General features: G+C 38.1%; 9 protein-coding genes across 20 annotated transcripts in view; 6 read left to right on the top strand and 3 right to left on the bottom strand.

Annotated features, from left to right (window-relative positions):
- The first annotated feature begins 39,045 nt into the window (after window positions 1-39,045).
- On the top strand, window positions 39,046-187,179 carry LOC129723111 (transcription factor collier). 10 transcript variants are annotated; one of them, XM_055677081.1, is made up of 14 exons: window positions 39,046-40,572; window positions 66,716-66,869; window positions 66,949-67,012; window positions 76,736-76,791; window positions 107,989-108,062; window positions 110,796-110,864; window positions 163,851-163,932; window positions 164,728-164,908; window positions 176,432-176,586; window positions 176,646-176,772; window positions 176,833-177,078; window positions 177,164-177,343; window positions 177,745-177,874; window positions 185,795-187,179. In XM_055677081.1, the coding sequence occupies exons 1-13, from the start codon at window positions 40,451-40,453 to the stop codon at window positions 177,858-177,860; spliced, it is 1,626 nt and encodes a 541-aa protein (XP_055533056.1). In that variant the 5' UTR covers window positions 39,046-40,450; the 3' UTR covers window positions 177,861-177,874; window positions 185,795-187,179. The 10 variants fall into 10 exon arrangements, with proteins under 10 accessions (XP_055533056.1, XP_055533060.1, XP_055533062.1 ...); XM_055677085.1 differs by having other exon boundaries at window positions 176,848-177,078; XM_055677087.1 differs by having other exon boundaries at window positions 164,728-164,845.
- An 11,571-nt stretch (window positions 187,180-198,750) lies between these two features.
- LOC129722832 (zinc finger protein 235-like) lies at window positions 198,751-200,581 on the top strand. Its single transcript, XM_055676618.1, has 3 exons — window positions 198,751-198,928; window positions 199,083-199,209; window positions 199,266-200,581. The coding sequence occupies exons 1-3, from the start codon at window positions 198,900-198,902 to the stop codon at window positions 200,151-200,153; spliced, it is 1,044 nt and encodes a 347-aa protein (XP_055532593.1). The 5' UTR covers window positions 198,751-198,899; the 3' UTR covers window positions 200,154-200,581.
- Window positions 200,582-201,002: 421 nt separating this feature from the next.
- On the bottom strand, window positions 201,003-202,258 carry LOC129722836 (probable cGMP 3',5'-cyclic phosphodiesterase subunit delta). The gene is made up of 3 exons (XM_055676621.1): window positions 202,086-202,258; window positions 201,830-202,016; window positions 201,003-201,677 (listed from the first exon to the last, which is right to left on the bottom strand). The coding sequence occupies exons 1-3, from the start codon at window positions 202,136-202,138 to the stop codon at window positions 201,462-201,464; spliced, it is 456 nt and encodes a 151-aa protein (XP_055532596.1). The 5' UTR covers window positions 202,139-202,258; the 3' UTR covers window positions 201,003-201,461.
- A 9,119-nt stretch (window positions 202,259-211,377) lies between these two features.
- LOC129722835 (signal peptidase complex subunit 2) lies at window positions 211,378-212,265 on the top strand. Its single transcript, XM_055676620.1, has 2 exons — window positions 211,378-211,538; window positions 211,639-212,265. Exons 1-2 carry the CDS (start codon window positions 211,491-211,493, stop codon window positions 212,173-212,175), a joined length of 585 nt encoding a protein of 194 aa, XP_055532595.1. The 5' UTR covers window positions 211,378-211,490; the 3' UTR covers window positions 212,176-212,265.
- Window positions 212,250-214,126, bottom strand: LOC129722831 (SET and MYND domain-containing protein 4-like). Its single transcript, XM_055676617.1, has 2 exons — window positions 212,651-214,126; window positions 212,250-212,592 (listed from the first exon to the last, which is right to left on the bottom strand). The coding sequence occupies exons 1-2, from the start codon at window positions 213,949-213,951 to the stop codon at window positions 212,298-212,300; spliced, it is 1,596 nt and encodes a 531-aa protein (XP_055532592.1). The 5' UTR covers window positions 213,952-214,126; the 3' UTR covers window positions 212,250-212,297.
- A 6,971-nt stretch (window positions 214,127-221,097) lies between these two features.
- Window positions 221,098-222,718, top strand: LOC129722833 (regulator of microtubule dynamics protein 1-like). The gene is made up of 3 exons (XM_055676619.1): window positions 221,098-221,437; window positions 221,705-221,938; window positions 221,998-222,718. Exons 1-3 carry the CDS (start codon window positions 221,261-221,263, stop codon window positions 222,592-222,594), a joined length of 1,008 nt encoding a protein of 335 aa, XP_055532594.1. The 5' UTR covers window positions 221,098-221,260; the 3' UTR covers window positions 222,595-222,718.
- Window positions 222,719-234,349: 11,631 nt separating this feature from the next.
- Window positions 234,350-235,874, top strand: LOC129721995 (regulator of microtubule dynamics protein 1-like). Its single transcript, XM_055675151.1, has 3 exons — window positions 234,350-234,555; window positions 234,653-234,837; window positions 234,897-235,874. Exons 2-3 carry the CDS (start codon window positions 234,751-234,753, stop codon window positions 235,497-235,499), a joined length of 690 nt encoding a protein of 229 aa, XP_055531126.1. The 5' UTR covers window positions 234,350-234,555; window positions 234,653-234,750; the 3' UTR covers window positions 235,500-235,874.
- A 15,879-nt stretch (window positions 235,875-251,753) lies between these two features.
- On the top strand, window positions 251,754-253,345 carry LOC129722925 (regulator of microtubule dynamics protein 1-like). The gene is made up of 3 exons (XM_055676777.1): window positions 251,754-252,036; window positions 252,103-252,659; window positions 252,718-253,345. Exons 1-3 carry the CDS (start codon window positions 251,944-251,946, stop codon window positions 252,773-252,775), a joined length of 708 nt encoding a protein of 235 aa, XP_055532752.1. The 5' UTR covers window positions 251,754-251,943; the 3' UTR covers window positions 252,776-253,345.
- A 16,269-nt stretch (window positions 253,346-269,614) lies between these two features.
- The window catches only part of LOC129720174 (RNA-binding protein 24-B-like), a 183,915-nt gene continuing 165,171 nt past the window's right edge, over window positions 269,615-288,358 (bottom strand). For all 3 annotated transcript variants that reach the window (XM_055671612.1, XM_055671613.1, XM_055671611.1), the window contains exons 5-7: window positions 272,560-272,722; window positions 272,402-272,492; window positions 269,615-272,335 (exon numbers count right to left, since the gene is read on the bottom strand). In XM_055671612.1, coding sequence (XP_055527587.1) covers window positions 272,169-272,335; window positions 272,402-272,492; window positions 272,560-272,722 — 421 coding nt within the window. In that variant the 3' untranslated portion in view covers window positions 269,615-272,168. The remainder of the gene's footprint in view (window positions 272,336-272,401; window positions 272,493-272,559; window positions 272,723-288,358) is intronic.

Raw genomic sequence — 288,358 nt, forward strand, 5'->3', positions numbered from 1 at the left:
TCGTGTTGATTGATAGCAAACAGCAAAACTCTGAGGTTCGCAACGGCTCTTACGTGTTGCATCTCTGTTCTGTTATGTTCAGAACGCTGCTGTGATGTCGAACTATGACCATTTTTACAGAACGTTTTAATATTTTGTAAGAAGTGTAACGAATTTTCCCAACTTACTTACAAATCAGACAAATGCCTGTGTTATACTCCAGACTGATTGCCGTACCCCCTTCGACTGATGCAACATCGCCGTTAAGATGTTCGTCTGAGTCCTTTTTCCACCTTTTAATCACTCGCGCATCAGGAGATTTCTTTCCAGTTCGCGGCACATATCGGCTTATGATACGCATCCTCTGCCATTCAGTTTCTCGTAGAACTTACCGGTTTCGCTCATGCAGTCCAGATAGCTTCACGATCTCGAGTGCTGCCTGCTCTTAATCACTTCTATTTTACATTTTACGTGTTGATAATATTACCTTCCTTTATTGCGTAAATCCTACGGAAATTGAATAATACATTTTATTTATGGTTACAATAAAAAACACGGTATTTTTACTGCAAGCTTGTAAACGATTGTTGTCATTACCATGTTTTAACAACGTTTTTTGTTGTTGAATCTACCACCGACAACAATTTTGCCATGAAAAACATTGTCAGTGACTTCTAAATGTATGGGAAAAATGCCTGAAAAAATGCTGTTAAGATACATAACAACCCCCCTTTTTCATTGTAAAAATGGCAAAAACGATGTTTTTTATTGTCCTGGACAATGATATTTAATGTAAAATTTATGTATCTACAATGAAAAACATAGCTAAATTATGGTATAACTATGTACAGTTACAGCAATTTTTAAGGTTTTTTTAATGTTTTGTTAATGTTATTTTTTTCGGGATGTTATCGTCAAATTAATATCAATTAAAAGTGCCACTAAAAAAACGACTGTCGATCTTGTTGCACTGCGCATAACAACACATTTGCGCATGCGCTGGTCAACAATTGTCATAGCAACACATTTGCGCATGCGTTTTGTTGCGGCGAATGCTGACCTTCTGTTGTGGGGCGTTTTGTACACACATAGGCGCATTTTGCCGCTAGCGAAATTAAAAAAAAAATCAAAGACCTTTTTAAATTTCACGTTCTTGACGTACCGTCTGCCGGGGTGAGATTAAGCCACGGGGGTGAGATTGAGCCAAAATGGGATATGTTTGTATGTTAAATTACTTGAGATTTCCAAAACCTAATAACTCAAATTCAATACTTTATGAAACATGACATTTTTATTCACAACTTAAAATGGAATATAGATAATATCAGTGAACTGTTTCGCTTAAAGAATGATTCAAAGTACAGGGTGAAAAACACGCGCAAATAACGTTACCAAAAAATGTCCCACGCAAACCAACCCGATCGAGAAATTACATCAACTGACTGCTCAGTTGGTACGTTAGGATGTCGTCTCCAATGTGTTGAGGAAATATTATGCATTGAACCTGTGCCGGCTCAGAAAATAATGTTTCTCCAAACTGTACACTTTTCGAGCCCTTTTGGGGTGAGATTGTGCCAAGCTATATTGAACGGCACAGTGTGCGGAATTCAGATTCACGACAAAATTATATCAGTATACACCAAAACACTTGCATTGTTTACATAGGGTATGTTTTTTTCCCCACAGCATAAGGTATGTTGTCTAGCTATGGTATTCTTTGAAATAATGACTAAAAGCTTGAGAAGCTTACTGTTCTCAATAATAAGATGGAAGTTTTCAATTATTGATATTACTTACTACTTACTAACAAAACTGTACACCAATTCTATATAAACTGATGACTTTTAAAGCGAAGAAGGAGGGTTGTGGGTATGTTTCCAGAGGTTTTGAGATCTCCAATGGAATGAACAGTTGTCAATGACACATAATAATTGAAACGAAAAGGCTTCTCAAACTTCATGTCCTAACGTTTTCCCTTTTTAGACTACCTGGAGACGCCACTATGTGTATAGAGACTGTCTATAAGCCACGTTCTCATAACTAATTACTCTATGTATCAATTTGATCCAGCCATACATTTTTCTATAATTCATACGAAACATAGTTTCTGATCAACCCCCTAAAGCCTCTTAATAGTCCACGTTGTTTATGGTCGTCCCTATACTTACTGTTTTATCATGTTAGTCATGTGGATTATTCGTAGACACACTACTGTTCATTTAACAGGTATTAAATTCAACTTTTTGTTTTTGGCACAAGCTCACCCCATAGAAGGGGTGAGATTGAGCCAAAGTTCATGTATTCTTAGCAAAATTATAGTTTATTGTAACTTAACCATATTTGTTGTAGTTGTTAACAAAACCTTCTAGAATGCATTGGTGTATTTTGGATCGAGTTCTTTGCTTGAATGTGTGCGTTACAAGCTTGAGAATAAAAAAGCATCATTTTTTGGCACAATCTCACCCCGGATGACGGTATTTTATAGATTTTAATGCCTCAGGACAAGCATGTTCCGTAGGAAACTGTTATAACTTCAATTTGAAGTGTTTTTTGAATTGCATTCGGCATAACCGGGCACATAATGACAGATGCTTCGTAACGTGGGCATATTGCCCCCCAGTTCCTCTATATCGTTCCACATTCGCTCTCGTGCGTTGCTGCATTTTTCTCCCCTACTAACTGTTTTTTTTTCGATTCAGGGCGACTATACCTAGTGTCGCTATTGCCATGCTACTTCTGGCGGATCGTATGTCTCTCCAGCCATCTTCAAGAGAGCCTGCACCAAGTCACTCTTCCATTGGTAGTACCGCTTCAAGATGCTGCGCGTATCGCTGGGCAACTTTGGGATCCCGTAATTCGCCCCCTTAATGCTAGAACTAGATAACTCGAAATTTGTCAATTTTGTCTTTGAAAAGTTGTGGGTGGTATTTTTTTTCTTTTTAAATAAAATATACACTGTGAAAAATTAGGAAAAAAATTTTTTTTTCTAAGTTTTAACTTTTTTTGTTTTTTGATTATTCAAGTTCAAATCAATGTTTAGGTAACTTTTTGTGGTTTCAAAAATTAATAGATTTTTCAGAATTGGGGTTTTTCTAGATATTCAATTTATAATCTACCTGTCTTTAAGCTAAAAATAAAAACTCATTAAACCTGTCTGTATGATTTTTTTGAAGACTTATTATGTATAGAGTAATAATACTAATTATTAATTTTTTTATTCCTATTTTAAAATATTTTATTTTTTTTTTTTTTTTTGAAGAACAAAATTACCAACGACTCTATACATCAAACAAACCGCCCAAAAAAAATCTTTACAAAATTTGAGCTATTATGATTTCTATTACTCCATGATCCAACAACCATCAAATTTTAGCTTACATTTTGTAGATTTTGCAGGCAAAAACATGGTTTCTTGCAATAGATTTAAAAAAAAAATTCAGTTCTATTTTGATATCTTTTCTTTAATTTTTTTCACAGTGTATTCTTTTTTCGGAAGTAAAAAACAACCATTTTCAACTCTGCAGGAGACGTCATACCGACCAAACAAACCGTCCTGGCTCTAAAATTATTTTTGTACATTAATACCATTTTTACACAAATTTGCTTTTTTCAAAAATTAGTCACGTTAAAAAAATATTACTAGAAAAGCTTCAACCAAATCGGAAATGTTCGATTAACATCGACGTCCTATGTGACTTGAAATTGCTTTACTGATCCTGTAAATATTCCCTTTGTAGTGTCGAGGCATTTGGGTCTCGAAGTAAAACAACAAACAGTTGTATACGTGGCGGTTTTACCCCATGTATAGAGGCGACTTTACCCCCAGTGGAACGTATTCATATTTCACCGAAAAACTAGTCAAAATTACAAGATTACTCACGGCCTTCGATATTTCCGAAAGACGACAGATTCAGGCAAGCGATTAAACGTATATTCACGAATAAAACAATAGATTTTTAGATTTTTAAGTCCCGTAGCCGCAAAACAATAGCGCATTGACTGGTTACCAGCTGAAAGGTTGTTTTTGATTATTTCTGTGACCATTCGCGCACTATCAAAAAAGGAAGGGGTGCAAAATGTTATGTAATTATACTGTAATAGACATGTTAAAGAAATTTTTCAATTATTTTATAACTTGGTAGTAAAACTACGGTGGGCAGTCTTACCCCGCTGGGCGGCCGTACCCTGTTTACCCCTAATACGATTTCCTGTTCAGAAGATTCGTTCGACGGCAGCAAACCATAAATAACAATATTTTGATTCTTTTTAAACACTGTGGGCTGCTTGAGTCACATTTTTAGAATTGGAAGAATTTTCGCCCGTCCGTGCTCAAGCAATTACGGGAAGCAGAGGGCTAAGTGTGTCGAAACGGAAGTTTGTATGTCTTAATAAACAACTTACCAAGGTTCTATTCCCAGCTTGAATTCTGCTGATATTTACAGCTATTAATCTCCGAAACGATGATTTTTTGCACTGAATATCAAAAAACACTTAACAACCGTTTTTCTATCAACCGAATAAAGCAATGGCGACGAAATAAATAAACGCTCCGTAATGGAATAAGTGCTGCTAGTAAATGTAGGTATTATGAACGAATGTTTTCGTATAACTATCGTTGTTATCCACGTTCGTACGAAAGTACATTCGTGAATTGTACAAATCATGCGTAATGTTGCAATTCTAATCGATAACTTGTAATACGAATGTTCTATACAATTAACAAAAGTGCTGTACAATCTACGAATTGCATGTTTACGAAATGTGCGCGAGTGGAATAACGAAAAAATATTTTCAGTGTGGTTAAGTTTTCGAGGAAACTTATTCAAGTAAACCAGTGTAAAAATCTAAGCGAAAATTAATTGGAAATGTAGTGGCTCATGTCATATTCCCAGTTTTGTAAGCTTCAAGGAGATTTTTTTCGTATGCAATACGAATGTACGAGTAAATAAATTTTATTTCGTGTTAGCAAACAAGTTACAAAATAATACGCGGCTTGGAACGTAGACAAACAAATTGTTTTCGTGTTGATTGATAGCAAACAGCAAAACTCTGAGGTTCGCAACGGCTCTTACGTGTTGCATCTCTGTTCTGTTATGTTCAGAACGCTGCTGTGATGTCGAACTATGACCATTTTTACAGAACGTTTTAATATTTTGTAAGAAGTGTAACGAATTTTCCCAACTTACTTACAAATCAGACAAATGCCTGTGTTATACTCCAGACTGATTGCCGTACCCCCTTCGACTGATGCAACATCGCCGTTAAGATGTTCGTCTGAGTCCTTTTTCCACCTTTTAATCACTCGCGCATCAGGAGATTTCTTTCCAGTTCGCGGCACATATCGGCTTATGATACGCATCCTCTGCCATTCAGTTTCTCGTAGAACTTACCGGTTTCGCTCATGCAGTCCAGATAGCTTCACGATCTCGAGTGCTGCCTGCTCTTAATCACTTCTATTTTACATTTTACGTGTTGATAATATTACCTTCCTTTATTGCGTAAATCCTACGGAAATTGAATAATACATTTTATTTATGGTTACAATAAAAAACACGGTATTTTTACTGCAAGCTTGTAAACGATTGTTGTCATTACCATGTTTTAACAACGTTTTTTGTTGTTGAATCTACCACCGACAACAATTTTGCCATGAAAAACATTGTCAGTGACTTCTAAATGTATGGGAAAAATGCCTGAAAAAATGCTGTTAAGATACATAACAACCCCCCTTTTTCATTGTAAAAATGGCAAAAACGATGTTTTTTATTGTCCTGGACAATGATATTTAATGTAAAATTTATGTATCTACAATGAAAAACATAGCTAAATTATGGTATAACTATGTACAGTTACAGCAATTTTTAAGGTTTTTTTAATGTTTTGTTAATGTTATTTTTTTCGGGATGTTATCGTCAAATTAATATCAATTAAAAGTGCCACTAAAAAAACGACTGTCGATCTTGTTGCACTGCGCATAACAACACATTTGCGCATGCGCTGGTTAACAATTGTCATAGCAACACATTTGCGCATGCGTTTTGTTGCGGCGAATGCTGACCTTCTGTTGTGGGGCGTTTTGTACACACATAGGCGCATTTTGCCGCTAGCGAAATTAAAAAAAAAATCAAAGACCTTTTTAAATTTCACGTTCTTGACGTACCGTCTGCCGGGGTGAGATTAAGCCACGGGGGTGAGATTGAGCCAAAATGGGATATGTTTGTATGTTAAATTACTTGAGATTTCCAAAACCTAATAACTCAAATTCAATACTTTATGAAACATGACATTTTTATTCACAACTTAAAATGGAATATAGATAATATCAGTGAACTGTTTCGCTTAAAGAATGATTCAAAGTACAGGGTGAAAAACACGCGCAACAACGTTACCAAAAAATGTCCCACGCAAACCAACCCGATCGAGAAATTACATCAACTGACTGCTCAGTTGGTACGTTAGGATGTCGTCTCCAATGTGTTGAGGAAATATTATGCATTGAACCTGTGCCGGCTCAGAAAATAATGTTTCTCCAAACTGTACACTTTTCGAGCCCTTTTGGGGTGAGATTGTGCCAAGCTATATTGAACGGCACAGTGTGCGGAATTCAGATTCACGACAAAATTATATCAGTATACACCAAAACACTTGCATTGTTTACATAGGGTATGTTTTTTTCCCCACAGCATAAGGTATGTTGTCTAGCTATGGTATTCTTTGAAATAATGACTAAAAGCTTGAGAAGCTTACTGTTCTCAATAATAAGATGGAAGTTTTCAATTATTGATATTACTTACTACTTACTAACAAAACTGTACACCAATTCTATATAAACTGATGACTTTTAAAGCGAAGAAGGAGGGTTGTGGGTATGTTTCCAGAGGTTTTGAGATCTCCAATGGAATGAACAGTTGTCAATGACACATAATAATTGAAACGAAAAGGCTTCTCAAACTTCATGTCCTAACGTTTTCCCTTTTTAGACTACCTGGAGACGCCACTATGTGTATAGAGACTGTCTATAAGCCACGTTCTCATAACTAATTACTCTATGTATCAATTTGATCCAGCCATACATTTTTCTATAATTCATACGAAACATAGTTTCTGATCAACCCCCTAAAGCCTCTTAATAGTCCACGTTGTTTATGGTCGTCCCTATACTTACTGTTTTATCATGTTAGTCATGTGGATTATTCGTAGACACACTACTGTTCATTTAACAGGTATTAAATTCAACTTTTTGTTTTTGGCACAAGCTCACCCCATAGAAGGGGTGAGATTGAGCCAAAGTTCATGTATTCTTAGCAAAATTATAGTTTATTGTAACTTAACCATATTTGTTGTAGTTGTTAACAAAACCTTCTAGAATGCATTGGTGTATTTTGGATCGAGTTCTTTGCTTGAATGTGTGCGTTACAAGCTTGAGAATAAAAAAGCATCATTTTTTGGCACAATCTCACCCCGGATGACGGTATTTTATAGATTTTAATGCCTCAGGACAAGCATGTTCCGTAGGAAACTGTTATAACTTCAATTTGAAGTGTTTTTTGAATTGCATTCGGCATAACCGGGCACATAATGACAGATGCTTCGTAACGTGGGCATATTGCCCCCCAGTTCCTCTATATCGTTCCACATTCGCTCTCGTGCGTTGCTGCATTTTTCTCCCCTACTAACTGTTTTTTTTTCGATTCAGGGCGACTATACCTAGTGTCGCTATTGCCATGCTACTTCTGGCGGATCGTATGTCTCTCCAGCCATCTTCAAGAGAGCCTGCACCAAGTCACTCTTCCATTGGTAGTACCGCTTCAAGATGCTGCGCGTATCGCTGGGCAACTTTGGGATCCCGTAATTCGCCCCCTTAATGCTAGAACTAGATAACTCGAAATTTGTCAATTTTGTCTTTGAAAAGTTGTGGGTGGTATTTTTTTTCTTTTTAAATAAAATATACACTGTGAAAAATTAGGAAAAAAAATTTTTTTTCTAAGTTTTAACTTTTTTTGTTTTTTGATTATTCAAGTTCAAATCAATGTTTAGGTAACTTTTTGTGGTTTCAAAAATTAATAGATTTTTCAGAATTGGGGTTTTTCTAGATATTCAATTTATAATCTACCTGTCTTTAAGCTAAAAATAAAAACTCATTAAACCTGTCTGTATGATTTTTTTGAAGACTTATTATGTATAGAGTAATAATACTAATTATTAATTTTTTTATTCCTATTTTAAAATATTTTATTTTTTTTTTTTTTTTTGAAGAACAAAATTACCAACGACTCTATACATCAAACAAACCGCCCAAAAAAAATCTTTACAAAATTTGAGCTATTATGATTTCTATTACTCCATGATCCAACAACCATCAAATTTTAGCTTACATTTTGTAGATTTTGCAGGCAAAAACATGGTTTCTTGCAATAGATTTAAAAAAAAAATTCAGTTCTATTTTGATATCTTTTCTTTAATTTTTTTCACAGTGTATTCTTTTTTCGGAAGTAAAAAACAACCATTTTCAACTCTGCAGGAGACGTCATACCGACCAAACAAACCGTCCTGGCTCTAAAATTATTTTTGTACATTAATACCATTTTTACACAAATTTGCTTTTTTCAAAAATTAGTCACGTTAAAAAAATATTACTAGAAAAGCTTCAACCAAATCGGAAATGTTCGATTAACATCGACGTCCTATGTGACTTGAAATTGCTTTACTGATCCTGTAAATATTCCCTTTGTAGTGTCGAGGCATTTGGGTCTCGAAGTAAAACAACAAACAGTTGTATACGTGGCGGTTTTACCCCATGTATAGAGGCGACTTTACCCCCAGTGGAACGTATTCATATTTCACCGAAAAACTAGTCAAAATTACAAGATTACTCACGGCCTTCGATATTTCCGAAAGACGACAGATTCAGGCAAGCGATTAAACGTATATTCACGAATAAAACAATAGATTTTTAGATTTTTAAGTCCCGTAGCCGCAAAACAATAGCGCATTGACTGGTTACCAGCTGAAAGGTTGTTTTTGATTATTTCTGTGACCATTCGCGCACTATCAAAAAAGGAAGGGGTGCAAAATGTTATGTAATTATACTGTAATAGACATGTTAAAGAAATTTTTCAATTATTTTATAACTTGGTAGTAAAACTACGGTGGGCAGTCTTACCCCGCTGGGCGGCCGTACCCTGTTTACCCCTAATACGATTTCCTGTTCAGAAGATTCGTTCGACGGCAGCAAACCATAAATAACAATATTTTGATTCTTTTTAAACACTGTGGGCTGCTTGAGTCACATTTTTAGAATTGGAAGAATTTTCGCCCGTCCGTGCTCAAGCAATTACGGGAAGCAGAGGGCTAAGTGTGTCGAAACGGAAGTTTGTATGTCTTAATAAACAACTTACCAAGGTTCTATTCCCAGCTTGAATTCTGCTGATATTTACAGCTATTAATCTCCGAAACGATGATTTTTTGCACTGAATATCAAAAAACACTTAACAACCGTTTTTCTATCAACCGAATAAAGCAATGGCGACGAAATAAATAAACGCTCCGTAATGGAATAAGTGCTGCTAGTAAATGTAGGTATTATGAACGAATGTTTTCGTATAACTATCGTTGTTATCCACGTTCGTACGAAAGTACATTCGTGAATTGTACAAATCATGCGTAATGTTGCAATTCTAATCGATAACTTGTAATACGAATGTTCTATACAATTAACAAAAGTGCTGTACAATCTACGAATTGCATGTTTACGAAATGTGCGCGAGTGGAATAACGAAAAAATATTTTCAGTGTGGTTAAGTTTTCGAGGAAACTTATTCAAGTAAACCAGTGTAAAAATCTAAGCGAAAATTAATTGGAAATGTAGTGGCTCATGTCATATTCCCAGTTTTGTAAGCTTCAAGGAGATTTTTTTCGTATGCAATACGAATGTACGAGTAAATAAATTTTATTTCGTGTTAGCAAACAAGTTACAAAATAATACGCGGCTTGGAACGTAGACAAACAAATTGTTTTCGTGTTGATTGATAGCAAACAGCAAAACTCTGAGGTTCGCAACGGCTCTTACGTGTTGCATCTCTGTTCTGTTATGTTCAGAACGCTGCTGTGATGTCGAACTATGACCATTTTTACAGAACGTTTTAATATTTTGTAAGAAGTGTAACGAATTTTCCCAACTTACTTACAAATCAGACAAATGCCTGTGTTATACTCCAGACTGATTGCCGTACCCCCTTCGACTGATGCAACATCGCCGTTAAGATGTTCGTCTGAGTCCTTTTTCCACCTTTTAATCACTCGCGCATCAGGAGATTTCTTTCCAGTTCGCGGCACATATCGGCTTATGATACGCATCCTCTGCCATTCAGTTTCTCGTAGAACTTACCGGTTTCGCTCATGCAGTCCAGATAGCTTCACGATCTCGAGTGCTGCCTGCTCTTAATCACTTCTATTTTACATTTTACGTGTTGATAATATTACCTTCCTTTATTGCGTAAATCCTACGGAAATTGAATAATACATTTTATTTATGGTTACAATAAAAAACACGGTATTTTTACTGCAAGCTTGTAAACGATTGTTGTCATTACCATGTTTTAACAACGTTTTTTGTTGTTGAATCTACCACCGACAACAATTTTGCCATGAAAAACATTGTCAGTGACTTCTAAATGTATGGGAAAAATGCCTGAAAAAATGCTGTTAAGATACATAACAACCCCCCTTTTTCATTGTAAAAATGGCAAAAACGATGTTTTTTATTGTCCTGGACAATGATATTTAATGTAAAATTTATGTATCTACAATGAAAAACATAGCTAAATTATGGTATAACTATGTACAGTTACAGCAATTTTTAAGGTTTTTTTAATGTTTTGTTAATGTTATTTTTTTCGGGATGTTATCGTCAAATTAATATCAATTAAAAGTGCCACTAAAAAAACGACTGTCGATCTTGTTGCACTGCGCATAACAACACATTTGCGCATGCGCTGGTTAACAATTGTCATAGCAACACATTTGCGCATGCGTTTTGTTGCGGCGAATGCTGACCTTCTGTTGTGGGGCGTTTTGTACACACATAGGCGCATTTTGCCGCTAGCGAAATTAAAAAAAAAATCAAAGACCTTTTTAAATTTCACGTTCTTGACGTACCGTCTGCCGGGGTGAGATTAAGCCACGGGGGTGAGATTGAGCCAAAATGGGATATGTTTGTATGTTAAATTACTTGAGATTTCCAAAACCTAATAACTCAAATTCAATACTTTATGAAACATGACATTTTTATTCACAACTTAAAATGGAATATAGATAATATCAGTGAACTGTTTCGCTTAAAGAATGATTCAAAGTACAGGGTGAAAAACACGCGCAAATAACGTTACCAAAAAATGTCCCACGCAAACCAACCCGATCGAGAAATTACATCAACTGACTGCTCAGTTGGTACGTTAGGATGTCGTCTCCAATGTGTTGAGGAAATATTATGCATTGAACCTGTGCCGGCTCAGAAAATAATGTTTCTCCAAACTGTACACTTTTCGAGCCCTTTTGGGGTGAGATTGTGCCAAGCTATATTGAACGGCACAGTGTGCGGAATTCAGATTCACGACAAAATTATATCAGTATACACCAAAACACTTGCATTGTTTACATAGGGTATGTTTTTTTCCCCACAGCATAAGGTATGTTGTCTAGCTATGGTATTCTTTGAAATAATGACTAAAAGCTTGAGAAGCTTACTGTTCTCAATAATAAGATGGAAGTTTTCAATTATTGATATTACTTACTACTTACTAACAAAACTGTACACCAATTCTATATAAACTGATGACTTTTAAAGCGAAGAAGGAGGGTTGTGGGTATGTTTCCAGAGGTTTTGAGATCTCCAATGGAATGAACAGTTGTCAATGACACATAATAATTGAAACGAAAAGGCTTCTCAAACTTCATGTCCTAACGTTTTCCCTTTTTAGACTACCTGGAGACGCCACTATGTGTATAGAGACTGTCTATAAGCCACGTTCTCATAACTAATTACTCTATGTATCAATTTGATCCAGCCATACATTTTTCTATAATTCATACGAAACATAGTTTCTGATCAACCCCCTAAAGCCTCTTAATAGTCCACGTTGTTTATGGTCGTCCCTATACTTACTGTTTTATCATGTTAGTCATGTGGATTATTCGTAGACACACTACTGTTCATTTAACAGGTATTAAATTCAACTTTTTGTTTTTGGCACAAGCTCACCCCATAGAAGGGGTGAGATTGAGCCAAAGTTCATGTATTCTTAGCAAAATTATAGTTTATTGTAACTTAACCATATTTGTTGTAGTTGTTAACAAAACCTTCTAGAATGCATTGGTGTATTTTGGATCGAGTTCTTTGCTTGAATGTGTGCGTTACAAGCTTGAGAATAAAAAAGCATCATTTTTTGGCACAATCTCACCCCGGATGACGGTATTTTATAGATTTTAATGCCTCAGGACAAGCATGTTCCGTAGGAAACTGTTATAACTTCAATTTGAAGTGTTTTTTGAATTGCATTCGGCATAACCGGGCACATAATGACAGATGCTTCGTAACGTGGGCATATTGCCCCCCAGTTCCTCTATATCGTTCCACATTCGCTCTCGTGCGTTGCTGCATTTTTCTCCCCTACTAACTGTTTTTTTTTCGATTCAGGGCGACTATACCTAGTGTCGCTATTGCCATGCTACTTCTGGCGGATCGTATGTCTCTCCAGCCATCTTCAAGAGAGCCTGCACCAAGTCACTCTTCCATTGGTAGTACCGCTTCAAGATGCTGCGCGTATCGCTGGGCAACTTTGGGATCCCGTAATTCGCCCCCTTAATGCTAGAACTAGATAACTCGAAATTTGTCAATTTTGAGTTAAGTATGCCATCATGTTTATCGCGTCGAGCTCTATAACATATCCAAGACTCGTTGAAACACGATTACAAGAAAAAGTGTTATTCATCAAATAAAAAACTAGATATCTCAACGAAAAACAAGTGTATTTTGTAATAAAACTAAATACCTCGGCTTTTTGCTGATTTTTTCGTTGCTATAACGGGCCTGAAACGATATAAATGCGTTTCATAAAATCTGAACCTTTAATAGTTACATTTGAATCGTCATCACCAGAATAGGTCAAATTTTCAAACTCGTTTTTCTCGAAACGTCAATTTTCGAGTTATCTAGTTCTAGCATTAAGGGGACGAATTGTTCGCTGACGCGTGCTATACACCGTCGAGGGTTTCGAGCGCACGCATACTGCAACTAGATAGTGGTCTGAATCTATGTTCGCATTGCGGTATGTGCGAACATTGGTATTGTCGGAGAAGAAGCATTCGTCGGTTAGAACAGAATCCAATTCAATTATGGTTTCTATACGGGTGATCTTCAGGTGTCTTTGTGGTTATCTTAACGAGGGAAGAATCCCTCCTAGGACAACCGTCACACACTTGTTCTAGCTGCGCGTAGAACGCTTCTTTGTCGTCGTTGGGTCTCGTCTCGCGTGGGCTTTAATCCTTAGTATACACATCTTAGGATCAATCGGGTACCGACCGATCACACGCTAACGCAGCGGTTCTCAACCTGGGGTACGCGTACCCCTAGGGGTACGTGAATGCTTTCAGGGGGTACGCGAAAGAAAATCAGTAATGGCGGATAAAGCAATTTTTCTTATAATACTTCATTTGTTGTTCAAACTTGCTCTTGAAACATGAGCATAGTAATCAAACAAACCAAAATTCAATTTGAAACCTGAATTAGACTACCACAACATGATCTACCACTACTCTCTCCCACTCTGCTAGAATATTCCAAGTCAGGGGGTACAATTGGTTTGAAAAATATCGCCAAGAGGTACGCGAATAAAAGAAGGTTGAGAACCGCTGACCTAACGAGATCAAACTGAAAACATATCCTGGAAGAATTTTCCCATAAGAAACTAGCAGCTTTTGTTACATTTTTGTTTTATCGTTCTGATCAAGGTGGTATCAGCATTCCACGCTTATGAACGACAAAAACTGGTTCTTCAATAAAAAAACTAGATAAAATGAGTATAGTTTGTATAAACTCTATTTCAAGATTCATCTGAAAACCAAAGGAAGCTAGCAGCAACTTAAAATAAACTGAGTAACATTGGAGAATGCTGAAAACAATTATGGCTCTTGGATCAGACTAGACGGTAACTGGTAACAAAATATCAGTATTGTTGCAGCTAGTTGTATTGTAATAGTCAATGCAAGGTTTATTAGTTCTAAAGAACAATCCGCATTGTTCGACGTTTCAAGAACGGCAGAAAATTCGTCGAACGCTTGTCAAGTAAATATTTTATCGATCTCTTTTCTACAGCTGAGTTCGATCAAAAACGAAGTGTGCTGACTTCGCTTATGATTTTGATTACTCACGGCAAATTAGACAACTTTTGACATTTCTCTCGCCAAAATTTTCAATCTCTTTTATTTATATGAAACGCACGAAATATTACGAATTCGAAATGACATTAAGCTTGCTTCAACACTATGGCAGAAAATCCTGAATTAACTCGACCATCTCGTGTTCCTTTCAAAAGTAAGTTGATGAATTTTGTTCTCGGTAGGTATACACATTACATTACCTACTTATCGTTATGTATCAGCTTTACCACGGGAAAAATTCAAGCGTCTCGTTGATCAAGATGATCTGAACTCACAGGCCAGGGGAACTCCAACCAGGGGAACCATCAGCCAAGGATGCGCAGTCGAATGGAGCAAGCGTTCCCTATTATCGGAGGTTCCTATATAACAGGGTGGACAATTGGTGGACTGTGGGGATTTATTGAAGGTCGTTCACGAGTGAGCATAGAAAATTCACGCACAATTCGACGCACTCAGTAAGTTCCCATGATGGAATTTGAAAAATCTCTTTTTATATGACACAAACTCTTTGAAGAATTCGAAATCATATACTGAAGAGAGGAAGATATTCTTCGAACGCATTGGCATCTATAGTTTTGATGTATTGCTCGATAGGAGTGATCCTTCAGTTGGTGCGAAGTGGAGAAGATGACATATGGAACTCCGTAGTCTCTGGTGGAATATCCGGCCTAATTTACCGATCATCGGCGGGATTTCGAAAATGCATCACAAGTGGCGGTTTAGGTATAGTACTAAGCTTTTTTCATGCTCTGATGAGTTAACGAAGGCTCAGCAAACCTGAAATAGTAGGAGGGTGGTATCCAAGACACGACCGCATAGTTGACGTAGGACTACAATAATTTTATATTTTTATTTTAAAGCTATGTTTGATTTGAGCTCGTTTTACTTTTGTAGTTTGCTTGATTTATTTTAACCAATTTAAACTCAACATCTTCCAAAAGGGAGGTATTTTGGTTCGGGTGGTAGTATCAAGTATCTAGGTCGTCAGCCCGAATTCATCAAGCGACACCATAAACGACTTGGAACTAAAACTAGCTCATTGGTGGCCATTTCTACTGTTAAGGTCGTCTTTGACCACTTAAAAAGTCAAAAAAGTCATGAAAAAAGAACCGTTCATTTTTGGCATGGTTCGATTTTGGCAACAGAAAATATTCTGGCGTGTTGCAAAAATCGAACGGGGTCTGTATTTTGATTATTTTTTTGTACCACTCTACCTTAGAAGAAAAAATATTCTCTTCAACATTCACAATGGTCCAGGAACCAAATTTAGGGGAAATTTTGGGTCTAGAGCTATATAGCAATGTTTTAGAGAAAATCTTTTTTTTACAAAGTTACTTAAAATTATTGGAGCTATAAAATTGTAGAACAAGGTTTTCTATCTACAAAAATAAAAAGGAAGATACTTGATAGCATTGAAAATTTTGGTCACCCCAATTCTTGATACTTTTTCAATAAGCGCTTTATCATATGTAACAACTTTGTTGAAGAAAGTTTTTCTCTAAAATATTGCTATAGAGCTCTAGACCCAAATTTCCCCCTAAATTTGGTTTCCAGACTATTGATGAATACCTTTCATTCTAATACAGCGAATTTTCTTTAACACGCGAAAAGGCAACCTTCTATAAAATATTTAATTGAGTACGATTTAGTAGAAATTAAACTTCTTCCTTCTATATCTATTTGTCTTGTTAAAGTTGGCTCACTCACCGATCACAAAGCGGCAAAGATGTCACATCATTTTTTTTCCTGCAGTTACAAGCTCGTGGAAAAAATATAGATAATGAATGACAGTTTTAGTAAAAAAGGTATATTCACAGAAAATTTGAAATTGACATAGAATTGAATGTTAACATGTTAACATTCAATTCAGGTCAATTTGAACATTTTATCAGTATACAGAATCAATCAGAAAAAAATTGATTAGTTTCAAGATACCAAAGAACAACGAAGATATCATATTTGAAGGTTATATGTCTGTTATTTTCGAAAATAAACTGGGCAAGAGTGATGCACAACATTAGCCACGGCAATTAATGTTTGCATAGCGTTGTTCAATTACAAGTAAGGTTATGGAAAGTAATATTTTCTTGTAAATGCAAATTCAAAAAAAAAATTTAATTGAAAAACACAAATACTAATGTCGGAACTCTAATATCAAGATGAAATGAATTTGGTTTTCCTCTATACCGCCACCGCAGGATGCAACTAATATTGTCATATTGGACTAAATTAATTTAGCTAGTAAAATATAATCATCAGTACAGCTCGTTTAACTAACTATTCAAAGATATGTACGGAGCATTTTTGTTTTCTATTGTCTTTCAAATACCATATTCAGTTATTTAAATAAATCTGAAAAAAAACAGAATGTAGAGTTCAAAAATAAACAACGCATTTTGTTGTCCCCGGCGGCGCAGCGTATTCTGCGGTACCCGAAAAATCAAATTGAATTCTGATATTTGCTGCTATACGAAACAAGAAGAAGAAGAAGACAATTCAAACGGCAATTCGATTGTGTTCCACGCCCCACCGTGCGTCAACAGCGGCAATGTAGTTTTCACTTGGCTTGGCTGCACACAAATGAATATCGAGTTTTTCTGCACTGATAGACGACGAATGACCAGCGCTCTATTCATACAATGCTCGGTGCAGTACTGTTGCCTGTGCCAGCATGTTTTCCTTCAAGACATCAGTTTTATTAACATTAACATATTTATTAACAGCAGAACGTCATACTGTCTAATAGTGGAGGTGGTTACGAACTTTCCGAGAAAGCTTAACCTTCAAGACATCAAAATAGTCTAGGCTCATGGAAACTAACATTAGTTGACCTATTGGGACGGGGAGATTCTGTCAAAACTTATTTTGGCACTGCTATACAGGATATCACAGCATGCAGTTGGTGTCTATTCATGAAGTCTGTGCTAGGCGTGCTCGCATATGATTGGTACATTGTTGGTGAAAATTTGACCTTGAAACTTTTATTCAATTTTCACTGTTTAACAATGAAGTGATAATGAAAATTGAAGAATCACAAAATTGTCCATCATTTTATCAATCCAACGACATATTGATTTTTGTGATCCATCATGTGGTTACATCAGTATAACCGTTTGAAATCTTTCATTGCGGCGTTACATCTTGGTTTTAGTTTTCGCGGAATGTATCTCGATATAGTGCGGTTAGACGTAGTCCTACGTCAAAACATGTTCGCAAACTGGTTTAAAAACAGTTCAGATTTTTAAAAACAACTCAATATTTCTCCCTTTGTATCAGTAAATAAAAATGTATTGAACCTGTCCCGAATAAAATATATTCATACGAAAAATAGAAATATACAGAAGGTTCCACCAAAAGCTACAAGCCCACCAAAAACCGACCAAACCCACGCTTTATGGGAGTGAGAAATTGAGCTAATACATTTTATCGTACTCCTGGGAAATAATAGATTAAGGAATAGTATAATTTTATTCACAATATTAAATGCTTTGCTCGCCAAGTACTATCTTCCGTATGTGTAAAGAAGAACCGATATCCACGTGTGCCATTGTTACACGCTATCCGGGGCACAACATGTGGATTCAAAATAACTAAACAGATCGTGGTCCCTCCTCTCGGCTGTTCCCAGTAGGTAGAACTTGGTGCAAAACCATTTCCCAATCATTTTAATTCCACTCAGCCAGTCAATTGCGAATGTGGACTTTTGTGGTGATTAAAGTTGCACCTTCTCTCCCTTGTATTGTTTTCGATTCCATTCCGCTTCTGTACCCAGTAGAAGGGAGAGTAGTTTCTTTCCATTTTTCACTCCGAAAACAATCAATTTCGAGTATTTTTGAATAAATAAACACGGTGACAAATGCAAATTTATCGGAGCTTCAGGCTGCAATGAGCAAAAAAAAATACCATGACAAATTAATAATTTGCAAAATGTTGATGCACCAAATTGCACCCTCGTGGTGCTGACCCCCGTCAACAGAAGGGGCTCGCATCTTGTTCGGCGCTTAAATACAACACACGGTTTTCATTGCTACGCGAACTTCGGGGCGATCAAAACTCCCTCCCTTCATTAAATTTATTTATTATCGGGAAATTATTAATTATTATTTCGATTGTGAATTTTTGTCTGCGGCCTGCGACTGGCCAGCCCACAAGCCGAAACCACTCAATTGAGTTGCTATTGTTTTACTTCCGTGGCCGAATCATGCACTTTGTATAACATTTTCGGGTTGATGGTTGCTCGGGTGGCCACGCCACCGCGGGGCCGGGGGTTTGTAATGTATGCACACAGGTTTGTGAATTACAATTTATTTTAATTAATAGCGATTGCACTAACAGATGGTGTCAATAATCGGCGGTAAATTTTCGCTTCGGCTCGCGCTTGTTTTCGCGGGGTTTCGAGGGAGGAGTGATCAATTGCTGCTTCGTTGTGTAACCACTTACGGAAGTGGAACGAACTGAACTGTTCCGATATTGGGGTATGGAAAACTGGAATTCATACCAATTTGGGTTTGAACAAACAAAAATAAAACAATTACAAAAGTTAGACCAAAAGTAACGATAAACTAAAATAGCAATTCGGTAGCTTCGAAACAACGAACCAATTTCTGAATCATTCATAAATCTTATTTCCTTAAGGAAGCACATACACACGCACAAAATGTGCTAAGCAGCAGCCATAAAATATTTCACACTTTCCGAACTGCCTCCGGATGTATAGGCAGAAGAAATTGTCCCAACTGCAAAACAAAACCCAAAACTACCCGCACTGGGTCAACAAGCTGGATTCCCCCGGAGATAACACTGTCCGAGGCCATAAATTTTCAATCTATGCGCAACCCACAAACCCGAAGTCAAAGAGAAAAGTTATTTTGCTTCCTTTGCTTCCATTTTCTACCCCACAACCATTTGGGCACGAAAACTAAACAGGATAATAATCACCGTCGAGCCTGTCGAAAAATAGCCAAAAGTTAAGCGTCAAAATTTGTTTGCATGAGTGTGTCATAAAGCAGCCTCGCAGCAAAGGATTACGGCAACAATGTTGCTATTCTTCCCACACGGTTAGCCCCGCTCTGGTATCAAAGCTCTTGTGGGAAACAAAAACACCACCTACAGAGCCCTTTTCACAGTGGGATCCCGACCGAGCCGGCAGCAGCGACTGGAAAGCAGTAGGGGCTGCTTCAAAAAAAAGGGGTTGATTAATCCCATTAGATAGTCATGACCGCAAAAACGGCCCACCCGCTGGGACCCATAAATTCATCAGTATACATCGTAGAACGCAGAACGCAACGGCCGGCAACGCATTGACCAGCAGCAGCACCCAAGAATCGTATGGATGAAACGCAATCGTCCAGTCGTAAACGATGGATTCTCGGTATTTAGGCGCAGATGACTGTTGTTAAGGGTGGAGTATAAAATTTCCTAACGCATCCGAGTGGAGGACCAAAGCCAATAGACGGGACATATCGATGTTGTCTGTCGATAAATCGAAGGCGACATTCGTTTGCCGCCTGGACAGCCATTAAATATCCACATAGTTTGTGTGCGTTGAGCGAAAAACCTAGGTTCACATGTGGTTTGACACATTTGCTAAAGGTTGGCTTCGGATGCCACGGTCTAAAATGGTATACAAGCTATCAGAATAATTTAAACATGGTTGCGTATCGTTTGATCACTCCCTTCACGATGGTACAATCAGGATTTATTTTATTTTTTCAACTGGACTCAGGCAAAAATTAGATGGAAATTATGAGTAATACCTAATTATATAACACTGAGGTACCTTTTTTGATATATTCGGAATATTCGGCTGACATGTAATATAGACAAATAATATAGATTGCTCACAATAATTATTGAGATACGAATTATATTTCTACAGTAGGATGTCAATGGAAAGCCACCTTTCGAACTCTGCTTAGTGGTAAAGCTCAAAAGTTTCGTCTTCTCGAAAATCAGTCTTCTTGCAAAATTCCATCTCAATCGTGCAGCAGCCTCTTTCCCAGGACCAAGTAGAGTTATATAATTTCCCGACTTTACATTTCCGAACTAAAATGCTGTTACTAAACATCTTGACATCAAAAGAAATTGCCATAAGGTTTATCCTTTCTTGGTAACTACAAGTGATAGGGCAAAGAAAAGAATTAAAAACCTACAAATGGACTGGAAGGAAAAACGGAGAAAAGAATTGTGTCTCCAATTTTTTAGTAGGTTAGGATTAAAGAGTATTTTTTCAATAAAATCACTCTAGCAACAGACTTGATGCCGGGCGGTGGTTTTATTTTTTTCGCACGTTAAGTCCCTTTCGTGTTACAGGTCCCTGACAAAGGTCTTATAAATTACCTCACCCTTTGCAATCGGACTTCGTGCTTCGTTTAACCGATGAAAAAAGCATCATTCTTGGTGTTAAGCCCACTACTAGCTACAACTTTATCCTATTTTTCTGGCAGAACTCGAATGTCGTTACAGTGAAATTCGTCTTTTGGGGCTATCCACAAATCAAGCTATTTTTATAACTCCCTATGAGCAGCGCTGCTGAACATGTGCTATCGAATGGGACAAGTGATTACACAGCGCAACATTTTTTTTGCCTTGGCTTCTATGTATGATTTTTTAATGTATTTTTATGCAAAAACAAATTTTCCCGAGTTTATACAAACTTCACCTTAGGAAGCAACAATGGCGTCATTTTGAATGTTTTAGAAATCCGAAATTTTCGATTTTTTTTCGACGCCATTTTGTTTTAAGACAAAATACTTGTCCACGTAATTGCATTTTCTTTAAAAAAAAAGAAACAATCAACTTATAACGGTGAAAACAGTTTTTTCAAGGTTTTAATTTAAATTACAAATTTCTCAAAAATTCAAAATGGCGCCATTGTTGCTCCTTAAGGTAAAATTTGTTCAAACTCGGGGAAATACGTTTTTGCGTAAAAATACATAAGAAGTTCTCAGTTGAGCGTTTCTTTGTAAGATTGGCAGTATGAGATCGAGCGTTGTCATACTGTATTATCACTTTTTCTCTGCTAGTATTGTGACCGCGCAGTGCTCGGCCTAATCGCATCAATTGGAGTCGATACCGTTTTCCAGTGATAGAGTCGTTTGGTTTCAACAGCTCATAATAAATAACACCGACCTGGTTCCACCAAATACGTAGCATAACATAAAGGCTTGACCGGGCAGTCACCATCACATTATTTGCTGTAATGCTGTAATGAATCTATTTGACATCACCCGTCACGATGCGATGAAGAAAACCCTTCCTTTTTTGCTGCGGGAACAGTAGTTTACAGGCTAAAAAACGACGCACAAAGTTCTTTGGCTTTAAATTATAGATAACTCAACTGCCGCTAGCCGCAAGTCAGTCCCAACTGTAAAAATACGAAATTGAGAAAACAGCTTCGAAAGACATTTTGTTCACGCTTAGTTTTGACTTGTTTAAGATGGATTATTCTGACAATATTCATGTTTTAATATAGTTTGCATACTAGCCTGCACAAATTACGCTGCATAAACCACTGAAATTATTGATTTCATGATTAAAACCTTGAGTGGGACTGGCTTGCCGTTACACTCTACACCGAAGATAGAAGTAACCGCAAGTCAGTCACATTTCCATTGTGATGCAATAGTGCGTGTTGACGTATTGTTAATTTAACAATACGTCAACACGCACTATTGCATCACAATGGCAATGTGTTGCAAAATTTCGACACAGAAGAATGAAAATGATACAACAGCAGTTTTACTCTCACTCTCTTCAAACTGATATTAACTGTCACCCGTGTCAATTATCAGTCAATAATCATGTCAGTGATATAAATGATATATCTTAATAAATATTGAAATTATTTGATCTGAGCCAATCCATTGCTCGAATTCAATGAAGCAGATTGGCACCTTCATCCTACACCACATAAACATCGCTAGAGCAACATAGCGTGTGCGAAATCACAGAAATGCTGCCAGTCAGCATTACCACTGGCAACTGGTTGGAGCTGAAAGCAATTATCACTTTCAGGTCGTTCGTGTTGATACTGATATTCGTAGCTCTCAGTGTCAATTGAGAATCTATCACTGACAGTGAAAATTTGCAACCCTGATTGCTATTCGTTGCCGTGAAAAGCCCATGAAAACAGTTTAAAAAATATCGGCGTTGGAAGATCTCATGATGTTCAGAACCGATTAAAGCTCATCCGGTGAGGATTCGGATGAAGAAACTGACGTCGGAACTGTAGTTGTAACCAACAACGTAGTTGTCCGACAACAAATGTCAAGATGATCCAAATTTGTTTGAAACTTGAGCATCACTTTCGCAGATATCTTGGAACGAAAGTTTTTTCAATCCTGATGATTTTTCGGATAGATCCACGAAAAAGCGAACCAAGAAAAAAAAAATGTCGACCTCCAGTAACGTAAACCGTAAACCAGATCGGGAAGGATGACAGGATTCAGGTCCACGATCGATTCTGGAACTTGGACGCTTCTGGTCAAGCCGTGTTTTTTTTCCGCAGTTAGCTCCATTTACTCGGTGTGTCAAAGATCAATTAATTTTAGAAGAACCTAAGAAGCGGAGAAGCACAGATTTTACTTAATGGCCATTAAAATCGAATCTTTGATGGTTTGCCGGAAGTTCTATAACAGTCATATCAAACTTCTCTTCTCCATTCCCCATCAATTTTTATGTTTCTTTTTTAATTGGGACTGCCTTGCATTTATTTTTCCTGTAGGACTGATTTGCGGTTACTTTTCATAATGGGATAATTTGACTTGGTATTGATTTCCACTTTTGTTGAACAAACCACTATTTTTTATTGGTACATCTGAAAATACACTCAAAGATTGGCTATAATCCGACACTTACTCAATCACAGCAAGTTGTTTCACTTAGAGCAGCATTTCTGTAAACTTTTTTTAACTTTCGATGCTCTTCAGCCGCCTTTTTTATTATTGAAAATAATGTGAAAAGTAACAATAAATCTCTTACGTGTCAAAGCGGTTTGTTTACCGTATGTCTCAGCTTGGTTCATCACATTTTAGATATGTCAAAATTGCTCAGTACTTATTGCTGACGCCATTTATTGAAAACCAGTGAGAACTTGGTTGCGCAGCAAATAATTGTATTCCATTCATAGTTATTTCACTATTTTAAGATTGCTGTTTTTTATGAAAATTTAATTAAATCGTTTAAAAGTAATCGACGTTTAAGTTTCAAAACAATGTAATGTTTCGGTTGATTCTTTTATTATTCCCATGTTTTTATTTCAAGCAGTAAATGTGGGGTTGAAGATTGAAAAATGTACTAACTAAGCGAATAGTTAATAAGAAAATTTTCGGAAAATATATTCCAGCTGGTGGGACTCAAACCCACAACTTATAATCTACGGACAGATGCGTTTTCGTTATCCCACCGCAGAACGTATAACAAGACCTTGCTAAGTGGCTATTTTGTATCGCTTGCACACTTTTCGCACGCCATGCATTAATTGCTTTAATGAGTATTTCTTTAACGTAGGACCCCAGTTAACCTCAACAATTAATAGTTTCCGTGAAATCAACAGTTTTGCCAGTCTGTCTCCACTAGATATAGTCTCGATGAAGGATCTTACTACCAACACAGGCTGCGAACCGGATGTAATTTCTTTCTCAAGCTACATCATAATGTATTCTCGTTTTTTTTTTTTTTTTTCGAGATGTCTTCAACCAGTCGATCATTTGAACCAGTAGATCATTACAAACAATTTCCCTGATTTTCTGAAGATTACGGTTGAAGTACCCCATGGCAGCAACTTGAGGCCTCTACTTTGCTTGGTCTATGGCAATGACCTGTCTATAATCGAACTTTATAGAATACCACGTCTTTTTGTTGGTCATACGTCTTTATCTCATGCAACTGCTGATTTGATTTAAATCACTCGACAAATGAATGATGACATGGAGAAACTGCATATTCGCCGAGAATTTATTTCAAATGGTTTCAAGGCACGATGCTTGCCTAATAAGCCAATCGTCGCAGGCTCGAATCTCAGCTGGGAGAGACCGTTAGAGTGAATCGGATCGTGGCATTAGCCCCGTAATTGTCCTGTCCACTAACGGTAAAGTCTGTGTCGAATTAACAGAAGGTTAAAGAATAAGTACCTTGGGTTTTTATTATCATTCAACATTTTTATTATCATCACATCCGTCTTGCCAGTAGCATCACTTCGTGAGAAGCAAATTCTGATTAAAATGCGTCAAATCTGTGAAACGACTCAACGCATCATTATAATATTTTTAATAAGTGATAGAGTATTTGGATTCGTGAAAATCACTTTAGAATCGAAATGATCCATAATTGTGAAAAACTACCTTATTCGGCCCTATTTTGGAATACTTTGAAAATTGTTTAGTTTTACATAAAAACTAAACAGTTGTTAACCAGCAACGTTCAGCTGAATCATGAGAAATTCATCATGATCTTTGTGTACAAGCCATTTTGCGCATGAAATTGGTGTTTAGATCACATGGGAACCATAGAAGAAAATCTACAATATGTTTACCGTCATCTAATGAAAAAACGCCTAGCTTAATTTGTTTTTTTTTTATATAGATTGATAATAATAGAGAGGTTTATATTTCGATACACATTGATAGTTGCAAAAATATTTTTTTTGAGCGGGGGCCTAGTGTGGTTGGTAACGTCTCCGCCAACCACGCTCGACGCCTGGGTTCGAATCCCACCGCCGACATAGGTGTCGATGGTTGTGAGGTGGCAACCAACCCAACTGGTCTAGATTCAATCCTAGCCGACACCGGGAGATTTTCTGAGGCGAAAAATCTCTGGGATCACGCCTTCCATCGCATGAGGAAGTAAAGCCGTTGGCGCCGGTCCGTTAATAAACGGGTCGTGAGTTAGGGTCCTGGGTGTGGAGTCGCCTCCCTGGGCGTCGGTGATTGGCCACAACAGTGGCGGAACTAGACCGACGGAAAACAAGCGAGAAAAAAAAATATTTTTTTACGTCATATTTTACGGTATTATATTTTTGACAAAACAAGCTAAAATAAAATTAGGAGGTGAGAGTCAATTGTGTGTTTTATTTTCAATTAGACTTGAACAAAGTGGAAGTGCTTTTTTACAAAAACTTGGTTTTAATTTTCCTTTTCTTCATCACAACCGTTGTTATCTTTCGCAACCACCGGGAAGCAGTAAATTTCGCTGGGTGACATCAGAAAAGACGGCAGCGCCCTCGTGAGACCCACAGGAGATGAGCCATCAAATTGATGCGCAGCCAATTCCGAGCCCATAACGTGATTTCCTGCATAAATCCAATTATTGTCATCACTTGAAGATTGTTTTTCCAAGCGTACTGCAAGCAGTAGCACTGTTCACAGCATGCTAAAAAAATTTATTCTTATGCTAATTTTTATTATCTGTATACGAGCCTCGTCAGCTAAACACCCAAGTGCCATATAATTTCTCGGAAGAATATTTTTCTTCTTCCTTGCTTCAGTGTCTCCTGCTTCACCAAAGCGGAGTATAACTTCATCCAGGCATACATACACACTCAATCAGAACCGACAGAGAATCGTTTGATAACAATCCTTGGTGAGTCGTGATTTTTACCACCCGCCACCACGTACGTACCCACTTACCGCCCACGTAACTCGCGAAGCTTTCCTTTTATGTTCGACAATATGTTTATGCATACATTAGGCGAAAAGCGGGGTGGGTATCAGGAGAAATCTTCCGAGAGCATAAATTTAGTTATACGGTTGTCTACCAGCCGTGAATCCCGGCCCGAACGCTTTCCCGTTCATTATCCTTATCACGTGAGCTACTCAATCCTTGGCAGAACAGCGCGGTAGAACGAAGGTTCACGTTTTACCACAGCCCGCGATTTCGCTCGGTGGTAGTTCTTCTTTCGTATGCAAATTGGATGCTATTTTTATTTATTTATTAGCCTTGGCCTCCCCCCTTTTACCTGTCGTAGAACATTCGACAAAGCCCGTGTGTACACAAGAGAGAAAATACGATGAGATACAATAAGACAAGATTGGTTTATTGTTGTTGTTATATGCTTCTCTTCCGTGCAGTTACATTCAAACGAGGAAAAAATATTATCATAGACTTGCTTCTTGGCGGATAAATCGCTCCACTCAAATTTGATATTCATCAGATTAATAATCTCAAGCAGGTCGTACATTTTTTGCGTTGCACACCCTTCAGCTGCGGAGCGAATGCCCCGCTTCTTTGTGTGTAGCGTGTAGGATAAATCGTCTGTTGTCTCATCATCTTACATCCTGGGTAGAAACATTAGTCTTGAAAGGTTGTGTAAAATATGAATGTGCTTACGTTTAGAAAGTGAATATCAAATGTATTGGGAGAAGGACGGAAGGGATATCATTTTAGTAGAACGTTGTATGAAAAATGCTAAAATTTATCGGTTTATACAAAATTGGAAATGTGACAACTATTACTGTAGGTAACGTTGTATTATTGAACTCGCACCGCGCAGCGCTAGAGTTTCAATAAACCCCACCAATTTGAATTTCATTAGAACACTAGTAGCCAGAATCTAAAGAAAAATCAAGCCACTTAAATATATGTTTAAATATGGCTAAAAAATCGCTAACCGGAAGAAAATTTTTAAATTCATTATAGAGCACACAATCAGAACATATGTGAAGTGGAAGTGATACATTTGAAAAATTACATTGGCAAGTTTCAGATTTGATAAAACTTTTTTGACTTCACACGAGATCCTGCGCTTCCTTCGAAACCTTCTGAAAACCCGGCATAATGTTTCGTTAATTCATTGTAGTGAAATAGATTTTTCAAATACTATATTTTTCGATATTTTCGAATTCAATCGGTTAAACTTCAATTATCTAAGATTTTTGAGAAAATCCTAAAGAATCGAATTCGGTTCAATTTTGAACTGGTTTCAGGGATAAACACAATACTACTTTAGTTCAACTCCAGTTTTACAATGATTTACATCAATTTATTAATAAAAAGAAGTTACTGTCTTGCTTTTTAAGTGATTTTTCCATAACTCAGATTCAGTTTTCGCCGAAAAGTGGTTTTTGATATTATTAGGACTCTCGCAAGATGTAGAAATCAATAGAAACTTGTAATATTTTATTTGTTGTTCTCAGCTACTATTTCCTTTGTCACATTCAGTTTGAAAAAACCAGGACATTTTTTTGAGAATTTTACTCTTATTAATTAAAAACCAAAAGCAAGCTCTTTACTTACTTTACTTTACTTTTACGGCGACAGACCGATTATTATCAATCCAATGCCGAACCCAGAATACGTCGCCATGTCACTTGGTCTTGGGCTGCTATCCTCCAATCTCCCCTAACACCCATTTCGCGGGCATCCTCGTCGACAGCAAACATCCAACGGGTGCGAGACCTACCTCGAAGTCGACGGCCTCTTTCGGGATTTCTGCTAAATATAGTATTCGCTGGTCGTCCTTCCGGCATTCTAGCAACATGCACAGCCCACTGCAATCTGCCGTGTTTTATCCGCTTAACTAAATCTGCCGATTTGTACACCTGGTACACTTCATGGTTCAAGCGTCTGCGCCAAACACCATTTTCTAGTTTGTCGCCAAGAATTGAACGCAAAATCCTACGCTCAAAAACACCAAGAGCTCGCCGATCTGCCTCTTTCAACGTCCATGCTTCATGGCCGTAGAGGGCCACGGGAAGAATTAGTGTTTTGTAGTGTTTCGTGTTCCGTAGAAGGCCCTGTTTGCAGCTGCTATCCGCCTTTTTATCTCACGGCTAACCTCGTTGTAACATGTCACTAGTGTACCCAGATAAATAAATTCGTCGACTACTTCAAAAGTTTCCCCATCTAACACCACCTCAGCACCAACATTCGTCGGTCTACCACGCTCTCTACCAGCCACCATGTATTTCGTTTTGGCAGAGTTAATCATGAGCCCTACTCTCGCAGCTTCCCTCCTGAGAGGTCCGAAGGCCTCTTCCACAGCTTTACGGTTGATACCAATGATGTCGATATCGTCCGCAAAACCGAGAAGCATGTGAGACTTCATAATGATGGTGCCGCTTCTTTGCACGCCGGCCCTCCGTATGCCACCCTCCAATGCGATGTTGAACAATAGGTTTGACAGCCCGTCTCCCTGCTTCAAACCATCTAACGTCACGAAGGAGTCCGATATCTCACCGGCTATCCTGACGCATGATGTAGAGCTTTCAAGGGTGGCACGTATCAGCCTAACTAGTTTTGTTGGGAAACCATGTTCGACCATAATTCACCATAACTTATTTCTCTTTATTGTATCGTACGCTGCTTCGAAGCCAACGAACAGATGGTGCTTCTGCAGATTAAATTCTCGAAATCTATCGAGGATCTGACGCAGGGTAAACATTTAGTCCGTAGTGGAGCGTCCCCCTCGAAAACCACATTGGTAATCGCCAGCAAAGGTCTCCGACAACGGCCTCAGTCTATGGATTAGAGTACGGGAGAGAATTTCGTAAACAGTGCTGAGAAGGGTTATGCCCCGATAATTACTGCAGTCCAGGCGGTGGCCTTTTTTGTAGATTGGACATATGAGACCCTCCAACCATTCCGAGGGCAATTCTTCATCTCAACATGATCCGGTGTAAAGCACGATACAGCTGTTCGCTCCCGACTTTGAAGAGATCGGCTGGAATGCCGTCCTTACCAGCTGGCTTGCAGTTCCTCAGCTCTTCCACTGCTTTCAAAACCTCGTCCATGGATGGTGGGTCCACAGCTTTGCCATCATCCTCCATCACCATCCTGCTCCTTTCGACTACGCTGTTTTCTTCACCATTCAATAGCACACTAAAGTGTTCCTTCCAACGCCTGGCCACTTCCGTTCTATCGGTAATCAGGTCCCCCTCCCTATCGTTGCATATGACAGGGGCTGACACGTTCCGGTTCCTGATTCCACTTATCTTCTTGTAGAAGCTTCTCGCATCGTGCCTAGAGAAGCAACCTTCCGCCTCCGCAAGAATCCGCTCCCAATGCTGTCGTTTCTTCCGGCGATGGAGTCTATTTTTAGCAGACCGTATATGCATGTTGAGAATTAAGGGCAAATTTTTCAACTACAGCCTGAAAAATGTGTACGCACCGACCAACGATAAACCCGATGAGAGAAGGAGGAGTTCTATGAGCTCCTGGAAAAAACGTATAATGAGTGCCCAGGACACGACATCAAAATCGTCTTCGGGGATGCAAATGCGCAGGTCAGGCAGGAGAACTTTTTCCGCCCCGTAATTGGTAGAAAAAGCCTCCACGCTACTACGAACGACAACGGCCTGAGGCTTGTCAATTGCGCTGCAGCCAGAGGTATGGCTATCTGTAGCACTGATTTTGCACGCCGGAATATACGTTAGCACACCTGGAGACACCCAAATGGAGAGGCCTGTTCCCAGATCGACCATGTTCTGATAGATGGCACTTTTCAGACGTTACAGACGTGAGGTCGTTTAGAAAACCAAACGTTGACTCGGTAATTGTACCGCGGTATCCAAGATTCGCGCCCAGTTGTCCAATGTGTTAAAATCCAGGATGACAAGGATGATACAGTTGAACATCCAGCGGCTATCAACGGGAGAAGTGGCTACAGAGTACCTGCGGAAAGTTGATGAGCGGATCGAGGATCAAGTTGGAGGTAACCTAAAAGAACAGTGGAGGCATATCCACAGTGCAATCAGTACCACAGCGGGAGAAGTGTTGGGTACAACTGCGACAGCCACGTCCAATGAGTGGTTCGACGCTGAGTGCCAGCGAGCTACGGATGAAAAGCACCGCGCCAAAGTTCACATGTTAGCACGGCTGTGACTCGTCCGAGCGTAGGAAGATACCGGGAAGCTAGAGCTGCTGAAAAAAATCAAGCTCTTTACACTTTTTAAATTGCAAAAATGGGAATTAAACCAGGTCTCTTGAAGTGGTACGAATAATATTAAACTATACGGCAGCAAATAATATGATTTAATAAAAAAAAAAATCAAATCCCATTCATGTTACTCCAAGTGTCTCCCAAGGCTCCCATTTAAACCACACAAGTGCTCTGCAAATTTCTATATAGTTATTTAAGTTCTGAGAACTTTTGTCCTTTCTATAAATTTTATGTACCTTTTGTTTTTGTTTTCGAGATTTCTAATTTCTCGTGTGTGCCATACTGGATATTTATAGCTTGCCTGTATCCTTTTATTTCTCAAGTAAATTACTTCAAAAAATTTTGAGTGCGTACAACATCGAGAATTTACACGTTAAACACGTACACAACCTTTATACATGCCCAATTTGAAGAAAAAACATTTGAAATGAAAATGTGTGATTAAAGTCAAGGTAGAATGTGCGTAAAATCGAAGTACGATTTTACGAGGGTGCGTATAATCGAGGTATGCCATCACATTCCAGACTTCCTTCTTGTTGATAACAGATGTGAATTTTGAAAATATTGAAACGAGAGAGAGAATAACTTAAACCAATGACTGTCCTGTAGCAAACGAAATTCACATCATTCACTCTCAATACGGGTAGCGGGAAGCTTGAGTGCAGGGGAGTATTGAAGAGAGAGAATAGAATAGAACAACGTAAAAGCTGAAGTGTTTCTTTGTTACTTTTAGCGATGCCGGTTATCGTGCAATCCGTGTGCTTTTTACATCAACCGTTGCGTAGTTCAGTCAATGGTCAATTCGAGAACAACATTCGAATTGTTGTTTATCGCATGATATGAATAGTTCGTTTAACGGTAGTTATGAAAAGCTTATGAAAATAAAGTCCCAATGAAAATTCCAGCTCAATCGTTCTTCCGCGAACCAGGTAGAGTCACAAAATTACATTCCCATAGACAGACAGACATTCGAAGCAGCCTTCTGTTGCGTGGTCTAAAGTAAATAAGGTTTTTTCTTGGTACTCCTTCGCCGGAATAAATTGCTGATACTAGACACCTTGTTTCCCGTAATAGAAACAACGATGGCTGCATAGAAATGAGTAGGTGACAAAAAAGAGTAGCGATGAAGTTTCCTTTCTTGGTTACTATAGGTGACAGAAATAAAGTCAAGAGTTAAAAAACTAGAGAATGATAGGGAGAAAAATCGGAAAAGAAAATTGTTTCTCTCCGGAGCTTGAGAAGATGAGGATTAAGTGGAATTTGTTTAATAAAATAAATCTAGCAACAGACTTGATTCCGGGCAGTCGTCATTTTGCTAACCGAAATCGGATTTCTAATAAACTATAACCCTAATATTGAAAAAAAAAAATTAAAAACTAGAGGTCTGGGGAGGGGTTTGAACCCTAAAATTCACCTTCCTTGGTTCTGTCACTGTACCATATCATCGATGTTTAATTCATCTCGTGAAACACAATGAATTGATTTTAACCAGAAGTATCGTTGTTTTCGTATCCGCAGGTCTGCGATTGACAACAAAATAATCATTTACCCTGTACATAACGAAAAATAGTGATTTTTTTCTCGAATTTGTTTCATAGAGTAAACAATAGAAATTTTACTCATAGCCATAATGGTCTCTTGGGCATATACCAGTACATACCAGTAATTTATATCAATATTGTTTCGGAAAAACTCAACTCTAACTCCATAAAACTGCAATGAACTGAATTGCCGTCTTACTTTCTGTATTCGCTCCAGTCGTAACTAAAAAATCGCGAAAAACAGTAAGCTTCCAAAACAAATTCTCAAAACCGATTGCAGTCACCTCTGGGGTGCCTCAGGGTTCACAGTTGGGTCCACTTCTTTTCATTTTGAATGGCTTTTCTCTCATACCTAAAAAAATAATACAGACGACATAACACTTTCCATGAAAAATCAGCAATTCTAACGAAGCAGAAGAATTGCAGGAGTGGGTGTTATTACCAGGGATGTAGTTTTCGACGAGTTTTCTACGTACCTCTAGAATACCTAACCAAAAACGAGTATTCTACGAGTATTATACGAGTATTCTACGGAAACCGGCAAACACAAAAATCTGGTGAATTACATGAAGAATAAACGAAATTTCAGTTTATAAAAATTGTTTATTTTTAAATGTGATGATTAGGTATTTTGTGTGAATTGAGAACAAATTTGACATTTGAAATCATTGCTTTTAATCTCCATCGATTGAATTTGTGTTTGATGTGTTTCATAAGTTTTCGGATTAGAAATATTTCCCGTTTGCAAAATATTCTAGGGCTTTCTAGCCAGTACAAACAACAAACCCAGGTATGTTTAATTTTATCTTCGAAACTTTATATAAATTTGTAAATTAAATTAAGTAGCTATTCAGAACCCAAATTCAAAACTGAGTAATACTGTACCCAAAAAGTGAGTTTTCTCAGTTTTTAAACGCCTTGTTTCTCAATTATGCGTATTTACGGAGTTTCTCAGTTTACTAGTTGTTCCACTTTTTACGAAAATGCGTCAAATGTAACTAATTTTAGAGTTATTTTTCCTGAGGGTGTGAAGAATTTTTCCTGCAACCGTTTAAAGTTGCATGGAATTTTTGGTGGGCTTTTTTAGATATGGAACCAGGAACCATTAAGATGTTGGGTACGCTCTGAATATATGAAATTTGACAGCGATAGCATAGTTCTGTAGAAATCAGGCCTTAGATGCGCCTTTGCTGTTGCACTGATTTTGTATGTGACGTATATTATGCGATTTTGCTTTCATTAGCATTTTTGTATGACAACAAATATGTTGTTGAACCGTGAATTACATTTGAAATTATTGAGTGAACACTTTGTTTGCTTTTTTGAGTTTCTTTATAATTGCTTGTTTCGCCATAATCACAAAATAGTCCGGAAAACACTTTTTTGCTTTTTCGTGTTTCTTTTTTTGAAGTAGAATACTTCTCTCAGGAAGTTCGGCTACATAGGGATGTGAAATGAAAATCTAAAACCGAAAAAAGTGAAAAACGATACAAGTCAGGCAAATAAACAAGTCATTGAAAGTTAATAATTTTTGACAACGCAAGCAAGCATTCTGTGTTGGATCCTAGCAATTTAAATCTGTCGCACCAGTCTAATTTACTGAATGTGAAATAGCTTCCACAGTGCATGTTGTCCGTGTATCTTGATCCCCGCACTGTTAGGGCAGCTCAAAGGTTGCGATCAGCAACCGATTTTAAGTTCACCATAACTCCCGCTATCGGCGTAACACAGAAACGCAATCAGCGTCATATCCGATTTTAAATTCAACAACAAACTGTCATTGGCCAGACGCATGCGGAATCGTAACGTTTCTAATGAAAGCGAGGAGTATTCAGGCCGCTGGATATTCGACTTTGCCAAAAAGGTCTGTCCGGACTCTGTACCGGAACAGAAAACTTTTCGCGACGCGTTTTTAGTACCCACGGGAGAGCCTCCATTCTCGATGTTGGAATTTTCAATGGCCCTCCTTTCGTACAACAATAAAGCTCCAGAGTTGGATAGAATCAAATTCAACCTGTTGAAGAATCTACCCGACTCTGCAAAAAGACGCTTGTTGGACTTGTTCAACAAATTTCTTGAGCTAAACATTGTTCCGCACGACTGGAGGGAGGTAAAAGTCATTGCTATTCGAAAACCCGGAAAACCTGCCTCTGATCACAATTCTAATAGGCCGGTTGCTATGCTCTCTTGCCTCCGGAAATTATTGGAGAAAATGATCCTCTTACGGTTAGACAGATGGGTCGAAACAAACGGTTTACTTTTAGATACTCAATTTGGCTTCCGCCGGGGCAAAGGAACGAGCGATTGCCTAGCGTTGCTTTCTACTGAAATTCAACTCGCTTTTGCTCGAAAAGAGTAAATGGCTTCTGCATTCTTGGACATTAAGGGGGCTTTTGAGTGTGTCTCTGTAGAAGTTTTAACCGAGAAACTTCATTTGCAGGGACTTTCACCAAATTTGAATAATTTTTTGCTCAATTTGTTGTCAGAAAAGCATATGTATGTCTCACATGGTGATTCGACAACTTCCCGAATTAGTTACATGGGTCTTCCCCAGGGCTCATGTTTAAGCCCTCTTTTATATAATTTTTACGTCAATGACATCGATAAATGTCTTGCAAATTCATGCACGCTGAAGCAACTTGCAGACGATAGCGTAGTTTCCATTACTGGAAGCGAAGCTAACGATCTGCAAGGACCATTGCAAGATACCTTAGACAATTTGTCTGAATGGGCTCTTAAGCTGGGTATCGAATTCTCTCCGGAGAAAACTGAGCTGGTCGTTTTTTCTAGGAAGCATAACCCAGCTCAGCTGCAGCTACTTTTAACGGGTAAAACGATCACTCAGGTTTTAGTCGCTAAATATCTCGGGGTCTGGTTCGACTCTAAATGCACCTGGGCTTGCCATATTAGGTATCTGACACAAAAATGCCAACAGAGGATAAATTTTCTTCATACGATTGCCGGAACTTGGTGGGGTTCTCACCCAGGAGACCTTCTAAGGTTATACCAAACAACGATATTGTCAGTTCTTGAGTACGGCTGTTTCTGCTTTCGCTCCGCCGCGAACACGCACATTATAAAATTAGAGAGAATACAATATCGTTGTTTGCGTATTGCCTTGGGCTGCATGCAGTCGACCCATACCCCCATAGCGGGTGTTCTTCCGTTGAAACATCGTTTTTGGAATCTCTCTTACCGGTTGCTAATTCGATGCACAGTTATGAACCCATTAGTAATTGAAAATTTCGAGAGGTTGGTCGACCTTCAATCTCAATCCAGATTTATGACTTTATATTTTGACTATATGGCTCAAGATATTAATCCTTCTTCATACGATTCCTCCAATGTCGCACTTTTAGATACTTCTTATAGTGCTATATTCTTCGACACCACCATGAAAGAAGACATTTCTGGTATCCCGGATCAATTGCGACCGCAAGAGATCCCTAAGATTTTTTCCCATAAGTTTAAACATGTTAGTTGTGATAAAATGTTTTACACTGACGGATCTAATCTAGATGAGTCCACTGGCTTCGGTGTTTTTCACGAAAATTTTACCGCCTCCTACAAACTCGATCCTCCTGCTTCCGTGTACGTCGCAGAACTAGCTGCTATTCAGTACTCCCTTGGGATCATCGAAACCCTGCCCATAGACCACTACTTCAACTTCACAGACAGTCTCAGTGCCATTGAGGCTCTGCGATCGGTGAAGCCTGTGAAGCACACCCCGTATTTCCTGGGGAAAATACGGCGGTTTTTAAGTGCTTTAACAGATAAAAAATACCGGGTTACCTTAGCGTGGGTCCCTTCTCATTGTTCCATTCCGGGCAATGAAAAGGCTGACTCTTTAGCTAAGGTGGGTGCGATTGATGGCGCTATTTATGATAGACCAATTGCTTATGATGAATTTTTTAGTATTTTGCGTCAGAGGACGCTCAAAAGTTGGCAATTATCATGGGATACAGATGAACTGGGACGGTGGCTACATTCAATTTCTCCTAAGGTATCGACGAAAGCATGGGATGTAGGTCGAGACTTCATTCGCGTGATGTCCAGACTTATGTCCAATCACTATACGTTAAACACGCATCTCTTTCGTATAGGGCTTGTGGAAAGTAATCACTGCATTTGTGGCGATGGCTACCACGATATTGAGCATGTTGTTTGGTCGTGTACCGAATTCTCTGGTGCTAGGTCCAAGCTGATAGATTCCCTCCGGACCCGAGGAAAACAACCGAAAGTTCCCGTTAGAGACATCCTGGGTAGTGGTGATCTCCAGTACATGACACAGCTCTACTGTTTTTTTAAAAATTGCCGACATTCAAATTTAAAATTATTTTGTCTACTTATCAGAATACCACTATGCTGGAGACACGAAAACGGAACCAACATCTATGTTTACGCAAACACTTCAGACCAAAACTGCGCCACATCACTATTACTGCTCTACCAGTTGAAAAACAATGTGTTAAAATAGTTTTAAGTCAAGATTGTACTCCCCTCCTCTCACCTTTAATCCCCACTAGCTCGTAGTCGGCCGCGAGAAATAAAAAAAGTGCCTCCCTCTTTTTCCTGCTAACTTAGACATAATAAGAATTGTATTTGGCTCAGTGAAACATAAGATGTATCGTGCCGTGTTAAATAAACTATTTAAACTTAAAAAACAAACTGTCATTTTTAGGACAACCAAACAAATGAATTGAAGATTTAATATTTCTCGTTCTGAGCTTTAACCAAAAGTTAATTATCTTAATTTGAATTTACATGTACATATACTCTAACTGTTGAAACTTGTTTGCGCCGCAGAGTTTGTTCTTTTCCTGTTCAGTGAGGTCGTATTTATATGTGCAAACCGAAATTGAGTAATACTTCAACTTCATTTGCACAGAGTTTTCAATACTGCCAATGAGCGGTCAACATTTATTTGCTAGGAAAAATGACTGACACGCAAGCAGCCGGGTTATCTTTCTTGTAAAAGTATTCTACTTCAACCTTGCGGTCGTGGCTTTGCATACAACCTTTCTGTGATTTTTTTGTTATATTAATTCTTCCGTTACTTGAATACACCTAATCAGCGCAGCGAATGGCATTTTATGACTCATACTGTGAATTTTCGAGTGTTTATTTATTTATTTATTTCGTTAAGCAAATGTAGACTACAGTTATAATAATACAATGTTTTCTTATATTCTATACATTATTTCCAGTAGTAAGTCGTTTTTTTATTTGATTTCTGCCCATGGTGATGTCGATATTTTCGCAGTGCTGATTATAGTTACGCATCATGCGATTTACTGGGCCATTTTTTGAGAAGTTAGTTCTGTGAGAGTTTCCCGAAAATATTTTACGATTTCTTAATTGACGACTGGGTGCATAAACATTTAGTTGTGATAATAACTTAGTAGATTGCACGCGTTGAGAAATAATGTCATTGATAAAATAAAGCATTGAAAGTTCGCGGCGTTCTTTAAGTGCTTGTATGTCTATAAGCATGCAGCGTGCTTCATATGATGGTAAGGGAAATGCTGTCCAATTTAGCTTACGAAGCGCGTACAAAAGAAATTGTTTTTGGACAGATTCAATGCGTTCTTCATGTGTGACAATTACTGTTTTTCTGCTGAAGGCTATTGAAGTACATTTTTTAATGTTGAGTTGTAATAGACTTTTGTTGCACCAAGTGTAGAATACATTAATTTCATTCTGGAATATTTCGAAGTCTTCTGCATTGGTTATTTCTATAAAGAGCTTAATGTCGTCAGCATATACAAGCACATGTATTGACTTAAGAAGAAAGGAAATGTCATTTACGTATAATATAATATATTTTTGGCAGTGCGAGGTATGCGAGGTCGGCTGGTAGTAACTATAATTAGTTTTTGGTATAAAAAGAGAACATCAGCATTTTCAAATATATTTCCATCAAAAATGTAGTAAATACATTTTGTGTTCATTGGAACAAATCCAGATGTATTACTGATGGTTACAGTACTTTACAGAACAGTAGTTTACATGAATTGCATATCAAATTTATTACCATGTTTTATAATACTGTAATTTCTCGAGAGTTAATGTAATGTACAAATTCTTTCAGCGTTACGATCACGAAAAATACATACCCCAAACAAGTGATTTCTTATAATTCGCACTCATACTCCAAACTTGAGACCGGATTTTGGGTAGAATTATAAACAAGCTTACAGATGTTCCACAAAAACAATATGAATATTATCTCCAGAATGCTAAATTGGGGTCAAAAAGATTTATTAGAAATATATGCAGAATAATAATTTATTTAAAGTTTGTAAAAGAGACGCCAATATACAATAAGGTAAGTTAGTTTGTTTTAATTTTTCTAGCAATTATAATAATGCAAATTTAGTTTAATTCATACTGCCATTTTTAATATCAATGGCAACTAAGAATTGCTCAAACCCAACTTGTCGCAACAGTTGGGCCGGAAGGAATTGCGCACATTCTCGACGCATTCACCCTTCCGTCAATTTCAGAAATGCAACCACAGCGAGAAAAAAAGTAATTAATTATTAACGCTGCAACCACACACTTTGCGATAATTACACCTGCCTCTCATCTCTCACCGTTATTGTTCGTCTCGCGACGCAGACAAGGTAAAAAACCAACAAACATTCCCAGCGATCCATTCATTTCTTGATTAAAGCGCCGCCAAAGGAAAATGGAAATTATTATTTGTTCCACCTTACACGTATGCTCGCAAGAAGCACAGTTTTTTTGTCGTGTTCATTAACCAAAGAGCTTTGCGGGAACAAAAACGAAAGGCGAGCCAAACTGCACACGCCCTTCGTTTGCACGGTTCGGCAAACGGAAGAAAAAGATCGACCACGAATGGACCTCCTGTAAAGAAGAAAACGCAACAAGTCACCCTGGTTTTTAGTACAGTAGGAAAACATAAACAAAGAGACCCGGTCGAGGGGTGGAGTGCGCGAAAGAGATCGACCGTTTGTCCGTCGGGATTTCCCCTCACTCGCTCTCGTTGCGTTTCCCGGGAAGAGAAGAGATTAGAGCCTAGCATCGTCGTGGGTAGAGAATAGATGCAAAAGAGAGGGAGAGAGTTTTTCTGTTTTGATTTTCCGGGGGTGGAGTTAAGATGGTTTGTTATGTATTCGAACGTTTGTCTGTTTTACTTGGGGATGTAAGTTCAGGCTGTGAATTTGTTAGGTCAATAGGATTCAGAAATCGATCGACGACAGATTTGCACCGTTGACCGTGATGATGATAGTGGGAATTTGTTGAAGAATGTTGGGTTAATCTGAAGTGATGAAGGTAGTTGTACTAAAATTGGCTCTGCTTTACCGACGGTGTTGAACGCACGTGGTAACCGATGGAGAGAGAGAGCGAGTGCGCGTTTGTGGTAAGAGCGTATGACAAGGCGGGGCCTACTGGGACTGAGAAGATTTGACTCCGGAGATATCCTTTTCATGCTGCTGGGAGTTCGCGCACTGGGAATTAGTACAACAGTGGCAACCAGTAGCCAGCGGACAGAATGGGAAGGCTAGCAGTATGATGCACAGAGGGATTGTAAATCCGACAGTGCTCTCTCCGGTCATGTATCCGGTGTGTATACGCACCAACACAGTTGTAAGCCCCCGCGCTTCGCTCAACAGGGACACACTTGGTGGCGGAAACCGTAAGCAAGAGCGAGACGGCGCGGTGGCATTGTCCTGTACTGGTGCTCTAATGGAAATGGATGGATGGATGGATGGATGGAAAACTCAAAAGTTAACGTCAACTGGGGCGGCTGCTGTGTGCCTGCGGTCCGGTGTGTACCGCTACTGGTTCTGCTCGCTCCGGATATGTATGTATGTCAGAGAACAGACATCGCGCGGTCGGTTCGCATCAACAGCAGCAGCGGCAGTAGTAGCAGTGTAAAACTCCGATCGTAACTTTGCGCTGCTGATTTCAGTTGGGGTTTAGCAGCCACACGGGACGAACGTTTACACTCTCTGGAGATCTGTCCGAAACAGGAGGGAAACCGTTTTGTGCAAATCGGACACCGGAGACCAACACCTGTGTGTATTTTTTTTTCGGTGGCAATCGAAGAGGAACATGTGCGAAGGCGTGTGGTGACATCTGCCGTACCGCAAGCGAAACAAGTGATTGTTGATTCCTGTGGCTAGGGAAGTTGGGTTTGTTCCCAGGTGACTCGTAAGTGTAGTGAAGTCCACCCCGGAAGAAACCGGAAGTGACAGCTTGAGTTCGGTTGCTCAACGACTTCTGCAAACGGCGTTTAGTGTTGTCAATTTTGAGTAGTAAGCAGTAGTTGAGTGCAATAGTGAATTTTAGAGCACGGGTTTTTCTAGATCTGGCAAGACTTTTGAAACGCGAAGATAACAGTGCATCTTCTCAGTTTAGACGCGTGTGGTGTAGTTTGAAGTTTCTGTGCATTCAGGTGTCGAGCCTGAGTGGTGATATTTTTTGAGTCAAGGCTAGCAAAATAGTCGTCACGGTGTACGACAACGGACTAAAGCTGCGTTCGGACGAGACAGTGCCGGGCTTTAGCTCGGCATCGCCGTGGCCAACGCTCGAGCTTGAATGGGGTCGCAAGCTGTACCCGTCGTCGGTGCCCCGCGGTGCCGGTGGTATGATGTTCGGACTGCCACCGACCGGTGCCGACATGAATCAGCCGCGCGGTCCGATGACTTCGCTGAAGGAGGAACCCCTAGGAGCACGAGCCTGGATGCAACCTGCCGTCGATCAGGCAAAGTAATTACCATAACCTTTTCTTCTTCTTCTTCATAACCTTTCACTGTGCCAAAAAATACCCGCAGCGTAATAGCGCAACCACACTATCAACTTTAATTGTGCCAAAAATTTACGACCAAAGCCATAAATTACACCTCGACCAGCAACCCAATAAAATCGATTCCAACTTGTCCAAAGCTTCATCTGGTCCCGTGGACTATCAGCAGGGTCATAATTAAAACCGCCAAAGATGGCAGCCTCCGATAGCGGCCAGCCGCTGTCAGCTGCTATTGCTGTACTATCCGCGACCATATTTTACCCGCGAATAGGGCTTTCAACGCCGCAGCCAAGTTACCGCGATAAGCGGGGTGCCATCATCGTTATGCAGAACATTTACCGGACCTGTAAATTGTGCTGCGGCTCTAGGAAATGGCACACCGGTGACAAATTTTAGAAAGCCGTGTGTTAGCCTAGTTGGGAAAAACAATTTTCCAGTGTTTTTTTGTTTAGAGCTAAAATGTCCGTGCTGTGGCGATAATCGTTATCGCTGTTTTATCCCACACTGGACTCACGTTATGTTCTTCCGATAGTTGGACACCATCGGTTTATGGATGATATCCCTTTTTGCGTTCTGTAAACTATTTCGGAATGTGAGTTATAAAAATGATGGTGTTGAAGTTTTGGTATAATGTATTACGAGATTACCGTGGATGTAACATTCGAAACACGTTACAGTAATTCGTGAATTATACGGTTTGCGAACAGGCGCGTTAATGGAACACAAATCGTAGCACCGATCAAGCGGTTCTTTATCAAGGAAAAAGAAAACGATGAAAATCCATCCCGAGATAGCACGGTGTCAAAAGTATCTTCTTACGGAAGAAGGAATCCCACCAGAACACCCTTTTCGAATGGAGGCAATTTGTTATGTCTTCTGTTTCCGGCCGGAGCGGAGGACGAAGATGGTGTAGTTTTACTGTCTGTGATTTCCGCTGATAGCAGACTGGCAGGACACAGCTCACAGATGTATTTGTAAGCGAGCGCCACAGATGTGATTTGGGATAAGCCGCCCGCCAAGGGTTCGGGTGTTGATGTTGATTTCTGTTCCGATTGGATTGTTTAGCGTTACAAGGAAGCTTTGGGGATCCGGCCTTTTTTGTGTGTGATTGAAATGATTCGGATTTACTGATGACTTTCTCAGTACTTACAAATTGTTAAATTGTACTGAAGCTAAGTGAATAAAACTATCATCAAAAATTACACGAGTCATGTTTAGCTCATAGAACTATTGTGTAATTGATTAAAAAAAAAACATCACACTGCATTCTATGCTCAACTAATTCGCCGCAGGCAGAAGAAATATCTATTCGAAACTGTTGCTGCCGTGATACGGTAGAAAGAATGGAACGATAAAACGACAAGCAATCTGCGTTTCTTTTTTTGGGGAAGGCATGAAAAGGGTACACGCGGAGTTAATTTTCCCCCACGGTTTGTTGGCATGCTTTTTTTTTTGTTACATTTCAGTGAAGTTTTTGGTGTTAACTTCATTTCTTCAACACCTAGACTGGTTTTAGATAATTAGATTTACAGTTAAGGTCAGTCCTGAAGTTAGGTCAACTATTTGTGATTTTTCTTTTCAAACTTTCGAATTTTTTTTTGATTACACTGGTATACGAAACAAAAAAAATTTTTTGGTGCAAACTTCAGACTATGTGTTTATTGAATACTTTCGTGCCGTTGATTCTGGAAATTGCTTTTTCAGGTCCAGCTTTTGAAATATTGCGGAAAAGAGAAGTTGAAACAAACTGCAAAAACATATCGACAATAATTTTATATGTACTTTTTATCTTTATCCGGCCAGTAAATAAGATTTCTGGTCTTTCCGCGAGTGGAGAAATGTTCTAGAATCAAGAATAAATTTATAAAAGGGCGTATTCTATTTGGCATAGGTTTTATTTTAAGCATGGTAGCTCAGAAACCTGTGGTTGTATAGCAAAACTATCTGAGAATAAACTATCGGAAACTAATAAAATAAATAAAAAATACACCATAAAAAAACTTTTTCCGGACTAAAAAATTTCAATTCATTCAAAAATAATTAAAATTTTATTTTTTCAAGAAACTTGAACTTTTAGTAAAAAGTTCAGGATGGAATTTTTTTTAAGATTATGTTTAGAATTAAAAAAAAATCAACGTAAGACAATTTTTTAGATAAAAGTTTAGTTTCAAGATTATGTTCTATCTATAACAAAAATTTTGTCAAAAGTATATTCATAGTTTATTTCCTAGTACCCTTACAAAATATTGGCCGAGAGTAAAATTACCTTGATTATTCGAACCATTGGAGAAAATCATTGGAAAACTGTGAAATCTACTTCTAAGGGGTTATATACCTTTTTATTTTTCTAAAAATCGAAAACAAAAAAAACACAAAATCTTAAAGCACAACTACAAGAGAACATTTCTTCAATTCTTTCATTGAGATTTGATCAACAGGAAGAAAATTATAGCGTATTGAAGCACGCCTCATAACGGCCTTGTAAGCTAAACTTGAAACTTTATACGCGATTATCTCGGAATGGTTTTTTTTGCTAAAAAAAACTTTGCCGTGATAAAGATTACCCTTAAACTACCTTACCGATTTTTTTCCTCTTTTTTTAAATGCGAGTCATTGACATTTATAAAGCAATAATGCCGAAAAAAAAATTTAATGCATTTTTTAGTATTTTTTTTAACAAAAATGATTCTTATTTCATATCGTTATCACCGCAAGCCTCTTGAAAAAAAGATTTTTTTGAAGTTGGTATCACCATTGATTAAAGAGTAGAATTTCATGTAAGAATTTTGATTATTTTAATTTAATTTTGAATACGTTTTTTCGCCATCCACAGAAACCTGTGCGACCAATAGGATTCAAAATAAGTCAGTTTCAGAGAATTTTAATGCCTACGTAATTAATCTGCAAAGATGATTTTTACGTTTAAAACGCAGCCACAATCCCTTACACTGACTTTGAGTTTCATTAAATTATTTATTTTAGGTCACATAGATATACGGTTCCAATTTTTTTTTCATCAATTTACAGGTTTTGAAATTTTTTAACAATGAACAGAAAAAAAATCAAGCAACTAGTCGCTCAGTAGTGAACTATCTAGCAAAGAACGATGAAGCAAATATGTCCTCATTTTTCGTTTACTGAATAAGAAAGTTTACTGAAAGAAGTATTTTTGACAAATAAGGCTGATACAACTTTTTAATTGATTATTGCTCATCAAAGTTAGCCGCGGGGGGAGGCTAAAATAAAATAACACTGGAACACAAAAAAAATATTTTTCATGAAAACACACCACGACGTTTGTAACTTGCATGCAAATGAATATTGAAAAACAACTCATAACTGTGATTATTAATAATTTGCTTTGCCTTTTGACGACACTCCCACAGTCATTGGACTTGTTTGTTACTAAATTGAACATATACGCTGTCGAAAAACCAACAATATTAACAAAACGACGTGAATGTTTTTTCCGTTTCCTTTTAATTTTTAATATTGTTGACATGGAATTAAAATGAAATGCGTAACGGCCTAATTGAAGCATATAATTTGATATTACACGGCAAGCTAATATTCCGAACCGTCAGTTCAAGCAAATATTGGCTTTGTGTAATGCCCGTTTTAGTGCTGCTATACACTCTGAAGACGTCAGCTTCGCGTTTTGATAGGGTATTTAGTTTTATTGCACTATTGTATTGAAAATTCTATTAAATCTTCAGACATTAAATCTTCAGACGATGTGTTTATGTGTAGCGATAATATGTCAAAAGCTTCATATCAATAAAGCAAAACATTTATTTTTTAAGTAGAACAGCTAATCTCTTCACACACTCATATTCACAGAGGCAACTCGTGGGTTTTGAACCTACCAGTTTAACTACAAATTATGAAAATCAAACTAGTCAGTAATCACAATCATGTCAGCGAAAAACCCAAGTCATTATTCATTTTGTGCTATTTGAAAGTAAAACTAGAGAAATAATAAATAAATATAAATTTGGATTAAGAATTTATTTTTTGTTGATACAAAGTGTTTACAGGATGAAATATTCAGTTAATATTTCATCCTAAAAATTACTGTTTCTTTGAAGCTTCGTCACCCATACCGCAGCGGGCTTTTATTAGTAACTAGCTGAATGTTCCCGGGTTTGCTCGTGTGAAAATTTCTGCTTTTTCTATAATTTTCTATATTTTTATATATTTTTGACCAACCTCTCATTTCAAATATTTATTTCTATTTCAGTTACAAACTTGTTCACATGCCATCATATGCCACATTTTTCGTTTCTCCATCAGGAGCTAAAATTAATAAAATAATTATGATAATAAATAATTTGGACGAACTGTTTAAAAAGCATCGAACAGAATAAATAAGTATCAACCTTCGATTCCGTCGGATTCGTAAAAAGTAAATTCTGGTCTGATCGTCATTTTTTTTTATTTATTTTTCATTCATCATTCATATACTCTTCTCAACAGTTTCAAATATTGTTTCTCTTAGAATTTTAAAGTTATTCACTAATTTGAAACTAAGATTTGCGATGTAAAAGAAAATTTAAATAAAATCTGCATGTTTTTATTATGTTAACATGAGTTTCGAAATTATGTTCTTCGTAATCATATCACTAGATTCATTCATTAAAGTTTTTCAATACTGTTATTTTTATCCAGTGTTGTATGTGGAACATATACCACAAGAGATCAAAACAATGGTCGCAGAGGTCCAAATCTTACAAAAAAAAACTGAACCGTAATAAAGCATAGGTACTCATAAATGCAAAAACAAGATTATGCAGCGACATACATAGATGCAACCTGAGACGCTAAGCAAAAAATAAATTTCAAATCCAAATTTGAGTAGGTAACGTCTTCGGCAGTGGTTTACTTCGGCAGGTTTTTGCATAAGACTGCGGCAGAAAACCGGCTGAAGAAAACCACTACCGGAGACGTTCCACGCCCTATATCTTTAATTATTTTTCAATAGTACATAGAGAATGACTTGCGTGTTTTCGCGGACAATCATCATTACTACCCCAAACTATGATTTTAAGAATTTTGTAGTGGGAAAAGTAGGTTCAAAGTCCACGAGTCACCCCTGGTTTGTATTAATCCGAAAAAAATACCGGTTTTTTACCGGTTTTACCGGTTTTTATTTTTATGAATACCGAAATACCGGTTTTTCAAAAAGTCGGTAATACCGACCACCCTAATCAGAGCCGAGTTCTGAATTCTCGTTAATTTAATCAACAAAACAATTTTAAATCTATATAAATAGCACTTAATTGCAACAAAAATAAAATAACCAACATGTTATACCTTTAAGATCGACGAGAAAACTCATTTTTAGTTGACTTTTTAGTGCAAGAAGTTACATCATAGCTTAAGTGTTCGAAATTTGATGCAGTACGGTAGGTTTAATTCAACACACTGGTCCAATTCATTGATAAATGGACTGACAATTGGAAGCTGATATTTTACTACACAGTTTTGTTTGGTTACCAAGACAACATTACGCGTTGCTATTGTATTTCGCTCCTCCTCCTATCGTTTTCAACAGTAGTATGGTAATCACAACTTTGGTTTACGAATTTGTTAGTACCTATGCGGTTTTGATTACACGATTCAAAATAAATACGCATTTTATTACATACTAAATGGCAGTGAATCTTCAATCAAAGTGCTTAAAACCTAGTGAAAATTTTTCCTATTATTTTAAAATGCTAAGTAAATGGCCTAACAAGCCAGTCTTCGTAGGGTCGAGTCTCGGCTCGGGAGAGACTGTTAGTAGGATCGTAACGCTAGTCCCGCAATTGTTCTGTACACTAAAGGTACGTTTAGACATGTCGGTCTGATTTTGACCACTGCAGAAATCGGAAGTCTGCTCGATTTACCGTTCGACATACTTTGTCGAACCCTTTTGTATGGCGGCGTTCACACTGCTTGCACAAGTCGAAATGAAGAACTACCAAATTTAAATATTTGCCAGGACACAAAAAACGAAAATGATGTTTGTTATGGAAAGCCAAAACAAAAAACTGAAAAAAAAATCAAAGGTTGCTATGTTCTTGGAGTCGAACGAAAAATAGAAACGTTCATATTCCATTCGACATATTGAACGGCATGTCGAATCACAATATCGAATAGGTGTAAACGTAAACCAACATTGTATTCGATATATTTTCGAGCAATCAGCTCGAATCAGATGAAAAAATCAGATGAAAAAATCAGATAGTCTAAACATACCTTAAACAGTCGGCTGCGAAGTCTGTGTATAAATAAACAGAAGGTCGAGTTCGCGAAGGCTGTATAAATTGAAGTGTCATCAACAACGAGAAGCAGTTTTTTCATCGATATTTCTTAAGTTAGTGGTAAAAGTAGTTTGATTTAGTGGACTGTGTCACATCGGGGGTTTACAGGTGGTAGAATGCGGGCTGAGTGGGAGATTGTCCTTACGCTGCCATACTTGTACTCTGGACCGTGCGTCCTTAATTGTCTATAATTTCTGAATATTCATCACCCAGAAGGGAAATTATAGGAAAACAGAAAAACACGGAAATTTCATCTCCATTTTTCGTTTCTCATAAAATGCATTGCCATCCTGCGCCTACTTTTCGACCAAAGAGAGGTGTAACATTCTCATACACCAACGTTTTACGGTGGTTTATACTTTTAGTTCTTTTGATATTTTCTCAAAAATGTTTTGTTAACTGCAGCATAAATTTGAATGCATATGCAGAAGTATTTTCAGTGAACATTTCATCGAATTTGCAGAACTGCGCCATTTTTTAAGTCTCGCAAAATAGAATCTCGGCGTCTTAAGAAATTTATTCTTTTTATTTCAAATTTTGTGCTTTGAGGAATTCTCGCGAAACTTAAGAGGACCTCAGTAATAATGAGAGATTCTCTCCTGTCCCACTTTGTTCCATTAAATACAGCGTCATTATAAAAGTTATCTATGATATCTTGTCAAGATTGAAAGATTATATTATTAGCTAGCTTACTATGCAAATAGAATCATAAAAAATGTTAAAATATCTTAGTTATTAATCGAAAAGAAAGTAAACAAAAAGTCCTCTTAATGTTACTTAGGACATTTTGAAAAGTTTTGCGAGAACTCTATTATTACACGATCGCATGAATCGTTTTTAATGCGTTTTTTTTCTTCAGAAAAATCGTTTTACGGGGTATATTCCACATAGTTTTTCAAATTTAAATTATCTATTCATAGTGTCCAATGAGCTGATATTCACTTTGATTCACAGGTCCAAATAATACTGCTCTCAGGTCTTTTTCGAAAGTGTTCATCAGGAATGATTAATAACTTTTAACAAAAGATGTTTTTACGTGCCTCTACGCTGATCTTACGTATCCCCTGCGATAAAAACGCTTGTAATGTATTAATAATGCAATTATTTTTAATTTTTGAAGTTATCAAATAAAACTATGTTAAAATTTTTTTAGTAATTTCAAAATTTGTGCTATTTTTAGCTATTTTTCATTTTTTTTAGGAAATTGGTAAATTTTTCATTTTTTTCTGTTATTACTATGAGGTTTTCCTTTTATTTCTCCACTTTTTATGTAAGTTTCCTGCTATACAACGTAGCTTTTACATAACGTATATCGATATAACGTTATTTTTTCTTCCACATAAAGTATGTTTTTAAATTTCAAAACTTAAATGAACTTTCATGATTTGATTCAATGTAAATTCAATATAACATAACGAATTTAAAAAAAAGTTACGTTATATTGAGGAATACATATATAAAGTACACATACGCGAGTAGGTACGAAACTAAGTTCTAGAGGTTTTTTTAATAAAAATGCAACTTTTAACCTATAACTTGTAACCTAAATCATTGGTAGGTAACTCTTGATAGGGGAACAACGGACAACACGGACAGGGCGGGCATGATGAACCGTTGCTCATTTCTGTATAAACCATTAAAATTAACACAAATCATTAATGCCAGTTACCTACACACAGGATTCTGGGAGTTCCGAGATATTATGCAGATTGAAACAATAGTTAGTTATTTGAGAAATAATCGAAATAAGTTCCCCCTCAACAGCGAAACAATGTTTCGCCGTGTCGAATTTAAGCTTCTGCTACGGTAAAATTTTAGAAAAATATAGTTTTCAATGACATTGGAATAATTAGATATATTTGAAACATGTGGGTGAAGATAGTTTAGTGAAAATATTATTTTTTTGGAAATCACATCGATCCAAAAAATTGTTTGCCTTTTGGGCAAGACGGTCAGTTGTTGTGTGGGGCAAAATAGGCAGTCTGAGAAAACGACGATAGCACCATTAATTATTCTTTTTTGAGCATTCTTAGCATGCGAGATGAGACCTAAAGTCATTAACTCTCATTTGAAATAAAAATCATCATTAGAAACGTTGTTAAAACCTATAAATATACTACATGTAAATGATGTGAAAGATTCCATCTGCGCAGCGGACGGTAAGCTTTAAACGCGTGTCTTTTTTGCGCAGCGCGTCGTCCCGTATAGGAAAGAAATTTGCTATAGTCTATTTTAGGGAAAACTAATATAAAATCACTCTAAACTACCCACCTGAAAACTACCGTTTTTAAAGCAAATACAGCACGTTGTTTCTCTGTGAGCAACAGCTCCGTAATTTTCTCTAACTCTCGATGCGCTTAAGTCGCCGTTTCCTTTGAATGAAACAACGGTTATCTGACATAAAATCAAACAGTTTTTCACAAGTTAAAGTATATGATGCTTCAATAAACTCACATCACTAACAGTTTCTTCACCTTACTTCTAAGCTTGGCTCGTCACGTTTCAGATATGCCAAAATCGACTGGCGACAGCTCAAACAAATAGCGAGAACTTAATTGCACACCTAATATTAACAAGGGTTGTTCTGTCACTTAGTTTTCTCCAACTGCCCGACGTTTCGGTCGTTTTGGTGGCGTTTGTCAAGGGAAAATTATATTCAGCGTAATATGTTGGTAACATTGTATGAAGCGTAAAATAATCTATCAATCGAGCTGTACCGTGTTTGTCTTGAAAGTTTAGTTTGGTAGTTTGTTTTTTGGTTTGGCTGCGATGAACTTGTTATTGTTTTATGCATCGGAAAACTGTAAACTTTAATCACTCAAAAATTGTCTGTATTTTGCATTAGCGATCTATTTGAAACTGGTGCTGAGATTAAGCGTGTATTGACTATTGCGGTGTGCTAAATAGGATGGTGTGTTTGTGTTGATTATTGCTTTTGCGCCCGCTGTAGTTTAAGGTCGTATGTAGGATACCAGTGCACAGTGATCGGAAAAGGCAATTTGATGAACTTAATTCGTTTGTGCTTAAACGGTTGATGTTAGCCAAAGACAATGTTCAAAAGAATTGTCCACAAAAATATAACGGGAATGTTAATAAGAAAATTGTTTGATCATGGCCTACTACCATAAAAATAAAAAAATTAACTTTTGATACAGCGAAAATACATGAATAGTTTCTTTAGTAAAGTTGTAGAACTTTTAAAAATATGAAACTTTGCAAAAGATATTAACTTTCTATGACGTCTATTTATTGAAATACAAAGCATTGTCGCTGTCAACCCCCTCGAATTTAGTTTTTCTAGCATAAATTTTTAAATATTGTTTTTTTTTAAGAACATAATGTTCTAGACAAATATGACCAACATAAAAATACAGGTTTCTTTTGAAGACAGCATGTTGCTACAATCGCTCTATCCTACGTTAGATCGTCTTTTCATTAAATAATTTCCCAGTTTTAAATGCATATAGGGGAGAGAGAGGCAAACCGGTGCACATCATCAAATACTTTTTTCAAAGCTTAGACCTTGTACTATAAGATAGTTAAACTTTGATACTTGACAATTCAAAAATGAATGGGTAGAGTGATGTTTTAGGTATGTATGTTTCTGGGGTTTTCTATACAAAAATGCACCAACTACCTGATTAATGAACGATAATTTGTGAATTTATGAAACACATAACTCGCAACACTTTCAAAATTAGTGAGAACACTTTTTAGCTATATATATAGCTAGATGTCTCAGTTGACACTAACTTAGTGAAAATCGGTTCTGCCATCTCTGAGAAAAGTGAGTGAGTCCAAGTAGTCTTGTGAATATTTTACTTTTCATAGCTGGATTTCACATTTTTAAACACCACAGGCAAAGTAAAAAATTAGTTTGTTCAAATTGGTTGCGTGGTTTCTGAGCTATTGATGTTTCGTGATTTTTACATTTTGATACATAACCTCTAAACTAAAAATCCGATTACAATAAAGGGCAAATAGACCTTTCATTTACAATTAATTTCATTGAAATCGGTCCAGCCATCTCTGAGAAAATCGAGTGAGATTGGGAGAGCGTTACACACACACATACAGAAAATGCTCAGCTCGTCGAACTGAGTCGAGTGATATACGACATTCGGCCCTTTGGAGCACTTTTATACCTTTAGTTTTTCAGTGATTGCTATACCTTTCTAGGAAAAAGGCAAAACATGTTATATTTACTGTGATCTTCCAGTCACTACCATGTTTTAACAACGTATTTTTGCTGTTGGATTCACAACCGACAATAGTTTTATCATGAAAAACTATGTCAGTGACTTCTGAATGTATGGGGAAAAGATACATAACGACCCCCATATTTCATGGTATGAATGGCAAAAACAATGTTTTTCATTGTTTTGAACAATGATATTTGATGTTAAATTAATGTATTAAGGCTGATACAAATTTCGAATTTTTTTTATGTCCAAGGTTATCAAAGTTAGCAAAGGGGGTGGCAAAAAATAAATAATACCGAGACGAAAAAAAACTATATAACTTTGATCAAAGTTTTTGTGCAAGTTATGACGTTTGTAACTTGCACTCAAATAAATGTTAAAAAATAACACTTAATTATTATTATTATTTATTTCGCTTGTCTTTCGACGACACTCTCGCTGTCAGTGGACTTGTTTGTTGCTAAACTAAGCATTTAAGCTGTCGGAAAACCAATAAAATGAACAAAACGGTTTGAGTTTTTTTATTCCCCTTCCAATATTCAAGATTTTCAAAGGGGGGGGGGGGGGGGTGACGTAAAATGAAAATAAAATTCGTAACGGCCTTACGATAAAAAAAACATGATTAAATAAGGGTATAATAATGTACAATAGCTGCAATTTTCAAGGTTGTTTAAAGATTGAATTATCCTGATACAACTAAAGAAAGTGACTATTTTACGCTTCATACTATGTTACTAATATTTTACGCTAAATAATGTTTTCCCCTGAAGAAGGCCACCAAAACGACCGAAACGTCGGGCAATTGGACTAGATTGTCGTGTACTTCCTTCAAAAAGACTGAAGTAGCCAAAAGACAGAACAACCCTTGCATAATCATAACCAGTCGTTAATATAAAAATAAAGCTAATATTAACCTAAGTTTTCAACCTTTAGTCATATTTGTGCGTCCTGAAACATTCTGTTGATTCAATTACAAAATTCTTATTTATTTTGAAGATCTACCATTACCATTAATACTGTTTAATTATTTATGATTTTTAAGATCTTAAGAAGCCGTTTTCCAAGAGGAGGACTGTCGAATAAGTTAACAAATTGAATTTGTTATTAATCGGGATTTTTGATTTGTCGGGGTCAGATTTGGACATTTTACATGCCACAACCATTTTCAAATTAAAATTAGTTATATTTTACAATTTCAAAAAAGTATGTTTTCTTCTAGTTTTTAAAAAACATTTAAAGCTTTGATTTTGCATTTCAATCCGAAGTGTGCCAATAGTACTATTCAAAGCCTTTCTAGGTGTAAATATTTACAATTTACTTCAATTTGGTAATTTGATGGATTTTGAGAAAAGTGATGAAAACTGTAATGAAAACCCTAACAACTGAATTCGTACGGTGCTAGCCTAATAAATCAGCCGTCGTATGTTCGAATCTCGGATCGGAAGAGACTGTAGGTGTCAGTTGTATCGTAAGGCTAACCGTGCAATTATCCTGTACACTATGCAGTTGGCCGCGAGGACTGGGTACAATAAACTGAAGGCCCATTTCCGAATCAAAATGTAGTACCAAGACTTTGTTTAAACTAAAACCATACAGATCTTTTGTGACGAACTCTGTTTCAGTAGAAGAGTTTAAACTTTTTTTCCTGATTCCTCCATGATCGGACAGTTCTTAATGTTTAAGTGATCTTTTGTAATTTTATTGAAAAAAATTAGATTTTTGAAAATGAATTTCAATTTTGCTTTTAACTATTTACCAAAAAAAATTGGAGTGTATTTTTTTTTTTGAACAGACAAAGCTATTATCTTTAGCTTTGCCGAAGACGTCGCACCGATCAAACAAACCGTTTTGGCTCTATAAATATTTCTAACCATCAATACCTTCCTAAAATAGTATTATTCAATAGCTTCTCAAAAATGAGGCATGTTCCAAAAAAATAAACCAATAGCACAAAATGGCATCTTCTACCCATAGAAACATCTATGCAAAGTTTCAGCCAAATAAACATAGTCGATTAAATTGGTTGCCCGTTTTTTGTGGAATTGCACAGTAGTAGCATTAAGTAAATTATTGATTGGATTCACACCTAATGCAATAAAAAACACAATTATAGAGAAACAAACGGTAACCTATATTCCAGAGATACCGCACATGTACCTATATTTAAACTGACGTTGCGTTCCACAACATTAGCGCAAATTTCATGCTCAATTTCAGAAGCGTGAAATCACTCAATCAACTCCGACTGAAAACCCCGTTCAATATGATTATCATCGAATCATTCGTTCGGCTTGTCTTGTCCACGGGCTGGATGGACCTTTGGAGTACATACTCATTCGACTCAACTCACCGATATTAATTTCTCCCAGGCGAAAATGAATATGTATGATAGACAGACGGTCAGTCAGTCAGTCAGTCTGCACGGTACAAAAGCGAGACGATGATCCGTAGCTGATGATAATGATTATCCTATTTGCCAGACCGGGGATGTTCTCTTTACGGGTCGTAACAGCTCACATGCGACCAGACCGGCAAAGATATCAAGCAAACCCGAGCTTGTGTATATGCCTGATATCACAAACGATTAACATTTCACCGCAAAAAGCCACAAACGGCCTACCAGAGGATATGCGAGAACAACACTGGAAGCCCCCATAATCATGTGGTTAAAATTCAATTCAATTAATGTTTATAAGGTCGACCTGACTCCGATCGCACACAAACACAAACGCCGCAGCATAGGCTGGCGTTGATGAGTTAACGCAAGAGTTGGGGGGCGGAAAACCAATCGAGGAAAGCAGGCATAAATATGCACAAAGGGAGTGTTGATTGGGATATTCGGAAGTGCCTCAGTGCTTGACGTCGGCCATGGCTTCACACCAATTGCCAATCATTTGGGCTCTCTGAGGTGGACCTAATGAGGTGGGAGGAATCGGATTGCTCCAGCAGATTATCTAGCAAAAGATGTGCTCGAACAGAAGCAGCACCTGAAAATCAATTGAACACCACTAAATTAGAAGTTCCTTTGTGATGTTGTGGTAGCGTTACCTATACTTGTATGATAATGTTATCGTACCACCCGGTTCATTAAAGCTAAACTAATCAGTCGGCTAGCATCAGTGGCCACATTCAACAGCTTGCTAGAGAATGTCCTGCTACTTCAACTGCGAATGGTTATTAAGCCTGTCGAGACGATTTTCGTCGAATTGCTGTGATCAGTAGTGGGAGCTCAACTATGGTTGCACAACAACCCGCCAACCCGCACCGGCCGTATCAATCGAGCCCAGGGTGAAGGGAAGAAATCCGAATAATTATGATTATGTGACCTAGCGTGTGTGCGGTCGGTCGGAATAAAAGGATCCGCTCGGTTTGCTCCGGTGTGCGGAAAAAAACGGGACGAAAAACCGGACAGAGTATTAACCGGTGACACGCACGGCCTCTAATGCGTGTGGATACCAATTTTGTCAATTTATTATGCTACTAATTAAGGCTTAATTATTGTGTCGACTAGCTCCGAACTAGCAGTCGACCCGTACTCGATTGTGACGGCAAGTGATAAGTATGTGCTAGATGGTGTCTTTCCGCACGAGATTATAGTTGCAATAATAAAGCGTTATCTGTATGGTGTATGGTATAACGTGAGCGTTTTGCATTTTTTTTACATAAATAAGTAGATTAACCAAGAAGGGCGCTTTAAAATAATTTTCAGAATTTTATTCTTTATCTTCTGAAACGTTTTCTTCCTTGTAAAAAATAAATAGTTTGACCAGATCGGTACGGCATAAAGAATTGCTGGTCTTTTCAAGTATTTACTTCACCAATTTGAAATAACCTTTTTCATCTTGATAACTTGGTTATTGTTTAGCTTAAAAAAGAAGCTCTGGGCTTAGGAAGAAATATGATCAATTGAATTTTAGAAGCATTGGGAGAAATTTCCCATTTTTGCAAGTAGGAAGTGGAAATATCCCCGGCCGAAATGTTAGATTTTTTGTAGTGGAAAGAATGGATTTTTTTGTCTAAATTTTGGTGTCACTTAATTTCCCACTCATAGTATGTTTTGTTCAATCAGTCTGACAGTCAACAGTTATATAATTAATCCACAATTGAACCCCACTCGTCACTATCATTTTAATTCACCACCAGGCGGCCAGAAGTTGTGGATTTTAATTAACCACAGTTTCAAACCTAGGCGGCTAATTTCGACCGCCTGAACTGAAGCGCTCCTGAGGGCGCAAATCGAAACACTGCCCGAAATAGCGTAAATTACGCGCAAATTTACCGCCATCACTAATTAGAAGCTCATATTCGTATGTGTGTGTGTTTGTACAAGCTCATTTAGTGCCAGCAGAGTCTGCTTGCAACAAATCTATTTAGGCAGAGTTCAATCGGCGCCAGCCTGTCAATCGGGCCACCAATTAATGTCGCGAAACGCGTGTCACTTTAACCGAATTACCGCACATTCAGTTCACGGATTCAGCCGCGGCCGAATCCTGGTTGGGGAGGCCAGTTCCGGTCTCAGTGAAGCGCATTTGTTTCAGCATTCTTTCTCGGAAGAAAATACGACAAGTTTGAAGCTCGAAACCAACAATACCCTGGTGAGCTATTGAGTGGAGCCTTTTTTTCGCCCGTCCCATGACGCATGTAAGCCTCTGGAAATCTGGGCAGATTAGTTTCTTCGAACAACCCGAACAACTAGACCGCAGAAATTGAATTATTCACCCTTTTGTCCTTTTTGGCAGTACTTGTCTCCGAGTGCAAAGAGTAAGTTCGAATGCTTTATGACTTCTTGTTATTTTTAGGCCTAGAACTGAACGCAGTAAACAACAATGTTAGCAATTCGGGTTGTGGTTTACCCTTTCTCCTAGGATGGCATACATTATTGATCCTAGCGGTTGGAATTTTCCGAATCGGGAAGGTTTTCCTTTTGCTGGCTCAATTTATCAAACAATAAATTTGATTAGTAACCAATTAAATTTGAACAAGCAGGTCCAACCCGGTCCCAATCTTGGCCTCGGTATGGGGACGGTTATTCGAAAGCAGGATGCTCTCCACACGAGAAGAGACTAACGATTATTCCTACAATGTTTTGGATTATTGCCTATTCGACCGGATTCAGATGCACGCAGATTCCCGAACGGCCCTAGGTGCGTGCGAATGTCCAGTTCACCTCCGGTTGGCGATGTGGTGTGACCCGGGTGCTCATATTTTGTTTATTACGGTTATAATTTTATACTCTCGGACCGTACGTGTAGTGCGGGCAGTTATTGGCACCCTCCAGGTTGTCGTTTGGCAGCAGCGCTATCACCCAGTCGTATACAATATGTGCATCCGTCGTCCACCCGTTCCTGTTACCCTCCTGTCGGTCGGTCTGTCCGTCTGTCTGTCTGTCTGTCTATCGATATCTAGAGTGTAGTTCGCTCTTTGCAGTTGGCTAGAAGCAGAGGCACAATAGTGTTGGAAGTGTTGTTTCCCGAAAAAGCAGAACCGTTACGGAAATTGACCAACATTCCGATAGCGATTGCTGTTGCCGCAATATCACACTACTGAACAGCACGGAACATCGCCGAACGCCTTGCTCCAATTTATGCATTCGATGCCGGAAGGATATTATCAATATTTCGATGAAATTTTATTGGAATACGTTTTGAATAAATTTGTACTGGTTTGCATTTTAATGTTCTGTGGCATACATCAGAGTCCGGCGCAATCGTCCTTGTACAATCTGAAGGAGGGTTGGGATTTGTGCAGCGGAGATGTGACATCCGTGTTAGCCACCTCCGGAGTTCCGGAATTCACGGCTAGTGGCTGCTCCCGAGTGCCAGCTTTGACACATTGCATTAGTTGAATCCCTAGCAAGGGTTTGGATTATAATTATTGTATCATGTCACGGTGAAATGGAGCAACTTCCGGTGGAGGACACTGCTAAGCGAGCTATAAGTAATTCTTCTAAGGTTTTTTGTTTTGTAAAATTTAGTTAAACACGATTTGGAAAAACATGAACCAGTACAAGCATTTTGACCAAACAAATAAATGACATTCATTTAGACCGAAATTTGAAACAACAGTTACAAAAATTTTTTTACGGTGGATAGTGAAAATAATTTGATTGTTCCCAAATAGTAATTTCAGTTGGAAATAATGCTTAGAACAATAACCAAATATTCTATTTTCAACCCATTCGAGCTGTTTTTCAGAACTACTTCTTTAACCCTCTAGTACCCAGTGCCGCCTTTAGACGGTCATCAGTTACACTTCTGAAAAGCTTTAATCAATACTTGAGAAATGTTTATAAAGATTCACAATGATTTTTACGAAGTCCGTCTGAAAATTAACTTGGGCACTAGAGGGTTAATTTATTTAGTTCTTAAACAGTAAATTTTGGGAAACACATCAACCCGCTTCTAAGATTCTTATAGCATATTTTACTGGCGTATTGTTGAGTAATAACTTTACGATTCTTGTCGTTAAGCGTTCATCAGTTTTCCAATGTTCATGGATTTGACCTGACGTTTCTATTTTTTCTTGATTTTTACCTTGATTCGCTAGTGGAATTACCTATGCTCTTGAGTCTATTCCGAAAGTGTTAGCGTATCTTGTCAGCTAGTTAGGCTGCAATTCAATTTTCCAGTTCACCATTGTACAACTTAAGTTGAAAAGAATAACCACCGTGTCAAATAAATGTTGTGTGAACAAAAAAAAGAGAATAACCAAATAAACTAGTAATCTATCCTCATCGAGGTTAAAAATTTTCAAAGCTTTTGCATTAAAGTGAAAAACAGCCTCCACAAACGTTAATGTTACCATGACAATGAAATATTTCACTATATTTCACTATCATGCAATGTTCATTCTCTCATCCTTCACCGAAATTAGATTGCAGTGAATACAGCCACGGACGGACTCACGTAAGTGAGAAAAACATCACAAGTGACCTCTGCTGTGAGATCTGGGTTATTATGATTCTCATTTTCCTAAAGTGAATACGAAAAAAGTGACGTTTCGCGTGGAAATATTTCACTACCATTTTTAACGGTGAAATCATTTCACGAAGATAGATAAGTCTTAAAAATCGATTGATTTGTGAGCTAATGATGAAATATATTGGATCTATTTTTCAGTAACAAGACGAATCAGAAACAGATCAATTTTCTAATTTTCAACGAAAACTTATTGCAAGAAGTAAATGGCAAAAATGATATTGCGGTTGATGAAAGTAAATTGACTCAGACTTCAAATGTCTTGGAAAAGCATAAAACTTTGAGATCTGATGTTATCTCGAAAAAAAAACGAAAAAAACGAGTTTCAAAGACTTAGAATTTTTTGAGATGGGAAATTCAATTCACTTGCCCTATTCTCATTTTTACTTCACTGACAACCTCACTTCACGGAGCTAATTTTTGTCACCTCACTTTAGATAGAATCGGAGTATGCCTTAAAAAGTGAAGTGAGCATGATAGTGAAATATATTTCACCGTGGAGTGACTCCCGTAATAAGGAGCAGTATTTGTAGAAGAGAATATGAAGTCATCCGTTAGTAGCAGTGAAGAAGTGTTCATTTGATTTTCACCGTTTCAAATTTTCTGAAAATGTAATACTATAAAATTTAGCTGTGTGAACGGTAATTTTGTAAAGTCGATTTGTGTACCTACTGTACAGCGCACACTCTGTTTCCTGTTGATCCATTATTTATTTACAGTTAGAAGCGAATTTTACTTTTTTCATTTTTGCATATTTTGCATACGCATATCCAGCTTTCCACGAGCGGTAATGGCGGACAGTGCACGCAGCTCATTTTGACGTTTCCTGTAGGTCGGGTAGTTTTCAATCGCAGTAACGGAGTGAAAAACATTAAAAACTTGCAACGTAGAAAAGCAACTTTCATAAACAGTTTTGTTTATTTTGATCCACGCATGCGTACGACGAAATTAAAAGAAAAAAACGCCCATTATTTTTCAAAGTTGCTACGCTATGCTACGACGTTATTATATTTTCTACTCTGTTAGGAGCCGATCCTAAACCACGTGGTCATAAAAAGGGGGACGGGGGTGGTTGTCAAAAGATCACGCACGGGAATGGGGGGGGGTCAACGAAATGACCACGTGGTCTTTATTCCTGACTTATAATTCATTGTTGCCACCAAGTCAAGAATGAAGCATTTGCATTATAGAAATATAGAATGTACTAGAAAGTTTAATAATAAAAATGTAAAAATTTAAGTAAATTTTTGGCATTTGAGAAATGAAAAGACGCAAGGGGGTGGGGGGTTGGCCACCACGGGGGGGGGGGGGAACCGATGGGTATAAAAAGTGATCAAAACATAACCACGTGGTTGAGGAACGGCTCCTTACTGCGATTGAAAATGATCTGACCTACAGAAAACGTTAAAGTGGGCTGCGTGTACTGTCCGCCATTACCACTCGTGGAAGGCTGGATTCACTTTGTTTGGTAAAGTTGTAGCACATTGTATAAGAAACAACTTTGTCAAAGACACCATACTTGTATCTACCTGAATTAATGGACTTTTGTGGAATTTTCTACAGGTTGCCACTACGATTCTTTTTTTTTTTCAATATAACATTTAGTACAGATTTACTACAATTTTTCATTGTTCTACTATGTTGTTTGCTATAGCGAAACAAACAACTTCGTCAAACAAATTTCATTTTTATCTTCCATATTTCTTTGGTTATTGACGATTATTCATGTAATTTGACTAACATATATCTACAAGTTGTTTCTTTTAAAATATGCTACAACTTTTCCGAACAAAGTGGATATTTATATACCAAAAAAAAGAAAAGTTAAATTCGAATCCGGATTCGGGTTAATCAAGAAATTGCCACGTCTATAACATAGAGGCTGATTATTGTAACAACTTTGTTGAAAACACTACGACTCAAAATTTTTTTTTTTTTAGCTTAAAATAATTTCGATCACGTTTTTGCAGGTTTGGATATAGTACGCAGCACTGTGAAACTGGTATTGGTGGTGGCAAAAATCTCTTTGGAAGACAAGTAAAAGTAAAAAAGTTAATTTTCAAGTATTTTTTCATGTGACGTACTTAACTTCAATCTCCACCTCCTTTTTTTGTCACATATCGTTAAAATTTTCTCAGCTCCTTGTCCTCTCTATATGCTAACGTATTGTATGCATGCTTCCTATCTTCGTCAGCGCTTAAAAACGTTAGGTGATAGCAAATATCTTAAAATAACAATATAGTTCACTCTCGAATTTCCCATATATTCCGGTGAAGACAGACAGGGAACACCCCCTCTTGTGGTGAAAAAGGTAACTAAACTCATTGCACAGTGGTACAGTAAGGCAATTTAGGCGGACATAGGCTTTTCGTTGCGATTTTGGTTTGCGGTTTAAAGCCATAGTTTTTGTAAAAAGTTGTTTCTTATACATAGTCCTCGATTCATGTGCGAATGAAAATTAGGGTGGTCCTAAAATCAACGAAATAAAACATTCTTTGGCAAACTTGTAGACCAACTAATTCTAAGTAACTTTGTAAAAAACTTTTTTGTAGACATGAAATTTGGTTTCCAAAAACAGTCTTTTCGCTCTATTTTTTCAATTCAAATTAAAAACAAAGTTTTCTTCGGTAACTTTATCAAAAATACGCCAATTTTGACGAAAAAACATTGTCGATATATTATACAGATGAAGAGTTTCCACTATTTCTATTTTAAAAATAGGCCCTTTTGATATATTGATGTCTCCGTTTAGGGCAAACATAAATAATATTTTTGGTATCATTTGATAGAACAAATATTGTATAAATATTGTGAAGAAATACCGAAAGTTGCTTAAAATTAGTTGATCTACAACTGTTCCGATGAATGTATACATTTATTTATGCAAATAAAAAGTTAGTTTTTTCATTTAGTCGATTTCAGGACCACCCTAATTTCCATTTGCACATAAAAAATAGACTAAATATAAGAAACAAGTTCTTAGAAAAAATTTTTACTCTAAAACCACAAAATCGCATCGAAAAACTCGTGTCCGCCTACATTGCCTTACTGTACCACTGTGCATTGTTGTTGAATTTCTGTGAGCGTGTGACATTCTCACACACGAAACTGAATTTACTCAATTTTAGATTTAGTTGACTCAATTTCATACTTTCACAGAAAAAAATATGTTGCAGATTTCGTGCGTATATTGTTTGTATGTAAAACTAACGCCATTCCGGGAGTTAAATATTGATAATATAATAGATGTAGCTTATCGAGGCACGAAGAAGAAATATTCAAATAATCAGGCCACGACGTGTAAATGGTAAACTAATCCCAAGTTGCTATATACGTGGTTCCCTGTGTAACTTCACTAGCTCAGATCCATCACGGGAAGCAACTACGAAATGTGCGGCCGTCAAGCTCAAGCTCAATAATCAGGCCACGAAGTGTACAATTAAATGAATATTTCAATTACCTCGTGAAAAAGATAAAAGGAGAAACCGCACAGTGGTTGTCAATAGTCGTATATGGTTGTTGTGCAACTTTTAGCTTAGATAACACTTGAATGTTCTATCAATTTAACAATTTAAGTATGGATACATATCATGTTGTAATTGGTTTAAAAGCTTTATTATATTATATATAAAAGATATTCAACAAAACAAACATAATTAGTGATAACAACTGTTATGCAAAACCTATTATTTAATGTTTAGTTTTCTTCGTTTTGAAAGTATTTTTTGTTTTTTTTTTTATCCCTCCGAATTTTTTGCTCTCGAGTTTTAATCTTCGTATTCATCACTTGCAGCTTTGCTTTAACCAGCATATTTATGTATTTACTAGCTGACCCGGCAAACTTCGTCCCGCCTATTTTTGTGTTTAATTCAATAATTTTCAACATTCCAAATTCATTGATTTCTTGCGATTTGTTTATATCGTTTGAAATTATTGGTTTTATCGGAATGACAACATCCTCGACTTTTGCCTTTAGTACATCACCTCTATTCCGAAAACACTCATATCGGGTGGTATTCAGTTATTTTCGTTGTTTTCCAGAAACTGAAAGTGGTCATCTTCGAATGCAATATGGTGTCCAGGGTCAATGCTTGGCTTCTTTACATTATTTCGATTACGGAAATATTCATATGCAGTAGTATTCGGCTGTTTCCCTGAAGTTGCCATCTTACAATTCAAAATGGTGTCTGAGGTCAATTTTTAGCTCCATGCATCATTCTGGTTGAAGTAACTCTCATATTGGGTAGTATTTGGTCCCTTTAGGCTATTTTTTTTGGAGACAATTTCTGGCCCCTGAGCGTCATTCTGGTTAAAGAAACACCAATAATAGGTGTTATTTAGTCATTTTCGGCTGTTCTACAGAAACCGGAAGTCACCATCTTAGAATTCAAAATGTTGTCTGTGGTCGATTCTAGCTCCTGTGTATCATTCTGGTATCGAAACATCTCATATTGGATGGAAATCGGCCGGTTGAAGAAATACCCATATTGGATGTTATTTGGTTATTTTCGGCAGTTTCCCATTCACCGGAAGTCGTCATTTTACAATTCATAATGTTATCTGAGGTCGATTTGTAGCTTCAGTGCATCATAACAATCCCGGAAATACCCATAATGAGTGTTATTTGGTCTTTTGCCACTGTTGTTTCGGAACCGGAAGTCGCCATATTGGATTTCAAAATGGCATTTGGAGACAATTTCTGGCCTCTGAGCATCATTCTGGTTAAAGAAACACCCATATTTGGTTGTATTTGGGTCATTTTCGGCAGTTTTCCAGTCACCAAAAGTCGCCATTTTACTACTCAAAATGTTGTCTGAGGTCGATTTGTGGTTTCAGTGCATCATCACGATTTCGGAAATACCCATATTGGATGGTATTTGGTCATATCTCGCTGTTTCTCGGAAACCGGAAGTCGCCATCTTGGATTTCAAAATGGTATTCAGAGACAATTTCTGGCCTCTGAGCGTCATTCTAGTTAAAGAAACATCCATATTGGTGGTATTTGGTCATTTTCCTCTTTTTTCCAATCACTGGAAGTCGCCATCTTACAATTCAAAATTTTGTCTGATTTTTCAAAAACCGGAAGTCGCCATCTTGGATTTCAAACTGGCATTTCGAGACAATTTCTGGCCTCTGAGCGTCATTCTGGTTAAAAAAAAACACCCATATTAGGTGGTATTTGGTCATTTTCGGCAGTTTCCCAGTCACCGGAAGTCGCCATTTTACAACTCAAAATATTGTCGGAGGTCGACAAACGTACAAACCGTGGAACACCACCCATGGATTGCCTTATGCATAGGTGAACTTTATTATTATTAAATATTCGGCCGAGTTCACTTCACAATAAAATGTGAATTTTTTTCAGTGTACCCATCAGGGTAATATTATTGTCAAAAGTTACTCTATTTCGCATGTCGTGTAGAACAAAAACAGAAGTGGCGCACCTAGCGGTCGAAAAGGTGACTAACGCTTCTGTCATTTTCAATTTGTCTTCATAATTTCACGTAAGTGAACTATATTGGTATTTAATATATTTGGTGATAGTGACGCTGTTTGCCTTCACTTTTAGTAGAAAATCAATTTTTTTAGAGCCTTTCAGCTCTATCAAAATCAATGCATCTGCGTTCGAGTAGCTTTCATGTGCCCCAACAGGTGCTTGAAAATAAAACAAATGATTTACAATTGAAAGCGAAGGTTAACAGCGTCACTATCGCCTGACGATTTTCATTGAAAATGACTTTATCAGACCCTGCTTGATACTTCAAACGCGATTTCTTCGAGATTCAGTTCTTTGATGTCCGTTATCAAAGTTGATATACTTTTTATAGATAACATTTTAACTCGGGAAATTTCGATTAAAAATTATTAAGAAATAGTGAAAAATGCCGAAAAAATTTTAAATGCAATTTTAGACGTTTGAAGCACAGATTTTTTGGAAGAAAAACGTACAGGAAAAGAAAAGAAAAACATATTCAAATGACCGCTCAGAAAAACCCCAAACTAAATTTTTATTTTTGGATTTCGAGATGTCAGTTGACCTGCTTTATCGTATTCTCTCTTTTTTCAGATGAAAGAATTTTTTCCCACTTTTTTTCACGGCACGATTACACTGGTCGACAAAAGCGAAAAAATGCTGCCCCGAAGCTCGAAATAGCTGCCCTAGAAAGATTATATCTTTTTAACCATTCCTGTGAATTTTCTCTGTAAAAATCAGTTTTATTTTCAAACCCTTATTCAACGAGTCGGTTGAGTTTCCAAAACCTATCTATCTTTTTCTATTTTTATATAATAACTATACTTTCTTCTACAGTCTTTCGTTTTTTTTTTCAGTTGCATCGTAATGCATCAAAATTAAATAATATCATAGGTGCTCCCAGAGTTAAAACATTGAACATTTTTCAAATAATGTTGACGAAATTTTTTATGAAAAATGGGATGGGGTTTCCTCATGCAAGCTAACACATTTCGGAAATACCTTATAAAATATCTTGAATCGTTCGTTTCACTACATGTTACTTTTTATTCACCGCATATCCCCCAATTCTAAGTTTAAAACCATTAAAATTTAATTACACTGCTGTTTTCCACACCACTAGTTTTTCCTCCAGCCTTCGTTTACTATTCTACGATGATGACACTGGAATACTTTTCACAAATTCCAGTGCGTACGAGTATTGTAATAGTTTGAACTCTGTATAGTTATATAAGATAAATCAATCAAAAATCGAAAGTATAACACGTCGTGGAATCAAGGTTTTTTGAGTTTTTTTTTCTCTTTTCAGCTCAACTGCGTGTGTCAAGCTGTGCTTCATTTTTGCCAGCACTATCAGAGGAGATAGTTTATATTTAAAGGATGTGTTTTTAGTTGAGAAGTAATGTGCTTTTATTGGTTCTGTCAGTATTAATATGCCGCGTTTAACTAAACAAAAAAGGGATTTTCACTCAGTTTCATTCAGCGCTTCAATTTTTTTAAATAGCAGGTGGTATAAAGAATATTGTCAATTAATACTACATGAAAGAATGCCATTGAACATCGTAATTCTTTCATCTTTTCTATGTTCATCACATACGAATGTAAAGATGTAGTAGTGTCAACGATCATGCTGAATACGAAGGCTTGTTTCACCTTAAAAAGTTTTGGGCCAATAGACCATCGCACGGGGATGTCACGCATCTGTCTTTAACAATTAGTGGCTTCTTTGTCTATCTATGGGCGAAGCATGATTTTAATAGATTATTTTGAGATTATTATTTAAATTGTGACCAAATTCTCTTCAAACGTTGTATATGAGGTGCCAGTCTACTAAGATCTCTCAGCTAAGAACTATTACGCACAGGATTGTTTCACAAGAAAAAGCACGAAGTCCAAAACGTAAACAAATGTATCAAAAAAGTGAATTTAAAAAGATTCAGTGTGATGGTCTATTTCATTACAAAAACAATTTTATGCCATTCTAGTTGTTGAGTGACCTCTAATCACCAAATTTCATATATCATCATAAGCTTTGATGGAGTCAATCCAGTCAACTGAATAAAAAAAACTCGAGTAGTTTAGGTTCGATTGTACTGACAAACATTATACTGATAATTGTAGCTGCCAAAATCAGCAAAACCAACATGTTTACAGACTCACACGAACAGAGAACTACCGTTCATGAGAATATCACTGGATCAGCTTGCTTCAATTATCATTTTTGACTATGCATCAAAATAAAACCAGATGCCGCATATCGGGGCCGGCCGCCCAAAACATTTCGCTGACGTCACGCTGTCATTGGATTGCGGCTGTGACGACCTTGAAAGCAATACTACTCCTCTTATCCGATTAACCGGGTAGAACAGCTAAACGGCGTTTTCCGAAATCGTCACATGTGCTCCCCTGCTGCTTGCCTGCTGCCAATAGATGGTAGGCCGAAAGCAATCGTCCATCGATACTGAGCATTCACTATCTTAAACGGTTATATTTGTTCCCGATAAAGTACGTTATGCATGGTGCGAACGTTACGTGGTCCAGTTCATAAATTAAAATATTGCTCAATACCGTGTTTGGCCTTGAAATTTTCAAACATCATGAAACTTTGTGAGCAATATATTAATTTTTATTTCCTGGTCGAAGTAACTACCACGCACGGTTACCACCAACGACGTCCAGTAGTCCACCGAAACGACGATATCAAGCGAGACAATTTTACTCGTCGCCCGGTCATCTGTTGGTCGCCGCTTCTGCTATTGGATCTCCCCGGGGACCACCTTTAGCATATCGTCGCTGCCCCACGGCGGCGTGCGGCTCGTAATTCTCAACCGGTTGAGTTCCGTCGTACGATTATGCACTGACTGCTCGCTGGTTGGTTACCGTTCTACTCCTTAGTTTTGCCCAAAGCCACCGTTCGTGCAATGAATGCGCTAGCTAAGGGCGTCGAAAACTTCCCTACTAGGCTGCGTCCGACAGAGGTGTTAAACGCAAAATGCAAAATGGTTGAATAACATTTTACAACTCCGAATTGGTGGTCAAGTAAAATCGATTGACTTGCTGCTTAGTTGATAATAATTTACCGTAACTAAGCATGTCGAAATATTGTTTCAAATTCATATTTGTTCGTTTTCTCTTTCTTCACTTGACAGCTTGGGTATCGGAAGGGCCCACTTTGAAAAGCAGCCGCCAAGCAACCTGCGAAAGTCCAACTTCTTCCACTTCGTTGTGGCGTTGTATGATCGAGCCGGACAACCGATCGAAATCGAACGGACGGCGTTTATCGGTTTCATCGAAAAGGATCAGGTAAGCAGTTCGTAGTTAGTAACCAATTTACTACCAGTAGGTACGATTCTAACCACAACTAATTTACTCATAATTACAGGAATCTGATGGCCAAAAGACTAACAACGGCATCCAGTACCGGCTGCAGCTGTTATACACTAACGGTAAGTAAAATGCTAATCATAGCCGAATCGTATAGTGGCAAAGGACACACATCCTGATTTTACAAGCTGGGAAAATTGTCAAGCATTCCCGAGTAATGTACTCGGACCAGCTGGTGTGGGTAAAGTTTTAATTATCAGCAGTTTGTCCTGCATAATTTATGCAAATAAGAAGCTTCGCTTCGTTCTTCGATAGGACCAGGTAACTTCCAGGCTCCGAACCATTTAATTAGCATATGCCGCGCTTGGTTTGCTCTATGGTGTGAATACTTAAATGCGGTACTTGTAAAGAAGATACACACTGAACACGAACAATGAGCGAAGTCAACAATATGAGGGAAAAAATGTGCGATATGTTGTAGCAATTCCAAGTGCAAGTGCATAATCATTTGTGCTGTTCCGATTTGCATATCATTAATCAGTTCTAGTAACATGTCCTACTTAAAGTTGGTGTCCTTCTCATACGTACTTTACTCTTTAAAAAGTTCACGCTGAACAATGTTCTGCGAAATGTTGTGATAAATTCTGTAAATAATCCTTCTCATTCTCTGTGATTACGGTGCAAACAGTCCAGCAGGCAACTTGCCAGAGGGGATTCTTTTGTTCGGACTCCTCCTAGCCACCGATATTAGACAACAATAAAAGCGTATACTGCAGGCACCCATATGGAAAAGATAAACAAATTTTATAATAAATCAGCCGAAAACAATTACCCCGTTCCTTGCGAACCCTTTTGTTACCACAAAGCTCTCGAACCGGATGAAAATTTTCAAAAAGGTGTCCAGCCGATTTTCTTTCATTGTTCACCTTTCCCATCGGGAAAAGTGGTGGTCAAGAAGGTAAGGCCGAAAAATTTTCCCCATTCCTTACTGTGCTAATCCAGTTGTGCTTGTGCAAAGCGAAAAAAGTTGCTTCTAATTGCATAGTAGACCTAAACGTCTTATATTCATAACAGTTTGTAAGAGCATAAAAATACCGTCATAAACTACAATCAATTTTACATTAAAAACTGAAATTAGAAGTAAGAAAAATCTTCTATTTTTTTTCAAATAAAACTTGGGAAAGAACAGTAGAGCAAAATCATTTCAAATCCATTTTTGATTTGAATGAAACTTTGCACACGTATTTGGCTTAGCAAACTAAGCATTTTTCACAGGTAGAGAGATTTTTTACACCCATGAGTTACATTCTAAAAGGGTGTATGCCTTTTGGCATAACTTTTATTCGAAACATTGTAGCCCAGAAACCGTTGGTTGTATAGAAAAACTGTCTGAGTATGAGTTGTAGGGAATTAAAAATGCACCATAAAAAAAATATACACTGTACAAAAAAAATTTTTTTGATAAAAAAAAATTAAAAATAAACATTAAATTTCAATTTAAAAAAAAAAAGAGTTGATTTTTTTTTATTTTTTTTTAAGAAAATTGACGTTAATACGCGACTTCTAAAAAAATTCCAGGATGGAGAAATGAAAAATACTTTTTTTATGGTAGATTACTTTTTTTTTTGAAAATTCTAATTCAAACATTTTTCAAAATATTTGTATTCTGATGATTTTAAAAGATGCAGAGAGTCATTTTGAATTAAAAAGCTCTTGGTAGTAAACATTTTAAAGGCATTGGTTTTCGAGTTATTTCTAATTTAAGCTCGAAAAATTATAACTATTTAGGAAAATACACGTTTTTCTTAATTTGTCCATGGTTCTCCAGCAAAAACCATACGTTCATTGGAATGCTTGATCAAAAATATACAGTTCATTCTTTGACAACAAAACGATTGGGCGAACGGTTCTCAAGAAAAGAGTTAGATGTTCTAAGTGATATAAATATATATAAGAATCAAATATTTATTTTCGAGTTTGATTATCTTAGGAACATATTTTTGTATGACATAGATACTTTACAGAACTAGTTTCACCTTATATTTTATATACATCATAAGTAAATGATTCGTCATCTTTTGAAAACAGCTTCGTTTGTATCTTATTTTCTGAAATCGGAACAAAAGAGTAATACTTTTGTGTGGCATCTATTGTTATAGATTTTTTGAAAATTTTGCTCCATTCTGTTACTCCTTGTTAATATTCTTCATATGATACCCAACTACCTGACATTTTTGATGAATTTTTATTACTTTCCTGATTAGACCAATCATACAATTCTTTTGCGCTTGTAATGGGATGTTCATGTTCTTTAGCTAAACTTGCATTTCCTGCCATTCGTTTTAATATGCCACCAATTGCATCGCATGGGCCTTTGCCATGAGAAGTCGCAAAAAATGCCACTCTGCATCGACGTTATGTTTTGTTTTGAACTTGCAAAGACTTGCAAAGTTTTTCCTTTTTTTATATTGTGAGGCAGCTCGATCAGACATTAATATCGCTTTTTTCAACTCTATTGTTGTTTTCAAAAAACTCATTAATTTGGCAATGAACACCTGAACCGCAACAGTATCATGATGGAGTACTTCCGATATTATGATGAAACTGGTATTCTTAAGTGTTCCAGATTCTGAATAGTAAACAACGAAGGGATGAATGGTGGCTTGACTATCATTCCAATAACTACACGAATCACAGATTGAGAAAGACGTATTAAAATGAGCTTGACTGTTCAATATTTTAAATTTTGCAATAACGTTTTCGTTAAATTTGCGTAAGCTTGATGAGCACCGATGATCAGGGAAGCGTTTACAGCATTTGGGCTTGGTGTATTCCATTTTCACTTTATTCATCTTCACAAAATACAAACTGTTACTAACACATCTGGAGTAGTGCAATCGTATTTATATACGAAAACAGAGATTATAGGTAACGCAGTAGTTATTGGTTGCGTACTTTACAAACAGTTATTATTAGTAAACAAGTAGGTAGTGTTGCACGACAAACATATCTTATATATAAAATAAAGTTACATATATGTGCGACCGGCCATAACTTTACAACGGAGCGTCTGATTTGAGCTGGCTTTGTTTTGTTGTGTTCGTCTTCATCCAAGGCAAATTGTTACGGCGAGAAAACTAATAAAATTTAGAGGAAAATGGTGGAATTCACAAAAATAGAATTTCCATACAACGAAGAAATGAGATCGCAAAAGGCGCAATGAACAACAATAGTATGACAGCAATTTAAAATAGGTGACTCTCGGCAGTTATTTTGTGATCATCCTTAAAAAGCTACCACCGAAAATTAAATACAAATAGAATCACGCTCGACTGGTGGCTACCGTCACGGTGATCGGTTCAACTATCTAAACATAAAAAAATGCAGCTCTGTCTGTCTGTCTGATCCAACAACTGGAAACGACTAAACCGATCGGCGTGAAATTTTGTGTACAGGGGTTTTATGGGCCGAGAAAGGTGACTAAGATAGTTCGGGATCACTTCCTTTTCTGGAAGGGAGGGGTTCCATAGAAATGAAACTCAAATTTCTGCACATCTCGAGAACTAACAAATAAAATGGAAGCAAATTCTACAGGTGAATATTTTCAGGGGTTACAAATATGTCCATAATAGTTTAACATACCTCCTTCTTCTGGAAGGGTGAAGTTTCCTATAAATGAAACTAAAATTTTTTCACATCTCCAAAACTAATCGAGTAAATGGAACCAAATTTAGCATGTGGAGGTTTTTGGGGGCTAAAAATATTTTAATGGTGTTTCAACACCGCTCTTTTTTCTCGATACGAGGGCTCTCATACAAATCAAACATAAACTTCTATGGTGGTTTGATACTCCTCCGTACTCTGGAAGGGGAGGCAGGTCTCCCATAAAACAGCCTACAATGATCGGGTCGATGCACAGGAGTCAAAACTCGACTCCATACGCCATTTATAAATTTAAGGTGAAAACTTCCGGTTTCTAATATGGGTATTTCCGGAATCGCAATGGTGCTCTGAAGCTACAATTCGACCTCAGACAACATTTTGAATTGTAAGATGGCAACTTCCGGTTTTTGAAAAACACCCGAAATAACCAAATACAACCCAATATGGGTGTTTCTTAAACCAGAATGACGCCCAGGGGCCAGAATTTGTCTCCAAATTCCATTTTGATATCCAATATAGCGACTCCCGGATTCGGAAAAACTGCCGAAAAAGACCGGATATTGCTTAATACAGTCATACCTCGATATAAGGCAACTTTATTTTTATTTTCGTTATGTTATATCGAGTTACGTTATATCGAAACAAAATTTTTTTCATAAATTTATGCAAGAATGTTAATGGTTACTCAAAAATGCGCGAAACCCATTTTCCGTCACCTATCAGTATTTTTAAACCTTTCTTATGCTCATTTAGAAATATTTTCAGAAGCAAAAATAATTTTTTTATAATTGATACACAGGTTACTCAAAGATGCGCGAAAACCTTTTTCCCATCACCTATCAGTATTTTTTAACCTTTCTTATGCCCATTTAGAGAAAATTTCAACAAGCAAAGACTGTGAATTGTTACTGAAGGATGCGTGAAAACCTATTTTCCATTACCTATTAGTATTTTTAAACCTTTCTTATGCCCATTAAGGGCAATTTTCCCATTAGTTTCATTAATTTTAAAACTTACTACAAACATTTTTTCGAAGCTAATAATACCCCAAAAACAGCTGCTGTATCATTTATTTTCAATTCCAATACATTTTCAAAGTTACGTTATATCGAGGTAAAAGTTACGTTATATCGAGTAACGTTATATCGAGGTTGCCTTATATCGAGGTTGCCTTATATCGAGGTATGACTGTATAAATATTTTCGTAATCGAGATGATGCATAGAAGCCAAGCATTGACCCTGGACACTATTTAGAATTCAAAGATGACTACTTTTAGTTTCTGGAAAACAACAAAATTACTGAACACCACCCAATATGGGTATTTGCGGAATCAGATTGATGCCAGAAAAACAGCTGAAAATGATCGAATACCACTCAATATGAATATTTTCAGAATAGAAGCCAAAAGTCGAGGATGTTGTCATTCCGATAAAACCAATCATTTTTAACGATTTGCCTTTTGACTTTGATCATATCCTATGGCTGATTTGACGTGCATTTTTAGACTATAAACAAATCGCAAAGAATCAATGAATTTGGAATGTTGAAAATTATTAAATTAAACACAAAAATGGGCGAGACGAAGTTTGCCGGGTCAGCTAGTTTTTTTATAAAACATTCGACAAGGGGGAACGTGTAGGTAGGCTAAGGTTTAGCGCTTGAGTTATTTATCCAATCGTTTTGTTGTCAAAGAATGAATTGTATATTTTTGATCAAGCATTCCAATGAACGTATGGTTTTTGCTGGAGAACCATGGACAAATTAAGAAAAACGTGTATTTTCCGAAATAATAATAATTTTTCGAGCTTAAATTAAAAATAACTCGAAAACCAATGCCTTTAGAATGAATACTACCAAGAGCTTTTTGATTCAAAATGACTGTCTGCATCTTTTAAAATCATCAGAATACAAATATTTTGAAAAATGTTTGAACTAGAATTTTCATAAAAAAATTTATCTACCACAAAAAAAATATTTTTCATTTCTCCATCCTGAACTTTTTTTTAAAGTTGCATATTAACGTCAAGTTTCTTTAAAAAATTAAAAAAAAATCAACTCTTTTTTTTTTTAAATGAAATTTAATGTTTATTTTTAATTTTTTTTTTGGTCAAAAAAAAATTTTTTTATACAGTGTATATTTTTTTTATGGTGCATTTTTAATTCCCTACAACTCATACTCAGACAGTTTTTCTGAACAACCAAAGGTTTCTGGGCTACAACGCTTCGAATAAAACCTATACCAAAAGGCATACGCCCTTTTAGAAAGTAACTCATGGGTGTAAAAAATCTCTCCATCTGTGAAAAATGCTCAGTTTGCTAAGCCAAATACGTGTGCAAAGTTTCATTCAAATCAAAAATGATCGATATTCGACCATCGGTCATTTGGCGCGATCTTGCTCAGTAGTGTGTTTACTGTGCGTATTGTTTTTACTGTCTGGATAAAATTTTAGGACTTTGCTGCAGTGAAAACCCAAAATATTATCATCTTTGGATGAATATGGAGCTTTTATATGTATTTAGAGAAAAAAAAAACGCAATTGAAGGAACTTCGAATGAACACGACAGAATAAATCGGCTATACAACATTTGATGGCCAGAGAGAAGAGAAAAGAACACAGGAAATTAAAATTAAATAAGATGAAACGTCAAATGTTCAATGCTTGGAGCTCAAATATAACATTCAACGAAAAAGGCTCAAACAGCTTATTTGTAATTTACCTAATCTAATATGGGTAAGCCAAACTGTTACTGACTTTTGTTAGGATATACAAAGGGAAAGAACTAAAAATATTACGTTTAATAGAATCAGGAATTTACAATTCAATGGTGCTAAAGTTTTACCGTCAAATATATATATAGTAAAATAACGTAAAATACAATAATCGTCGATTATTTAAAAAAAATAAGAAAACCTTGATAAAACATGCCGATAGAAGTACAAAATAGTTAAGTTTAGGCAAGATATGAAGTCCACAAGTACAAGCTGCGTGCGATATTTCGGAACTAAATAATCATGCTGCAATAGTTATTTTCAAAAAGCAATTTTTTGATGAACCTCCGTTAAATCGTTTCCTTTTAAAACGATATGATGTTTTCCAATGATTTGACCCGTTAAAGTCACCTTTTTCTTGATTACTGTAAATAGCTGGTCGCTTCCGAAAACTGCTTCAAGCTCCTTCCACTATGTCGCGGTGTAATAAAGGCATTGTCTCCGAGATTTTAGGCTTTAGTGAAACAATTGTTGTTTGGGGCCCTATTGATATCCCGTACAACGACGCCAAACTGGATTTTTTAGGGGCATTCTTGTGAGGTGGTAAGCATTTTTTACCAAAACTCTGGAAATTTTTCCGTCGCGAAGGAGTTTCTACTGAATTTAGAATACTCTCTTGTTCTTACATCTGTCCTAAAAACATTCACTATTCAGTGTTGCTAAATATGTTAGGACCGTGTTTCAGCAGAGTTGAATATAGCGGTTTAAAATTCAATCCAGATTATCGATTATTAAAAAATGGGAAATGCAAATTTTTCTTTATTAATTATTACCAAATGATCATTACGCTGTAAATATATAGGTGTAAATATATTTCACTACCTTTCATAGCTGAAATTTTTAAGTTTTTAACGTAGAAAACGCAAAAAAATAATATTAATAGAGTCGAAAAACAAATGAAAAGTGTCCGTTATAGAGTAGGTGAGCCAGTTATGGCAAGTGCACCAGTTACGGTCATATCACATAAGCGCAATTGTACCAGTTATGGCACCAATCCATTCAAACTCCATAGGCCATGACTGGTTCATGCCATACTTGGTACATTCTTTAGGTATTGCCATAACTAATACACTTCCCCTATAGTGTTCCCAAAAAAATGATAAACTTATATGAGACTTAACTATGATATATCAATAGTTGTTGTTTTGCTCCTTTCTGCGACTTAAAAAATTAATTGAAATAAGTTATTACAACATCACTGCAGGGCTTGCACAGATGTGTCGCTTCTTTCTACAACCATTCACCGCATAAAGTCATCCAAACAGATCATCCACACGTTTACGTATCTACCACAACCAGGAACATGGTGTATTTACGTTTGTAAAATGGTCTGTAAAACGGGAAATGTCGCTTATCTTCATTAGCAAACGCATAAAGAATGTATGATGAAAATCGAAGAAAAACAGCAGTAAAAAAACCGATATTGCAATTCATACACGCGACATTTTTCTGCACTTTCAGTACAGCGTATGATAGGGTGTCGAATATCTTCTTATATATAAAATAAAGTTACATATATATGCGACCGCCCATAACTTTACAACGGAGCGTCTGATTTGAGCTGGCTTTGTTTTGTTGTGTTCGTCTTCATCCAAGGCAAATTGTTACGGCGAGAAAACTAGGAAAATTTAAAGGAAAATGGTGGAATTCACGAAAATAGAATTTCCATACAACGAAGAAATGAGATCGCAGAAGGCGCAATGAACAACAATAATATGACAGCAATTTAAATCCCTTCCACTTCTGGATGGGAGGGCTTTTGTACAAATCAAACATAAATTTTCTATTGTGATTTGATCCTCCGTACTCTGGAAGGGGAGGCAGGTCTCCCATACAAGCTAAACAGATATTTCAACCAGGTTTTCCTGAAAACAGCCTACAATGATCGGGTTGCACAGGTGTCAAAACTCGACTCCATACGCCATTTATAAATTGAGGATGGAAACTTCCGGTTTCTAATATGGGTATTTCCGGAATCGCAATGGTGCTCTGAAGCCACAAGTCGACCTCAGACAACATTTTGAATTGTAAGATGGCAACTTCCGGTTTTTGGAAAACAGCCGAAAATGGCCGATTTCCATCCAATCCAGTACCTCCGGAACCAGAATGATGCACAGAAACTAGAAATCGATCACGTACACCATTTTGAATTGTAAGATGGCGACTTCCGGTGTCTGGAAAACTGCCGAAAATAACCAAATACCACCCAATTTGATTGTTTCTTTAACCAGATTGACGCTTAGAGGCCAAAATGTTTGAAAATTTGCCGCATTTAGTGATTCTGCTTTGAAATTTTCATTTTTAGGCGATATAAACAGTCAAACCTGAAATTCTTAGAAACTATTAATGCTTTGCTTTAGTTATCCTGGATTATTGCATACATTTTAAAGAGGCTTCTAGTATTGTAACTTTCAACTGCTACAGTTATTAGTCCCAATTTCCTACGAACAATCTTTCGAAGAATAGAACTCGTAAGGGTGCCTGCTTCAGTTGATCGACAAGTCACAATTTAAAATTGTTTTTTTTTTCGACAGTCCTGAAATACGTCAAATTTTATAAAAGTTTTATTACTATGCTCCGATGACGAACAAGAACTAAATCCATTTGTTTATGGAAAATCTGTTTCACAAATCAGTTCCTTTGTCAACACATCGTCGCTTGCGTCATTCTTTTGTCCCATCACACAGTTTCGGTTCTTATCGAACCGAAGTTTTCTTCTGGGGCCCGTAACTTCAGCCAAACGTTAGACCTTTAGCTACGATATGACACGACACGCGTGCCATAAGAGTTAGGATAGGAAAAGAAAATTTAATAATCGCTATTGTTCGCGTGCATGTGATGTGTGTGTGTGTGTGTGAGTATGTGTACAGGAACATGTTATTTTCTTTTGTATCGTTCCTTCCGGCTCTGGTCCCAGTGGTCGCTTACCGAGACAAGGAACGGAGGCATTAGACAAATAAGATTTCGGAGACCGATCAACTCCCCAGGTCCCACTAGGGGCAGCCAACGAACCAACCGATGTTTCATACTTTCACTTCCCAGATGCGGTTCCTCAACAGTAGTAGCAGCAACAACAACAGTCTACACTGTCGTAGAAAGCCGGCACACGCAAGAAGCGAGAAGGCTAACTTTTTTATCTTCTTAATTTATCCAATTAAAATTAAGTGTTCTGATTGTTGTTCCTTGTGGCTGGCCGGTCGACCGCCCGAGCTGCTAGACGGTCTCTCATGTATACGCCAACCCTAGAAGATCTCTTTTATGGAGTTTTCAATTATTTATCGCTAGTGTTAAATCTCGTTTGGTCGGTACCTATATATTTAATAGTTTGCTTTATTGAATTCGTAACCGTCCGGATAAATGGCAATTTTAAAATTCTCTGACTACGTTTCTTTTCGCTTGCTCACCCACAGGTGCTCGCCAGGAACAGGACATCTTTGTGCGGCTCATCGATTCGGTAACGAAACAGGTAAGTTGCCATTGCAATAAAACTGTCAGCGCAGCGGTTCCGGCGAGGCCGGCCGCCGATCCTGGTCGTGTGTCTGTAGCAGAAGGAACTAGAATATGTAACTCGGAAACGACCGTATGGGGCGTGAATAATTGAAAGTGCCACTCCGACTTTGGATCGAGTGAGTTGCAGTAACTGGTAACAAACTGGTTAAATTGCAACAGACTGCACTGGTAATAAAGAGTGCTTTTAATGCAAGGGTGCGTTTAGAACTATTTTTCGTATTGTTGGAAGCTGTGATCAGTTCTGAAGTAAAGTTTCAGCACGTCGAATGCTTCTGCACTAAACCCACCCCGAAACTTATCTAGGAAGGGGTTATTCATTCCAACTTACCGTCGCATCACTGGAACATGAAACTGCATTCGCAGCACACCTCGTGTTAGTTTAATATTTAATGAACTTCTAACTTCATGTCCATAAACATTTCCGATCGAGTAAATTATTTACACTTTCCTAAGCAATTTACCACCCGAACAGAGAGATTCTATCTTACACCACAGCGAACGAACAAGGGGTATCAATATCCTTCTCACTTCCCCGTTCGTAAAATTTGCCCTTTTTCCTGTTTTTCCGAACCAACTCTTCAGGCCCATTAAACAATGCACCGTGTTTGGCGTGCTGCATCAACAACCCCCTGCTCACTGGTCCGGCTCACTGTAATAAATCCGTGGTTCAATCCGATTCGGACAATGTGGCCGTAAAAACTAACAACTTTACTTGCGGATAAGAACTATTTGTTCGAAAGCGGCGGCGACGAACCTCCACTGCATTAGACGTAATCAATTAAGCGGCTTCGCAGTTCCAATTCGAACTCAGTCCTAAGTAACATGCTTGACATTTCGGAACACCCCTGCCTTTCCGGGAAATGCTAGTGAAGTTCGTTAGCAGAAGAGCGCCATAATTCATTTGCTACACCCTATTTTAAATTTGACATTTCACTCTATTGCTTCTGGGCGCCCGCCTGCCACCAGCATCATAACCCAACCGAATGCAGCAGAGAACGTAAACAAACCATATGGTTGCTTTGTTGAACAGGACAGGAACACGACAGTTGTTCGGAGAGACTTCGAACAAGTGAATCAAATCAAAAATTAACGCCTCATTTGATACAATTCGTTAGAGCTGCGGCAAAATGCGAACAAGAAGCCACATTGTTTGTTACATTGACTCCGGCTCACTGTCCGTAGAGAAAAGGGCAACGCGTAAAAGTGGGAAAGTGTGCGAGCGAATGAGTGAAAGGGAACGCGCGCCTTTCGACAATGGTTGTTTTGATTGGAATGCAATTTCCATGAGCGGCAAAATTTATCATTCCCGATTATTAATGCGACAAGTGGTGAAATTTTACGTGATTTTGATGAAGTACCTGCATTGTACCGGGCCGTATGGCAGTATTATCATTAACAGTTGCGATGTGTTTGGCTTAAATTATGCGTGATTCGGGTTTATTCAGATCTTTTGATGGGGAATATATCAGGTAGGGGAGCTTTGTCAAAACTTTTACAAAGTCATTTCAGGTTTACCTAATGTTTCTAAGATTGGTTTCATATTAAAAGTTAACAAAACCATTGTCCAGAAACAAAAATTTACTTAATTTGTCTATTTCCAATGAAGAAATCGTTTGTCCAAATTAGTGTGAGTATCACACTGAATATATTTTTTTCATTTCAAATCCAAACATAAAAATCTCGACATTCATGTTGTTTCTCAATCAAAAATACTTTCTATCTTTAATTCTATGATGGCTATGAAAACTTAACCGCCACTTTAAGGAATATAATGATAATTTACCAGAAAACCAATGACTTTTTGATAATTTATCGATGTCAATTTTGACGTAGACTCACGTCTTACGTCTTACTGGGTTATGCGTGCAGATTAAAATACCAAAAACATCGAAAGTGTCACGAAGATTGTCCAATTTCAAAAGCTAATAACTCAGTCATTTCTCAAGGAGTTTGCTCACTCTTGCAGTAATTGTTTGAAAATTATTCATGCGTCCATCAAAATGCGATAAATGAAAAATGTATAGCCTTGTTTTGAACCCAGATTTCGAGCAATCAGAGAGAAAGCTAGTCCAAAATTGATTTTTTTGGAACCGAGATGATATGTGTTGACTAATGTTATTAATAACTTGTATTTCACTGGCTTCTTGCTCAGGTAGATTATCAAATACATTTTTGCTACAATCGCTAAAAGTATTGGAAAGACAAATCTCTCTCTTTCTCTTCATAGCGATGCGTGTTTTTGTCTTCTCATTAAAAAATACGCAAAAATTGTCAAAACGATATAAAATTTTAAAGAGGTAGTCCTGGAAAAGACTGATGAAAACTAATCTTCAGATATTCTCTAAAAAAACGCTCTGTCACAAATCGCGACTTTGAGGCTAAAGGCAGTCAAAACCTAGCCCACAAGCAACTAAAAACGCGAATGATCTGTCGGACAACTCAAACTGCACTGACTGTTTCAGTCTTGGCAAAACGTTTTATTTACCACAATTACCAAGTCTTGAAAGCAAATAGGCGGAGTTTAAAACAAACATCTTATCGATGAAAACGAAATTCCACATGCCACACTGTTTAGTATTCCGAAACCCGAAGCATTAAGAGTTATACAGGACTGAAGAAGGAACGAATTCAAACTTCTTGACATTCAAATTGTCTATATCGTCAATGGACAGTCAGAAAATTTTAATGAAAGCGATGCCAATAACGAAGAGAATGAAAATAAATCGATGGAAGTATAAATAGACAGTAGTATAGTTGAAAACAGTGTTATGAAAATGACTGCAAGACAATGACAGCAAATTTTTAACTGATCCGGCTCTCATTGTATTGCACAGCTCTCTCTGTTTCCCATACGTTCGGTAAACAGTCCGACAGCAACTGACGACAGCACACATGCAACTCCATACGGGCTGTTAGTTTTCATCTCCTTATGTCTGTTGGTTATTCCAAGCTGTCGTAAATGACAGCCTATAATCTTTCGACATCCTTCAGCACGAATCCGAGCTGGATGTCAGGTGATTATGATACACGACAGTAAGGCCGATGAAAGAATGAAAGAGAGATGGCGCGAAGCACGTTTTTTCTTACGTGGGGAATAATATCAACAATGGAAACGGTTTGCTTTGTATTCAATATGCCACCGGCCTGTGAAAAAGGAGAAACGAAAAAATGCGAGTCGATGACAGCCGCAGCCGATCAGCAGACTGTCACACTGAGCAAACTGAAAGAACAAAATACATGCGCAAGAATGAACTGTCGTACGCAACACAAGACAGTTTCTTTGCCTTGTTTAAGCTGTAGCTGTATGTGAGCTCTCATGAACAGCTCATGCATGATGCTGTTAGAGTGAAAAGAGAGAAAAGTCGTCAGTATAATGTCGCTCTCCAGTCATTCTCCTAAGCTTGGTTGAAAATATCGAAATAAAAAATTTTAGGCTTATTTTTTGAGGCTCTCTTACTCAACAACAAACATGCTCAGAGAAAAATGACTGTATGTATTGATAGCTCTCTCTCTCTCTCCTCTCTCTCTCTTCTCTCTCTCCTATCTCTCTCTCTCTACTCTCTCTCTCTCTCCTCTCTCTCTCTCTCCTCTCTCTCTCTCCTCTCTCTCTCTCTTCTCTCTCTCTCCTCTCTCTCTCCTCTCTCTCTCGTCTCTTTCTCTTCTCTCTCTCTCCTCTCTCTCTCTCCTCTCTCTCTCCTCTCTCTCTCTCTCCTCTCTTCTCTATCTCTCTCTCTTTCTCCTCTCTCTTTCTCCTCTCTCTATCTCTTTTTTTCTCTCCCTCTCTTTCTCTCTCTCTCTTCCTCTCTCTCTCTTTCTCTCTTTCTCTCTCTCTCTCTCCTCTGTATACTAATATTTTTTGTTTTGTTTATGCATGATCAGTTCTGTTCAAACTGGCGTCGAAACAAGAAGCCTTGTGTAAGCGCATTGTACAGTTCCAACTGAACTGCACAAAAGTTTTGGCAAAAAGTTCACGGCAAACCATTAACGAAAATTTAAACAAAATTACGATTTCATTTTTTCAAAAACCGGTGAATGGTATGTCTATTGGCCATATAAATCATCATCACATTACGGTAAAAACACAAACGTTCCTCACGGCTTACAAAAACCAGGCTAGTTCTTTAGAGTGTAAACTAAATCAGCGATGACGTCATCCGAATCGTCAAAGAAAACAGTGTAGTAGGCTCATGTGTATGAAACTGGCAACACATTATAGATTTCGATTGTGGCACAGGATAGTAAAACTTCACGTGTCGGTTGAGATTGTATATTTTAGGTAACATTTTGTTTAACGGTTCTCTGAAAAGCGTAAGAAATAATATTTTGTTTCATTGACCCTTTTAGGCCATTCCAATTTCACCCAGCAAATGAGTAACTGGAGCAATGTAGAAGAAGGACACGAGCAGATGAATGATTCTCTACTAACGACTACCATGCTGTTACATGTTGTGGCTACACAAACTTCAGAGCGCATTGAAGATATAAGATTTACATTAGATGGCGGTTCAAAAATTTCGTATTCTTGAACAATGTTCTCATACAAAAGTTAAGCTCAATTGGACTCCCAAAAGTTATGCCTCAAAGCGGTCCAAGTTTCCCTATTTTGACTGATAAAGTTCATGAAATGTTCATTACAATATCGAACTGGAACAGGGACGGTTGTCGGTATCGAAATTTTCAATGTCAAATATTTTGAAGTGCATAAAAAGTCAAGATCTGGTGTTATCTAGAAAAATCAAAAAAAACTCGACTTTCTGGTTTTTTGAGGAAATTTTTGGGCTGGAGAACTCATTCATTTGTGCTACTAGTATTTTCGCACCACGATTTATTTTTGAATAAAGTTAATGCGAAAATGGTATTGGTTATTATCAATATTTTTACAGCCAGGACAATTCTTTTGAACATCTGTGCAGTCATATAAAAAATAGTCGACTTAAATGGTTGTTTTTTATGGAATTGCATAGGTGGTCTTATGAAACCCAGTCAAGAATTCAAGAAGCAACTACTTGTTAGAGCTAAAGTTATAGAGAAATACTTTAAAATGTCCCAAGATACAGATATTGCGGTCAAAGTTGAACAGCTTTATTTCGAGACCATTTTATATAGCAAAAGCGAATCACTCTAAAAGCTGAACAAGTGAAGAAGAATAGAAGCAAACTACATACAACAATAACAAATTTAATCATCAAAATTTTTAATATATGACGTACAAATAAAAAAATTGAAAACCAATAAATCCAGAATTTTTCAACCGTTGAGATCTGATTATATAGATTATGATGACACTAGGTTGTCCAGTTCTATATTTTTTAACTCCTCGTACTTAGAGGTATCGCTTAATGAATTTTAGTTGTACCCTGAAATTGGTAATTTCCTGGAGGAAAATACGAACATGAACGGATGTAGCCAATGTGGTTCTGAAAACTTGGTTCGATTTCCATTGAATTAGGATATTCGCATGAGGCCTTTCATTAAAAACGTGGTACATAGTTAAATTGTTGATTAACGAAATGAACATTCATTTCATCATTCATTTCATCTCAGCCGCCACTGCGCTGTCAGTCCGGTTTATAAAAACAAATACATTAAAATCATTCCGCAGTTCATGTTGTGTGAGCACGCAGTTGTTCTATGTGTTTGTAAAGTCGAAAGAAAATTCGGAAGTCAGAAGTCTGACTTCCGAACTTTAATTTAGTGCTGGCGCCACAATACGCAATCCAACAAATCTGCCTCATTGTCGTCCAATCGAAGATTGCTTTGGGATTTCAAGTTCCTTGATGTACAAAATTAACCGGAGAGCAACGAACTGCAAACAATAATTGATTAATAGAATCATTAGATACATTTGAAAAGTCGACATGAACGCCGTACAGCGCTTTTGTTACGGCAACATGAAAAAGCTTCGTCGAAAAACCGATTACGGACCTTTCTCAAATGTTCGTTAATTTTTTTCGCTGATAATGAATGTATCTTCATAATAAATTAATCGGTTTCTTCAGTGGTCACCCGTTATTAATTTTCAAGTTATGCAAAACATTTGGGCTTTGTTTGTATGGAGCCCCTAATTTCAGAGGAGGGAAGTATATCAAACAAACAGAGAAACATTTCTCGTACTCAAAAACCCTCACATACCACATTCGGCTCCATTTTTTTTTTTTTTGAATACTTCTCGAGTTATGCAGAAATTTGTGTCTTTTTAATTTGAATGCCAGCTCCCTCTTAGAAAGAGAAAAGGAGTGCCAAAACACCAATGTTACATTTCTTGCCTCAAAAACTTAAGGATCACAAATTAGGCTCTATTTGCTTGATTGATATGATCTCCCAGATGGTCTCGAGGTACGATGCTGGCCTAACAAGCCAGTCGCCGTATGCTCGAGTCTGAGCTCGGGAGAGACTGTTAGTGTAAGAAGGATCGTAGCGTAGCCCCGCAGTTGTCCTGTACACTAAACAGTTGAGTACGAATTCTGTGTAAAAATAAACAGAAGGTCAAGTTCCGAATCGGAATGTAGCACCAAGGTTTTGCTTCGCTTTTTGCATGATTAACTCTCGGATTATGCAAAAATCATTGCTTTCTGCTTAATTAATTCTCGGATTATGCAAAAATTTGAGATTGACGTGTATAGGTTCCACAGAGGCAGGGGTCTCAAACCATCATAAGAACCTTCCCGGACCTCAAAAACCCCTACATATAATTTTTTTATGTATAAGGGTTTTTGAGGTTCAAGTCTATAGGCATCAGAGAGGCAGACAGAAATACCATTTTATATAAATAGATTTAACTATACTTTTTATCGACTGTTAGTTTACTCAGGGTAGTTTTTTTCGGCTTCGCAGTCTTTAAAATGTGAAAAGAAAACGATATTTTTCTCTTACACCGACGTTTCGAATAATATATATTCTTTATCAAGGCTCTACAAGTAAATTAAGATCAAACGTTTCTAAAAATCGTTTTGGTCTTAATTTACTTGTAGAGCCTTGATAAAGAATATATATTATTCGAAACGTCGGTGTAAGAGAAAAATATCGTTTTCTTTTCACATTTTAAAGACTGCGAAGCCGAAAAAAACTACCCTAAATAGATTCAACTAATAATAATATCATTCCGATGTTCGACGCTCCTATTATTGATTTTAATTAATTTTTAAACATTTTAAGAGTTTTGTGAGAGGCCTTCAGACAATCTTTTTTTTTCATATTCTTTAATGCATTTTTAATTTTGCATTTGAGAGAATCTAGTCTTACTGTTCAGGATAACTTCTATTTTTCGAACCTCTTCAACGACTTATCAATGATATTTTGATATTACCCGTTATTTTTCATATTATTGTTGCGCTAATTTTTATTACCTGTTTGGAATGACTAATTATTAATGTTTTCACTTGCTTAAAAAAAACATTTATGGATCACATTTTAAATATACTCGAATTGAAAAGTCCAATGATTAGACTTCTAGTTTTTGTCCGATTCTACCAATTTTTTTTTTCTAATAATTGAAGATGATGAGGAAAATTGTTTTTGATAGTTTTAGTTTGTTTTTGAATACTTATCTTCATGACTTTGTTGCATTGAAAATATGCATCGTAAGACAAAAAAAAAACAACAAAAAATAAATATCTCAAAAACCCGCTTTTTAAAAAACTGATCTTTTTTCTACGAGAAGTACACAAAGTTAGTTTGACGTTGACAGTCGACAATCTTTTTAACAATTGATAGGCACTCGGCTTAACAAATTTGATTTATAGGTTAGCATCAACTTCTTTGTGTTAACAGAAAATCTAATTTCGGGAGTATTTGCAGAAGCGAGTGCCCTATAATAATAAAAAAAAAATTCTAAACCCAAAACCATTTGATTCATCGGTATAGCGTTTTAATAATAATTTTGTCTTTCAAGAAAAAAATAAACTCAGAAAATGAAAATGAACAACAATTAATGTTTTGCTAACATTGTGCAGTTTTTGTAGAAGAAAAACCTACATTTTTAAAAGGTGGTTTTGTCATAAAAGACTTTTTTCCTTTTTTTAGAAAATTTTAACTCTTTGTTTTTATATTTCTTCATAAGCAGACACCTAACTTTTGGAAGGGAGTTTTCATATAAAACCTAAATTAATCCACCTAGCGGTCGGACTCAGCCTTTCTCATTCAAACTTATTATTTGTAAAAAATAGATTTACATGAATGCTCAAACTCAATATTGGTATATTCACTCTTTGGGTTCTAAAATATTGATGTTGTAATTAAAGTATAAAATATAAAGTTTGACGTAATGTTAGTGCTTAAGAAATAGCAAAATAAAAGAAATGACTTAATTTCGAACAATTTAATCACGAGCGATACCGGGAACGTTCAAATAGTACGATACCACATTTAAATCATGATGAGGCCATATATATTGATCAAAGCAGCTATAGTGTTGAATAGTCTTTGAATTTCTTTTCTTTACAAAACTTTTGAACAGTATATCAAATTTTTATGAAGCTTGTTATATGTAAGTTTGAGAGATGACTCGTTTGTATGACACTAGTTATGTTCAAATAAGTCGTGTAATACTTGAGATAATAGACTTTCGTTGTTTTACAAATTAAAACTTAACGGTTGTTTAAGTTTGATTACAATCAAATGAAAAGGGAACGTATCGGGGAGCCAAACTTTGAAACTACGTGTTCAATCATAATTCATCAGTTAACCCTTAACTAACCAGTTCATCTGATATCAATATTGTTCAAATCTGTTGTGTAGTTTCTAAGATATTGAAGTTTAGTGATTTTCACATTTCGATACATTACAGACGAAGTTACATTCCGATTACAGCAAAATTCGATAGGGTGTTATGAGGCAGCTAGACTTTTCATTTGATACTAATTCTGTGGAAATCGGGTCAACCATCTCTGAGAAAAGTGAGTGAGCCCAAGTAGTCATCAGAATATGTTTCTTTTCATAGCTGGATTTCACATTTTCAAACATAACAGGCAAAATAATAATCCGTTTGCAAAAAAATTAATAGGGTCTTATGGGGCAACAAGACCTTCCATATGACACTAATTTTATGCGAATCGGTCCAGCCATCTCTGAGAAACATGAGTGAGATTAAATAGTCTCCAGAACACGTTTCTTTCCATAACTTCTGAACCACATGTTCAATCTTCATAAAATTCAAGAGTTGAGGGTTTTTTAGATAGCCCGTTCATTTAAAATCAATTTTGTTCAAATCGGTTGTGTAGTTTCTGAGATATTGATGTTCCGTGATTTTTCTAAACTAAACTAGAAATCAGATTACAATAAAATTCAATAGGGTTTTATAGGGCAACTAGACCTTCCATTTGCAATTAATTTCATTGAAATCGGTTCAACCATCTCTGAGAAAATCGAGTGAGATTGGGAGAGCGTTACACACACACACATACAAAAAATACTCAGCTCGTCGAACTAAGTCGAGTGATATACGACATTCGGCCCTTTTGAGCACTTTTATGCCTTTAGTTTTGCAGTGATTGCTATACCTTTCTAGGAGAAAGGCAAAAAGTGAAATGATAGAAATGACTTTTAATTTCAACTTCAATCCCGAGCAAGGCCGCGAACATTGAAATAGTACAATATCAAATTTAAATGATGTTGAGGCCACATATTTTGATCGTAGTTATAGTTTTAAACAGTCTGCGGGTTTCGTTTCTTTCTATAACTTTCAAACCACATGTTTAAACATTATGAAATTCATTGTTTAAGTATTTGAAAGCCCATTTATTTGAATTCAACTATGTTCGTAGCTTCTGAGATATAAGAGCGTTTCTCACATTCTGACGCAGCGCCAAAACTAAAAGTTTGATTACAGTGAAATTCAATAGCAACCTAAGCGGCAAATATACCCTTCATTTGACACCAAGATAGAAAGAATCGGTCAGACCATCTCTGAGAAAAGTGAGTGCGAAAGAAAGGTGCACGTACACACGTATACACCCACACACAAACATATACACCTATACATGCATATATGCAGAAAATGCTCGATTCGTCGAACTGAGTTGAGTAGTGTATGACATTCGGCCATTTCAATCATTTTTCTACGTTTTAATTAGCCAGTGATCGTTAGGAGAAAGTCAATATGTTTACTTTCATTATGTGTTTTCACATTTTTATGAACAACGGACACAGTTACAATCCGATTGCAATGAAATTCAATAGCATCCTATGGGGCAACTAGACCTTTCATTTGACACTAATTTTGTGAAAATCGGTTCAGCCATCATTGAGAAAAATGAGTGAGTTTAAACAACCTCAGAATAACTTTTCTTTACATAACTTTTGAATCATATGTTCAATCATAACGAAATTCAAAAGTTAAGGGTTCTGGGGACAGCCCAATCATTTGAAACCAGTTTTATTGAAATCGGTTGAAATGAAATTCAATACCAATCTATGGCGCAACTAGACCTTTCATTTGCAATTAATTTTATGAAAATTGGTCCAGCCATCTCTGAGAAAAGTGAGTGAGAAAAAAAAGTTGCACATACACACACACATACACACATACACACATACATACATACATACATACAGAAAATGCTCAGTTCGTCGAAAGAAGTCGAGTGGTACATGACATTCGGCCATTGGGACCATTTTTATACCTTCGGTTTTTCCAGTGATTGCTATACCTTTCTAGGAGAAAGGCAAAAATAAGGTTTTCAAAAAATGAGCTCTTTAGGAAAATTCTTTTTTTTATGTTTTTTACCGTGTTTGTTTGTTTTCGTAAAGACATAATCAGTCTCTATTACTTTGCCAATCACGTAACGCCGATCAAACAAACCATTCTGGCTCTTAAAATATTTGTAATTATTAGTACCATTTTTACATAATACCGTCTCAAAAATTAGTCATAATTAAAAAAAAACACTAATAGCACAAAATGACATCTTCAGCCCATAGGAACTGCTGTAGTTGTTCCTTGCACCACACTTCTTTCTTCTGCTTTGTGCTGTTCTTCTGGTGCAGAAATAATAAACTCACTTGCTGCCCACACCACAGCCGAGCGAAACAAGAGTGGTCAGTCACTCTAGAGAGAATTTACAAAAGCAACGCAGTGCGCACTGCGGAGATAATAAAACATAGACATCCTTAATTTTCTGATAGAAGAATGTGATGCGGAGTGTCGCAAGGATTTTTTTTTTCAGTTTCAAGATGCAAAGCAAACGTAATCTACTTTTATACCCAGATACTCTCCTCATTTGATATATGCTCAAGAGACTCACTGTAAAAAAAAACTCTGTTGTGTAGTTATTGTGCAAAATGTCCTTTAGGGTGAGAAATCTTACCTCAATTAATCATCTTTCAGGAAAGATACTTCATATTCTATCACGGTATTTTTTGCAAGCTCCTCAGATACACACGATTCGCTCAAGCACGTGCGTCGATATGCTCACCAGTGTGAGAGCAGTTGTTTTCGCTGTGAAAGATATTTATATATAAGCTAATAAGTCCCTTATTATTAACTGGTGAGTGGCAACGGACTTTAGACAGTGGCAAGCTAGAAAGGAGAACGTAAGCAGACGTCGGAAAAGGGGCCCCAGAAAATGCTAAGAAAGTGAAGAGACGAGGTAGGAAATAGAGATTAAGGAAGTGGGAGTGACAGACGAAATAAAAGAGTTGTTTGAGACGAAGTTCAAGTGTTTAATTTGACCAACACACGAGAGCCGACCCTGAGGCGGTGTAAAAGGGAGTCTCAGCATTGCTGGCTCTACCGGCCCGCTAGTTACAATTGGGATGATGTCCATAAGTTGGAAATCGACCCCAGATGCTATTTTGAAATCCAAATTGGTAAAAGTCGAGATGCGACCAAACCGAACCAAGCGCACATTTACTTTTAATTGATTATGAGGGGCCTTTAAGGGAAATTATTAACACTGGTAAACACAGATTTTGCCCTAGAGCTCAAACTGGAAAAAATGAAAGATTATAGCTATTTAAACATTTCTGTGAATTTCGGCCAACGTAGAGACGAACGCGGCAAGCACTTTCTGTATGGCACTTTGACGCACTTCTGCATACGCTATGATCTTCAAAATTCTTATATACTATATTATATATTATTAAATTAAAAAGCTATATTCTTTTTAGCGCAATGATTTTGAGCTTTAGGACAACTTTTTTTTCACTTCTGTCGACAAGTGTAATCCAAACGAAATCGTTCGAACAGTGCATAATGATGTTATGACAAAAAATACATACGGGGTAATTGAATTTCGAATGCCATTTACTCGAAATAATGTTTCTGGCATTTATTCCGGCTTAGATGTAATGTATACCGACCAACAGTGAAATATAAGAAATGATTCTAAATTTTGAAATCTTTCATAACTTAGAATCATATCGAAACAGCTTTTCAGTGCTCTTCCTTCGTTTTAAAAACTCAAGCTCAACTCTAGAGCATAATAGTAACAATGCTATGCTGACCACCGACTTTTTTTGTAACTTTCGGGCTCAAACCCAATCAAATATTTAAATACTTCATAAAAGTTACGAATCAGAGTTTGAACCCATTAATTTACGTACTAACCTTACCGGCTTCTAATCCAAATCGAAACCCATATGCAAATTGACACAACGTTATCGGATCGTTCACAAATCACAACGCTTTCACAACAATTTGCTGAAACTGCCCGATTGTTCTCACCGTTCCCGATGCTCTCGAATGTGTGTTCAGTCATGAAAAGCCGGTGAAAAAAGTGTAACGATCCATTCACGTTCGAGCCCCCGAAGGGAACAGCTTTGGTGTGTTAAAAATTTTACCCAACTTCCCGTGGCGTGGAGAGTAACGGCGACGGTGGCACCGGGCAGCACGCGGTGAAGATATCCGTTTTGTTTACATTTCAAATCCGCCTCCTGGGGAAAAGCGATTCTCGCTGGTTCCGCTGAACGGCCTGAGTGCATTGGGGTTAACTGAAAATCTGGATACAATGATTTACTTTTTTTTGTTTACCATACAATCGAAAATTGAGAATTAGCGAAGCCCTATCAAATCACGGCTTGCACGATTACATGAATCCATTTTACGCCAAACTCCTCCGGACCTGTTCTCCAGGATAACTGAGTAGCACGAGTACGAGAGACAGAATATGATCAGTTTTTTGAAGTAGAATACTTCTCTCAGGAAGTTCGTCTACATAGGGATGTAAAATGAAAATCTAAAACCGAAAAAAGTGAAAAATATGTCCAATTTCAAATGCTAATAAATCGGTTAGTATTCGATGGATTTCCTTCGTTCTTGCAGCAATAGATTGGAAAATCTTCTAAGATTCTTCCCAGAATAAGATAATTGTAATTTTATTATTCAAACTATTGTACTATTGAACATAGTCAAGCCTTGTCAAAACGGAAAATTCGACCTCTGATTGGTCGTTATATGATTGCTTCCCAAGCACGGTCGACAGAATCATAGACCTTGCCATTTAAAATGTGCAATTTGGCCTATATAAGAGCCTGTTTCACTCGAAGTCGCTCATTATAATTCTAGACAGCAACAGGAGCAGTCCTCCCTGTCCTGTGGTATGGCAACGGATAGCGGAGCGCGTCTCAGCATCGATAGCAGGACCAGGTGATGCAGGGCAGCGGATACCAATGGCAACGGAATCGTCCACTACTGTGGCAACGGGGATAGCGCAGCGGTTGACGTTAGTCTCAGCATCTATATAAGCTGGGCCAGCTGATGCAGTGTGGCATTTCAGTGAAATGCTGTCTCTGAGCGATAGCAGGCACACTAGCAAATGAATCCAATGAAAAGAACATTCTGGAAAATTTTAAAGTGTTTATTTCCCCGAAGAAATACTTTATTCGCACTGCCAGTGATAACGCAAAGATGTGGTCGGCATATTATCAAACATTGAATAAAACAACAAATTGTCCTTTTCAGGATGAAATAAAAACCTAATTGAAGAGTTAATATTCTCTCTTAAATCAATTTACAGTTTCAAGAAATTTGGAACCGGTTTCAGTCATGAGCACAACATCCGAAAAGCTTTCATTATCAGCATAAAAATTAATTTTTCGCATAATCAAAATTCAAAAACTATCAAGTCCAAATCATGACAAGCAACTACATTATTGAGAATGGTCAATCCTTGTTGAAACGCGAAATTTGACTGATCTGATTAGTCGTTAATATGATTGCTTCCCAAGCACGGGCGACAGAATCATAGACCGTGCCATTTTAAATTTGCTATTTGTCTGTATAAGAGTAAGGATATCAACTGAAATGGTTATCGATAGTTATCGATTGTTGTTTATTGAAATCCGACAACAATCGATGATTTCCTACTACAATAGATAGGTTTTTCATTCCTATATAAGAGCCTGTTTCCCCCGAAGCGGCTCATTATAATTCTAGACTGCGACAACAGCAGCAGTGCAGTGGATACCAGGCGGATAGCGGCCACTGCATAGCAAAGAATAGTGCACTAGTTGCAGCTGATATCAGCATCGATAGCAGCTGGGCCAGCTGATGCAGGGACAGTGGATACCAATAGCGGCGTATAGCGGCCAAAACATTGGCATGGCTACGGATAGCGTAGCAGTTGCAGCGGGTTTAGCATCTATAGCAGCTGATGCAGTGAGGCACTTTGTGAAATGCAGTCTCTGTGCGATAGCGGGTACTAGTAAATGCATTCAATGTAAAGTTGACACATTTTGACAACACATGAGCTGTCTAGTTTTGAGTGTTAAATCAGCTTTTCACTGTTTATTTTATCACAAGGAATAATTTATTCTCACTGTCAGTGATATCGCCAAGATGTGAACGGTATCTTATTCGATATTGAATTGAACAACAAATTAAAAAATGACTGACACGCAATCAGCCGGGTTTTCTTTCTTGTAAAAGTATTCTACTTCATCCTTGCGGTCGTGGCTTTGCACACAACCCGCCTGTAATTTTTTTTTTGACAAGCAGCTCGAGTTCGGCGCTGTTTCGACGGAGCGAAGCTCTGCAATTAGATTGATTGAATGAATATGTCTTTCGAGGGATGCAAAAAAAAATAAAAAAAGTTCCACCGTGAAAAGCACGGTACAGATGCTCTAATTGCAATTGAAAGTTGCGATTATTCACATTTACAGTGAGAGCATACACTATTAAGCCACATAAGCATCCCTAGTTTGAACAAACAAGTTTCAAATAATTCATAAAAATTTATTTATTGTCTAAAAGGCGTATATTGCAATCGTTGCAATTGGAGGCTTTGCTCCGTCCCGTTTCAGGTATCCTCGGTGTGGATTACAGTGTTTATGTTTATAGACAGTGACATGCGGGTTAAGCATTTTTATCCGTGCAGCCTTTCCGTGTAGTCCACTGCAGTGAAATAGAAAATAAAAAATGTGAACATTTGGGAGGTTATTTGCACATTCTTCCACTGGAGTTGTCTTATCGCTCGATTGCAACGCTGCAACCATCGCAAACAAACCATTTGGCAGTTTGTAAACACACCACAGACACAATCCAAAAACCCGAAAAACCGAATCCAATTGCCCGAAATAACTTCCTTCCCAGCGCCAGCCCTAAAAATCCGGTGCGGTATCCGATTTCCAGGAAAATAAAGAAATCAAAATTATTAATTGTGCTTGTTTGCTTAGAGCGCCTGCCCCCCTCTGTCTCTACTGCCAACACGTGGTTACAGGGGGTGCGAGCCACCGCCACGTGCACCGGCGCCGGTCGCGTGGCATCGATAATCAAAAGTAGGTACCTATACTACTATTGCAAGCTAGAAACCGAAGGAAAATGATTAAAATTTACACAATCGCTTTCGGCTGCCGACGACGCTCTTTCGGTGCGCTAACAAATAAGGGGGCGTTACGTTGCGCTGGCCGCGATTGTTGGACAGGCTGAGAGGAAATAATCATTTAAATAGCACTAATCGGATCGACGGGGGCTGGGAAATTTATGACCACGTCGTTCGGCCGTCCGGTACGCGGAGGTACGCGAGGGCGCTGTGCAGTGCAGTGCGGTGCAGCATACGATGCGTATGGTAATTGCTGTACATATGTTGGGTGGGTGTTGGGATTTGTAATACTCTATTCACGTTTTTTTCTTCTGTGTTGCTTTATTTGTTTAGCATTTACGATAAGTGTGCTCGTGTGTCTTTTGCCGGCTTTTGAGCAGAGATATGCTTATATTTTTATGATGAATGTGGCTTTCTTCTAGAGGCGCGTGCCGGGGTGTCGCCGATTAGATTGTAACTCTATACTGTTTGAGTTACTTCTCGTAATGATCATGTGATTCGCAGTTTCGATTTGAGATTAAGTTGAAGGACATTTGCATTGAAAATCTATTCGAATGTACCATCTATTTAATTACATCTCATTTTTCAGACTTATATAATTGCTGTTTAATTATTTAATATTTTATATTTAAGAAAAGTTACAAGTTACAAAACTTTGTCAGTGCAGACAAAAACATTTAAAATACAGAGAAGGCACTTGATTATAAATTCGTCGCCTTTTGGGTACAAAGATTTTTCTGCGATTTGAAAAATAATTATCCTCTTTCAATAACTTTGTATCTCATGCTTTAGATATTTTAAGATACTCTTTTGATATGGTATTTAATTACTACTTAATGTTATATACTACTTAATGATTGATTGCATTTAAGTTGTTATTTGTATATTAATATACTATTATTCTTCTAATTTTCATACATAATTTTTGTATATTTCATGAACTCAAAATAGAATTTGGAATATCAATAAGCGGTGAACTGCTTATGCAGGTGGTTCATCCGACAACAAATGTCAAGATGATCAAAATCCGTTTGAGGTTCGAGCATCACCTTTGAAGATATCTTGAAACGATTCCCTGGATTCTGATGGAAGTTTTTCGGTACTGACGATTTAATGGATAGATCCACGAAGAAGCGAACCATGAAAAAATGGTCTTGAATTCGTACTAGCAGGAAATTGCTGCATTGAAATTCATCACCAATTCAAACTAAAAAATAATCCCATTAATTGTCAATTGTTACTAGATAACTTATTTTTATATAAACGGTCATATCAAACTTCTCTTCTCCACTTCCCATCCATTTTATTATACCTATTATGCATGTTTTTTTTTCGAATTGGGACTGACCTCCGGTTATTTTTCCTCTGGGACTGATTTGCGGTTACTTTTCATAATGGGACTATTCGACTTGGTATTGATTTCCACTTTTGTCGAACAAACCACTATTTTTATCGGTGCATCTGAAAATACACTCAAAGATAGGCCAAAATCCGATGCTAACTCAAAATCGACAAAATTACAGATGGGACTGACTTGCGGTTACCGGCAGTATAGCGACGTGTATTAATTACGTAAGGCAAGAAAAACATTTTTGATCCACTTCCCCACCCTCTATGTGAAAAACGTAACAAAACTACCATCCCCCCACCCATAAAAAATTACGTAACGCTTAAAAGACCCTCCCCCATATCGGTAAAATTTGGATTGCTATGTAACTTATGTTGTTGAGTTCATTTCTTTAGTAACAAGTTATTTATTTTGTTCAAAACGAGATATTCAAACGGTCTGAAAACATTAGATTATATGAATCATGAAATACCGGCTCCATATTTTCGTTAATTATAATTACCGAGAGCAAGTTGTCCACCGCTTTTAATCGGAGTCTTCATCAGTCCAAAGTCTTGATGATAGCAGTATAATAACGATAGGAAGCGTCACGTTATTAACGTCATTTTCGTTTTACCAAAGGAACGGTGAATATCATTTGTTTCGGATTTTCAGCAGATTTGATTGCATGACCGTGAACGATGCGCGTGAATTATTTCATCGGAGTGTGATTACTCGTTTCAAGGATGAAATTCTAGTGCGATCTCACTTTTCTGCAGCTTCTAAATACCTCCATGATCGCTGTTGTATATTTCGCAGAGATTCCAATTACACGAAAAATATTTGATAGTTTTTATGTTTATTTTTAAAATCATGCACAATTTCATCTGCAGGCGGTAGATTTTCCTTCTCAAGGTTACAGAATAACCTGCGTCGACTCTGCTCTCTATCAACATCTCAAAAATCAAATGTGTCATCCATCGACGATTATAGCAAGTTCATAGAAATTAGCCAAAATCGCGTGGGTTTATGGCAGACACAGACATTTGCGCAGTTTTCAAAAGTGAGTTGATTTAGAACGTTTTACTCTACTCTTTATACAAATATTTGGTGTACGACTTCCCCGGAGAGGTAAGCGAGTTGGTTTTTGCTACGTAACGCTGATGTAACAATATGCAACAATTCGTAACGATCGAGGGTATCTCCCACCTCCAATACGCTTTACATAATTCATGGATGCCGCCTCATATCATTCAATATAATAATTTTCAGTGCCGGGATGATGTCCAAAAGCCGGAATTTGATTGCATGCGACATTTTGAAATCTTAATTGGTTTCTCAAAAATGGCCTTACATGTTCAAATAGCAAAGCAAAGCCTTGGTGCTACGTTCCGATTCGGAACTTGATCTTCTGTTTGCTATTCACAGACTTCACAGCCAACCTTCAAGCGTACAGGACAGTTGCGGGGCTAGCGCTACGATCCTACTGACACTAACAGTCTCTCCCGAATCAGGACTCGAACCTACGACTGGCTTGTTAGGCCAGCATCGTACCTCGAGACCAGCTGGAGAGTCACATGGTCAAATACCATACGAGTATTTCCCAATACGAATATTTCCGAAACCGGGATGACACTCAGAGACTGGAAATCGACTCCAGATGCCTTTTTAAAATCCAAGTCTTCAGGATTCTGGAAAATACTCTAAAATTTTTAAATATTGGAGCACCGAAAGGGCAGAAATGGACCGCGGACGCCATTTTGAAATCCAAGATGGCGACTTCCGGTCACTAGAATACAGCCTAAAATGGCCCAATACGGATAATGCTTAAAGGCCGGAAAACGGCACAGATGCCATTTTGAAACACAAAATCACGTCTTCAGGTTACTGTAAACCTACCAAGCATTGCCGGATATAATCTTATAAGGAAAATGATATTCTGTTGGTTCGAAAAATATTGATAGGGTTTTACAAACTTGCTTCATATATTTTGTTTCAGAACATTCTATTTCATCCAGTTTTATAATCTGATTTTCACATTATTTAACTTTGTTTAGCTTGTAAATTGATTCTGTCCTATCTCAAAGTCTCAATTTTAACCCTCTAGTGCCCAGTGCCGCCTTCAGACGGTCTTCAGTGGAACCTTTAAAAAGCTTCAATAAGAACTTAAAAGATGTGAGCCTATGCAGTCGCAGTTTCAGAAAGACGTAGTTCTACATCAATACTATAAGAGCTGACAGATATATTTGTTTTTTCATCATACAGTATGCAAATGTTGATGACTCAAAGCTTCCATTTGCCTCTTGATATATCATGATATGTAAACTGCGTTAGAGAAGAACAGAAACATTTGCTTTCCTGCAAGCGAATGCAAGCCTGTCTCTGCTCAAACCAATCATTTTACTAGTAGGTGGAGACTAGAATGGTTCCAATTAAGTAGTTGCGATTAGCAGTAGCGCAGCGATAGTGGCAACAGTGTTAGCGTTAAGTGCAGCGGTACTTTCCCTAGAAAGAAGCTTCATTTGTGCGGTAGCGGCTGCACTTCCTCTAACAAAAAAACTGCCGTATTTCAACATCAGACAAACGTTTTCGGATACTAGCAATCAAAGTCTGTCCACCGTCAAATTTTCAGTGTGAAAACAGCTTTTCATTGTGTTATAAGAAAAATGCCTTATTCCCACTATCCTAGAGAGCATCGCAATGCGATTAGTATCAAGAACAAATTGTCCTTTTGAGGACAAATTAAATACTTGATTGAAGAGTTAATATTTTTTCGTTCGTTTATTACACTTCATTTCAATTGTTAGATCATCTTTACAAAGACGGTTGTAAATTCGACTTTATTTCCATTTCTCAGGATGAACAGATTTTTTTTCCTTTAGCAATATGCAACACCAGTAAAATGTTGCGGAACTGACTATGGCATCCTCTGCTATCTGCTTCCATTGGACACAAAAACGCATAGTCGAGCCTTGAAAATTGTCAAGCCATAATTATGCAAACACTGTACTGTTGAAAGTAGTCAAGCCTTGTTAAAACGCAGACTTTGATTGATATGATTGGTCGTTCAATACTTGATTTCCCTAAGAAGGTCGGTAGGATTATGTATATAGTTAATCGGGAATGCTCTCTTTGGGTTATATAGAAACCTGTCTATGCTTAAACCAATTATTTTACTAGTGGATTGTAACTAGGGTGGTCCTAGCTAGCGGGTAACAGCAGTAGCGGCAGAGAATAGCAACAGCGGCAGTGGATAGCAGCTCTGGCAGCAGGTACCAGTAGCAGTAGCAACATCAACGATAGGTGCATTAGCCGGCACTGTCTAGTTTTCAGTGGGAAAACAGTCTTCCACTTTTTTATCAGAGTGCCTCTTTGAGATTTGGTAATATTATTTGAATCACATGTTTACAAGATTTTTAAAACGGAATATGCTTTCACCCATCTTATTAAACAGAAGATTCGATGCCTTCGTCATGCGCAAATTCACCATAACTCCCGCTGTCGGGGTAGCACAGAGCTACGATCATCATTATGACTGTTTTTAATTTGAACAACAAACTGTCCTTTTTAGAACAACCAAACAAATTAAGTAAAGGTTTAATATTTTCTCGTTTTGCGCTAGAATTGAAAGTGAAATGTTATTTCAACCTACATGCACTCTGACTGTTGAAACTTGTATGCGCCGCATAGTGTTTGTTCTATTCTTGTTCAGTGATGCTGTATTTATATGTACAAATTAAAATTCGGAAGCATTTCAACTCCACTTTTGCAGTAAAACATAAAAATATTTTATATAAGTAACTTAAAAAACAACCTTATGTAGTTTTACGTCAACTTTGCAATTGTGGTTTTTCATAAAATTCCCGTCGTACTAGGTTACCTAGATATCCGCTGTAGTTGTATACGTGCAAAACTGGTAACCTAGGTAACCATTGCAGTGCTGTCGATTTATGTCAGTTATGTCGGAATAATTCAACATTTTCAGTATGATTTTTTCTTATTAATGGAAACTGATTCGGCAACTTTTGATTTTCTTCAACGCAGTGAAAACAGATGAAAATACATACAGTTGAAATTTAGGAATTGTAGAAATTCATCTCATATATTTCTGCTAATTCAAGCTTGTTTTAGGAAATTTGTGGTGAACATTTCAAAGATTCAAGTATTCTTAGTGTAGTAAGTGATAAATAAGAAGTGGTTCGCTAGTGATGAAAAAATTTTGGTTGGCTGTTGAACGAGTCCCGTTGTAGCCGTATAGAACAATGCGCGGATTTTGTTTTCTGAGGTGGGTGATTGAATTAAATGAGTTCTCGAGAATATCAAATTTAGTGCTTTTAAGTGAGTTTTTGAGGATTATACTTTATGAGGAATCTAAAGTGAACTAAGAAGAATCCATTCCATGGATTAGCAGATTGGTTTAAGAAGAAAATATGCGTTTTTTCCTGTTTTCAATTGAGTTGAAAATCATTTATTCTTGGATTTGTTTCGCTGCATTAAACCAACCACCAGCTCGCGTCTAGAGTTTAGAACAAAAAGGTATAGTGTAGAATCGTACGTGCATTGGCAGCTTTAGAACTATGCTGTAAGTGGGCCCGCCTTTTTTCAAGTTCTGTCATTTCCCCTGTTTCGCAAGACAGAAAATGATTTTTACGATACGAACGTACTAAACATTTACTCATTTCGTGTTGCATACAGTGAAACTGGACCGATGGACCTCTCAACCTCGCAACAAAATAACACGTTGTATTGTGTTGGGGCTTGCAAGGAAGACAGTCAAATTATTCTCGTGTCAGATGGAAGCAGATCTCAAGAGTGTTGAACTCTCAGCCACGAATCAGTGCATCACGCTGTTGTGTGTTGCATCGTGCATGTGCAGCTTGAGGATTACAAAATTCAATTCTGAATACGAAATGTTGCGAAGTAGAACTATGACTAAAGCAATAAAAACGTTTAATTTCAAAATCACTACATTTATGACCTGGGTATGATGAATACCAATCTACGTAGCTTTACGTCATCCATGCGGTCATGTTACGGATACCACCCTCTACTTTTTGTGTTTTTTCTACATTCCACAAAACATTGACAAGTCTCGGTGTCAATCAGGGAGCTCCGTATCCGACTTGACCAACCGCTTTAGTTTGTCCGGAAATCCATAATCGTGCATAATTTGCCATAGTTGGTCTCGATCGATTGTGTTGTACGCCGATTTAGCATCGATAAACAAAAGATGTGTGGGCACGTTGTATTCGCGGCATTTCGACAATCCTTACTTGAACTTTTTTGTTTAAATATTATGTTGTACGCATACAGCTTTTTTTTGGAACAGCACAATTTTTTTTATTCAAATATTCTTTTTCATCCAAGATTCCTAGTCTGATTTTCAGGTCATTTTATTCAGTTTTGTCACGAACAATTTTTATGTTTTCAGTTTAATTGTATTTTTATGTTGATCCAGTCTTAGTTTCTGAATTTTATCCGAATTCAGGTTACTCCTCAACTATCAATCATCGTTATTGAAGTAATTTAACCCTCTAGTGCCCAAGTTAATTTCTAGACGGGCTTCGGTGAAATCACTATGAAGCATTATAAACACTTTTTAAGTATTTATTGATGCTTTTTAGAGGCTTGACAGAAGCCCGCCAAATGGCGGCATTGGGCACTAGAGGGTTGATTGAAATTCAAACTAATTTTATGTAAAAAGCAATTTTAATATTCACCTTTTTGTATCCATTTTCCGTCTGTATGTTTCATATTGAAGAAAACCAAAATTGAATTAACAATATCAGATAATTTCCAGAACCCAAAGTAGTTTTAGATTTTAAAGTTTTTCGCATATATCTTTCATAATAGAATTCAGACAGAAGTATACTTTTGCTCAAAACCATTTCTCGAACCATTCGATACCAGCTTGCCAAAAAATATCCCTACCCAGAAGACCCCTGAAGGTTTTAGGTTTCCACTAACCCCTCTGGCTGTTGCGCGCACAAAAGAATAATGTTTATATTCCGGTGTCATACTGTCTAATTGCTAGCCGAAAACACAAGATTACCGACGACTTACCCAAAATCCGCCCGAACATCTGTAAATCAATTAAATTCAAATAAGAGCTTTACTAGAGCGCACATGCATCTTTCCGGAAGAACATTAGCCGGCAGGCTGCACCACCTGCCGGCTAAGATATCCCTAACCTAACCTAAAGCCCACTCGATACCACCCTCTCGTTTCTCGTTCGGCTGTAATAGAACCTTTCCGTCTGGCATATAGTAGGACAAAGCGCACACGCGAGTGAGTGTAACAATATCTATTAACCCGCAGCGCTCTCGGCGTTGATCCTCGCTTAAATCCGGAAGGATAACACCGGTCTTAAAAATCTTGCCAAAATTATGCCTTTCCACCCCCTTCGGACACTAACGGTGGCAGTTAGTCGCTCAGTCTTCTGCGGTCGCTGCCAGGAGGGGATTCGATGGAAAAACTGAAAAACGGAAAAACAGATAACGATGAGTGCGAAGAGGAATAATAAATTGAGCTCTAATCTTGGCTTCTTCGGGTGCTCGTTTTTGTCTATGCCACGGGTGGCGGACGGACAGCACGAGTATGGGTACGCATAAAGGTATCGTGGCGAGCGGCGTCGGGTGAAAATGGTAACAGTTGGTGGATTACGATCTAACCTTGATGACGATGATGTCATTTTTTAGGTATGAAGTGAGGAACTTCTGAGAGGCTCAAATTATTTGTTGGAAACTAACGTTGTTAGTAGTTTTTATGGCGTATTAAACTAAGAAAAATTCAGCTTCAAAATTAGACAAAGCGCAACCTGTTTCTCTTTGAACTAACAGTCGTTATTAATCCCCTTTATATAATCAACATGAATTAACACTAGCTCTACTTGGCAAAAAACAGTTGCTCAACGTACAAATTGACTGCCCAATTCGATTAGTAATAATTGGAATAAATGATGCTGAAAATCCAACAAACGACTTGAGCCTGCCACAGTCCCTCTACCGGAGACCAATAATTGTTAATTTGAAGGTGCCGTATGGAACCCGCGATACCGGTCCAGGACGCACATGATAAATTACCCTCTCGGTTCTCGATTGCTCGCCCTTTCGAATGCGCTGCGATGACGAAAACTGTATCACCAACGATCAGCGGGTGAGATGTATCAAAAAGGCGCACTGCATTTTAATAGGATATTCGATACCTTTTCGGAATAAAATTGTAATTCGAATCACCCCTTTTCGAATGCACGCGCGATATACTCGGCCGCTCTACTCTGCCTGACCGGCTGCGAGGAGGAAATACAAACAGTTGATGGGGGAATAAGTTGCTTGCATAATTGCCTACTTATCGAGACCGGATCGAGGGTTAGAGACACCGGCAATAGAGCAGTCATCGGACGCAACCCTGACGGCGTACTTGTGCCCGACTGATTGCAATCTTATCGGGCTGACCATATCTAAATGGATTCTTCACAGTATCGCAGCGTAGTGCGGTTCATCCGCTTTTTATTCATTCATAAATGTTACTCTATACTCTTTTTTATGCATTTAAAAAAAACTCCCAACTTCGGATGAACCGTTCTAGTGAATTGCCGGCTCTTCACGCGAAGCGAATGCGGGTTTTTCGCTTATCGTAGGATTTGAATCGTTTTGCTTTAAAATCAGGCGAGAGGTGATTTTAATCCACCTCCATTAAGTAGTTCTCTCTTTGGAGTGGCGATAACCGACGGGGCGTTGCAGATTTCCATAGAAATTCTAAGTGGAGAGGGGTAAGAAGCACACACGACGCACTCGCGGAGGAGATAACCGACTATTGGAAGGGGGAAGTTGTAACCAGTTTATCCCACGAAGATTAAACCGGTGGTGCTTTGCTATCGGAAGTTAAGAGAATTATGATGTGATTACTTATAAATTTATTTATACTGTTAATTATTGCTGGCTCAGTTGAAGTTGTGTAGAATAAATATTAGTGACCCAAAAATTCAACATTTTTTTCTGTTCGATCTGATATTCAACATTTCTAAAAACAAGATTGCAAACCAAGCATGAATTTAAAGTTTTATCCTTTGAGCCTTAAGTTTTTTTAATTCATAAATTGAAAATAATTTTTTTTTAAATCTCAACCTGTATCAAGTGAGTATCAATAATATACAATTTGGAGTATGAACTCATACTAAATGAGGTAATGAAAAATAATCCAAAAAACAGTATTCTATGATTTATACATAGCCTAAATTCAAACATTTGAACATTTTCGAAGTGTAAATCATTTGACAAATTGAAAAGACATCCACCAAGAACATCCTCTGTAACCCCATCCGATTCCGGATGCTGCCCACAAAGCAAATTAAGAGCCTATTGAATAAATTAATATCCGTGTATCAGTTCACTGCCGGAGTCCTCGAGTCATCCATAGCATTCCTACACACTACACACGGAGAGCGCCCCCGTATTTATTCAATGTTTATCCAGCAATTACGGTCCAATAGCGCTTTTTCCGCTTTGATTCTCCACCGTGCTTTTCCAGTGATGAGCCGTCTCTCGTTTTTTTTTTTTGGTTCTCTATATTTTTTTTGTTTTGTGAACCGACTGGAAGCCAGTTGTGATCCTGTTATTTTTATTTACACATATCTTCTGTCCACTGACCATTTGATCCGTATGATAGACCATCCAGGTCTGGCACGAGTCGACGCTGCAACTCACAAGCACACATCATAATCGCTGCTCTCAAGCTATCATGGACAGGTAAACGGTTGAACACCCAAAAAAAAAAACGTACACAGAACCAGTTAGGGCAGCAGAAAAAAAAACGTTTCAAAACAAAAGAGAGAGCATTTTATGATGAGCTTTTGTTTTCCTTTTTTTATTCTATTTTTTACTGCCATTCTCGACCGGAATTTAACCCGGATTGCTACCTCCTCCCTACGCGTCCCAACGGTTTACACTGCACTATGTGACCTCGCAATCGGACACTCATATGCAGCACATATTTGGCTTAGTCAGTGCTTTTAAAAACGACTATCACCAGCTGAAACGCGGTAGCACAGAGTCCACTCCGAGGAGTAAACGGAAGGACGAGATTTTACCTGCTTCATAATGCATGCGCCGCTTCATCTGGACGCCGCTTTCCGGTGGATTTCGGCCTCTCGGATGTAGGCTCGGCTTTTGCTAAAGGTGCCTGTAACCGAAACAGAAACACGGCCGCCCATAACTGATGCATTTTTTGCCTGTCGGAACGGCAGCCAGCTTTATTAAATTGCTCTCACCCGGCCCCGGCTACGGTGGGTGACCACCGCCTCGGTGCACATGAAGTACCAACCATACAAAGTGGCAACGATTAAGTTGCAATATTTATTAGCTTGAGCGAATATAAAATTTACACAACTATTAATTGAATAGCTCAATTTGTTGTTTTTTTCTCTCACTCAAACATAAGAGCAGTGCACAGTCAGTGTTGATGCCGTTTGACGCAGCTTTTAATGGTTTGCAAACAAAATGGTAGCCGCCACTATTAACTCATGGGTTTGGTTGATAAAGACGTTTATTTACACGACACAGCAACAACTTGCTCTCTGTGGACTGTCTGACCAGGACCAGTCCGAAAATGTATCATTAAATGACATGGGAGATTAGTTTAGTATCTCATGGAAAATTGATTCGAGTATTTACCAACATCGTCATACATTTTCTAATGGCGATGTTCTGCATCTTTCGTTGAGAGTTTTTGAACGATTTAATTAACAAATAAATGTTAAGAAAAGACCCATTTTCAAACACAATTTACAAGCGGCTCGGGAAGTTCCTGCAAAAATACTTTTTGTGCGAAAGATTTGCTTTCAAACAAAATACAGGGTCCGGCAATTGAAGTGCTACATTTAAACCAGCAGATAATATAACTTCAAATTAATTCAATTTCACTTGAAAAAAAATCTCTCTGATCAAGTTCAACTTGTTCGCCTTTAACCACTCGCCACAAACGACCGTGGAACGCATCACATGATACACGCAGGTGCTCTTCTTCCAGGTTATCACGAGATGTCACTTAAGTCACTACCCATACCTTCATGTTTTTAGAGCAGACTTCGGCCTACAGCACACCTCAGACGACCCCCAGTCCATAGGGTTCAGGACCAGTGAACTCACCGGTTATTCCGAGCCCGAAATAAATCCTGTAAAATGTCCCACAATCTAAAGTTGCGGTTTCTTCGCTTTGTGAGCAGGCGATGAACCCTGTTGGAAAACTCAATTCCTGATGTTCGACGACGTTCTGCAGAACTAATTCCTGGTATGTATATTGGAAGATCTTCACTGTTTCACAGACTAAAACAAGCAGAGTCCGGCCATCCTGGGTGATTCCGACCCAGACCATCACCGATGCTGGTTTCTGTCAACTGGTGGCCGTTAGCACGCCGGCTTATGTTCGTGATCTTTCTGGCTCTGCACTCTGTCGTTGAAATCGTGCAGAGCGCCTTTTCTGTCAACATGATATTCTCCAACCTTCCATCCACGGCCCTTGCCACCAGCGCCATCACTTTGTAATTCCGTTCTTTTCTACCTCGCCAAAAGGTCTTGAGCCTTCAGATCTGACTTAGCCTCAAGTTTATCTTTCACAATCTGACAGAAACTTCGATCAGATACGTTGGTTCCACCGTCAATGTAGTCGTCCGAAGCAGTTTCGTGTGCAACGTAATATAGAGTGTTGAAGTAATGTAGCACTTCAACTGCCGAACCCTGTGAGAGCTTAGTTTCTCTGACTACTGATCAAAATTGCGAGATTCGATTCTCGGTTTTATTTCTATCAACATCAAGTAACTATCGGAGTTCCGGCTCCCCGATCAGGAAGACAAATTTCTCCTCTTTCTTAGGCCGATATCATAATGAATACGAAGCAAACCGTTTCATATATTTTCCACGTGAGAAAAAAAAAACGAGTTCCTTACCGTATCGCTTTTATTACAGCATCGGCCTTACTCTCGTGAGTCATAATTTGTGCGAATCGCACTTTGAAGGCTGTCATTAGTGACAGTTTGGAAGAACCAGCAGACACAAGGAGATGAAAAATAACAGCCCGTTTGGCATTGCATGTGTGCGCTGTCGTCAGTGACTGTCGGGCTGTGTACCGAACGTACGGAGAGCAGGGAGAGCCGAATTAGTTTAAAATTTGATATCACGGAAAGACAGTACTTTTCAGAAGGCTACCTGCCATGTTCCATTAGATTTAGGATAAGATAACTTCTCCGGAAGGGTTCATCATGAGAATTCTCTGATACGATTTTGACCATTCTTGTCATAATTTTATTCTACCATTTTCGATATGGTTGAAAATATGTACAAATGTTTCTATGAGGTAAAGATTTTGTGCTATTGGGTTTTTTTTTAATCACAACTAATTTGTAAAAACGGTTTATGTAAGAAGGGTACAGGTAATTATAAATAATTGAGTTACGGCTTAGCAGTCGTAAATCTCAGAATTTAAAACGAAGTTATTTTTATTTGTCCCAACGTTTCTGCACTCAGAGAAATTCAGGGGGAAATCAATAGTTGTCGAACTACGTCAAGTGGTACTTTTTATAGTCTACCTCTCACAAACAGCTAATTGTAAAAATTTGAAGAGCGCCATAGTTAGTTTGATCGAAGTGAAGTCTTTGGCAAAGTTGTAGAAAATAATTTCACCTCAACGAAAGAGTTTTTGAAGAAAATCTTAATATCGCCAATCCTCTAGATATAGCATTTTTACGAAAATAGTTTTAAATTTCGTAAATAATTTTTCGTAAAAATGTTATGTCTCGAGGTTGGCGCATATTACCACGGGGTGTTCAGTGTTTCTTACGTAAAATTTTTCGAGAAATACTATAAACCCATCAAATTTAAAATTGAATCAGCAGCATTTGCCGAAAAATGTAAAATTAGTTTTAAAATACAAAAATAATTTATCTGGCAACACTTTCGGTCAAAAATAATATTTTTTCTGGATTCCTTGGTTTATTTTCTTCAAAACCCACCTATTACTATTTTGCGGATGTCTAACGTCTATAAATTGTAAAAAAATTAATCACGAAATTTACAACTATTTTCGTAAAAATGTTATATCTCGAGATTGGCTCATATTATCTTGGGATGATAGTTGTTTGTTACGTAAAATTTTCCAAGGAATACGATGAAATTATCAAATTTTAAATAAAAATTGCTGCATTTGCCGAAAAATGTAAAATAAAAATAATTCATCTGGCAACACTTCCGGTCAAAAGTTAAGTTTTTTTTCTAGATTCCTTGGTTTATTTTCTTCAAAAATCATCTATCAGTATTTTTCAGACACTTCACGTCTATGAATTGGAGGAAAAAGAGAAAAATAGAGACTTTCAACAAAAATTGTGTGACTTTGCAATAAAACGGGGGGTCCTACAGAGCGGGGGGTATTCCAATCGACACCCAAATTGTGATTTTTTCAAAGAGACAATAGATCCCCCAACTTTGAGCAAAATCTGTGATGGTCGTGTCCAAGTGGCATGTACACTTCGTATGGCTCTTAACGCGGCTTAAAAAGCATAAAAATAAGATAATTTCAAACATACTTCTAATTTTAGAAGATAGAACGACCAGAAAATTACATAATCATAATTTATCCAAAATGCTCAAAAACCGTAAAACAGCAAAAATGCCGTAACAGAAATTAATTACAAATTAAATAGTTCCAAGGAGTAAAAACCGTCTCTGAAACCAGAAAAAAGTTGCTAAAATTATGATATTGAATTAGTATCTAATAACTTAAAAAGGCAACTACAAACCAGAAAAAAATTACCAAAGTCAAGAAAAAACTACACAAACTTGATTTAAAATGAATAAAAACTTTCGTAGAGGTGGCTGAAAACATCTGAAAACGCTTGAAAATTTTGAAAAAATGAGGAATGAAATGAATTCCGAATTCAGCTGAAAATTTTGGAAAATTGTCTTTGAATGCTATAAAAAACCAGTAATGGAAATAAAAAAAGGGCAAATTAAAATACCAGAAAATACTGCTTAGCTTAGAAAGAGAAGAAAAATTCATCTAATAATATAAAATAACATAAAAAATCTTCTAAAAAATAAATAAAGTTGACTAGGTATTCCTAATCAACTTAAAATTCTTCAGAATGCTCCTGGAATCCAAACATTAAAAAAAAATAGAGAAAATGATCTTAAATTCGGTTAAAATTATTATAGTGATTCTGACGAGGGAAAAAGGATAAACAGAATATTAGTTGATAGAATATTAGAGAATAGAAGTTGATTCCAAATTTAGCTAAATGTGGTTCCGAATATGGATGAGACTAAAGACAAAATTGACTCCAAATTTAACACACAGCGTTGTTGAGAGTACTCCAAAGAATTTGGACAAAATTAATTAAAATGATTTCAAATTAGCCAGAACAAGCATGAAAGCATCTTTGCCAACGATAGAAAACAAAAAAAAAGAAATATATTGTATTTTACCCGAATTTCTAGAAATTTCTCTACACCTGCTCAACACGTCTGAAGAACTTTTCCAAAAAAAGAAGACGCCACAAATAAAATGATTCCAAATTTATCTCAAATATAGCTGACAACGACTTTGAAAAAAAAAAAATATTTGTAGAATTTTTATTAAAGGCAACTTTGTTTTATTCACAATTTTTTTTGAATATTATGTCCACGTGGACATTACTATTATACCTTTCTACTAAGTCAATCTTGGAACAAACTCTGTGAACTGAGAATAGTATATTTAAATCAATTGTTGTTTTTTTTACTTGGAACCACGTAAAAAAAGACTTAATTGAGTTGAAAAAAAAAAACGTAGAAAACCATCCCAAAACGTTTTAACTTCGACTGGATATGATATTGGTCATTCTAAAGACCAAAATACAATGTTATAACTTTTCAGTATTTACACCGAAAAATGTGATTTTTCTAAAAACTGATATATGACTATGTGTGTCCTAAAACGGGAATCGTAATACGGCTTGCAAATAGTCTAAATTTGTACACTTCTGATAACTACGCTAACACAGCAACAATCTCCTTTACGTTTTTTTTGTTTGATTTCCTTTCAGGCTATCGTCTACGAAGGACAGGACAAAAATCCAGAAATGTGCAGGGTGCTACTGACTCACGAAGTGATGTGCAGGTGAGTGCTGGAAAACTGATAACGCCAACCCACTAACTGACAGCATGGTGATTTGCGTTTGTCGGCGAAAGAAGCATGCCCGTTGTCGGCCTGATTTTTCCTTTCTCAGCCCGTCAGGAGCTGTCCGATTGTCCGTTCGCTGTACTTAAAATTTCTACCATCAGTTTAAGTTGACTACGAGTTTAAAGTGAATGCAAAAAGTGTAAACATAAGAAATTAGCTACAAGTGAAACAGAGCATCGTTGAAACATGATACACTAAGGCTACTGACATACTGAGGCGTCAAATGAAGCGAAGCGTTGAGCGTTTGAGAAGCGGAATAAACAAAAGCGTAGAGTGAAGCTTCCTATGACATACTGGAGCGAGCGTCGCAAATGCGTTGTGTTGTCATATTCCTAGATTTCAGTAGCGGTTTGAAGGAAATATGAATTCGTCCAATGAAGATTTTTTGCTTCTTCAAGCACGGTAAATTACGTTTTTAGTAAACATAGCGAATTTTTTATGAAATAAAATAATATTACTAAAGTGAGTTGCGCTACAGACGTAGTAAAAAATATAAGAAATTATTCTAAATTTTAAACCCGTTGACCCCGAGCAACGTTCAACTAGTCTATAATATCTGTTAGGATTTGAATAACCCATGTGAGCACAGCTAGTTACTCAGCGGCTTGCATTTTCGCGACCAAAGAAGTTCAGCATGCTAGATTTCTGGCCATTCAAATCAAAACTCAACAATATCAATCAATAATATCAGTGCTATTTTCCCGACGACCTGAAAATTTTTCCCGATAGTATTTTCTATCATGCTTTTTTTCTTTTTTTAAATTTAAGACCAAAATAAAGCAAATATTAAGTACCTGCTACCTGGCGATATCAGGTTTAGTCTGAACATGGATTTACTGCACCAACATTTTCTAAACATTTTAACATTTTCTAAACGAAAATGTATTTTATTTGCTTCTTTCAATTACCAAACCACAACAAAGCAAATATAAAGCACCTTGCGATGAAAGATTTAGTCTGAACGACTCGTTCTGTTTCGCCGCCTCTATCGACGCGTCTTTGCCGCTCCAGTATGACCGGTTTGAGCGTTTCATATAGACGTTCGAAGAAGTAGCTCTGACGCTTTTGCGACGCTTTTTGCTCCGCTTCATTTGACGCCTCAGTATGTCATTAGCCTAACAGTGTAAAAAGCTCCATTGCAGAAATCGCGAACCATAAAGCAATAAAACCTTCAGACAAGGATACGAGTTGGATTCTAAAGCCATCCAGTTTTTTTTATCATGTTTGATTCGTCACAGCTTTTCTTGGCTGGGTGCGTGCAAACTACTGTTTCTATGTATGAATACCAAAGTGCGTTTGTGTGCGTAATCGTGCGTGCCTATATTTATATGATTTTTTTTTTGTTTTGTACCTTGCGTCATATGTGTGCATCTTCCAATTCCCAACAGAGCACGCCTTTTTTCCCTCAAGAGGCATCCCCTCGGCCAGACCCGAGCCATAATCCCCTGGGGAGATATCGGAAAAATAGAGCGAACGAGGCCGGCTGTAGGAGGAATCGATTGGCTGGCAATATTCTTGAGAAAAGCAAAAATCGAATCCATACCGTGTGACGAGGGGTTCGATACTCGAGAAGTTGTGACTCTGTCACTTCTTCCAGCCAGCACTCGGCGTACTCTATTTCAGTCCCAGTCGGGTGCTTGTGGGCTGAATAGGCCTACCGTTACGCGTCTACGCGCTACCAAGCTGGAAAGCGGGAGGAAGCGGACGGCCGGCTGTTTGTCCTTATACGTGGCCGTAAAAACTTAGACGCAGAGCCGGAATGGATTGAAGGCCCAAAAGGAAGCCGAGAACATCAATTTACACACTCTTTTTTCCGGTTCCCTGGTCGAGACGCTGGTGCCAAGAGTCGAACGGCTCTCCGAATCGGAGCCAGCGGGGCAACAACACAAATCTAGCATAAAAGGCCAATGAACATAAAATTCAGTTTTATTGTAGCACCCGACAAGTCGTTTCGAGTATCGATTGTCATATACGGCGAAACGATGGAGGATAGAAATCAAACAAGATTACGCCAAGGATCAATAGCAAGGAGCGATTCGACTAGATAATGAAATTAAAGCTGCTGAATAATAAGTTAATGATCCAGACAGTGTGAACGGGGTTCGTTAGTTTAACCGCTACATGAAATTGAATCAGATAATTTCCGAACGAATGCTAAAACGCGCAACCACCGCCTACCGTGCTGTCAGTCGTGGCGAAATCTAATCCGGACGAAATTTGCCTTATTGCTGTCGTGCAGGAGGTTTAACCTATGTCGTCAGTTGAATTCAATACTGGCACAACTCAAAATTCATAGTTTCGAGTAAAACGCGTTTGAAAATTTGCGTCAAAAATTTCTTTTTTCATTTTCGTGAAAAAATCCAAGTTTAAGATTTCCCATATTTACTGAACTTGTTTGGGTCTATCATGTGCATGTAATAAGCAAATTATAAGAATTATAACCTCATATTCCTGTCTTTTTAGGGATATTTTAGATTTGTGCAATAAAGGCACATCTACTTATATTTCTGGAAATATTGTGAATTTTGAAACGGGTCTTTGTGAGATGAAACTTCATAGTATTTGGCATCGTTTGCCATCAATAACTCAAAACTGCAAAATTTTGAGTTGTGCCTGTTTTGAATTCAACTGACGATGTATTCTCTGTTCTTGTGTGCCGTTCCTTTTCAGCCGTTGCTGTGACAAGAAAAGCTGTGGAAATCGTAACGAAACGCCATCAGATCCTGTGATTATAGACCGGTGAGTAATCTAATTACGATTGTTTAATATAGCCGCGACGAAATGTTTCCTGCGAGGAAACTGTTCGCAATGGTATGAAAGTTATGATGCCTTGGTAGCGTGCGATGACTGGTTGTATGTATGTGGACGGTCCTAAGAACCGTCTGCAGTGATGAATGATTATACAGTATTAAATGTACTTCAAATGTGTTTGAAGTTTCTATCACTCTATCAAAAATTGGTAATGCAATCCATTGTGCGAGTACTGTTTGACATGAGAATATTCAAATTTTTTAAAAAATCAACTGCATGCCACACGGAAACTTGTTCCTTTCACGTAAATGATTTCAATCATTTTAGAACAATGACTTTTGACATCCTGGTAGGAGGGTGATGAGGTAGTTCCTAAGTAAACAAATTGAAAAATGTTGGGCCTAGGATTGAACCCTGGGAAACATTTACTTTCACGAGTATTTATTCAGATTTAAAATTCTGAAAGACAATCCGTCGAGCTTAAACTATTTTGCATTATTTGAGCAACGCAAATCGAACAACAAAATGCAAACCGAAAAAAAATTTTAATCTCTATTAAATTCTTATCTGGTTTCAAAATTGTTGTGTCTCTGGCATTTTGTCATAAATGATAAATTGTACAGACTTTAAAAAAAAACAATTAATAGAATAAATAAATGGAATGGAATTAATTTTAAATATTTGTTAGAAGTCTTCGACAACTTTTTTTGAGATTTTGAAAATTGGGTAAAAGTTCTTTTCTTTTCAAATTCAAATAGAACCACCGATATTCATTCATGCAACATTCAATAATACAATTTCTGGATTGGAGACCTAGTTAGATCACTAATCAAAAAGTTGATAACCTTTTACTCAATATGAAATTGGAAGCTACAATTTTTGTTCATGTTCGAGAAAGTTTGCATGACTAAGCCCGCTCTCCGGCCAGTCGGACACATGTCATTCTCATCACTCAACCGACCACGTAACGATAATCTCATTGGAGACCAAAGTTTCACGAATACGGTGGCCACCTACGACACCAGATCGGCCGAGTGGGTTTTTCTTTGGAAAACATCAAGTTTTCTCCTGCACATTTTTAATTTTACTAATGCATAGAACGCTACAAGGCGCGCCGAGATGGGGGCAGCAACACCGTTTGCCGCCGTGTGTCTGGGATGTGTGAAGCGGAGTGGAAAGTAGGGAATTTGGACAGTGGAATCGCATGCCGGGCAGAGAGTGCACACACACGTTTATGTAAATGATGACCATGATGATGACGACGACGATCCTGTTACAGAACAGCACGGAATGGGCTGAAACACCTATCCACTAGTTTCGAGGAGGCAAGTGGCAAGAAAGGAAGTAAGTCTTACACAATCAACCATCCGTGGCCGACTTGTATGAATAATTTAATCGGAGCATTTAACTAGCTGGCACGCTCCTAAATATTTCGGAGTGTCGCCATGTGAATGTGTGTATTTTTTTTTCACTACTTCACTTGACACGTCCAGGATAAAGGTTGACATTATCAGTTCGCCGAACTTTTGCTAGTCCTACTCTTTTGACAGTGGCCAAGGTTACCATTGGCGGGTGTCTGGGGTTGGTCAGTGCCACTGGTAACCCTGTTTACTGCCAGTTCAGTGGCACACGGTTAATGCTCGTGTCATGTGATTAAGTCCTTTGTCGGATGCGCATACGAGATATGCAACAGCTTGCTCTGCTGAAATAGATGGTGAAGTTCTCTTGAACATTTTAGGTTGAAGTTTTTTCCAAAGAGCTTTAACATCGCCAACGAAATTTCACCATTGTCACTGAATAAGTACAGTTCGGTAATATCAGGTGGACCAACGGACCAGTATCAGTCACTACGAGCTGACTGTGAGTGGCGTGAACTGCTTGCGGCAGTGAAAATTTGCACCAGCCGAAAAATTTAATACCGTCGAATTTACATATTTTCCGCCCGGTCTGCCAGTCAGTGATCAGTGACTTGAGGCAACTGACACAATTGTACACGTAGGTACCTACGTATCACAAAACCAGGAGTCACAACACGACAGGACGACACACACGGAGAATGTGTGTCTATCGTGTGTTCCGTACGCAATGAATAAATATTAGCACAATAGAGATATGTCTGTACGTAGTTTATGCCGGAAGGTTTTCGGGGGGCTTGATTTGGTACTTGTGATAGGCGCTGTCGCGGCCATCTGACACCGAAAGCTCGTTCTTTTACGAGCCTGGTCCACAATCGTGTCGATAGACGCTCGAGTGGGGTATGCTAATTTGAACAGATGCTACGGATGAGGTATGAGTAGAGTACATATGTGGTTTTGGTTGTTCCTACTCCTGTCCGGGCCAATCGATCATGGCAATGGAGTTTGTTTCAAGCTGCTCCAGACGCGCGTGGGTGACTGCTACTGCCAGACTGCACTGCGTTGAAGGCGCTTCTCCAATTCCGGCAGAACCATTTAAGACTGCCTAGACGGGGAAAATTAGAGTAGCTTGTGTACATTAAACTAATTTCCCAGTAATTATCACGGTAGGCACCCTCCGTCACGGTGACGTGATACGAAAGCACTCACGCGACTCTGCTGTCCGACCGCAGACGTGCGCGGGACTGTTTAAGGGAGGGATTGTTGCATCTCTATTCCAGTATCTTTTCCTTTTCATTGAAATTTTTCTGTTTATCGAACTTTTATCATCAACACCAAATTTATGAATTTTATCATATTCTGAGTTAAATATTTTCAACTATAACCCGGTTTTTGCTGGTATTTTGGTCTGAAAAACTCACATTTTAGCAATCAGTTTGCCATATAAGCCCTGAAGAAATTTGGCTATTAAAGCTTGCTTCAGATAGTGTTTTAACAAAAACATTTGCGTATATTTTAATTATTTACTATAGATTTCAAGATCTTTTCTTACACAAATTTAGCATTTTCTTCATACTTGAGAGAAAACATACGGATAAAATAATTCGTCATAGGGTAATCGCTCCTATATTCATCTCAGTACCTATACTCATCTCATCACCTCTTTCTAATGAATTTATCGTCAAGTTTTACCATATTTTCAACGCAAACTTTCAACCACTTGACAAAATGGAGAAGTAAATAGATTTGCTTTCAAAAATTTGTAGAAATTTGATGGTAAACTGGACAAATGAGAGAAATAAGATGAATATAGGTGCAGCTAGCTGTTGAAATAAATAATGGAGCGATTACCCTAGTTTCGAAAGAATTCTTGAACTTTTCCTGAAAAACGGCTCGTTAGACGGCGTACACCTTTTCCATCCGTCGTTTTGGCAATCTTATTCCATGTCTTTGACAACAATTTTTCACTTTGCCTTGAGTCTCCTCTTGCCCAGTATTACCCATTCTCAATAAGACGGAACTAAGAGCAATTGGGTGGATTAAAGTCTTTCGGAACAAGCTGGACTTCTTTCTCTGCATACCATTTTGAACGACTTTACTGTAATGACAGCTCACCAAATCTGGTCAAAATATCGCGGGATAGTCGTGGGATTGAATGAAGGGCAAAATTTGTTTTTGGACACTATTTTTGGTACAGTTCCGACGTCGTTGTTTTATCGAAAACTTCCAATTTTCTGCCACTAATTTTCGTGCAAATTCGAATTGTCTATCTTTCTTATTTGTAATAACTATAATGCAAGTCAAGCTATTTTTATTTCTATTTCAACCAGTAAATGTGGAGCTGACGATTGAAAAATGTACTAACTGGGGAAATAGTTATTTAGAAATTTACGAAAAATATAGTTCAGCAGGTGGGACTCGAACCCACAACTCAAGCCGTAGCCAAGTCAAATTTTTAACCTGGGATTTGCGCAAAGTCAACCTTGACATAGATCTTTAACAGGAGACACCCGTCGAACTTGGTCGTATAGCTTCCGAGCACGGATTTTGGCCACATTATTCTGTTTTATGGTTTAGTTTAACTGTTTGCTAGCTCGGTGCGACTTGATTCCTTCCCGGAGTCGAATTATCTTCACGGTACTATAGGCAGCATCGAATTTTCGGGCCAAATCGCGATCCGATAGATTGGGATTCCTCTTGATGGCATTCAAAATCTTACCACGCAGTTTACAGTCAACAGTTCCACTCCGATGATTGGCTTGAGGCTTACGTCGTCGTCAATGTTTTCTTATACCGTGTGATAACGCGCCGTACGGTATTTCTGGGCAATATCGGCAGTTTAGTTAGCCTAGATGCAGACCACAATGGATTGTCCGAATAACTATGCAGATTTTGTCAGATAGCACTCAAAATCTTTGTCAGATAGCACTTAAAATAAAAGTTAATTTACGAATAATTCCTACTTGTTCTGAAAAAGATTTTTCCGAATTATACATTTATAATCATTTCAAATTGGGAACCGGCCAAACTTTATGACTGTTTTTCTATTATTTTGTTCACATGTTTTTAACGAAACGATCAAGTTAACGACAATTCTGGCTGCTTCCATAAATATATTTACGAGCATGACTCGATTACTCAAAAACAAAATCAGGGTGACGATAAAGTTTTAACAAGTAAATTCCCTGATTTTCCTTGATATTCCTTGAAATATCGCATTTATTTCCCCGATACTTTTCAGCATTCAACATAAAAAAGTGCATCGAAAAGGCAGTGAAAAATGTATTCGATCGGACAGGAAATCAAACAGTAAAGGTTCCGCATTAGCCTTTTACACTAAATAAATTCGGCGCACAGGAGTCGTTCAAAAAGATTCGTGTCTCGGTTTGTTTTTCAGTTTTCCCTGATATTCGCTGATTTCCACGACCAAAAATGAATTCCCTGATATTCCCTGGTTTTCCAGGTTTTCGCCACCCTAAAAATATAGTTTATCCAGAAAATGCCACTGAAGCATTTAAAATGTATGAGGTAGGAATTACTTCACAGCGTTTCACAAGAAGATGGCGTATACAAACATATCCATAGTCACATTTGCAAAAGTCAATATTTTCTAAAAAGCTACTGGCATTGTGCACCTTTTTACCGCGTGACCTCCTTTCTCTGATATGTTCATCAGTTGTGGTTGTCAATGAAATCGACACTTGTGCCATTGCACAGTGGTCCAATATGGCAAAAAGTGGAACCTTATTCCATAGCGCCCTTGGGAGCTGTGTAGCCGGAAGGTTACAGGGTTCGCTTTGTCAAGCGGATGGTCGTGGGTTCGAATCTTAGTAGAATCAGGCCATTCGATGTCAAAAAGGACTTTAAGTATGAGTTTATTCTCAGGCTCCCCACCACTTACCCTTTCTTTACGCTGAATTCTGTAAAACCTTTGCGTCAATAAAACTGGCCAGAAGGACGCACGACAAAACTTCTCCAGGGAATTATAATTGGCGATATTTGGCAGGAGGAAGGAGGCTCGGTATAGAAGAATAGTAAGCATGTAAAACGAGGGGAAGTACATTACACACAAGCACTTATCAAAAATAATAATAAGCATGCCACTTCTCAATAGCGGTATTGCTATAAATAGAAGTGCGGAAATAGCAGACAGCCGTGCAGATCTCACTATAGATCAACGATTCTGGTCGCAGTGAGGAAGTCCATACAGGAAAAAAAATAGAGCCCTTCACCTTCATCCTAGCTTGATAGTGTCTTCGGAACAATTGTTTGTATGAATGACCCGCATAGTCGCAAATTGTCAAAAAATTTGAAAAATTTACTATACTATTACTATACTAAAAAAATAACTTTTTTGTGTTAAGAGATAGAGCAACGGTTTATTCAGAAAAGTTGTTGAAAATTCAAAAATATGAAACTTTGTTGAACAAATGAAAATCTTTTTTCGGTACAAAGTTATAAAGTATATTATATGGAACTTACTTAAAAGTTAGTTTTTTGTACTTGACTTTTGTTAGTTGCATTTTGCACGAAAATGTAGTTCGGAGGAATTGTTACGGCACACCAAATACACATTTTTTCCATAGATCATATATCTCCGGGACTTTTCCTTACAAAGTTATATTATATTTTGACTTATTTTTTCGATAACTTCAAGAACGTATAGGTTAAAAAGGGGCAAGTGGAATCATGATGTCAATACCTTTCCTTGAAGTTAAGTTGAAGTACTTTGAACTTCTTTAGGTTTCATTTGTCCCAATCCACCCATATTTGTGTGGTCTTCAACAAAAACGTGGTTTTTGTATGCTTGAATACTTCTTTAGAACAACGTTTTCTTGTAAAATGTAACAAACAAAAGTTAAATACAAAATACTAACTTCAAGTAACTTTTATAGAAAATACTCTGTAACTCTGTACCCAATGAAGATAGGAATTTTGTTTGTTTTAAGCAAAGTTTCATATTTTTGCACGTTCTAAAACTTTGCTGAATAAGCCATTTCTCTATCTCTTAACACGAAAAAGTTAGTATTATCGATATATGAAAACCTAACGTGGCATATGCTCGCCGTACTCAAATATGGGTGGATTGGGACAAATGAAACCTAAAAGAGTTTGTAGTACTTCAGCTTAACTTCAAAGAAAAGTATTGATATTATGATTCCATTTGGCCCTTTCTAACCTATACGTTCTTGAAGTTATCGAAAAAATAAGCTTGAATATAATATAACTTTGTAAGGAAAAGTCCTGGAGATATATGATCTTCAGCAAAACTGTGTATTTGGTGCGCTTTAACAATTCCTCCGAAAAACACTTTCGTGTAAAATGCAACTAACAAAAGTTGAGTACAAAAAACTAACTTTTAAGTAAGTTCCGTATAATATACTTTATTACTTTGTACGGAAAAAAGATAGGATTTTCATTTGTTCAATAAAGTTTCATATTTTTGAATTTTTAACAACTTTTCTAAATAAACCATTGCTCTATCTCTTAAAACAAAAAAGGTAATTTTTTTATTTTAAGTATAGTAAACTTTTCAAACTTTTTGACAATTTGCGATTATGCGGGTCATTTATACAAACAATTGTTCTGAAGACACTATCAAGCTAGGATGAAGGTGAAAGGCGCTATGGAATTAAGTTCCACTTTTCGCCTAATTGGACCACTGTGCATTGAACTGCCTTAATGCAGGGTGATTGGTTCCTTGTCTGGAATATTTAAGGGGCTGATAGAGGGACACATTTTATCGAAAAACTCTTCTACACATTTGTCCTAGCATTAATCTACTCGGAGTTATTCAACATTTGATTTTCATGGATACTCTTCCATAAAGTGGCTGTAACTCTATGTGTGTACCATGTAGAGCAATTCTTTTTTTCTATTACCGTGGAATGGGGTGAAATTGATCAGTGGGGTGAAATTGATCACCTGAAAATTCGTGATAAAAAGTACTAATCAAAAGATATTGCTCTTACAACACTAGGCAATGTTAACGTGTCCTTAAACGCAACTCTCGTATGATTCACATACCTGCCAAAGTTAGCCCTTGCATGCCCAGTGCAACTTTTCATATTTTCGAAAAATCCTTCTAACTCAGTCAAAACTCAATCAAATTTGATCGAACAAGTTTCCAAATAACAAAAAAAAGTATTGGATTTACTTAAAGTAATCTTAGTTGAGGGTTATTTACGTTAAATTTGGAGAAGTGAGTAAGGTTTGATAAAAGCTCAAAAAATGTAATTTTCAACAATGATCATTTCATACCATTAAAGAAATACTGATGAATTCACGGGAAACCACAAAGATTTCAATTTTAGAGCTAGTTTTTGAGCTTTTGCAACAAACCGAATTGAAATCGGTCTAACGACGATCAAATAAGAGCAAATTTAGCAACAAGCAGCTCGTGAACCAAAATAAACAAATTTTAACCTGAAATATCGTTATTTTCGTTTCCAAACTAGCTGTAAATGATATTTTTCAGTACAGAAATCATCATTTATCTTTAGCATATCGAAAAAAAGGACATTGCCAAAAGAATGTATGGATTTCAATGGTGATCAATTTGACCCCAATTTACCTCATAGTACCTTATAGAATTATCGAATTTATTTCATGAAGTAGACGATAGAAATTTCACCAATATCCATAGAGCTTTACTGGAGCACATACCAGTACTTGTTTTAAAATTATACTATTTTGGGAAAAATGTACATGAAGCTAGTTAATTCGAAATTGTTATAAAAATTGATCAATTTCACCTCGTTCCATGGTACTACATTTGTACATTTTTACTTATAGATCGTATTTTTTAACATTCATTCAGACGTCTAAAAGCTTGATCTAGTAGAAAACTTTCTCAGCCTTCAATTGAGACCAATAGGATTGCTCTAAGTGGAATACACTGAAAGTTACAGCCACTTAATGAGAGAGTACCCAAGAAACTTAACAGTTGAATAACTCAGAATAAAGTAACGTTAGGCCATAATTTTATAAGAGTTCATTTCATGAAAGGTAGCGCTCTATCAGACCCTGAAATACTCTAAACAAGGAACCAATCACCCTGTATACCCTATACCAGGTTGCCGCAACCCGGGATTCGAGAAAACAATTTTTTCCCCGGGAAGTATCAAAAATTGCAAAAAAGTGGGCGATTTGTTGAATTTGGATTTTGTTTTGAATATTTTGAAGAAACATGATTCAACGATTCAATTCATAAAAAAGCATTAAAACAATGAAAGAGGTTGATACATTTTAGAAAACACACCAATAACTATTTTCAATGTCAATAAACAGAAACAATAACGGATAGCCATTCACGAACAGGAGCATTATCAAAAAAGTTGATCGACACTAGATCTCGACGTTTTATACAAATCTAAGACATCTAGCATCAAAAAAAAGTTTCGATTAACGCAATTCACTTCGTTTTGGCGCTCCACTTCTCTAAGTCCAAGTGAACTCAATGTTTCCATGGGAGATTTTTTCGAGAAGACGGACTTTCGAGCCATACCGCAAAGCTAAAATCGCGGGTCAAATTATTCCAATTAGGACCCTAAGTAACATAGTGTGAAAGAGGAAATATTTTCCTGGATCTCGGGATTAGACTGGAGACTTCCCGATATTCTGGAATCCCTGGAATTTCCATCCCGGGACCATATTCTTAAAAAATCACCCTTTATTTCAATGATTTTTACAACGTAATTAGTGCAGGCTAGTTTGCAAACTATATTTCAGCATGAGTATTGTCAAAATAATTCATCTTAAACAAGTGATAACTGAGCGTGAATAAAATATCTTTCGAAGCTGTTTTCTCGATTTCACATTTTTACAGATGGGACTGACTTGCGGTTACCGGCAGTAAAGATGTGTCAACTGTTGTACCACAAGTTTGCGATAACCTTGTCCTTCCGATCAAAACATTGGCTTTCAAAATCCGTTCAGTGGCAGTAAGATCCCAAGTAACAAATCTGGTTTTATCTAGGTTTTATAGCACTGTTATGGCTGCATTAGATGCTACAAAACTTTCAAAAAACCAATGATGTTACTAGGGATAATAAGCACACAAAAAAGGTAGGGTCCACTACTTAAGTAAGACGTAGTCCTAGGTCAAAAGAGAAGTTTGCTTCGCACTTGTCACTTGCGATCACTTTCAAAAGAAACAACGCAAGTTATGTAGCACACAGCTTTATATTGATCTAGGTTCGTCAACATTACGGTCGTGACCTTGCATCCTTCTGATTTTTTTCAAATTATGAGCTGTTTGCATCGTGTTTTTTTTCAGATTTTTTTTTCAATTCAATTGAATGTTTTGATAGAATTTCTAATTGTACACCTAACACTATTTTCGTACAGTCTTTATATTTTTCTTTTGATTATTAGCTACTTTTAAAAACCTCCCCCGTGCGCACGGCTCTGTGTCGGCCAGCCCGGTGAGTGGAGGATGAACCTTGGCCGAGGTTAAGGGCTCGTAAAGTGATTAGCATGTGCTTGTTAAATTGTGCTCTATGTTTTTTCCTCTAAAGGGCCATCCTCTAATTGGTTGCGTGCCGTGCGTGTTTGCGTGCGTGGTCATTAGGGATACGCGGTGGTGACTTAGGTTTAGGGAACTCTTCTGTGTCGTAAATCGCAACGCGTGAGTTACATACAGGAGGAATGTTAACAAAAATTCACTTTACTAGTTAAACTGTTTCTCTAGCTCCTGAACAAGATCTTTGACATTTACACAACTTTTTGCTGTTTATTTTCCGCAGCCGCCAGGTCACGTGCATCACCCGGCGCTGGCCGATCAATAATTTAATTCTTATCCAATCCCCGTTCCCGTGTTTACCTTTGACTAGCCAACACGTGGCGTTTAGATTGTCAAACAGCGCACGGTCAATCGCACCCTGCCTCAAAGCGAGTGAGTTTCAACAGCGCTTTGCAGCGTCATAAATCATCTGTCATCGTGCAAACAAGTGTCGTTAAAATTCCTCTTCGCCATAAATCATTAAATTAATTGAATCTTTTCGCAAAAACCGAAGCCCACCGCCTGAAAGGTATTTCAGGCTGCTTAGCATAAAACTTGCCCTGACCATTTCTGGCCGGCAAAACTGGCTGCGCGGTTCGTCCATCCGTCAGATGTCGCGCACAAAAGACGGATTGAAAGGAAACACGGCAGCGCTTGGGCTTGGGCCGTTCTGAACGCGGCGGTGAAAAACAAGAGGACAACCATGATCTACGTCAACACGTGTGTGAGGCTGTGTGTTTGTGTGCGCATCGCCTTGGATCGATCATCGCGCCAAACGTGCAGCCTCTACTCTGGAGGTCCGACCAGCAAAAACACTCAACTTGCGCGGAAAATGTTTTATTGTTTAGCAGACAGTAGAGAAATACACAGAAAGACCGCGAAACCGGGATGCTTTTCTTGCTGGTTTTAGAAGTACGCGGCCTGACCCGGTCCGATTACATTATAATAAATGTTTAACAAAACAGAAGAATTTGTTTTGATAGAATGGAAGTGCGACAAGTCAGGGCAGAACGAAAGTAATTGGCTTTCCCGGGAGACAATATTACCGCGTCAATTCGTTTTCGGAGGACGTTGGGAGCACTGCTGCTAGTTTTTGACTGAGCTAACTTTGTTGCCGGTTTTGCCTTTGGCATCACAGCCGTACGTGGGGTTTTCCGTTCCGAGGAAAGACCATTTAACCATTTATGTCTTCTGAAACTTTACCTGAATTCTATTTTGAAAACTCTAATTTTTTTCCAGAATCAAAGAGTTGTAAAAGAAGATTTGAAAATGGAAAATTATGCTGTGTTAAACCAAGTTATAGTTTTCTGACTGTGGAAATTAAAATTAATTTTTTTTTTTAAATTTTCCACTTTCAGTAATCCTATCTAAATTGGGAGATCCTTCCCTTCTGAACGACACGACTACGTTCGGTGCAACAGTAGAAAGAAACCAATTTTCTCGAACTGGTTTTACTGAAACGCAGGCAATAAAAAATTTTCATCGTTATGATTCATTATCATGCTACATAAATTAATAAATTTGATTGATTTATTTGCGTGACTTATTTGCTGCCGAAAGCGGTCGAAACCACCTTCCAGATCCGGAAGAGAGGAGAGCACCAAGTTGAAATTTCTAAGAACGACCTCGCACATCATCAAGTGGATAAATAGTGGTCGAAAAATTCTACCCAAATTCGGCTTCAGCATGCCGCAAACGGTTCTCCGTCACGGACGACATTTGTGGCAAAATACCGATCGCAGCCTCTTCGTCGGATCTCGACGGATTCCGATTACCATTTCCATCATCCAACGCCGGCTGCCGCAATGCGGTTGCGGTTCGAAGATTAATTGCTTCTAAAATGGGACTGTCACGGATTGTGGAAAACCTACCGAATCAGGACGGCGCGCCGCTGTGCAAAGGCCAACCGAGGGATTGTTTACATTTTCACACCTTTCCGCGGACCAAAACTGCGATCGATCTGCCTTAGGTGTGGCAGCAGCGGCCACTGTGGAGGGAATATTGATGAGTTTATGACTTCGGTGTGTGAGTATGCGTTTTTTTTGTGTCTGTCAGTCGATAATGATGCTGTCAGTTTTTGTTTCGCATCCGCTGTCGGATCTCCCGATCAGTTGCAGCGGATAAGAATAATTGAATTCGATGAGCGTCAATTTATTTAGCGTCAAATTCAACTGGAAAAAGCTAGCTATCTATTGCTTGACGCTGCGGCTGGCTGGTGAAGATCCTATTACACTGGCAAGGACGAACATCGATAGACAGCGACAAGAAAAGCTGTCATCGGCGCGAAACGTGCACCGCAACGAAATGCACTCGAACGGAACGAACTACAACAGGAAAGCAGCTACGAATCCGCCGTGCCGCTGCTACCCCCCACAAACAAGAAGGAGGCTAAAGCTCTCCGATAGCTGCAAGGTCTAATTGAATAAAAATAAAGACGGTGGATGATTGTGATGCCAATTTTGTAATGTTTATTGTTAAAGTCAAAAATGGCACGTGATATGGATATTGAAGGCAGACGTGGAACTCCTCGGGAACGCGCGAGTGCAGCTCGCTTTATAGCCGACAGCCGTCTTGATGAAGATGAATTATGTATCGATGCACAGGGGACTGACGAAAGGTAACCACCATTTGACAAATGGGGTTAGAGGGTCATGAGTTATGAGTCAAATGGCTTTTAATTCTGTAATCCGAGAAAAACTATTGCGCTTAAAATAGAAATATTTTTTTGAATTTTGTAAATGTGTCAAAATTTTAAAAAATATGGAAAAGGAACGAGGCTAGCAAGTCAACCCTATTGCCAAACGACGCGGTGACCGCACGTACCGACCGATCGTGCAATGTTTCGTTTTTATACGAAACGACAACTGTTTTCTACGGGCGGGACGAGGCAGTGATGCTTTCGTCATCATTTCTTGTGTTTTTTACCTTTCTTCTAGAAAAGTATAACAATCACTTCGAAAACCCGAAGTTCTAAATGAGGTCCAACGGGCCAAATGTAATATTCCACCCAATTATTTGTGGCCCAAGCAGCAAAATTTGTTTTGATTATGAACTTTGTGCATTACAGCAACAAATTCTCATGCGAAATTAAGTTGCAGTTACATCTCAGTTTCTTATACAATGACAAAAAAAAGCGCAGGAGGTGGAGCCAATTGCAACATTTTTGTTGTTTCAACACAAGTTTCAAGAATGAAACAGCAATGTGTATGAACAAATGCATGGAATTTTAAAACAACATGGTAAATGCTGCATGGAAAAATTTCAGCTACGAAGATGCATCGTGCAACAACTAGGGCGCGATAGAAACTTCATGGCGTTGTGGTAAGATTGTAAAATGGCAAATGATCGGAATGGAAAGAGATTGTCTGTATAGCGATTTATCTTTGATAATTTCCAGAAATTTGAGGATTCAACTCCAATTATCAATTTCTATTCGCTCTTCTCGTTTGTACCATTTACGTCATTTACTGTAGAAACACTTGCAAGTTCATGGCTCAGTTTTGAATATTGCTTCCCTTATCATGCTAGTGGTCATTACCAGTTTTAATTTTGCTTCTTCAATTCATCAGTACCTCAGCGTGATAATGAAATTCAAAGCAGTTTATCACATTTCGCTTTAGAGACCCACACTTTTTGGACGACTTCTAGTCCAAATACCCAAAAGTTACAACGCAGTAAATAACCTCATCTCAAAAACAAATATAAGGCGATTTTTGAACCAATTTGAGGCTGCCCTGAAGCTTTGAGCCTCGAATGGTATTGAAATGTTAGTGATTTTTGCAGTTGCATGAAATTAGATATCATCATTTTATAAATATGCTTATTTGATATAGTCGGGTTTCGGGTTTTCAAACTCAAACCCGACCCGACCCGGAGATAGACATCATCCCGATTCCGAAAATACTCATATGAGGTGATATTTGGTAGCTGTTTTCCAGAAACCGGAAGTCACCATTTCGAATTTTCATATGGCGCCTGCAGTTGAATTCCGGTCTCTGGGCATCATCCCGATTCCGGTAATATCCATATTCCATGGTATTCGGTCACTTTTGGGTCGGGGATTGTTTGAAGGTCTCTGGACATCGTCCGAAAGCACTCATATAAGGTAGTTTTTGGTCAATTTGAGGTATTTTTCGGAAACCGGAAGTTACCATCTCAAATTTTAAAATGGCGTCTGGAGTTGATTTCCGGTCTCTGGGTATCATCCAGATTCCGGAAACATCCATATTCGATAGCATTCGGCCAATTTTGGTGCTCTTCCTGATACCGGAAGTCACCATTTTGGAATTAAAAATGGCATCGGAAGTCGTTTTCCGATCTCTAGACATCATCCCTATTCCGAATATACCCATATTGGATGGTATGTGACGTTGTATTATTTAATTGTTTCTATGGCCACACTTGGAATCTGTTTCTATTTTACCAGTACCAGTACCATAATATCACTCAGTTTCGGAAAATATCCCTAAAAACCGGATTGCCGGCTATGAGAAAGTTTTCTCGGGGCACCGCTGACACAGGTTTCGAAGTAGAGAAGCTACTGAATCTTTTGGTGCTGGAGTTATCAAAATCGGATAAGATTGCTTTAAGGATAAGATGTTGCTTTAAGTGAAACTACGTGCTGTTTCGTCCTTTAAAACGGTATATTTACTGTATAACTGGAGTAATTGCTCCAAGAGGATCCATGCTAAACGCAGGAACACCTGCAAGCAATCACAAGTTTGGAGTAGAACTCCAAAACGAGGAACTTGGGTTCCTCATGGTATAACACCAAGGGACGTTGGACGTCGTTTTTTCGCTTGTGATCAATTGCTCCAGCGGAAAAAAGGAAGGGACTTCTTCACCGTGTGGTGTGGGAGGAAAAACCTAAAGAAAACAAAGTCATGAAAAGTGCCCTACATCATCGGCGCTGTCGAATCTACCGGCTGCGAAGGTTGAGATATGTATTTGGTGGGACCAGATCGGTGCTATCTGTTATGAGCTGTTAAAACCAAACGAAATCATCACTGGGATACGGTAACGATTTCAATTGATGCGATTAAGCTGAGCACATAGAGACGCTCAAATGGCTAGTCTTACCTCACCTGCAAATTTGTTCACTATTCGAAAACCTATCTTTTGGTAAAAAAGAAAGTGGCATAGGCACCCATTTCAATACAAAAGGGACAAAGAATTCATTCGTTTTTTGGGCCGTACTGAAAAACTAATCGCTTGGATCTACATCACAATCAGAGATGCCAGATGTTTTTGAAAAATGTCTGCAACTGCTCGAATAACTGAAAAAATCTGATTGAAATCTGAAGAAAATCTATTGGTAATTCGAAAAAATTTTGCTCGCGCTGGTAAAAGTCTGTGAAAATCTGCACACATTTTGAGAAAAACTGCGCAAATATAAGGAGACTCTGACAAAAATCTGCAGAAACTATGGAAAATATGTGAATATCTGCAAATCAATAAAAATCTGCACACGGACTCGCACATCTGGTATCCCTGAACACAATGTCATCTCACGGCAATGGAATATAGAAAGGTACGGAGATGGTTTGAGTCTCAGGTTTAAAAGGACCTTTTTTCGTCAACATTTATGACGTAGAAGTTTAAAAACAATGTCCAAAAATCAATGTTCGGTACATTTTTTCAAAGATTTTTTACAAGTTATGACAGTTTACGACTGAATAAGCTCTCCTGTGTTTTCGGAGATCTACGTCACAACCCAAAAACACATAGATTTTGCCTATTTTCCACTACTAATACAGACAAGTGTCTTCTTCTTCCTCACCTCTATATATCTCATTGATCTCACAGTAGATCTACTCTGATACTTTTACCATTGCACAGTGGTCCAGAAACCAAATTTAGGGGGAAATTTGGGTCTAGAGCTCTATAGCAACATTTTAGAGAAAAACTTTCTTCTACAAAGTTGTTACATATGATAAAGCGCTTATTGAAAAATTATCAAAAATTAGAGTGACCAACATTTTCGATGAATCAAGTATCTAACTTTTTCATCTTTGCAGATAGAAGAAAAATTTGTTCTACAATGTTATAGCTCCATTAATTTTCAATAACTTTTGAAAAAAAAAATTCTCTTTCTTTGAAAACAACCGATTTATATTGAAAAAAACGACTTTTTAAACGACTTTTAGAGCTTTTTAAGAGAAACAATTTGCAATACTGACATCGTAAATATCTCAATTTTACACAAAGTTATTAATATTTTTCATCAAAAAATATGCGTTTTTCATTTGTATGTCATTCTTTTTGGGGCAAACATAAAAAATATCTTTTGGTTTCATTTTAAAGGGCATACTTGACTCTAAAAATGGAGAAATTTTTAAAAATATGCTATTTTTCAAAAATGAGTAAATTCAATTTAAAAATAAGACAAAAATTTCAATAATTTTATACATTATGCGTATAAAAACACCCAGATTTATTTTTTGGTATTTCTTCTCGTAACTAGGAATAATTACCTTTAATTTTATCTAAAACGATTGAAAACCGATCAACTGGTTCAAATTTTTTTTTTTTTAAATTAAATATGTACATCGAGCACAGTCGTTTTTTATGGTAATCCTATTTCGAAGTTGGTCACGCAAAGTACTTCAATTGTGTTCAAAACCGCAGGGATGCATCTATGTTGAAAATAATCAAACCAGTATTGTTTCGTTGGGTTGTTAAGGGGACTAGCTCCGAAATAGGATGACCATAAAAAACGGCTATATTCGATGTATTTTATTTCAAAAAATTCATAACTTTTGAACCAGTTGATCGATTTTCGATCTTTTTGGGTCAAATTAAAGGTAATTACGTCTAGTTATAAGATACCAAAAAAAAACCTGGGTGCTTTTGTATGCATAATGTATAAAATTGTCGAAATTTTCGTCTTTTTTTTTTTTTTCTTCACATAACATTTATTTGACACGGCACAAATACAATTTAATGTTTAACGGCGCCAATTATATCTGATGACTTAAAAACTAAAGCAAATTTTTTATCCTCGCTGCCGACTACGAGCTGAAATTAAGTCTAACTTAAAACTAGCATGGGATTTCCAATCAGTGTTTTGTTGTTCAATGGTCGTCTGATAATCGTCGAATGGCATGTATGGATTCGTTCTGCTGAGCCACGATGTCGTGAGTTGGGACAGAGGCTCGTAGTCCTTGGGTCCTGGTTCTGTTGTGCGGGGTCTGGTTGCTGGTTTTGTGCTTAAGGTTCAAACGTGTTCTTGTCGTTTTGTTGGGTGTAGACGGAGGGGAACGGGACTAGACTGGGGCGTGGATGGATTTCAGGAAAACGTATATAAGGGACATGTAGGATAGGTCACGGCTCGCCAAGACATCACGAACAGGAACAGCCGGCTGTCTACCCTCGGCCTGCAGGGAAGCTATTAATTTAGACCTGGCGTCACGGTGTACAGGGCATGACCAAACCACATGCTCTATGTCGTGATAACCTTCACCACAGGCACAGATACCACTTTCCCCGAGCCCAACACGACGGAGGAGCGCGTCAAATCTATAGTGATTGGACATAAGCCGGGACATCACGCAAATGAAATCCCGACCTACATCCAACCCCTTGAACCACGGGTTCGTCGATACTTTGGGGATTATGGAATGTAACCACCTTCCCAATTCCCCTCTGGTCCAAGCATTTTGCCAACTGATGATCGTATTCTGACGTACAAGTGCGAAAAATTCATTAAAGGCAATTGGTCTTTCATAAATATCACCGTTTGTTGCGCCCACCTTAGCCAAAGAGTCCGCTTTCTCATTACCCGGTATCGAGCAGTGAGAAGGGACCCACGCTAAGGTAATCTGAGTAGATTTTTCGGATAAAGCACTCAGATGTTCCCGTATTTTCCCCAGGAAATACGGAGAGTGCTTAACATCTTTCATCGATCGGAGAGCCTCAATGGAACTGAGACTGTCCGTAAAGATGAAATAATGGTCCGTGGGCATTTTTTCGATAATCCCTAGGGTGTACTGAATTGCAGCTAATTCTGCGACGTAAACAGAAGCAGGATTATCGAGCTTATGGGAGACGGTTAAATTGTTATTGAAGATACCGAAGCCAGTGGACCCATCAAGAAGTGATCCGTCAGTGTAGTACATATTGTCGCAGTTGATGTTTCGATATTTATTGGAAAAAATTTTAGGGATCTGCTGCACGCGTAAATGATCCGGGATTCCACGAGTTTCTTCTATCATGGATGTATCGAAAAACACAGTAGAATCAGAAGTATTTGATAAGTCGACACGATTTGGAATATTCGAAGAAGGGTTAATATTTTGGGACATGTGATTGAAATACAATGTCATAAAACGGGTTTGAGAATTAAGTTCGATTAACCTTTCAAAATTTTCAATCACGGGACGGTTCAAGACCTCACATTTGATAAGAATACGAGAAGACAGGCTCCAGAAGCGGTTTTTCAATGGTAGTACTCCAGCTAAGACCTCCAAACTCATCGTATGGGTCGACTGCATGCAACCTAAGGCGATACGCAAACAACGATATTGTATTCGCTCCAGTTTGATCAAATGTGTGTTTGCTGCGGAGCGGAAGCAGAAACACCCGTATTCAATAACAGACAATATCGTTGTTTGGTAAAGCCTTATAAGGTCTCCTGGATGGGCTCCCCACCATTGTCCGGTTATTGTACGAAGAAAATTCACTCTTTGTTGACATTTTTTCATCAGATACCTCACGTGACAACCCCAGGTGCCTTTAGAGTCGAACCAGACACCAAGATATTTGTGTACCAAAACCTGAGAAATCGTTTTACCCATTAATTGTGTTTGAAGCTGAGCAGGTTCATGCTTCCTAGAAAAAACTACTATCTCAGTCTTCTCCGGAGAGAATTCGATACCTAGCTGTAAAGCCCAAGCAGACAAATTGTCCAAGGTATCTTGCAATGGTCCTTGCAAATCGGCAGCTTTGGCTCCTGTAACAGAGATTACACTGTCGTCTGCAAGTTGTCTTATCGTGCATGAATTTGCCAGACATTCGTCGATGTCATTTACATAAAAGTTGTAAAGAAGGGGGCTTAAACATGAGCCCTGGGGAAGACCCATGTAGCTAATGCGAAAAGTTGCCAAATCGCCATGCGTAAAATGCATGTGCTTTTCGGACAACAAGTTGTGCAAAAAATTGTTCAAAATTGGAGAAAATCCTTGTCGGTGAAGTTTACCCGAAAGAATGTCAATAGAAACGGAATCAAAAGCCCCCTTAATGTCCAAGAACGCAGACGCCATTTGTTCTTTACGAGCATACGCCAGCTGAATATCTGTTGAAAGCAACGCAAGACAATCATTCGTCCCTTTGGCACGGCGGAAGCCAAATTGAGTTTCTGATAGTAGACCATTTGATTCGACCCAGTGGTCTAAACGACGGAGTATCATTTTTTCCATCAATTTCCGGATACAGGATAGCATTGCAATCGGCCTATAAGAGTTGTGATTAGAAGCTGGTTTCCCTGGTTTTTGGATGGCGATCACCTTCACTTGCCTCCAATCCTGCGGTACAATGTTGTGCTCCAGGAACTTATTGAACAAGTTCAACAAGCGCCTCTTGGCATTGCCGGGTAGATTCTTCAACAAGTTGAATTTGATTCTATCTAATCCAGGCGCGTTATTGTTACAGGACAGGAGGGCAACTGAAAGTTCTGCCATCGTAAAAGGTGATTCTATCGCGTCGTGGCCCGGAGACGCATCGCGAACAATATTTTGCTCAGGAACAGAGTCCGGACATACTTTCCTGGCAAAATCAAATATCCACCTACTTGAAGACTCCTCGCTTTCGTTGACCGTTACGCGATTCCGCATTCTTCGGGCTGTGTTCCAAAGAGTGCTCATCGATGTCTCCCTCGACGTCTCGTTCACGAACCGACGCCAATATCCACGTTTCTTTGCTTTAGCCAAGCTTTTAAGCTTGGTATCAAGCTCCGAATACCGTAAATAGTCGCCAGGTATACCTCCCGTCTGGTAGGCCTTAAACGCGTCGGATCTTTGCGTGTAGACATCGGAGCACTCTTGGTCCCACCACGGAGTGGGAGGCCGTTCTTTGATCGTTACGCCGGGATATTTCTTCGTTTGGGCTTGCAACGCGGCGTCGAGAATCAAGCCCGCGAGGAGGTTGTATTCTTCAAGTGGTGAATGATGTTGAATCGACTCGACCGCTTTTGAAATCATTTCCTCGTATAACTTCCAATCGACATTTCGTGTGAGGTCATACGGAATGTCAATTGGTCGCATGCGAGTTGACCCGTTAGTAATTGAAATAAGAATAGGCAGATGGTCGCTACCGTGAGGATCGAGGATTACCTTCCATGTGCAATCCAACCGTAGCGACGTCGAACATAAGGATAGATCCAAAGCGCTTGGGCGCGCTGGAGGTTTCGGGATACGTGTCATTTCACCGTTGTTTAAAATAGTCATGTCGAAGTCATCGCAAAGGTTATAGATTAAAGAGGAGCGGTTATCATTGTATGGGGAACCCCAAGCCACGCCATGAGAGTTGAAGTCTCCCAAAATCAAACGTGGCGAGGGAAGAAGTTCTATTAAATCAAAGAGCAGCCGTTGCCCAACCTGTGCTCTGGGGGGAATATATATTGAGGCAATACAAAGCTCTTTACCTTGTATTGTCATTTGACATGCGACAACTTCGATGCCTGGAATCGAGGGGAGGTTAATACGATAGAAAGAATAGCACTTTTTAATCCCTAAAAGTACTCCTCCATATGGGGTGTCTCGATCAAGGCGAATAATATTAAAATCATGGAAGTTGAGATCAATATTTGAAGTAAGCCAAGTTTCACAAAGGGAAAATGCATCGCATTTGTTTTTATTTATCAAAACTTTAAACGAATCAATTTTTGGTAAAATACTTCTACAATTCCACTGTAAGACAGAGATAGAATCCTTCATATACGCAGTTGAATTAGGCATCGAAGGATACAATCGCTGCAAGGAGGGGCCATTGGGCAGTCAACTGCTTCAAAAATGATCTAACTGTTGGGAGGAATGCTGTAAGAAAAATTTTAATTGGATCGGGTACATTGAAAGTTTCAAAAATCCAGTCCACAATGTCAGAAAATTTCACTAATCCAGAGTTTGTTTCATCAACTGGGAGTGTAAAAGGAGCAACTGGGGTTTTAGATGTTCCTGGCAGTGCTGGGAACTCCTTCTGGGACTTTAAATTTGCCAGCCCAGGAGGAGTTTGCTTCGGTTTTTCCGCAGCACTGTTTGGTTTGTTTGTAACCTTCATTTCACTTTGAGAAATCTTAGGACCTTTTCTGGGAAGTTTAGGAGAGGAAACACTTTTCCTCTTTCTAGACTCCCCAGGATTGGCGTAAGATGCTCCCGCTGGTGAATCGTCAGAATCGGTTTCCTCAGAGGGCAACAGATCGAAGGGGTTCGAAGTAACGGGAGAAGTGGTAACGGTCTTCTTCAGCATGTCAGCGTAGGAACGCTTTGAACGCTCTTTGAGAGACCGTTTTATTTTATCCCTGCGCTGCATGTACACCGCACATGTCGAGAGCTCATGCAGATTTTCTCCGCAGTGAATACACTTTTCAGCGTTAACACTGCAAGAATCTTCCGCATGAGACTCCCCACACTTGCCACAACGTGCCTTATTGCAGCAGTAGGCGGCTGTATGGCCTAACTGCTTGCAATTCAGGCAGTTCATGACGCGGGGCACGTAGAGCCTCACAGGGAGACGAACCCGGTGGATCGAGACGTGGCTTGGTAGTGCAGACCCGGCGAACGTAACTCGAAACGAGTCTGACGGAGTGTATACTGTTTTGCCACCGATGATCGATGCTGACCGCAATTGCTTGCAGTCGAGCACCTTTACTTCGGGACACGTTTTGTTCTTAAAGCACCCTTTGGCACTTTGTAGTATACACTCGACGGACAGACTCGAATCGGTTATGACACCGTCGATCTCCACGTCTCGTGCGGGTATGTAAACGCGATACTCGCGTGTGAAGAGCTCAGAGCAAGCTATATCGTTGGCCTCTTTCAGGTTACCGACCACGACACGGAGCTTGTTAGGCCGGACCTTGGAAATTTCGGTCACGCCCTTGTACTCCTTCGTCAGGTCTTTAGAAATCTGCAAGAGGTTCAACTTTTTCGATTTCGGTCCTGCCTTTGGCCGAAAATAAACAGTATAGCTGCCCTGGGCTCCGTCTGGGTAAAGCCTGGGGCGAGGGGGGACTGAAGAATGAACAGGGGAGGGGGTAACAGAAGGGTCAGGGTCAGAGGGGTTCGGGGATGGTGGCGCGGGAGGCGAGGGATCTACATCCATCTTAAGTCTAGCGCACTAGCGCTGACAAGAACACGTACCTTTTTATTTCTCCCTTCCAGTAAGGTTGGTTGTCCGATCGTTCGAAGTAGCAGCCGTTACAGCCAGCAGCACCAATACAGCAGCACTAAACAGCCACCAGCAGCGAGCCAGGTGTGAGATCACTCCACACAGCGATACGACTAGCTGACACTGATGGCTTCTTCTTTTTCCTCGTTTGTGTCTCGTCCACTGCTGTAGCACAATCCAGCCAGCAGCCAAATCGGCTTACGCACCAGCTGGCAGTCACGATGCGAAACAGTTGCACAAAGGAACGACCTTGAACCCGGATTTATTTCACTCGACCAGGCAAACAATGCCAACACTTGTTCACACGTCTTTTGTTTTATACTCTATCGGACCGATCACCAAACACGTCCAGTACTGATGCGTGTTCGGCACAGAATGAAATTTTCGTCTTGTTTTTAAATTGAATTTACTCAGATTTAAAAAATAACATATTTTTAAAAATTCCTCCATTTATAGAAACAAGTATGCCCTTCAAAATGAGACCAAGAGATATTTTTTATGTTTGCCCTAAAAACGCATATTTTTTATGAAAAATATTAATAACTTTGAGTAAAATTGAGATATTTACATTTACATTTACATTGCAAATGCATTTACATTGCAAATTGTTTCTCTTAAAAAGCTCTAAAAGTCGTTTTAAGACAGTTTTGAGATGAAACTTGAAATAAAAAAGTTAGAGCACAAAATGTGTTTTTTGAAAATAAATCGGTTGTTTTCAAAGATAGAGAAATTTTTTTTACTAAGTTGCTTGAAATTAATGGAGCTATAACATTGTAGAACAAATTTTTCTTCTATCTACAAAGATAAAAAAGTTAGATACTTAATTGCATCGAAAATGTTGGTCACTCCAATTTTTGATAATTTTTCAATAAGCGCTTTATCATATGTAATGTTCTAGTTCATTATTGAAACAATCACTTTCGTGGTTCGATTAAGAGTGTCTTTATTATTTTCTTCAAGTTTACAATTTAGTTTCTTATAGCTACGTTTCACTTCTTAATTCTAGTACTACAGAATAGTGGGGGAAAGCATAACTACCTCATTTACTCGTCATTCAATCGTGGGCTAGCTTGATGACGCCGACACGATTGGCAAATAAAATACATAACATACAAACATGCAGGCGTGCGCCACAAGCGCATGTATGTTTATTTGTTTATACTTTTAGCCATGTGCACTCATCGCATCAGGCTTGGGATAATTCTGGATACAGTGTAGGTAATGGGATACTAAAGCATTCACCAGGTTTATGCAACTGGAAAATGCATCGGCCCGGTTATGCAACTTATGAAATTCAAAACAATTTATTAGCTGAGAGCAAATCCAGCTTAACTGTTGGATAGATTTGCTTGACTTGTGGGAATCTTAGGTGTTTGGTAATTAGTTTGTATCTTAGGAAAAGTTTGTGTGTGGGAAACAAAGCAATACTTTGGCTTGGTTTTTCTTGAAAACATATCGGAAAAAGGTTCTTGTGGATTTCTTTACTAATCTATGGTCTTGGGAAAGATATTGGAAATTCGTGGGAAAAAGATCTTTTGAATATATGACAGTAACAACTTTGTAGAAGAAAGTTTTTCTCTAAAATGTTGCTATAGAGCTCTAGACCCTAATTTTCCCCCTAAATTTGGTTTCTGGACCATTGTGCATTGGTGCCGAGGTTCTCCAAAAAAGTAGCCTCGACCCTATTTTCTTCAAAAACTTCACATCAGACATCCCTGGTCTACCTGGTAAAGGTTAACAATCCTTGTTCGCCAATTATACCGCACTCACTTACAAGATTCGCGCTGTCAGCGCTCTCATACGAAGACTTCTACAAAGCATACTAAATACTAAATACTAAATACTAAATATTTTCAGACGACAAAATTCGTATGAGAAACATCAGTTACCGCACTAGAGTGGATTAATCCGCGTTTTTTTGTGTTCTCGTCGCTTCGTTTTGTTTTTGCCCCACGTTGTTGCGCTTGTCGCGTTTTCTGCGAGCGACCGAGCGGGCGAGCGCACAATTCCCGAGCTCATTATTATTGACGATATAGTTATTGACATCGTGCTGCTGCCAGCAGCACCACGAGCCCAACAAGCGACAGAAACGCACTTTCCCAAAGAAGGTCTGCAGGCACGACATGCCGGCATCCGTCTGCCAAGCGCAGGAGATTAAATTAATAATAATTCGAGAAATAAATCCATTTCTCGTTACAAATATAGAATTTATTAAACGCGCTCGGCGTATTTCTCGTGCTGCGAGACGCGCAACACGCATGCACTCGCGCGGAATCTTTGTTGGCATTCATTTTCCCTATTGATTGTTATTGATCTTTTGTTTTTCGATTTCCCTAGTACTACAGTAGTACAGCAACTAATGATTTAGATTGTAGAACACGCACCGCGTACCAACCGCTTCTGTTATTTTTTATTATTAATTTCATTAAAAAAGACCGGTTGACGACTGCGTGATTCAATGCGTAAGTGGCATTTTCCATAAAGCACCGACCCAACCGAGAGACCCGCTAGCCATTGTTTCGCGGAGAACACGGGACTTTCTTTGATTGGAAGCGGAATTTGTTTGCGGAATTCGGCTCGTTACCAACCGAACCCGGCTGACCAAACTAATCGTTTCCGCGGCAAAAGTATCCTATGCTGTCAGTCGCCGCTTGCGGCGAAAAAGGACGTCACATGTTGAAAAGCAGAAATACCGCTAAACGGAATCGGGAACCTACCGACCCGTCGTCAATCCATCAAAACCGAAAAAAGTTCCCTTTCTTTCGCAATGACAAATCTGCGACCGACTGAATGAAAAGTCGCTGCCAAAGGCAGCAAGAAATTGCTGCTGAAAGATTTATGAGATCTTATCGCTCCGATTTAAAGCCCATCAGACGACGCTGCCCGGGTCGAAGTGGTGATCGATCCGCTCTGGTGTCAAATAGATGAAATATATGACGTTAATGAGCAGGGACTATCTTGATCGCCTGTCATATTTCTATCTGGGTCTCCCCGGACAGCGCGACAACGTTGACAACTTGAATCGGTAACTCCGTTCGCGGTTTCCCCAGAGCCGCTAATTCAGGAGTTCAGCACCTCTCTAGGAAGTAAAAAAAAACAGCGACCACATACGTGTTCCGGCGTGTGTGGTCCGAATCAATCAAAAATACCTGTTCTCGAAGAATGGCTGGATGGTGCATTCGGTCTCTTTTACAGTTCGGAACGAGCAAGGAGTAAGCTACGCTTAATGTAAGACAGCGTGCTTTTCCGTCCGTTTACGTCCTCTGTGCGAATTTTCTCTCAAGGGTTCTGACGCCACTGTTTGGGCTACGCAACGTTACGGGTAGTTGACGATTTGGACAAGAAGACGATTGGGCCACCCACCCTAGAGCGGTTGACGTCGTTGTTATTGTCTGCTGACGGGCGACTCAAGCGGGTGGTTCGCCGTGCTGGAAGAATTTCAATGAGCCCGCGCCTGTGGCAATATACGCCAAAAACGGCACTCGAAGCATTTACAAATTTAATTTTTCCAGAAAATACGCTTCGCTCCGCAAAGCGGTAGACATTCGAAAGGCTGTATTGGTGGAGGTTCAAATTTGTATTAATTACCAGCAGCACCGTTCTGGTGAGGAGGCTGGGAGGAGGCATGTGCCTCAACCTGGCAGGAAGGTCAAAAAAGGAAATATGCCAATTCCGTTTAAGTCGATTGACAGAACACCCACGCGGCGTGATTGCTTTTTGTTTCGCTCTCCAAAGCGCTGCGGGCAATTAGTGCGGAATACTGCTGCTTTTTCGTGGCTATATTGTGGTGCAATTAGCTGTTGCAAGCTGTAACATCAGGACCGATCGGTGCTACGTGTGCGACTGAACTATTTAGCTGAAGTGAGTGGGAATAGATTGTTTTTCATTACAAAAATTGGATTTTGTTTTCTAAGCAGTGATAACAATGTGCCTATGGCCGAATTTTAAACGTTCAAAATTTTCTGGTGTTTGAAAAGATCCCTTGAGTAAAACACACCAGTATTACTAACATCACCTTTGGTCGTGATATAAGATTTTATTCTGCAATCGCTCCAGCAACGCTTATAGCAATATATGAATAGTTGAGCACTTTTATACTGCCCTGATATGACATTATGACGTAGATCCAAGTGATCAGTTTTTAGTGCGGCCCAAAAACGAATGAATTTCTCGCCACTTTTGTATTAAAATGGGTGCCTACGTCACTTTGTTTTTTGTTTTTTATTTTATACAACGTACGAATAAGTAACAACGAGAAGGAAGATATGAAAAGATAGGTCTTCGAATAATGAACAAATTGGCATTAGAAACCCGTATTCAAAAAAATGGTACAGCTTTAAACACTACTTCGAAGTATCAACACGTTTTCGTTTTCTATCGATTGTGAGTTCACACTGCTTCCACTTTGACCACTTTTTGATCAGAAGCAGAGATTTTTTAATTTCTTTGGAACCAACAGAGAGGGAGTCCTACTTAAGATAGACGTAGTTTTACCCTATATTTTTATCTGCTCTATATTTTTATCTTTTTTTATACGTGCTCTATATTTTTATCTTTATAAACGCAGCCGCGAATTAAAACGGTTAGATTGCGATTCCGATTTGTTCGGATTTTCATGCTTTGTAATATTTAAAAAATCCTTGCTTATGTGACGGCTCATTGATTACAAATTCTCAGAAAATTATGAAATTTTTGATTTATATTATTTCTAATAATATTGAAAACAAGTACAAATACACACATCATAAAATGTGACGAAAAACCTTCTTGAACTCTTCTTGAATTGAAAACCTAAAATTCAATGCGAGCGAGTAGAATTGTCGAATATGCTCTTAACCTGCTGTGTATTTCTAACGTTAAATATTCTAAAAAGCATATAATTGTTAATTATAATTAGGTTCTTTGAATGCTGCCTGACTATCACAGAAAATTCAAATATTTGCGATAATTTCTTTTCAGACACGTATTCGTGCATTCTATTATCGCGTATATTTCCGTCTGGAATACTGTTGTCAAGTGTTTCATGGGAAATTTTTTTTTTAATTCCTAGTCCTGTGAATCTCGCACCCGCAGAACCATTCATTTTAGAACCGTCTGTGTAGAAGCAAAGTGAGCCGTCCCGAACTGTGGGTCCGCCTTGTTGCCAACTTTCTCGTTCTATCCGTAATATTCTGTAGAGAATTTCGAAATTTGGTTTCCTCTCCAGCCAATCCACGTTGCTACACATTTTCTGGCACTCGGTGTGTAGCCTTTGCGGGATTGGTACACCTTCTCATAAGGTAACGTGCTTTTCAGTAGCCTGAAACAGTTGCCCCAGTTCTTCATGATCTCTGTTCTCCTGCAGACGCTTCTTTCTCCTCAAGATCCTGGTCAATTTAATTCGAGCTCGTCGATATGTGGCCAAGTTTTTTCTTGTGGCGAAACTTAGATAAATTTTTCAAGCTCTTTCTTTCTCTCCATCACGTGCTGGTCCTCTCCGTCAAACTAATCTCTGCGATATGCGAGGTAGTAGAGCGTCCATCTCCCTACGGTGTTAAGCTGCCCGGGATTCCGGGAAATAAGGAAAATGGCAAAGGAAAGTAAAATTGTTACTATTTTTCTTATTTGCAAAAGAAAAAGAGATTTTATACATGATTCAATGATTCGAATTCATAATTCAAAACTTTTAACTTGATTTACCAATAATTTTGATTGCCTGAAATATATTCCGGGATCCTGGGATTTGAATAAAAAATTCCCTAGAAGAATGCTCTACGAGGCACCCCGTGTGAGGATCGACATCTTATGCAACTTCAATGCCCCGCGTGTTTCTCTGCATCCAAAGGTAGTTTTGGATCTAAACTTGTTTGAAAATATTTTGTTGCGGAAAACTTGAATAAAATGACCTGAATTTTTTTTTTTATTTTTTGACTATTTTTAACCATTTTTGGAGACGCTAAATACATTGAAACAAATCTAGTCATTCTTCTCAATATGTGGAAAGAGCAGAGAGAATATTCACCGCTCTCTTGTTACCCAGCATGAGTGTTGCGTGTAACATTTTTTTTTTCACTAAACTTTTTCATACTGCTTTGTGCTGTGTTTCTACTGATTGCAGAAAAAATAATACACTTACACCACAGCTGAGCGAAACAAGAGTGGTGAATCACTCTAGTGATAATTCACAGAAGTACACCGCAATGGACGTCGCTGAGATAGATTCGATACATGATAGCATGCGTCACAGTAGGCTTTAGCTCGTTAATGTAAAACAACCATCGCCTCTCAAAGAAAGAAAAGGATGGTGATTCGGCTGCTTCAAAATTGCATATTTTCCCAAATTATGGAAAAATGCAAAAATTACTCCAATTTCAAAGCCGGATAAGAATCCAGCTGAAGATTCAAGTTACCGACCAATCAGTTTGCTTTCTTCAATAAGTAAACTGTTTGAGAGAATTATTCTTAACAGAATGATGTCACACATCAACGAAAATTCAATTTTTGCAAACGAACAGTTTGGATTTCGCCATGGGCATTCCACAACTCATCAATTGCTCCGAGTTACTAATATGATACGAGCTAACAAATCTGAAGGTTATTCCACTGGAGCTGCACTTTTAGACGTAGAAAAGGCATTCGACAGTGTTTGGCATAAAGGTTTGATTGCGAAATTGCAAACTTTTAATTTTCCAATTTTCCTTATCAAAATTTTGAAAAATTATCTTACTGATCGAACTCTGCAGGTTGTCTATCAGAATTCAAAATCTGATAGATTTCCTGTCAGAGCAGGTGTGCCTCAAGGTTCTGTCTTGGGCCCAGTCCTGTATAACATGTTCACCTTAGATCTTCCTGATTTGCCTCCAGGATGCACAAAGTCATTGTTCTGCGATGACACAAGCATTTCCGTAAAAGGAAAAAGCCTTCGTGTCATATGCAGTCGATTGCAGGAAAGCTTAGATATTTTTTCTTCCTACTTGCAAAAGTGGAAAATCTCTCCCAATGCTTCTAAAACTCAAATGATAACTTTTCCTCAAAAGACTAGGGCTTCTTTCCTCAAGCCAAACAATAATCACGTTGTCAAGATAAATGGGGTTATTTTAAGTCGGTCTCACAAGGTTAAGTACTTGGGACTAATTTAAGATAAAAAAAAACTTATTTTCAAAGGGCACATTGATAGTATACAAGCCAAATCAAATATACGAGATGTTTATATCCTATCATTAACAGAAATTCTAAACTTTGTTTAAAAAACAAACTTTTGATTTACAAACAAATTTTCAGACCAGCAATGCTTTATGCTGTACCGATCTGGACAAGTTGCTGTTCAACAAGAAAGAAAACGCTCCAAAGGATTCAGAATAAAATTCTGAAAATGATTTTGAGGCGTCCTCCTTGGTTTGGTACACTCGAATTACATAGACTTACTGGTGTTGAACCATTAAAAGCTATGTCAAATAAAATTATTAACAATTTTCGACAAAAATCGTTGCAATCCTCAATTGCTACGATAAGCTCTCTTTATAGCCAATAAGTTAGCATTTAAGTTAGTTGTACGTTTACTTTCCTTTCTTCACAAGTAGGTTTAAATCCCTACGAATGATAAGTCCTAATTGCGAAAGCAAACAAATCTTAACAATTAAAATTACAAATTACTAACAGTGTTGAGAAGTCACCATTTGTGATTGGACACACATACTCATTATTTACTAATATTTATCATAAATACTTAAGCTACTAACAAATCCCCCTATTAAAAAAAAAGATGGTGATTCGACACTCGCGCATCAAAGAGATGCACACTGTCATTCGTTTGACGATGTTATTTCGGCATATTTCTGTCTACTTCGTTTTGTTGTTTATTGTTTATTGTTGAATCATCTTTTGAATCATCTGGCACATTGGTGGTCTTAATGATAAAATAAACTACTTATTACTACTTAATGTTCACAAACAATACAGTGCACTTCTAAAACATTTAGGCCTGTCGTCTACGGAGAATATGATATTCATTTTTCAAGACCATTCGAAACAAGACAACAAATGATCAATTGATGGTAAGTTTTACTAATTGGAGAAACAAACCAACGGAATACGGAGAAGTTCAAGTATTAATCAATCAACATCACATCACATTTCGCACAACTTTTGCTCCGATTTCGCACAACAAATGTGTAAAATGCGTATCGCAAGATTTGTACAATCAATGGATCGAAATCAGAATGTATTGTATATGTAATATGCAAACAAATCGTCATGTTTCAGGAAACTTGAGTTTTCAGGCGAACGATCTGTTTTGGAGCACTTGAACCGTGACTCATTTTAGTGAGCCATTCGCCCATCCCTGATAACATTGTCTTCAACCAAAACATTCATCGTTACCACAGAATCCAGTTACGACAGTACCTACCAATAACGTGGAAACAATTGTATATTAATAAATCAGTAGAGTCATGAGTAGAAACAAAATGGTTTGACCTAACCTAATGTCTTTTTTATTCTTGAACTTCAGAACTGAGCTCATAAATGGATATCATAAAACCATCGAGGATTTTCACGAAAGCTGGTCAGCTTCAGGATGTCCAATAGGTCCGAAGTTTCATATTATTAAATTTTATGAGACCGAGTTTTGTTTCGCGGAAATGAAGGACTGGGACGCAGTTCCAGAGACAGACTATTGAAACTATTCACCGTGATTTTCCAAAAACTTAGATGGAAGTTCTTGAAACGCATGAAAAATATCAGCTGAATGCTCTCAAAATAGTCGATGCTTACAATAGCAGCCACATATAAAACCACAACAACAAAAAATTCACAACACAAGCATTGTTTATATCGTTACCTTACCATACCATATGTTTCAATAATGTACCTAGCGTCTCCATAAATGGTCAAAAATGATTAAAACATTCAAGACTTTCATTTGACAGCTTAGACCCTAAACTAACTTTGGGTGAAAAGAAACCCAAGGGGCATTGAAGTTACATAATTTGCCTCTTCGGACACGGTGTGCGAGGTAGTTTGCCCGATCCATCGCCGAGCGTCGAAAGCACTATGTTCTTTCTATTTTTGATAGAGCGTAACCTTGTTAAAGTTTGTCCATTTCTATGACAAACTTTGTAACCAGCATCAGGCACAACATACTACAGCACATGGATAAAAAATAGGCATTATGGTATGATTTTTCTCTGCAATATCAATCTCTGCAATATCATATCTGGCCACATATCAAAGCAATTCCATAATTCATAATCCTGATATTGGCCATATGTAAACAAAACCATGGTAACGTATAAACATTGATGCAAAACATGAAAAGTACGGAGTTTGTCGGGCTGTCATAAAATATCCCATAAGATTCGTGAAAACACAAAACTGGTTTTGGTACAGTGTGTCGAACAGTTGACATTTTTGCATGACACCGTATCGAAAAGTACTGTTGCCTTTCTTGCAGACAGCGACAGCAGCGTCCAACTGTACGCTTCTCTATTTGAGAGAATCGTGTGATTAGAAGCCAACACAGACGGTTAACGATTCTCTTTTGTGCCGATTTCCGGCCGCTTCGATATCTCGACTGTCGCATTGTGCGAATGATAATAATTAGCAATCATGCAACAGTTTAACACAGTAATAAGATGGAAAATAAAGGATTTCTATATATGTACTGCCAAAATCGTGTACACCAGAAGATTTGAATCTTAACTTCTAAACTTTTTCATTCGGAAATTGTTCGCTGTAGCGAAAGTCTCATCTTAATTTAGCATGTTAAAGCAAAAGCAGGTCAATAAAAGCATGAATCTTACAAATTCAATTAACGTCCTCGGAGCCAAATAAAAATTGATGCTAACTAAATTGATTCCACTTCAATTCATAATAAATGCAATAATTAGCACAGACAGCTAAAGTCAATAACACACGAGCCAGAGATTGTCTATTCAATGACAACAATATAAAAAGAAGTGAGCGAGAGAATTGTTGTTCATATTGAATTCGTGACAAAGAGCAAGAGATAAGCCAGTCCGTAATATCTTGGCCCAGCAGCGGAACATATTCAATATGCTGCTTACCTATGGCGATGGAAAACCATCAAACAACAAATCAGTGCTTTTCATGCAAAACATTCTAGCTTAAGTGAGATTTAGTTTCAGCTCGTAGTCGGCAGCGAGGATAAAAAATTTGCTTTTAGTTATTAAGATACTTTAGAAAGTAAGCTACTAGATATAATTGGCGCCGTTAAACATTGAATTGTATTTGTGCCGTGTCAAATAAACTATAGATGAGCAAGAGATAAAGCAGATCGTATGAAACTTCGGTAGCGGCTACTGTCGCGTAGTGTTTCATCCCACAGAGGTAATCACAAAAATCTTGCTACTGTCGTGTGAATACTGTAGCGTACCAGTACATTTCCCTACCCTGGTTGCAACGTAGATGACCTCCGCAGGGTTTTGGATGGCGCGTTCAGGTTGATTAGACGAAGAATGGCCGGGCAATCAATCCGTGAAGTCAAAACATCCGAGTCTACCATGGCACGCGCTGTTTCTCGGCGAAGCTGAAGAGTATCGAGCTGGAGAAGCTGGCAGCGATCCTCGTATCGGGTGTTACGCATTGGTTGCCGCCATGGAAGCATTCTAAGAGCGTAACGTACGAATCGGCGCTGGATACTTTCAAAGCGGTGGATTTCATTATTGCAGTGAGAAGTCCAAACAGTGAAACAGAATTCCAATGAGAACCGAACAAGCGAGCAATAGAGTGTTGTTATACAATGTATATTAGTTTAGTTAGTTAAATAACGTAGATTTTCTGCTGATAAAATAAGTCAAATTATGAAATAACTTCGTGTGAATTCAACTTTTTCGCGAATTGGCCAACATAGGAGTCCCAAGTGGCCAATTAGGAAATGCTATGGCCAAAATTAGAGCCTAGAGAAGTTTTTTGGTTGGAAAATATGTAAACAAAATAACATAATTTTATTATTTAAACTCAATGTTAGTGAAAAATATAGGCGAGTTCATCCGATTTCAATGTTGAACTGATTCAATTACATATTTTTCGAAGGAAGAAGGCCAAAAATCTCTCATTAATAACATACTATGGCCAAAACCGGTGCTTTTACCCTATGTTTATGATATTTGAGAAAAACGGGTCATCTATGTGAAAGTGGCCAATTTGGTTTGTTGTTCGGTCGTCAGGTGGATTTGTGAGAGAAAAGGGTGCTTCTAATCACCAGTCTATACATCGAAAACGTTCTTGACGTTCTGTGGAGAGCAGCTGACGTATGTAGCCTTAAACTGCGCTAAGGACGATTTCCGTCAGGGCTACCTTCGTGTGGTCAGTGTACGTTGATGATGCAGTAGTTGATGAAACTACCTTTAATCTACCCACACACTGTCTCGTCGATCGCCTTCCAGTTAATCATGCGATCCTGCATTCTGTCCATTACACTAAAAGCCGCTCTTTGGTTGCTCCACCGCTCTGGTAGAACTGGGCCTTGCCGCCAAGCAATTCTACGACATCTATCCTTTGCGACAGATCTCCTACAAAGCCACGATTCCGGATTTGTGAGTTTCTAGCTACTAAAGGAGCACCCTGTCTTCGCCTTCAAAACCGGCTACAAACCTCAGTACTAGGTACTGAGTTTTCAATCGTGGTTCTTTTTTTCGTTTCTTAAGTCCATTCTGAATGTTTTATTTTTAAATTCCTTGATTGTTAGTAGTGTAATTATTTAGGTAGGTTATCCCAGGTATGGATCATGCTACCGAGTCTCGTGATGGACCCCTGCCACCTTGGCTATAGCGTTCGAGGTAACACGTTCCTTAATTCAGGGTCAGACGCTGTATCCCGGTTAGTTCAACGTGACGATAGAGATAGAAGTAGCTGGACAGCATGCAGAGCGTGGAATGCACCTAGTTAGTTATCATCTCGTCCCAGATCTTGTAAATAAACTTCTAAAATAGGTACGACGTACATATATGTCCAGAGGATTAAGGTCCGGGGAGTTGGAAGGCCATAAAGTCTTATCGAGAAAATCGGTCAAATTCTCTTGACGCCACGCTTGGACGATATTCGCCGTGTGGGACTGGGGGTCGATGCGGCGTCTTTTCATAGAAGTATCGAAGTGAACAACCTTCTTCAGAACCGCGGTCTTATAGTATACGGTGTTGATTTTTGCGTTTTTCTCGACATACACCAGTGGGAGCTTCTACGCCTGCACGGCCTCCCAAACCATCACCGACGCTGCGCTCCAGAACCCCGGGATGTTTATGTGGGATGGAAGAATGCTTACCAACGTCAGCGCCAAAAGCCGATGTTTGTGGCTGTTGCAAGATAAAGAGCTTTTCATCAGAAAACACGAACTCCTGACTTGTGAGTGTCCAGCCTCTTCTTCACTGTAGACTCCGTTACCCCGTAAACCTTGCGTTTTTGTACGGCTTCTATCCCAGGTCCATCTTCATGATGGTATAAGTAGTTCCGATCAAGTAAAGTTGAAAGTTCCAGAACTGTAGCAGATATTACACCCCAGATATCGAGAAATAAAAATGGAAAATATTAAGAAAGCATTTTTCATGTCATTTATTATCATAGAGATAATTTCCAAATTTCTTGAATTTCGCTCATAATGTTGACACAAAAATGTGATTTGATTAGGTTAACTAAACCAATTCCATATGCACCGGTACATAAAAACAACGAATTAAGCAAAGTAAAACATCCTATGAATAACCAATCCAACACTAAAAATCTACCTCGCTAAAATTCCGACCCGGTGCAATCAAATCGTAAGTAGAATGATTGTTGCTTTTAGTGCTACCTTCAACCAATCAGAGACGCTTTTCGAAGATTTCAAACAATTCAGCAAAAAGCTGATACCGTACCCCCTAGAACATTCCAATCATGTGCAGACCCCGGTTTCGGGCAGAAATCTGCATCCACCATTTTTCGAATGTCGAACACGTATCAAGTCGAATACATTTATTTCCATTTCTGATTTCGTCGCTTCCTCCCTCATCTCTTGAACCATTTCACCACTCAGCAGAACCCTTCGTTGCCACCCCGGCGATAGCCAAATTGCCTACGCACCGTCACAGCCGTGCAAGGGTTGAGAACAAGCGTGTAACACTTAACAACGACAGCAATAATCTCCTACAATAACTTCTTTCGCACCGTCTCCCCATCATTTTCTTCTCCTCGCCGTCGAGTCGGCACGAAGAAAAAGAGCACCATTTTCGACAAAGACGATGACGGTGACGGCGACGGCGTACATCCCCGACTCCCCTGGGATGCCAAGAGGATGAGAGATCCCCGAAGAGTGCGTGTCTAGAGCACCAACACCGCTAAACATCCGACCGCCTGTCGTCACGGCCTCGCACCAACACAAACAACACGCGTACAGCATGGAATAGGTCGGAAAATCATATGATGCCCCGGACCGGTCCGGATCAGCCAAGCCGAACAACAACATCAGGTTTATCAGAGAAGTATCCGGTCGGTTCACAAGCGTGAAAAAGGGGAAACTTTTCCTCCGCTACGTACGGTTCCGCCACGATGTCTGCGATGCGATTTTTCCTCCGATGGCGAGCCTGCGTTCAAAATGGGGGAGATGCAACGTGTGTTGCGTTGACGCACATCGACAGTAGTAGTAAATAGTAGGAGTGAGTCAGAAATGCAAATGCAACGCAAGGAAAAATGGCTTTTCCACGCGAAGTAATTTGTTTCTGTTTGATGAGTGCAGCGCTTTTTGGGAAGTATTTTTTCGCGATTTCGCGACGTTGTAATTGTCGCTGATTAATTCTAGCAGACGTGAACCGTTCAATCTCGTCGATATGCCATTAATATCTGACACGATGACGATTGGAAAGTATCACACACTTGCTTTACGTGCGATTTCAATTCTTGTCACGAAAAAAGGACAATCAAACAACCGGCCTCGGAACCCGAAGGTCGATGCAAGAACGGCTATTTCGCACTCCATTAATCGAAAAAGGACACTTTCAAGAAACTCTCACTTGGACCGGCTAGCATACACGACCACATTCAGCTGGAAACAGAGAAAAAATGTATTTGTTTGCTTTTTCATATGGTGAGCAGAATGGAGAAAGGAAACCCTAGGCGCAGTCGATGCATGACAACACGAAATAAACATGCCAGCCCATCCACCCCGAAACCAGCATCCCACCGAGAAGGATGTTTGTTGCTATGGTCACCAGGATTTTCTTTTTCCTACACCCCAAAGTCAGCATCATTTTTATTCGGCCGACGGATACTCGGCCAGCTAGCACCTTGTTTGATCCACCCTAATTTGCCGAAACGCACAAGTAGCGATACGAAATAACGCAAATCGTCCTATAAGCCGATTTTCTTTACGATTTCATGATTTCTAACCATATTTAACCATTCTAACTAATTCCGTTGCTATCTGTCGGTCGGTCGGTCGGTCGGTCGGTCGGTAGGCGGCAAAGCTGAAAAGTCAACGAAAATACTGCAGGCAGCATCGATGACGACGACCTTTCCAACGGTTCCTCCACCTTCAGTGTACCGAAGTCGGGATACACACCTACGTAGTACCGCTCAGGATGGTAAAAGTCGTCGCCCCCTCTCGGGCCCCTTTCAGCAGCCGCAGGATCTGAGGGAGGTGAAAGATACTGTCGGTTTCTGCCTCCGAACCGGGAAGCATCTTGTAAGACAATGTGGTGATACAAGCGTAAGAACGCACCCGGGGGGCGCATCGATGTGGTTTTTTACTACAGGTTAAATTAGGAAATTTTCTCTAAAGGAAGTTGAACAATTTGAAGTTCAAAGATTGTGAATATTATTAACAAAGAATTTCTTACAGTAAGTCCATGACAACTGTGAGTTCATTTGCAGAGCCCCTCCGATCCGAAGTAAAAGGTAACGAAGAGGAAATAAGACGATGAAATAAATTTAATTTCATTTAATTTTCTTCGGCTTGTTTTGACTTGTGGGCAAATTCTGGCCTGAGCTTATTATTTATGTCTCTCTCGGTACCGGTGTGGCGGAAATGGAGAGACCTTTAGGGTTGCCACTCGCAATCTAACCGCACAGACAGACGGGTAAACTGCGAACGGAAAGTGCTGAAGTTTAATGTATCAGTTTCGGGTAGAAAATGGAGCAATAATCGTCATTGTACGATTATTGCTATCATCACTAAACCGAATCATATAATGGCTTTCGGTAACGCCACCGAAGCCAATCGAAACTTTTCCCCATCGGTGCAGGGGACCAAATGTAAAAAGTTTGTAAAAGATTTATGTCTTTGTTAAATTAGCTTCCACGCACAGTCACATCATGATATCTTTTTTCTCAACCAAAGCACAGAAACCACCATCAACCCTGGCTCTGGCCAGGGTGCGTGCGTTAGTTTATACGACACTTTGAGCAAATCACGAACCGGGTCGAGCCGCACTCATACAGCCACAAATGTCCTTCTTCAGTTTTGGGAAGCAGAAATGCAGAAGCATAAAACCGAAGAAACGAAAACAAATAAAAGTATGTTTTCTTCACCATTTAACAAAATGTTTCCGATATTGGTTCTGCTGCTCGGGGGGAATTTCGAACGCGCCACGCACACAAACACACACAGTTACAAATTCAGGGCCGCAGCAAAAAAGCAAAACCTCTTTGTTTTCCTATTTTATTGCTTTAAGATTTGACCTTTTTCTCCACTTTCTTCCGATCCGAACGCTTAAGGATGCCTGTTGACGAGGCGAGAAATCAATACGGAACCGAGAAATCGGTTGTTACCCCATTTGTGATGATCACGGACGGACGGTTTTTGCCGTTTTTCGTTGAATTGCAACGCATTAAATCGAATTTGTTGGAATGCCATAAAAATCTGTAAGTTGATCCGTTTGAAGCTGTGAATCCTAACTTTTGAGAAATTTGTTAAAACTGAAAATCCTACTCTAATCAACAGCTGATGAGAGACTATCGATTTGACGCTTATTAAGACATTTACCGAATTAGGTTGGTCGATAACTTCTAATTGGCCGCGTGAGTGACGATAATTTGACAGCTGACTTGCAGCAACGTTTAACGCCCAATTGCTTCCTAATTCCAAAATTAGTTACCAAGATAAGCAAGCCCTCTGAAGTGATTATGTGATACAATCCTCGCGTCTAGTAAATGGCTTACAGCTTGACGCAGTTGAACTTAAATTCAATTAGTGTCAAGCATTTCACTTCAACGATTTGCTTCAAGTTAGGTATAAACGCCTGTAAAGCTAACAAGTGCTAATAAAACGAAACGGCAGTTAGCTCGCGAATAATGCTCCGTAAACGCTGAATCACGATAAAGCCACCCCAGACCGCGTCTTTATTGCTGTTTTTGCTCGCAAAAATGCCGACGACAGAACGACAGACAAGTGCAAATACACACTCGCGCGCTTCGAACGAAAGTTGTATGTACCATTAGGTGTAAAGACTCGCGCTTCAAAGATACCAAACATCGCGACACCCACTGACGAAAAAAAAACACCCAAATCCTCCGGCGAAATTGTATACCTAACCTATTCACATCTTGTTGTCGTTATTCATTTCACCTCGTCTTCGGCAGCCTTCCTCCCCTCGTCGACCGGGAACCGCTCGACAAGCTTTGTTTGTTTATTTTATGTGCGTGTTGTACACCACGACAAAAACAACTCTGACGAAGGTTACCCCAAGTCCCAGCAGCATGGCAATCAAGTCCCAAAGCCACCCTTCCCATGAACACAACACCCGTCTGTAGCCACCGTCATCGTCATCGCCATCCACTACCGCCATCACCATCATCCCCTTATCTTACCAAGCCTGGCGTGTCCTGCCGGTCCTGCCTGGCGTCACATCTGAATGACCGTTGAAAAGAAGAGGGATTTTTCTCTCGCTTTACGATTTCGTTTCGTTTCCTTGCTCCTGTAGGTCCCCTTTGTGTTCCTAAGAAAATGGTCCACGCACCAGCGCCTTTACACCAAGACAACAATGATCGTGATGCGAGGAGAACGGCCCATCTAAAGTCGATCTCCTGATGTCCACCCACAGCAGCAAAGGCAATCATAACCAAACTTCGAACACAATAAAAATCACACCCACACACACACATACATACAAACGCAGCCACCCCCGGCAGACGAACAACAGTCACACTGCCGTATTTGTTGCGAATCCTTCCGCATTCATTGGCGTGGTGTGTGCTTCCTGGTTGGTTCCCCCTTCGATGAAGGCCTAAAAGTGTTATCATCGGCTCGAATGAAAAACCCGGCCATTTTTATTTCCTCTGCTGTGTGTTTGTCCACCGCTTCCTCCGACCTTTTTGGCGAACGATTGATTGAGGAGTGCATTTTTTTGTATTCTTACTGTTGTTATTTAAAAAAGAAATTTTACTTCGAAAAAAGCTATGTGAACACTGGTAAGCTCCTTTGATTTATTTTGTAGATAAAGCAAATAAATTACACTAAGCGTAGCATAACACAGCGTATGGGATTGTACACATCGCAGGTGACTATTCAATAATCAGCTTAAGAAAAATCTAATAATAATAATTTCACAAACACATCATCCGTTGTCACAAAAAAGAAACTTGGGACTAGTATCTTGCTTCCAGATGATGTGATCTGTAAACTAAGCATTTTGTTTGATTCCTGGCTACGTTTTTACAATCGCCGGTAAAAGGGCGTGAGATGATAGTGCAACAGCTAGTAATATAATTCGAAGAAATTTATTTAAAAATATTTAAAAAAATATTTTTTGAAATAAATGGTCTTGTGTGTGTGTGTGTGTGTGTGGAACCTTTCTAGAACCCACTGTCTGGCAGTAATATAGTGAAAAAAGACAGTTGCAATTATCTTTCATTTCTGCAACTATCTTAGTTTCGGGTTCTAGAATGTGTTAGCTATACCGATCTTCCAAAGACCCTTTACCGAATGACTGAGTACTTGCAGTGCATTCCGGAGTAATTTTCCAATCGGTAAGCCCCGCCTCAAAATAATATTAGAATCTTACAGATTTTATTATTATTTTCAGACTTTCAATTCGCTTGTTACATTTGGTTCAAAAAATTGACCCGTATTTAATAGCATGTTATATTTATTGTATTGGAGTCAATATCATATGTGACGTAATAAAAATAGTTTAGCTTAGGCAGCATCCATAAAACACGCAACGCTCACAAGGGGGAGGGGGAGAACCCCTAAGCGCCCCGACCCGCTATACAGGGGAGGGGGGTAAGACCAGCGCTGCGTAACAAAAAATCTCTGGAGAGAATCTCTCAAAACGAGTATTTTTATCCAACAAATTCTTCTACAGCGCTACGTAATTTTTAATGAAGGGTAGGTGTTGACGTTACGTTTTGTTACACATGAGGGGAGGTGGTGCGGATCCGCAAACTGAGCTTTTTTGCGTTACGTAATTTATGGATGTCGCCTTAAATAACAACATAACGTTCATAATGAATACATAGTGAAACAGAAATAAAATCACTCACCATTTTTGTTTCCTGGAATTAAATAAAACGTTGCTTACCCTAGTCACCCTATCTACTTACAACCCATTACTCCAGCCGATCACGCCGGTTCATGCATTCCTTCCAGAAGATTAACGCATTGGGAAGACTGCATGTACATGTAGTGCAATCCACACGTATACACAGACGCATCCCCTCGGTTGTTGTTGTTGGAGACCGCCAGAGATGTTGCTGCCACACATTCTCTCTCACTAGCCCTTTCACATATCACAAAAACAAAGCTTTTAACGACTTAAAACATTTTTTTTCTTTTTTTATGGATTTCAATTATTTAGGCTCGCACTTGCTTGAATAGCATTTTGCACTGTCTTTCTGAAAATAAAATGGTCTTCTCCCAAAAATCCTTTTATACTCTCGATTACAACATCAATTTCGAACATACAACTAAATCCTCTTATTCAATTTTCGCGCATTTTTTTAAACGGGCGTAAGTCGCAAAATGTAAACAAACGAGCTTTTAATGTTATGTTATCATGTAGCATATAATGAAGGAGCTTACTTGATAAAATTTGCGAAAATTAGGTTTTCGACACTTTTAAACAATTTTGAAAAAACGACCGAACTACTCCGCTTACGCTTTTTTACTTACAACCTTTTGCTAGCAAACCGACGAAATTGCGAAACGAATTGCCATCTCAGATACGCTCTCATAAAATTGACGAAACCGACGTGAAACAAAAAACATTGCTCGACCATCACTTATACCATTTTGACCTTGTTCATTTTTTACTCGACGCGAGTGGATTTTAGAGACACCAAACGACGCAAACAAAACGACGTATATAACGAACGATTTTCAATCTGACGAATCTCACACAATATTTTGACGTAAATAACGCACCAGCTTACAGCATACCGTTACGCTTAGACGTATGTCAAACGTTGGTAGACATTATGACTTAGAAAAAGGGCTGTTTACGTTTGGCTGAAGTAATGCGTTGTATACTTTATTTTTGCCAAAAACTGATTTATTCTCAAACATAATTAGAATCTTCAACGCAGTAATGTAAAATATTAGTTAGAACAGCGGTTCTCAACCTCTGTTTGTCTGCGTACCCCTTGGCGATATTTTTCATGTCGATTGTATCCCTTGGCTTGGAATTTTCTCGCAGAGTGGCAGAGAGTAGTGGTAGATCATGTTGTGGTAGTCTAGTTTAGGTTTAAAATTTAACTATCGTCGATTGTTTGATTGCTGCAGCCAGGCTCTAAGAGCAAGATTTAACAACAAATGAAGTATTATAAAAAAATGCTTTATCCGCCATTACTGATTTTTCTTTCGCGTACCCCCTGAAGGCTTTCGAGTACCCCCAGGGGTACGCGTACCCCAAGTAGAGACCCGTTGAGTTAGAAGTACTCTTTTTAATCAATGAAGCAAAATTACCATGTTATGTAGTTCACTTTCCGAATATAATAACTATAATAATTAAGTAAAAAAAAATATCCCCTGTGCATTGTTTGGCTAGCTTTCACTACTCAGCGAGACAATGCATAGTAGATCACAAACAATATTTTGTGATCTAGCGTTAAATAGACCATTTTACGAACTGACAGGTGTCCGCATCCTGCTGACATTGATGTTGCTTTTTCTTGCGTTATGTCAGCTCGAGCTTTCTGTTAATTCTGTTAATGAATGGAGTTCAGAAACGTCTCGTAAAATGGTCTATTGTAGTGATGAACTTTATCATCGCCTACATATTGGTTATGTAAAGTAGTTACTAAAACGCAATAAATTATTATGCGGAAGTATGAATATCAAATTGATTAATCGAAAAGCTTACCTATTTTAGTTTACTGCTATTTTTTGCCACTATTCCATTAAAAAACTACATTTCGACATTATTGAAAACAAAAATGGTAGTGACGGACCCCCCTCTAAATTTTGGCATGTGTCAAGTGTTGCAGTTATCGAACGGCATTCGATCGCACAAATTCGGAATCACCTAACGTTTTTCATGGACAGCTCTATCCACTAATTCGATTATCCGCCAGTAAATGGTGGACGGTGCTGCAAGCGTACCTAATTTATCGGTGGTTTTAGCATATTTGATCGGTCACCAATTTCAAAACGAACAGAAGAAAAGACTTCGAGAATAAAATGTTACCTTTTCTGCTCAAGACGAAGCGTTGATGCTGCTGCTGCGTCTAAGGCCGTGTACATACTGGCACGGCTTGCGTTGCAAAGACGGTTCGCCTTGCCGTGGGTTAATGTGCAGCCCTAAGTAGAGCACAGCGCAGACCGCGTCAGTATGTATGTCCATAGCCAAAGACATATACGAGCAGGAAAAAGCTCTAGGAAAATTAAACTTTAAAGCTGATTTATGGATTTTGTAACATATTGTATTACATAAGATTTGAATGTAAACGGGACGGGACGTAATGTAAATAACACGTTCAATGAGACATGCAATATGTAACGTGTAACATAGAATGTATAATGTGTAACATGTAAAGTGTAACATGTAATGTGTAACATGTAGCGTGTAACATGTTCCACGCAACGATTTGCCAAGCCTGCAGCCAAATACATCATTCACAGCACCCAACATGCTTGTCCTTACCTTACAGGTCAAAGCATAGAAAATAACTTGCTTCGGTTCATCGTCATCATGCAGCTGACGACAAATTTTAAATCGTCAATTGAAGCAAAATCTGCTCGAACTTGCTTTCTTCGTCGCTGCCTTGAAGCCTCAGTTCTAGCAGTTCAATCTGAACCGACGATACGAATACGCCGAAAATGAAACGACGAAACTAAAGGTACCGAGTGAAAGACGATTGTTTTGTGCTCATTGAGAGAGAGAGAGCGAAACAAAACGAAATTGATATCAAGTCGGGTTGAAGACGAAGTTGAGTTGCGTGATCGTCGCTTGAAAATGCACTCATGAAGGTGAAGATTAAAAGACCTGCTTCAAATAGCAGGAGAACTAGAAATTTGCACATCCACTAATTAAACCAGTATTATTTTGAAAGGAAAAACAGCCTTTACCACTGAAATCTAACAAAGAAGCAGAATGCACATAGTTGGCCTTGTTGCTAGTCTTCAACATAACCCTACATCCTAAAAATTGCCAGATTATATCGCAATACTGTAGTTCGCGATGTAGAGGTCTTTGAGTACACAAAAATGACGAAATTGGAAGCTAAAAGTACATTGCTAGCCCTATAAATTTTTGTGTTGCGACCAGTGTTGCGAAATTTCGACACAGAAAAATGATACAACAGCAGTTTCACTCTCACTCTCTTCAAACTGATATTGAGAGTCACCCGTGTCAATTATCAGTCAATAATCATGTCAGTGATATAAATGATATATCCTGATTAATATCGAAATTATTTGATCTGAGCCTGCTTGAATTCAATGAAGCAGATAGGCACCTCCATCCTACACCACATAAACATCGCTAGAGCAACATAGCGTGTGCGAAATCACAGAAATGCTGCCAGTCAGCATTACCACTGTCTACTGATTGGGGCTGAAAGCAATTATTACTTTCAGCTCGTTCGTGTTGATACTGATATTCGTAGCTCTCAGTGTCAACTGAGAATCTATCACTGACAGTGAAAATTTGCAACCCTGGTTGCGACAGATATAAAAACTAATAAACTCTGTGGAACTATTCTACATTCTTATGTCATTATGGATGTTGAAAAACTACGTGTACCTTATTTTCTGCTAAAAGCTGTGAGAATTATACTTTTTCAAATTTAGTTTCAACAGATTTTTACAACATTGTGATAATTTAATTTAAGCTTTAATTTCACTGACAAAAATATTTTCTAAACAAAAAACAGAAAAGGATGCTCGTAGCCCTAAAGTTACCGAATCCGCTTTGACAAATGAATGATCATGAGTTCGAATCTTCGTAGAATCAAACCGTTCGGTGTCAGAGAGACATTTATGCATGGGTTTATTTTCAGGCTCTTCCAACTTTCCACTTCGACCCCTTTTCCTAGCGCTTAATTGGGAAAAAAATCTCATAGACATGAATCCTATTATTACTGCCAACACTTGGCAAGGTTACTAACGAGGCTCGGTGAAGAAGAGCACGGAGGCAAAGAAATATCTGTCCTCATCTATACAAAGCAGAAGCTATTGAATTTTGTACATTGAAGGTAGTAAATAATCCCAAATCAGCCATCCTACAATCGTTTTCTGTGTAACTTCACTAGGTCAGATCCATCCAGCAGCAGCAGTAAAATCCCTGAATAAGCATCTACGCTGTACCTTAGAAATAGAATTTACCATTTTGATTTTAAAATGACGTCTGGGCTCGATGTATGGCCTCTGTGCATTATCCCGAATACGGAAACACCCATATTGAGTGGTATTTGGCCATTTTAAACTGTTTACCAGCAGAATCCAAAAATCACCACCTTGGTTTTAAAAATAGCGTCTGGTGTCGATTTTCGATCTCTGGAAACAACTTCAAATCCGGAAGTTCTTATAAAAGGTTGAGAGCGCTACTAAAGTAGACCGATAGGGACAGCAAACGACGCCATATTTTTTCCCGCTCTCTTGACTTTTTTCTTGAGTAAGATTTGCCATTTCATAATACACGATCCATCAACGAATACGAGAACAGTACTGTGCCCTTAGATTCAAATTTTTCCACTAGACACTTAATTTTTGATCTGGCAAGTCGATCTGGCGGGACTCCTCATAATTAGATTATCTGTAAAAGTACTTTTCATTCACAGATTAGTATCGCTTGAATAAAATTTCCTTGAATAAAATTAACTTTTTTTTAAATTGCAAGGTTGTATATTTTTTTGACGTATCACAAATGTTGAGTTTGAATTCCTACGTATGTACTAGCAAAACTGCAAAATGTCAGGAATTATCGGAGCATTACTAATCTTGCTGCTGGATCTTAATTGTTCGAGATTATAGTTAGTGACGTCGTGCTTCATTTAACTAAGAACTACATTTCCACCGGGCAGCTTGGGTTCATGCCGAACCGCTCAGTTTGTACACTAACTTACTTGAATTTACTTCGATGTGCATTTCACTCATTTACATCGATTCGAAGGCAGCTTTCGATTGAATTTTGATTTCGATTTCGATGAAAAGACAAGGAGCATCGCGTCCGTTTGTTGTATGGTTGAGGTTGTATTTATATGGAAGGATACTACGTGTGATGCTTCGTTCTTGTGTTTCGTCATAGTTCACAAATAAATCTGGAGTTCTGCAAGGTAGTAATATGGGATCTTTACTTTTCGCGCTATTATTCAACGATGCAATGGTACGATTAAAGGTTGGCTGAAAGTTGGTAACAACAATTGCGTGTATTTCAGGTTTTTTATTATTGCATTCAAGAGCTTATCTTACACAAACGCATACTTTGGAAAAAAATTCGAATAGAATTATTCGTCACGCTGACCGAGTGCGACGGGTGTCTTCTGATAAACGATGAAACCTATGCCTATGCTGATTGCGGGCAAATCCCACGTCAAAAATTTTTGTTGACAGCGAGGCGGGGGATGTAGTATACAACTTTAAATTTTTTTTATATGGCAGTGCATTTGCAGCTGTGGCAGAAAAACGAACGTTTTCGTTACAAATAAGACAATGACGTCGTCGGATCTGTACCAGAAAGAGTGTCTTCAAAAATGAATTTTGTCGTTCATTTGATCCTTCGACTATCCCGTGATGTTTTGGCTAGATTTGGCGAGCTGTCATTATAGCAAAGTCATTCAATGCAGGATAAAAGGGTTCTATTTGTTTCGAAAGACCTCAACCCACCCAATTGCTCCCAGTTGAGCTCTATTGAGAAATACTGGGTAATCATGAAGAGATGACTCAGTGCAAAAGGAAAAAGTTGTCAACAATATCGCACGCTTAGCCGTGGGGCTAATAGCGGTCTCGATCAACTAGATTAGTTGAGAGAATTCGTTATCGATATTGTTTTTGGCACATTTTGCATGTGAAGGATAAGTACAACGATACACCGTGTCCCAGTGCTGAGTCGAGAAAATTACCAAATTACTGAAAAGATCCTCGACTCGATCGGGAATCGAACCCGATATCACAACCGTGTGGGAGAGCTAGCCGACCGACATCGCTAACCACAGAACCACGGGGACCAGTTGTTGTGGAAAAAGTTGTCAGAGACATTAATTAAATGAATATTTGGTGGAATAAGAAAAAGGTATTACAGAAATACTTAAAATGTGAAATCATGACATTCCACCGTATTTTTTAACCCGATTATTTTCGAATGCGGAATTGATGGACATGAGCTGAGAAGACTGGCCGTGTTTGCGACTTTGTCTTGGCATTCTACTTAACGCTTGGCTCACTTTTCACCTGCATTATGCCAGCCTGATATTAAAGAAAACTCGACAGCTGAGATTTATTACGTATAACACCAGATCTCGACGTTTCATGCATTTATAAGACATTTGACATTAAAAGACATTTTCGATATCGACGATTTCACGAAATACTATCTAAGCAATTATTCATCGGTCAAAAAGTTGAAACTGTTATGAGGCACGTGTTCCCGAAATCCGATTTAGCTGAAATTTCTCATGGGGACTTTAAAGTTTATCGCTTAACGAAATTCGAGAAATCGATTCTGGCCTTTTGCAAAATGGATTTTACAATTTTGTCTCTACTTGTCAAACTATGTCAACTCCCATCTAAGCTAATTTATATTTACACTAAAGTCGCTTTTTACGCGGGGGATACGTGCCGCGTAAAAAAAACGCGTAAATTCCGAAATCCGCGTAAAAAAACCGCGTAAATTCCGGAAAACGCGTAAAAAAATCTGTTTGAGCTTAAAGTTGTATTTCTTTAACTTTTTTGTGAACGATTTAAAAAAATTAAGTACACCACCTTAGTTCGTAACTAATATGCAACGAAAATAACATCAGGGAAGCAATGATCTTACTTCTGATACCTGTGGAATTATAAGAAGTACCTTGGTCTGTCGTCTGAAAAATCAAAGAAACGAAAAAACGGAAAAATCAGAAAGCTTCTCGTCCAAAAACTCAGATCAACAAGTATTTACGAACGTGGAAGAAACGTTTCTAGAGAAATATTTGATCGAAAGTTCCCATATGATATATGAATTGACGTACCGTATGCCCAGGCGATTGGAAAATTGTTTCTCAATGTTCTGAAACACTTGAATAAAATTCTAGAAAGCAGCGTAAGTGAACCAATTTTGCTGTTGCTTGACAATCACGAGAAAATGGCATATTTTTTGTATCCTTTTCCCCTCATAGCCAGTTTGCTCAGGTTTTATTTTATGAATTATATTTGAAATAAAAGGATTAGTTTCGAGATTTGTAAAGCATCTGATCCCAGCCTCTGCTTATATGGAAGAAATAGTTTGAAAACACAAAATTTTCAACAATCTAGAAAAGTTTTTCAACACTGTCCGAAAATGCCCCAGGACTGTCCGAAACTACCCCATACACGGGGCACATTCGGACAAAAAAAGCAATTTTGAAAAATTCAAATAAATCAATCGAAATCGAATCATTGCACACTACTAACACGCTTATATACAATAATACGCTTATATACACGCTTATATACTATACTCTGATGTCCAAGCAACAGCCAGGATGAATTCAGATTTTTTTAAAAGATAACAAAAAAATATTAAAAATCATGGTAGAAAAAGTGTCCGAAACTGCCCCCCTCTCCCCTACTAATAGCATAATGAATATTGGAGCATCATAAGATGAATGTTATCGCAGTAATTAAAGCGTTGACCTCAAATGGTTTGTTTTGCAAAATTTAGCATTAACTTCACTAATAAATATTTCTACTGCTGGGTGATTAATTAAGACAAAAACCCTAATAACATTTTGTGAAAGTCGATAAAAATATGTTTATCACTGATTTGAAAGAGAATATCGGCATGAACTAGGGTTAAACAAAATCATTGTTGAACATTCCGTGTTCTAGTAATATGTTTTGTTTTAAACGGCACCAGTCTGGTGATTGTATGTTCTTTAAATAAAGTTTACAGATGTGTTTTGACAGTTGTGTTGCATATGCAAATCTTATATAGGATTTAAATGTTATCAACAATCCTACTGCCATAAATTGTGATCATAAATCAATATTTTTTCCAACCTCACATGCATCGAAACCGGAAGTGTTGATTTTCCCACATTAGAGTGCCGAATCATTCAAATTATGAATCTACTCTCCAAATTTGCATAGTCGTTAAATGAGCCTTTTTCCACTTCGGCAGTTGTTTCGAACACCAACTTTAGTAACACCTCACCGTTTTTAATTGTGATGCAGTCCCAAATATAAACAAGGTGACATTTTAAGAGTCAATAAATTAAATCGCTCCTCACCACGTGAAACTAATCGCTCCGATAAATAACAGGCCAGGAATCCCTGGCGCGGACGGAGTCACTCTCATTTTTGGGTACGCGTACGACTGTACAAACGTTAAACGTCAGGTTCGGAGCCCACGGAGTAAGAAAACGGAAACAGAAAATTAACATATTTATTTCGTGTCATTCTGCGCAACGCTACAACAACGGCGACGGTGGCAACTTTTTGTTGGAGGACGGAATGATCATAATTGAAGAGGGCCTCACTCTATACGCATTGTATGCGTTTGTTTTGCTGATGGGCATGAAACAACGGGAAGCTCTCGCTTTTTTACACCCAAAGTCCATAAAAAGAAGGGTCTTCGAGAACACAGGTCATGTACTCTAACTGCCAGTGTTTAATGTATGTTGCATGTATGGAAAAAAAACAGTTCGGAGTATCAAATATATCACGACTCGTCCAGGTTGGATTGGTAGCAGGGACTCTGCTCTCCCTTTTGCCTTGTGAAATTGGTATTTTTTTCGTGTTCTTCCCCTCGCTGATGCTGAAGCGGGTTCTTGCAATATATCAACTCGTGCGGGAAACAATGGGGTAGATTTGAATAATTCGCTGGTCCAGGAGTGCCTCTCAAGTAGAAACCGCACTTACTTTTTGACGAACGAAATTAGCCGTTGTTGGTTTACCAGTTTCGTTGCGGAAACAATACCCTCTTGGAGTAATTTGTTTACGCTTTGAAAGATGATGCCCAAACATGTCCAAATATTGAATTTTCCCGGAATTTTTCAACTGTTGTATAACGACTCCTTCTTCCACTGTGGTCATAAGTCACTCCAGAGCCAATGTTCAACACATGGTCCTTCGGCAGTGCGTAAAACACGTTCACTTCTCACACGTCTGGAAGACTATGTCCTTTCCATTTTCCAATGAAGTTACTACCTCGTAAACACTGTTAATGTCTTTACAAATTAGGGCGTCTTATTACAACTGCCTTCTGCTGCTGCTGTCGATGTGCTTCCGATGCAGCACCGGTTCCGTAGAACGCTCGGCAGACAACAGGGAAGACGAAGTGCGAAAGTGGCGTCATCGAAAGATGTTTATCTTTCGGTTTTTGAGGTTATACTTTTCCGGCTGCTTCGGTTTCGCGTCGCGGTAGCTTGAGACAGCTTAATGGAGTGCGAAGTTGTAAACACTTCCGTTCGGAGTGTGCGTTTGGTAGGCATATATAATGGTGCCTTTTTTAGTACGCACTTTTAGTACAAGTTACCACGAAAGGTGGGTTTTGCCTAGGACTTTCGCGTCTACCGCTCTCGAATAACCAGTTGAAATTTATTTAACTCGAGTGGGTTGTGTTGAATACCAACTCGAGCGGGATTCACCCGCCCTTCCCTGGTTTGCCTAGCACATATTAGGTTAAATTTTGAACAGATTGTCTAGCGTGCAGCGACTGACAAGTAGTAGAAGAAGATCAATCATTTAAGTTGATAAATATGTTCCTTACATCATCATCAATTTTGGAAGTTAATTTAATGATATTAAATGTTACCAATGTACATAGAGCCTATATCCAAAGGGGAACGACATTTAAATATCTAATCTAATCGATATCCCAATTTTTCTATTCAAGCTTCTTATCAAACTTTCAGTTTATCTATATCTGGAAATCTCATGCAATTGTGAAAACAAAAAGAAATAGAATACATTCGTATCCAATGTAGTTACAAACAATTAACATTTTATAATAGCCTCAAACAATAAAATAAACAACTAACACTGCTTGAGCTGTCAAATCGAAATACATGGAAGTGTTGTAAGTTTCTCTGCTGATACGAATACGAATCGCAATTGAGTTGTTTAGCTATATCAGTTTTTTTATATCATCTGAAAGAACTGCATTTTCTAAGCGAAACGTGATTTTCAAAAAATCTCTATCGTTGTCCTTCAATTTTTAAATCACGAATTAAAACTGCTCGAAATCGCTACAATGACAGTTCGCCCATATATCAACTGTCATTGTAGCGATTTAGAGCGCTTTTTATACTTCATTTAAAAATCGAAGGACAATGACATAAAATTTAAAAAAAATTACGTTTTGCTCAGAAACCTAAACTCTTTTAGCTGTTATATAAGAATCAAAAATCCGTGAATAGCTTAACAACCCAATTAGAAATACTAGAATAAAAGATTTGTGCAGAAATGTAATTGTTTTTAGTATTTCTAATAAAAATTAAATCTTCTAATTCCATCTAATTCTGGTGCCTACTGTTATTCGATTTCGGATAAATACTCTTATTCTTTTGTTAAAAAAAAACTACAAAGGAGCAAAACTTGTTCGTGTGTAATATATCAACACATGTTCTAGAAAATCCCGAAAACCGCAAACCATAACGCAGATAAGCTAATCTGATGTAATCCTCTGCATTATGCATCCGCGATTCACAGCAATAGGGACCAACAGAAAAAAAACTTCTGTCAAACTAAATCCAGCCTCAGGAAACCTCAGAACAGATGAGCCCGGAAACTGCACACATTATGCACATGCTCATCTGTTCCCGAAACTCGATACCTGGCGCATGAATGACGACGGACTGCAAAACTCACTCATCCTTCCACGGTTCCAAACTAAACAAGTGCTAAACTAATTATTTTCCCTATTCACAACAAATACCTACCCTTAATCAGTTGGCCCTCTACGGGTGGCGCCCACTCTCAGCCCTCTTTAGCTATTCTCAAGTATCATCGAGCAAACACTTCGGTCGCAAGCCATTTGCCACCGGCTCCGGCCGTGCAGGATAAAAGAATTTGTTTATTCTCTATTCTAGTAGCGGCAGCAGCAGCAACGCGGAAGACCAGAATATATATTGCGTAATCAATAATAGCAAAACTTCAGTGCATATGTGGTTAGGATTCAGTTTCACTTTTCTCGTTTTTTTTTCTTCACCCTGTACGCCTGCAGGCGCACGAAGGACGAAAATCCAACAGATGTTTGCCTCCGGCCAAATCACATATTAAATAGACACTCAGCGGGTAGCCGAAAGAGGGCCTCTCCTTTCGAAGGGATGCTACCGTTTTGCAGAGAAGCAGGAAAAGCGACCAGAAGTTATTAATAAATAAAAACAGTATAAAAATAATAAAATATTTACAAAGGAGCCGTAATTGAGTTGATATGTATAACAGGTTCGAACAGCGAGAGCAAACTGGTGCATTTTTGGCAAGCCGAAGGGCTTCAGGAAGTATCGGTGTCCTCGCGGCAGCAGGGGTTACTTCCCCAGTTGAAGACGAGTGCCATCAATCATTGGCACCGTCAATCGGCGGGCGGAGGGTCGAGCCAACCGGAAAGTGGGCTTTCTGTTTATGCCTGGTTGTAATCAGCTAGCACTTGTTTCGTCAGTGTGAGGCTGGACTGGTTTCGGATTGAATGGTAGTAAATCTGTTACGATTTTGCGTCCTTTTTTGTGCTTGATAAAAAAGAAATACTTCCGAGAGGTTTTAAAAAGATGTACAATAGCTGATATCAGTTGTGATCATTCAACCCAAAAGTCGACAGATAAAGAAAAACCTTTTCCGTACCTTTCACGCTAAACTAGCGTACTGACAAACGATCCATTTGTTTACCCCTTAATTGTCAAACTAAAACCCCAGTGGGTGCAATACGGCTCGTTTAAGCGGAGAAGCGCCTGCTTTGATCGCTTCACTCCAGCAGCAGACCGACAGAGTGCTGTAAAACTCGACAAAACTTCAGCAATAGTAACAAAACGGAATTTGATTCAGTGAGCTGCCAGTACTATATGGTACGATGTATGCGATGACATTTTTTACAATACCCCCGAGAGCGCGAGCGTCGTTTCTTATGTGATTACCGGTGCTCCGGTTAGCTCGTAAAGTTTAACCACCTCTCGTTTCTACTCGTTTGTTTACATTTCTTTTTCTTCGTTTGCTTCCCGTTTCAGATTTTTCCTCAAATTTTTCCTCAAGTGCAACCAGAACTGTTTGAAAAATGCAGGCAATCCGCGAGACATGCGACGATTTCAAGTGAGTATTAAACGCCATCTTGTAACCCCCGTATCCCTCACTCATCTTTTCGAACCGAACTACCGAATCAAAAACGAAACAGAAGAAAATTACTCCCACTTAGTGGTCCGTAATTTGTAAAATTATACCCTCACACTCCTTTTATCTCCTTCGGCCACTTGAAGTACCGACCGAGCGGCGGGGCGTAAAACGATGGGACCAAAAGACAAGCGACATAAATTAAAACAAGCAGCAAGAGTTGTGGAAAATGCACAGTTAACTGTTTTTCGTGGGGAAAAGGTAATAAATTTTTCCGGAACACGGAAAGATCAGCCCAAAATAGAGCAAAGTCGAACCCGTCCGTTTTTGTCAGCAGCGTGCTAAATTTAGCTGATGTGTGGAAAAGAATTAGAGACGTCGCCGCCTACTTTGTACTCGTGCCGGCACTTCAAACCGGGTCCAGTTAATAACGATGGCTATAAATTCCACCATCTTTGCTCCAGTGCAAGCCGTCTTCTATACCGGTTCCTTCTTCACTATCGGTTGGTTTACATGTCGACCATAAATTAAAAGCTTGTTTCTCCCACTCCATCGTTAAACTCTCCCGATCAAGCCAAGAGGTGCAACGGAGACCGCAAACCATTTGCGGTCTTTAAACCATTCTCCATCGTTTTGCCGCGTCGTGCAACGCTGCAACGCCATCTCTCTTTCCCGCTCGTCGATTCAATTAATTATATTTCTTTTCTTTTTCCGCTTTCATTCTTCCACTCCCACACCCACGTCATTTCTTCCGTCACCCACCTTCCCCATATATTGCAGGTAGTGATAGCGACCCAGGTCGCCGTGGACGGACCGCTGCTAGCGATCTCCGACAACATGTTCGTGCACAACAACAGCAAACACGGGCGCCGGGCGAAACGGCTCGACCCGGAAGGTACGGGCAGTTCTCCGTTGGCAATTTCGGGCCATCCGCTGGCCCCGGACAGTACGTACGACGGTCGGTTTCAAAATTCTTTTTTCCATCAGCAAGTATTCCTAGCAAGAGTGTGTGCTTTTTGTCTAGTTAGACGATTGGTTTTCTTTCTCTTCTGTTCGATTGGCCCAGAAACGAAGACAGAGGCTTCCGGGCGGAACCGCGACGCATTGGTGCAAGCATAAGTCGTGCCGCGGTTCCGCCCGGAAGCGAACACCATTCAGCTATCGTCGTTCGTACTGGGGAAAATCCCAGCAGACACACCGAGCTCCAGAAAGCGTTCGTTGGTTGGCCGGCTCATTAAAAACGATGCAAATTCATTCGAACCGAATTACTTCTACTAGCCATGGCGGAGAGTGAAGCGATTGCAATAAATCAAATCCATAAGTGCATACCTTAAGTTTCACGGATTTATTGCATTTTGCTGGGAAAACGGACCCAGTGGAGCGATAGAGAATTTATGCATTTTTAACGAAGGTTAATAATGCGAATATGACATGCAGCTTCGAACTTTCTCCACTTTCTTTTGAGAATTTCGTTTTCTGCAGCACGATGACTTTTAATTTATTAACCTACCCAAGGATGTAAATTATCACTCGCGCTCATTTTATTCGTAAGTCGATAGCTCATATAATAAGCACAATTCTGAACAACTTTGTATGACGAACTTGAAGTGCTCAAGTAATACTACAAAATTGTTAAAGAGAGTATTGCTCATACTCGAACACCGGAGCTGTGAGTACTCTTTTCGACAATGTTGTAGTACTCCTTGAGCACTTCAAGTTCGTCATACAAAGTTGTTCAATAATCACACATTTAATCTGAAAAATAAACAACAAAATGCCATATTCAAAGCGGCTGTGATTTTTGTGCATAAGCACAAAAACGTAATTTTCCTGGGAAAAAATCAGTCATCTGTTTCTCTGTTTCGAAGAATATCAGAATCGAATTGAATTCAATTACCATTATTTTTTTGCTAGATTTCAATGCTATTCAATAAAAAATTCTAACCTCCTGTTTTTGATAGGGGGGATGTTTTGTGATGAATTAATTGTTTACTATTATTAAAAAACGGTGACATATCAACACTATCACATATGTTTTAAGCTCTATTTCATAAAAAGATTGTAATTGCTTCCGCAGTTAAGTGAATATAATTGTATGAAAATATTTTAACCTCCATCATTTCCTCGAATCCAGAGCCTCGCCATATTCACCAGAAGGTGTTTTTCTTACCGTGCTTAAATTGAACCGGCACTGTATCACTATTGAGAGTAAATGACTTGATTATTATAACTCGTGCTTGTGTGTATTATCGACAATTACAATTCCCATCATTGTAAGAGGGATTCAATTTTATCTAGAGGTTTTGTAGAATTCAACAAAACTGCAAATCAATGCGCTGTTAACTCAGGAAGACTGGATGGATAGGCAATATAACTCTAAACGACTATTCCAAGTGACTGAGCTAAGTCGCACTGAATGGGAATCAGGAGGACTTAGCATTCAACCAGGCTCAATAGTTTTCTACACGGATGGCTCCTCCAGGTTGAACGACAGGGTTGAGGCTGGGGTGTCAGGCCCTGAAGTCAATCTATCAACACCGATGGGAGTGTGGCCAACGATATTTCAAGCAGAAATACAGGCAATAATTGAGTGCGCTACAATTTGTTTGCGACGCAACTATAGACCTACAAATATATGCATTCTTTCGGATAGTCAAGCTGAACTTAAAGCACCGAAATCCATTTCCTGTTCTTCGAAATTACTTAAGAATTGCATTCAATTGCTACAACAAGTTGGTAGAAATAGTGAAGTGAACTTATTCTGGGTACCTGGGCATTGCGGCATTGAAGGGAATGAAAAGGCTGATCTGTTGGCGAGAAATGGATCAATGCAGTTATTCATAGGGCCAGAACCGTTTTGTGGAATCTCAAAATGGAATTTTAGAAGTGGAAAAAATCAATGATGGAAAACATTTGGAAAAACAAAAAATCAGCTGAACAATCGCAAAGATTTATAGCACCCCAAAAACAGTAACTCAATGATTGCTCAGTATCACAAAACAAATACTTATGTACCTTTAGTGGCCTTGTAATGAGCCACTGAACAAGTAAACATTACTTTTAACCGACAGATTAAAGATGACACGATATTCGTTAGTGATAGCACTCACAAATATCGTGTTATCTTTGAGCCAGCATTAAGGGATCATTCGCATTTTGATGTTAAAATAATTTTATTTTAACACACACTAAAGGGGTTATATACCTTCTTGGTCGAGAAAAATGAGGGAAGTTTGAATTTATTTTTAAGTGCATAGCACCATTTTCATTGTATCAAAGTGGTATTTTTCTGAAAGTACAGTTTATCAACAACAAAAAAATACGTTTGATTTTGAGATATACCAATTATTACTGGAGTAATGGCCGTTTCCCCGAAACACTATTTTTTTGCAGAGGCTTGCGGTGATCCTGATAGAGACTCAGCGGATCAACCGAAATTAAAAAACTCATATTATTTCATTAGTTTAGAAGTGTGCCGGGTCCTTGAACGATCGCTTTTATAAGTATTTTGTTTTCAGTGCAAACGGGAGCGTTTTTCTCAAAAAATGCAGCTTTTGAGTGCTAAAAATTGCATTAAAAAATTTTTTGCGGCAAAATGTAACTGTATGTTTCAAAAAGCGATCGTTCAAGGACCGGCGAATTTAATAACGAAAATTTAAAAAAAAAAGATGAAGGAAATCGGTTCAGTAGTTTTCCCGCAATCAGGATCACGGCAAAGTCATTTTTCGGAAAACACTATTCCGAGATAATCGCGTGTAAAGTTTCAAGTTTAGCTTATGCGGCCGTGGCGAGGCGCGCTGCAAATCGCTCTAACTTTCTTCCTATTGCTCAGATTTTTATGAAAATTTGTGAAAATGTTCTCAAGATGTTCTATTTGAAGATAATGCAATAATTTTTTTCGGTTTTTATATAACCCCTTAAAAAAAGGTATATAACCCCTTAATTTATCGCGGCAACCTTTCCAACAGCTGATCAAACTCAGCGATTTTATTGCGAATGTCAGCAAAATATTTCAACGAATATTCTGCAATAACTTTGATCTACCAAAACCAGAAAACCAGTAAACCAGTAAGTATGGACTTTTCGTTTGCTGAAGTTCTTGAAAATTTTGCCGCAAAAATTTGTGGAATACTTCACTGAACTTATCAGCTGTTGAGTTCTCTGTAAATAATTTCAAGTGTGCAAGAGATATAGAATGTTTTTGATGTGGGACTACGTCTTTCTTCACTATACTAAGGTACATTCTGTGAAAACTGGATTGAACATGTAACGTTTTTGGTTGGTGGAATGGGAGATTTTAGATGCTAATAGCGCTCAAACAACTGTTCCGATTTCAATAGTTAATATACCGTTGGAAAGCTAAAATATACAAGATTTGTATAACATGATAATTTTAGTTTCCATTTTCTTATTACTCCGTGAAAATTGCGGAAAAGTTTGGAGGTCGAATATCCATATACATTTTTCATATGATTTCTATATTTCCCTAACGCAGACTTCAAAAACATAGACGAAATGATTTCACGCATTCAGTCATTGGCTAGGTATGCCAGCCAATTGGCATCGCATTCATCACCCAACGTAAGCGACGAAGAAAAAAAAGCAGAGATGCCTCCACGTGATTGGTTCCTCCCCCAATCACCCAAGTTCCCCACACTGAGTGACGCTATAAAAGGACATGTATGTGTGAGTGGCGTGTGCGTATATGTGTAAGTAACGTGTATGTGTATGTGTAAGTAACGTGTGTGTGTATGTATGTGTGTATGTGTGTGTGTAAGTAGCGTGTGCGTGTGAGTAGTGTGTGTGTGTGAGTAGTGAGTAGTGTGTGTGAGTAGTGAGTAGTGTGTGTGTGTGTATGTTTGTATGTGTGCATAACATGTGTGTGCATAAATACATTTATTCGAGGAAAATATATTTATGACAGAATACTTGTATTGGCAACAAGTTCATTATTTTTCTTATTAGAACTTCAATTGATATTTCTATGATAGTGACCATAATTTTATGCTAGTTATTTTCAGCACTGAACTTGTTTTGCGTTTATTTGTAACATGGGACTGACCAAAATTCATGTTTTTCTAATCAATTTAGCAACAAAAAGCTTTTCTTGTGATTTTTTGAGAGCACCGGGTATGTGAAGAAGTTTTTGAGATTTAAGCAAAAAGTGCTGAGAAATTACATGGGACTGTTATGCATTTATGGGCAGTTCATGTGGATATTGGTATTTGTATGCTGTGGTTTATGACAGGTGTATGTGGTTTTTTGTGAAATGTTTATGGATTATTGTATACAGTATTTGTACGTTTGGTGTGTGTTATACAGTATGGTTATGGCAGAATTGAATCTTTACAGCCACCATAGTCCCACGGCAAGCCTACGTTTGTGCACTCAAGCACATACCCTTTAACTTTTATTTGATATCTTTGAACTTCAGAAAGCAAATAATTCTTGTTTAGACGATGTAAAATTGTTTTATGTATCACATCGTCACATTGAAAATGCTTACTGCATGACATAAACAATAATTTCATGATTTGGTGAAATAAGTCCTTCTCTTATTAAACCTGCCAAAAGAACACAGTTGGCGTCACTTGGCAGGAAAAACGAGTCTCAGTATATTAGGTGCGCAACTAAGCTTTCGCTATTTGTCAACAGATACGACACCAGAAGTTACTGCTGGTCGATTTTGAAATATCCGAAACGTGATGAACCAACCTAAGATATATGATTAAAAAACCGCTCTGATTTGCTGGAAGTATTACTTTCCTCATTTCGTTCAAGGAAATCGCCAGCTGACGCGCATCGAGCGTTGAAAGAAATTTAGGATATGCGAAGTGTTGAACAACGTGCTGTGATTGAATCCGTGGCTTCAAATATGATAATTTCGATGTAAATGACCATCCGCGTGAAGGAATGTCAAAAACATTCCGAAGACGCTGAATTGTAGTAATTGCTCGATAAGGATCCATGTCAAACGCAGGAACAGCTTTCTTCGGTATTAGTAGTTACCCACCAAGTGATTATACATCCTTTTTTTTAATAAAGTTGCAATTTTATTAAAAAAATATAACAGCGAGAACTTAGTTGTCCACCTAATAGTTGTGGTTTATTTTATAATGAATGTTTGTTTCGGGCTCCCAACAACGGTTGAGTAAATCTACTAGAATAACGATTATGAGTAAATGATAAAATTAATGTCACCAAACATTTTTTGCGCTACAATAACAAGGATAAGTTAAAACATAAAAAAATAAAAAAAAATAATTCTCAATAATTCATATATTTCAACATGTCATGCAACGATTAGGTTCATTTCTGTCCCCTTTATTCACACTGAAACAGAAACTCACTGATCAGCCTCAAATGTCTAACTAGAAACACCACTGTGTCGTTCCCCAGTGTTTACTTGAAATGGAAATAAGTAATACCGCGTGACCGGATTTGCAGCAGTTGCGAATGTTGTTCTAGGTGGGCACGAGGTTTGTATCTTTAAACAGGTCAAATGAGTTTCGTGAAGCGATGAGTGTGTTTTTTCAATCTTGTTGCATCCTCTTGCAAGGAAGCAAATGTTTGTGTTACGAAGTCTTCAAAATCATCAACGTTTGCATACTGTATGCCGGGAGAATACTCGGCAACTCTTGTCATATTTTTTCTCTGCTCCGTATGCGTATAACGAACAAACTAATACACGCACACCGGACGAATTGGAGATAGAAGAGATTAGTCACTTGTGCAACATATGCGAGAGTATGTTATGTGTTGTTTCTTGGCTGTAGATGGAAAGGGAGCATTTTTCAACAAGTGAAAATTTGTGCATGTGGTTGAAAGACCATTATGAGAAAGTCGTACTCCCGTAAAATGCACAAATTATAAAGGGTGTCCACGATGAAATTGCCACACACAAAATTGATTCGCAAAATTCGAGTTTTCATCCGATTGCCATCAAATTTTCAGGGATTGAAAAATAACTATTAAACTTCATTTTACCATTTTACTCGTATTTTATTTACAGTCCATACGCAAATGCCCGCACCTTGGCCTTAACCCCGGCCATAAGATTGTGCACAACCTGTGAATCAACTGTTTTTTGCATGTAAACCCATACTTTCTTCAGTTCCTCGACTGTCTTCACTACCTAAGGTTGTTTAAGAAGGTGCTGCTTCATAATCGCCCAGTACTTTTCGATGGGGCGGAGCTCCGGAGCGTTGGGAGGGTTGAACATTTTCGGCGCGAAATTGACCTTATTGTCCGCATACCACTTCAGCACGTCCTTGGAGTAGTGGCATAAGGGCAAATCCGGCCAGAAGATTATTGGGACGTTGTGGGCCTTCAGGAGAGGAAGCAGCCGCTTCTGGAGGCACTCTTTCATGCACACCTGTTCGTTCATCGTGTCCTGGGTCACTAAGGTGCACTCCGCTTCCCGCAAGTGCAGATGGCTTGCCAAATCAGGAATTTCTTCGCAAATTTGGACATCTTCTGAGTGCGGACATGCTCCGGAACGCTGAACTTATTCTTGGCCGTGAAAAACAGGTTGCCGGGGATCTGTTTGAAGTCGGCCTTCACATATGTTTCGTCGTCCATGATGCAGCATTCAACTTTCGTCAGCATGTTGAGGTACAACTTCCTGGCACGGGTTTTGGCAGATTTGTTCTGCTTCTCGTCGCAATTAGGGGCCTCTTGTACCCAGAACGTTCGAAGCCCAGCCTTAATTTTGGCCTTCTGGACAAGACTTCGGCTTAGGTGCAGCTTCTTAGCCACATCCCGAACGGAGGCGTTCGGGTTTCGGTTGAAGGCCCCAACTACGCGGTTGTGATTTATGGTGTTGTACGGAATACTTTTTCCTTCACTTCTGGGCTTCCGATCGGTGGTCAATCGTTCCTCGAATCGCTTAATCACTCGCGACACCGTGGAATTCGCGATTCCCAACGTTTTAGCGATGAAACGATGCGAGAGATCCTTGTTCTCGTGATGAATGCGCAAGATTTTATCACGCACGAGCTGTTCTTTCGACTCCATTTCCGCGAGTTTTGATCACAGGACTTTAAAACTTGCAGGATGTAAATAATGCACTATGAACTAAATCAACCCAAATTTTCATTAAATTCTACCCAACGGTTAAAAAGTTAGAGCAATTTCATGGTGTGGCAATTTTATCGTGGACACCCTTTATGACAGTATGTGTTGTTACTTGATTGAAGAAGAACTCTATTGCTTTTTATGTAACAGATTGGTTACCTAAAGGGTCATTTTGCGTTATTGCTTTCAAAGTAATACAGGTCGGACTCGATTATCCGGAGACTTGATTATCCGGAGTATTTTTTTTCTTCTGTATTTTCATAATGTACTTTTGTCTTCCGGGTCATTAGCAGTTTCGGGGTTGTTCGAAATTGTAATAACAATGCCCCGTTCTGTTTAGGTAGTTCGTTTTTAGCAGTTTTCTCGTCGTTCCTTCAACCAATTCTTACTCAACAACCTCGCGGGTATTATGGCATAAGCGAGGTATTATGGTTTTTAGTTGCCGATGAGGACAACCACTATTGGTCAACCGGTTTCGAATTTATGGCCGGAACATATTTCTGTAATATAATGGCCATGATCAATGCAGTGCTTAGAGCCACAAGCCTGTTTCGGTAGTGTTCCGGATACTCCTGGAACCAAAACTCATCAAGCAAAATCAATAACGATTTGAAATCCGCAAAGTAGCCCATTAGTGGCCATATCGAGCGTCTAGGTCGTTAAAGGTCACTTAGAAAATAGAAAAAAAAATCATGAGTGTTGTCAAAATCGAACAGGGTCTGTATATGTAACACCTCAATTCTTCTTAATATTAAAGATAATATAACAGGTAAACACCTAAATCAAATCAAATTCTATTATATTTTCTGGAAAATATTTCCTTTAATCTCTCGAAGCAAAAACTGTCTTTCTAAAGGTAATACTGATTTATTTCATTTGGTTTTTACATCTTCGAAATAATCAATATTACATAATTTATTATTACGTGTATATGTATAACAAACGCCGACAAACAGTCTAAAGACAAATTTCAATTTATTTCGTCCGTACATGTATTGTGTACAACATACTATAATAGAAAACTCACTGTTCTAAATAAAAGATATTGAAAATTAAAAAATTAAAAATGGCTCGATTATCCGGAGGATTCGATTATCCGGAGCGATATGTTTTTCAAAACTCCGGATTATCGAGTCCGACCTGTATGTTCAAATTTTGCATATTGTGATCTTATTACTGCACGATCACAATACTCCACACCAAAGTTTGGCAATACATTGAATCCCGTTTTGACAGTTCAAGTTGGTTCCCGAAATCCACTTCGACAGACTGATCAAAATACAGTGACCGAATCTTTTACCTCAAGTTTATTGCCTGATAGTGATGCCTTTGTTTACATTTTGCAGTTAACATTTTGCCCTGGTATCGCAATCGTGTGCGTAGTAAAAACGCAGCTTAATTCACAATCGTTAACTCCCACACACACAACATTTGAAAGGTATGTCGGTTAATATTGAAATAATCTACCAAAATCGAAAACAAAACTGCCGGAAAGGTAAACAAAGGCTCCGCTATCTGTCAAACTCAGCTGCGTCATGGTCCATGAACCATTGCACACAAAAGATAACTTCATTTTTTGACAGTTCAGGGAGGTTTGTTTGCAAGGTGTTAGATTTTTTTCTGTTTTTTTTTTTTATTTATAGTTATGTGAAGTAAACAGCGCTATGCTGAGAAAATCCGATTCGAAAAATTAACAAGTTCATGAGAACAATCTTTCCTGAACTGCTAATTTTTTATTTCTTTATTATGACGTCATCGATGATGGATAGCAGAGGTACCCAGATCTTTTGCTCGGTGAAGCGCTGTGTCAAGCCAAAATATTTGGCGGAGCACCTGCAATTGATTAGAAAAATGCAGGTCATGGCTCTGCTGCAACCTGTCAGTTCTAGCGAGAGCGTCCCTATCTTAACCTACTCGGGGTGCTAACTGAGATCCGAGTAAGCGTAGTGAAGATCGGGTCCCAACCTCGGCGGAAATCTTAGTCGTATGCTAACTCAGAAGAGTTTCTGTAATCGTCTGTTTTTCCATATTGGGCAGCGACTGCGTCTGATTCGGAGCGGACGGCTGAACTATGGAATGCGATGTCTCGCCAGCAATCACGGCCCTAGTAGTTCAGCATACCGAAAATACCCTACTACGAACAGTTCAGGCGTAAATACGAATTGAAACAGGAGCCCGCTTATGAGAATCATAGGCAGATTCTTCAATTACAGCCTGATCAATACTTTTCATCGTGTTCCTTGGAAAATTTCACATAAGAAACAACTATCATCCCGAGGTAATATGAGCTAATCTCGAGATATTACTTTTTTTTTAAAAAAAGTTGTAAATTTCGAAATTTATTTATTTTATAATTTATAGACGTAATAGTTTTTGACCGGAAGTGTTGCCAGATAGACTATTTCTGTTTTTCAAAACTAAATTTGCATTTTTCGGCAAATGCAGCTAATTTTGTTTTAACTTTGATGATTTCATCGTATTTCTCGGAAAATTTTACGTAAGAAACACTTATCATCCCGTGGTAATATGAGCCAATCTCGAGATATAACATTTTTACGAAAAATAATTACGAAATTTAAAACAATTTTCGTAAAAATAATCGAGATTGGCAGGTGCTCCGTCAAATATATTCATCAAAAAATATTCCGCCGATGTGATAAGCTGACGGCAAAAGACATACTTTTTAATTAAAAACGCCACGGAGCACTAGCAAAAGCTTCTTGAAATACGATTTGGGAACTATAGTGATACCAAGAATTTTGATCTAATTCAGTATATGAGCGATATAGGCATTATCTTATGCATTCGAACGCAAACTGTAAAAAATCATAAACAAAAAAATACTAAACATTACGAAAATAACTCCGAGTGTCTAAAAATTGATATTTTTAAACCATGAAAATCGTTTGAAAGGAATGTTGTGACTCATAATTATTGTCTATTACATTTAAATAATAGCGTCTAACAAACGATAAGAATAAGGGAGTTTAACTAGCAATCCACAGTTGGAATCATTTTCTGGGTTACTTAAGACCAACTAACATAAAAAAAACGCTAGGAATTCCGAGGTCCTAACCTGTACGGTAATGAAAAATTTTCACATGTATAACACCTCTTTAAAATATAACATTATCACAAAATCTATTTCTGCAGTACGTAACTTTCGGATTTTCATCAGTAACCTACAGCTAAAATGATAGAGTCAAAGAGAATATTGCACGCAATTCATACCATTTTAATTAGCATCCAAACTTCAAATCAATTCAAGACTATTCCAAATAAACAAAAAAAAACAGAATTTCACACAAATCAAATAAAAATCAAGTTTTTGAGAGCATTAATTCAACTTTGTTCTCCTAGTTTCACTTAGATTATGGATTATAAATTTTCAGAAATAGGATACCAAAAATTCTAGATATTCAATTTTAGAAAAGAAAATAGAAACGTGTTTATCCCGATTTAAGTTGCTCATAATTGCAAGATATACTAGAAAGTTAAAAAAACCGAATATGTCAACTTAGGCTAAATTGCTTCCAGAAGAAAATCCGCTCTCTGGATGTTCGAATTGCCACTCGGCCCCGACATGAGCAGTACAAATATTTTGACAAGCTGCGGAGGCATGTTTCTGCTAAACTCAAACAAACAGTTATCACCACCCGAAAATTTTCCAACCTAAGACTCGCACTCGCAACAGACTAACAAACAGCCCATTCTGAATTCAAACATCGCTTCAGCAACTTTTCGAAGCATGCAAAGTTCCTACACCATATTGACTGTTGCTCCGCACAGGCGGAATAGAGTGGCAGAAGGACAAACGCAATTTCACCGGCACGACACGACACGGTCATCGTTCGCCGGAATTGAAGCACGGTGTCGTGCACAAGCTCAATTAAATTTTCATCCCAGCAATGAAATATCGTGCTGCATGTATGCATGACTTTCTAACCGAGTGGTCGGTTAGTTTTTCACGGTAGTCACCACAGCGGAAGGGGCGGGCATACGGCTCTACACATTGTTTAGCTATATCAACACGTGGTTGAATTTTTAATTTGAATGGCTTCAACTGGAACCGTCGTTGTGCGCCGTACAGTTATTTTTATTTCGCAATCTATCGCTTGCTCACTCACTGCCGCCAATATGACTAGCGCACATACGTGCATCTTTAAAGCTCACGTCGATTGCCCCCGGAACCGCAGAAATTAAGTCTCCGTTAATAGAGACTCACTCAAATTGAGTATGCTCGGTGAGTCTGCTGGTTGTAGCTATGATTCCTGTAATCGGATTATGTCAACTATGAGGAAAAAATCCTGCCGAAAGAGGAGAGAAAATAAATCCTTGTTCTTTTTTTTTCACCGCTCGTTTGCCGTTTGTGGTTCTGCTATCGATACACAACAACCAACAACAGGCATCTATCCTCCGCTGCCAATGGCAACCCCCTGCATCAAGGCGATATCTCCCAGCGAAGGATGGACGACCGGAGGAGCGCAGGTAATCATCGTGGGCGATAACTTCTTCGACGGGCTACAGGTGGTTTTCGGAACGATGCTTGTGTGGAGTGAGGTAAGTTAGCAGGAAGCCTGATAATTCTTCTAAAACTGACTATTTTATTGAATTAACAGTTAATAACCTCACATGCCATTCGAGTACAAACTCCTCCGCGGCATATACCGGGTGTAGTAGAAGTTACGTTGTCCTACAAGAGCAAGCAATTCTGCAAGGGTTCACCCGGACGGTTTGTCTATGTCTGTAAGTGTGCCAATATTCCACCTGATCGGTTGAAAAGAATCGCACCTATATTGATTTCAGCTTTTCATCTTGCAGCGTTAAGCGAACCCACAATCGATTACGGTTTCCAGCGATTGCAGAAACTAATTCCTCGGCATCCCGGGGATCCAGACAAACTCCCCAAAGAGATTATCCTGAAGCGGGCGGCAGACTTGGCGGAAGCTCTGTACTCGATGCCACGCTCACCCAATGGCTCCTCTGGGTTCAACTCCTACACTGGCCAGCTGGCGGTCAGCGTTCAAGATGGCACCGGACAGTGGGCTGAAGGTAACTGCATTTTTCTCCCTGAATTCTTACCCAGATTACTAACCGTGTCGGTTTTCCCCCTTTCTTCATCGCTCCACTTGCACAGCTGATGAATACACCCGAGCCCAAAGCAGCAGCGTTAGTCCCCGAGGAGGCTACTGCAGCAGTGCCTCGACACCACATTCTTCCGGAGGTGGTTCGTATGGAAGCAGTAACGGATACGCAACCGCATCCAACATGAGCGGACTCACCTCTTCACCTGCCAGTGTCTTCAACTCATCGTCGAGTAAGTACAAGCCGCAAACTGTTGGTGTAGTGTCGTAATCGATTAACACATGCAATACTAACACTAAAGATTGGGATCCTGTTTCCACAATGACAAGCTGGTCAGTTGAAATTTCGAATCAAACCGCTACAGAACGATATGAGACGAGATCAATTTTTCGCCCTTCCCTTACGTTTTGTGCAACCCGTCGTGCTAGCAAAATCGATGAACACGCTGTCGTTAGTACTGCATGTGACCGTCGATATTTTGATTTTGCTCTTGTGTTTTTCTGTTTCGTTGAAACAATGGTGTACCAAATTGTAAAGCAAATTGTCTTTCCCTGCTTCCGCTGTCCTTGCGTCACCGACAAACCGTGGCAACCGAATCTGCCACCATCCCGTACCCGACTCTGGTCTGAGTAGTCACTTCGACACCGAATCTATGGCACTCGCAGCTTGTACCGTCGCATAGCTACTCGGCCGCCGGTGCACACCAGTTTTGGCACGCTTCGTCATCGTCTGTAGCGACTGCGGTTTAGGAACCATCTTTATTGTTAGTATAAGGAAAACGATTGAAACAATTAAATGATCGAACGCTGTGTACGGAATGTTTTGCTGAATTTCTAATTACATGAATACTATTCTATTCTACTTCTCTCCACTCCATACTATTTCTTTTACTCTTCTGAAAATGCTCTAGTGTACCTCTGTTCAACTCTTCTCTTCTTTACTTTTTCTCGATTGTACTCTTTATTAATATACTCTAATTCTACTCTTACTTTTTCTTCTATTCTACTTCGACTTTGCTTTCCATTTATTTCCAGATTGGTAGAAATAATTTACTCTACTTAACTGCTACTCTATACAACTATTACCCTACTCTATTCTTTCTATGCTATTCTTACTTATTCTGAACCTTGACATCCCAAAATTATTGATTTATTTTTGAAAAATTTTAAATCATCACATTTCAATTAATCGCAAAATCGGTTGCGAAGCCTAATAAAATTGAAATCTAATTATTGACGTCTAATGCTTTGAAATATACGAAACTGCCAAGTTTTCTGCAGTATCTTGGGAAATTTCAACGACATATAAGAACAAAACCTCCATTTTGAATTCTCTTTCGTTCTCGAAAATCGGATGCTCATATCATGAGATATTTCTTCTACAAATTTCTGTGCACCACTTTGTGAGCAATTGAATCATTTGTTCAAAACCGAGAATATAAAAAATCAGAAATAATAAATTTGAATACTATAAATGTAAATTTACATCAAAAATGGAATCAAAATTATTTCTTCAGGGAGCTTTTCTTCTCGTTTTTCGTGATAGATACAGAATACCCTGATAGTTATAGCTACTGGACAAACCATATGAGTCATTCTATCTTAAATAACCATATGTTCATGTATTTTATCGGAAGGTCACATTTATGTAGCCAAATTACCAGCAGACGTGAGTGTGCGTAAAAAACTCAATATATATGTTACGTAACGAGAACTATTTTTGATATCCTTATTTTCTACGATGAAAAAAACTCTAATTAACTAGCTGTCTTACGCATGCGGGGAAAAAGTAGGCACTGGCAGTGCACAGTGCACTACCGCACTGCATGAACAGTGTATTTATTACAACCTCGCTGCTAAATTCACAATTAAAAATCCCCTCTCAAAAATTCCTTATCTTAATACGATTTAGATAAGATTTTGAGAAAAGTCACATGCATTTTATCCTAACTTGCGGATTTGAAATGAATATCTGGAATCGTACAAGCACAATTAACGTCCAATAGTCAATAACTGTAGAATTGTGTTTTCAGAGAAATCTCTTTGATTAGATTCGTACTTCTGTAATCCAATTGTTACCTTTTTCTCAAAAAAAAAACATTTTTTTACCTTTCTTTCATCGTTATTTAAAATAGTTATATTTTTTTTCTTACGGCTGCAGAAATTCAGTTAGAACTTTTGCTCCACGACGAATTTTCCAACTAGCTTGATTACTATGACCATCACTAAAAGATTTCCAGTAAAACAATTTCACCCTACAATCCACAGCTACACAAGAGTTTTTGGGTTTTTTTTTGAGTTTCTGTAATTTTCGAATAAGTAGATGGTAGGAGAGGAGAGAATCTCGCATCGTTACTTGGTTTCTCTTGAAAAGTTACTCAGCAAATCCTGTGTAGCACTTGCGCCATGTTTCTTACAAACTTTCAACCACTTTTCCCTATAGTCACTGCATATTTCACTAGTTTGGCGGAGAGGATTCGGCAAGAGAACATCCATAAATGACGTAGCTTGTTTTTAGGTTTTTTTGACTCCCCCCTCCCCCCTCGTAGCATTTCGTCACAAAGTCAAGACCCCCTATAGATCCCATGATATTTTTTTGCCTGTTTTTATTATCAAAAACACATGAATGAACATGAAAAAACTGAAAAATAACCCTAAACAGACAAAACAGTGATAAAATAGAACAATTATAAAAAAACACTTTTTTCCTTAGTTTTATATTTGCTACGTAGCTTGGTTTGACCCCCTACCCTTCCCCTCGTCACTTTTCGTCACAAAACTGCAAATCCCCTCCTCCCCCTAAAATGCTACGTCGTTTATGAATGTTCCCCAACCAATTTAAACTGTCAAAGCGAAAGCCAGTCGATGGAGATTTTATACGGCTGGTATCCGTTTTGACAGTTAAATTGTTTCTCGAATCCGCTAGACTAGTAAAACGTACAGTGACTATACTCTTCCCGGGCGTGCCGTTCATAATCGCCCAAAACTTTTCTATTGAATGGGTTTCGCCAGATCCGTTCAAAACAGAGTGTCACCTTCGTGGGACTGAAGAAAGCACAGCAGGCGCTTCTAAAGGCATTCTAATTTATATCTTTGGAAATTAATAGTGCCGGTCGTTTTGTACGGCTAACTAAATTTGCCGCACCCACAGATCGCCTGCGTCACCAAGTACCTCTTGGAAAATTTGTCGACTTTCTTCTCCGGAACATCCAGACGACACTTGCTCGATGAAAAACAGTACGACTTGTCGTCCATTACGATGCATGTCAGCTGCATTAACCTCTGGCGGTACGGCTGTATTCTGTTCATCGGTTCGTTTTAGCGCCATCCTTACCTTCAAGTCTGGCTCGTTCCCTTATTTGTTGGACAATCCAGGTGAAAGAATTGTCCTCCTTGGTCACGTCCCAAATCAACTGGCCTGGACGACTGCCCCCATATTTTTTGTCGAAACACTTCTTGATCGACAGATTGTGGCGATATTTTGCAAATGTAAACATTACACTTTGAACTAGTTATAGCCAAATTTCATCAAATTTTACCCATGCAGCAAAAACTTATACACACAAGAAAGTGTTGCTTTTTTTTAGAGTACAATCTATATTTATGTCTGTATTTCACCTTACACATTTCGACAATTTCGTTTCAATACACCGGAATCTGCTTAAAATTGGTTATTGAAAACCCGTAATTGAAAAGTATTACGATGATTAAATTTGAATTGGGTTTGAATTTTTTATATCATCTGAAAGAGCCGCATTTTCTAAGCAAAACGTTATTTTCAAAAATTTTCTATCGATCTTCGATTTTTAAATCACAAAATAAAACTGCTCGAAATCGCTACAATGACAGTTCGCCCATATACCAACTGTCATTGTAGCGATTTAGAGCGATTTTCTATTCATCATTTGAAAATCGAAGGACAATGATCAAAAATTTGATGAAGAAAAAATAATTATAAAAAATTTCAAAAAAATCACGTTTTGTTAAAAAAAATACACTCTTTCAGCTGATATATAAAAATCCGTGAATAGCTGAACAACACAATTCAGTGATCCGGAGAAGGCCATAGTCGAAAATTGACCTGAAAATAGTAATATTTGGTAAAATGTGTCCGCCATTCGTAGTCGATCATTTTGAAGTTTTGATTGCAGATTACATTTGGGTGTTCAGCTTAACACGGTTTGCTATTTTTTAATATCATCTAACAGACTGTAATTTTCTGAGTAAAACGTGGTTCTTAAAAAACATCATTGTTCATAATTTTAAAATGAAAAATATGTAGTTCGAAATCTATTGAACGAAAGTTGATGCATTCTGACGTTTAAAGGATTTCGAACAATTCTAATTCGTGATTTAAAAACCGAAGGACAACGATATTATTTTTTTTAAATCACGTTTTGCTCAGAAAACGCAGCTTTTTAATAAACAGTGGTATAACTAAACAACCCAATTGAATTCAAATTAAATACTCAACATCATTATTTTAAAAAAAATCTTTCAATTGTTTTCGCTATCTGCTATATTTTTCCCTGTTGTGTACGTGAGTGAAAACAGTGAACTCAAGAGAAATAGGATGCAACCCTGAACCTCTGATTTCGCTGAATCGTTGTTGCTTATGATCATGTGCAACTCCACAAGCAACAGGCAACCATTTTAATAGACCATTTCTAAGATGTCATTGTGTTCTATTGGTATTTTTTTTTTTCAAGTTACGTCTTACGGTAACATAGAGCTAAACATTGAAAGACCATCGAGAACGTCACGAAAACTGTCCACTTTCAAATGTTTTTAACTAAGTCAGTTTTGAACGGATTTCCTTCATTTTTCCAGCCGAGTTGACTTCCTAAACGATTTTTTGTCGTTTGGTCACTCGAGTGCACAACGACAGACCAAGCGGAAGAATAACTCTCGGTAGTCACGTATAAGAGCTAGCATGAACAGATTTAGTCGTCGTTGTTTATCCGATCACTGTTGCAAGAGGATAATTTACTGCAAAGTGGATCAATCAGTAGCAAGCAGAGCTGTGGCAAGTCGAAGCGCAGCAGGCGGCGATTTTAAATACAACTTGTTTGTATAATTTATGTTGCAACACCCGCTCATTCGATTACAGCCTTTCATAGCGGACGGGCCAGCAGAGAAAACTATATATCTATAGAGGAAACCGGTGGATCGCACTGATGTTTTGGAGATCACTTTTTACAGAAATATCATTTTGATTTCCAATCTGTGTGCGAAGCACCGTAATACAGGCATGTCCGGATATTAATACAGGCCGTCAAACAGGTCATGTTAATGATCCTGTTCGGATCTGGCGAGTTCGCTTTCAGACGTTTAGGCACTGCTTATAGTTAGTTGTTCGTGTGCTGGTAGCGTTTGTTCACTTGTATGTGGGTTCCTCACTTGCAGTGTGTCATCGCCGAATGGCAATCCAATTCAATTCAAGTAGCTACTATTTTTCTGCCACTCACCATAAACGATAGTACTAATACGTGATAGGAAGAATTATTTTTGGAATTATTTCTTTTTTCAAAGCAGAGTTCAGATTTATCCACGCTGTTTTACATCTTCAAATGAATGATTCCGGTGCACTGAGAACTGCCCTTGTTGTTATCACAAAAGTGTCAGCTGCTTTCGATGCTTCTTCTTTTTCTTTTCCTTCTTCTTCTTCTTTTTGTCACCTTTGATGATTTTTTTCTATGCTCATTCATGTACTTTTGCGCACATTGATCGTCTGTATACCTACAAACAATGTGCAGCGCAGTACGTCCCCATTTCCAGATTCCTTCATTCCATCACTTACGCGACGTCGCGTAATTGGGGCGTTAGTTCTTTACGCAGGTATTTTAGACAATCAAACGGGGGTTTTCACCATTAAGGAAGCAGTTTTGTTCGTCGTCACATTGCTATCCATTTCAATCGAATTTGCAAGTTACATTATCTGGTCGTCCTTTGCCGCAGCAAAGTTCCGCTCATCTCGTACTGGGCTATAATTCACGGTTAATCGAATTCATCACCTGCTGCGTAATAGAAATAATGCGCGTTGGTGCTGGAGAAACTTGTAGATCTGGCGGCTGTAGTTGAATATCCTGCTGCAGAAGTGTTGAAAATGGCGCGGAACGCTGCTAGAGATAATAGTAAAACGAGCATCATCCCACGTCATCAGTAGTTGACAAACAGCAATGACGAGGAATTGAACAAGCTTTTTACTCAGCGTCATTTTTGCCCAGAGAGGTGTTCTGCTCACGTAGGAAACGGGAAAGGGCATAACTCGATTAATTTCCAGCTTTGTAAAAAGTAAAACCGTACTTTAAGACGACCACATGTTTCCAATTAAAGCAGAAAAAATTAGTTATGTCTTCATTTAATGTTAAAAAATTAAACATGATATTTTCACCGAGGATTCATTTCAACTCGCTATACGCTATACCTACAACTGTGTTTCATCAACAAGCAACATTATTTTCGATCCGTTAAACAACGCTTCTCTTCAAGGTTACCAAACCTTTAATAAAAAAGAGATTTGAAAGAGAATTATAACTGCTTCACACCATCAAATTTATTTACCCCAATCGAGGTTATTCCCAATCCTATCGCAAGAAATGTATTGACATAAGACAGGCTTCCGTAATTCTACGTTGGCCTTGCGGTCGTATCATTTGAACAACCTTGTCAACATTTTTTTTGAATCACAACTTATTCGAGAAAAAGGTTAAAAGAATATTAATGATCAAAAAGGATATTAATGATTACAAATATTTTTGGAGCCAGAATGGTTTGTTTGAGCGGTGTGTATTCTTTGGCTTCCTCAAACTTGTTTTTTTTAATATTTAATTTATAGTTATATTATTGTGTGTTTTTTAAAACTTTTTTTTTTGTATTGCGGTGTATATTTTTTCTGGAAAGACAAAATTACTGTCTACTTTTTTGTCGAAGACATTTAATTACTCAGATAAACTGTATTAGTTTAAAAAATTTTCATTTGGAAAATTTCAACTTTTTTGTTTTTATTTCTCCATAATCAGATGTTTAGCTAATCTTTTATAAATTTTAATGAAAAATTAAAAAACAGAGCTTTTTGAGATATTGTACTTGATCTATTTTAGAAATAAGAGAAATTTTGTTGCCCGTGTATATTTTTTCGGAAACAAAAAATATCTACAATGTACAAAATTTAAAACGACAAACAATAAGAACTCCTCATCAAGGCAGGCTAGATTGCAAGTGATAATTGCTATCATCCCCCGTTTTCAAGCAGTGATAATGGAATCGAATAGTCAAGGATTGCAGTATATTTTTCAATACAATGCTTCTATAACATTTGAAATTCGTTCAGAGACACTACTTTTGCTTTAAATTTGGAATTATGGGTGGAATGTGAATGTGTTTTTTAGGTTAACTAGACAGATAGATTGTAGTGATAAACGTATTTTTATATGATTGCATACGCTATTAATAGTGAAAATGTGACATGAAAATCTATGGATCTTAAAAATAGTCTGAATTGGTCCGATCATGACACATTTCTCATCTGTTAAAATTCCGGCAAAGATTGCGTTTTTTTTGTTTCTTGATCACTTTTTCTCGAATTACAATATGGAACTATACAAAAGACCTCTATAATTTGGTTTGTCTATCACCCGCTAGAATGAGAAGAGCTAACTACCTGTTAGTGTGCGTAACTAAGTTATCAGAAAGCTCTATAGAACCATTCAATCGCGCTTGTATTGATTGTATTGAGGCAAATAAAGTGTTGTCATAACAAATCTCTCGCATTGATTTCGAAAGATTTTGTTCTTTCGTTTGCTTGAGATTTAGTTTATTTCTACAAGAATTGCGCTACGCTTTTTCGAAATGAGTCTTCAAACTTGAATATTTTATTTTCAGTTCAAAGCAACACAAAAAGGTTCATAGTTTTCATCTTGTTTGCCACCCGCTCTAGAGTAAATAAGAGTCAATCATTTATTCAATTGCCTATTATGAGGCAAATACCCAGCAAACCAGAAGTCGTATAAGGATGGTTATTTTAAGTCGCTCAAATGTGTATGTCAGGTTTTAAATTACATAAAATGCAAAATTAAATTTGTTTATATCGTATAAAACTTAAATCCTATAAAACGCAATATCAGGTTATATATGAAGCCATTTAACGTGTCATACGAAATTGTAAAATGCGTCAATCCTCTAAGTCGTATAGAATGCCATTTAACGTTTCGAATGAGGCCATGCGAAGTAATAAAAAATCGTAACCAATTTTTTCTTACAATGTACGTATATGGCCTCCAGATTTGCACACATAGGCGCATTTCATGCATCTTATATGGTCATTTTTTACCAAATAAGGGTTCACTTAACAGAGTTGAGCGCGAGTTATATGAACCAATTTGTTTGCTGGGTAACCTTAATAAATATAAGTTACTGAGCTGTCAGAAACCTCCATATTCCTTGTTTTGTAACCAAATAATTTAATTGAAAAATTCCTCAAGCTTTAATTTATACCAAGAAACCTTATTTCATGTATCTTTGTAATATAAAGATTTTTAAAATTTGACATAGATGAACAAATCACAACTAAATAATTACAACATTATCGTACAATGCACAGCAAAGCGAATCATTCCGTACACAGTTGCGATAGAGCAAGAACCGATGTAATTTTCTCAATTTCCCTTTTTTCCTCCCCACAGGAATCAACGGACTAATGAGTGGTGGCAGTGGCTTTAGCCCGTACTCGATGACCACCTGCGGATCTCAGGGCTACACGCCAAGCCCGCTGGCGGTGTCCACCACGACGTCCAAATAGGCAGAGCAACAACGAAATCGTTCATTGTTTGTTAACGCATTCTCCCCTCAACCGCACCATTCTGTACATCATCCCGCATTCTAAGCTATAGATCGTCTTTTCATTTTCGATTTAATTGTGAATCTCGCTTATTTATTGTGTACCTACACATTTTCGAGTTTTGTTATAAGTGCAATAAAACATCACAGTCAATATGCTGTAGAAATTGTAATATTTGTAAAATAAAGAAAGTTATTTAAATATAAAAACAGTAAGAAGCTTGTAGTTAAAAGGTTTTGCTATTGTAAGCTGGAGTTTTTCCAGACAGTGCAAGTCAACGAAGTAAAAAATAGTAAAATGATACATATCCTGCTAAAAGAAAATATAAAAAAACATTTCATCAATCATATCTACATGTGTCAGTAAAGATATTAAAATAGTCATAACTTAAAGCGACTCAACCAGTTGGAACATCAAAAATAGAAAAAAAATAATTCTAAAACTCTGCTGCACTGCGACTCCGCGAAAAACGGCGCTATAATTGTATACGAAAGGATAAACCTAATACTCAGCCGCGAAATAGCATAATCTACCAAAAGCATTCCACCAAAAAAAAAAAGAATCTATAGTAGACATCTAGAACTTGGTTAGACACTCCAAGTCATCAACGTTTCGCCAACAATCAGAAAACTTCATCCATAATGCAACCACAACTTTTTCCACACTATAGAAGTCAATAAATGAATAAAAAAAAATCAGTAAACAGTAAAAATCAGCAGCAATTTTTATGTTGCTACGCAAACACACATCATTAGTGCGAAATTTTCAAACCAGAAATTACCAACCATTTTTGTAGCTTATCACTTTTGTGAATAAAAAAAATTACGCCACGCATCAGAAGTCAGCAAACATAGGAAGAATATGTAGAAAGCAAAACTGCAAATTGAACCAAATTGAACATTCAATTATTGTTAAATAGTTTCAAATCTTGCGTAACACGTAAAAGTAAACCCAGTTTAAATCGATAAATCTTAGAGGTATCAATCGACACAGAAAGCAGATATTTTTTATTTATACTCGATAGGAAAAATATTGAAAAAACGAATCAAAATATTGAAGGAAAAAAAACAGTTCTTAACCGCCACTCTTTTTCGAACACGGAGAGATGAACGGCCGAGCCAACAAAAAAAACATAACGGGTGGCAATTTGAATGATTCGAGTAAATTATTATATCAAAACAAACAAGATGGAGGAAAATGATTAAACAAATATTGGTGTGAAAAGTATAAGATTTTGTTGGTTTGCTACAGTTTCATATCCGAAGTTCCAATAAACTCTTACAACTTTCCACCGGGAGCAAATTCTTCACTGTCAAAAAAAATAGCTGGTCGGAAATGCTTCTACTAACGATACCTATTCTACCAATTAATTGTCAAAGTGGTTTGTTGAAAAGCACTCTGGGGGGTTTTAGGGAAGATGAAGCCTTGGGTCATACAAGAACATCATGAATATAAGTTTGTAATAACAAGTTGATAAATTCTTAATCTGTTATTTTTAGAACGTTATTTAGACTGATACAAATTTCGAATGCCTTTCCAGTCCAAGGTAATCGCAGTTTTTTTTTTTTTTAAGGGGGGGGGGGGAATGTTTGTAATGATTTATTTATGTACTAATATCTATTCAGAATTGATATTGTGTGTTCTGCCACAAATGGTGACATTTCAACACTATTATATATATATATATATATATATATATATATATATATATATATATATATATATATATATATATATATATATATATATATATATATATATATATATATATATATATATATATATATATATATATATATATATATATATATATATATATATATATATATATATATATATATATATATATATATATATATATATATATATATATATATATATATATATATATTATATTTGTACGCTTTTTTATATTATTGAATGTTATTAACTTTCGCAGCTAAGATAATGTAATTGTAGGAAAATTATTAAACCTACTTGTCAAGGAAAAAAAAGGAATAAAACAAAACTTAAAAGAAACTTAAAACTATCTTACTGACTATAAAGTGAGCTAATCGTTGCAATTGAGGATTGCAACGATTTTTGTCGGAATTTGTTGCTAATTTGGCTTGACATATTTTCTAATGTTTCTACATTAGTGAGCCTATGTAGCTCGTTCGTACTAAACCAGGGAGGACGCTTCAAAATCATTTTCAAAAGTTTATTCTGAATCCTTTGAAGTGTCTTCTTCCTGGTTGCACAACAACTTGTCCAGATGGGAACTGCATATAACATTGCTGGCCTAAAAATTTGTTTGTAAATTAACAGTTTATTCTTGAGACAAAGTCTAGAATTCCTGTTGATAAGAGGATATAAACATTTGATATACTTATTGCACTTTGACTGGATATTTTCAATGTGCTCCTTGAAAGTAAGATTCTTATCATAAATTAGCCCTAAGTATTTAACTTGATCAGACCAATTTAAGACCACACCGTTCATCTTAATAGCGTGGTTATGGTTGGGTTTGAGAAATGAAACTCTTGGCTTATGAGGAAAAATAATCAACTGTGTTTTAGAAGCATTAGGGGAAATCTTCCATTTCTGCAAGTATGAAGAAATATATCTAAACTTTTTTGTAGCCGACTGCATATAACACGAAGGCTTTTTCCTTTTGCAGAAATGCTTGTATCGTCACAAAACAGAGATTTCTCACAACCTGGTGGTAAATTAGGAAGATCAGAAGTAAAAATGTTATATAAGATTGGGCCCAAGATACTCCCCTGAGGCACACCAGCTCTAACAGGCAATCTATTAGATTTACCATTCAGATAGTTAACCTGAAGAGTGCGGTCAGTTAAATAACTTTGTATCATTTTTGTGAGGTAAAGTGGAAAACTGAAATTTGACATTTTAGCTATAAAACCTTTATGCCAAACACTGTCGAAAGCCTTTTCTATATCTAGTAGAGCTGCTCCAGTCGAATAGCCTTCAGATTTATTAGTTCGAATCATATTTGTTACTCTAAGTAACTGATGAGTAGTGGAATGCCCATAAGGTTTTAGTTGTTCAACTTCTCTCATGAAATTCTCATTTCGCAAGAGAGTGAATCTATGTTTAATTTCCTTTTGCAATTCTTGAAAAATAATTTTCAAAGCAGGATCACGAGATCTTTGGTATTGACGTCTCCGTATGTTCTTCAAACGTAGAAGAAGTTGAAGTTCACTGTCAATAATTGGTGCATTAAATTTCACTCGAGCCTTGGGAACTGATAAATTCCGGGCATTGAGTATTAAGCTGCTAAAATTATCTAATGCTCTGTCAATATCAGCACTATTTTGTAAAATAATATCATCATTCAAATTTTCTTCGATCGTAGAACGATATCTATCCCAATTAGTCTTGTGATAATTTAACACAGATCTAGTGGGATTTAAAATAGTTTCATGGGAAATAGTAAATGTTATGGGAAGATGATCAGAATCAAAGTCAGCATGAGTTAATAAATCACTGCATGAATGACTTTGATTTGTTAGTACCAGATCAATTGTAGATGGATTCCTAATAGAAAAATAACATGTAGGACCATTTGGAAATAAAACTGAGTAAAATCCAGCCGAGCAATCATTAAACAATATTTTTCCATTGGAATTGCTTTGAGCATTATTCCAAGATCGATGTTTCGCATTGAAATCACCGATGATTCAAAATTTAAATTAATTTCTTGTGAGTTTTTGCAAATCTCCCTTGAAATATTTTTTTCGCTCACCAGTGCATTGAAAAGGCAAATACACTGCGGCTATAAATAAAATGCCAATACTTGTTTCAATTTCAATTCCCAAACTCTCGATAACTTTGGTTTCAAGATGGGGTAAAACACGATGTTTTATTCGACGGTGGATAACTATTGCAACTCCACCACCGGCAACATCAATTTTATCAAACCTATGAACCATGTAATTTGGGTTCTTTTTTAGTTTAATATTTGGCTTTAAAAGCGTTTCAGTCACAACTGCAATATGCACATCGTGGACTGCTAAAAAATTGAAAAATTCATCTTCTTTCGCTTTTAAAGAGCGAGCATTCCAATTTAGAAAATTCACAGCATTATTTAAAATCATTGCTGAATTTCAATTTCATAACAATATTAGTTGTAAATTTTATACCTTCTTGAACAGCCTCGTACATCGAGTTACAGTTCAGCAAAACGGACATTAGCTGCAGCATGGATTGTTGTAGGTATTCAATCTTTTCTGGAGTTGGACTACCTAAATCAATACTGGCTGACTTTTCAGCACCAAACACGAATGGTTTGTTACTGTTTGAATTTGAAATATTACCTGTAAGGACACTGGCATATGAACAGCCTGGTGTTGCCTGAACAGGATTTTTTGTCTGAAATTTGTTATCTGAATTTAAATTATTACCTACAGACACACCTGCTAATGAAAGTGCTGGTGATGCCTGAACAGTATTGAAAGTCTTTTGTATACCCACATTGACAACAGGTTGCTAAGAATTTCTACGTTGTCTGGAAGCAATAATTTTTGACCTTACAGGACAATTAAAGAAAATAGATTTGTGATTTCCCCCAACATTTACACATTTGGAACTATTAGTGGTCTCTTTCACGGGGCAGATATCTTTCGTGTGACCAGTGTCACCACAAATCATACATTTTGCTGCCATATGGCAGTTTCGAGTTCCATGACCATAGGCTTGACAATTCCGACATTGAGTAAGATTATGGATTTCTCCATGTCTCTTGAAATTCTCCCACTTTATTCGCACGTTGAATAAAACACTTGCTTTTTCCAAACATTTCAAATTATTTACTTTGGTACGATCAAAATGTACTAAGTAATTTTCCTGGTGTATTCCAGTTTGATTAATTTTGGCATTTGCCTTTCGTTTCATCAAAATTACTTGGTTGGGAGAAAAACCAAGTGATTCTGACAAACATTCTTTAATTTCCTCAATAGTTTGGTCATTTGAAAGACCTTTTAAAACAGCCTTAAACGGTCTCTCGTTGTTGGCATCAAAAGAATAAAATTTATACATCTTTTTAGTCAAATACTGTAAAAGATGTTTATGGCCATCAAGAGATTCGGCCAAAATACGAATTTCGCCTCGGCGGCCAATTTGAAAATTAACTTTCACATTCGACAGAAACGATGAAAGCTCTGATCGAAATGCTTTAAAATTTGCTACAAATACCACAATAGGTGGAACTTTAACCTTCTTCATAACGGCTTTATGCTCAGTATGAGAAGTTTGAATTTCTTGAGCCCCAACGAAAGAAAGAATATCATACCTGTTAGTCGAAATTTCAGTGTCACTTGGAGGAGATGCCTCACGTTTCCTTGAAGCCGCATCAAAGCGAGCTTTTTTATTTTTTCCAGGCATAACTGGAAAACTTCACTACACTTTCACTTCACTATAGAATTTAATTAGAAATATCTCAAACCAAATTTACTCACTAAACACTCGTTAACGTTAAAAACAAAATTATTACTTTGCGTTTCAACAGGTAGTCTTTCAAGAAGATTGCCTGTTGAAAGCGAAAAACAAAATTTCAATATCTCTCGGTAGTCTAAGACTTAGCCTCGAGCTGTTGGTAAAATGCGACCGTACTGTAGGACAGTTCAAGTCGATCTGGGGTAATCGCAGTTTAAAATAAATAACACCGGGAAAATCGAAACGATCAAAATACAGAAGTAAAAAGAACTCTAACCTCAAAATTGTATAGGAAAAGGCCACAATCCCGTTTCACCTTATTATTAAGTATTTGGCTTGCTTTTTGATGACACTCTTAAGTCTGTATTACACTCTTTGACCAATGGTCAAATATTTGACCTTTCGACATAATGGTCAAATTTATTTGACATCATGATTGTTTTTTTTTTTCGCCCGTGTTTGCCACATTTAAACCAATTTTCATAAAAATGGTTCTCGTTTTTGCTTATAGCGATACCAGCGCACAGTGATCCAATAAGGCAAAAAGTGGAACTTAATTCCATAGAGCCTTTCACCTTCGTCCTAACTTAAGAGAGTTTTCTGACCAATTGTTTGCATCATCGCAAATTGTGAAAACTTATGAAAAGTTTACTAAACGAAAAATAAAAAAAAAAAACCAACTTTTTTGTGTCAAGAGATAGAGGAATGGTTTATTCAGAAAAGTTGCAGAAAATTCAAAGATATGAAACCACAAACAAACAGATGTGCCTCTCCGAAGAAAAATCTTAAAAAATCTTTATTACTGCCCACTGAGCATAATTTCAAAATAATCGTTATTTTTGCTGGTCGATGTAATCGTCATCGAGTGGCACGTCTGTTTGTCTGTGATGAAACTTTGTTGAACAAATGGAAATCCCATTTTAATTCGGTACAAAGTTATAAGTATATTATATGGAACTTACTTTGAACTTTTTTTTTACTTAACTTTCATTAGTTGCATTTAACACGAAAGTGCAAAGCCTCGAAAATTTGGGATGCAGTGGTGAAGGATTGTCCAGTTGTGGAAGCGGAAGCGGCCAAGTTCAAGGACATGGACTGCAAGGCCAAGTCCCTGCTGGTGAGCCTGATTTCGGACGAGTACCTGGGATGTATCCGCGAGAAGTCTACGACCAAAGAGATGCGGAAGGTTCTCGAAGATACGTTCGCAAAAAAGTCAGCCGGTAAGCAAACGGTAATTCGGAAGCAGATCGCTCGTCTCCAGTTGAAGGAAGGGGCATCTTTGCGCACCCACCTTCTGAAGTTTGAGGATCCGTCAACTCCGGGTGGCCGGTTCGAAGCTTGAAGAAAGCGATGTCTGTGCAGCATTAAGTTTGACTCTACCAGAATCCTATGATCCCCTAATGACGGCCCTTGAAAATCTCCCGGAAAACGAACTAACATACGAGGTGATGAAAACCCGGTTGCTGAGCGACGAGTCGAAGCGTTTGGACGGGATACATACCAACGATGAAAAACCCACGGCACTCGCTGGAGACCAACGCAAAAAGACAACAAGCTCCAAGTTTAACGGGAAGTGCCACGCCTGTGGCAAACGTGGCCATATGATGAAAGATTGCCGAAAGAAGACCAATGCCAACGTTGCCGACGGACGAGTTAACGAATTAAGATCGGTTGTTTTCATGGCGGATACTGAAGGCAACAGAAAGCATAACAGCAATAAGATAGAGTTTCTTTTGGATTCGGGGGCCAGCGACCATATGGTAAATTCGAAGCAGCATTTCTCATCCGTTAAAATCTTGGATCAACCGGTGTACATTGATGTGACAAAGAGCGGAGAATCTCTGGTGGCCAAAGAAGCCGGTTCAATCATCGGAAAGAGCAACTACGGTGTTGTGATGCATACAAAGAATGTCCTGTACGTCCCGGCTCTCAGGAAAAATCTTTTGTCTGTTAAGAAGCTAACGAAGGAAGGTGTAGATGTTGTGTTCAACGAAAAGTTTGTAACGATGAAGAAGTGCGGTGAAACGGCCCATTCAAGAGGAAATCTTTACGTTGTGGAAATTGCAGTACACATCAGCAAAGGAGGAATGACCATTCTGATCCGTGAAAATTTTGCCTTTGGTGTAAGATTCAAGCCGGAGAAAATCAAGTTTTGTGATGCGTGTGGGAAAACAAAGTCGGGATCCGTTCAATGGCACAAGGGATAGAGCTAATCGACTGTTGGAGCGAGTACATTCCGATGTGTGTGGACCGATCGAACCAGCGTCATGGGACGGGCACCGTTATTTTGTTACGTTCATCGATGATCAGTCCCATTTTGCTATGGTATAACTGCTGCGGAAAAAGTCAGAGGTGTTTGACAAATTTGAGGCGATGGCAACGGCAGCGTGTGGAACAAAACTTTCAAAACTCACTGTGGACCAAGGACGTGAATACTGCTCAAATATCCAGAAGAAGTATTACCGAACAAAGGGAATTCAAGTCGAGCCAACAGTAGCCTACTCACCCTAGCAAAACGGGGTTGCGGAAAGATTCAATAGAACTCTGATTGAAAAGGTACGTACGATGCTGATTGGAGCCAATGCGCCGAAGTCGCTATGGTGTGAAGCTGTGCTGTCTGCCGTGTTTATAGTCAACCGACATCAGTGTTGCCAAAGAACGTCACTGCAGCTGAGTTATGGTACAGGAGAAAGCCAAGCTTAGAGAAGGTGCGTTTCTTTGGATGCCAAGCCTTTGCGTGGATACCGAATCAACATAGGAAGAAGTTGGATGCCAAAAGTCGTCAACTGTTCATGGTCGGATATGCACCCAATGGCTACCGACTATGGGACAAGAATGCTCGACATATTGCTCGTGACGTCAAGTTTAACGAGAGCTGCTTCCCGTGGGCAATCAAAGCTGCAGATCATACTGAAGAAAGACTGGTGGTGCCCTTGGTTTACGAGCAAGAGGGGGAAGAGGAAGTCGAGCAATCTGCGGAGATTGTTCAGAAGGATCCGAACTACAGTGATGATGAAGCCCTGACCAATGACAAAAATTAGTATGGAGATGCAGCGAAACCAGATACCTTCGTAGTGCAACCAGGTGACTCTGCGCTCCCTTCGCACTTAGATCTGGACATGTCTTCCGGCCAAAGCGGCGAGCAGTCCACGAGGCGCAGCGAACGGGAGCGCAAATTTCCCGGTAAGTTTCTCAACTATCTTACCGGCTTTAGAGCAAATGCTGTTGGTTCTCCCTCCTCATCAGATGTCCCTGAAACATACAACGAGATTAATGCCCGAGAGGATCGTGATCACTGGTATCAAGCAGTGCAGGATGAGCTCGAATCCATGGTGACCAACCATATATGGAAGCTGATGGAGTGTCCAGTCGGAGTGAAACTGCTAAAAACGAAGTGGGTGTTTCGACTCAAAAGGGACGAGACCGGATGATAGTTTCGTTATAAGGCACGATTAGTGGTTAAGGGGTTTCTTCAACGCCCTGGCATCGACTTCGACGATACGTTCGCCCCAGTAGCCAAGCTGTCCACAGTTCGGGTGGTGTTAGCCATTGCTGCTCATCGCAGATTCCATATACATCAGATGGAATGACAAGTTTAATTCGACGCTACTGAAACTTGGATTCCGCCGATCCAATCATGATTACTGTCTCTACGTGTCTACCATTAAAGACGATGAAATTTATCTGGTGCTTTACGTCGATGACCTTTGATAGTTGGCCGGAGCATTCGAACAATTGAAAAGTTGAAACTTCGTCTTTCCGATGAGTTTAAGATGACTGATTGCGGAGAAGCAAGATTGTTTCTGGGCATACGACTCTGCCATTACCAAAATTGTGGAGAAGTTTGGTATGTCCAATTGCAACCCTGCCGAGAGCCCAATGGAGAAAGGACTTCAGCTGAGCCGCGAAGGAAGTGGTACTGTCCAACTATATCGAGAGCTGCTGGGCAGCATTATGTATTTAATGTTGTGCGTTCGTCCTGATCTGTGTTATCCAGTGAGTTACATGGGAAGGTTCCAGCAAACACCAACGGAAGATCATTGGCAGACATTGAAGCGGATCATCAGGTACCTCAATGGAACGACCACCATGGGTCTACGTTACAAGCGAGAGGAAAGCAGCAAGCCACTTGTAGGATTCGTTGACTCAGACTGGGCCTCGGACACAGAAGACCGCAAGTCGGTGACCGGATTCCTGTTTCCACGGTCCACGGTTCAACGGTTTCCTGGGCAAGTCGGAAACAACCAACGGTGTCAATGTCTTCGAGCGAAGCGGAATATATTGCACTAAGCGCAGCTGTATTTGAAGCAGTCTGGTTGGCCGGAGTTCTGGAGGGCTTGAATTGCAAATCACCAGCGGATCCCGTACAGATATATGAAGACAACCAAGGCTGCATTGGACTAGCTAAAAATGCAGAGTCGGAGCGGGTTAAACATATCAACATCAAGCACCATTTTATCAAGGACCATGTTGCTGCCGGGACCATCAAGTTAAAACCAATCTCTACTACCGAGCAGCAAGCAAATCTGTTCACAAAGGCAGTGGACGTTACACGATTCCTGTTCCTGAGGAGCAAGATCGGAGTCAGCAATTGAGAGGGGGTGTAGTAGATCTAACAATCAGTGATCCCCGATAACCTCCATCACAGCAACCAATGTTAGTAGCACTTTACTTTTTCTCAGCATTCCTAATCAAACCGTCAACTTTGCAAGACATGAAATAAATCTCTTCAAGCATTTACCATCAAGCATTATTTCACTTTCCCGGCTTTGAAGTATCACACATCAATAAAAAGTTACACATTCTCACGCATGGAAGAGACAACTTAGAGCAAAAAAATATATGGCAGCTTTCTTTGATGATTTTGTTTCAGTATTGCCTGCTCTAGGCGGAGCGAGCAACATATAGCGAGTGTTTCACGAAAGAATCGTAAATGATTGCACTCAAGCGATCGCAACGATTCTTTCAAATGTTGGTTGCTTGTAGGTAGGGTTACCATTTCGTCGGAGTTAAAAATCAGGACAATTTTTTTCCAGCAAAAATTTGTTCTAAGCTACTGTTATTTTTTGAGGTATCAATAAATAAAACACGTAATTTGAGATTTGCACTTCAAAATACTCCAAAAGCCTCATATTTATCGTATTTCTCGTTAGTAGATACCTCAAAAAATGCAACACTAGTAAACTGTTTGAAATAAACATAATTGTCAAAAAACGTTCAACGATTTCAACGACTAATTTCTCTCATTAACAGCGAATTTCTTTATTCCACTGTGTGCGGACAAAACTGCCGAGGAATAATGAATCGTCATCGCCATTTAAGACGCAAGTAAGAAAGAGATGCCAGATAATTGTTTACGAACTTATCACGTGCGGTGGTGGGTTGAAGCTGACAAATTTTACAGTGCGCTTCGGGCAGCACGGCAAGTCAAAACTGGGTCAAAATCGAGCGAATAAAGAAGGGTTTTGACAGCAGTTAGTGCGCTTCCAGGTCAAAACGAGGTGAGCTGGTAGAATAAAGAAATTCTCTATAAAATTCAACCAAAGAAAAAAATCGTTCGAAATAAGTTCGTTTCTTCCTGGAGTCAAGATGAAGTACTGAACAGTTTGCTTACTTTTTGAATATCCGGTATAATTCAGAAAAATCAGGACAAATGCTAAAATATGAAAAATAAATCAGGACGCTCCAAATAGATCTCAAAATCAGGACATGTCCTGCTAAATCAGGACGGATGGTATCCCTACTTGTAGGTGGAATTCGGCTACTCCACGTTGTGCTTTCACCGCGATATACCACGATGATTCTTGGTTATTTCAAATATCACATGCTAATGCACCATGCTACAATTTCCGTTAGCATTGATAATACCTGCTTGCTCCGGTAAGCAAACAATTGAACGTAATCTAACGTTCATTTGGATTCATAATTTTGAATCACTGGCGATAATATCTCAAAGATTCTCGCGATACTGTTGAATGCAAGTGAACTTGGATACAATAAATACCTGGAACCTAGTTGCCAACTTAGCGTTTTTTTCATCGCTTATCTCTCTCTCTCTCTCTCTCTCTCTCTCTCTCTCTCTCTCTCTCTGAGTTTCTCAGCTATCTGACATCGCGCCATGTTTCAAGAGCTAACATCTCAGCGTGTATGTAAACGAAATAGCATATCACCGCCACTTTTCATAGGCATAACATAGCATTTGTCAGTGGGGCTCGTAATCGTGAAACCTGTGCGATGTTAGCTGCGATGAAGCAAATAAGATAAAGATGTCAGCTAGCTGGAGTATCTCTAGTCTTTATACATCATGGGATGGATTTGACATATAATAATACTAGTTCTATGGAAAAATCATTTGCACTAATAGTGTGACAACCTGTATGAGGCAATCCACGGGTGACGTTTCTTTGCTTGTACGTTTGTTATTGTTGCTGTTTTTCAAGCTGCAAAACCAAAACACGATCAAAACCGAAATCTTTTAATGTCGGCAATAATATCAAAAGTGATTTTTTATTGTTGTATTTAGAATTGGCACTCGCGATACTAGAGCTACCGACCGGATAACATTAGTTTTTCACGCTTCTTGATCCGGATTGCATCCAAGTTGCGACCGATCGAACATACATAAAGCTGTCATAAGTTGAAAACAGACTGAAATCAACTGATCGCAACTGTCTCGTGGATTGCCTCATTATATGTCAAATCCATCTAACTAGTTTCAGTTCAATGACAACGATAGAAAATTATTGCAAATATTGTTTTGCTTAGAAAATGCAGCTCTTTCAGATGATATAAAAAACTGATATAACTAAACAACCCAAAATATTTTGTAGAATCCTGAACAAGGATTGCTAACAGCTTTAAAACTTAATAGGGGTCTTCACATAGAGCTCGTATACGAATACCCAGCCGTAAACTGCGTATCTTCCATTACTCGTCAATGGAGGTGAGTATTTTTACGGCTGGGTATTTGATTACGAGCTCGACATGAACACCCATAATGTTTTTTGTGCCGTATCTCACAGTGTATACGAAAATCGATTTAGTGCAGCCGCAATTACAGATACATATTTCCTATATCAACTGATTGGTACGCCCCTCGTGCTAGGCGTCCCCTTCAAGGATTGCTGTCAACTGTCAACGGAACAGAACGTCAGACATGCCAGTTATGCAGATTTATCTGCATGTTGTAATTCTTTTGGATTTTAGGTAAATGCAGAGTTTACTGATTTTTCCAATTTTAACAACTTTTTACAGATTACTTTTATGTCGTCTAAAGAATTTGTACTAATTTTTTAACTCTGTTATTCCACCCTAACTGTGTCACTCCGATTGCTAAAATTTTCGAATCGTTGGAATATTCAATTTTTTGGCAGCTCTGTAGAACGCTGCAGAATATAAAATAACAATTCGCAAATTGGCGATACAATGCATACTTTTTAGAGAAGTTTTAAGTGTCTTATTCAGCAACTAAAAGGTTTTGGCAGCTAAAATTATCACTGTGAACATCGGATATAATGAACTACGAATACCTTCAGGAACATTTGTAAGTACTGCGTTCTGAATGTTGAAAAAACAGTCGAAGAAAAACATGTTAAAGTTTTCCTAGATACGAATATCCTTTGCAAACAGATTTATCGCATAGTGTGCAGGTTAGACCATGCGCTTATTATTAAGGTTTTTTTTTTTTCATGTCACAGAGATCTCTCAACCTGCCGTTCGATTTGCCGCTTATGTTTGTGTACCAGCGGGAAAATGGAAGACCTATTTTTTAATGATGACGACGATCAACTAATTGAGAAAATTGCCGAATGCACGGCTATTAAGGTAAGCAAGTTCACGTATGTTTTGCTTTAAGTTTAATCCGGTTCTCCCACTTAAAGATGGCTCCTGCAAACGGTGTGATTTCATCTATTTGTCATACATGTAAAACGAATCTCTCGTCCTTTTATCGGTTTCGTGAGCAGTGTATAAGGAGTGAGGAAATCTTTCAAAGTAAAACGGATAAAATGGAGAAAGAGACGATCGAGGTAGTGCCGGATATATTCAGTCTTCACAGCGAAGATGAAAATGAAACTAGTGAAATTAATCAGGACAACCCTTACGGTGATATGAACTTCGTAGAGGCCTTGAATTCGATCATAAAAATAGAGCAAACACAAATGGAGGAACAGAACGAGCAGGAAGGTTCGGAAGACAACGTTGAAAAAGCCTATACCTTAACCCCTGCCTCCATAGACCTGAAAGCTTTAGTTATTTATGTAAAGGGCAAAAAACACTGGAAATGTCCTCACTGTGAAAAATTTTTCAATCAATCAGGCAACCTGAAAGCTCATATCAATACTCACACCGGTTACAGGCCTTACACCTGCAATCTCTGCAAGCGTTCGTTCGCCCAAAAAAGCAACCTTAATTACCACATGAAAGCCTCCCATGATCCGCAGCGCCCCTTCAAGTGCAACGCCTGTGACCGTGCATTTGCCTCGATGGATCAAACGGTCACTCATCTGAAGTTCAAGCATACGAATTCGGACGCAAATCTGTCTCGATCATTGTCAGCAAAACGCCATCACTGCCCCTACTGTGGAAAAGGATTCTCCCAGAGTTTCAACCTGAAGTTGCACGTCAATACTCATACCGGCGAGCGGCCTTACAAGTGTGATCTCTGTCCGAAAACATTTACCCAGCGTAGCAATTTAAACGTTCACATTAACAAGTGTCACCGGGCGAAGAACCCTAGTCAGCAACAAGCGGTTCCACAGAAGGTTTAACAAGTTAAGCAGTCACGGAAATTTTTTTCGTACCGATGACACCACAGTATTTTAGCCTCCTTGCAACACTTTTCTTAGGCTAAGCGTAGATAAGTTGCACCTGCATTTCTCTAGGTTTATCGTAGGTACTGAAATATCAGTTTTATTGATGTGCGTGAAAGTTTTTATCGATAGATTCTCAGGAACATAAAAGTGAACAAATTTTTCCTTAAGTAGGCCATAGGATTTGATCTGAAAATAGTGTTATTGATGATACATTCTTTTACCCACCAGGAACTTACAGATTTGCTATTCGTAGTAGAATGTTTAACTTTTTCGTTAATACTGCAAAATAGTAACACCGTCTGTATATTCAGGAAATTGGATTTATTTTGAACTATCAATTACCTATCTCGAATATTTAGAGACAATAAAATGCTTGAAAGAAATGACCGCGTTTTTTATTAGCGAATTTCTTTATTCCATCAGCTCACCTCGTTTTGACCCGGAAGCAACATAACTGCTGTAAAAACCCTTCTTTATTCGCTCGATTTTGACCCAGTATTGACCTGGCGTGCTGCCCGAAGCGCACTGTAAAATTTGTCAGCTTCAACCCGCACCGCACGTGCTTAGTTCATAAACAGATAATTGTTTGGCATTTAATTGCGATGTCATTTCTTCATTAATCGGCAGATTTGCCCGAACACAGAAGAATAAAGAAACTCGTCATAAATAAAAAAAATCATTCCAACATTACCTGAGTTGTTCCAGGACAGTTGTCTCACCAGTTTTAAAACATTCGCCAGAAATAATATTCTATTCAAAAATTATATTGAATCGGACCGTTTCAGAACAATGCAACAAAAGTAGTATGCGCCAGATTTTATTTCTAATCCACAAGTACAAGATTTATGCTATATGCATAGTTGTATATACAAATAAACGATAATAAAAATATTTTAAAATTACATATTTATAATTCAATTATGATTTGGTTGTCACCTAAAATACCGTTGTTGCAACTCCTGATTTGAATTAACAGCTGTGTTTTCAACAGTCTCCAGCAAATTATCTCGGTTTTTGAGTCATTTTTAAATGCCTATCGAATACTTCGTGAAAAAAAATTACTCCTGAATAGTTATTAGCTCTATGATTAAATAAAGGATAACTTATTTCCTGCTGAAGTCTACGTTCACACAAAACTTATTCTACACCAGAATAATAGCTATTCACAGTGTGAGTGCAGCTCACAATTGGGGTTTCGAGTGTCAATCTTTGATTAAATGCACTTACCTTAATGTCTAAAAGACTAGCAGTTTTATGTAGCGCCTAGACATAATATAACCGTACTACTGACTTGCTGATAAGCGTTTCACCGTCGAAAAAACTGGTCTCAATAGTCACATTACCATTGAGCACCTTAGCGGGCATCATTTGTGATTCCGGTGCCGCTTCGATCGTTGATTGCCAGGTATTTGTTGTATTCGGGCTGACCCAGCCCATTTCAAAAAACCATTCCTCCATGATGCGACCCTTGAAGAGTACCTGCAACAATTAACAGATCGATTATATCCACATTACAACCTCATTCACAACCGGTAATGAACGGTCAATCATGTATCGAGCGAAATGATACCCTTCGTGACTTAGAATTAATTAAAAGACTTCCCCACCTGCTGACTGCCTCACACACTCACCTTCTGGTCTAGACGAAAGTTTTCCATCGATTCCACCGTACTGAAATTGATCTCTCTAGAAACAGCCCGCAGATCTAGAATTTTAATAGGCACCCGTGCTTCATGTTCCACATCCGGACAGGAAAAGTCTTTATTTTCCTGCCAAATAATTTTGCCGGTATCGGCGTCTCGCAGGATTAACCAATTGCTAAAAAACGATCGAAGATAAATAATGTAACAAAAACGCATTCCAAGCATGTGCACCAGCGCTACTTACATTTGAAATCCTTCCCGAATCTTATCACTTTTAGAGACATCATCTGTGCCCATGATTGCAGCGGGCGTTCACCGAATAAATTGTACTAAGTGAAAAATTTTTAAGCCTCAGACTGTTTCACTTCGTGCTTGTGCGTGAATGTTTGGGACGAAAACAAATCAAATGTAGGTCAACAACTTCTGTCAAGGGGCTACCTAAAGTGGGAGAGGGGAAATGTAATGGTAATGGCGATGTTATTCTGTACTGAAGCTTGCACGCTCGTTCAATTTTACTCGAGATAATTTAAAATGTACTTAGTGTAACTGTTATTACACCTAGATTCCGATGATTTAATTTATTCGCGAGACTTCAGCGTTTGTTTGCTGTAAGCTTTGATTTGTATGAAACATGCTGAAAAAAACTGAAAAAATATTTTTCGCAAAAACTTGAAAAAGGCAGCCGTCGTCTCAGCAAGAAAAAAAAACGAAATTACTTGTTCGGAGGAGGCATCTGCTATAAGCAGAAATAAATTAGCCTTACGTGAGTATATGCTATTTCCTTTTTCATAACCAAACATTGAGATGGAGATCGATTCTAAGTTTTATTTGGCTTTTCATTTTGGTTTTTATTCTGGCCTTTAGATGTGCTTTGCGGTGATTCTGAGCTTAATTTGGGATCTTTTTGCACATCGGTTCAGAGTCGTCGAAAAGTGCTTTAATGTTCTATTCGAAGGGAAAAGGTGTCTAATTATTTAGATGGCTACCTTAGTCACCTAAATCGTTTTACAACAGCTTTGCAAAGAACGAGCTCGGCCTACGATTGCACTTTTCTTAATTTCAATATGAGCTACACGCATATTTCGTCTTTCAAAAAGCACATATTTTGCATCCTTTGCTTACCCCCAAAAAGATTCATTGTTACATTTAATACCTCGAAAAAAGGCAAAAGAGACGGTAATTCGCAGAACGTCTATGAAGTCACAAATTGTAGTTATGAACGATAATGCTTATGCTGAATATAAGGATTTAGAAGTAGTTGCAATGGTAAGGGCAAAGCTTTTCTATTTTTCAAAACTCAAATATTTTTTTGACGTAGGACTACGTCTTTGTTTTCTATACTAGATTACACTTTGTGAAAATGAAAATGAAACTGGCAAATGTTGCGTCAGATTTCAAACGGTTATAGCAAGCGGACGACTTAATGCATCGTAGTCATTTATATGTCGGTGGATAGATAAAATGTGTAACAATTTTTTGATATTATGTTCAACATTGTTGCTTTACTGCTTAATGGTGGAAAAAGGAGAAAAGTTCCAAGGTTAAGCTTTCCCATACATTTCCCTCGTTATTGGCTTGCTTCCCGAGCACAGATAACAATAACATGGACGAAATAAATTCCACTGCCTACATATTTTGACTCAACAAAGTGTATTGGTTTGTTTGTCTATGTCTAAGCTGCGTGGCCACGCCCTAATGGCAAAAATCTACTCTGAACTCGATACAAAAGACTGCGTGTAGAAAATTCAGCTTCAGTTTAGTTTGTTACACATAAGCGAGAGCAGAGCAGCTGTTAAAGGTACGCGACATTGAAACGAGAGCTGTATACGAGTCAACTTCCAGGCACTGCGGAACATGTTACATCTTTATTTTGCATACGGCAGAAACAGTTACCATCGTACGCTGCAAAATATTTAGCTGGCACAGCTACTGGAGGGCACAGCGGAGAGCAAACTTTATTATGCGCGGTTAAGCAAAATATTCATGGTGCGATTATCAGCGTTCTGTAGCACGAATTTCTTACTGAATATTATGGAATCGGTTCTTTTCAGAACTATAGATGCTTGAAGATAAGAGTTATGAGAATTTTCGCAACTACTACTAGTGTAAAATTTTCATGTATTCATGCATCGTTAGTTCTAAAATAACGACTATCAAAGATAAACGGTAGTGTTGCCTATGAACAGTTTAGCGCAGCATATAATATCGTCAGTTGAATTCAATACTGGCATAGCTCAAAACTCATAGTTTCGAGAAAAACGTGTTTGAAAATTTGCGCCGAAAATTTCTTTTTTCATTTTCGTGGAAAATTCCAATTTTAAGATTTCCTATTTTAATTGAACTTGTTCGGGTCTATGATGTGCATGTAATAAGCAAATGATAAGAGTTGGAACCTCATTTTTCCGTCTTTTTAGGGATATTTTAGCTTTGTGCAATAGAAGCACATCTACTTATATTTCTAGAAATATTGTGAATTTTGAAACGGGTCTTTTTGAGATGAAACTTTATAGTATTTGGCATCGTTTGCCATCAATAACTCATAACTGCAAAATACTGAGTTGTGCCAGTATTGAATTCAACTGACGATATATATTTAGTCCTACGTCACCATTTCATACAATCCCTAGGGCTGTATACCTTGTAGTATTTTTTTTGAGATTGAGAAATTAAAACCTATGCCACCATCGATATCAAACAAGTCACGCAGAGTACATTTATGGGATGCTACATTTATCAGTCGCAATGTGTACCGTAAACCTAGAAGTAAAGATATTTTCGCATACCTGGAAAACTTTCGACGGACAACTGGTATGGTATGATAAACAATTCAGAGCTATTACGCTTTAAGCTAAATCCTACAAATGAGAGGTGCTCCCTAATAATTTCTGTTGACTAATTCACTAGGAAATAAACAAAAGTTTAGAATTGAAAAAATAGCTTACTGTCATAGCACAGAATAACAAACGTTACACTGGAACCAAGCTCCATCTCAACAAAAAAAACAATCATTTTAAATTTTCATTTAAAAAACAGTCGTCGCCCGAAAACGTTATCTGGGGGCTGTCATGTAATCTTATACACTTTTCGTGGTTCTTAATTTGATACATGCACATACACTAGCGCTGTTGTCGGAATACAGGAGGCAACGCGAATGCGGCAGCAGGTGTTGTTAGTGTTACTCACGTGAACTACTGAACGATGGATTGATTAATAATTTAATCAAAGTATCTGTGGTGTTACCACGTACATAAGACATACGTAACACTCAGGAAGAAATCTTCCAAAAAAGTTGGTACCAAATGAACTACTCCAATGGTACCACACTCTGAATAAAATCACTGTTTGAGTTGTTTTTGAAGGCAGTGTACCTACGAAGCCCTGCATTTGTCTCGTTCCTACTCGAAAAATGCTGCATTAATTTTGTAAATAACTTTTTGACAGTTCCTTATAGAATTTTTCTTTGGTGCTCGATATAGCCGAGAAAAAGAAAATTCATTTTGTTCATTATTTGTCGAGCAGTTGGACAGGACGAGGTACGGAATACTATGGGGCAACGTGTACCAAAAAAACGCCAGTGTTACGCATGTCTTATGTATGTGGTATTACAGTGTATTTCAATTTGTTTTGTATATTTCAAATTATCTGATTTCGATTTTTGTACATGGATGTACTGGCAGTGTCGCATTCTCACTATGGATAAAAATTTGCAGAAGAAATTACATGTGGTAAATATCGGGGTAACTTAAACACGCAAAATCTAACACCTAATTGAATTTTTCTTCCGTTCTCTTAGCATCGTATGTGTTGAAAACCCTAAAAGAGGATCGAAAAGACTTCGTGATAAAAAAATACTAGAAAGAATTTTTTGAAGCGTATTATTGATTGAATTGGAGTAGAAATATGCTGATTCAAACTTTTATCATTGAGGATAATTCTGATGCGAGTAGAATAACCACAGAGGATAGTGATTCATGCATTCCCCATACCAGGGTTTAATTGGGTTGTTTAGCTATTCACGGATTTCTGATTTTTATGTATCAGCTAAAAGAGTTTAATTTTCTGAGCAAAACGCAATTTTTTGAAATTTTATATCATTGTCCTTCGATTTTTAAATAAAGAATAAAAATCGCTCTAAATCGCTACAATGACAGTTGTTATATAGGCGAACTGTCATTGTAGCAATTTCAAGCAGATTTCGAGCAGTTTTAATTCGTGATTTAAAAATCGAAGAAAAACGATAAAAAACATTTTAAAATCACATTTTGCTTAGAATATGCAGCTCTTTCAGATGATTTTAAAAAAAAACTGATATAGCTAAACAACCCAAGCTTTAGAAAAATTTTATGAATGCTTCGATGTTCTCCGACAGATTGCGCACTGAGCGAAAAGTAATTTAATTTGTTTTTTTTTCAGGGCAGTAATATTTTCAGTAGACAAGCTTAACACGACCGGAGAAAATTTTGTTCCATTTCAACATACTAATAATATATAATATTTTACAATTACTACTGCTAGTATGCTCAAAAACATCCTTACTTCGAAATAATAAATACTTTGGAAAGTAAAATACCAAAAATGATATACGGCCGACAAACGGTTTTTTATTGCCGAATTTTCCAATAATGTTAATTGATTCTCCTGAGTCAAACGATGAATTTAATGAATCTGTTGCAAGTCCAGCAGCCCACTGTCACAACACGCATACTTTTCGAGAGGCATTCCATATATTTTCCTCTAACGATATAATAATTAAAGTTTTTCTATGTACAAATTTGAATGGAGAATAACATGCTCTAACGCAAAAAACCACCTGGAAGCCGGTTTATGAAATTGAACTCTGGGGTGTTATTGATGTCTTGACTGCTGCTGATCAAAATCATTATAATAATTGTAGTATCGATGACATGGATACAACACTTGAAGCATGGAAGATACCGTTCTAGAGTTACACTATGAACACTATGAAACCTAGTTCAAGGTATTGATTTACTTTATCTGGTTCGACGATCGAACAACTCGAGCTGTAAGGTTCAAGATATCGCTGGATAAACTCGAACAAATTCCGACAATGTTCATATGTTTTAGAACTGTCAGAAAAGTTATAGGTTCCATCTATGAGATATTACAATAGACGAAAGTCTGTGGGTATGTAACAACTTTTTTTTCGTATGATTTGAATTAATAATCTAGTGGCATAACTAAAAAGTCGGCCGGGAAACCTTTCTATCGTATTGTATTGTATCGTACCGTATCGTAATACAGTAAGGTCGCTTTTTACGCCGTTTTTTTTATGCGGGTTGCTTTCCTCCATTACTCAAAAACGGTACAAGATATCGACCTCATTTCAATCACGTTTTCCGTTTTAGGCCACGAGTGATCATATATCAGTTTTAAAAAAAATCACACACAATTTTTGGTGTAAATACTCAAAATTTGAAATATTGCATTTTGGTCTCTAGATTGGCCACTATCATATTCAAACGAGGTTTGAACGTTTTAGAACGGTTTTCTTTGTTATATTTGCAACTCAAAAAAGTCGTTTTTTACGCGAGCCCATACAAATTTGGAACGCATCCCCTGCGTAAAAAGCGACCTTAGTGTATTTATATCAAACTTAAGTTTGGGATACTGAAACTAGAATTTGAGTTTCATCCCTCCTCCTCGTCGTTAATCGAACGAAAATGAATAGATTAAAATGAGTTTTTTTGTTGTTATCATAGAGAATCTACTCCTTCCATATTTACATTAAGAGCAAACTAAGAAAGTATGGTATACTAGCCCGGATTTAAGGGGGAGCAAAGAGGGCAAATGCCCCGGGCCTTTCAACACAAGGGATCCCCCTAGTCCTGGGTCAGACGCAAAGACAAAGTGGAGACCCTGTTTAGCTCGTCACCTTCCAGCGAAGCGTGTAAAGCTTTTAATCCGCTGGGTTCAAGTGATGCCGAATAAAGAGAAATCACGATTTTTTGTGATGAGGTAGAGCATGATGACCTGACGTGTGGACAAGAGGGGACCACAAACATGCCTGAAAATATGGTAGGAGATTTATTTGGTGACAAAATAGAATCAATCATCGACAGTATACGGTGTGCGGCTCATACAGCCCAGTTTGGTGTGTTAGCCGTACGAAAAAAGAATAGCTTACATGAAAAATATGTTGGCACATTGCGTCGTCAAGAGTATCATAAATTTTTCCGAAATAAAATAATTATTTACCGTCGATCGCAATCAAGAAACGATGGAACAGTGTTTTTTATGATGCTGATGCACAGGAAATTTATGGATCAGTTTTGTCAAGCTTGTGAACCACGCTTACTCTTGAATTTCAGAAGACTCACGTATCGCTGCACAGTGGTCGGAGGCTCAAAAAAAACGTAGAATTTTTATGTCAATATTTTTAATGGTTTATATTTTTCCAAGGTTTCTTACACCTTTCACCTCTTCATAACATTTCATGAGAATCGGTTGATATATTGATTTTTGGCAGCACTTTTAATGTTACTGTGTTAGCCAATTTCCATGATTTTAATATTCAAAAATCACCATTTTAGGCTTAACTTCCTCAATTTTGGATCAATAAGTTTCATTTTGAAGGGAAACTAATGTATTTTTTTGTCATTTTCCAACGTTTTCCAAAAACACAACCTGTTTTTAAATCAAGTTCAAAACATATTGCCGAAAGGTTAAAAACATGTACAGGTCGGACTCGATTATCCGAACATCAAAAAAATTTTCATTCCGGATAATCAAGTTTTCCGGATAATCGAATCACTCAAAAAATACTGAAATTTTGCGATTAACGAACATAAAATAAAAATTTCTTTTCTTTATTTTACTTGTATGATGCAGTGGCGTTACCAGAAATTATTTCTGAGGCGAAAAGGGGTGATTTCTTGAGAAGCATAAAAAAATAAATTAGACATTGATTATTTTCACTTATTTCGAACATGTCCCAAACATGCCGAAAGTGACTTAAATGGTAACAAATATGCCAGAAGGGATGGCGAAGGCAAAATATCGGAATAAAAATTAAAAATGGACACCAAAAAAATTAAATTCCGGATAATCGAATTCCGGATAATCGAGTCAAACCTGTATTTCAAATCTCATGTGTACCGTACAGTCTTTTGAAAAAATTCGAAACGATCAGATTATCAACAGCCTATAGGAAATGTACCCTACTTTTCATATCCCGGTTCACACAACGTTACTCCAAGGACTGAATAGACCTTTTTACGTACGAATGTGTTAGTGCCACTAGTTGGGGAAAATATTTATAAATAGCTGTTCTGTTTCCAATGCTATGTTTTAGCAGCTGGACAAAAATTCAGTTGAACACTCATTATATGTTCTGAACTTGTTGTCATTATATGTTCTGAATAAATTTGGTGAAAAAAATGGTGAAAAAGTAATAAAAGTCGAAGCAACGAGATGCGATTATTTACACGTTGGAAGAAACAAAAGCAACTTTACACGGTTTTACACGTTTACTAGTGTGCGTAGGTGAAAAGTCACTTATCTTTATAATGGTTTATCCCAAATCTCCTAATCACACCGTCGAGTGCAATGTTGAACAGTAAATTCGACAGCGCATCACCCTGATTCAAGAGGTCACAAATGTAATTGACACTTCGTTTGCAATGCGAACACATGATTTTGAGCCATCTAGCGTTACACGTATCAGCCTAATCAGTTTCGCCAAAAAACCATGTTCGAACATTATCTGCCACAACTCATTGCTTTTTGCCGAATAGTACGCTGCCTTGAAATCAATGAACAGGTGGGTCTACAAGTTGTACTCCCGGAATTTAGCCAGGATCGTCCACAGGGTAAACATCTGATCCGTCGTTGATCGGCCCTCACGTAAACCAGCCTGGTATCCGCCGACGAAGGACTCCTCAAGCGGTCTCAGTCTGTTGAGCAGGATACGCGACAGTATTTTTTAAGCCGAGTTCAAAAGGATTATCCCCAAGTATTTGGCGCACTCTAGTCTGTGCCCTTTCTTGTAGACTGAGCATATGAGGCCATCCAACCAACAACTCTCCCTACTGCCCTATCCTTAGAAGAAGCATGGTGCAAATTCCCCTCTCAGTCTTGTGCCGCGCGCCGTTGACAGTTGCATAAAACCTCCGCATATCATTATGAGCCATTCTTTCTTGCGCTTCAGTTATCACACTTTCTTCGTGCTGTCTTTTTATCTTGCGGTGGATTCGTTTCTCTTTCATTCTTGCTACCCTGTACCGTTATCTGGTTAGTCGGGTTAGTGATGGGAATAGGGATGGGAAATATCGACTAAAATGGCTATCGATAATCATCGATAATTTCCTAATGCTATCGACAACTATCGATAATTATCAATAGCTTGACAGATGGTCCGTTGTGGACAGGAAGAATATTTAAAAGTTTATTCGCACACATATTATATTATATCTAAAATTATCTCTAAATTTTCTAACAATTTCAAAGAGGATTTAGTGTGAGAGCGAACAAGCATCAACTCTTTCAAGCTTTCAACAATGGCAAAGCCAATTTATTTTTTTAGTTCTGGTTTCATTGTGGAGTATGAATGCCAATCCGATAGGTTTCCCATCCCTAAACTGATCCGCCTAATCGTAGTTTCAGAAACTGTAAATCAACGAAATTATTTGATGGGGAAACCTTGCCCAGCACCTTAAATCTTTGGTTAAGAAACATGAATGGTGCTTTCGACACATGGCAACTTTACTCACAAATTTGAGTTTGCTTGAACTGTTAACAAAAGTGAGTGATATTTAACTTACTCAATTTTTATCTTATAATAGGGTGTTTTAGGGGTATGTCTATTATTTTTTCTTTTAATAAGGAATGTCAAAAGAAATACATATTCTACTGACTTTTCTTATTTAAAACAGCAAAACTTTTGAAAAAATCGATTTCGAATTTTTACAACTGTAAGTGGTTTTAAGACATACCCTACCGTCAAGAAATCATGACACAGGTCATTTTTCAAATATCCACACTCCACAAAAGAATGCCTTTATACATATTAAATCGAGTGCGGTTAATCAACCGACTATTAAACTTCCTTTTATTCACACGCGCTCCAATGTTTTCAATATCAAGACATGTATTCACATCTGGCATCCCTGTCATAACACGTAAACCAGGGTTATATTTTCCACAAGCTAGCAGCAGAAATGTCACTTTGCTTACTATCAGGGTTATATTCCCCAAAAGCCAGCAACAGCAATGCCACTCTGTGCACTACTTGCCAGTTAGTGAAAATTTAAAACAAAAATATTTTTTTCAATTCTAAAATCAAAGAAAACTTGTAGAGATCTAAGACAAATTACGTGATGCCTACTGAAAGGTCGGTTATCGATTAGTATAAGAAAAAGCAGGGAATTTTTTCAAATTAAAACCCCCTATTAAAAAGAATGCCATTTTCATCGCAACGCTTAGTAATAAGCACCGTGCAGTCCCCTGGTTGAAAAAAAAAAGTGTAATGTCAAATGTGTAATATATCCTACAAATGTACCCCTTCAATTACAACCGCTTTGTCGAGTTGTCAAAACCTGGCGATTCTCTCCGGCGCAGGCATCTTTTCGAATCGTATTGATCTTTAAGTATTTTTCTGATTTTATTTGTCTATATCATCTAAAAGTTAAAAATGAGCTCAAAAACTAAGCGCAGCGACAATGGTGGTAAAGATGATGAAGTAAGTTACTGATACTTTCAATATAAACACAATTTCATATTCTGCGAATCGACACGTCAGAGGACCGATGAATGCTCATTGTTAATCTTATTGATTTCAGCCAGTGAAAATCAACAAATGGGACGGAACTGCGGTCAAGCACGCGCTAGACGATTCCGTCAAAACCGCTCTGATGAACCGGACCAACATGAAGGAACATCACGCCATCATCGATGGGCGGCTGCTCATTTGCGCCCTGGCTGTGGCCACCGCGCTGGTTGCCCTCGGTTACGATTATCAGTATTCTTTTCCGGCCTCTAAGCCAGTGCTGATTGTGTGTGTTTTTTTCTACTTCTTCCTAATGGGGGTTTTGACGGTCTACACGACGTACGTGGAGAAGGGCATCTTCGCGGTTGGCAATCAGACCGACGACAAAGGAACCCGAAAGCGCTGGCAGGCCAGTTCAGATATGCGCAAGTATGACGATAGGTACGAGCTGACTATCCAGCTGCGAGACTCCCGTGGTGTTCGGGAAGCTACAGTCGCCAAATCGGTGGCCAACTTCATCGATGTCAACGGAACGGTGCTTGATGATCTTGTCGCAAACGAGTTGAATCGAGTCGTGAACTCGCTTAACGGTGAAAAGAAACATAATTAATTTTTTTGCTCTCGCAGTTTCTGCTAAGAGCTGCAAAGTTTTCAAATTCCAAGCAGAATTAGTAATAAAAACGATTGGTCAGAAACAAAATGTTGTATTTTGAACTAGAAATATTAAAACCACTAAAGATGTTCAATTATTCGTTCTCTATACATTGACCACGCTTGAGCCAACTCTTTTTGTGGGTATTGATTGTCATGTCGCTGAATGAAATCTTCTAGGGCTCGCAATACGTTAGGACTTTCTTCGCTCGTATTGATTGATTGAAGTTCACATTGCAACTCGGTATTTTCTTCGATCGCGCTTAGCAGAGGGTAGTCTAACGTGCATCCGAGGCAGTGACAGGTAAAACTAAATTCCTTCTGGAGTTGAGTTTGGCGTTTATCCTTTGACATCACATCCGAAGATCCATTGGGGCTTTAAATAAAAATAAAGATGATGCTCAATGTAATAACAATACGGTTATTTTACTTACAAGTAGCACATAGTTATTTGTTCTCCTGCCAATATTGGCCGTTTCGTTACCAAGCACGATTCAAGACCTGCGGTAGTAAATCGTTCCGTGTTTGGAGCACAGGAATGATTAACCAATTGTAGGAACGGATAGTAGCATGTAACGCCGGACATGCTTTGGTCACAGATTTGTTTAGCTTGCTGCATCAATCGGTACAAAACATCTAACAGTAAAGTTTGGTAGTCTTTGCAAATTTGCTCTTCAATAGAACTGTTTCCGACTATCGCTATATTATAGATCAGTACAGTCAAAAATTGACTAACACCTTCCCCCGTTCGGTCTTCGGTCATATTCGGGCGAGGGTTCGACAAAACATGTAAATGTATACCAGTCGGATTTACGTTCCGGGGATCTCGATATTTATTCAGATTTTTCTCAAATCGGTGCATAAAATCAGCGGGATTTTTCATCAAATCAGTCATAACCAACCAGAACAAACGCAAAGTTAACAAAAACATTCGTGTGGGTTTCGGTCCTCTAAACAAATGAGCCAAGTCTTGCATAATTTCACATTCATAGCGATGATACAGTTCATACGCATCCAAACGACATTTCTCCGAGCAGTACATGGCCAAAACACAGTGCTTGCAAGGAATTAAATCGAATTCATTTTCGACCCCACAGGCTGCGCACCTGGTGTAAGTCACTTCGGGTTCAAGAACTACCAAAACCGGATGTTCTCTTAAAACGACATCTCCTACTTTAAAATCCTTTGATGCTGTCAGTCCTCTTCCATAACCCGGAATATCAGAAATATTGAAGTCATAGGTAGATTCTTTAGACTGTGTTTCTTTCGTTGCTAAATCATGTTCCTTCAATTGCGCCAAACACTTTTTCTCTCGCTCCAAAAGTTTCTCCATCTTATCCTTGGGATATCCATTAGCTTTCGCTAGCTCAATGTTTCGAATACACCGGTGGTACTGTTTCCGGTTAAAATAAACTGCCGAACGGTTGGCATAACCCAGAGCCAAATCCTCAGATCCATCAACGGCATGGCTAATACTTTCGTTGTACTTCCGAAGAGCGATGTCCAATTCAGTCGGCGGTTTCCGATAGCATTCATTGGCCTGTTCACGTAACTTTTTCGCTCGGGTATTATCTTTAGTAGCAGGTGATTTTGAAAACGGCCATAATTCTCTCCGGAAGTTTCGTTGCACTTCATCTAGTGACTCTGCCGGTATACCTTTTCGAGATATAATCCAAGAAGTGGCAAGACCAAATGACGGACAAGCCAACTGCTGGACCAACTCCGGACGGATCATGCTAAGCACCGGCGAATTTCGGTTACAAATTATATGAAATATTCGATTTGGTGTTTGCGGTTTGCTCTAAATACGAAAGGAAAAGGACTTTTGTGATAACCCAAACAAAAGGAGGAAGAACACTTTCGTACAGTTCGTGTAATAGGGATGGGCGATACTAGCATCGATACCAGCGGTATCGATACTAGGGGTTGGGTGATGTTTCACTGCTTGTACGTTTGTTATTGTTGTTGTTTTTCAAGGTGCAAAACCAAAATCTCTTAATGTCGGCAATAATATCAAAAGTGATTTTTTGAAGTAGAATACTTCTCTCAGGAAGTTCGGCTACATAGGGATGTGAAATGAAAATCTAAAACCGAAAAAAGTGAAAAATATGTCCAATTTCAAATGCTAATAAATCGGTTAGTATTCGATGGATTTCCTTCGTTCTTGCAGCAATAGATTGGAAAATCTTCTAAGATTCTTCCCAAAATAAGATAATTGTAATTTTATCATTCACACTATTGTACTATTGAAAATAGTCAAGCCATGTCAAAATGAAAAATTCGACCTCTGATTGGTCGTTACATGCTTGCTTCCCAAGCACGGTCGACAGGATCATATACCTTGCAATTGAAAACATGCTATTTGGCCTATATAAGAGCCTGTTTCAGCCGGAGCCGCTCATAATAGGTCTAGACAGCGACAACAGCAGTCGTCCTTCCTTAGCAGCAGCGCTAGCCCTGTGGTTGGTCACCACGTCTCAGGAGCAGCGCGGGTTTTCTCAGCGTGTGTCGCTAGACAGCCATTATTCCCCCCGTGTTGGGGCAGCATGAAGATTGCCATCAGGAAATCCAATTTTGAACATCAAAATGCCTTTTTGAAGGCAAATAAACAAATCATTAAAGTTAATAATTTTTGTCAACGCAAGCAAGCATTCTGTGTTGCATATTAGCAATTTAAATTTGTCGCACCCGTCTAATTTACTGAATGTGAAATAGCTTCCATAGTGCATGTTGTCCGTGTATCTTAATTCTCCCAATGTTAGGGCAGCTCAAAGGTTGTAATTAGCAACCGATTTTGAACCGCAAAATGCTTTTTTTTTAAGGCAAATAAAAAAATAATTGAAGGTTAATAATTTTCTGGCATCAACACAAGCAGACATTCTGTGCGGGATGCAATCAAATTCTGTTGTAGTTGTCTAATTTTTACTTTATTTAGTAAACCCCCCACTGTAGGGTCAGCGCAAAGGCTGCGATCAGCATAACCAACTTTGAATAACAAACTGCCCTGTTAGACCGCATTGACAAAGACAGTTAGTTCGACTATGCAGAGCTAATATGAAGTCGATTCAATCAATCAGCAGTAACAGAATTTCGTCGTCTCCCAGTTGCCAAGTTGGCAACATGATGCAACACGCAACAGCGAGCAAACGAAATCGCTTGATGTTACAAACCGCAATAAGATACGGGTTAAAACCGTTGCGTGTGTGAGAGCACCATCGGTGTTAATTCGCTGGATACAAAAATCAAATGTGAACTGTGGAATAATTCGTCTAAAGCAGTTCTTGCAGAGTGGGAGAGAGTCATGGTAATTTATGTTGTGGTAGTCTAGTTAAGGTTCCAAATTAAACTGTAGCTTGTTTGATTGCTACAGTCATGTTTTAGGGGCTAGATTGACCAACAAATGAAGTATTATTGAGAATAATTGCTTTGTCCGCCATTACTGATTTTTCTTTCGCGTACCTCGTGAAGGCTTTCGAGTACCCCCAGGGGTACGCGTACCCCAGGTTGAGAACCGCTGGTCTAAAGAACATAAGGAAATGGTAAACCTAAACTGAAAGGCGTGGCCTATTACGTAGCACCCTTCGGCTATAAAAGAGTGTTTCTGGGAAAACTAGCTACATTCATTAGTCGGAGGGTGAACTGGATGGACCGTCCACAACGTTGACAGCAGTAGCAGCAGATATCGGCACTCAGCAGTAACAGACCATAGCAGTGGGTCGCGCCTGTGGCTGCCTTCAAATTAAACACTTGTCCTGTGGTTGGTCACCACCTCTCAGAAGCAGCGCGGTTCTTCTCAGTGTGTGTCGCCAGACTGCCATTATTCCCCCACTGTTGGGGCAACATGAAGATTGCCATCAGGAAATCCAATTTTGGAAATCAAAATGCCCTTTTCAAGGCAAATAAACAAGTCATTGAAAGTTAATAATTTTTGTCAACGCAAGCAAGCATTCTGTGTTGCATCCTAGCAATTCAAATCTGTCGCACCCGTCGAATTTACTGAATATGAAATAGCTTCCACAGTGCATGTTGTCCGTGTATCTTAATTCCCCCAATGTTATGGCAGCTCAAAAGTTGTAATCAGCAACCGATTTTGAACCGCAAAATGCTTTTGAAGTAGAATACTTCTCTCAGGAAGTTCGGCTATATAGGGACGTGAAATGAAAATCTAAAACTGAAAAAAGTGAGAAATACGTCCAATTTCAAATGCTAATAAATCGGTTAGTTTTCAATGGATTTTATTCGTTTTTGCAGCAATCTATTAGAAATCTTCTAAGATTCTTACCAAATGCATGGAATTGCAATTTTATTATTCGAACTATTCTACTATTGAAAATTCTTAAGCCTTGTCAAAACACAAAATTCGACCTCCGATTGGTCGTTATACGATTGCTTTCTTAAGCTCGGTCGGCAGAGTTATGGACCTAGTAAATTGGGAATGCATCATTTGGCCTATATGAGAACTTCATCAGATAATAAACAGACATTTCATCGGATATTAAATCGAACAACTGAAATTTGAAGAACACAAATGAATATTTGAAGAGTTAATATTTTCTCGTTTTGCGCTATAATCTAAAGTTAATTATCTTCATCTACATCGTCAAGGCCGAGAAGAAGAAAATTTATTTTGTTCATTATTTATCGAGCAGTTTGACAGGGCGAGGTACGGAGTACTATGGGGCAACGTGTACCAGAAAAAAACGCCAGTGTTACGTATGTCTTATGTATGTGTGCATACTCTGACTATTATTACGTGTTTGCGTCGCTTAGTGTTTTGCTACGGTTATGCAGAACGCAAATAACGGCACGATGCGATTCGGCAAGACGAAATGTGTTGAAATGTATAGCTCTACTTCGCCTTAAAAAGAGCTGTACATTTCACCACGGTAAGGCGAATCGCATCGCGCCGTCATTCGCGTTCTGCATAACCGTAGCCTTTGTTCCGTTCCCGTTTAATGATGTCGTATTAAATGTGCATATTACAATTCGGCAACACCTCAACTTTTCATTTGCACAAAATTTAAAAATATTCAATGAACTTCATTCAAAATATCAAACAAAAAGAAATTACAATACTGCCATTGAACGGTCAACGTTTATATACTAGAAAAAATGACTGACACGCATGAAGCCGGGTTATCTTTCTTGTAAAAATATTCTACTTCAACCTTGCGGTCGTGGCTTTGCATACAACCTTCCTGTGATTTTTGTTGTTGTCATTAGGATTGGCACTCGCCATACTAGAGCTACCGATCGAATAACATTTGTTTTTCGCGCTTGTGGATCCGGATTACATCCAAGTTGCGGCCGATCGAACACACATAAAGCTGTCATAAGTCAGACTTAAATCAGCTGATCGTAACTGTCTCGTGGATTACCTTATATCGAGTGAGTAGTAAAAGAAAATTGCAATAATTTAACAAAATTTTAATTTTTCAATACAAAAATATTAGCATTGAACGCGGACTTGAAAATCATTGACATTTATGATTTTGTATTCACGTATTCAATTGAAGCGGTGCTGAAAAATTTGCTGTAAGTGGCCACGCTCCATTGTTTTTACTCTAATCTGATTAAGATCTACTCAGTTTGGTATTCTTATGCAAAATGTCAAAAAGTGAGTAATCAAGATGGGTAACATTTACTCAGATTTTAGTAATGGCCATGTTAACTCAGTTTTGAGTAATCTTCCGAAGAACAGTTGGCATCGCTCCTATTCATTGGCTAGCAGTGGGTATTAAATCTGTCATCGAAACAATAATTTCTTAATAAATTATATTACAAACAACAGATATCAATATTCCACAATAATTTCAGCCAAACGTCAGAATCACAGAGGGTTGGAAATATATGAATCAGCTCTTATTGGTGGTATTATTTGTGAATAATTCGCCGCAATCCCCATGTGCCCCACGGATGATTTTAAAACATTTGAAGACACGGGTGATTTTAAAACATTTATAAGGTTTCAGTGTTAAATAAATGTAAGTTGTTGAATGTTTTAAAATTGTTTTATTCATTGGGTCAGGTTTACAAAACACCACAAACATAAAATTTCATCATTTTACTCAAACTGGGTAACTTCTACCCATTTTATTAATTTCAAGCTTGCATGAACAGAGTAGGTTTTACTCAGTTTTTGACGTATGGAAGCTTTACTCAAAAGTGAGTAATCGTAAAAGAACTCAGATTAGGGTACCTCCACTTTCAACAAAAATGAGTGATATCTTACTCAGTTTAGAGAAATGAAAAATAAGCGTGTTCACAAATAATACCACCAATAAGAGCTGATTCATATATTTCCAAACCCTCTGTGATTCTGACGTTTGGCTGAAATTATTGTGGAATATTGATATCTGTTGATGCCAACTGTTTTTCGGAAGATTACTCAAAACTGAGTTAACATGGCCATTACTAAAATCTGAGTAAATGTTACCCATCTTGATTACACAGTTTTTGACAATTTGCATAAGAATACCAAACTGAGTAGATCTTAATCAGATTAGAGTAAAAACAATGGAGCGTGTATAAATCAGAGCAGAAGATTAACGCTGAAATTCCGCTGGCTAAAATAAAATCAGCGCCAGCTATGTATGAAACGTAGCTTCTATTTTCCAATTATTTTCTTTTTTTCATTGATATTCGTCACAACATACACTGCCGTTCCAAGCATAACTGTCCCAGCGTCCATAAGGTTTCCATAGAACATGGGATAGATATGCTTTGAACGGCAGTACACACACTTCTTACGCTTTGTTTTAGCATTGGGCGATACGATGGAGAGTATCGATACTTCAGTATCGATACCCAAAGAGCCAAAGGTATCGAGATACTCGAAATATCGGCCAAAAAGTATCGATACCAGAAGGATCGATACAATAGCTAAGAAAATTTTTTGAATTTTTGTAAACACAAGGTAAATAATGAGGACTTATTCGTTGTTTTTCTGGTATCTATCCGCATTCTCTAGAGCAGCATGAATCAAATGACTTCACAAACAAATACATACAGGTAATGCAGAAATACTGAGCTTTGGCAAAAAATGAATTGAACAACTTAAATCTTCAAGATTTGTATTCACTGGCCTAATGGGCTGTAAAGCTCCCGTCTTATTTGTATAAATTATTGACACACTTCCGTATAAATTGATGAGAAAGTTGATGACATAAAAAAGTTAGATATGTCAGCGAAAATAAGATAGTGAAGTCTACCGCTGAATGTTTCTTAGTAATCAATATTGCAATTTTATTTTTCACTTGTACTTAAACTTGTGTCGACGGAAAGCATGAGTTAGTTTCCGCTTGTCAATATTCGATCTGAACAATGTAACCAGAAAACTTATATTTGTTTTTGTAATACAAATCTTTTTACTTTTGTCCTGTGTCAAAATGTCATACGGTCATATGCCGTCTAAGAGAGAGAGAGAGAGAGAGATAGACGATGAAAAAATCACCAATTTGGCAACTGGGCTTTATCTCTTCTCAAAACGCAAAGTTGAATGACTTTTCATTTGATTCGTATAACCGGTGGTGACGATGAAAGTACTGGGGAGTAATAAAGTGCATCGCAAAAACCGTTAAGGTGTTTAATTCTTTGTTTATGTTTAATTTTAAATGCTTTCACCAAAACAATAGATAATTACTTTGTTAGCTATGAAAGACTTGTCAACCTCCGGCTAAAAATCACTGTGATAATGCAATTTTGAAACATTCTTATTAATTGTCTAGCAATAGACCTCTCCAATCGTGCATGTATTGGTGCACTTTACACCGCGTGAGTCGGATGGAAAACGACGCAATCAAAGTGCTGTCAAAATACTTGCATTGATTGCGAAATTTTTATTTACTGTCGCTGACTCGAAAGTTACTTTATTCCTACGCGGATTGTGTGACTTGTTTATGGATAGTATCTTACAAAATGAATATTTAATTTACAGTACCGAGTAACCAAAGCTAAGCAAATTGAAATATATATAGACTATATTTTTCGATTTATTCAACCCCGGTGAAGTAAAGCAAGTATCATTCATGAGGCAAACACAACAATATTGTACGCTTAGCCTTGAGGCTAATAGCGGTCTCGATCAACGAGATTAGTTGAGAGAATTCGTTATCGATATTGTTTTTGGCACATTTTGCATGTGTAAGATAAGTACAACGATACCCCGTGATCCAGTGCTGAGTCGAGAAAATTTCCAGCTCGAAAAGTTCCTCGACTCGATTGGGAATCGAACCCGATATCACAACCGTGTGGGAGAGCAAGCCGACCGACATCGGTAACCACAGAGCCACGGGGACCATAAGGCAAACAACCCGAATTAAGTGTTTGTGACTAAGTTGTCAGAAAGCTCTATAGGACAAGCAAAACGTATGGCAATAAACATGTTCTATATTGTATATATTGTATATTGTTGTTATCTTTCTTTTTCGTTTGGCTCACAACATTCTCTCTGTCTATTTCTTCATCTAAGTTTTGCTAGTGCAAATAGACTTGTGCGATTTTTATACTGACAGTGGCAGCTTTTTAGTGGTTCCAGCTTCCAGCTCTATCAACTAGCTGGCATCTCTATCTTATTTGCTTTGCTTCATCGCAGCTAACATCGCAGCGGATCCACGATGTGTGGGCCCCACTGACACTGACAGACAGCATAACATAGCGTATGAAAAGTGGCAGCGATCTCGTTTACATATTGAGATGTCAGCCCTTGAAACATGGTGCGATTTTAGCTAACTGGTTCGTATGCATAAAAGAATATCGATACAAATATCGCGGTTTTTAGTATCGATACGGTCGAGTATCGTACGCTTGTGTATCGATCCAAAAAATCGAAATATTGTCTCGAAAGTATCGATATTTCCGATACCGATACAATATCGCCCATTGCTACTTTGTTTACTATTCCATTCTATTTTTTAGCCCCTTTATTTTGTATCGCAAGTTTCGATTCATCGCTCGTAATTGTTCCTGTTTATTTAATCAAATGTTCAGTCGAGCTGAACGGGTAAACGGAACAGTAACACTTTGTAGTGGTAGATGATAATAAAATGATATTTCAAAGGTTCAATGTCCAACATTATAGTCAGTTGCTGATTGCTAGTGTCTTAGCACTAAGACAAACGCCACTCATCCGGAGCTGGAGGAATTACTTCGATAGAAACAACTTGACTCAGCTGCGACGACAGAAACCTTTTGTATTTGAAAGATTACTGCAACGGGAAACGGTGAGTAATTGGAATATTTGCTCTATTAATATATTTTCTGTTGTTTTGCTTCAATTTGTAAGAATAACTATATATTTAAATCGCGCATTATCATGTTTGGTTTTAGTTTCTGTTAAGATTACGTTAGAAGTGGGTAAAGTTCAAACTGGCTCTGCTATCAAGTTTGTATCAAATAGTAGATAACCGTGTTGTGCTATCATTTTTTTTTGCGATTGATAGGAGAAGAGAGTTCAAAATAAATTTTGTTTTTTTTTTTTCTATTTTCAGTTACCAAAAGTTCGTGAAACTCAGCAAACCCGTAATACAATACCAATTGCCTTTTTTGTGTCACTCTCGTTGTTTTCCTCAAGCGAATCTAAACCAGCCGCTGAAGCAAAAACCAAACAAACCAAAATGACTGAAGAAACTGCGAAAAATCTTGGCGATACGATTCAACATTCCGATCAGCTGTTCGACGAGAACAATTTTCAGGAAGCTTACGATTTACTTCAAAAATGTTTGGTAAGTGTTAAATTTATAGATATACATTTCATGTTCTTTGATTTTCATTGTCTCTACAGGAACCCGAAAAATTCGAAATCAAATGGCGTTTAGCACGGGTGCTGTACAACCTTTCGAAAACCGTCCCAAGTCCGAAAAAAGAAGAAATGATTCGCGAAAGCTTCAAATTAGCTAACGAGGCTCTTGCACTGGATGACAACAACTATCTTTCCCACAAATGGTACTCGATTACGTTGGACGCGAAGAGCGGTCTGGATGGCATCAAAGAACGTGTAACTCAGCTGGAAAACGTAAAACTGCACATGAGAAAAGCAGTCGAGCTCAACCCTGACGATGCCACCAGCTGGTACATTTTGGGACAGTTCTATTACGGTCTGGCTGAACTACCCTGGTACCAGCGAAAGATAGTGTCGACCATTTTCGCCACTCCACCGACCGGAACGTACGAGGAGGCCCTGGAGTGTTTCGAGAAAGCTGAAAACACTAAGCCCAACTTCTACTCAATGAACTATTTGATGCTGGGGAAGACCTACCAAGCGCTGAAAAAAATGGACAAGGCAAAGGAATTTCTCACCCTGGCAGCCAATGTGACGGTGCTTAACGAGGACGATAAGGAGGCAAAGGAAACAGCAACGAAGTTGTTGAAAAAACTGTAGTTTTAGATATTTGGCAATTAGGACAACGTGACAATTATTTTGATCTATTGATCTTATTATTATGAGAGTTAATGTTAAGAGAGGGGGAGTTTAATAAAAAAAGGATTCGGTTTTTTTGGCATAATTTGGATGTTTGTATTCAATAAAGAAAAAACATCTATTCAAATTCTTATAATATTCCATCTTTTTATTTTTCGTAGACCTCAATCATGCTGGAACAAAGTTTTCAAAATCGGTTTCTCTATAAATTGTGAAGAAGGCCCCGTTCAATACAACGGGTTTTCGTAAACCTTGGTAAAGTTTCTATCCAATGGTTCAAGCAAAAGGTACTCTTGAAAACTATTATTAAGGCCAAACGGGGTTGAAGTCACAAATGGCCGTCTTCGAGCCACCACTTCGAATTTTCAGAAACCCACTATGTACCTAACAGCCTATCTGTCTTATAAGCGTTTGGTACGGGGGCGAAGTTTGTCAGACCCATAGCCGGATTTAAGGGAGGTCCAAGGGGTCTATGGCCCCGGGCCCCCACAAAAGTTCCTTTCTTATGACTCATGACTTAATACAAAACCATAAAAATCCGAAAAAAAAATCATTACACTTCAAAATTACTGTAATTTAACCCTCTCTCTACCATGGTCACTCTAGAGCACCACAAATTTGGATACAAAAAGTCTATCGAAATAATTACCAATGCTACTCAAAACGCATGAATATAAAGCAAAGCCTTGGTGCTACATTCCATATCGGAATCGACCTTCTGTTTTACTATACACAGACTTCGCAGCCGACTCTTAAGTGTACAGGACAATTGCGGGGCTAGCGCTACGATCCTACTGACACTAACAGTCTCTCCCGAGCCGAGACTCGAACGTACGACGACTGGCTTGTTAGGCCAGCATCGCACATCGAGACCAGCTGGGAGATTATCGCATGAATATATTCTTGAATAATATACTGATTGTTCAATATCATATTTATGCATTTTGAGAAGGATTGGTGAATATTTCTGAAGGCTTTTTGCATCCAAACCTATGGTGCTCTAGAGTAACCATGGTGAAGAGACGGTTAAATATGTCGAACGCAATCCTTTCTTTAACTTATATTTCTGTATAACATATATGTTACTTCATTGAAATTTTGACAACTGAAAAGAGGGCCCCCACAAGGTACTTTGCCCCGGACCCTCTTAATCTGGTCCTAACCAGACCTCAACGTCCTGTGGAGTCTGTAGTAGGCACGACTTTCAGCTACTATATGTCTGCGTATTTCTCTGCTGCAGTTGTTGTCTTACGTTACCAATGATCCGGGGTATACAAATTCGTCAACCACCTCAAACTTATCTCCGTCGATTACTACGCTACTGCCTGTGCGAGCCCTATCGCACTCGGATTCCCCTGCTAGCAGGTACTTGGTTTTCGACGTATTCCCCTTCAATTCAACCTTTTCTGCTTCAAGTTTCAGCTTGGTGTACTGTTCAGCAACCGCCTGGGTTTCAAACACCTTCAACTTCAACCGTAATGTTGAACAGGAGGCAGGAAAGACCGTCGCCTTGTCGAATAGTCCCTTGCGTGTTTCAAACGAATTTGATACCGCACCCGATAACTTCACAAAGCACTGTAAACCATCCATCCAGCCTTAATCAGTGTTGTTAGTTTCGCAGGGAAGCCATCTTCGTCTTTAACATTCCACAGCTCCACACGGCCGATAGTGTCGTAAGCGGTCTTAAAATCGATGAAAAGGTGGTGCGTTGGAACTTGGTATTTGTGACACTTTTGAAGGATTCTCCGCAGCGTAAAGATTTGGTCCGTTATCGATCGCCCTTCCACAAAACGTGGTTGATAACTTCCCACAAACATTCGTGCTAGCACCGAGAGATAGCGAAGATAATCTATGAGGCTGCGTTGATAATCGTGATCGATCGGTAGTTCTCACCTGGGATTCTCACGTTCCAAATTGTCGCCATTCTTGTATATTGGGCATATTATTCCCTCCTTCCGCTCCGCCGGTAGCTGTTCTGTATTTCAGATCTTGACTATCAGCTGACGCAGACAGGAAGCCAACCTTTCCGGGCCCAGCTTGATAAGCTCCATTGTGATGCCATCCTTTCCAGCTTTTTATTGTTTTTAAACTGCTTGATATCATCCTTGACCCATTCCCGGCGGAGAGAAATTAGATTTTACCTCGAAGAATGACCTTCAAACTCTCATTACTCAGCAACTACATGTATAATTGACACAAACTGGATTGCATACTGTAGATCGGTCTGTTTTCTAACCGTATTGAATAGTTTCATTGTTCAAAATATCAAGTATAATTGTAAAGCTGTAATCCAAGTTAAGATATCAGGTGATGCCAAACGCATCATCCGCCGGGAATGGGTTAACTTTACTTATCGTGGGAAGCGGTATGTCTCCTTCATCCGCTGTGCTGACGAGGTCGTTCCTCCGATCGCAATGGTCCTCTGCCTCTGCGCCATTCAGGTGTTCATAGCAGTGTTGCTTCCACCTGTCGAGATTCCTACATCTTTTTCCCGACAACTTCCAGCTCGCAACACAAAGCCTGCGTGGGATGCGTTTAGTTTCTTGTAGAATCTACGTGTTTCTTGGAAACCATACAGGTGCTCCATTTCCTCACACTCCAGTTCCAGACCCCGGGAAAGATGGGTCTGCTATCTTCGTTTTGTTTGTATTGACTCATGTTCAGGGTCAGATAAAGGCTTGTGGGGGCCCGGAGGCTTAGTAATATGTTGGTGGCTCTTTTCAGTTGTTGAAATTTCAATGAAGAATCAAATCATATAGAAATATCAGTTGGAGAAAGGTTATAGAAGAATTGTGTCAGTTTTGTTCAAATTATGTTATTTTAAGTCTCACGAAATTTTTCGTGTTGTGAGTCATTTGAAGTAAACTATTGTGAGGGCCCCAAAGTGTGGGGACCCGGGGGCCATGGCCCCCTCCCCTCTTAAATCCGACTATGCTCACGTCGGGTCCTTTGCTGCAGCATCAATGCCCGAGATGCATTCTTAAAATCTGGAATCGTTTGAGACTCCTCGTCAAACCAACCGTTACGTCGATTCCTCTCGACGAATCCAACAGCATCTTCCGCTGCGGATTTCGGTAAGCGTTCCCTCTCTGGCAATGATGCCTCAAGACTTTGCGCGTACTCAGTAGCGACTTCGTGGAGTTTAAGTTGCTCCAGATCATAACGTGGCGGTTGACGGTGTTTTGACAATCGAAAGTCCTTAGTTCATTGACTATCAGGAGATAGTGATCAGAATCGAGGTTTGTACCACGATATGTTCGGACGTCGATAATATCCAAGAAGGGCCTTCCGCCAAACGTTACCGATTTTCGTTTTAGTCTGCTATGGTTATATTCAGTGGTACCGATACAAGAGGCCATGCTGAAAGTAGGTACACGGTCAGCGCTGAACTTGTCAATAACCGGTCTGAATTATTTTTCCTGGCCAACCTGAGCGTTGAGATCTCCGGTAGCGATTTTGACGACATGTTTTGGGCTGCTATCGTATGCACGCTCCAGCTGCGCGAAAAAGGCGTCCTTATCGTTATCATTACTTCCTAGGTGATGGCTGTGCTCTTTAATGATGCCAACGTTGAAAAAGCGGCCTCTGATCCTCTACTTGCACATTCCGTTGTCGATCGGCCACCACCCAATCACGCGCGTCTGCATTTTGCCTATGAGCTATGTTCAGCTCGTGTGTGTTGTTTCAGCTCTGGTAGATGGTGTAATCATATGTGTACGTGTGTACCGCTACTTCCTTATAGCATACCTCCTGTAGCGCTTGTCGAACTTACGGGCTCTCAATAAGTCGGAAAGAATGCGAGTACTTCTCAAAAAACCAGAGACTTGAAGTTCCTGTACTGATTGTTTTTACGGCTGGCTTGTAAAGCCTGCACCTCAAGTCTCACCGGAGGACTATCGTGACAGTCCCACGCTGGCACCAGGACGTTGATCAGCCGCTACTAATATACAGAACAGAGGCTGTTTTGAGCCGCACCATCTTGTGTGAACAGACGCTCGGGTTAGCGAAACATTTCCTTTACCGCCGAGAAAAGGTTAACGCACCAATGATCCCGGCACACCTTCTCAATTAGCTATTGTGGTGGATGACAAAATACCCAGGATACACCAACCAGTTGTGTCCTTGTTTCAGCTGGCAGTCTATTGTGATCGTATGACTCGTGGAGGTGTCAGATAGGAAAATGTGAGGACCGGAGCTAAGTTTGACACTCCTTCCAGGTCGTCAACTCACCATTTGGCCGTTTTATGGGCACTGAATCTTTCACGCAAAATACGGCCGAAGGGTGTCCTCCTGAAATTTAAACTTTATCTTGTAAACACATATTTGTACCGGTTGCTCGAGTGAAAAACTGTTTAGTTAGCAGCAAAGTGTTATGCAGCTGCAAAGATGTAAGTTTTTATTCCAATTAGGCTGACAAGCTTTAGTTTAATTCCAACCTACCTACATTCAGTGTTTTTTCTTCTTCCCACTCAAACTTTCTTCTTAGCTATTCTCTTACTGTCTCGATACTTCTAGCTGAGCATTTAATTCATACTGTCCCTACACCTGTTATCTTAAGAATAAAATTTATTCAAATTTGTGGCAATTTTAGCACTTACAAATCTCATCCCACGTTTCGCTTCTAATCGCGTACAACACAATCAAACAATTAGAGCTGTCGGTCGATCCCGATCTATTTGTCCGAGAGCACGGACTGCACTTCTGGCATAGAACAATCGCGTGCCGCTATGGGCTCAGTTCTGGAAGTGTTGCGGAAGCCGGTTCAATTTTAATAGTTGTCATGTGAAGATGTGCAACATGCAGCTGCAGTGTTGTTAGTCTCGCTCATGAACAGCATGCAACACCTGAGAGGTTCTCGTTTCTACCGATATCACACATTGGAGTATTCACCAATTACCATTCAAGCTATTTCTCGTTCTTTTTCATTTTCTTCCTTGCTCGCATTCGCTCCCGAAATCATATGCGCGCAATCGTGTCTACTCTCCTACTCGCGATCAGACAATTGTTTTATGATGCATTGCGGTGATTGCGGAGGCGCAACAAAATATTTTAAATAGGGTATTGGACTACTTCGGCAGCGGTTTACTTCGGCAGCGGTTAACTTCGGCTGGTTTTGCATTAGGCTATTGGGGCACGTAGCAAAACCAGGTAGGTGAAGAAAGCATTTCAGTCGAGTACTCCTACTCGCAAGTACGCACTCGCGTACCCTTTTACAGACGCAGATTAGCAAGACAAAAGCGTTTTTGCGTGCCGGTGCTCGTTAGCTGCTGCTGTGGCGAGTGCATGAACGATAAAGAGTATCTCAAAAGCGTGTGTGTAGAAAACTTGAGAAGCCTAGCATATGTCTCGTTCTCATTGAGAAGCTGCTTGAAGCAGAAACAAGGAGAAAAATTTTGTTTTTCGTTCGCTTTGAAACGCTGATTAGCTGCCCATGTATTTGTATTAGAAGAACTATTGAATCTAAAAATTTAATCATTGAAGAAATAAGACGATATATTTTCTAGGCACAAACACTGCAAAATTGAAAAAAAATCCTAAATTTATTTCTGGATTTTAAAAATAAATGATTAACTTTCTACCCTTTCCTTACGCTGAATTAGGAAAAATTACCCGATATACAGTTGAACGAATACCTCTCCAGGAAATTATAATTACCGATATATGGCAGGAGTTACTAACGAAGCTCGGTAGAAGGATGGAAATATAATGAACCTGTCACTTACCGCGGTGACAAATAAAGCTTCTTTTTAGTTAAAGCTATTAGAGATGCACAGATAAACTCGGTCTCTAGCAAAAATGATTGTAACTCTTCCATACCCTTCCTTCTCTAACCGACCGTAAAGGCGTAGCCGGCGCCGTTAGCCATCTTTAAAATAAGCAGAAGCTACTGAACGGTTGTACATTGACCGCATTTCGGGAATGCCTCATAGAATATCATTATTTTCCAACTAACTTCCAATCATTTATTGTGAAACTGCGTAACCAGCATCAGCGCACCTAATAAGTTTGTAGGGGAATTGTGGGTAAAATGAACAGGGGTGGTAAAATGGACACCCGTTTAAATCTCGACTATTACGTTGAAAAATTTCTTTGGCACCATATCCTAGAGGCACTAGAAGCTATTTGAGACAAAGTATGTGACATGAAACAGTCAAACAGTCAAAATAATAAACAAAAACAAAAAGCACGTGTACATTCGTGGTGGTGATGTTATTTTTGTCCTACAAAAAATAAGGTTTTTTCTAGTGTAGAACAGTATTCTATAACGATTTTTCTGCAAATACCTGTACTCAGACTACTAACCAGCAGAAATCATCAAAGGTTAGTAATTGTTTAAATGATTTTCTGGATATATTTAGGTATTTTCAATAATATGTATGTGCGGGTAAAATGAACAGCTCATGGTGATGGTGAAAAAATTGTGTTAGTTTCCATTGAAAAATCTAGATGCTTCGTGTTTATATCAGAAAAACGCAAAGGTAAACTCGGACCGATGAAAAGATGACCGCGGCCAAACGTACCGTTGAATGCGGAATGTCCGTAAAGAAAGCTTTCGCTATTTCTCAGTTTCTTGCGGATAAGGTCATATATTGTTATTAATTCTACGATAAACAGTGAAAATTGAACTGTTGGTGAATGCATAAGTGTGTCACATGCTATGGAACAACATTTTACTATCCGTAAAGGGATAATTGATGTTCACGCCCAAGGTGTTTATATTACCACCTCCCTATGTTCATTTTACCCACACGTGTCCATTTTACCCCCAAAAAACTGCTCTCGAAAATGCTCATGAAAACTACGAAAAGTACTATATTTGAGTACCTCTTCTTATTTTTTGTATTAACCATTAGTGGCTCAGTTAATGTGCGCTATCGACTCATAGTTGTAGTATTAAACTGTGGAGGAAATTGGGAAATGGCCTAGGGTGTCCATTTTATCACCCCTTCCCCTACATTTGGTTTCACCCGTAGAACCTTTAAAACATTTCAATCTTCCTCTTTTTCACATCACTATTTTTTCTCACCCGGTGTTATTTATGTTTTCGCACCGGTAGTGATTAGAACATGTTCCACAAATATCGGTACGAAAAAGTCGCGTAACTACTCATTCTAAGTATGCTTTTCTTTTAACACTAATAAACAGCGCGATCGTAATAATTTTCGCGAAAAATCGGCCGAAATGGGGTGAAATTTGCTTCTAAAGTGTAGCGCCTCACTAAATTCCGGTTTTCATTTTTTCCTAGATTCAAATCAACTGCATGTGTTTTGTTCCCGTTTTGTCTGCACTGTCAGCAGCAGGCTGCGCCAGCATATAGAAATGTTCAAATTGTTATTGCCCCTTGCATGACTATTTGGACTTCTGTGATAATCATTCATTGCCCAATTTGTTATTTCGCTCTATCAAATTGACACCTCAGTAGCGCAGTGGCAGTTTTTTTGGGTTCATTGTTCGTTTTGTTTTTCATTTGCAACATTAAGTATATATTTTTGAGCAACTTTAGTTGAAATTTAGGTTGAATATCAAAACAAAACTAAGTGTTACATGATTGATTGGGTGATACTGAGTATCGATACTTTTTCAATTGTCATTGTATCGATACCAGACCTCACGGTTTTAAGTATACTTTATTATTATAAATAGGTATCAAGCACTGACCATTGCTGGAGTGATTTTTCATTAACCTACCAAGGTAGCAGTCATGATAGAGATTTTTTTGTCTATATAATAAAATATTTCTGTCAAGCGTTTCGATAACGCTAGTATCGATACACATCACCCAAACTGCGAAATCGTGTGCGAGATTCGACTGTGATAATCGTGTATTTCGGGGTAGTCCAATTTGGCGTAAAAGTCGCAATATGTTTCTGTTGAATTTCATGGCATCACAAATCTAGAGAAACATTTCAAAAGGTCCTATCTGCTTTGATCGATTTTTTGATCGTTCACTTTCATTTAATCACCACAACTTATTAAACACTTTTTATGCCACGTTATTTGCACGAGTTGATAGTGGAGGAATCACTCTAGCCTTCTGAACGAAAACCACGCTTGGGAAAGTTACTGAAGCTGAACCATTACCAAAATAAAAACACGTTCCGGAAAAACGATAAAAGCAGATAGGACCTTTTGAAATGTTTATCTAGAAATATTAAAAATTTGGTTATCATGTACACACTGTTAACAATGATAAAATAATGCTTGAATTCCGTCCCGTTTCACCTTAAGTGACTTGTGTCAAACTTGATAATAAAACGCTACCATGAACACATTTTTACCCGGTAGGTAAAAACGCTGGAAAAGAACGATTTTTGAAATAAAAATGTTTTGATACTTAAGTTCATAAGGGGTCGTCCCTAAACCAAGTGGTCATATTTTGATCACTTTTTATATCCCCCATACTCCCCCCCCCCCCGTACTCTTTCGTAGTCTTTTGGTCAACTCTCCTCCCACCATGCGACTTTAACCACGTGGTGTTTTCATTTGTAAAGTGCCAAAAATTTACTTGAATGTTTACATTTTTATTAGTAGGCTTCCAGTACATTCTATATTTCGAAGAAATGTAAAAGCTTCATTCTTGACTTAGTGGCAACAATAAATAACAAGTCCAGAAAAAACACGACGTGGTCATTACGTTAACCCCCCACCTCCGTACGTACTCTCTCGTGTTTTTTTTGACAAACCCCCCCGCCCCTCCATATGACCACGTGGTTTAGGAATGGCCCCTTAGCAACTAAACGTTATTAACATACGACAATCATCAGTTCAATAAAAAAGATACAAAATGAACAAATTTTCCTAAGGTTTGCTGTTTTTTTTTTTCTATAAAAACGCAACTTCATTTTGAAAAAGCATCCAACAGTTTGGAAATGGCTTGGCAGGTAACTCCTAATACCGATGCAAGCTGTTCCTGCGTTTAGCAAGGACTCTCATCGAGCGATTCCTCCAATTTAGCGTTCTAGAAGGTTTCCGGCCTTCCTTCTCACGGACAGTCGTCAGCATCGAAACTAACGAACCAACCGCGATGCAACGTTTCACATATAGCAACATTTCCATACACTTTTAATAACTCTCGATGTACCTAAGCCGCCGTTTTCTTTGATTGAATGAGAAAAAAATACTTCCTAAAAATGACGATTAAGGCAGATCGGTACTTTGTCGTTCTCGCCAATTCCCATCACATCAAAGAGAAAACATTGAAAATATCTCTGATTTCATTTCTCATTAGTCTATGTATTTAGTTCATTCAGACAAAGAACGTACATAAAACATATTTTTCAATTATATTGATCATATTAAGACATCGATCTAAATTTTCACTTTTCTTACCAGTGCCAGTGTGCCGAAACTGCCACTTTTTGGCTGATTCTATTTATATGATTATGCACTTATGGTTAGCTTGGTTCATCACGTTTTAGATATGTCAAAATCGACTAGCAGTTACAGTTAGTGCCATTTATTGACAAACAACGCACGGTGTCAAAATTTCGATTATTATCGAATTTTCATGTACCTCTGATTTTTTTTCGCAAAATAGTTGCCAACTGGATAAGAATCAAGGATCGGGAAGTTAAAAAATATTTCATCGGCGATTTTTTGAAAAACTTGGATTTTAATTTTTCTAGCGCAAATCTACAAAAAAAACTCCCTCTAACTTCACTAATGTCAGTCTTATTAACATAGCCAGCAACCAGTGCATTTGAGGGTAGTGCAGTGTTATTCAATTTCAAAAAATTAACAATTAAGTCAGTCATTTTACCACAGACAAACAGACGTATCACTCCATACAAAATTCTAAAAAAATGTGGTTCCGATTATTTTGTGCTGTTTCTGGCAGCACGGCACGCGACTGTCTACTGAGTTCAAGGATAAAAGGGCTGATGTGCACCACCGCTGCGGCGGGAATATTCCGCGTAATTGAAACTCATTTGAATTGACCGTTATTTTGATCCATGAATATAAATTTCGATTGTTAACGAATTTCCATGTACCTCTAATTTTTTTTCGCAGAAATGTTGCCAACTGGATAAGAATCAAGGATCGGAATGTTAAAAAATATTTCATCGGTGATTTTTTTGAGAAATTGAATTTATTTATTTAAAAGACGTTCAGCGCAAAAAAAAATTAAGATGTAACAATTTTTGTGGGATGCAGGAAAAACGTACGGGAATCCAGCAAACCAGTTTGTCTTTATGCTTTCGTAGAGAAAATTTCCTTAATGTTCAATCTTTGTCGGTTTAGGTGAATAAATTCATTAAAAAACCCTCTGAAAAATTCAAAGTTATTCATATTTAAGTATCTTTATTGGAGTCGTGGACGTGCATATCTCGATGCTTCAGACCTTGTTCAAAAAGGTGCGTCAGCAATAAGTAATTTGACAATAATTAGATCACATTCGACTTAACTTTGGACTTTCAGTACACCCTAAGATAACAACTTCCGCACAAAACTCTAGGATACTTTTTATCATTTTCGTTATACATAGGCAGAAAGTGAGAAAAGAGCATTTTCTTCCACTTCTCGCCTATTCTCTTCGTAGATTCAGTTTTTTTGAAGCACAAGGCGCAAACCAAATTTCTACACTTCTCGTGGTCTAGCTTCATGGTTTATTCGTAAAATTTTCGAAATGAAGTGACATTGCACTATCCTCAAATGCATTGGTTGCTGTGATTTCCTATGGTTAAATCACAGACAAACAGAGGTACCTTGAAATTTATATTCATGGATCAAAATAACAGTCAATTCAAATGAGTTTCAATAACGCAAAATATTCCCGCCGCAGCGGAGGTGCACATCAGCCCATTTACCTTTGAACTCAGTAGACAGTAGCGTGCCGAGCTGCCAGAAACTGCAGAAAGGCCGAAAGTTTATCATTTGCGGAATATGTCCAGTACGTGTCGCACAAAATAATCGGAACCACAGTTTTTTTAAATTTTGTATGGAGTGGTACGTCGGTTTGTCTGTGGTAAAATGACTGACTTAATTGTTAAATTTTTGAAATTAAATGACACTGCACTACCCTCAAATGCACTGGTTGCTGACTATGTTAATATGACTGACATTAGTGAACTTAGAGGGATTTTTTTATGTAGATTTGCGCTAAAATAAATTAAAGTCCAAGTTTTTCAAAAAATCGCCGATGAAATATTGTTTAACTTCCCGATCCTTGATTCTTATCCAGTTGGCAACATTTTTGCGAAAAAAAAATCAGAGGTACATGAAAATTCGATAATAATCGAAATTTTAACACCGTGCAACGTGAGCTTAGTTGCGCACCAAATATGACGGAAATTGGGTCCACAACCTTACTCTCATACGAGCTTAATTCGAGCGTAAACAAGTATAACACTGTATGCACATCATAAAAAAGTTTGAAATATTTGTTATGCCACGATAGAACCACTCTGTATGTTGTGGACTTCTCACTATATTGCGGTTCATTTCCGTTTTTCGATATGTTAGTGGCAGCCCTTCCATCGCAAGTTGGAGTTATCAGCTCAGCACTGCTGCGCTTCCGAGTAGACAGGAAAAGAAACAATAAAGAGGAAACCCTTCATAAGGCAACCAAGTGACCAAAATGGAGAGAGGCCATGCGACGAGACTCAAATGTATATGGCAGAGAGGCTATACGCGTATAGCTACGAATGGTGCACGCGACAAAAACAAACGCTTGCGTACTTGTGTCTCGCATGTATAGAATAAATACTGTAACTTATCCATAGTGTACCTGACTGCAAGCACAATGACTATGCTTTGTACCCGTTGTCGGTAGGTCGGTTGAGCGATGTGAAGCCGCCAGTACATAGTCCAGTCTGAATGCCAATTCTTATCACAACACAGTTGTGTGCTCGAAGCGCACGATGGTTGCTGTAGAATAGTATTCACGACTTTGCATATCGACTGGGTAGAGCAGAAAAAAAGGTTTGTCACCCTATTGCTAAACGGCAATTGAAAAACCCCGCTGATTGATAAGCTCTCTCGCGTGTATTGAACGGAGTCATTGTGTTTTTATATTTAGCTACGGTGTTGACTGGATTTGGAGCTCATTCGCAACCAGAACGGGAAGTGTGTTAAGTGTTAGGGCTCGACTGTTTCGTAATCGCGAGTGTGGTGAAAATGTCCGCAGAGGAGTTAAAACTGGCTGACGAATTGTTCGATGATATCAAATATCAGGATGCCGTTGATTTGCTGAACCAACTAAGTGTAAATATAAAAATAATTGCAATCGGATACAACATTTTAAGTCCATCCCAATATTTCAGGACAAAGATACCTCAGTGGAAATTCAGTGGCGGCTGGCACGGGCTATTTTCTTTATATCGAAACAAACTAGCAACGGAGACGAGAAGGAAAAATTTGTGCGCGATGCTTTCGAGTATGCCAAAAAGGCACTGGAGCTGGATGAAAAAAACTTCGGCGCCAACAAATGGTACGGTGCAATCCTTTCGGATAAAAGTAACCTAGACGGTGTAACGGAACGTATAAAGCAACTGGAAAACGTGAAAAAACATTTCACCATTGCCAAGGACATCAACCCAAAGGATCCCGGCACCCTGCACATGTTGGGTCAATTCAACTTTAAACTATCGGAAGTGAATTGGGTAACCCGTAAGCTGATCAATTCCGTTGCACCTAATCCACCAACGGCATCTTTTGAAGAGGCCTTGGAATGCTTCGAGCAAGCGGAAAACTTAAAGCCGGGTTTTTACAGCCAAAACTGGTTATACTTGGGGAAGACCTTCATCGCCCTGAAGCAGCACGATAAAGCCCGCGAGTGGCTCGAGAAGGCGGCCTCCGTTGAGATTCGTACAGTAGATGATCGCATTTGTCGCGAGGAAGCTAATCAAGCGTTGAAGCAGCTTTAATTCCAATTATCACCTTTGATTTATTTTGGTCAAGTGATATTACACGAGCAAATGCTCGTATGTGTATTCCTAGGTTCAAAGAACGACTGCATTCGGTAGAATGGCTTTAAGTATAGTCTATGGTGAAGTTTGAGCACCGCATTTACTAGGAAATTTGGTTGACGATTAATTCGTTGTTGATTGAAGCCAGTGTGACGGTGATTTTCATAGTGACGGTGATAATAATATATAAGAATAGAAAAATGATTAGAATTGCAATGTAAAACCTGGTAGGCAGTGTACAGTAATAATTATTCAGATAAACGCCTTTGTATTCCCGTTAATGCTGATAGATGCATACCTAAGCGCTAAATACAGGGGAAATAGAAATCGAAAGTTGTTTTTCTTCCTGTTTTCAAGCAGCCCTGCAATTCCGCTGAGACAAATTGTCGACATCGCTGTGCCCGTGGGGTGACGAGATAGGTCAGCAAGGGCCAAGCGAAGAACCTATCAGCGCATGAATCACGGAATAACGTTCATGGTTTGAAACACACAAACCCGCCGGCACTGTAGAGAGTCGTTAAACTAATCGCCCATCGCTACTAGGTTGGCTTTGACTGACTGGGTGTAATGGATTGTTTTCCTATCAGCTCTGCGGTCGGTTTGCGCTTATGTGTCCTATGCTATTTTTTGCTGAAAAACTTCTAAAAATAACACTGTTTTTTTGCAAATATTTTAAACTATATCAAGTTTTGATGATTGTTTTTTTAATTACTTACCGTGCTGGATCGAAACCCGTACAGTATCGAAATCCGTACACCTTGACGTTTTTCTTCAATTTTAAGCATTATAAAAATAAAAATTCATATGATAGTTACATGTACATGTCCGTTGAGCTGTTGGCCTTCTGTTAAATTAAACTATGCGTCAGTAGGCCATGAAATAAAAAGAATAAAAATAAAAAATCAATCGTGTATCGGTTTCAGTTGTCATTTCGTTGTATCGTTAGAGAATTTACTAAGAAAACGTTCTTCAGATGAAAACGTTTTTTAAGTGGGATATACGTGTTTTACTCTGTGAATCTTCTTGAAATTGATGGAAAAGGTAAGTCTTCGTCATTTTCGAGCTGTAAGTTGTCTGGTGAATAGTGTAAATTGTATTTATTCAACAAAAACTGTGCCGTACGGATTTTGATTCTTGTTAATTGCTTGAATCGGAATCCGTACAGCGTGTGTATTATGCATATATTGTTGAACTTTCTTCTTGTTTTCAGCATATAATGGAAGAAAACAAGTATAAATATACGGCAAACAAATTCGAAGGAGCTGTGACTGAGGTGCGCTAGGGAAAGTCGTACCGGGAAGCTTCGAAAGGTTCCGGCGTTCCGGTTGCTACAATAAGGGGTGCCGCAACGAAACGCTACGAAAAATTGCACTATTTCAGCTGATATAAAAAATTAAGAAACCCGTGTGAAACTTTAGGAACAAATTGATCCTCAAAATATATTTATTCGTAAATTTAAAGATAAATTATAAATAAAAGATGTTCATTTATGTACTTCTATATCTATACGGATTTTGATTTATTTCTGTATGGACTCTAATCCAGTCTATATCGCGTGTGTGCGGATTTCGATTCAAAAGTGTACGGGTTTTGATTCAGACAAAAAACTGTGTACGGATTTCGATTCAAAACATGTTCTATTAAAACATGGTTTTTTTCGAGTTTCAGAGTGATTTTAATCATTTTGCCTGAAAATAGTGATAAAATATAAGTAGACTTATAAGTAAACATGTCAGTTTGAAGCAATATGTGATTTCTTGATTTTATATTGAGCGTCGAAGATTATCATGTGCTTAGGTGTACGGATTTCGGTCCAGCACGGTACACATTTTCTGTTACTTTTACTAAAGACAACCTAATTATTACTCCAACTGTAATAAAAACTCACGCCTTTTCCATATGAAGTAAAATAGTAGATATTATTTATGAAAATATTTTATTCAGATACTGATGATCTCTGCAGCATATAAATTTTGCTTCAAGAGTTTGTTTTGATAACACGAAATAGTTGATTGATTAGAGAATAAGCTGTATAGAGAAACTGTATCTAATATTTACAACCAAAATCATCAAATCAGTGAAATGATCTCTTGGGAAAGATTGCATAAAAAGTTACATAAAATGTTGGTTGTTTTTCTAAAAGTTGTTCAAATCTTTTTGAATAAGGTAGAAATTAAAATTATTTCTATTGATAGACACAGAACACAGCTATCATAAAATTTCAAATGAAAAGTAGAATTGAAAATTATTAATCAAATTAACTCTTGTTTAAAACTGAATTCGTTCAAGTTAGCGAAAGTCAAACAAAATACAAGATATTATTCCGATCGTTTCCGATTGCATGGCACTTTCGTCATTTTAAATCCTTTTGAGAATTTGCATTCTGTTGAATTTGTTTCTATTTTTACTAATTATTTAAAATTTCGCTGAGAAATAGCAATATTCTCACCTGTAAGAAAATGTCTTTACCAGAAGCCACAAAAGATATTGTGTATAGACAGGTATTTGTAAACCGAACTTGGTAGTAATGGGCGAAAGTATGATTTATTATAGCAAGTGTAATAAAGAAGTCATATATCATATAGCACCAGCTCACCCGGCAAACGTCGTACTGTAATAAATTATATTGGATGTAAATAGTTTCCCATAACCAAATCCTTTTGTAGCCCGAAAAGGTATGCTCACATCTTCTTGGTCGTTCGCCGGACCCAAAATCACCTCGGAGTCGAAGTGTTCATTGCACTTAGTTCCATGTTCTGATCCTAGTTCACAAACGCCCGAAATCTCGTCCATAATAATGAGGCAACGCATACTTATATAAGTGGGTTGGGAATCGTTATATGGAAAAAACGAAACTTGATAACAGAAAGCCAGAACCAAGTTTTTTTGTTCTATTTGGAGCCCCAACAATCCTAAATTTATCGGGAATCGATTGGTTTAGTCTCCGCTTGGCGCATTGCATGTCAAATTTATAGGGAAAAACCAACGTTTTTGCATTTTCCATTCTAAAGAGCTCAAAGTGGCTCAAACCATAGGTTTCATGACTTCAAATGGTAGGTTTTTTGATGCCTAACAACTTGGCCGAAGACATCAAAGAGCTAGGGTGTCCCAAAAAAAAAAACTGGAGCTGTTCGAAGTTGAGTATGTCGAAATTTATGTTGCAAATCATTTTATCTGCCAACACTGCCAGTGTACCGGCGTTGGTCAGATTTCCATCAGAAGTAACCTCTGAAATACGTTGTAGATTTTACCCTCGCCTAGAATATTGACCTGAATTTGTTTGTTTGATCCAGCCGAGTGTATAAACTCGTTACGACAGGTTATTTCTGATGGGAATGCTACTGGCGCCGGTACATTGGTAATGTTGGCAGTAAACAATATTTTCTGCATTTAAATCGACATACCCAACTTTGAACAGCTATAGCTCTTCTTGGGGACATCCTAGCTCTTCAGTGTCTTCTGCAAAGTTGTTTGGCATCTAAAATACTATACTTTTACATAATGTAGTGCATTATTAGATCATTATTGAGCTCTCTAGAGAGGTGAATGCAAAAAAGTAGGTTTTCCGATATAAATTTTCATACAAATTTGAAATGCAATGCGCCAAGCGGAGACAAAACCAATCGACTTCCGATAAGTTCAGGGTTGTTTATGGCCCCAAAAGGAACCAAAAAAAACTTGGTCCTGGAAAATCGATCACTTTTCCCCACCCTATTATATAATTTTCTTTTAAGCGCAATAAATTTGGCTTCGAAAGTTGGATTCAAATTTATATTTTGTTATTTTGTTAGCTACGGTATAGCTTTTCAAAACGGAAATCCTTTAACAACTTAACAATAACAAAAAATTATTATGTAAGATTAAAAAAATTATTATAAAAATTAATAATAAAATCTTCTTTAAACATTTGGTTTGCAACAGCTGGTTGTATATAAGCCCTGGAAAACATTCTGTTCTGGTTTTAAATATATTGTAACGGTTGAAAGGAGGTATAGTATAGTAAAGCCTTGGTGCTACATTCCGATTCGGAACTTGACCTTCTATTTATTATACACAGACTTCGCAGCCAACTGTTAAGTGTACAGGCCAATTGCGGGGCTAGCGCTACGATCCTACTGACACTCACAATCTCTCCCGAACCGAGACTCGAACCTTCGACGACTGGCTTGTTAGGCCAGCATCGTACCTCAAGACTAGCTGGGAGGTATAGTAACACAATCAACATTGAAAACTCCACGACAAAATTATATCCTTTTGTTGGTCTACAAAGAAACCAATTTACTCCTTGAAAATTGAAACGTTTTATAAAAATGAAAACTTTGATTCATTATACGGATCCAGTTGAAAAAATTTAGATACATTTGCACGGTTTTGCAACGTTTAAAACTGATGATATCGATTCAAAAAGTGTGTCATTTGTAATTTACAAAAAGCAAACCCTTGGTACTACATTCCGTATCGGAGCTCGACCTTAAGATTTATCATACACATAGTTCGCGGCTAACTATACCAAGAAACACACGTTGTTATAGAATAGTTGACGATACCTTTTTCATGATATCTTTATCACCAGAAAAGCGCAAAAATTGAAGGCTAGTAGAACAAGTAACGATACTATATGAAGTATTACATAACTGCAAGAAAGCAAGCCAACTTGATAGAATGAAGTGGCAAAATACATCTCGCGAGTACTAATACGGCAATGCGCAAATCTGTTGCTATGACCATTGTTGATCAGTGCATTCGCAAATGTGTTGCTATGCGCAGTGCAACTAGATCGATAATTGTTTTTATCAGTGACAGTTTTAATTTATTATAAATTGGTTACGAAAAATAATATTCAACCTTTCACAATGAGTTGTTTCCTTCGCTTGAATATTAAAATTGTTTTCACATAATTACAACTTTATCTGGACAAAACATCTAACAAAACCAGAAAACGTTGTAAGGATATACGATAACAGAAACTGGAGTGATGTGGCTACACCGCAAGTGTTTTCTTTATTTTCTGAATGAGCATTTCTGACCCGCTTCGGATAAATATAGAAATCGTCTGAACAATGAAAATATTAATTTGATCAAGTAATTTTACGTTGGCTGTTGAATTGTCCTAAGAAAAAGCACTTTACTGGTACGTAGTGTTGTTATTATATGGTTTAATGTCTTACGAAAATACATAGTGAGGATATTGTTATTGTTGAACCCATGTTATTAAAAACATTTCTAAAACCAGAAAAAACGAGCTTGTTCTCGAAATGCGGTTGTGTTACTGATGAAAAACAACTTCAAACTCAATATAATAACACAAGTTTTCAGTTGCGTTTGTAGTACACTTATATGACTACTTTCGTTGTAATTTGTTTTCTAACATGGTTTGTGTCTTACTTGGTTATTAGTGTGTAGATCAATTGCGGGGCTAGCCTCTCCCGAACCGGAACTCAAACATATGGCGACAATGAATAGTAATGAAACTATAACGATGCACAATGCTCATCATGAACTAAGAGACATATTTAGTTACGCGGTCGAAGTTAACTATGATTTAGTTTAAATTTAATAGTTCCGAAATTTGCAAGAAACTATATCCAGTTGACATTTGGATTTCCAACCAACCACATTGAACACAGTTACAGAGTCCGCTTTGATATACGATTGGTCACGAGTTCGAATCTTTGTAGAATCAAGACCGTTCGATGTCAGAGGGACTTTTACGCATGGGTTTTTTCTCAAGCACCCTCCAAGCATGGAAATTTTCACTCACTAGCAATATTTCATGCAAATGTCTTCATTGATTCATCAGGTATCGTTCAGTTGTTTTCACTCGCGTACAAGTTTTCCATAGAAACACTGCTGATTGTTTTTCGCTTCTAAGAGTTCCTAATACTATAGAAGAAGACTGAATGATTCAAACACGATAGTATTTATTGTGTTCAAGTTCACTTGCATTCAATGGTATCGCGAGAATATTTTAGATATTATCGCCAGTGATACAAAATTATGGCTTCAAATGAACGTTAGATTGCGTTTAACTGTTTGCTTACCGGAGCAAATAGGTATCATCAATGCTTACGGAAATGGTAGCATGGTGCATTAGCATGTGATATTTGAAATCACTAAGAATCATCGCGGTATATCACAGTTGCAATCGTTCACGATTCTTTCGTGAAACACTCGCTATATGCTGCTCGCTGCCCCTAAAGCAGGCAATACTGAAACAAAATCATCAAAGAAAGCTACCATATATTTGTTCGCTATAAGTTGTCTCTTGCATGCGTGAAAATGTGTTACTTTTAATAGCGATGGTTTGCTGGGATTGAAAGCTTATGAATAGCAAGTTCAGAAATGATACCCGAATGATTGCTATGCGATACGATTTTTTCTATCCTTGGCACCCTCTCTTTTCCCTACTTGACCCTTACTTCATGCTAAATACCAAAAAATGTAGAGAAAAAATCGAAATAATAAAAGTCCGTCACTAACCACGGTGACAAAAGTAATCCTTTTCTTTCCGTTATAGTCGTTAGAGATGCAGAGGTATACTCGGCCTCTAACAAGAACGACTGTAACACTTCTTTATTTGCTTCCCTAACCGACTGTAAGGACGTAGCCTGCGCACAGTAGGACGAAATCAAAAATAGTAGGACATTGGTGTTTGTGACGACGCGCATGGTTTAAGCGTTTCTCAGTTTTATGAGTACTTTATTTGGATGGTAACATTTTTTTGCTTAAGAAGGGTGTAACCCCAAAATAAAAAAATTAACTAGCTATTTCGAACAAGTCTGTAGAGGATTGGACAATTATATCTCTTAACTTGACAAATTTATAAGGTATAAGAGTAATGCACCCCCTTAGAATGTGTTTTTGCGTGATAACGCTCTTATCTTAATATTGTCATTGTTTAAGTGTTCTTCAAACTTTAAACTGAGATTATTTGTCACATTTTTTTAGAAGAAAGTGTATCGCTATCTTTTAATTTGGGGGAGATATGTCTGTTTTTGCAATTTTATGACACAATTTTCAAGAGAACATATCTTGGGGAAAGGCAGATATTGGCAGCTACTTTCAGTTTCATTTTATTCAGATACTTATTCCATCCAATAGTAATGTATCGGAAATTAAGTTGCAACTTTTTTAGAATTTGATTATTTTTTAATCAACTCTATTTTAAATTGGTCAATCGGTGCCCGTAAATGAGTAAAATATTGAAAAATGAGGAAAATATTGGCGATTCAGCAGGTTAACTGAAATCTAAAATTCTTATTATTGCACTAGAATAGATTTGTGACGGGTATTTGAACCAGGGCTCAAAATTTTCGAAACAAAACAATGAAACTGATTGTTCCGCGCTGTCATTTTGATTCGAGTTTCATTTTCACTTGATTCCTTCCGGCTGCTGTCATCGAATCACTTCATTCTCTCTTTCCCGTCTGTTGTTCATCGGATCGTTTCAAATGAAACTGATGACTATTTCAATTGACGGGGAGAGTGACGGAGAGAGAGACTCTTTCATTTCCTTCAGCGTCTCAACTGAAACTAGCACCGCATCGCGTCGTTTGATGATAGTTTTCTAATACCGCAAACCGCAGTAAAAACGGTAATGGCATCCAATAAATACGTTACGCAAAATCCGATCAAAATTCCGGAACTTTTGCCTTTCTCCCAGAAAGGTATAGCAATCACTTGCAAAACCGTAAGTATAAAAGTGCTCCAAAGGGCCGAATGGCATATATCACTCGACTCAGCTCGACGAGCTGAGCATTTTCTGTATGTATGTGTGTGTGTATGTGTGGGTGTGTGTATATGTGTGTATGTGCAGATTATTATTCTCACTCACTTTTCTCAGAGATGGCTGGACCGATTTTCATGAAATTAATTGCAAATAAAAGGTCTAGTTGCGCCATAAGACCCTATTAAATTTCATTATAATCGAACTTTTAGTTTAGAGGTTATGTATCAAAATGTAAAAATCATGAAACAATGTTATCTCGAAAACTAAAAAGTTATGAAAAGAAACGTGTTCTGAAGACTGTTTAATCTCACTCATGTTTCTCAGAGATGGCTGGACCGATCTCCATAAAATCAGTGTCAAATGGAAGGTCTAGTTGCCCCATGAGACCCTATTGATTTGTTTTGAAATCGGACTATTACTTTGCCTGTTATGTTTAAAAATGTGAAATTCAGCTATGAAAAGGAGCATTTTCCGAAGACTACTTAAAAATCATTTCTATCATCTGGGAGTTATTCTGGTTCCGAAAACATTCATATTGAATGCTATTTGTTAATTTCCGGATGTTTGCCAGACATCGGAAGCCACCATCTTAAAATTCACGATTGTGTCTGTGATCAATTTTTAGCTTCTGTGCAACTTTCTGGTACCTCAGATACTCATATTTAATGGGAATCGTCCATTTCAGGCTGTTTTTCAGAAACTGGAAGCTGTAATCTTACAATTCAAAATGTTGTCTGAAGTCGATTTATGGTTCCAGTGCATCATTCCGATTTCTGAAATACCCATATTGGGTGGTATTTGGTCGTTTTCCGCTGTTTTTCCGAAACTGGAAGTTGCCATTTTGGATAACATAATGGCATTTGGAGACAATTTCTGAATTGAACGTCATACTGGTTAAAGAAACACTCATATTGGGTGGTATTTGGTCATTTTCAGCTGTTTTTCAGAAAAAAATGTTGCCTGAGGTCGATTATGGAACATAATTGTTACCACTAAAACATTCACCTGCCAAATATGGTTCCATTTAGTTGATTAGTTCGCGAGATGTGCAGAAATTTGTGCACCACTACGGACAGATTTGTATTTTCTTGATTGGTTATTGAGCTGTGCGAAATTTGTGTTTCATTTGTATGCAACCCCTCCCTTCCAGAAAATGGAGGGGTATTAAACCATTATGCACATATTTGTCACCTCCAAAAACATTCACATGCTAAATTTGGTTCCATTTTCTAGGTTAGTTTTCGAGATATGCAGAAATTTGTGTTTTACTTGTATGGCACCCGCCCTTCAAAAAGAAGGAAGGGTGTCAAAACATTATGGACATATTTTTAACAACTTAAAAAATTTACCTGCCAAATTTGGTTCCATTTAGTTGATTAGTTCTCGAGATGTGCAGCAATTTGTGTTTTGTTTGAATGGAACCCCTCCCTTCCAGAAAAGGGAGGGGCGTCCAACTATTATGGACATATTTTTTACCCCTTAAAACATCCACATGCCAAATTCGGTTTCACTTGCTTGGTTTGTTCTTGAGTTGTGCCGAAATTTATGTTACATTTGTATAGGACTCCTCCCTTCCAGAAGAGGGAGGGGTCTCAAACTATCATAAGAACCTTTATCGGTACCAAAACCCCTACATACAAATTTTCACGTCGATCGGTTCGGTAGTTTTCAAGCCTATATGGATCAAACAGACAGACAGACCGGACTGCATTTTATATGTATAGATTACAGCATCAAATTTTTAGAACCTAAAGAGTGAATATACATTTACTGAATTGAAGCGTTCATGTAAATCTATTTTTACAAATAATAAGTTTAAATGAGAAAGGGTGGGTCTGACCGCTAGGTGGATTAATCTAGGTTTTTTTGCTGTTGATCACTGGCGCTGCGTAACCGTTGGCGCTCATTATAATTTTCGATTGAGAATCGTCTCGTGAGAGTGACGGTGATAATCTTTTCTTTCAATTGAAACTCATTTGTATCAGTTTCTAGCCCTTCAGTTATCAAACTCAAAACAAGAGCTTCCAAGTAGTTTTCATGTGACTAACGAAGAGCTTGAGAATGATACAAAAGCTTTTCAATTGAAAGCGACGGGTCAAAGTGTCACTATAACCAGATAGCTGTCAATTGAAAATGACTTTGTCAGGCTCTGATCTGAACGAACGTTTTTCTAAATAGTTTGTTTCTTTACAAAAACATACGTTTTTCCCAAGAAAAACTGTTTTGAGCGCTAAAAATTGTATTATTTTTTTCTAGGCAGAGTTGAATTATTTTTCCTTGCTTTCCTAAGAGCTATTCAGATTTGCTCAAACAGACCGCTTAATTGTGTGTGTGAAAATGAGCAATAACGTAACCAGAGACGTAATCTAGGACTGTTATTGACGTAATTCAAATATTGGGGATGAAATGAAAATCGACTTTTCGAATTTCTTTAAGAAGCAGGGCAACGTATGTAGAAAATTTTACCTTCGAATTGAGCTAAAATTTCGCATGAGGACTATTTTCGAGAAGACGAAGCTTTTGAGTCCTATTTTTAAACGAAATTTGAAGTCATCTGCCCCTTTTGCCACGATTTTGTGAATGAGTGCAATGTGGTGTGGCTGCCACGCCACTGCAGGATACTCCAAGAGGCAGCGAATCAAAGAGCAGTAGCGTTTTTAAGGCGTAGATATCTTCGAAATCAGAGGCATTTTGTCTAAGAAAACCAAGTATGGTGTATGCTTTGGATGTAATCGTATTGATATGCTCGTTGAATCGAAACTTGCTGTCGATTGAGACTCCCAGATCCTTTATAGAGTCGCAAATTACTAGATATTAAATTTTTGATACATTTTCCTGCAAATTTTTTTCTTAATTTAATATCGCCAATTTTTTTTTAATTCAATATACGTAAAAAAGTATTAGAACAAGATTCTTTTGTCGCAATAATGCAACGCGCAAAAGTATTGCTTAAACGTGGGACAAATCTACGTAGAACGGCGTTCAAGCTTCTTGAACGTCTTATCGTTCATCAGCGCTGACTCGGCAATAACAGAAATAGCGAAATTTTACGATATGATTTAAACTTACGATTTCTTACTGACGTTTATTCGTATATACCGGTGTGTTCTGTTCATGGTAGCCCTGTAAGGTACACCGAAAGCCAATGGTGCCCTCTTGGATTTTGTGTAAAATGAGATTGTTACGATTTTTATCGCCGGTGTGTGGTAATTATTATGAGAAACAGAGATATCAGATAATTACTCTCCACATAGAAGTACAGATATACCATACTTTGTATTTTGATAGTAGCAGTAGTTAAGATTCGATCAAATTTTCAGTTGGTTTTTAAATAGCTCCCTAATCGAATTCAATTAGACATTTAATTTTGCTTAATAGTTCGATCGTGATTTGAACCACAAATTTCGATCAAATGTTTGATTCTCAGCATTCCTTTCCAAAGCAAAACACTTAGCCCAGCAGTATAGCATTTAATGGCTCAACATCAACGTAAATTGCACATAAAACCGTCGGAATGATGTCTGTGAGTAGTAAATCATTCTCTGTGTGCAATTTCTCCTGGCGATCTTACTTTTTCGATGATCAGTATCCTAAGTTAGGATTTTTAACTGGTCATATCCGATTCAGATACATTGCGGCATTCAAGAAAAGTTAGTTTGACATTTGTTGCTACTACCTACGAGTAATCATTTCTACATGTAACGCGGGAAAAGTTATCGTCGGAGGAAAGGTACTATTGAGGCTGACGGCACAATTTTAATTATACAAAAATGCGACCTACATAATAAATCTAGATAGATCTTAGACCGCGTCATATAAATCTAAATTGTGCTACAGATATACCAAAAAATCGTATATAACCTATTATGTTTGAGCAACTAACGTAATAACCGCTAATTATACTAATAACCGCTAATTATTGCGATACACAACAACCCGCTTCAAGAATTGGGACATAAATTCATTTGAGAGAAACTAGAACATTTTTTTATTAGCCGTGTATTAAAGAGTACCTAGTAGGTACGATTCCGTAATCTAAGCTTTGTACGATTCCGTAATTTAAAGCGTTGGTACTTGTTTCGAGAGATAATGGAACTGGCACTCGAGGTGTAGTAGGTATGTGTACTTTTCAAATTTCTGATTACTAATGCTCTGTTGATTTTTTTTAAATAACTGCTGAGTCTCAATTGTAATTGTTAATTGTAGAAAATTGGTTTTCTCAGCACTATTCTGTGTCAAATGCTGATTTTCTTCTGATTAATTTAAACTCAACCTACGATTGGAACGCCCTGCTAATGTTTCAGGCGTTTTTTTGTTATTCTAACTCTTATTTCTGTGCATTTATGGCTGTTACTTTAAATACCTTAAGGTCCATAAAACCTTTTTGGAGGAAATTTTTCATTTTTAGAACCCTCTGAGTGTCATTTACTAAGAAGTTTTTTTTTTGTTCACACAACATTTACTAAGAAGTTATCTGCTACGTGGTATAGTGCTCGTATTCACCCAGAATTACTATTCTCTTATCTTCTTTATCGACTTAATCATCACCCCAAGCATTGCACTAAAGTGTATCATATGGGTGGATAAAAATTCCGAGGGTTTAGATAACAGTTTTTCAGTCTGTAGATAAACTTTTGTGTGAAGGAGCCGGAGAATAAGCCCATGCTTTAGTCCTTTGATATCTAATGGCCAGATTCTACTAATATTCGAACTCATTCGAATATCATTTTGCATTGGTACTATTGATATTTCAGTTGAATAAGGTTTGCTCCGCTTCGATATCAACAATATTATTGAGAACGAATATAATAAAAAGCCGCTTATTAGGCAAAGGCCACTGATTGATTCGATAATGTTTTGTTTTGATAGCACGGAAAAGAAATACCTAGGGGTAAACAGGGTAAGACCGCCCACCGTAATTTTACTACCAAGTTATAAAATAATTGAAAAATTTCTTTAACGTGTCTATTACAGTATAATTACATAACATTTTGCACGTTTTTCTGTTTTGATAGTGCACGAACGGTCGCAGAAATAATCAAAAACAACCTTTCAGCTGGCAACCAGTCAATGTGCTATTATTTTGCGGCAACGGGACTTAAAGTTTTTCAGTCTAAAAATCTATTGTTTTTTTCGTGAATATACGTTTAATCGCTTGCCTGAATCTATCTTCTTTCGGAAATATAGAAGGCCGTGAGTAATCTTGTAATTTTGACTACTTTTTCGGTCAAATATGAAAATGTTCCACTGGGGGTAAAGTCGCTCGCTATAGTATATACAATAATACAAGGAGTAAAACCGCCACGAATCCAACTGCTTGTTGTTTTACTTCAAGACCCAAATGCCTAGACACTACAAAGGGAATATTTACAGGATCAGTAAAGCAACTTCAAGCCACATAAGACATCGATGTTCATCGACCATTTTCGATTTGGTTTAAACTTTTCTAGTAATATATTTTAACAAGACTTATTTTTGAAAAAAGTAAACCTGTGTGAAAATCGTGTTAATGAACCAAAATAATTTTAGAGCCAGGACGGTGTGTTTGATAGGTATGACGTCTCCGGCAGAATTGAAAATAGTTGTTTTTTACTTTCGAAAAAAGTACACACTCTAAAAAAATTTAAAGAAAAAATATAGAAATAGAACTAAAAATATATTTTTTTTCAAATTTTTTTGAAAAAAACATTTTTTTGCCTGTAAAATCTACAAAAGGTAAGCTAAAATTTTATGGTTGTTGGATCATGGAGTAATACAAATATTAATAGCTCAATTTTTGTGATCAATTTTTTTTTGGACGGTTTATTTGGTTGGTAATTTTGTTCTTCAAAAAAAAAAAAACATAGAAAATCGAAAATATGAATAAAAGAAATAATAATTATTAGTATTTTTCTATACATAATAAGTCTTCAAAAGAATCTTACAGATAGGTTTAATAATTTTAATCTTGAGCTTAAAGATAGGTATTTTATGAATTTAATATCTTGAAAAACCCCAATTCTGAAAAATATATTTATTTTGAAAACCAAAAAAGTTGAGTTGAAAATTGATTTGAACTTGAATAATCAGAAAACAAAATAAGTTAAAACTTAGAAAAAAAGATTTCAGATTTTTCACAGTGTATATTTTATTTAAAAAGAAAAAAATACCATCTACAACTTTGTCAGAGACACTATACCGATAGAATCAACTGTTTCGGCCCTAAAAATATTGTTTATCCTCAAAAAATGGTGGGCGATCTTACCCCGCTGGTGGGCGGGCCTACCCCGCATGAAAAAGATCTGCACATTTTCAATAAATTTTAAAAATTAAAAAAAAAGCTGGAAAAGAAACAAAAATATTCCAGTTCTTATTTTTTAAATGCGGGTATTGAATAGAAAAACCTCTTAGCGAAGAAAAAATGAAATTGCAGCCGCAACTTTTTTTTTCTATAAACAGAATTGCTTAAGGGGGCGGTCTTACCCCGCTTACCCCTAATTAGTTCACAGATTGCTGTGAGTTCATCTAGCGGTCATCGAACAAGCAACAGACAATTAGTAGAAACAGTAGGGGAAAACAGGTTAAAACGGACACTGCGGGTAAGAGGGACACTTTCAATATTTTACAAACTGGTATGTTTTATAGTAGTTTAGTGATGCGAATACCTTCTTTGTAGTGTGTCAATACTTTTGACAAGTATTGTTGAGACAAGAAAACGTTTCTATGGGGCCACAAAAATCTGCCGTCAGAGATAAAAGATACAGCCTTCTTTGAGCACGAGCGTTAGGGGTTTAGCACTTTCCACAAAAAATATAACATCTCAAAATCCAAATCGCTTAGAAAATCGGCTTCTTAACTGAGGCACAAGCGCAAGATTTAAGTACATTCTGTCTGTCTGTCTGTCTGTCTGTCTGTCTGTCTGTCTGTCTGTCTGTCTGTCTGTCTGTCTGTCTGTCTGTCTGTCTGTCTGTCTGTCTGTCTGTCTGTCTGTCTGTCTGTCTGTCTGTCTGTCTGTCTGTCTGTCTGTCTGTCTGTCTGTCTGTCTGTCTGTCTGTCTGTCTGTCTGTCTGTCTGTCTGTCTGTCTGTCTGTCTGTCTGTCTGTCTGTCTGTCTGTCTGTCTGTCTGTCTGTCTGTCTGTCTGTCTGTCTGTCTGTCTGTCTGTCTGTCTGTCTGTCTGTCTGTCTGTCTGTCTGTCTGTCTGTCTGTCTGTCTGTCTGTCTGTCTGTCTGTCTGTCTGTCTGTCTGTCTGTCTGTCTGTCTGTCTGTCTGTCTGTCTGTCTGTCTGTCTGTCTGTCTGTCTGTCTGTCTGTCTGTCTGTCTGTCTGTCTGTCTGTCTGTCTGTCTGTCTGTCTGTCTGTCTGTCTGTCTGTCTGTCTGTCTGTCTGTCTGTCTGTCTGTCTGTCTGTCTGTCTGTCTGTCTGTCTGTCTGTCTGTCTGTCTGTCTGTCTGTCTGTCTGTCTGTCTGTCTGTCTGTCTGTCTGTCTGTCTGTCTGTCTGTCTGTCTGTCTGTCTGTCTGTCTGTCTGTCTGTCTGTCTGTCTGTCTGTCTGTCTGTCTGTCTGTCTGTCTGTCTGTCTGTCTGTCTGTCTGTCTGTCTGTCTGTCTGTCTGTCTGTCTGTCTGTCTGTCTGTCTGTCTGTCTGTCTGTCTGTCTGTCTGTCTGTCTGTCTGTCTGTCTGTCTGTCTGTCTGTCTGTCTGTCTGTCTGTCTGTCTGTCTGTCTGTCTGTCTGTCTGTCTGTCTGTCTGTCTGTCTGTCTGTCTGTCTGTCTGTCTGTCTGTCTGTCTGTCTGTCTGTCTGTCTGTCTGTCTGTCTGTCTGTCTGTCTGTCTGTCTGTCTGTCTGTCTGTCTGTCTGTCTGTCTGTCTGTCTGTCTGTCTGTCTGTCTGTCTGTCTGTCTGTCTGTCTGTCTGTCTGTCTGTCTGTCTGTCTGTCTGTCTGTCTGTCTGTCTGTCTGTCTGTCTGTCTGTCTGTCTGTCTGTCTGTCTGTCTGTCTGTCTGTCTGTCTGTCTGTCTGTCTGTCTGTCTGTCTGTCTGTCTGTCTGTCTGTCTGTCTGTCTGTCTGTCTGTCTGTCTGTCTGTCTGTCTGTCTGTCTGTCTGTCTGTCTGTCTGTCTGTCTGTCTGTCTGTCTGTCTGTCTGTCTGTCTGTCTGTCTGTCTGTCTGTCTGTCTGTCTGTCTGTCTGTCTGTCTATCTGTCTGTCTGTCTGTCTGTCTGTCTGTCTGTCTGTCTGTCTGTCTGTCTGTCTGTCTGTCTGTCTGTCTGTCTGTCTATCTGTCTGTCTGTCTGTCTGTCTGTCTGTCTGTCTGTCTGTCTGTCTGTCTGTCTGTCTGTCTGTCTGTCTGTCAGCGCAGCACTGGCTGTGAACTTGTAAAAAAACTGACAGAGAATCGCTATATTATTATCAGAACTCATAACATTCATCTCGCAACTCTGTATTGATAATTTTTATTAGAACCTACATAAAAAACAGGAATGCAAAATGCAAAACAGTATAAAGTTTCGGTTACTGCTCTGAATCGGTTCATTCACAGTGGACGGGCAGACACCGAAGAATATGTTAATCAGTTTGCACAGAAATTTCACACATTCACACACATTCGCATAAATGAGTAACTGATAAGCCTATCTGGCTTCAAGCGATTGCATTGTCGGTGTTTTTCTTTGTAAACGGTTGCACTCTCACTCGAGCGCAAGATGACAAACCTCCGTGACGTAACAGACCGGGCAGATCTGTTGTTTGATAAATGTCATTTCGAGGAAGCTTGCAACCTTCTCAGGCAGCATCTGGTAAGTGGAATGAAGTTATTCATTTGATTTTTATAATACATAGTTGGGTTTTTTTTATTTTACCAGGAAAATAATGAATACGAGATTTTGTGGCGTCTGGCGCGAGCCCTCTATTCCCTATACAAAGAGCTGCATTTTCAGCAGCTCAAAATGGCTGCCGATGCGGCAATAACGGAGGGGTTTCAAATTGCTTCAAAACTATTGGAAGCAAATCCCGACTCCTCAGCCGCACATAAATACTACGCTATATTTTTCGGAGAAAAAGCCGGCATTGCAGGAACGAAGCAGCAAATCATGGCACTCGGCAAAGTACTAGTTCATATTCAAACCGCTAAGCGGTTGATGGTCGACGAAGATCCTTTCGTGTGGCATTTGGAGGGTGCTTTCTACGAGAAGTTGGCAAGCCTGCAGTGGTACGAAAAGCTGTTTGTGTATGGCCTTAACAAGGATCTGGTTAGGCCGACGTACGAAGACGCGCTTCAATGTCTGCTGAAGGCAGAGAACATTAAAGCTCAGTTTCTGTCCCTTAACCAATTTCTCATCGGGAAGGTGTATTTCCTGCAAAAGGAGTTCCAAAAGGCAAGGCCCTATCTCACGAGAGTAGCACAGCTCGAGGCTATTCGGTAAAAGTGGTATTCGTTTTAGCGGGTATTATTAGTAGTTATGTTATTTTTATTTCAGTACCGCGGATGACCGGTTTTCCAAAGAATCAGCGAAAAAATTACTGGAAAGTGATTGAGTGATCCACAAAATAAAGGAACTGTTGTTGAATAGAAAATATGGTTGCTATGGTTGCCATTGTTTCTAACTGTTTCGATAAGGTTTGTGATTCGAAATAAAATTGTTTACCTTATCTGGTCTCACACAGTGCCGATGAAATAATATTATCACAGTAGGTAAAGACGGACACTGCGGGTATGATGGACACTTTTAATATTTCACAAACTAGAATGTATCATGATAGTTGAGTGATGCGAATACCTTCTTTATAGTGTGTTAATGCTTTTGAGTTGCATTATCGGTTTTCAGCAAGCAAACTGCCAAATTTGTAAGTAAAACAAAGAATATTTTCGTGAACGCGCAATTTGATGTAATTTTTATTCCACGGAAAATAGTGAAAAACTCGTGAAACTTAAGTGTTTTCATTTCTTCGCAATAGTAAAGTGATTAATTAGTCTTTCCTCGGTTTTCTAGTGAACATCCAGCAGAATTTCGATGTTCCGATGAAGAGCTACGATCGTTTGAAAAATTTACAACCAGGTCGGGCAAGACGGACACACTAAGGAGGGAAAGATGGACACACGGATTTTCCAAATCTGTTGTGTACTACAGATGTTCACAAAGTACACCCGCGAGAGAAACCAGCAGATATTAATCACTTAGCAGTTAGAACAGGCCATATAGGCGGAGAATTTTCGCCTTCATCGAAACCCATCCTCTCAAACTGTTCACGTGATGTATAGATGGACTCTAATAACGTAGAGTAATGAATGGCCATCACTTAACACATAAATCAAAAGAATACTTAACGTACTACATCTTTTTTGTGAGTGTCCACATTTATCTTCGTAGGGTCCAGCTTACCCACCCCAAGTGTCCGTCTTTCCCAACCATGTCAAAAAACAGCAATTTGTAGTCTTATTTTTGAAGACCCAAAACACATAAAACTTAAAGGAAGTTCACTAATACCAAAAATGATTATGAAAACAAATGACCTTAAGTTTCAATTTGTATGACTACTGCGATCTAAATAGCAATACCTAAGTAATTATTTAGATTAAACCTTAGGGTGTCCGTCTTTACCTACTTTCCCCTACCTACTATTTAATTTACTATATTGTGAATTCAAGACAGGCACAACTCAAAATTTGCAGTTTTAGTTTTAAATGGCAAAAGCTGCTGGATACTGTTAAGTTTCATCCCATAAAGACCCGTTAAAATTTGATATTTTCGCAGAAACGCAAAAAGAATTTTTTGACACTAATTTTCAAATACGTTTTTCTCTGAACTATCGATTTTGAGTTGTGCCAGTTTTGAATTCAGCTGACGATATACGTTCTAGAATAGTAACCAGACCTCCAAGCACTTTGAAAATAAAAACGTTGAATAATTGAGGAATATCAAAAGTACACTTCAACTGAAATTTCTTTCGTTATAGTGAGATTATTAAAATAAAATGATTATGAAAATTTAATTTTCGAGAATCACCGTGATATCATCACCCGTTTTACCAAATAGGATAGGAAACATATTTTAAGCAGTTTTAGAAGCCGTCTGTGTATTGTCTCATTGGGACGAAGTGCTCGAAATTTGTTAAGTATAAGTATGTCCATTTGTTCTCTATCTTTTTCTTTGTCAACAATTGTTTTCAAATTGTAAAATTGAGTTAGCAAACTGCAACAATAATCAATTAAAGTTCCCAATCGAGGTACACTATTCCAATCACCTCAAACCTATTCTAAGCAGTTTGCATCTGTTTTGCGGGGGAGTTTTTCACGTAAGTGAGAAAAACGTCGCAAAGTGACATCTGCGTGAAATCTGGATTATTATAAGTATCATATAACTGAAGTGAAAACGGAATAAGCGACGTTTCGCGTGGAATTATTTCACGACTATTTTGAACGATGAAATGATGAGATGATGATAAAGCGGACATTACACGAAGCAAATATTTGCCTAAAATGACGGTCAATATTTGTTTGCACGTGTAATATCAAAGTGTTTGCCTAAATTATTTGTTGAAGAATATTCGCCATCGTATTTGCTGAATAAAAAATTAGGCAAATATTTGATTCGTCTAATGTCATTCTTTGCTAGTGAGGTCACAACCGAGCGAATATTTACTTGTATTTTTTCTTTGTTCATACAGAAATTTGGTATGAGCAAAGTGCAGCAAATGGATTTGAATGGAAGTGATGTCACTTCACCTAAAATGCTTTGATTCTACTTGATGAGAGTATTCCTTTTAGGTATCAGTACACGTGAAATTGATATAATTTTACTCAAGTAATGGTTTCTTGAATCGTTAAAAAATATTAAAACCAAAATTACAAGTCATTCTTCATTTAATGATTATTAATTTTCTTAATCGAACATGATAATATTACTGCAGGGTCAAGTAATACGGTAAATTTAACCTATAATTGAAAATTGATTTCGAAAATGCGACTTGACATACATATTTTAATTAAACTTTAAGTTAAAATTTTCTTTCTTTCCCAGCAACAATACGGATTATGGCACGCGAAATTATATAGTTTTTCGAAGAAAATCGTCAAATGATGGAGAAACCTTCATGAGCATGAGCATGAGCATGAGCATGATTGACCGCCCGCGGTTGCCACTCCGTTATTGCCAGATCAGCTGTAATTACACAGAGAACCAATGGATGATGCTTGGGATTAACATTCATCCTCAATGTGTAAAAACTGGTGACCTTAATCTGTTTATTAGGCAATACCAGCGCCGGCCGCATCCGAATGCAGGTCAAAGAAGGAGTGTGTATAGGAATATGTTGACGTGATACTCGCGTTATTGGAAGCCGAGAACACCTCTGCACTTCCACGAGAAATCACCGGGATGCTGGAAAAAGGGTAGGGTTTGCAGCAGGGTTCGTTTTGGTAAACGATGAGCTGGGTACGAGCATCGGGTTCATGATAACAAATATCGCGCCTACGATGTAATTATATCCGCTGCAAAATCAAATATCGCGCCTACGAGATCATTATATCGGCTGTAAAAATCATAACGTAACAAACTCATTCAGTTTGATGATATATTACCGTAAAAACGAACTGAACGCGAGGATACCGGACCTCTGGCTAAATTTAGATAAACTCATACCGATTACTATTGAGCGGTGTTAATCTAACTGTAGACGATACGATTTCGTGGAGCATATAGACGCGAAGTCTCTATGGACTCAGTCACCCGAAGCTTTCTGCCTAACAGATCGATAGATCGCGAATGACGAATTCATAGTATTATCTCGTAAACCGCGCCGCGCGCCGAGCACACGTAGGGGAAGCGCACCAGTCATGGCAATACCTAAAAAAAGTACCAGTTATGACGTGAACCAGTTATGCCCTAAGGAGTTTAAATGTAGTAGTACCATAATTGGTACCATTGTGTTTATGCAATATAACCATTGCTCACCTACCGTATAACAATGAATCAGTTTCGCGATGTTTTTTTTAATCCAACTATTTTAACCTAGATTGATAAAAAAACCGAGATTTTTCGCGTGGACAATATGCTAGTCTGATATTATTATTTATATGTACTACGATAACCGGCTATCGGTTTCGCTAACGCAAGATAAAATATTCCTATTGAATTTAAAATTCGGCAGCATTCATGCATTCAAAGCGCAAAAATTAGATAAAAAGCGTATACGCATGAGTAACAACATAACATTTCTAATCTATTTGCAAAATGCCAAAGCAATCAAATTATTTCATCGTTTCAAACCTGTCATCTTTGAAATTTAACATTATTGTCAAAAATTTGCATGAGAGCAAGAGGAGCAATATTCAAAAAAAGAGAGCTAGAGAAGTCATAGTCGAACCAGTCGCTTGTTCATTAAATACAACGACAATCATCTTCTGAAATATCTATCTCCCAAACATATGTTAATGCAACTTCTGGGAACTTTGCTATATCACAGTAGTATTCAATTCCGTTTCGTTCTTGTGCTACAGTTTTTAAACGGGTAGAAGATGAGCGTTTAAAACAAAAGAAAATCCTGCGATCAGATACTTGTGTCGCAAAATATCAAACAAATCAAATTACAGTCGTCATGGATTTGTAACATGCCGACCCATATGATCTAATTTTTCGAACATACACCAACATTTTTCCAAAAGCTAGATAAATCATAATTTTATGATAAGCGATTTCCGAAGCAGTTAATAACCTTATGCATTCGTAGATATCACGAACTTAAAATAAAATATGTAGATCAGTCACGGTAATTTCCATCTTGGACATTAAAAAAAATTCAGATTTTTAATGTTAAGTGGCCTCCCCCGGCAGGCTTTTTTTTTCTTCACAAATACCCGGCAGGCTTTTACATAAGGCTGCTGCAAAAATGAAATCACGATTAAACGAGACTGAAACAATTCCATTATTGTACGGGATTCTTATAAGATTCGTATCCCGTGAATGTTTCTGTGAGAGATAACGGTGTTGGAAAAGGCTATGCTGTTTGCATTGCTCGCTCACTTGCTTATTTATCAAATTCAACTTAAGCGCTAAGAAAAGCGGAAACTCAACTTGCCGTTTTACGGCATTTATATTCTCCTAAATGATGATTATATGAAATTCAAAGAAAGCAGTTACTTATCTGATTTCAACTATTTAAAAACAAGTCTATCCTTCCATGTCGACCAGTACCATTTTTCACTGCGAATTCGGCATTTTTTTTCTACGCCACATATACACAGATAAGCGTTGTGAGGTTCTCCACAAGTAAGCAACAGCCGCTTTCTACGATTTTAATGGATTCCCTGATATACAATATCACTTGGCAGGCATTTCGTAACACCTCAACATTGTTCCAAACATTAAAATTTTTCTCCAACTATAACGTGTTACTAGTAACCACTCTGGGTAGCCATGATATTAGATTTTCTGGCAGGTCGCATGAAAAACACTATAGCTATCCGGCACGAAACAAATTTTACAAAATGCGCTATTTATTTACACTTCTATAGGATTAAATTTACGGTTTTTGCCACAGGACACAAAGATTTTTCGTTGGATTCAGCAGGCACTAATATATTCAGGTAAAAACTATGAGAAAAGGTTAAATAAACAGAGAGCAAACTCAACACGAACTAACAGTTGACAGTGCTGCCAACTCTCCGTCAAATGATGGAGAAACCTTCATGTTTATTAAGTAAAATCTCCATACAAAATGCTGCTTTTTATTCAATGGAGATATAAACTTCAAAACGGTGTGAAAATAAACTATTTATGTGCAAGAAGTTTTGATTTAACAGTGGTACTTAATCAGTCAACCGTAGCATTTTCGTTACACACTGAAAGTTTGACCCAATCTCGCACCAGCACGCATTCAAACAGCCTTCTGATTCTCGTCATTTCCCATGGTGAATTGGCAAGCATGACCGGAAGGGAAAACTAAAAACACTTCCTTATATTTGCGATGGGCAATTGTCACTCGGAACAAAATATATTTTTTTTGCAACGGTAGCCTCTATGAACCAAAACAAAGAAGTTATATTTTCTAGTGGCAGATAAAATATTGTTGGGCAGATTTGTTATATTTTCTACGAAGTTTATTTTCTGGAAGTAATTTGCATCGTGTAATAGCACAGCAAATATGTTTGCAAAAAAACCTAAATTTATCCACCTAGCGGTCAGACTCAGCCTTTCTCATTCAAACTTATTATTTGTAAAAATAGATTTACATGAATGCTAAATTCTAAAAAGGTATATTCACTCTTTGGGTTCCAAAATATTGATGTTGTGATTAAAGTATAAAATATGAAATTTGACGTAATGTTAGTGCTTCAGAAATAGCGAAATATAAGAAATGACTCTTAATTTCGAACAATTTATCACGAGCGATACCGGGAATGTTCAAATAGTACGATACCACATCTAAATCATGTTGAGGCCATATATATTGATTAAAGCAGGTATAGTGTTGAATAGTCTTTGAATTTCTTTTCTTTACAAAACTTTTGAACAGTGTATCAAATTTTTATGAAGTTTGTTATTTGTAAGTTTGAGAGATGAATCGTTTGTATGACACTAGTTATGTTCAAATAAGTCGTGTAATACTTGAGATAATAGACTTTCGTTGTTTTACGAATTAAAACATAACGGTTGCTTAAGTTTGATTACAATCAAATGAAAAGGGAACGTATGGGGGAGACAAACTTTGAAACCACGTGTTCAATCATAATTCATCAGTTAACCCTTAACTATCCCGTTCATTCGATATCAATATTGTTCAAATCTGTTGTGTAGTTTCTAAGATAATGAAGTTTAGTGATTTTCATATTTCGATACATTACAGACGAAGTTACATTCCGATTACAGCAAAATTCAATAAGTTGTTATGAGGCAGCTAGACCTTTCATTTGATACTAATTCTGTGGAAATCGGGTCAACCATCTCTGAGAAAAGTGAGTGAGCCCAAGTAGTTATGGGGCAACAAGACTTTCCATATGACCTGATTTTATGAAAATCGGTTCAGCCATCTCTGAGAAACATGAGTGAGATTAAACAGTCTCTAGAACACGTTTCTTTCTGTAACTTCTGAACCATATGTTCAATCTTCATAAAATTCAAATGTTGAGGGTTTTTAGGTAGCCCGTTCATTTGATACCAATTTTGTTCAAATCGGTTGTGTAGTTTCTGAGATATTGATGTTTCATGATTTTTACAGTTTGATACATAACCTCTAAACTAGAAACCAGATTACAATGAAATTCAATAGGGTCTTATAGGGCAACTAGACCTTTCATTTGCAATTGATTTCATTGAAATCGATTCAGCCATCTCTGAGAAAACCGAGTGAGATTGGAGAACCGTTACACACACACACTTGCAGAAAATGCTCAGCTCGTCGAACTGAGTCGAGTGGTATACGACATTCGGCCCTTTTGAGCACTTTTATACCTTCAGTTTTTGCAGTGATTGCTATACCTTTCTAGGAGAAAGGCAAAAAGTGAAATGATAGAAATGACTTTTAATTTCAACTTCAATCCCGAGCAAGGCCGCAAACATTCAAATAGTACTATATTAAACTTAAATGATGTTGAGGCCACATATTTTGATCGTAGCTATAGTTTTAAACAGTCTGTGGATTTCGTTTCTTTCTATAACTTTCAAACCACATGTTTAAACATTATGAAATTCATTGTTTAAGGGTTTGAGAGCCCATTTATTTGAATTCAACTATGTTCATAGCTTCTGAGTTATAAGAGCGATTTTCACATTCTGACGCAGCGCCAAAACTAAAAGTTTGATTACAATGAAATTCAATAGCAACCTGAGCGGCAAATAGACCCTTCATTTGACACCAAGATAGAAAGAATCGGCCAGACCATCTCTGGGAAAAGTAAGTGCGAAAGAAAGGTGCACATACATACGTACACACCCACACACGCTATTGCGCAATCGTCACGCTTGACGTGAAGAATGCGTTCAATAGCGCCAGTTGGGACTCCATAGCGCTCGCGCTCAGGAGCATCCACGTACCGGTGTCGCTGTACAAGAATCTGGAAAACTACTTTCAGAATCGAGTACTGGTTTACAACACAGAGGAGGGTCAGAAGTGCGTCCCAATCACCGCCGGGGTTCCGCAAGGTTCAATCCTGGGTTCGGTGTTGTGGAACGTCATGTATGACAGGGTGTTGAAACTAAAGTTTCCTGTAGGGGTTGTGATCGTCGGCTTTGCAGACGACATAACGCTAGAGGTTTACGGCGAGTCGATCGAAGAGGTCGAGTTGACGGCTGCGCATTGCATAAGGAAGGTCGAGGACTGGATGCGCTCCAGGAAACTGGAGCTCGCGCACCATAAGACGGAGGTCACGGTTGTGAACAACCGTAAATCAGAGCAACAGGCGGTGGTCAGAGTCGGAGACTGTACCATCACCTCAAAGCGATCGTTGAAGCTCTTGGGGGTTATGGTCGACGACAAGCTCACGTTCGGGAGGCACGTCGACTATGCCTGTAAGAGGGCCTCATCGGCTATTGCAGCACTATCTCGTATGATGTCCAATAGCTCAGCGGTCTATGGCAGAAAGCGAAGACTTCTTGCCAGCGTGGTTTCGTCCATACTTAGGTATGGTGGGCCAGTATGGTCCAGAGCGCTAGGTACTAACAGTTACCGCGGTAAACTGGAAAGTACATACAGGCTCATGTGCCTGAGAGTTGTGAGTGCGTATCGTACGGTGTCATACGATGCAATCTGTGTCTTGTCCGGCATGATGCCTATCAGCATCGCCATCAAGGAGGACAGAGAGTGTTTCGGCCACCGTGACACAAGGGGCATACGAGGCACCAGAAGGTCATTCTCGATGTTCCGTTGGCAGAGGGAATAGTCTAATTCCACAAAGGGCAGATGGACGCACCGACTTATACCGGAGATATCCGGCTGGGTCGGGAGGCGACATGGCGAGGTGAACTTCCACCTGACACAGATCCTGTTAGGCCATGGTTGCTTCAGGCAATATCTGCACAGGTTCGGGCACGCGGGGTCCCCCATGTGTCCCGAGTGCGTGGAAGAGGAGGAGACTGCAGAGCATGTCTTCTTCGTATGCCCACGTTTCGGAAGAGCGAGGAGCAACATGATGGCTGTGAGCGGGCCTGGCACTACTCCGGACAATCTTGTCCGGAGGATGTGCGACGACCCGGACATCTGGAACGCGGCCTGTGCGACCGCCTCCCAGATTGTCCTGGAGCTACAACGTGTGTGGCGGGTCAATCACCAACACGCCAGTGGTAGCTAACTACCAGTCTCCAGGTAGTTAGCTAGGAGGTTATAAAAGTAAAGAGGGTGCATCACGCACAAAAGCCACTTCCCGACGTAATACTTAACCGTCGTTCCGGGAAGACCAGGGCTGGAGACTGGAGGGGTTTTGGTGGTTCGGGACAGGGATCAGTAGGTGTCTGGGGGAGTGTAACTGCCCCAGCATCTCTCCCCTAGTCTCATCCCCACACCCTGAGTTCTCTTCTCAGGTGTCTGTTTGCAGATTTCCCCGCCACCTTTGAAAAAAAAAAACAGCTACACACAAACATATACACCTATACATACATATATGCAGAAAATGCTCGATTCGTCGAACTGAGTTGATTTTTCTACCTTTTAATTAGCCAGTGATCGTTAGGAGAAACTCAATATGTTTACTTTCATTATGTGATTTCACATTTTTATGAAAAACGGACACAGTTACAATCCGATTACAATGAAATTCAATAGCAATCTATGGCGCAACTAGACCTTTCATTTACAATTAGTTTCATTAAAATCGGTCCAGCCATCTCTGAGAAAAATGAGTGAGAAAAAAAAGTTGCACATACACACACATACACACATACACACATACATACATACATACAGAAAATGCTCAGTTCATCGAAAGAAGTCGAGTGGTATATGACATTCGGCCATTGGGACCACTTTTATACCTTCAGTTTTTCCAGTGATTGCTATACCTTTGTAGGAGAAAGGCAAAAACCTAAATTAATCCACCTAGCGGTGAGACCCAGCCTTTCTCCTTCGAACTTATAATTTGTTAAAATAGATTTACTCTTACTTAAAAAATACACCTTGATTATTCCTGCTGGATTTGTTATTCATCCTAAACAACAAATTTTTGGTAGCCAACAGCACAACTACACCGAACATTTAAAACTTAACATATCATCGGCTTCGTGCAACACTGGCACAACTCAAAATTTTGCATTTTTGAGTTTTTGATGGCAAACGATGCCAAATACTGTTAAGTTTTATCACACGAAATCCCATTTCGAAAATCACAAAAATTCCAGAGTTATGAGTAGAAGTGCCTTTGCTGCACAAATCGAAATTTCTCCTTAAAGTTAGTAAAAATAAGGTTTTAAATTGGACAACGTGAGCACGTAATATGTGCATAATAGACCCAAAGGTGTTAAATAAGGATTGGTAATCTTGAACTTCAAAGTTTTCTTGAAAATCGAAAAATAAATTTTCGACGCAAATTTTTAAACGCGTTTTTCTCGAAACTATGTTTTTTGAGTTGTGCCAGTGTTGCACGAAACCGACGATATGAATAAAAATTAACACATATACATGAAAATAACATTAAATTTCTTCAACTATATGATGCGATTTTGTTTTTGATTGTGGTATAAACGATTTGTACTCATATACTGCCTATAAAAATTCAGATTCTTAAAGTCAACGTTAGTCAGTAGATTTCAAATAATGTATAATTAAATGTTGTTCCTTATACATTAATTTGAATGATCTTATCAGTGAAATTGAAATTCTTTAACGCAGTTGATATAACTGATCGTTTCTGAGAGGCGTCCAATGAATGGCCAAATACCAATCAATATGGGTTCTTGAAACCTGGATTATACCCAGTGGCCAGAATCCGACCTAAAACCCAATTTTTAATCCAGATGATCACTTCTGGTTGCCTGATAATCATAAAATCATAAAATCCATCACAGCGACAGTTTCCGATCAACAGCCTAAAGTGACAAATATCATCCAATACGATTTGAAGAAGCGGTATGATACCCTGAGGCCAGAAATCATCTTCAGACGCCATTTTAAATTTCTAGACAGTAGCTTTCGGTTTCTACCAGTCAAAAAGGGACAAACATTACCCAATGTGAGTTTTTCAGTACCTGGGATGATGCTCAGAGACCAGGAATAAACTTCATACTTCATTTTGAAATCCGAATTTGCGACACCTGTTTTCTTCAAATAAGTCGTGTAATCTTTGAAAGAAGAGATTTTCAATATTTTTACAATTTAACACATAATGGATAAAATAAAAGTCCGATTACACTGGTCAATACAAGGGTTGCCCCAAAGGTCAAACTAGAAAAAATGAAAAATTATAGCTTTTCCTGTGAATTTTTTTTTCTTTCTAGGGCAATTATTATAAGCTTTAGAGCAGCATTTTTTTCGATTTTGTCAACCAGTGTTATAATCAAATTAAATGGGTACCAAAAAAGCAACTAAACCTTCAGTTTAAAACTAAGATAGTTGAAATCGGTGATCTTTGGCAAAACGAGTGAATTTGATAAAGTTTTCTGAACTCGTTTCTTTTCGATTTTTATGATGATTGAACATGTAGTTCGAAGGTTATCTTCGTTGAAATCGGTGATCTTTGGCAAAACGAGTGAATTTGATAAAGTTTTCTGAACTCGTTTCTTTTCGATTTTTATGATGATTGAACATGTAGTTCGAAGGTTATCTTCGAACTACATGTTCAATCATCATGAAATTCGTTATTTAGGGGTTTTAAAGACAGCCTGTTCATTTGATACCTATTTTGTTCAAATCGGTTGTGTAGTTTCCGAGATAATGGAGTTTCGTAACTTTTACATTTTGATACATAACAGACAAAGTTACAGTCCGATTATAATAAAATTCAATAGGGTTTTATCAGGCAAATACACCTTTCTATTGCAATTTATTTTGTGAAAATCGGTCTATCCATCTCTGAGAAAAGTGGGTGAATTCAAACAGTCTTAGAAACATGTTTCTTGTCATATCCTGATTTCACATTATTATACATAACGGACAAAGTTAAAGTCCAAAAACAATAAAATTCAATAGGGTCTCATGGGGCAACAAGACCTTCCATATGACACTAATTTTGTTAAAATCGGTTCAGCCATCTCTGAGAAAAGTGAGTGAGTTTAAACAGAGTTTGAAACACGTTTATTTGCATAACTTTTTGACTATATGTCCAAACATAATAATATTATTTTACAAATGGTTCAAAAAATAAGCCCGTTCTTTTGATACCAATTTTGTTCAAATCGGTTTTGTAGTTTCTGAGATAATGAAGTTTTGTGATTTTTGTGTGTAGAAAAATGCCATGTGATTACCTTCAGCAGAAAGCTTTAATCAATTAGCTTTCTACACAGCTTGTCTGGGCAAGCTCTTCAACGGGTAAGCCGAGTTAAAGATTTTGGCGTAATTTTGGATAGTCAGCTTACATTCCGGGCACACTACGAAGATCTCGTTTCAAGAGCCAACAAGCAACTAGGATTTATTTTTAGAATTGCCGATGGATTCCGCGATCCACTGTGCATGAAAGCTTTGTACTGCGCCCTGGTAAGATCGATGCTCGAATCAGCGGTTGTCGCTTGGTGTCCGTTGAACAAGGTCTGGATTGATCGCATGGAAGCTGTTCAAAAAAAATTCGTGCGTTTGGCGCTAAGGCATCTTCCTTGGCATGACGCTGCGAGGCTGCCCCCCTATTAGCACCGCTGCATGTTATTGTAGATTGAGACATTGGAGAGAAGAAGATCTAACGCACAAATTATCTTTATTGCAAAGGTCCAAAAATGAAATTGATTCACCCGCTATTCTCGCAGAATTGAATCTCTACGCTCCAGAAAGGAATCTGCGGAGACGTCAGCTTTTGAACTTGGAGGCAAGGTATAGTCGGTACGGCCAGTATGATGTGATTAGGTTTATGTCTACGAGGTTCGAGGTTTTTACGTCGCCTGCGGATTCGCTCATAATTTATTGTTAATCGTCTCTAGTTGTTAATTTTATTCATTAAGACAAAAATTGTCAGATGGAATTTTTAAATATAACATAACATAACATAACATAACATAACATAACATAACATAACATAACATAACATAACATAACATAACATAACATAACATAACATAACATAACATAACATAACATAACATAACATAACATAACATAACATAACATAACATAACATAACATAACATAACATAACATAACATAACATAACATAACATAACATAACATAACATAACATAACATAACATAACATAACATAACATAACATAACATAACATAACATAACATAACATAACATAACATAACATAACATAACATAACATAACATAACATAACATAACCATTAGCTCAACTCAATCAATGAGTTCGAGCATCCTGTAATCTGCGTAAAGCAATCGGCCACAAAAGACAAACATACGCCTTGGCATTGCAATAAATGGTCTTAAATAACGTTTGCACATCCCTGACGATGAATAGCAGTAGCAAATTTTCTCTGTTGGATATTGCTCCCCAAATCATCACTACTGAGGCACATTGTAATCGTTCCACTCCTCTTTTTTCCGTTGGAATATCACAAAGACCTGCTTCATATACACTATCATTCTGTTTTGTTCAAAACAGCCTTCAACGTAAACAATTGTTCATCTGAAGAAAATGTGTTGTGAGCAGCGTGCATCTACACTAGCAATCGAGAGCTGGCAACGCTGTCGACAATATTCTGCGAGATAATCCGTGAATCTTTTGTTTCTTGAAAGCTCCGTATCCAACACTGCCTTTATCAGCTACAAAAAAACTAAAAACATGTGTCGCAATCAAAACAAACACAGCTGATTAACATAGTAGGCCTACCGATTCGAAGAGAGGCACTCAAATGTGTTCATCCAGGCTTGTAAACGATCAGCATTTTCGTTTGATTTCGATACCTTAGCGTGCGCCACAGTAGGCTTTCGCTCGTAAATGTAATGTCGAATTCGATTTTACGGCAGGACTATACCGTCCCGGACTACACTTTGCAGTTGAGAAAAAAAAACACTTTTCGAGCAGTTGCAATGGTGTGCGTAAAACCAGAGGTAGCTGTTTGTGCTACTGTCTCGACTACAATTGAGAAAATTGCAAATGAAGTTCTAATTTTGAATTTATGGTAAAATAAGGCCGTTACAAATTTTATTTTTATATTATGTCACCCCCCCCCCCCCCATCCCTTCAAAGATCTTGAATATTGGAAGGGGAAGAAAAAAAAGCTCATACCGTTTTATTCATTTTAATTGTTTTCCGACAGCATTAATGCTTAATTTAGCAATGAACAAGTTCAGTGACAGAGAGAGTGTCGTCAAAAGGCAAGCTAAATAGATAATAATAATAATAAAGTGTTATTTTTCAACATTTATTTGAGTGCAAGTTACGAACGTCATAACTTGCACACAAACTTTTATCAAAGATATTTCTTTTTTTTCGTCTCGGTGTTATTTATTTTTTGCCTCCCCATTTGCTAAGTTTGATAACCTTGGACATAAAAAGAATTCGAAATTTGTATCAGCCTAACTATGATTTAACTAAAAGAATGTTTTATTCAACTGTATGTTCATGAGGTGGAACATTTTATATTTCCATGAGTTCTAAGAACTTTTGCATGAATTCCAGGCTTGGAAATAAATGATGAGACTCGTTTGCCTTTATTTTCTCTCTATACACAAAAAAAAGCATATCAGTCTCCACGCATTCTAAGCAACCAAGGTATTTATTATTATTCCTTATTGTGTCTGTCATGTGACCAGTTTATTTCACTCCAACATTTTCGAATCATACGAATTGCAATATAGCGATTTGGTTTCAACGGATTGCAACATGAATCAGTGCATGTTTTTATCACAGAGCAATCACAGCTGATAGACGAAAGCTCGTTCTACATTGAGTCTACAATGAAAATCCTAAAAAGCCCACGAGAAATTCATGCAGACTGTTAGGTCACACTCCTGATCACTTTACTTCCACACATCCCAGATAATTAGAAGGCTTGCTGAAAACAGTTTCCATAAAAACTTTACTTAATCTTTCGCTTTTTTTCGAAAATAGACCTAAGTTTTGATCAGTTCTTTGTCTCTAGCTTATTTTTAATTGAACTTTGCAAACATGAACTGTGTTTTAAATGATTCAAGTCAATGATATTTTGATGTGAACACTTTTCTTTTAACTGATGACAAATGTGAAATGTTGTTTTTAAAGTCATTTGAATATATACTTAGGATGAGACTCGTATGCCTTGGTTTTCAATATGGGACAGGCAAGGTTTGGTATTTTTCCAGTAACTTTCAAAACAAACTTAAAAATTTCATCAAGCCATATAATAACTTGAACAAAATTAGATACATTGATGGAATAAACTTGAATTTGCTTAAAAGTCATATGGGACTATTATGCTTTTATGGGCAGTGCAGTGAAAAGTGGTTCTATCGTGACCATTTCGAAGCCTGTGTGCATCACTCTCACGGTGACACCCTGTATGTAGTTATATTATGTCCTGTGTTATTGTTCTCGAACTAAAAACACTATCAGATATTCAAGAAGCAGTTCATTCAAAAAGATTTTTCTTTCTTTCATGTTTCTTATCTTGTTGGGAATTGAACACGAAATCAAGTGGTTCTAACCGAGATGATACAACTGATCTCGCCAGATGGCGAATCAGCGTTGTTGTCAAGAGCCCTTTTTACCGGTGATCCATTTTTAACAAGCTTTATGGCCTGTCTCATTTACTGAGTGGTCTATGACTGCTTGTTTTACGGATGTATTTTATTGGCAACTGTAGAACGCAATCCATAACACTGGTCAACACAGGTCCACTTCAAAAACTCAAACCGAAAAAAAGAGATTATAGCTATTCAACCATTCCTATGAATTTTGGTATTCCGTGATGGCTAACTTCGTTAGTTTTTGTCCCTGGAAAACTAATCGTATAAAACGTTGTTGAATCGTAGGAACGTTGTCTACCGGGGAATGGGCATTTAAACATTACTCGCTCACAAAGCGTAGAAAACCAATTCTGAATTGCGAAACACTTCCTAGGGTTCATTTCGAAGTCGGAAGAGCCAACGAGTTCAACGGACCTGAACCCCCGAAACCTATTCTAAATAACATGAAGGAGTTGAAGTCCTGAAGCTACATCTGGCAGAATCCCCTCATGCAATGCGTTCTTTGATCGTCGAGTGGTTACACTCATGCACAAACAAGTTGACCACAACTTGACCAGTGAATTTTAAATTTTTGGACAGGTGATATATTTTCAAGTAAAATTAAATGAATTTGAAATAAAATGGTGTGGTTTTGATCAATTTATCTGTAACAGTTCAATTGCCGTACCCTGTAAACATAAACTCTGATTGGGGTAGATAAGGCAAGAAGTGAAGTAAACGGTTTTACTTCTGTAATTCCTTTGAATTAACAACGCGCTTGGACAGTACGTTTTTGATTCACGCTAAAACATTTTGTAGGCACTGTAAAGATGGGAATACATAATATTGGCATCTGATTGAGGTAGAACTCGTATATGAAATGGCATACCAGGGATCATATATTCTTTCAAACATTGAATCGAGAACGAGTGTGTGTTTTTCATAGGTTTTATTTTAAATATATAGTTTCTAATCTTGTATAATAATTAATTCTTGTTTGTTTTACGTTCTTTGTCACTGATTTCAGCTTGATGCTTTTTATTATTTGCTCTGCTCGCATTCCGCGACATAACTGCCTCTGTTACTCTTATTACTCTTACTATTCTTGCCGTGTGTATCTACGTAGGTTTATGGGAGTTTTTGGTTCCACTTGGTAATTTGAGTGTTTTCTTCTTCTTTTTTGTAAGTATCAGTAATGTTATGCTTCTTTATCTCTTTATTGTTAATTGTAATAATATTTTTTAAATATTAAAGTAATTGATATTTTCCGTTTGTCATTGAAACGAGTGTTTTCTCTTCAGAACGCGCTGCTCCATTCGTACGGGCTTTTCCGTCTAAACTTTCAGTTTTTTAGTATTTTTTTTTACTTCTTTTCTGTCAAGTATAAAATACTTTCACCTTAAACAAATATTCGTTTTCTTCTCTGCATAACTTTTTACAGGTTTAAAATAGCCACCGTCGATTGCGGTGCCCTTCGAATAGGTTGTTTGTTTGCCTTCAATTGCAATAATGAGATTCCTTTATTTTCAATAATATTTTTTTCTGCTTCAATTTAAACTTAACCACTAGACACTGTTATTGCTATTCTTCGTTTTCTTGTTATTCCTTCAGTTTTTTTTTAATTGTTATCGAATTTTCAGCAAATGTTTCCACTAGGGGGAAAATTTGAAAATATATTTTCAACAAAAACGACGATTTTCGCGACTGCTGCGCGCATGCTGGCTGCAGTTGACCAAAAGAGATTCGAGAAAGCGAGTTGTTTGAAACGAACGAAAAAAGATTGAGTGGGTTTTTCCTATATCTCTCTATCATTCAAAAGATGTTAACGTTTATTCCATGTTCAGATGGGACTCTTTACTGCGTTCTTCGGTGTGTTAGGTTTCTTTGTCTTTCTGCGACAATCTACTGCCAAGAGGACTTTTTCAGTATTTGAGTTTTGCAATAACTGTTGGAGTAGCTTCTTCTAGCTTATTTTTTTGTTTTTTAAACCAAAAAATCGTGTGTTCTACCTCGTTTACTTCTAAAAAGGTTTGTTAAAATACGTCTTTCTGTTAAAAGATTCGCTACGGAGATTACTCTACCTTTACGTTTCTTTTTTTTTTTGTTAATGTTTGTATCGTTTAACTCTATATTGTCAAAATTTGGTGGTGCGCTTCGTTTTTATTTACTCAACTCCTTCTCCATGATAAAATGCTATTCAATACGGGAGGTGCCACGTAGGAGCCGTTATGCTATTTCCTTCGGTGTAATTTTTTCCGCTCAAATTTCAGCACGAAAAGGCACAATTTTTGATAAGATTTTATTAGCTTCACTACTTATTTCGTTCGCCGGTTTTTTTTTTGTTTTTGCTTGGGTCGAGTCTATCGGTTGGGCGATAATCTATCTTGTACCTGCTGCTTATTTGCTGTACTTTTTTTTTTGTTAAGCTATTTGAGGTTATAATTCTGTGTGTATGATTATGGTTCTGAAAAAGTCTCTTTTTCTCGATTAGAAAGATCAAATCAGAAATCGGCGCTTGGAGGAGGTAACCTAGGATGAAATCAAAATGAAATCATGTTCTGAATAACGACAAAATGGAAAACAAACTGGGGGATGGGTCTTTTCTTCTTCAGTGATTGCGCTGGTTTACTTGACTTGCACTAAATATGATCTATTAACAAAATAAATAATCCACACACAAAACATTTGACTAGATTTCGATTCATCTTGTGTTTTCGCCTTTTCTTCTTCGTGTTTCGCTAGCAATTATTCAACAAAAAAGAACTTGTTGGTGACGGTTTGTTTCACTAGAAAAGAACTTATTTAAAAAAAAAATTAAATACGATCACGATGACGCGCTTCGGAAAACATGAGCTACAGAGATGATAGATTGAATGCTCGCGAGGGATTTCACGCTAATTCACCCAGTCATTGGCAACATTAGAAGTCTTCTCGAAAACGGGCCAAGTTTACCTCACTATATATATATGACAATTCAAACAAATTGCCACATTTCATTGTTTGACCAAATTTTTGTTAATCCAAAAGACGGTGGCCCTTGTCAAATAGACGTCTAATTTTTTAGGAAGGTTTCATGTTTAAAAAGTTTCCTAAACAACCAACTCCACAGACGATTTGCGTTGAAATCCTCTTTGTATTTTAATCTGACGTTTTTTTTGGGGTTTTTTATAGGTTTGAGAGAGAGTTTGATGTTTCCCAGTAGTTAACAAAATAAGTCGTGGTTTTTGTTGTTGCTTATTTCATTTTTTCATTTGAAGTATTTTTTTCTTCTCTTCTTTCTGTCATTGTATAAATAGTTAATTTTATTATGTTAATAGTAGACTTTATAATTGATAAATATCACTAATGGTTATTTAATAATGAAAGAAATAGGTTATTATGTTCATTTCCTCAGCCAACGGTGTATTCAGCGATAGAAAACAAAATAAATTTTCTAATATATGAAAGGTTTTCCGTTGGATCACTAACTGCCTGGCAAAATATTTTTTATACATGCATGCATTTAGTACAAAGCATAGACTGCAGCGTTTGTTTTGTAGGCAAATGATTTGATTAAGTAAATGTACCATTCTGATAGTTTTGGTTCCGTGTTGGGTCAGTTGATGTCAGTTGAAATGTATTGCTTTTGTATTTTGGGTTCTCATGTTGATTGATATTAAGCATTTCATTTAAAAATATGTTTGTATGCAGAAGATAGCTGCATTACAATCGTGTTCAGTAGAATAATTTACAACTAAGTTTTAAGGATAATAATAATAATAGTAATGATAATAATCGAAGGATGGTTAATCTTTAGATTCATATGTCTTAGAGTTGAGCTTTGTTTTTATTTTTATTACTTGGTAAATAATAAGTTCCGGCCGTATAAAACTAGTTTACAATAAATAGGTTAATTCATGATTTCAATATTAATTAGAATAATAATAATAATCTTTCGATAGGTAAATAATTGATTACTTAAGAACTACTATTTGCATAAGTACTACATAATATCTATTTTTAAAAAGAACTGCCTAGCTAAACTAGCTGCTGCCGCTCTCTGTCTCTCTGTCTGCTATTTGCTGCGCCAATGCGTTCGGGTGACGTTTCCAGCTTGATCACTACCACCGCTAGAGTGTGCTTGCGATGGTCTAGATTTTATCAACGCCCCCAAGCAATGTCAATAGCGACACCGCAGAGGATGCCTTGGGTAAATATTATTGAAGTCGAGCCTCCTGCAGGGCGGAAGCGGCCGCAGCGTTGGCCGCATTCTGATATGGCGACAGTCCGGGAAATCCACCGGCGGCTGCGGCTCCCGCTTGTGGCAGAGTGGCATACGTGTACGGTGCCGCCATGTACTGAGCGGCCGCAGCAGCAGCTCCAGCTGGCGGAATAGTATTACCATTAGAGCCATGAAACTTACCATTAGAATGACCATTGATTAGCCTACCTGTAGCGCCGGCAGCAGCGGCGTACGGATACGCTTCGAACCCACTGTACTGGCCCGGATAGGGTGCAGCAGCGGCTGCAGCAACAGCATTCTAAAATGAACAACAAAAACAATCAATAAAAATTCTGATTGCTGAGATCAGTAGAAAAAAAACTTACCTGATATTCATAGAATTGACTGGTAGCAGCAGCGATCGCAGCGGCATGCGACAGCTGAGTGGCTGGTATCTGCACTAATCCGGATGCGGCCGCCGCTCCAGTTGTTCCCGCGGCTGTGGTGCTGCCGAAATATGGTGCTCCATAGATGTACGACGGTGGAACTCTGTGGGTGTACACAAACAAACAGAAAAAAAACAAACGCATTGATTACTACAAAGCTGGCAAATAGCAACACACTACAATCAAAGAAGAGCACTAAACTCGCACATCCAAAACGGCAAACTTTGGATTAAGTTATTGAAATCAAAAAAGAAGTAAAACGAAGAAAAATAACGCCCAAACAGAAAAAAACGGTATGAAAACTAAGATTATCCTCGCTCACTTTCACTATCGATCAGTAAGCTGCAATAGTTTGGAGTGTTGTTTTTTTTTTGGTTGTACATATTTTTGTGAGAAAAAAAAAACAGTCAGAAACTAATGAAATCATCAGTGGCACGCAGAGCAGAGATACATGTTTGTGTTTCCTCTAGATTAGAACATCTAATACAGGTTCACCAGAAAGCCTAACCTTCCGAAAAAGAAACATAGAACACAAAACGAAAAACCAACTGAAATAATTAATTATAACAAAAATAAAAACAAACAACAGCATCAGCAGTAAATAAGAAGAAAATCGAAACAAAACAAATATGGTGGTAAACAACAGAACAAATGGATAACAAACACGCACACTGAGTTTAATCCTCGCACTATCTAATATCTGCGTTTCGTACTTTGTCTATCTGCGCACGGATCGTTTCGGACGCTTGGTTGGGTACAGACTTTGGATAAGGTCCAACTTTCTTGTGTATGTTTTTTTTTCTCTGGCAGGACTCAACTGTGTCAACTGAAACGATTTTGTTCGGGAAATCGAAGTGAATCTTAGTGGCATGTAACACAGTTTGTACAAACGACACACACACGTAAGAGATTAAATGTAAACACAAAATACTGCCGGTGTATTTAAACTAGAAGCGCAAAAGTTACATGATAATAGAAGAGCTGTCATTTTGACAGCCAATTTCTAACTGTCTCCTAATGATATATTGAAAAAAAATTAACCCCAAAATAGAACCGCCTCTATCGAATTCAATCGCAATGGCAAACTTACAGAACCAGAAAACAATCATCAATCTTGCCTGCTTGCTTGCGATCAACAATGCCTGCTAAGCCGAGAAACAAGACTGAAGAAGCTTAAAAAGAAATCACGACAAATGAGAAGTGGCTTCAGGGGGCCCCATTGTTGTGTGCTGCACTCGTTCCATTCAATAAGTACCTAAAGTCCCATCGTCAACCACCCTCCCCCGGCAATTATATGCGGCCGAGCAAAATGGACGAAAGTGGTGAAGCGGGGTGGTAGCAGCGGCACCGTAGTTAATCCAGTTGTTGTCGTCAATTATCACCACGGTCGTCATTTTGTCTCCCATCCGTGCTGTTGCTGCCGATTGGCTGCGATGCCCGGTGGTGGACGGGCGTTGAGATTTTCCGCCCATCCCATTCGTTCTTTTCTTCTTCGCTTTGTTCTGTGGGGGGCTGCCTTTCTTTCACTTATTGAAATGAAAGAAGGAGTTAAAAAGTGCTTACGGCTGTGCGGTCAATGGGAGCGACTGTGTATGAGTTTGCTAAGAAAGAAACATGCAACGTTCCTTGTAATGCTTCCTCGCTATCATCAGAATATTGGATGTTAGCGTTAGTGCTGAAGGGTGTACCGCCAACTAGATCAGTTTCCCTCCCTATTCCACTAGACGTCAGTTTCAAGAAGTCAATCATAAATTAGCGAAACGCGTACGTGGGAGATTTAATAAACGACATAAATAGCACCTTGGAAGCGCTCCAGGTCATAATTGAAATGAATCATTTAAATATTCGTCGTCTTATTAGTTTTAATGCGGTGCGGATGTTGAAAAATATTTTGTGATTTGTGCTCAAGCATAAAAAAGGGCGGTGGAAAAGTTATTTGCTGACGAGAGTTACGATATTTTTGGCCACCTCTCGACGTAAGAGTTTCATTAAGAAGTCGGTGAAAGATTAAATCGGCTTCAGTGGGCATCGGATTTGAAGTCAATTGTGGCAGAGAATTTAATTTATCATCATTGTGTTTTATAGCGAAACAGAAATCTTATAAGGTTTAATCATTTGACCAGAAATTTCGCTTCCGCTAAAGTTTTAAAAGATTCCCAAAGATTTGATCAAAATCAGTTTATATTTCTAAATCAGATAACGGGAAATGCCAAAGTTTCAATAATGTTAAAAAATTACATCAATAAATTGTAAAAGTAAGAAGTAAACGTCTAAACCTTTTATTATCAATTAAATTTGATTAATAAATATTAGCAGGAACGATCAGCGCTTACTATTACATTAATTTACTACACATAAAAGTTAAATGGTGCGAAATCACATTAATATTGTGCAAATTTAAAGCAATCTTCGATTAGTGTAAAAATTTGAATAACGAATAAGCAGTTGTGTCAAGTGTTATACCCAATAAAATTACTACAGTAACAGAATATTTAGCAGTGGTAGTATCGCCATACGTAAAGTTAGATCCATTTAATATTTGATCGAAGCTTTCTATTTACGCCTCTTGTGGCAGTTACGAGAAACCAATGCCAGCGCAGTGATGAGGAAGGTTTGTTTACATAGTGGTGAAAGTTTCATCAAATTCGAGTCAGTGAATCAAATGTTCTCGACAATGGAACGTGGAAGACGTGAAAAAATGTTGCACACTCACGTTGAAAATCTGACGTGCACGTGATTGAACGTGACGCACGTGACGTGATTGAAACGATTCAATGAAACTTTAACGCTGGATCGCGCTGATCACAGCAAGCACAGAAATGGAACGATTGACAAGCAGCTGCAGAGTTCGGACGAACCCTGGGATCATCCTGCGCGATTTGGCAAAGAAGTGCTCGGCACCGCACAGCACAGTTCGACGAATTTTCCGGCGTGAAGGCTTGCGGTCGTTCCACGCCAGCAAGCACCCCAACAGGACTCTCAAGCAGAATCTCGTTGCATTCTTTTAGCGGTTTTCATGACCAATTTCGCAAAACTGCTGTTAAAACTAGAAATACTATCAGAACCTTCTGATAACCACTATAAGTTTGCTTTACAGCCAGGTGGCCCACCCTGGCCAAGCTTATTGAAGCAATTATAAGAATGGCAATAAAACTGCTTTAAAACCACATGGAAAGAGTACCGCATACTATAAGCAGCTGGCATTACCTCTTTAAGAGCGCAATAAGTTTGGTTGCAGTATTGCGCTCTGCTACTTGCCACAATAAATCCAAATCAACTTTTCATTGCTCGACAGCAACCGTAATAAGTTGATTTGTTGTGCCGTTCCTGCACACACACCAGAACATCACACCACTTTTTTTAATAAGGAAATCTCTCATCGCGGGAGAAATGTTTCACCTGTGTTGGTTATCATCGTGCAATCGATTTTATTTGATGGTGATATTGTAGGAAGATAAGGAATAAGGAGGGGTTTTGGTAGGTTTTGTAGCTCTCAAGCATATGCGCATGAAATTTTGTCGTGCATTTTGAGAACATAGGCGCTTAAAATTTATGCGCCATCAAAATAGTACGGGCTTCCAAAAATGATCTCATTGTTAGCAAAAATTATTTGGATTGTTTCAGCTCAGTTTTTCAGAAAAAAGATCTAGCCGTGTTCTTCAATACAGAGATAGATCAAAATCAACTTTGGATATGCAATTTATTTGTTAGTCAGACGTCGATTCGATTTTCGTTTCAAGATTATAAAAAGTTTCAAAAATATCAATATTGCGCGGTTGGTAATTAGTTGGTATCAGTCGTAGCCGCAATAAGCCTACACACCAATTTTTATTGCTGGAAACCAGCAAAATTTTGCTGATTTTTGGTGTGCTGTGTTTCCAGCAATCTGTTCAGCAAAATGAAATTTGCCGATTATTAAGTAATGCTCATTTGCATAAAAGTGACAGATCGTTTGCTGCATGTTCAGTAAAACAAAATACAACTTGCTGGTTGTCAGCTATGACAATTTGCTGTACATTCAGCAAAGCATAAATCAATTTACTGGTTAACCAGTTAGTTCAAGGGAACCATGTTTTCCTCAGCCACCAGCTTCCATCCGCCCATCGGATCATAGCCAAATTACTGTTGAACTAGAGATGTATGATTATCATTTCAACCTTTAAGTTCATCTAGCCCAACAGTGACTTAGCAATGGTCCCATATCCGCTATCAGGAGCTGAGCGATGATCCCGTACCAGCTGCACAGCGATTTGGCGCGTTTTACTAATGACAGCTTGACGTAAAATATTTTGACATATCAATTCTTTCGCTGGATTCAAGCAAACATTCTTTTACTGTTTTCTGTTCAGCAAATAGATTTGCTGTATTTTCGCGAATCACTGAATCGATTACTGGTTTTCAGTAAATTTATCAATGAAATACTGGTTTACAGCAAAAATAAAATTATTGAACGAAATTCAGTAAATTGTAGAACTGAATTACAGTAAACTTTTGAAAAAAATGCTGTGATTCAGTAAACAAGTGATTTGCTGATACACTTTCAGCAATGTACTTTGCTGAACCATAAAAAGAAATTTTGGTGTGTAGTTCAATGATATATGTTGTATACGTTATGTTATGTGTTAGTATATGTTATAAGGTGCGGTGAAGGTTGGATGCCTGTATTATTATAGAAAAATATGGTAAATCCCTGGGGCCTACACAACTTTATTTTTTATGATAATTCTGACATCACACCGACGATAATAAGTAATCAACGAGCTTTGATATAAATAGAGAGGTGCACGAAAAATGCAACGATACATACTTAGTTTAATTGAATATTGAATATATTTCGAAATATATCAATAGTGTCTTGCCCCTACCTTATTTTTAAGGACGCATAATTTAACGACATAGGAAATTATTTTCAACCAAAACAAGACAAACTGGCGATAAAATTTAAAAAAACTACCGAAATGTACTAAGTTTGCCGTGTTACTTTATTAGATTTTTGGAGTTCTACGTCATCAATGTTCACAAATGCGCTGCAAGATGCTCTAAACCATTTTACACACATTTTACGGAGACTGCGACAGAATTCTGCATCACACTTAACCAACTAAGCCACTTTTGTCTCACCTGTATGTATATCATTGCCTGCATATATTTGTTTACAAGTTTGACAGGTTAAAACTGGGCATGTGAATGACCGCAATAAAACTGGTTTCTATGTTATATGACAGCAAGCTGGGGTGGTTTTATGGGGCAATAGATAGTAATAATAAAACCAATAATAAAGCAAAATCGCATTGACCTTTGCCGGTTTTATTGTTGTTTTATTAGAGTTTTATTGACAGCTATCAGTGTTCATTACGACTTGCTGTTTTTGGCAACGGGTTTAACCGCCATAAAACCGTTGGTAATATTCATTGCTGTGATGAAACCGATAGAAAACCAAGTAGCTATAGAATTGTTACTTGGGATATCTAAAAATAGATTTCACTCAGCCCCAGGATAAAAATTCTATTTGTCCAAGCGCAAGGGTGATGTCGAAAAGCGGTTTAAATTTGTGTTTGCTGACAAGTTCGCTCGGAAACTGATGGTGTGACAGGGGATTTGCAGCTGTGGCGAAAAACCAAGGATTTCATCACCGCAGCTAAATGTACAAGGCACAATGCCCCAAGAAGCGGACTTTGCCGTTCATCCAATCACATGACGGTCTGGTGAAGTTCTGGACTGACTTAGCCTGCGGCTACAACAGCCGGGAAGACATGAATTGGTACGAGGAGAATGGAAATGATATCATCGAAAAACTCTGGGTGGGCTGCCCTGATTCTGGTCCAATTGAAAAATATTGGGTGATAACCAACAGGAAGTTGCAGAAAAGAGGCAGAACGATAAGGAAAACAGCTGATTTACATAAACGGTGGAAGAAAATAGCGGATTGAGTTGACAGTTCCACTGTGCAGAGGAAGATAAGCGGTACAAAACGAAAAGTGCACGCACGTTTCACTAAGGAGCATGCAATTCTCAGTTTTATCACCTTGGCTAATTTCCTGATTCCGGCAGCAGTTGCGGTCTTCAACAAACTTATTCAAAAGCAGTGGCGTCGAGTGGAGCTTCTACACCCGAAGCGGAACTGTTTGATTGCACGTCCTACCTTCTCCGGAAACACATTCAAAATTCAATGGTATGGTAAAAACAAAATGCAAATATTTTCTAAAGATTTTGATATACTGTAGGAATGAATAAAACACTTTATTTAAATCAATGATAATGACAATTTACTCGATCGCTCGCTTTGGTTAGTTCGTTTTCAACAGACAAGATCGAGAAATTATTCAGGAGAGACTGCTTTGTAAAACGCCTTTATTTTCACGAAATTCCTCTCCACGATAAACACGAGTATTTCGCGTGAACTTTAATTGAGAACGTTCTCTGCTGTTATTTCTGCAGCGATGTCTTCGGAATCTTCGAGAAACCCAAGAAGATCTTGTCCCGAAACCAAGCTTTAGAATAATGACAGCTCTCGAACATTTTTTTCTAATTATTGTTCATTCGCAAGAATAAGAGTTTTAGTCTGAATAGCTGCAAAAAGCCTCATGACCCCATTGATACCTTTCCCACGAGCAATAAATTCTTGTATAAATTTGTCCAAACATTCGTACGAGCTGTTTCACCGGGTATTAGTTAAATTGGATCTGATGCGGCACATACTATGGATGATCCCTTGCGCGGTACCTCTCGTGTTGATATTTCCTGTTGAATCACAAAGAAGTTGTAAAGCTTCAATGAAGCCATCAAAGTTACAGCTTTGACTGCAGCTCGGCGGCTACTCAAGCGCGTAATCGAGAAACCGTTTTACGCCTGCATTACTTCACAGTACATCTCAACGTTGTTTCAAATCACCAAAAAGGCGTACACTGCTTCTAAAGCTCCGAAAAAACTTTACTCATAGTGTAATAATTGCAAAAGAGTACTATCCACATAGATTAAGAGAGTGATATATGCATCCATTGAACGGCGCAGTAGGAAACTGTGAAAAATTATGACGTAAACCAGTTACGATGACAGTAGAGTGCCTGTATGTTTCTGTGGAGTTGCGCAATGTCATCCGTGGTATCGCTGGTAACAATCATAACACTGAACATCCTTTTTCTTTTTACCGCATGAGTTTAATGAGTTGTTTGCTTGATTGAAATGACACTGACAGGTAATTTTACTCCAATTTTGACATCTGTCGCCACTTTAGTAATACACAGAAGTAAAGGGGACACGATTGCTCCACCAGAAAAAAACGCGAATTACAAATCGTTAATGAGGTTACCAGTGTCTGTCAAAAAGTGAGGGTAAAATAATTTCAAGCAATGCACACTGGGAAAAAATGAACCCAAATTCCCACTAGTTAGAAGGCTGGCAACCTAGAATATAGCATTTCTTATGTAAAATTGGTCAACAAATCGATTGAAGATAGTTTCATTCTGTGCAGGGCACGTGAAAGGTTCTATATTTCGAAAAATATGCAAAAATAGGGTGAAATTGGGCAAAATAGACCATTTTCCGTATCCTGCCCAAAATGAAACCATCTTCTATCGATTTGTTGACCAATTTTACATAACAAATGCTATATTTTAAGTTGTTAGCCCAGCGGCGATTATTTAGTGGAAATGTGAAATCGGTTTTCTTTTGAGCAGTGCACGGGAAATGGTTTATTGTGCCCCTTTTCACCCTATTTTTGTGTATTTTTGAAAATATGGACACTTTCCCGTGCCCTGCACAGAATGAAAATATTACCAAGCGGTTTGTTGAGCAATTTTACATAAGAAATGTTATATTGCAGGTTGCCAGCCCAGCGGCTTCTAATTAGTGGGAATTTGGGTTCATTTTTTCCCAGAGTGCAAAGGCCTATTCACCTCCTGTGTAATCTAAGACAAAGCGGAAGTAAGAGAAAGAGAGAACTTACTCGCTAGAACAGAACAGACCATTCAGAAAACGAATTTTTCAATGGAAAAATGAGCGTTGATAAGTTGGATGTTAGTTAATCCAGAAAATAGATAGGTGGCGCACGCCGAGTGGTTGTGTACTTAGCAATGTAAGGGTTTGACTGCCTCCGCACCACCAAGTCGACGCCACTGTTCAGAAGATGGTTGATCGACAGTTTAGTGGAAAATTCTGCCATTATGTAGCGCTAAGGAGAGGGGAGCTGCGTAGCCGCAAGGTCTGCTTTGTCAAGCGGATGGTCGTAGGTTCAAATTTTAGTAGAATCAGGCCAATCGATGTCAAAACTGGACTTTAAAGTATGGGTTCATTCTCAGGCTCCCCACCACTCACTCTTCCTTTAAGCTGAAATCTATAACACCTTTGCGGGACTTCCTCTTAACAAAAACATAAGTCCCTTTTATTAATAAAACTGGCCAGAAGGACGCACGACGAAACTTCCAGGGAATTATAATTGGTGATATTTGGCACGAGGAACGAGCATCGGTATAGTAGAACAGTAAGCGTGTAAAAGGAAGGGTATCACGTTATCCACAAGCACTGATAAACAATAATGATAAGCATACCACTTCTCAATAGCGGTATTGCTATAATAGAAGTGCGGGATACAGCAGACACCCGGTCATATCTCACAATAGATCTACATTTTGGTCACAGTGAGGAAGTCCATACAAAAAAAAGTGCTAAGGAGCACGAAAATCGTCATATTTTGAATATTACTTTTCTCACGATTCCGGAATTTTGACTTTCTAGTAAGTTACAATCTTCACCAACGTCAAGAGCTTCTGGATTATGGAAAGTTGAGAGCAGAATTTCACCAACACGTGGCGTTAGTGTGAATGCTATTCCTAGCATTTTTTTCCTTAATTTATCTCACAATAAGGTTTAGCCAGCGGGATTCTGGTAGGCGGGCAGTTTAGTGTGAAATGCTACCTCTATGTGGTGCTACTGTGCACGCAACTCTTCGTATTTTGACCTTAACTTATTCCGCGATTCTCACTTCCTACAAAGTTTCTTAAAGAATAGTAATTCAAGTTTGTAATAAAAAGAAAATCTGTGGTCAAAAGCGCCCTATAGAATCGTTTCAATGCAAAAAATGCCTTAATTTCTCTTGAGAAATTTTAATCGCTGAGCTCCAGGATACTGTAGCTTTCTAAGTAATTTGACTATCGAGATAAATTTAATTCATAATACAGAAAACTGAACGCATACCGTGGCTAGCCATAAAAGAGAATCCTTTGACCTCCCAAATAACTTTGCTGAAGACCGCAACTTTCTAAGCAGTTCAATGCACACTAGAGTTACGTTGTGGCCGAATTCCGGATTAAGCTATTAGCCAACCAAAACTTTTTTTAAACCCTTTCTTAACAACTTTTCCGAGGACCGTATCTATATAAGCGGTTGTATTCACGAGATAAATTCAGTTCAAAATATTCAAAACTACATGCACACTAGCGCCACGTAGAAGTTATGTTCCATACCAAACTGTTTACCAACTAGAAGCCATTGTTCTAAATTTCGCTGAAATCCGCAACTCTTGAGATAGGTGGATTCACGAAATGAATATGCGTCGTGGCGGAATTCCAAATTATTCTGAGGACCACAACGGAGGAATCACGAGATAGAGGGACATAAATCTACCCACTTTAGATGATGCTAAACTTTTCGGAGGCTCCAACATTCGAATTGGGTGCCACAATACTTAGTGAAGTGATTTCAAACTAATGTAGTGTACGTCTACAGGGTGTTCAATAAGTTCGAATACACTTAAAATGTGTTAAAAAATGAAAATACAAAAAAGTCGAAGGATTGAGGTCCGGGGAACTGGGAGGCATCAAAGTCTTATAGAGAAAATCAGCAAATTCTCCCGACACCTCGCTGGGACGATATTCGCCGTGCAGACCGGTGGCCACTCTGAATACTGTGGAAAGTGCTTTGGCAAACTTTCTCAGTATCGAAAACATACGCAGAATAGAGCTAGCAGTGAAAATAGTGAATGCAACAACATCGGAGCAGAAAATATGTAAAGCGTCACAAAGTGATATGTGTCTACTCATCATCGAGTTCCGCGAAAAAACGCGATTAAACATAGCAATAAATGGAACATTGAGTCTAACGAGACACAATCAGGCAAGCATTGGACTCACGAAGAAAAAAAGAACACAGCACTAAAAGAATTAAGTGGTGTTAGCGCCGTCCATAGTACATAGTTAAGACACTTTTTGCACACTGTCCGTAGTTTACAATTCTATCAGTGTTTTAGTCGCTCTACTGCAAATTGAGCCATTTAGTGGTTTGTGTTTCGAAGGTAAAAATCGCTAGTTTAATAATAAATATCAGCGAATTTGGGATTTAGTGCAATACGGAATGTTATTAAAATGCATAATAGAAAGTGATCTTCAATTTATATTCATAACCCTAATGACGCGGTAAATGTCAACAAATAAATGCTCGAAGTTTATTTCAAAATGACATGCGGGTATTTAATATAAAAAAAACACCGAAAGTTGGCTGCACTGTAAAAGATTTCACCAAATTTTGACAAGTTAAGCGGGACAGCTAAACTCGTTCAACAGCGTGTTGCTTGGTCTGCTATTTTCTTTGAATTATGTATTAGGTATGTAATCTGCTCCTTCTAAGATTTATAGGTTCCGATTGACTGATTTTCTCTGTTCATTATTGGTCGGTAATTAGCGTGATAAGACCCGCTATAATAGGACAAAGCCGCATCAAACGCTTACATTCATCTAAATTGCAGAAAAATCGATATTGAAATATTTCAAGAAAAGTTTCACGGATGGATCGGTTTTTGATGATAGTTCTTTTGCGAATGAAGTCTATCTTAATCCAAAAAAAATTGGACGTTCAACATTATCTATTCAGTAGAATGATGATAATGCCGTGACCGAAACTAAAATGTTAGACGGGTGACCGTGAACGCGACTGATTTCAATCGTGCATTGTATATTTGATGATGATCGTCTGTGGAATGCATTTGACGATACAACTACCACTAGTGATAGCTTTAGATGATACACAAAGAGTAATCAGTATGTACGCTATTATTATTTGTACTAATATCCGTCGTTTGCGTTAGTATTATAAAAGGCTTACCCTTAACTGTTTGGAGTATATTGAAAATACTTGGAGCGCTAAAAACTTTTTGACCTCTTTCACTCTTTGAAATGGAAACTCTCATTAGCAATTGCTCAGTTTTTAATAAAAAGAGTTAGTCAAATGCACGTTTGAAGTAGTGGAATTTGCTCATGCTTAAAGTTTCGAAATCATTCGAGGTCATCGATGCTCATTTATTATTAAAAACCAAAAAGACCTAGAGAGTATGTTTCATACACTTTTCAACTTCTACCCGTGTTAAAATTGTAAAGTTGCTCATTAGAACCGCTCCTGCCAGTAATGTTGCTCAACCGAAGATCACTCGGCAGTAAGATCACATTTGTCATGTTGACTGTCTAAGAGCTGCGGCACACAGACCATTTCCCTCGGCGACAGTTCTAAAAATACGTCACCGAGAAAATATGTCCGTCTTTCGAAGACGACGCCGCGCCCGGCAGCGATCACCAGCGAAAATCCTCAGCCGCCGCTCTACCGTGGGCCGCACATTATTTTTAGAACCCTTCTCGAGCTAGCTCTCGCGGTGAAGCCAAACGGTAAATGCCCAACTGAGATGTTTTTGACCATCCTCTGGTAAAATTACCAGTTGCAAAGAAAAGTGTCAAAATCCGGATGATTTTCGAAAGGCGGCATCGATTGACATTTAAATTTCCCAATTGCTGCAGCGCTAACTGCCTCGAGGAATCACTCAGCGGAGTGGCCTCTTGTGGTGACAAAAATAACGCCAAACGAACAAACTCATTAGACAACGCATAGAACGTACGTCATTACCGAAAAAATGGTTCACCATTAGTGCTAATTGCGGAAACTTTCGTCCGGCAATAAATGGAGTAGGCGGAATAGTGCCAATGAAAATTGTCACCGCTAGTACGCGTTATGTTATCGGCCAAACTCGCCGCCACAATTGATCATGTGGAGGTTAAGTCGTGAATTAATAATTTCTCACCGTGGCCGCTGAATTGCTTTAACAGTTCCGTTAATGGGGGCGGTATTCACCCACTTTTCTAGGGAATATAGGAGAATGTTTACTCTCAAATGAAAAAAAGAAAGAGGATTGACGAAACTACGTGGTACATAATCGTGTATCTACTCCGCAAAATTAACATTGTAAACTTTACTATTGGTAATGCAGTATTTGTCAATAAACCAAGCTCCCCTACAAATTCTTCAATTTGATAAAACATGTACGATACAGATGTTCCCGCCTGCGAAGGCATTGTTTGACCGAAGTGATGGAAATGCTTTTGAATTGCCTAATGTCATGACATGCACATATATGGGGACAATCGTGTATTGTGCCAAGGAGGCTCGGTGGAATTGTTGACGAGCTATTATCGCAGGATTCAAGGTGATCGTAAAATTGATTGCCGTGGAGGCGCCCGGTGTTTTCATTCTGAACAAAATAAAAAAAGCAATGGTTTTTCTGAGGGAGAAAATGTGCTCAATTGACAGTGTTCAACATTCCACAATTTGTAATAAGAGTTTTTAGTAAAAATGTTATTATTTTGGACTTAACGAACACTACCTGAAGATGTTTACTAAGTGAACTAAAATTCTAGAATCGGATAACCAATATTTTCATAGCTCCTACATTCGAAAACCAGATCAATGAGGTAATAACCGACGCAAGAAAAAGAAAACAGAATACCAGCTGGTAGGAACACAAAACGTATCAAAACATTAGATGGTAAACCTACAACGTGGATGAACGAAACCACCACGTGATAATATATAACAACACTAGCACTGGTTGCGTTTTCAGTAAAACTCAGTTCCGTGGTGTTCGTGTATGGCATAGTCGGAGCTGTGTCCGTTCTTTGCGATCATTAAATTATACCCCCCAGGTGAATTAACGGCGAAGCAACAGAAAGGACACATTTGATTGTAAACAGGAAAACACGAAACGGGCGAGTACTTATTGCTATCCAGTGGAGTGGAGTCTACTGCGGATTATTAATAGTTGACTTCGCTTCACGCTCCTGCAGAATGACGTGTCACTTGAGTTAGTTTTGGATTGTTGTCGATGAGTGTGAATTATTGTATTTATGTATAATATCTCTCCTACAAAAAAGCGTAGCTATAATTATTTCTTGGGAGCAGGGGCCTAGTGTGGTTGGTAACGTCTCCGCCAACCACGCTCGACGCCTGGGTTCGAATCCCACCGCCGACATAGGTGTCGATGGTTGTGAGGTGGCGTGATCCACTCACAACCAACCAAACTGGTCTAGATTCAATCCTAGCCGACACCGGAAGATTCTCTGAGGCGAAAAATCTCTGGGATCACGCCTTCCATCGCATGAGGAAGTAAAGCCGTTGGCGCCGGTCCGTTAATAATCGGGTCGTGAGTTAGAGTCCTGGGTGTGGAGTCGCCTCCCTGGGCGTCGGTGATTGGCCACAACAGTGACGGAACAAGACCGACGGAAAATAAGCGAGAATAAAAAAAAAAATATTTCTTGGAAATATTGGCTTGGAATATGTTGAAATTTATAAAAAGGCATAAGATGGGAATTAATCTTGATATATTTTTCCAATAGCTGATCGAACTCCGTAATTTTTTTCACCAATATTTTAATGAGCATTCACCAAATTGAAGCAATCTGCCTTAAACTAATAAGTCGTGTAATATTCTTTGTCGAAATTCTTAAAAGTACCGCCGAAAAATTGTAAATATTTTATTAAATTTAATTCCGGCAATTATAGCCATGTGTGCACCGTATCTTTTGCGTGACAGACGTTTTTTTGTGAAGAAAGCAACTTAAAAGTAATACAATTAACTAAATATACAAAGAATGATTAAAATAGCGTGAATAGTTGCAGAATTCACTTGTACGTATTAGAAAAACTGTGCTAGGGGAAATGCAAACGCGTGAGGGGCTTAGTTCCCTCTAGCCCGCTAAATAGCTACGAACCTGTGTGCATATCCTTCAATTTTTGATAAACTCAAGAAAACCTACGTCATTTATGAATGTTCCCTAAAGTAGCCAAAATTAATTCAGTAATTTATCAATTTTCTATTAGGCTTTTGTATCTGTAAGTGAACGCTATGTGAAACTAAACTTTACAGCAGCGCCAGCTACATGTCGAATGACGCCTCCGTGAGCTGTCAAAATTGAACAGATATTGAGAATGAAGAACTGTTATTATTTCGGAGTATGTATCAAAAAGAAAAAAACTTTTAGCAACGTTTAGACGAGTGGCCGAAAAACAATAACTAGTTATAGACGTTTCAAAAGAGCGAGATTTTAAATACACTAAAGTCGTTTTTTACACGGGGGATACGTGCCGCGTAAAAAAACCGCGTGAATTCCTGAATCCGCGTAAAAAAAACCGCGGAAATTCCGGAATCCGCGTGAAAAACCCGCGTTAAAAAATCGCGTAAAAAGCGACCTTAATGTATTCGCTTTTTGTGTAGTTTTTATCACTATACAACAACTAGAACAACTTCAGTTGAATGATTTTGGGGTACTAAAAAGTGCCATTGGTGTGTCACCCTGTGTTTGTTAATTTCTCGTCATTGCGGATTGCCATTTGCATATGACATGGGATTATTCTCGTTGTCTTGTTATCACAACAGCATTTTCAGCACTTTAGCGGTATTCCACAACAGCCAGCAAACGGGCACGAGATGAACGGTATTCTGCCTTTTCTATTTTAACCGCGACCAGACCTTACCTTCCATATGATACTGTTTTAGGATGGAAATGAAGGCGAAACTCTCAGTAAAAGAGAAGCCTCGTAGATTAGTAAATGACATAACAATTTTGACTATTTCCGTGGTACATAAATTCTCATGTCACATTTTCATCATTTTTTTTCACACAACATTTATTTGACACGGCACAATACAAATTAATGTTTTACGGAGCCAGTTAAACATTTTCATCATCAATGTCGCATTGAATCTTGAACAAATTGTGTTCATCGAAACAATCTATCTGTCTAGTTTACAGAGACAATAATTTCCAACGTTAATCTAATCTAACGTTAATTTATTCAAATATATTATTTTTTTTAATCATAGAATTTGTGTCATGTTCGGAACAAAATATGTATCACGATCGGAACAGCCATTTCATTTCAGATGCTTTTGAATTCAAGCATTTTTAGGTAGACAATTTAATCGCCTACAGCGATTCCTAACATTACAGAATGGGCAGTTTCAAGGCAAAAATTTTTTCTCTAACAAAAGTTTTTTTTATGAATTCTACCTATGTGAAATCCATCATCATATCAAGTACAGGCAAAAAAAAACGGTGAAGTCTCAGAAGTAAGCTGTTCCGTTTAAGATACAAAACAGGCCTTCGCATTTCACCAATAATTCCAACTTTAAAGCAAATGTTTTTTTACAAAAATGTTTCTACATGAAATTTGAATGTTATAAAAGCTTTTTCTGGAAAAATATACTCCAATCGTTGAATATTTGATTCCATTATCGTTGCTTGCAAATCAGAATTCGTGAAACGGATCACTAAAAATCACGATGTTTAATTTTTTCAAATAAGTATTAAAAACTTCAAGAGTTTCACTCGGGAAGTTGATTTTCCAATTTTTATTGAATTTGAGTAAGTTTCCAAGTTGTTATTGTCATTCGAAATTTAGGTCAAAATTGTTTTTAAACAGACATAGC

Source organism: Wyeomyia smithii, chromosome 2 (genome assembly GCF_029784165.1).
Source record: "Wyeomyia smithii strain HCP4-BCI-WySm-NY-G18 chromosome 2, ASM2978416v1, whole genome shotgun sequence".
Lineage (NCBI taxonomy): Eukaryota > Metazoa > Arthropoda > Insecta > Diptera > Culicidae > Wyeomyia > Wyeomyia smithii.

Coding starts and splice junctions, on each gene's coding strand:
- LOC129722836 (XM_055676621.1), bottom strand. CDS start 202,138: ATGGGCACAGATGATGTCTCTAAAAGTGATAAGATTCGGGAAGGATTT. Junction 202,017..202,085: donor ATTCGGGAAGGATTTCAAAT/GTAAGTAGCGCT, acceptor ATCGTTTTTTAG/CAATTGGTTAATCCTGCGAG. Junction 201,678..201,829: donor ACTTTCGTCTAGACCAGAAG/GTGAGTGTGTGA, acceptor TAATTGTTGCAG/GTACTCTTCAAGGGTCGCAT.
- LOC129722831 (XM_055676617.1), bottom strand. CDS start 213,951: ATGATCCGTCCGGAGTTGGTCCAGCAGTTGGCTTGTCCGTCATTTGGT. Junction 212,593..212,650: donor CAAATAACTATGTGCTACTT/GTAAGTAAAATA, acceptor TTTTATTTAAAG/CCCCAATGGATCTTCGGATG.
- LOC129723111 (XM_055677081.1), top strand. CDS start 40,451: ATGATGTTCGGACTGCCACCGACCGGTGCCGACATGAATCAGCCGCGC. Junction 108,063..110,795: donor ACTCACGAAGTGATGTGCAG/GTGAGTGCTGGA, acceptor GTTCCTTTTCAG/CCGTTGCTGTGACAAGAAAA. Junction 177,079..177,163: donor CACCGGACAGTGGGCTGAAG/GTAACTGCATTT, acceptor CCACTTGCACAG/CTGATGAATACACCCGAGCC.
- LOC129721995 (XM_055675151.1), top strand. CDS start 234,751: ATGTCCGCAGAGGAGTTAAAACTGGCTGACGAATTGTTCGATGATATC. Junction 234,838..234,896: donor ATTTGCTGAACCAACTAAGT/GTAAATATAAAA, acceptor CCAATATTTCAG/GACAAAGATACCTCAGTGGA.
- LOC129722925 (XM_055676777.1), top strand. CDS start 251,944: ATGACAAACCTCCGTGACGTAACAGACCGGGCAGATCTGTTGTTTGAT. Junction 252,037..252,102: donor ACCTTCTCAGGCAGCATCTG/GTAAGTGGAATG, acceptor TTATTTTACCAG/GAAAATAATGAATACGAGAT. Junction 252,660..252,717: donor GCACAGCTCGAGGCTATTCG/GTAAAAGTGGTA, acceptor TTTTTATTTCAG/TACCGCGGATGACCGGTTTT.
- LOC129722833 (XM_055676619.1), top strand. CDS start 221,261: ATGATATTTCAAAGGTTCAATGTCCAACATTATAGTCAGTTGCTGATT. Junction 221,438..221,704: donor GATTACTGCAACGGGAAACG/GTGAGTAATTGG, acceptor TTCTATTTTCAG/TTACCAAAAGTTCGTGAAAC. Junction 221,939..221,997: donor ATTTACTTCAAAAATGTTTG/GTAAGTGTTAAA, acceptor TTGTCTCTACAG/GAACCCGAAAAATTCGAAAT.
- LOC129722835 (XM_055676620.1), top strand. CDS start 211,491: ATGAGCTCAAAAACTAAGCGCAGCGACAATGGTGGTAAAGATGATGAA. Junction 211,539..211,638: donor ATGGTGGTAAAGATGATGAA/GTAAGTTACTGA, acceptor TATTGATTTCAG/CCAGTGAAAATCAACAAATG.
- LOC129722832 (XM_055676618.1), top strand. CDS start 198,900: ATGAACTACGAATACCTTCAGGAACATTT. Junction 198,929..199,082: donor GAATACCTTCAGGAACATTT/GTAAGTACTGCG, acceptor TTCATGTCACAG/AGATCTCTCAACCTGCCGTT. Junction 199,210..199,265: donor CCGAATGCACGGCTATTAAG/GTAAGCAAGTTC, acceptor TCCCACTTAAAG/ATGGCTCCTGCAAACGGTGT.